We start from the raw sequence: 243,793 nt of genomic DNA on the forward strand, positions 1-243,793 counted from the left end.
ATGGACTGATCCTTTAGAATCTCCTTGCAATCCGAGGGACTCTCAAGAGTCTTCTCCAATACCACAGTTCAAAAGCATCAATTCTTTGGTGCTCAGCTTTCTTTATAGCCCAACTCTCACATCCATACATGATTACTGGAAAAACCATAGCCTTAACTAGACGGACCTTTGTTGGCAAAGTAATGTAATGATTTTAATATGCTCTCTAGGTTGGTCATAACTTTCCTTCCAAGGAGTAGATGCTTTTTAATTTCATGGCTGCAGTCACCATCTGCCGTGATTTTGGAGCCCAAAAAAATAGTTTCCCGCTGTTGCTATTGTTTCCTCATCTGTTTTCCATGAAGTGATGGGACTGGATGCCATGATCCTAGTTTTCTAAATGTCGAGCTTTAAGACAACTTCATGCTCCTCTTTCACTTTCATCAAGAGGCTCTTTAGTTCTTCTTCGCTTTCTGCCATAAGGGTGGTGTGACATGCATATCTGAGGTTATTGATGTTTCTCCTGGCAATTTTGATTCCAACTTGTGTTTAATCCAGCCCAGCATTTCTCATGATGTACTCTGCATATAAGTTAAATAAACAGGGTGGTAAAATACAGCCCTGACGTACTCCTTTTCCTATTTGGAGCCAGTCTGTTGTTCCATGTCCAATTATAACTGTTGTTTCCTGACCTGCATACAGATTTCTCAAGAGGCAGGTCAGGTGGTCTGGTATTCCCATCTCTTTAAGAATTTTCCACAGTTTGTTGTGATCCATACAGTCAAAGACTTTGGCATAGCCAATAAAGCAGAAATAGATGTTTATCTGGAACTCTCTTGCTTTTTCAAGGACCCAACAAATGTTGACAATTTGATCTCTAGTTCTTCCTTTTCTAAAACCAGTTTGAACATCTGGAAGTTCATGGTTCACATATTACTGAAGCCTGACTTGGAGAATTTTGAGCATTACTTTACTAGTATGTGAGATGAGTGCGATTGTGAGGTAGTTTGAGCATTCTTTGGCATTGCCTTTCTTTGGGATTGGAATGAAAACTGACCTTTTCCAGTCCTGTGGCCACTGCTGAGTTTTCCAAATTTGCTGGTATACTGAGTGCAGCACTCTCACAGCATCATCTTTTAGAATTTGAAATAGTTCAATTGAAATTCCATCACTCCACTAGCTTTGTTCATAGTGATGCTTCGTAATGCGCACTTGACTTCACATTCATTCCAGAATGTCTGGCTCTAGGTGAGTGATCACACCATTGTGATTATCTGCATCATGATCTTTTTTGTATAGTTCTTCTGTGTATTCTTGCCACCTCTTCTTAATATCTTCTGCTTCTGTTAGATCCATACCATTTCTGTTATTTAATGTGCCCACCTTTGCATGAAATGTTCCCTTTGTATCTCTAATTTTTCTCAAAGAGATCTCTAGTCTTTCCAATCCAAGTCTATGCCCTGGCCAATAATGCTGAAGAAGCTGATGTTGAATGGTTCTATGAAGACCTACAAGACCTTCTAGAACTAACACACAAAAAAGATGTCCTTTTCATTATAGGGGACTGGAATGCAAAAGTAGGAAGTCAGGAAACACCTGGAGTAACAGGCAACTTTGGCCTTGGAGTACAGAATGAAGCAGGTCAAAGGCTAGTCGGAGTTTTGCCAAGAGAATGCACTGGTCATAGCAAACACCCTCTTCCAAGACAATAGAAGACTCTACACATGGACATCACCAGATGGTCAACACCAAAATCAGATTGATTATATTATTTGCAGCCAATGATGGAAAAAAAGCTCTATACAGTCAGCAAAAACAAGACCGGGAGCTGACTGTGGCTCAGATCATGAACTCCTTATTGCCAAATTCAGACTTAAATTGAAGAAAGTAGGGAAAACCACTAGATCATTCTGGTATGACCTAAATCAAATCCCTTACAATTATACAGTGGAAGTGAGAAATAGATTCAAGGGATTAGATCTAATAGAGTGTCTGATGAACTATGGACATGACAATGTTCATGACAATGTACAGGAGGCAGGGCTCAAGATCATCCCCAAGAAAAAGAAATGCTAAAAGGTAAAATAGTTGTTGAGCAAGGCCTTACAATCAGCTGTGAAAAGAAGAGAAGCAAAAGTCAAAAGCAAAAAGGAATGATATACACATTTGAATTCAGAGTTCCAAGGAATAGCAAGGAGAGATAAGAAAGCCTTCCTCAGTGAGACATCTTGAAAGGGCTTGTTTTTCAGAGCTGGAAATCAGTTTTCAGAATGACCATCTGAAAATAAAATCTAGCTTTGAAGTTTCTCTTAGGGCAAATATTATATTGGGTTGGCCAAAAAGTTCCATAGCATCTTATGGAAAAACCCTAATGAACTTTTTCTCCAACCCAAATAAATACTAGGAAGTTACAATATGGGAGTGGCTGCTTGTTTCCTAGATTTAACCCTCCCAGTAAGTCTTTTGATCTGCCCACTGAGTTGGATAGCCTGGCCATTCCATGAACCAATATACTCATATGGACTAATTTACTAATACCTAAATATGATTATGTATACTAACAGATACATGGAGTATACAAACTCCAATACTTTGGCCACCTGATGTGAAGAACTGACTCATTGGAAAAGACCCAGATGCTGGGAAAGATTGAAGGCAGGAGGAGAAGAGGACAACAGAGGATGAGATGGTTGGATGGCATCATCGACTTGGTGGACATGAGTTTGAGCAAGCTCCAGGAGTTGGTGATAGACAGGGAAGCCTGGCGTGCTGCAGTCCGTGGGGTCACAAAGAGTCAGACATGACTGAGCAACTGAACTGAAATGATACTAAGAGAACCAACAAGTATTGGAAATGTCACTGGGTACCACTGTAGACATAATATATAGATAGCAAGGAATGAAAGAGGAGGAAGAAATGAGATAAAGGGCAAAGATACAGGAATATGCATGCATGCATGTTATGTCACCAGTCGTGTCTGACTCTTTGCAATGCTAAGATACAGGTATAAAAGAGACCAAAAAAAAAAAAAAAAAAAAGAGTAAGATAGCCAAAAAGTACAGAAATGGCATTTAAAGTAAAATAACAGAATGACATTGAGAAGTATAATGTCCTCTGCCATTTCATTCTAGACAGTGTGACTTGTTCTCCTCTACTTAAATTGAGCTGCAATCTTGCATCATAAGATCAGATCATATTAATGATTTACATAGCATATTTAGAAAAATGGTACTTTTGACAGACTTCTTTTTGTTACTATCAACTTCACTGAAAGTCAAGAAATAGACACATGTAAGATTAAAATAATTGTCACACTCAATAATATTTTATAAGTGTGTTTCCTGGTTCAACCTAAGAATATTCTACATTGAGCAACTAAGGGCATCTTTAAGGGCAGTTATAAATAAGATATTTGTAAATCAAGTTATGTGTTTAATCTATCAGTGAAATACTTTCCTTAAAAATACTTCCTTACCACGTGCACCCCAATGTTCATCGCAGCACTGTTTATAATAGCCAGGACATGGAAGCATCCTAGATGCCCATCAGCAGACGAATGGATGAGGAAGCTGTGGTACATATACACCATGGAATATTACTCAGCCATTAAAAAGAATTCATTTGAATCAGTTCTAATGAGATGGATGAAACTGGAGCCCATTATACAGAGTGAAGTAAGCCAGAAAGATAAAGAACATTACAGTATACTAACACATATATATGGACTTTAGAAAGATGGTAATGATAACCCTATATGCAAAACAGAAAAAGAGACTCAGATGTATAGAACAGACTTGTGGACTCTGGGAGAAGGTGAGGGTGGGATGTTTCAAGAGAACAGCATCGAAACATGTATATTATCTAGGGTGAAACAGATCACCAGCCCAGGTTGGGTGCATGAGACAAGTGCTGGGGCCTGGTGCACTGGGAAGACCCAGAGGGATGGGGTGGAGAGGGAGGTGGGAGGGGGGACCGGGATGGGGAATACATGTAAATCCATGGCTAATTCATTTCAATGTATGACAAAAACCACTGCAATGATGTAAAGTAATTAGCCTCCAACTAATAAAAATAAATGGAAAAAAAAAAACTTCCTTACAATAAAAACACCTTTTGTAAAGTGCATAATTAATGCCTGGCTTATAATCTTTTATATTTCCATGTTTGTTTATTAAAATTGCTATGAGTATGGTAAACCTGAGTTTTCGCTGAAAGACTGCTTTTTCATGAATTTCGAAGCTTACTGGTTTTGTGCGGGGCAGGGCTGTGCTGAGCCTTCATTGGTACACGTGGGCCCTCTCTAGCTGCAGAGACTGGGGGATCCTCTCTGATTGCACTGCGAGGGCTTCTCCCTGCGGTGGCCCCTCTTTTTGCAGAGCACAGGCTCTAGGTCCAGAGGCTTCCGTAGTCGCAGCTCGGTGGCTCTCTGTTGTGGCCATGGGTCCTGGAGCATGCAGGCCTCAGTAGTTGAGGTGCACGGGCTCAATCGTTGTGGAGCACTTCCTGGGCCAGGAGTTGAACCTGTGTCTCCAGCACTGGCAGGCAGATTTTTATCCACTGTACCACCAAGGAAGTCCCGCTTATTGACTTTTGAATTAGTTATGCCACAAGTAGGCTCAACTTACATGTTCATTTTTCCCCTGTGTCGATTATGTTTAATCCCCATTCTGTGTCTTTACACCAGTGAACAATGCTCAGGGTAGTGTGAAAACAAAGCCTTAGTTAAACATAAAAATATTCCAGAGAAGTACTTGAAATAGCACTGACAGATGTCCAAAGGAATGTTCTGTTTGTCTCATATTTAAAGAGCAATTGATTGAAAAGAGACAAGTACATTTCTTATCTCTTTTGTGCTATAACTGGTGGCATTTTAATTGCTCAAGGCTTTGTTCATATTCTTTCATGGTTGATATTGCATAGATCGGTTGTGGGCCCTAGAATTTTTGCAACACTGCAAGAAATTCTTGGGTAAAATTGTTCTCCAGTCTGTGGGTGGTCTGCTCAGTGGCCCTATGGTGGGGCTCGTGTGCCACACCTCCTAGGTCTGCTGAAGCCAGAGCCCCTGTCCCCATGGCAGGACACTGCTGGCCCATGCCTCCACAGGAGACACTCAAACACTCCAAGGCAGGTCTGGTTCCGTCTCTTTTGGGGTCCCTGGGTCCTGCTGATTACAAGGTTTTGCTTGAGCCCTCCAAGCCTCTCTGGTGTGTATGGGGTTTGATTCTAAATGCAGTTTTGCCCCTCCTATCATCTTGTTGGGGATTTTTCCTTTGCCCTTGGACATGGGGTATCTTTTTTTGGTGGGATCTAACATTCTCCTGTCGATGGTTGTTCAGCAGATAGTTTCAGTTTTGGAATTCTCACAGGAGAAAATGAGAGCACATCCTTCTACTCCACAATCTTAGGCACTGACTCGAAAAAATCAGTTTTCATTCCAATCCCAAAGAAAGGCAGTGCCAAAGAATGTTCAAGCTACTGCACAATTGTACTCATCTCACATGCTAGTAAAGTAATGCTCAAAATTCTCCAAGCAAGGCTTCAACAGTCCATGAACTGAGAACTTCCAGATGTTCAAGCTGAATTTAGAAAAGGCAGAGGAACCAGAGATCAAATTGCCAACAGCCACTGGATCATACAAAAAGCAACACAGTTCCAGAAAAACATCTACTTCTGCTTCATTGACTATGCTAAAGCCTTTGACTGTGTGCATCACAACAAACTGTGGAAAATTCTTCAAGAGATGGGAACCCCAGACCATTTGACCTGCCTCCAGAGAAATTTGTATGCAGGTCAAGAAACAACAGTTAGAAATGGACATGGAACAATGGACTGGTTCCAAACTGGGAAAGAGTACGTCAAGGCTGTATATTCTCACCCTGCTTATTTAATTTATATGCAGGGTACATCATGCGAAGTGCCAGGCTGGATGAAGCAAAAGCTGTAATCAAGATTGCAGGGAGAAATATCAATAACCTCAGATATGCAGATGACACCACCCTTAGGGCAGAAAGTGAAGAAGAACTAAAGTAAAAGTGAAAGAAGAGAGTGAAAATGCTGGCTTAAAACTCAACATTCAGAAAACAAAGATCATGGCATCCAGTTCTATCACTTCAAGGCAAATAGATGGGGAAACAATGGAAACAGTGACAGACTTTATCTTTCTTGGGCTCCAAAATCACTGCAGATGGTGACTGCAGCCATGAAATTAAAAGATACTTGCTCCGTGGAAGAAAAGTTATGACAAACCTAGATGGCATGTTAAAAAGCAGAGACATTACTTTATCGACAAATGTCTCTATACACAAAGCTATGGCTTTTCCAGTAGTCATGTATGGATGTGAGAGTTGGACCATAAAGAAAGTCAAGCACTGAAGAATTGATGCTTTTGAATTGTGGTGCTGGAGAAGCCTCTTGAGAGTCCCTTGGAAAGCAAGAAGATTAAAGCAGTCCATCCTAAAGAAAATCAGTCCTGAATATTTATTGGAAGGACTGATGCTGAAGCTGAAGCTCCAATAATTTGGCCACCTGATCTGAAGAACTGACTCATTGGAAAAGACCCTGATGCTAGGAAAGACTGAAGGCAGGAGGAGAAAGGGGATGACAGAGGATGAGATGGTTGGATGGCATCACTGACTTGACAGACATGAGTTTGAGCAAGTTCCAGGGGTTGTTGATGGACAGGGAAGCCCATGCTGTAGTCGCAAAGAGTCAGACATGACTGAGCAACTGAAATGAACTGATTGCATAGGTGTTCACTCTACAATTGAAAACAGGAGATAAATATTCCCTTCCTGCATGGAAGATCCATCTATCAGTAGCTTCTTCAGATTATTTCTTATTAAAATCTTGGATGAATAAAATACAAAAGCTTTGAATTGTGTTGTTTATTGAAATGTATATGGTACAAAAGCATCTCAGACTGAGATTTCTGAGACTCTACAGAAGATACACTTTTGATTTTAATGGTTTGTGCCTTTTGGTCAAATACATAAACTGATTGGATGCATGAGAAATTTGTTGGATGAAATTTGGATATGATCATCTGTCTCAAATCCCAAAATTATTTAAAACAACAGAATAAAATATCTAAGGTTTCCAAAGGAATAGGAAACTGTAAGAAAACATACCTGTCTATTTTTCTTCACTCTGAAGGCATCCAACATCTAGTGGCCGCCCACCACTTTCCAGAGCAGTCACGATGCCTGGATCTGCCCTACTGATCAGGGCTTCATCATAGAAATTTAACCAAGTTGTGCCCTGAATAGATCTTAACAGTTTGCTTGTTTGGGAGTATTTAGCAAGGAAACTCAAGTCCTCCCATTCCTCGGGAGCCTTTTTCCATCCAAGAAGTTTCCCTTTTCTGCCTGGGAGTGCAGCTTGAAACAGAAACTGCAAGGGAGTGATGAGTTTGAGAGGGCATTGCAGTCAAATTAATTATCAGTTAGTAGTCATTATCACTTTGTATTTTTGCTTTGTGCTCTATCAGGGCCCTTTTTAGCATTAAAAATATAGGGCTTTGTAAGCATAAGTCATGAAAAAGAGAGGAAATTATTTGGGGCAGAGAATCTGTAAGAAATTCTCATTTAACATCACAAGAACAGTTGCTTCTAGTTTTCCAGCTCTACACAGCACACATCCAGATGAACAGAAGCAAGAGAGTAGGCTATCATTGCTATTGCTGAGAATGTTCATGAGGTTGACTTTCACATCACTATGAAATTTCACAAAGGCTGTACATTGAGACTGTGGGGCCAGCTTCATATTTGTAAGCTTGTGAAGTGGGCATTAACTGCCAGTTTTTTGTAAATGCGCTGGTAACCTGGCTTCTTTAGGCTTGAGATATGTGAGTCCAAGTGAAGTCTCTTATCTTTGGCCAATACAATTCTTTCTTTGCTTCAAAAAATAGTGATGGACAAACTGAAACTAGATATGGTTCCTGACCTTAAAAATGTAACAATTTCATGGGATAGAGAGACAAGTAAATCAAATCAGCCAGATAATCTATCTTGAGCTTGAATCAAATAAGTGGAGAGAAAAATATGCACTGTTGCATGACCAGTGTGGTATTCCATACTCCTGGATCATTGTGAGGATTATATAGTGGGCTCTTGACACCCATGTCTACACCAAGTCTGACTACATAGGCCTCTTCATATTTTCCAAACTGGTTCATAGCCAAGAAGACAAGAATACCATGAATCTATCTTTCTTCTCTGTAACAATAACTCAGACAGTGTATCCAGGTACCGTTTCATATTTATTCATAATTGTTGATGCCAACCCTAGACACATTACTTTTTTGTAATTTATTGACTTTGTATTTTAGTGGTTTCAGGTTCACAACTAAATTGACTGTAAGGCACAGAAACTCACCATATACCCCCTCTCGCCTAACACACATAGCCTCCCCCATTACCAACACCTTCCCCCCCAGGGGCGGCACATGTTGCAATTGAAAATCTACTTTGACATCATTATCAACCAAATTCCATAGTTACATTACAGTTTACTCTTGGTGTTACTTATTCTATGGGCTCGAAAGTGAAAGTGTAAGTCACTCAGTCATGTCTGACTCTTTGCAATCCCATGTACTGTAGCTTGCCAGGCTCCTGTGTCCAGGAAATTCTCCAGGCAAGAATACTAGAGTGGGTTGCCATTCCCTTTCCAAGGGGATCTTCCCAACCCAGGGATTGAACCTAGGACTCCTGGATTGCAGGCAGATTCTTTACTGTCTGAGTTAGCAGGGAAGCCTTCTATGGGCTTAGACATATGTATAATGACATATATCCACCATTACAGTATCATACAGAACAGTGTCACTGCCCAAAAATTCCTCTTTGCTCTGCCTACTCATCCCTCCCTACTCCCACTCCCCTGCAACCACTGATGTTTTTTACTTCATAGTTTGCCTTTTCCAGAATGTCATAAAATTGGAATCATAAAATATGTAGCCTTTTCAGGGTAGCTTCTTTCACTCAGTACCAGGCATTTATTTCTCATGTCTTTTCATGGCTTAATAGTTAATTCTTTTTAGTACTGAATATTATTCTGTTGTTTGGATGTACCATAGTTTATTTATTCAAGCACCTACTGAAAGACATCTTGAATGCTTCCAAATTTTGGCAATTATGAATAAAGCTGCTACAACATTGCAAAAGATATTGCAAAAGAACATTGCATATAATATTTGTGTAAGAAATGCAAAAAGGCAAAATAGTTGTCTGAGGAGGCCTTACAAATAGCTGAGAAAAAAAGAGAAGTGAAAGGCAGAGGAGAAAAGGAAAAGATATATCCATCTGAATGCAGAGTTCCAAGGAAAAACAGGGAGAGATAAGAAAGCCTTCCTCAGTAGTCAATGCAAAGAAATAGAGGAAAACAATAGAAGGGAAAGACTAGAGTCCTCTTCAAAAAAATTAAGAGATACCAAGGGAACATTTCATGCAAAGATGGGCACAATCAAGGACAGAAATGGTATGGACCTAACAGAAGCAGAAGATATTAAGAAGAGGTAGCAAGAATACACAGAAGAAATATATTAAAAAGATCTTAATGACCCATATAACCATGATGGTGTGATTACTCACCTAGAGCCAGACATCCTGAAGTCTGAAGTCAAGTGGGCCTTAGGAAGCATCACTGTGAACAAGGCTAGTGGAGGTGATGGAATTCCAGTTGAGGTATTTCAAATCCTAAAAGATGATGCTGTTAGTACTGTATTCAATATGCCAGCAAATTTGGAAAACTCAGCAGTGGCAACAGGACTGGAAAAGGTAAGTTTTCATTCCAATCCCAAAGAAAGGCAATGCCAAAGAATGTTCAAACTACTGCACAATTTTACTCATCTCACATGCTAGCAAAGTAATGTTTAAAATTCTCCAAGCCAGACTTCAGCAGTACATAAACCATGAACTTCCAGATGTTCAAGCTAGACTTAGAAAAGGCAGAGGAACCTGAGATTAAATTGCCAACATACACTGGATCATAGAAAAGGCAAGAGAGTTCCAGAAAAACATCTATTTCTGCTTTATTGACTACACCATGGCCTTTGACTATATGTGGATCACAACAAACTGTGGAAAATTCTTCAAGAGATGGGAATACCAGACCACCTGACCTGCCTCCTGAGAAATCTGTATGCAGGTCAAGAAGCAACAGTTAGAAATGGACATGGAACAACGGACTGGTTCCAAATCAGGAAAGGAGTATGTCAAGGCTTTATATTGTCACCCTGCTTATATGCAGAGTACATCATGCAAAATGCTGGGCTGGATGAAGCACAAGCTGGAATCAAGACTGCCGGGAGAAATATCAATAACCTCATATACTCAGATGACACTACCCTTATGGCAGAAAGCGAATAAAAACTGAAGAGCCTCTTGATGAAAGTGAAAGAGGAGAGTGAAAAAGTTGGCTTAAAATTCAACATTCAGAAAACAAAGATCATGGCATTGGGTCCCATAACTTCATGGCAAATAGATGGAGAATCAATGGAAACAGTGAGAGATTTTATTTTCTTGGGTTCCAAAATCACTGCAGATGACTACCACCATGAAATTAAAAGACGCTTGCTCCTTAGAAGAAAAACTATGACCAACCTAGACAGCATATTAAAAAGCAGAGACATTACTTTGCCAACAAAGGTTCATCTAGTCAAAGTGATGGTTTTTCCAGTAGTCATGTATCGCTGTTAGAGTTCGACTATAAAGAAAGCTGAGCACCGAGGAACTGATGCTTTTGAACTGTGGTATTGGAGAAGAGTCCCTTGGACTGCAAGGAGATCCAACCAGTCCATTTTAAAGGAAATTAGTCTTGAATATTCTTTGGAAGGACTGATGCTGAAGCTGAAGCTCCAATACTTTGGCCACCTGATGTGAAGAAATGATTCACTGCAAAAGACCCCAGTACTGGGAGAGATTGAAAGCAGGAGGAGAAGGGGACAACAGAGGATGAGATGGTTGGATGGCATCACTGACTCAATGGACATGCGCTTGAGCTCCAGGAATCGGTGATAGACAGGGAGGCCTGGCATGCTGCAGTCCATGGGGTCGCAAAGGGTCAGATACAACTGAGCTACTTAACTGTACTAGGTTTTTATGTGAACCCATGTTTTCACTCCTTGCTGAATATCAGAGAGCAGGATTATTGATCATATGGCAAGAGTATGTTTAGTTTTGTAAGAAACCACCAAACTGTCATCCAACATTGGCTGTACCATTTTCCATTCTACCAGCATTAGAATGGAAAAGAAGCGTCCTTTCACTCCCCTTCCCAGAGAGGAGTTTGGTTTTGTCATTATTCCAGATTTTGTCCCTTCTGATGGGTATGTGGTGGTATCTTGTTATTTTAACTTGCATTTCCCTGATAATCATTTTATATGTTTATTTGCCATCTGTGTATCATATTTGCTGAGATGTCTTTTAAGATCATTCCCTCTTTACTCAGTTGGATTGTTTGTTTTATTATTGTTGACTTTTAAAAGTTCTATGAATATTTTAGATAACAGCTTTTTATCAAACGTGTCTTTTGCAAATATTTTCTCATAGTCTGTGACTTGTCTTACTCTCTTGACATTGTCATTCACAATGAAGTTTTTAATTTTAGTGGAGTCCAGCTTATTTCCTTCATAGTGTGTGCTATTGGTGTTATATCTAAACAGTCATCACCATACCCAAGTTTACCTAGGTTTTCTTCTACATTATCTTCTAGGAGTTTTATAGTTTTGCATTTTACATTTAAGGCTCTGATTCATTTTGAGTTAATTTTTGTGAAGAATGTAAGATCTATCTCTGGGTTCATTTTTTTGCATGCAGAGGTCCAGTTGTCCTATCATCATTTGTTCAAAAATTATATTTTCTCCATTATATTACATTTGCTCATTTGTCTAAGATCAGTTGATTAAATTTATATGGGTTTATTTCTGAGCTCTCTATTCTGTTCTATTGATCTGTTTGTCTATTCTTTCACCAATATCACACTGTTTCGATTACTGTCTCAGTAGTGTCAGTCCTCCAACTTAGCTCCTCTCCTTCAGTATAATGTTGAATATTCTAGGTATTCTGGGTCTTTTGCCTCTCCACACAAACTTTAGAAATTGTTTATATCTGCAGATATAACTTGCTTGGATTTTGATTTGAATCACATTGAATCCATAGATGATGGGAAGAATTAATATCTTCACAAAATCTAGTCTACCTTTCCATGAGAATGGAATATCTCTCCTGTTTATTTAGGTCTTCTTTGATTTTGTTCATCAGAGATTTTGAGTTTTCTCATATAGATCTTGTGCATTATTTGTTAAATTTATACTTGAGTATCTCTGGGGGGCTTATATAAATGGTATTCAGTTTTTAATTTCAAATCCCAGTTGTTCATTGCTAGTATATAAAAAAGCAGTGAACTTCTGTATATGAACTTTATATTCTGTAACTTTACGATAATCTCTTATTAGTTTCAGGAGTTTTTTGGTCACTTTTTTTGAGTTTTCTATAAATAGACAATCATGTACCTACAAAGGAAGACACGTCTTTCTTCACAATCTGTATGTCTTTCCCCCAACCCGTTTTTTTTTTTTTTCTCTTCTTAGCTAGAACTTCTAGTGCCATGTTGAAAAGGAGCAGTGAAAGTGGCAGACCTCTTACTTTTGACCAAGTTTTATTCTCCAGTTCTTCATCTGACATTGAGCCTTAGTTCTTGAAATTTTCTTCAAGAAAGCTGTTTTTGATTCTTCTTTCCAACACGTCCTGTAGGTGTTTTCTGCTCTCATACTTGACCTGAATCCCAGAATTCTAGTCCAGGCCAAAAGTGCTAATCTGCTTCTCACCCCAGAGAGCAGCTCCGGGAATTTGAAACGGTCTGTCACATAATCATATGGCCCAAACCATTGAGTATTGGCATGAAAGAAAGTGAAAGTCGCTCAGTTGTGTCCGACTCTTTGTGACTCCATGGACTGTAGCCTGTCAGGCTCCTCTGTCCTTGAAAATCTCCAGGGGAGATTCCCTTCTCCAGGGGATCTTCCCAATCCAAGGATCGAACCCAGGTCTCCCACACTGCAGGCAGATTCTTTATCATCTAAGCCACAGGGAAGCCCAGTTTTGGCATGGTGAATAAGTAAATAAAAACAACAATAGTAATATTAGTAACTGAACTTATGATCTCAGAGATATTTCTGTGATGTTGTTAAAACTGGGAAAAACACAAAGCCTAAAAAACATTTTATAGTGTCCTATTTGGAGAAGGAAATGGCAACCCACTCCAGTATTCTTGCCTGGAAAACCCCATGGATGGAAAAGCCTGGTGGACTACAGTCCATGGAGCCACAAAGAGTCGGACACGATTGAGTGACTTCACTTCACTCCCATATTATAGTATGGGCTTTCCTAGTAGCTCAGATGGTAAAGAATCTGCCCGCAATGTGGGGGGACTTGGGTCTGATCCCTGGACCTGGAATATCCTGTGGAGAAGGGAATGACAACCCACTCCCGTATTCTTGCCTGGAGAATTCCATGGACAAAGAAGCCTGGCAGGCTATAGTCCGTGGGGTCACAAAGAGTCGGACATGACTGAGTGAATAACACGCATATTATAGTATATCCCTGAAAATTTCCTATTTTGGACCCTACTTGGCCCCTTTGTAATATAATGTTTTTTGATCAGCAGACCATTCTCTAAATTAATTAAGACTGGTAAGTCATAAACTGAAACATTTAAACAGACTTACATGACTTGAAAATTTTTAGAACAGTTAGAATTTATGTATAAAAGCTGTGCATGGAATGTAAGAGGGTGATGACTTTCAGTAACGTGATTTAAATGGAATATGAGCTACTTGTACATGGAAGCCCAGCCCCAAATACCTGTCTATTTGCCAAAAGAGCCCGACTATCCTGCAATGGGGCTTCTCTGGTGGCTCAGGGAAGGGGACACAATGTAGGGAATGCAAGTTCTATCTCTGGGTCAGGAAGATCCCCAGTAAAAGGAAATGGCAACCCACTCCAGTATTCTTGCCTGGAAAATTCCATGGACAGAGGAGCCTGGCAGGCTACAGTTCATGGGGTCACAGAGTCGGACACAACTGAGCATGCATATACAAGTATGTTGTGGCTACTTAGAGCCACGAGAGAAACATATCACATCTACTGGCAGTGTCATTTTACCTCATAAGCGGAATTTAAACTCTTACTTCACTGTGACTTAGACAGAACTACATGATATGTATCTCCCCTCCACTCTTTCTTTCCCCTCTGACCTCATCGCCTCCTACTCAACCCATCACTCACATTGTTCCTGTCACACCTTCTTCCTTGAGCAACTCAAACTCTTGCCTCTGGGCCTTTGCACTTGCTCTTTACTCTCTCTGGAATGCTCTTTGTGCAGATGTCTGGATAGATGGCTATCTCACTTCCTTCAGGTATCAACTCACTTGTCCTCACTGAGGACTTTCTTAGCCACTCTATTAAAAATTATACATCACTGTATGGCAAAAAAAAAAAAACCCACAATATTGTAAAGTAATTAGCCTCCAATTAAAATTAATAAATTCATTAAAAAATTATACATCTCCATCTTATATTTTTGAATTCTCTGTGTTTGATTTACTGTTTCTCCATAGCACTTACTACAATTTAAAATACAGTACACTTTATTGTTTACTTTTGTTATTTCTATATTCCACTAAAATATAAGCTCCATGAAAGCAGAGGGTTTTTTAAGTTATAGAAAGATATACAACAGTAGAAAAAATATTAGAGTGAATCTCTATTATCACTCAGCTCTAACAATTTTTAATATTTAGCCAATCTTGGCCCTTCAATTTTCCTACCATATTATATTTCTTTTAAGTAGTTGAAAACAATTCTTAGACATAAGAGTTCATGTTATTCACCTGTGAATTCTTTAGTGTGTCTCTAACTGATAAGGCCTTGTTTTTGAAATTTTAAAAAATCATCATATCGTTATCAAATTAATGCTAATTCTTTTGTATTATTAATTCTGTTTGCATTCAAATTGCTCTGATTAATTTATCAATGTATGTTCACATTTGAGTTATTTCTGTTGGAATCTGAACACAATCCATACATTACACTTCATTTTTTTCCTGCTAAATATTTCCTTTCCACCATGGTATTCACTTGTTGGAAAAACTTTGTCCCCTTAGCATGTCCCAGATTCTGAATTTGGTCTATTAGTTTCTTGAGGTATCTTCCCCTTAATATTTTCTATAAGCTCACTGTTATATACAGAGATTCAAATTCTTTTTTATGGCTAAGACTTCTGAAATGTTTCCTGTTATACTATATCACAGGGCATAAAATGACTGGTTGGCAAACTTTAGTGAGGCTTAGATAAAATCAGAAGGTTAAAGTAGTATTATCTTGATTCCTCCATTATGAGATTCCCTGTCAAAATTTTACTTGATGGTGTAGTACTTGGTGACAATGGTTGCCTATAATTAGTTATTTTATTCTGATACTTTCTGTGCATTTATTATCTGGAATACAGCTTTAAATGACCTTTCTCTTGAGCCTCCCTTGTTAAGTGATATAAATTTTTGAAATATTATCTAGGAGTCACACAAACATAGTATTAATAGTTAGGGGTTTTTAACTTCTTTTTACTAAATTATGGCAGCTAAGATATCCTTTTTCTACGAATCCTCCCTGGAAAACTTTAAAAATCACTTTTTCTTTACTATGATCCATCTACTTGTGATCATATAAAATCAGTTAATCAATTATTAAAAATTACTGAGAGCCTATTATGTGTCAGACACTGTCTTAAGTGCTGAGAATAAATTGTTGTCATGGACCATCTGTAGGTAGTAGGACTAATACATTTTAAAATGGATATGCACTCTTGTGGCCAGCATCTAAAATGGCTCCCAATGATCTCCACCTCCTGTAATTAATACCCATTTTAATCCCCTCCCATATTATACCAGAGTTGGTCTCTATGACCAATAGAATATGGTAGAAGTAGTGATATATCACTTCTGATTAGGTTATAAAGGACAACTTCCATCGTGTTTGCTGTTTTTCTCTCTTGGATCTCTTGATCTGAAGGATGCCAGAAGTCACATTTTTGACAAACAGGCCTTTACACATGGAATTAGCTCTGTAACCACAAGGCTTGGATCTTAAAACACATGTGAAAATATGAGACCAGGTCCTGGCCTGCATAATGTAGAAAATTAAAATTATACCTGTGCATAAAACTGACACTTGATGTGCCCTTATCCTGGTTTGGAATTTGAATTCAAATTTGCTACAAAGTCCATGAAAACCAACCCCACAAAAAATAAAAAGTAAATAATTAGGCAAATAAATAGGTAATATTGTCCTATATTATGTCTGATAAATATCACACAAAAATGCATGCCTGCGTGCTCAGGTGCTCAGTTGTGTCCAACTTTTTGAGACATGGACTGTAGCCCACCAGGCTCCTCTGTCCATGGAATTCTCCAGTCAAGAATATTGGAAGGGGTTGCCATTTCCTACTCCAGGGATCTCCCTGACCCAGGGAACAAACCCACGTCTCCTGTGTCTCTGGCATTGGCAGGCGGATTCTTTACCACTATGCCACCTGGGAAGCCCATCACACGTAAATATCAATGCATAAATTTTAAGTAAATTTTAGCAGCTAAAATATGGCTTCTCTGGTGGTTCAGATGGTAAAGCATCTGCCTGTAAGTGGGGAGACCTGGATTCGATCCCTGGATTGGGAAGATCCCCTGGGAAAGGGAATGGCTACCCAATCAAGTATTCTTGTCTGGAAAATCCCATGGATGCAGTTAAAATCCAACAGCACATTTAAAAAATAATGTATCAGCACGGAGAGAGATTCTAAAAATTCAAAGATGGTTAAATATTGGAAAATCAATAAATAAAATCAATTACATTGTAAGAGTTAAAGAGAAGTATCATGTGATCATCTCCATTGATGTAAAAGAAAACTTTTGAAAAATTCAACACCAATTCTTGTTAAAATCATTCAGATGGATATTTCCACAAAATGTTAATGCATATAATACATTCATATATATACATATGTCAGCATATATGTACAGATAATACATATATAATATTTATGTATAACATGTAATATATTTATGCCCATATATAAGTGTATACACACATATATTTTTACATATATGCATGTATGTGTGTATGTATACATGCACATGTAAATATATGTGCATATATACACAGGTATCCATTTATATATTTAGTATCATAGTGAAAGTAAAACCTTGGACTTATTTGCACTTAACTCAGGAAAAGAGCAAGAATGCTCATTGTCAGTACTGCCATTTTTACCATTTTTACCACTATATTTTTTTCTATTTTTACCATTATATTTGAAGTATTAGTCAATGTGACCAAAAGAAAAAAGGTGTATAAAAGACAATTTAAACATTTAGGAGAAAGCAAAACTATCCCTCTCTGTGGTTGACATATTGCACACCTGAAGACCCTGATAGACTTTACTTTACACTATAAATAATAAGAGAATCAATAAGGTAGAGGGTATCAGATTAATACACAGATATCAGTAGTCTGCATATCTAGAAACAGTAACCTGGCAGAAGATAAAGTAGAAGAGAAGACTCAGTTTACAACAGCAGCAAAGGGACTTCGCTGGTGGTTGAGTGGCTAAGACTCCACTTTCCCAGTGCAGGGGGCCTGAGTTCCGTCTCTGGTCAGGGAACTAGATCCCACATGCTGCAACTAAGACCCAGCGCAGCCAAATAAATAATTAAATATGTTTTAAAGAAAGAAAAACTAGCAACAAAAATATTAAACAACTAGGAATAAATAGTTATTCCTAATGTAAACTGAGGCATAACTTTTTAAAATGCATAATTTATGTGCAAAAATTTAAGTAATCCTAAAATAAATCCAATAGCTGATTTGAATTAATGAAATGTTTTTAAATGGAAAAATACATCACAAAGATATTACATCTTCCTAAGTTATAATTCACAAATTCAACAAATCTCAATAAAATTCCAAAAGGATTTGTTTAAAGAAATGACCGACTGATACTAAAGTTCACACAGAAAAATTAAAAAGAATGGGCAGGAAAACTTTTATAAACAAGGGTTGTGAGGAGCAAAGAACCAAACCGTGTATTAAATTATATTATGAAGCCTTGATCATTAATACAGTGTAGTAATGGCACATGAATAAGATACTCGAGTAGAACAGAATGGAAAGGTGAAAATTAGATTCACATGCATGGAAGAATCCAGTGGCATCTTCATTTCAGTCACTCAATTGAGTCCAACTCTTTGTGACCCCATGGACTGAAGCATGCCAGGCATCCCTGTCCATCATCTACTCCAGGAGCTTGCTCAAACTCATGTCCATTGAGTCAGTGATGTCATCCAACCATCTCATCCTCTGTCAGCCCCTTCTCCTCTGGCCTTCAATCTTTCCCAGCATCAGGGTCTTTTCAAATGAGTCAGTTCTTCAAATCAGGTGGCCAAAGTATTGGAGCTTCAGCTTCAGCATCAGTCCTTCCAATGAACATTCAGGACTGATTTCCTTTAGGATGGACTGGTTGTATCTCCTTGCAGTCCAAGGGACTCTCAAGAGTCTTCTCCAACACCACAGTTCAAAAGCATCAATTCTTTGGCACTCAGCTTTGTTTATGGTCCAATTCTCACATCCATACATGACTACTGGAAAAACTAAAGCTTTGACTAGATGGACCTTAGTCAGCAAAGTAATGTCTCTGCTTTTTAATACGCGTCTAGGGCTTCCCTGGTGGCTCAGATGGTAAAGTGTCTGCCTGCAATGCAGGAGACCCAGGTTCAATCCCTGGGTTGGGAAGATCTCCTGGAGAAGGAAATGGCAACCCACTCCAGTACTCTTGCTTGGAAAATTCCATGGACAGAGGAACCTAGTAGGCTACAGTCCATGGGGTCGCAAAGAGTTGGACATGACTGAGCAACTTCAATTTCTCACTTTTTCAGGTTGGTCATAGCTTTTCTTCCAAGGAGCAAGTGTCTTTTAATTTCATGACTGCAGTCACCATCTGCAGTGATTTTGGAGCCCCAAAAAATTAAGTCTTTCACTGTTTCCATAGTTTTCCCATCTATTTGCCATGAAGTGATGGGACCAGATGCCATGATCTTACTTTTCTGAATGTTGACTTTTAAGCCAATTTTTTCCTCTCCTCCTTCACTTTCATCAAGAGGCTCTTTAGTTCTTTGCTTTCTGCCATAAGAGTGGTTTCATCTGCATGTCTGAGGTTATTGATATTTCTCCAGGCAATCTTGAGTCCAGCTTGTGCTTCATCCAACCCAACAGTTCACATGATGTACTCTGCATGTCAGTTAAATAAGCAGGATGACAATATACAGATTGATATATTCCTTTCCCAAGTTGGAACCAGTCCATTGTTCCATGTCTGGTTCCAACTGTTGCTTCTTGACCTGCACATTTCTTGACCTCCAGATTTCTCAGGAGCAGGTAAGGTAGGCTGGTATTCCCATCTCTTGAAGAATTATCCACAGTTCGTTGTGATGCACATGATCAAAGTCTTTGGCATAGTCAATGAAGCAGAAGTAGATGTTATCCTGGAACTCTCTTGCTTTTTCTATGACCCAACGGATGTTGGTAATTTGATCTCTGGTTTCTCTGCCTTTTCTAAATCCAACTTGAAAATCTGGAAGTTCTCTGTTCATGGACTGTTGAAGCCTTGCTTGGAGAATTTTGAGCATTACTTTGCTAGCATGTGAGATGAGTACAATTGTGCAGTAGTTTGAACATTCTTTGGCATTGCTCTTCTTTGAGACTGGAATGAAAACTGACCCTTTCCAGTCCTGTGGCCGCTGCTGAGTTTTTCAAATATGCTGGTGTATTGAGTGCAACACTTTAATAGCATCATCTTTTAGAATTTGAAATAGCTCAACTGGAATTCTATCACCTCCAGTAGCTTTGTTCTTAGTAATGTTTCCTAAGGCCCACTTGATTCCCACACTCCAGGATGTCTAGCTCTAGGTAAGTGACCACACCATCATGGTTATCTGAGTCATGAAGATCTTTTTTGCATAGTTCTGTGTATTCTTGCCACCTCTTCTTAATATCTTCTGCTTCTGTTAGGTCCTTGCCATTTCTGTCCTTGATTGTGCCCATTTTTGCATGGAATGTTTCCTTGATCTCTCCAATTTTATTGAAGAGATCTCAGTCTTTCCCAATCTGTTATTTTCCTCTATTTCTTCACATTGTTTACTTAAGAAGGCTTATCTCTCCTTGCTCTTCTCTGGAACTATACATTCAGTTGGATACATCTTTCTCTCTCCTGTGCTTTTCAGAGTAAATCAAAAGCCACAATAGAAAATCAGCAAACGGGGAAAAGATAAGAACAGTGTACAGCAAAAGAAAGTTTTCCCTTAAACGTGAAAAACGTCCCTATGTCAAAAGACAAGACAAAATTTATTTTCAAACTCAATAAGATATCTACAGAGATAATAATTTGTATTCATCCTCAAATTAATGAGAAAAGAATGAACAACTCAATAGAACAAAGAGGCAAAATACTTGAACTGCAAATTCATAGTAAATATGAATTAGCAATGAGAATATGAAAAATTTCACTTCAATGCTAATCAGAAAAATGCCAGCTAAAAAGCAATGACAGCATTTTACACTCATCAACTTGTCAAAAATTAAAAGCAGTTGCTAAAAGTTGAAAACAACCTAACATCTATCAAAAGAAGACAGATCAAAAAATAGTGCTATATTCAAACAAAGGAATACTCTAAAACAATGAAAATACTATTGAGTGAAAAATATAAATTTTTGCAACAGTATATGAAATTTTAAAACATGTCAAAAAACACTAAATAATTTTTAGACATGTATTTGTGTATTAAACATATTAAAGTACAAACGGGAAAGAAAACACAAATTCAGAACTCAGGAGAAAAAGAGACAGGAGGGATAATGGATTGGTAAATATAATTAACAATCCAACTGTATTTATGATTTTCTATTTCTTAAGTTAGGTGATAGGTACTTAGATTTTCATTTTCTCTTTACAGTTTTTATATATCTAAAATATTTCAGGAAAAAAGGAGATAAAAGGAAAAGAGAAAAAAAGCTTTTTGAAATCAGGGCAAAACTCAATTTCAACCTCATCTCTGCAACTCACTGGTTGTGGGAACTTGATGGGCTATTTGACTTCCCTGAGCTTCTGCTTCCTCAACTATAAAGTTTTGATAATAATATGTATATTTCCTGAAACGGTATTTCAGTAGCTAGCAAAGTAACAAGTATGTGGTATGCACTAAATGTATTTGATATTTTTCTGAATTATTTCATTAAGGACAATATTGATTGGTAAGCACGTGTATGTACATTCCAAATGTCTGTGAGCATATCTGTGAGTTTACATGACATATACTTCTCAGTTTTTTGGAACACATCTCTTGTTGGGTTCTTACTATTTTACCATCTTTTGTTACATATCATCTTTTTATTTTGCACTTCCTGTTATAATGTTAAACATAGGAGGGACAATTTCTAGACAATCGATAGAACAGCTGCCAGGGGAAAAAACAGAAATGAAATGACTAAATGATTGAAGGTTGACACTTAAAAGAATTGTTTTGCAGTTAACAATAGCTGTGTATCTCAGAAATAAAATATCTGATAAATACACGATAACAAAGACCAAAATTGCTATCTGATATTGCAAATTCATAGCTAGAGCACCAAAAATTATTGAAAAACAATGACAAAATTTCAGTATTGACCTTAACTTTCTAAATGGGTTAGAGTCAACATGAATAGAAGCAGAGAAAATTATAATAAGTCCCCTTACAAGGTCTAAATTTTATGCCATTTAAGGCATAAATTAACACTGTGAAAGATACTTTAGATATCATGTTAAGTTCTCAAAACAAGCTTTGGAAATTGAGCAAGCAAATGGTAATGTGCTCTTTTAACTCTAATAATCGGTCTCTGTTCTTTCTTTTTTTCTCCTGTGATCTTGGTCTAGCCACAAACACCACACTGAGTCACACATGCACACCAGTCTTTGTCTTTCATCCTCTCCATGGCGGAGTCCTTTTGTGTTCTCTCTGTGTGGTGAGAGAGTTTATGAAATTCGAAAGCCTGTTGAGCTTTTCTGTTGAGGTCACGTTTGCTCAATGTGACACATCGGGTACTTTTTGTCTCTGAGCTTCAGTTTTCCTATCGTAAGACAGGCGTTGAAGTGAGTTAACATCTAACATAGACCTCTAAGAAAAAATTCTGAAGCATCCCCAAATGCAAGGTATTATTATTTATTTTGAGAAATACTATGACCTGAGTAGTAAAAAGGATCAGTTTCTAGGTGGTCTTCCTCCCAGAAAGCAAAATAAAACCTTGGTCTATTTGGTTTTCTGTTTCTGTACCTCCCAGCTACACTAAAAGTAGATTTGTATGAAAATCATTGTATTGCCTTCCTTAGCTGATATGTACTTTCCAGTCCATGTGGATGACATAAACGTTCACTTACTCATTTAACAAGTATGAATTGAGTACCTTCTGTGCCTTGCACAAGTCAGGCACTGTGTTTGGTAGTTTGGAAACATCAGTGGAAAAAAAAATTCTTGCTCTATTGGATCTCAGCATTAATCTGGGGTGGAGGATGTAACAGATAATAAGTAATAAATATTGAAAATGACTAGCAATAAATCTTGAAACTGACTGTATGTTGGAGGGTGACAGTGCTATGGGAAAATGGAACAGAGCAGATAAAGGGCTTCGGAGAGCTGTTGGGAAGGGGCTTGTCAGCCAATGGACAGAGGGGGCTAGATGCATCATCCATACTGCTCCATGAGAAAGTGACTTTTGAGGGGACTTATCCAGGAGAATATCTGAAGAATAAAGCTCCATGAAAGGGAATACAGTGTGTTTGCCATAGCCCTGAGTTTAGCACCCACCTTGAAACTGATGCATGGTGGGTTGAATCCACAGATGCCAAAGGTGAATACTGAGGGCGGACTGTATTCATTGTTATATTGCCATTTTATGTAAGGAACTTGAGCAGCCAGGGATTTTTGCTATCCACTCCTGGAACAATACCCCACAGACACTGAGGGACAAACGTACCCAGTGCCAAAGCCCCAAGGGGGAGCTTTCTTGGCATGTTTGAAACCAGTAACTAGACACTTGTGTCTGGAGAGGAGTTCAGGCAGAGTAGCAGGAAAGTAAATTAGAAAGTAGCATCTTCCCTCAAACCACCTTCCCCAGACTTTCAAAGATAAATTTCTTTATTGTGTACATCATTAAAGCAAGAAACCTTCCATTTTTGTTGTGATGCCTAGAATTATCTCAATGAATGTGTGACTGTTTCTTATGTGTTACTCTTTACTGGTTCATAGGGTTCTCAAGTCTCTTGTTGGCTTAAAACTCAACATTCAGAAAATTAAGATCATGGCATCCAGTCCCATTACTTCATGGCAGATAGATGGGGAAGCAGTGGAAACAGTAACTTTATTTTGGGGTGCTCCAAAATCACTGCAGATGGTGACTGCAGCCATGAAATTCAGACACTTGCTCCTTGGAAGAAAAGCTATGGTCAACCTAGATAGCATATTAAGAAGCAGAGACATTAATGTGCCAACAAAGGTCCATCTAGTCAAAGCTAGGGAGAAGGAAATGGCAATCTATTCCAGTACTCTTGCCTGGAAAATTCCATGGATGGAGGAGCCTGGTAGGCTGCAGTCCATAGGGTCACGAAGAGTTGGACATGACTGAGTGACTTCACTTTCATTCTTACTTTCATGCACTGGAGAAGGAAATGGCAACCCACTCTAGTGTTCTTGCCTGGAGAATCCTGGGGACGGAGGAGCCTGATGGGCTCCTGTCTATGGGGTCACCCAGAGTCAGACACAACTGAAGTGACTTAGCAGCAGTCAAAGCTGTGGTTTTGCCACTAGTCATACATGGATGTAAGAGTTGGACATAATGAAAGCTGGGTGCGGAAGAATTGATGCTTTAGAACTGTGGTGTTGGAGAAAATTCTTGAGAGTCCCTTGGACAGCAAGGAGGTCTAATCAGTCAATCCTGAAAGAAATCAGTCCTGAATATTCATTGGAAGGACTGATGCTGAAGCTGAAACTTCAATACTTTGGCCTCCTAATGCGAAGAACTGACTCATTGGGAAAGACCCTGATGCTGGGAAAGATTGAAGGCAGGAGGATGAGATGGTTAGATGGCACCACGGACTCAATGGACATGAGTTTGAGCAAGCTCCAGGAGTTGGTGATGGACAAGGAAGCTTGGCATGCTGCAGTCTATGGGGTCACAAAGAGTGGGACACGACGAATGACTGAACAAACTGACTCCTTACTGATGGAAAAACACATGTGCTGTCCTGCCATTTCCTATTCTCCTTCAGCTCTTTCCCCTTTTATGACTATAATCAGCTTTGAAAAGCATGAACCCGTCTCTCTCACACCCTACATTGGCGTTAATAGCTGCAGTCATTTATAGTTTGTTCCCCAGGTTTTATCCCTACTCTCAGTCAACTTCTCTCTAAATGATTATCCAGAGGGGAAACCTTCTCTTTCCCTTCATGCCTTTCTTCCAGCTACCCAAAAAAAACAACTGTTAACCAGGGAGAAAACTTAATGGGTTTCTTCATTTTCACAAGAAGAATATGACAAACCAAGTCACAGATCACATAAATTTTAAAAAATCAAATTTACATTTATTAGGTAAGCCTGTTCTGTATTTTTTGCACTAGGAAAGGTTTAGATCTTCTGAGAAATTTTAATAAAACATATACTGTTTCAACTAAGGTTATCATTAAGAATTCAGACTCTTTGATCTTTTGGGCAGCATTTTTTGAAGATTTTAATTATTTTTTAACACCTCTATAATGCATCACTATGCCGTTGTATGGCGCATTTGGGTAAAAATGTTTTTATTCATTTTATCCAAATCTTGTCATCATATACATCTGGCATTAAATTGTTTTGTTTAGGATTCTACTTTTAAGTAGCTGAGTGTCGAAATAACAAAATAATAAAACAACTTAAGAAGAATAGACAAAGAGAAAATAAGTCTTCTCTAGTGTGGCATATTTTTATGGATGCAGTCCAATATGTAACAGAGAAACATGTCCCTGGGGAATTGAGTATAAAGGGTACTGAGAGAGCTTGCATTCCTTGCTAAGTGCTGTGCTTAGTCACTCAGTCGTGTCCAACTCTTTGCCACCCCATGGACTATGTAGCCCGTCAGGTTCCTCTATCCATGGGGATTCTCTAAGCAAGAATACTGAAGTGGGTTGTCAAGCCCTCCTCTAGGGGATCTTCCCAAACCAAGGATCGAACCCAAGTCTCCCACATTGCAGGCTGATTCTTTACTGTCTGAGCCGCCAGGGAAGCCCTCTATGCCAAGTAGGGGTTATTAATTGGTACAGTTCAAAGAACTCTAAAACCTTGTAGTTGTCTAGTCTTACCTAGCCTGCTACCACCAGTTTGCTTAATTCTGTTTTATGGACAGAAAAAACACATGTCCCCTGTATAGACACATTTCATCTCCTGGAAATGCTATATTTCCTAATGGGAATGGATAGAATCATCACTACTTTCCAACCATCTCAGCAATAGACAGACATTGTTTCTGATGTCCTAACCTCCCAGAGATGGAGTTGATGGTTTCTATTTGTTCAGAAAACCAAGGTTTACATTGCATGTGGGTCATCCTTCAGGCTCTTTTGAGGAAAGCAAAATGGATCTGGCAAAAGTACACATGCTACAAAGTTCTCTTCTGCCAGTTTTCAAGATCAACATGATTCTTTTTTGAACAAAGTGGTCACATTAACCAGTCAATCAATGATAAAGGATAGAGGAAAACAAACAGTGCGTATCTTGCAAGTGATGTGGGAATAAATAATGAAAAAGCATTAGCAGATTTGACTGTATAATGAATTTTCTTTATGAAACTAAATACATTTCCATATATCAAAATATCATAAATACATAAAGTATATCTCTGGAAAGAAATACAGAAATGGGTTTCAGTGGTTGTCTTCACTGAAGGAATCACTAAGAGATTAATTTTAAAGACAACAGTCTGCTTGATGGGAGCACAGTGAAATGGGCACTCTCATAAACTGCTATCTAAATCAAGCATGCTGTCAAAAAAGCAATTTGCAATATCAATCAAGGACCTTAAAATTTCTGTCCCACTAATTCCATTTTAAAGAATTTGTCCTAAGGAAATGAGCTAAAATTTACAGGAGTGTGTTTTTACACAAATCATGTTACTGGAAAATTTCTTATCAAAGTGAAAATGTAAGAAAATTTAAAGGCTACCTATAGGGTACCCACTCCAGTATTCTTGCCTGGAAAATCGCATGGATGGAGGAGCCTGGTGGGCTACAGTCCAAGGGGTTGCAAAGAGTTGGACACGACTGAGTGACCTCACTTTCACTTTCACAGGGTAGGTTTAGGTAATCCTTTTCCTATTTCCTGATTATTTTGTACAGACATTTATTTTAGCAGCTGTCATACTGGATTCTTTTTATTTACACCAGTATCTCCTTGAGAAACTGAATGCTTGGAATGGAACAAAGAATTTTCATCTCTTAGGTCCCAGAGCCTACTGTAATAATTAGGTCCAACACCAGGGCTTCACTGGTAGCTCAGATGGTAAATAATCCACCTTACAATGCAGGAGACCTGGATTCGATCCCTGGGTCAGGATCCCCTGGAGAAGGGAATGGCAATCCACTCCAGTATTCTTGCCTGGAGAATTCAATGGACAGAGGAGCCTGGCAGGTACAGTGCATGGGATCACAAAGAGTCAGACAGAGTTGAGTGGCTCTCTCTCTCTCTCTCTCTCTCACACACACACACACACACACACACACACACACACAAGTTCTCAGTTAACACTTGCAAGATTAACGATTGTGTCAACCACGCAATTCATAATGATCGCTAAAGTCATTGTTTCTCCCCACCTCCCACTGCCTACACCCCATAAACATAATGAGTATAATTCAATCCATTTGCCAGTTCAGCTAAATTAAACTGTTTAAAACAAACCAAATTTAGGGATGGCCGTTTGTACATACAGGTAGAGCTATTGGCACAGCCATAAACAAACTGAAATTTATCTGAGTGTATAACCATGGTTTGTATTGATGTAAAAGATAATCAGCAAGACAAGATAAAATATTTCAAGTCAGATATAAAATTTGATATGAATATAAATGCTTGGAAAGCCAATAGATTCTATGTCAGAGAAATCCTAGGAGATATGTGAGACTGACCCAATGTGAAATAAAAGTTACACAGTTTAAAAAATCAATGTCATATATGCATACATATATACCAATCTTCAGATTATTTTCTGTACCTTAAAAATAATTGTAACTAGCTGTTTTAAGGGCTTCCCTGGTGGCTCAGATGGTAAAGAATCCGCCTGCAATGCAGGAGACTTGGGTTCAACCCCTGGGTCAGGAAGATCCCCTGGAGAAGAGAATGGCTACCTACTCCAGTGTTCTAGCCTGGAGAATCTCGTGAACAGAGGAGCCTGGTGAGCAACAGTCTATGGGGTTGCAAAGAGTCTGACATGACTGAGTGACAACGCACACACAAGCTGTCTTAAAAGGCAGTCTATTGAAGTTTAGCCTCCAGGCTCAGCTCAATTATATCCCAGGGCAATGAGAAAAATTGCAGGAGAGTGCATGGAATGCTTTTGGAAAGCTATTTTAGACTGTCATTTGAAAGTTGCCTGCACACGGAAGTGTAACAGCTGCCCTTCGCTTCAATCCAATTCTAGTCTTTGTATTTTACTCTAAGATGTGCCCGTCTTCAGTAAATTATATGAGGAGGGAACAATGCAATCATTATTTATCCAAATTGTAATGCATTCCTATCTTACTCCAGGAGTAAAATTCAGTCGGTCAATAATTGGAAGGGTTCATTTGTGGAGGATTAAGTGCCCACACATGCAACTTTTATTAAGGTTTTAAGTGGGAGGATGTAGAAAATGATTTCAGTATTAAAGAATTGGAATGCTAGTGGGTTTTTTTTTCCCAAAGGTGTGAACAATTAAATCCACTTACTCCTTGAGAATCAAATCTTATAAGTGGATCATATTTTTAAAATACATGAAAAAAAAAAAAAACTGATGGGCAAGAAAGAGAAATTTTACCTAAACAACTCAAGCAATTCTTCTAGGAGGGAGAATTTAGGAAAGGAAGGAAGGGAAATGGTAGGAGGGAGAGTGGGAGGGTAGGGGGTAAAAAAAAGAGCTTGTGTAGCACCTAACCCACAATCTTATGGATGTTGACTACCTCCCGGCCAGGTGGACCACAGAAGAGCTCTTAACCACCCTGAAGGCAGAGAGTATGGCACACCAGAAATATGCATGTTAAAATCAAAAGAATTCTGAAAACCCCAGAATTCTGAAACTCAGTTTTACTATCACCAGCTGAAACAATCTGTTCAAAATAATTTGTCTCCACTTCCACATATGAAAATGAGCTTTGTTCATCCCACAATATCTTATAGGGTAAAATAATACATTTTCTGCATAACAAACCTTTTTCTAAGTTCCACTCATTAAATAGCACATGTCCTTCTTCTCAGAGCTATGGGGTTGGGGTGCATACCAATCCAAAGTTTATTTTCTGAACTCTTCAGAGATTGGTGTTGGTATTTTTTAGATGAATGAAATGCTTGTAGCTCCAGGAGCCCCGCATATGAAGCTGAGTCTTAACTTAGAACTCATATGAGTCTAAGACTCAATGTAGAGAGAGTACAACTAAGTTTTATATCATAAGAAGGTTGTTTGAATATATAATTGAGCCTTGAACATCAGAGGGGTTAAACTCAGAGTCAGAGAAAAAACCAAACAGCAAAATGGATGGAACCTTTCCCCCTGGTCAATCCTTCATGGGTTCATTCATTCAACAAACAGTTTATCGATTATTACATATGGAGCAAACTCTCTGCTAAGTGCTAGAGTTATGATGGTGAGCAAAAGTAGATGTGGTCTTTCATGTAGCTTAAAATCCAGGAACAGAAAGTAAACAAAAAATTCCTAGACTTTGGGAAAAGGGAGGGTTGTAGTCAAGATGGGTGTTCTTTAGGAAGGGATGCTCAAGCTGGGTTAGGATGAGTCAACTGGAGTTAACCAGGTAAGGGTTGGGGGGAGTCTCAGGGGAGCATTAAGGACAGAGGGGAAATTATTTGCAATAACCCTGCTGTCAGAGGGAACCTAGCCCATCTGGGAGTAAAAGAAAATCTAAATGGCTAGGATAGGAGTGAAAGGGCAAATAACTGAAGGGGAGAGGGGAGGTTGACAAATGTCAGATGATTTTTATTTGAAATGCAATGAGAAATCATTGGAGGGTTTCAATGGAGTGATGTGGAGAGAAGAGTAATATGATCAGATTTGCCTTGTGAAAACTCCCCTCTTCCTAAGGTGTGAATGGGAGGGGAGGGCAAAGCTAGATACATCAGGAAACTATTGCTGTAAGTAACTGGTGCAAATCTAAGTCCATTGTAAACATTTTTAGTTGCTCTTCCCTCTCTGAGAAGCTAGGAAAAATACTTTATTTCCCAGAGAAAACTCACCTTCTATGGTGAAGATGGAGGGAAGTGGATTAATTGAATATTTAGAAGACAAAGTTGACAAGACATAGTAATGAATCAGATATGGGTACAAGGCACTAGCAGTAGTCCAGGGTTTGGACAACTGGACAGAGGAGATGCCACTCATTCAGAGAATATTAGAAACTTACAATGAACTGGGTAATATTTACTGAGCATTTACTACGCAAGCCATTTTCTAACTATACACATTTCAGAAAACTTGCTCTTTATAACCACTCTATTATAGGTATTATTAGACTCCCCTGGTGGTTCAGACAGTAAAGAATCTGCCTCCAATGTGGGAGACCTGGGTTCCATCCCTGGGTTGGGAAGATCCCCTGGAGGAGGGCATGGCAACCCACTCCAGTATTCTTGCCTGGAGAATCCTCATGGACAGAGGAGCCTGGTGGGCTACAGTCAATGGGGTTGCAAAGAGTCAGACGTGACTGAGCAACTGAGCACACACATGGGTATTATTATTGTTCTCTCCATCTTAAAGATGAGCAATTGAAGCAAAGAGAAATTAAGTGACATGTCCATGTACACATAGAAGCAAGTAGTGGATCTAGGTACTGAATCCAGAGCCAGGATTTTAATCCCTTTACTATGCTGCCCCAGTGTTCACAAACATCTCCAGCTGCCCTGATCCCAGAGGTGTTGCCCTTGGGTTGCTCATGCAAAAGGACCTTGTAATCCTTTCCACCTCATGGCTTTCCTTATCTGAGGTTCTCAGTGACAGCTTCCTAAGAGCTAAGTCGCTATCAATTCCACAAGTCAAAAACTATTTCTCTCGGTGTGTTGATACCTCCTTTCTGGGCCTCAAGTTATCACTGTGAATTGGGGTTGAAGGAGGCAGAGAAAAATATTCCAATTTTCATTCATCATGGTCAGATATAGGTTATGGACAAAATAGATTGTCTTAGTCTGCTCAGACTGCCATAACAAAGTACTGTAGACTGACTTAACCAACAGAAATGTGTTTATTCACAGTTCTTCGGGCTGGAAGTTCAAGGTCAGAGTGCCAGTATGGTCAGGTCCTGGTGCAGTCTCCCTTCATGACTTGCAGATGATGGACCTTCTTGCTGCATCCTCATATAGCCTTTCCTCAGTGTGTGTGCTTGAAGAGAGGGAAAGAAAAATCTCTCTCTTCCTCTTCTTATAAGGCCACTGATCCTGTTAAATTCAGATCCCAGCCTTATGAATTAGTTTAACCTTGGTTACCTCCAAAAAGCCCTATATCTGAATGCAGTCATATTGGAGTGAAGGACTTCAATACCTGATTTTGGCAGAGGGGAAAACAATCTAATCCATAGCATGGACCCAGGGATCTTCTTTAAGAAAAATAATGCAGAATTAGTGCAGACCTCTCAAAGGCCCCTGACACTGTGCTTTCAAAAGTTTCACAGTAATTCTGCCTCTGATTAAGAAGCCCATTAGACTTCCATTCAGATCTAACTTGGTGGAGATGGGGAAAGTATGCAGGCAACTCATTGAAAAGAAGACTTGGGAAGATGGGGGAGGCAAATCTTAGTTGAATGAGCATGACTGAATGAAGTAGGAGGCCACCCTGGCAGGAAGTGTTGGCAATGGCTACTTCTAGATGCTTCAGAAACCCCGAGTCCTCAACTGCAGTGATGATCACTAATGTCCGTTTCAACAATGGAGGCTAAGAGGATTTGCTCAATAGCCCAGATGCAGTTTCTTCTAGGGACTCCAGAAGTAAGCAAAACAGGTTATGAAGTGAGTTGGAAGGCCAGATATAGCAGGTGGGAGTATCTGCCGGAGAAGGCGCTGAAACTCTGATTCTGCACTCTTCATTCCCAGTGGTGAAACCTGCTGCTGCTGCTAAGTCGCTTCAGTCATGTCCGACTCTGTGCGACCCCATAGACGGCAGCCCACCAGGCTCCTCTTCTGTCCCTGGGATTCTCCAGGCAAGAACACTGGAGTGGGTTGCCATTTCCTTCTCCGATGTACACATGCATTCATGCTAAGTTGCTTCAGTCGTGTCCGACTCTGTACGACCCCATAGACGGCAGCCCACCAGGCTCCTCTGTCCACAGGATTCTCTAGTCAAGAACACTGGAGTGGGTTGCCATTTCCTTCTCCAGGTGAATCCTGATGGCATACACATACATGACCTCATGACCTCACCCAAGTTAGCACAACTCTAATTTTAAGTCAGATTTAGACTAAAATATTCTCCCACCAATGTTAAACTCTAAGAGTCAGTCAGAACATTCATGTATTCTTATTTTCAATAGCGTAACCCTAAGCATATCCACTCTATGACAATGACCGGGGGAAGCTGTCCTTTCAGTGCTAAAACCTGAACAGTCCAGACAAACTGGGACACCTTGTCACCCTAACTCTAACTCTGACTCTAAGAAGGTAGGAGATTCCTGGTCGATGGGACCAGAGAAAATATTGTCACCATGTCCCCAGCATAGGGTGCCTAGACCCAGCAGGTAAATTCTCTGTTCTGATTCAACTTGGAGGCAGATCCTTCTTTTTCCTTAAACTCTTGAGAGATAAAGAAAGTCTGTTATTTAATCAGAGCCATTGTGTTATATGCAAAAACAAGTGGCTGGCCCATGGCTATAATTTGTTGATTTGATTTTTTGAGAAATTGCATAAATATTATTTATCTTGATTACTATGTTTGGGGGCTTCCCTTGTAACTCAACTGGTAAAGAATCTGCCTGCAATGTGGGAGACCTGAGTTCAATCCCTGGGTTGGGAAGATCTCCTGGAGAAGGAGCTGTGGCCTAGAGAATTCCATGGGGTCACAAAGAGTCAGACACATATTGAGCAAATTTCACTTTCACTTCTTTCACAGTGTTTGGAGTACCCCTTAAATTTTATTTCTGGGGCAAAGGTTCATTTGTTTCACTTTACTGTGTCTCTGCCAACAAGCCACAGGCTTAGAAATCAGGTTCTAAATGTTCCTAGTGGCAAGTAATTGGCCCCCAATAGTCCAGTCCTCAGACTTTCCCATCTAGGGAAAACCCTCCATCAGTGGGATCAGTCAGTGATCAAACTCTCAGACTAACCTGAGATCCCACAGCCTACCAGGTGGACTCTGTGATACTCAGTCATGCAGAGGGTTAACAAAGTTAGGCTTAGGTTCTGAGGTCTTTTTCCATACTTGTGTTAAAATTAAATGTTGGTGATTTGATTCTTAGAAAATAAATAAACAATTCAGTTCAGTTGCTCAGTCATGTCCAACTCTTTGTGACCCCATGGACTGCAGCATGCCAGGCTTCCCTGTCCATCACCAACTCCCAGAGCTTGATCCAACTCATGTCCATCGAGTCAGTGATGCCATTTAACCATCTCATCCTCTGTCATCCCCTTCTCCTCCTGCCTTCAATCTTTCCCAGCATCAGGGTCTTTTCAAATGAGTCAGTTCTTCACATCAGGTGGCCAAAGTATTGGAGTTTCAGCTTCAACGTCAGTCCTCCCACTGAATAATCAGGACTGATTTCCCTTAGGATAGACTGGTTTGATCTCCTTGCAGTCCAAGGAACTCTCAAGAGTCTTCTCCAACACCACAGTTCAAAAGCATCAATACTTTGGCACTCACCTTCTTTATGGTCCAGTTTTCACATCCATACATGACTATTGGAAAAACAATAGCTTTGACTAGACAGACCTTTGTTGGCAAAGTAATGTCTCTGCTTTTTAATATGCCATCTAGGTTGGTCATAACTTTTCTTCCAAGGAGCAAGTGTCTTTTAATTTCATGGCTACAATCACCATCTGTGATTTTCTTTGCACTGATCATTGAAAAAGTCTTAATCTTACCTCTTCTTGCTATTCCTTGGAATTCTGCATTCTGATGGGTATATCTTTCCTTCTCTCCTTTGCCTTTATCTTCTCTTCTTTTCTCAGTTAAACATAAGGCCTCCTCAGACAACCATTTTGCCTTTTTGCATTTTTTTTTCTTTGGGTATGATCTTGATCAATGTTTCCTGCACAGTCATGAACCTCCATCCATAGTTCTTCAGGCACCCTGTTTATCATATCTAATCCCTTGAATCTATTTGTCACTTCTACTACATAATCATAAGGGATTTGATTTAGGTCATACCTGAACGGTCTAGTGGTTTTTCCTACTTTTTTCAATTTAAGTCTGAATTTGGCATTAAGGAGTTCATGATCTGACCCTCAGTTAGCTCCCAGTCTGGTTTTGCTGACTATATAAAGCTCTCCATCTTTGGCTGCAAAGGAGATAATCAGTCTGATTTCAGTATTGACCCTCTGGTGATGTCCATGTGTACAGTATTTTCTTGTGTTGTTGGAAGAGCGTGTTTGATACAACCAGTGCATTCTCTTGGCAAAGCTCTGTTAGCCTTTTCCCTGCTTCATTTTGTGCCCCAAGGCCAAATATGCCTGTTACTCCAGGGGCCTCTTGACTTCCTACTTAAATTAAGTTTGTTTCTTAATGAAATTCTTTTATCTTTCCAACAACTAATGGAATATACCCCAAGGCCTGGTGCCATTTTAGAAAATTACTATTTTATATGAGAACTATTATGCTTATTTTAATTGATGGGACTTGCATTAAGTTGTCAGAAAATAGATATTTTAAAGTAACTAGTGACAAGGATGCTTGCAACTTTTTTCCAAAAATTTATAATGTATCAACTTTCAAATAGGTTTGTGTGTGTGTGTGAGAGAGAGAGACATTCATAAGAGACTTGATTTTATCTTCTGACCTTGACTTAATCACAGAGGCTGGAAGAAATCATTGAGATATTCTAATTCTACACTTCATTTTACAGACCACAAACATTTTAATAACATTCCGGAGGCCAAAAATCTGGGTTGAGGCAGATCTCCAGAGCTAGGGTTCAGGTTTCCTGGTTTCCAAACCAGGGCTTGTCCCCGCCAACTGTACTCCATAATTTTTGCAATGGTGTCCTTGCATCTTCATGTCCACAAATATATTTATCTGATAAGAAGAATGAGCTGCTCACATCATAGTCCTCTTCAGGAAAAGTGGGTCTGCATGATAGCTTCCAAGTGGAAAGCTCAAAGACCTGAATTCTAATAAACAACACAAGATAATAAACTTCTGTTGAAATTTCAGACTAGAAGAGGAACTCCTGTCTCTTTTTCTTGACCTCAAGAAGCAGAAAAATAAAAAAGCAGAAAAAAAGAAAAAATTCTAAATTTCTTAAGTTTCAGGAAAAATGCTCTATTAGTGAGTCAGACTTTCAGAATAATGTTAGCAGAGGAAGTGACTGTCAATGCGTGGGCGAGATTTTTTTTTTTTTTTTTTAGAAGTCACATGAAAAAAAATAGCTCTGTGTGTACAGTTCTGGAAATTATTCCTCCTCTCTTCAAGACTTCCTCAAACGATCAGGCTGCCATGGATGAATTTAGGTTTATTTTTCTTTCCTACCTTCTGCTTCATGCACCCCAAGAATCAGTCCGAGAATACTATCGCTTTCTTCCAATAATCCATGGGTCTCAGCACTTCTGTGACTTTGCTATTGGTCTTCTGTCTGCCTGAAATATTCCCCTCCTTCTCCACTTCACAGAATCTTAGGCATCCTTCAACACCTGATTTAATACCACCTCTTCCTTAAATCCTGCTGATCTGCAAATTCATAATGACTCAGTACTCCCATAAATCTTTTGTTGTACCTCTTTGAGAAATTAATCCACTCTACCTTGTTCTGTAGAGACCATGAGTGTCTTCCCTGCTAGACTCAAATCTACTTGAAGTCTGGGAAAATATCTCATTTTCATACATGCGAGGGACATGCTGCATCCGGGATTTCAGAGTCAAACGAACAGGCCTTTGGCTTTAAGAAACTATCTAATGCCTAGCATGCAAACTTAGATGGTATTTCATGTATCAGAAAGTATATTTTGACAAAAGGATTAGGACGCGAATAGTTTATTTGGGAAGTGAGGAGGAAGAGTATGAGATACTAAAGGAAAGAAAGCTAAGAGAGAAGCATTGCTAGTGAGCAGATTTCTACAGAAACAAAGAGCGGGGATTACCAGGGACTGAGGGGCAGGGCAAGTAGGGAAATGTTAGTCAAAGGTTATAAACTGTCAGTTATAAGATGAATAAGTTCCGTGGGTCTAATGTACACATTCTGACTACTGTTAACACTGCATTGTACACTTGACATTTGCTTGGAGAGTAACCTTAAGTATTCCAGGCATTCTCATGATTGAAAAAAAGAACAGTAACTATGTGAGGTGATGGATGTGTTAACTAACTTGTCTGTAGTAAACACTTCACCATGTATATGGATATCAGATTATCTTGTTGCACTTTAAATATGTACAGTTTTATATGTCAACGATACCTCACTAAAGCTGGGAAAAAAAGAATGAACTGGTTTCCACTGTGGGCAACCAGTGTCCCGTCTTGCTGAGGACCCTCTGAGAAGCCGGTAGACCATGCCTGAGATGAGGGCCTGAGGTATAAAGCCCACAGTTCTGCCTGCCCTGTTTCAGGGTTGCTCCTAGGGTGTTAACTGCAAGTCACCACGGGCCAGCCTAGCATTCCTCCCTGTAGACAGAGAAGGCCCTGAGGCAGAGACGTAAGTACTTGAAGCAGGGAGCTTTTGAAGGGCCTGCTCATCCACCAGAGCTGAGATGGCCTCGGGGTGGGCCAGAGGATAGAGGCAGAGCATCACTACCTCAGGGCCGTGAATGCTTACTGTGGAGTTCACTTAAACTGTTGAGTGGAAACGAATCTAGTTGCCACACTTAACGATATGTAAATGCTGAGAAAGTATTGACTTCATTCTTTTCCTAGGAAGTGAAGGGTGGGTTTTGGGTTGTTTTTTTTTTTTTCCAGTTTAATTTTTACTAAACCAAAGTATGTACTGGTTGATTTTCTATGAATTACTGAGTTATAAAAAAAAAAATCTGCTCTCATGAATAAATTAGATTGTTCCCATCCGATATAGGCTACTCACCAAAAGTAGGTTTGGAAACTGCTTCTTATCAGAAATAGACTCTTTATTTTCCTGAAGACTTTATCTTTCTCATGTTTAAGAGAAAGATGGTAGTTATAGAAAAACCACAAGAAAATAAAATAATTTGATTCCAGCAAATACTTGTACAGAAAAATAATATGGAATCACTCTGACGGTAGGTCCCAAACGTTTCCCATAATAGGATTATCTACTAAGTAGTGCCTCACTTATGTTAGATTAGTGATAAGTTTATTACATTATTAAAGGCTGCACTTATTAACTATCATTTTAAAAAGTCTTCTCAAGCATTATCAGCAGCCTAAAGAAAATATTGCTGCTTATGATAGCTCAGACGGTAAAGAGTCTGCCTGCAATGCAAGAGATCTAGGTTTGATCCCTGGGTCAGGAAGATCCTCTGGGGAAGGGAATGGCTACCCACTCCAGTATTCTTGTTGAAGAATTCCATGGACAGAGGAGTCTGGCAGGCTACAGCCCATGGGTTGCAAAGAGTTGAAAACAACTGAGCGACTAACGCTTTCACTTTCATAGTGCAGGCGTGGAATTTTTAGCGCTATTTATTTGTTTCTGCTTTCTAATTATTCCAAACTATGGTAAGAAATTGTAGTCGATCTGATATTAATACCTGAACATGTTGAAGCTTCATCTTGGCCTAATACATGACTGGTTTTTTAAAAAACACAGATTTCTCAAAAATGTTTTGTATCCATGGCTTTTTGAAGGATATGTTTGTGCCACCTTCTTCATACTAAAATCTTGAGGTTTTCTTAGATAATAGTATAGTACTACACTTTGCATATTCATTTACTAACCAAACACTTTAATAGGTCCAATGATTGTACCAGTTTTGTCAGTTACGATGCCCTTCAAGAGGTCCTAGGTAGAGTCTGCTCTTCTACTAGTTGCAGAAATGAAAGAATAAATTTCTGAATGTTATCCAGAGCATGTTGAGACAATTTTTCCAGGAGGAAGTACAGGAGCTACATATTCAGGATATATGCAGAGAAATACAGTCCATTCGATCCCATGCACGCCGTGGAGTATACAGGGAGCACACTCTGTCAGAAGGATGCCTCTGCTGAATGTACTGCTCAGAAGTGAGCTACAAATTCACAAAGCTTTCCTCATTATTTCTCACGAGGCCGGCTCTATTCTTCCTGAAGCTCCCATGTTCCCTTAAAGTGCACAAAAAACTCAGGAGATAAAGAAAGTTGTGCATATGAAAAAAGACGTAGTCCTAGCCTCTTCTAGTCATCCTCAAAGGAGATGACAAAACTATTTGGAAAATAGTCTGTCACCAAAGTATGTAGTCTGCTTAAAAAATGCATTATAGGCAGTTCTCAAGGGATATCCCATTACATTCTCTGAAGAACCAAGAACTTGCAACTCCAGAAAAATCCCTGTAACTGTAAGAAAAAAATATTAAAGAATATATAAAAGAAATGAACTTGGATCCTTGTGCAATGTATCTTTTGTGATACTACTGAAAGTAAAACCAAATAAGAAGGTGGAGCGCACAGAGGCCACAACTGGTTTATTGAACGAGACTCTTTAAGTGGTAATAAAATTCAGCTTCTACAGTCGACTGTAGAGCTTTTCTATTCTTTCCGGAAAGAATCTTTATAAAACTTGACCTTGTTGGAGCTCTATGAATCTATTACCACCTCTCCTATTGGTCTTAATATTAGAAAATGTATTTCTCTGAGAAAATATGTTTGCTCCATGTTGAGATAGCAAAGTCACAACTTTTAGACAGTTATCTGTGATTAAATTGAGAACAGGCTACATTAATTTTGGGAGAGAAATTTTTCACTCAGGATAGCAATGAGTCATCAGATGACATTGCTTCACAGTTTAAGAAACTGATTTCCTGTCCTGAAAGAGTTAATTACTACAGTTTACCAAGAAATCCAAATTCTAAGAAAGTGGTTTATAGATTAGAACAGTACTACCATTTTCTAATGTAAATTCTGAGATACAGTCTCAAGGCCTACGGAAGTCAGTACCTCTTGGTCTGGGTGGTGTGAGGAAACACAGCCCCCAGTTTCATACGTATATTTGTACACAAACACACGCACATTGCCAAAATGGAAAAAAAAGAATTTTCTTTCCTCCTCGAGAGCAGTAGCTAATTGTTTCTTTAGTACCATGAGAGGCAGCGAGAGAGGCAAAGAGAACTTCTAATATAGTCTTTCCCCTCTTTCCATAATGTCTTACTATTACTCTGAGTTTAAGGAAGCTATGCAGCTCTCTTGCTTCTACAGCTGATAATCCAAGCAATGCCACATTTAAGACACAATTTCCTGGACCTGTTATCAAGAATATCAAAAGTAGCAATTTGATTCAGTTCTAAAATGTATAACATTTAGAGTTGCAGAGGGAAAAACAGAAACTGATTAGTGCTGTCATTTGCGTCAATGCAACAAGATAAATGAAAAACATCCTGAATGTCTTCACTGGTTCTACCTAAACTTTCAAAGGTTCTAGAATGCTTTTGCTAATACAGAAAAACTGAGATGAAAAGAGTTTAATTTGTCCCCTAAAGTTGTGATGAAAGAATGGTCAGAAGTATTTTCATTCATAAGGGAAAAATGTGACTAAAAATAGAATGCATCAACAATTAAATCCTGCTCTAAGTTACTTTTAGTAGTTTAAAACATATATATACATTCTTACTGGTTTTTAAAATTAGCATTGAAGATGTTAAAGTATTAATTACCCATTTCATCCTTAAAAATAAACTTATGAATCTACATTCTACATCCCAGAGGCTAATGATTTAAATCATTTGGCTAATCTAATGTGTTTTGTGTTCCAGAATATTCTGCTTCAGTTTTACTTGTAATGTTGTTTGATTTACTGTACACTCCCAGAATACATCAAAACTTATGTGTATTATAAACAGGTATATTAGAAACAGAACACGCACACATGTAAAAGACAACATTTCATCTAGCCAAGAAATATTCTTTGAGCATTTGCAATATTCCAGGCACAGTGATAGATCTCTTCAAATAAATGTTTATTTAGAGAATATCTTTGTGTCATCAAGTAATTAACTAAATATTTAAGTATTTAGAATGTATGTGTATAGAGAATACTTCCTACACGACACACACATACACACATAAAGAGAGAGAGAATGCCAAACTAAAATTCTTTAAATTACTTTATTACTTATATGTTATTATTTTCCTGGAGAAAACCTATACTGTTATAATTTATTTCGGAGAGATAAAGGATTACTTAAGAAATGCTTAAGTTTCTACTACAAAGGTACTTTTTTACTCAATGATACTTTAAGTGGCAATATCAAATTTGCATATTGGTGAGGTTTTAAGATGCAAACACAAAATGTAAAAGATCTGCTTATTAATATCATAAGCCTAAGCTCAACAAATATTCAACAAATTTTATTCAAACTTCATTCTGTCCCAGGAATTGCTTTAAGTCCTGGAAATGCAGCAGTTAACAAAATGAAGATACTATCTTCATGGAGTTGAGCACTATTATGCAATGCAATGAAATCAACATTACAGTTTTTCTGATTATCTTTATCATATGCTCTCAGAAGTTTGATTACCCATCTTGCAATCAGACCATGTTTCATTCTCCATGGACTGTTAATAAATATTAATCAAGGAGTCTAATAAGTCCTAGAAAGAAGAAGCCTTCCATTGTGGTTTTGATGAACTATATACATGGTAACCCAGATTGATATATGTGAGCCAGATGCATTATTTAAGTTGTTAGTTGGTGCTTATAGAAATGAAATTACATTCTAAATCTTTGAAAGAATCAGGCACCAGTGTAAGAATATGAGTATTGAAAGCATTCCTATGTGCCTGATTTATTTTACAAATAGATTTGTAATCTTTATAAAGCCACTACTAATTGTTCCACTTGCAAAACATTTAATTAAAAGGAAAGTTTATGGCTCCAACACTATGCCAGTATGGCTGGCAAAAATGTCCAGCCATAGGGCTAGGAACTGGGAACTGGCTTTGGTTTGAGCAATGATAATTATGTTACCAACATCTAGAAATAATACAGACCAGACTTGTATCTTACTCTTACTTAAAATGAGTCATTATAATTAATAGCATTTTTAAAATACCCACGTTACCATGCATTGTATGTTTCATGAGATGTGCTGTGCTTAATTGCTCGGTTGTGTCCGACTCTTGGCGACCCCGTGGACTGTAGCCCACCAGGCTCCTCTGTCCATGGGGATTCTCCAGGCCAGAATACTAGAGTGGGTTGCCATGCCCTCCAGGTACATTTCATATATATCATCTATTTTCTCCACCATAATCGTCTCTACCAGGTGGGCATTATTCTCCCATTTTACTGATGAGGGAACCAAAACTAAGGGAGGTGAAGTAACCTGTCCAAAACCATAAAGGAAAGGCAACATTCGGAATGTGCGTTTTTGTCCCCAAAAGTACCAGATTCTTGGGTGCCTATTTAACCTACTACACCCACTAAATCAGCCCTGGGTGTCAAAGTAGAAAGTCTGTAGTAGAGCATATAATTCAGTCAGCTAGAGCAACATAAATGATTTGGGAAAAAAATTTTTTAATGTGTTAGGGTCAGGGATATTTCAGATAGAGTTTGGATATTTCCTTGGCTTTCTACTTGAACTCTTCTTCACATTAATCCATAAAAGGAGTGAGCCTGAAAACACAGACAATTAAGCCCATAGTTATTGTTATTTTATTATGAATATCCTTGGAGAAAACCTCTTGAATTCTCTGCGTTAGTTAAACAGTTCCAGAAAATCCTATGCTGTGACCAATGGTCTAAATTAAATACACACATACATATTTACCATAAGCCAGACTTGTAATATCTTAAACTATGACCGAGGGCAGCTGAGTAATTGGGTGTAATAACAGCCTCCATATTTCACTCCTCTCTCCCTACAGTATCATATTTGCTCTCCTAGTTCACCTTACTCTTGAGGAAGTTGAGGTTTAGCATGACAGATACGTAAAAGGGAAAGAGGTTACTTTTCCCACTGCCAGGCTCGTTTTGGAGTGTTTTTGTTGCGGTTCCGGGGCCAGTCATGTCCAGCTGTTTGCGACCCCATGGACTGCCGCTTGCCAGGATTCCTCGTCCCTCACCATGTCCTGGAGTTTGCCCAAGTTCATACTCATCGGTGATGCTGGCCAGTCATCTCATCCTCTGACACCCTCTTCTCCTTCTGCCCTCAATCTTTCCCAGCATCAGAGACTTTTTCAGAGTTGTCTGTTCTCATTAGATGACCAAAATACAGGAGCTTCTGCATCAGTCCTTCCAGTGACTATTCAGGGTTGACCTCCCTTAAGATTGACTGGATTCAAGTCAATGTATGGCAAAACCAATACAATATTGTAAAGTAAAATTAATTAATTAATTTAAAAAAAGATTGATGGGTTTGATCTCCTTGCTGTCCAAGGGACTTTCAGGAGTCTTCTCCAGCACCACAGTTCAAAGGCATCAATTCTTTGGCATTCTGCTTTCTTTACAGCCCAACTCTCACAACCATTAAGTGACCAATGGGAAGACCATAGCCTTGTCTATACAGACCTTTGTTGTCAGAGTAATGTCTCTACTTTTCAACACACTGTCTAGGTTTGTCATCGCTTTCCTGCCAAGGAGCAATCATCTTCTGATTTCAAGGGCTGCAGTCACTGTCCATAGTGATTTCATAGCCCAAGAAGAGGAAATCTGTCACTACTTCCACCTTTCCCCCTTCTATTTGCCATGAAGTAATGGGGCCAGATGCCATGATCTTAGTTTTTTCTTTTTTTAATATTTTGTCTTAACCCAGCTCTTTCACTTTCCTCCTTCACCCTCATCAAGAGGCTCTTGAGTTCCTCTTCCCTTTATGCCATTAGATGGTATCATCTGCATATCTGAGGTTGTTGATGTTTCTCCTGCCTATCTTGATTCCAGCTCGTAACTCATTCAGCAGAGCATTTCTCATGACGTGCTCAGCATGTATGTTAAACAAACTCAGTATCAGCAGACAGCCCTGCCGTTCTCCTTTCTCCATCTTGAACCAATCAGTTGTTCTATACAGAGTTCTAACTTTTGCTTCTTGACCACAAACAGGTTTCTCAGGAGACAGGTTAGATGGTCTAGTATCCCCATCTCTCTAAGAGCTTTCCACAGTTTGTCATGATCCACACAAAGGCTTTAGCATAGTTGATGAAACAGAGGTAGATATTTTTCTGAAATTCCCTTGCTTTCTTTATAATCCAGCAAATGTTGGCAATTTGATCTCTAGTTCCTCTTCCTTTCCTAAACCCAGCTTGGACGTCTGGAAGTTCTTGGTTCACATAATGCTGAAGCCTAGCATGCAAGATTTTAAGCATGACCTTACTAGCATGAGAGATGAGTGCAAATTTGGTTAGCACATTCTTTGCTACTACCCTTCTTGGGAACTGGGATGAGGATTGACCTTTTCCAGTCCTGTAGCCACTTCTAGTCTTCCTGATTTGCTGACATGTTGAATGCAAAACCTTGATGGCATCATCCTTTAGGGATTTGAATTATTCTGCTGAAATTTCATCACATCCAGTATTTTATTATCAGCAGTGCTTCTTAAGGCCCACTTGACTTCGCACTCCAGAATGTCTCTGGGTGACTAACCACACCATCATAGTAATCCGGTTCATTAAGATCTTTTGTATACAGTTTTTCCATGTATTCTTTCCATCTCTTGTTGGTCTCTTCAGTATCTACTAGGTCTCTACCATTTTTATCCCTGATTGTGGAGGTGATCCTAACACAAATAGTGTGTTTTGGTGGCATACACTTCCAATGTTTTTCTTCATTATGAATAAAAAATTATCCAATGGACAAATAGTGGAATATGTGGGCTTCCCCTGTGACTCAGCAGTAAAAGAATCCACCTGCAATGCATGGAGAGAAAGGAGATGAGTGTTCAATCCCTGCATTGGGAAGATTCCCTGGAGGAGGAAATGACAACCCAGTCCAGTATTTCTTGCCTGGAAAATGCCATGGACAGAGGAGACTGGTGGGCTACAGTTCATGGGATTGTAAAGAGTCAGACATGACTGAGCAATTGAACACATATACTTCCAATGTTTTTCTTAACTAAGAAGAAAAAATAGTGGAATATGTAGTAGTTCTCATTAAAGTCTCATGTTCTAGATTCTGGAGAAACATCTGGAATTTAGAATTGACAACTAGACATTTAAGGTAAAGAAAATTTTGGTGGTAGACTTTCTCACGGTGAACATTCAAGACAGTAATTTTGAAAGCCATCTGCTTTATTTTGAAAGCAGCCTTTGATGGAGCTGTTTCCAAATGGGTGAGATTCATTTAAATAATTTCCTCCACCCAAAGAACTTGACTTTGACAGACATGGACTAAACAAATCTAACCTGTTTTTCAATATCTGGATCTACTAGGAAACTAGCCAACAAAGAAGAAATAACTACTGTCTAGTGTAAGAGAAACAAAATCACATAGAGCAGAGCCAAGGGAAAATGTAGTTAAGGAAGACCACACTGATCTGTCAAAAGTAGGTTGAAATTTTAGGAGTCAGAACTAAAACCAACCTTTGACTTAGGATGTGGAAGAGAAGAGGTTAGTGAAACATGTACGTGGAAAGAGAAAAAATGCCTTTCTTTAAGTTGGTTAGTGAGTCCTTCAGAGGTGTGGCCTGGCTGAATGCCAAAAGCAACAGGAAAACTAAAGTATTTTGCCAACCCATACCTAAAGGCTGATACTTGTATGATGGGACTGTGTTGGGATTAGCCTAGGAGCAGAGAGGGATCCTCTTAAAAAAAAAGATAAAAGTATGTTTGAGGCAGAGATAGTGCCAGAACTGGAAATTTAAGACTAAAATTAAGGCAAAAAGAAGCATGATACTTCTAATTTTCACTTTCTAATAAATATTCACATATGGACCTTGACAACATCATGACATGGTATCTTTCAATAAATTTGTAGAGAACCTAAGCCTCTGGAAAACATGAAGTTATTTTCATATAAACTCTAAACTCATGGGAATATAGTCATTGAAAAACAAAGATTCTCTGATTTCATTCAGGGGAGATAAAAAGGCATTGTCTATCAGACATTGAGAACAGACTTATGGACACAGTAGATGAATGAGACAGTAGCATTGAAACGTACATGTTACCATATGTCAAACAGATAGCTAGTGGGAAGTTGCTATATAACTCAGGGAGCTCAACCTGGTGCTTTGTGACAATCTAGAAGGGTGGGATGGGGTGGGGGATAGAAGGGGGGTCCAAGAGCGAGGGAACATATGTATACTTACAGCTGATTCATGCTGTTGTATGGCTGAAACCAACACAACATTGTAAAGCAATTATCCTCCAATTTTTAAAAAAGGCATTGTAAGAGAAGATAGGGAATATGTTCCACTATTCAGAATCTCAATTCTTCCTTCTATTTAGGACCCAAGATCTTTTTAATTCTAGTATTTGTTTCCTCCTTGCCTTGCAATAAAATGAGTTTGGATTTGCTGTATATAAATGACATAGGTAGTTGCCTAAATGAAGGGTTTTTTTTTTTTTTTGAAGTTTTTTTTAAGTAGCATTAGGGGATCCTCTCAAAATTTCTTCCATGGGCCTGACATTCTGCCATTATCATCATCTCTTGGCCCATTGGGTCATCATTCCTAAGGGTACACAGTTTAAGCGCACTAATATTTCAGAGGGCCATGACTCATTAGACTGTTATGTAGTATAACTTTTCCATGATGATTTGTACACCAGATTTCATCCCACAGTAGCAACTACCTGAGAGGAAATCCAATCGAGGGTAAGCTCCTGAAAAACGTTGATTAGAAAGAAAAAGAAGACAGAAGTGGACTTCTAAGACTTGATCACTGAAGAGACTTACTCCACAACCAAAGCTGAAAACACATATGCACAACATCTGATAGGCCTGAAAATATATTTCCAGCCCACAAAATTGATCCTAACCTCACCTTTAGCTTTACTGATATACTTTTATTTCAGATTTTATTGTTAAAAAAAAAGAGATGATCTAGCTCAAACTGTTCTAATAGAGGACATGAAAACTGAGCCCCAAACCTGTGTTAAGTCATTTGCCCAAGTTTACTAACAGGTTAGTGACAGGATCCTAGTGACACTAGTCCAGCTTTCTTCTTGTTACTCTACGCCATTGTTTGCTAATTTACAGCCATTTCTATTTCCTCTTTACTTTTTGCCTCTTTTTACCATCAACTGCTGCTGCTAAGTCGCTTCAGTCGTGTCAGACTCTGTGCGACCACATAGACGGCAGCCCACCAGGCTCCCTGTCCCTGGGATTCTCCAGGCAAGAACACTGGAGTGGGTCACCATTTCCTTCTCCAGTGCATGAAAGTGAAAAGGGAAAGTGAGTCGCTCAGTCACGTCCGACTCTTCGAGACCCCATGGACTGCAGCCTACCAGGCTCCTCCGTCCATGGGATTAAGTACTGTTATATTTTTTTTCTGAAATTTATTCACTGTTTTTCACTTAATGCATTTATGAAAGAAGAAACTTTTTATCACTACCACAAATAGGAAACCAGAACCATAAAGAGAAAGTAATGGTAAATATTAATACAATAGGATAAAAATAGCAAAATGTAGTAACATAGTTTAGTTACTATCCTACCTGATGAAAACTCTGTCAGAACAGGTCTACCTTGTTAAAATGGAGGATTCAAGAAATTTAAACACAGATTAATACCAAAATACAATTTCCTCCTTTATATAAATTACAAGGATTAAAAGACACTTACAAAGAAAATAACATAGTCCTCACGTCACTGTGGATGGTGACTGAAATGAAAAGATGAAAATGAAAGGTGAAATGAAAAGATGTTTGCTCCTTGGAAGAAAAGCTATGATACACCTAAATAGTGTATTAAAAACCAGAGACATCATTTTGCTGACAAAAGTCCTTATAGTTAAAACTATGTTTTTTCCAGTAGTATGTACAGATATGAGAGTGAGACCATAAAAAACGTTGAATTCCAAAGAATTGATGCTTTTGAACTATAGTGTTGGAGAAGACTCTTGAGAATTCCTTGGACAGCAGAAGATCCAATCAGTCAATCCTAAAGGAAATCAACCCTGAATATTCATTTGAATGATTGGTACTGAAGCTGAAGCTCCAATACTTTGGTCATTTGATGCAAAGAGCCGACTCATTAGAAAAGACCCTGATGCTGGGAAAGATCAGAGGGCAGGAGGAGAACAGGACGACAGAAGATGAGATGGTTGGATGGCATCACCAATACAATGAACATGAGTTTGAGCAAACTCAGGAGATGGTGAAGGACAAGGAAGCTTGGCGTGCTGCAGTTCATGGGGTGGCAAAGAGTTGGACACAACTTAGTGACTGAACAACAAGTGATTCAGCGCTAGTTAATGCCATATCTATGAATTTTATGTCATATCTGGTGCCTCTCAATTGGATATTACCCGTGGTAAATGTCCCATCCCTCTGAAAAGACACTGCTTAATGATACTCTGGATTCATAAATGAGTTATCAGCTCACTTATAACTGAGTTTAAATAGAATAATACTTAAATTTCATGGGGTAATGCTGATTGAATTCCAGGTCCAAAAGACATTAATTATCTGATTTGAATTATTTGGTGCTGACTTAAAAGTTTCTTAATTGCTACCGGAGAGGGCTTCAGGAATTCCACTAATCTGATTTTTTTGGATAATCAATATCTTAGGGATTGATCTGTGACCTTCAAAGCCCAGGTGGCACCAGTGGTAAAGAACCCTCCTGCCAATACTGGAGACGTAAGAGATGGGGGTCTGATCCCTGGTTTGGGAAGATCCCCCGGAGAAGGGCATGGCAACCCATTCCAGTATTCTTTCCTGAAGAATCCCATGGAAAGAGTAGCCTGGCAAGTTACAGTCCATGGGGTTGAAAAGAGTTGGACAAGACTGAAGCAACTTGGCACAGCACACAAGCACCCAGCTTGAAGGGCTGGGAGAGAGCTGTCCTAGATGCCTCATCCTGCTGGGGTCATGGGCTGGTACAGAAACACATCCACATCCCAAACTCTCAGTAATTGGACTCTACAGCTGGGAACAGCACAGCTGCTAGATGACAACACAGTAAAAGTAAACATATGTCTCAACAACTGAAATACCTGAATACCCAAAAAAGACTCCTATGCAAGTAATTACTAAGTATAAAGACATTTTTAATATAAAGGACATAAATATAAAGGTCATTCCCAGTGACTTGCAGGATACTGAATTACTTGAAATTATGGACTAAAAGCCCTAATACTAACTCTTGACTGATAACTAATTTCTGGAAATCAGCTCTGGTTCAGCACGCAACAGAGCCAGTCCTAAAAGGCATCACCTCTCAATTCCTGGGCCTAATACTGGCCAACCTTTCCCCACCCAGAATCTGCCTTCTAATCCTTGTGGGTTAGTGAGTATTCACTCAGTTATAAATAAAGTGAAAGCTTGTCCCTCCTCTAAATAACAATCATAATTATTATTAACACAATGAAAAATCATACAGTAGCTTGAGTGTACTATTAAAAGTATCTACCTTGGAATCAGAAACCCACGTTCAAACAGTTAGTTAGCTCTACCATCTAATAGTTAGTACAGCTGGGGAGAAATCACTCAGTGTAGCATATTTCTGCATTAAGAAAAAATGGATAATTAAACTACTCATCGATTGTTACAAGAATTAAATTGAGTTAACATTTTAGGCTAGTTGGATTTGACTAAATATTAATTACTTGATGTGTTTATTCATTAAAACTTCATAGTTCTCTAAAGTTCTTTATTTTCCTATAATACTGTGAATAGCTTTTGCAAGCTGTAGCTCTAAAATAGTACTTTATAAAAATTAAGCAAAAAAGTAGATTTAAATATTTTGTATCTTAAAGAATAAGGGATCTAAAATGTTGAAACTCACTCTTCAAAAATATTATGCTTATTGGCAATCATCTCTTACTAAATCTCATGACTACTTTTCCAAACAGAATTTTTTAGAGTAATCTTTCCTGAGTTTTCAAAGAATATGGCTTATGACCAATAGACCAATAAACAAACTATGCAAAAGTATATGGTTAAATTAGGATAAACTCTGGAACAAAATCACTGAGTTTATCCTTGTTTTAATATTAATAAATAACTCTCAGCAAACTTGATCTTTTCAATAATACATATTAAGGGATTAGAAACTATTCTTAGCATAGTTTCAAATTTGAGAAGGTGGAGAAGAATACTTCAGGATGTCCTGAGAATGCTGAACATGTATAGGGGAGGGGAGGTGTAAATAAATATGTGGAAATAAGTTGGACTGATCAAAGAATAAAGAACATCTAGCCAAGTATATAGTTTTACAACTGAGTAATGACTTTTCATATCTTACTTTACATTCTAGTTGTCTTTCTTGATGTTTGGCATTTAGGCTATAAAATATTTCTTAAAATGAATTGTAAAACTATATTTTTACCCTATAACACCTCAGAATAAAACTCGTGCAAAAAAAAATCAAGAAATATATCAATACCTTTTTCCTGTGTAAACAGCTCTTTCTAGATAACTATGCATAATGTTGCAGTCTAATTTTAATTTTCCCTTTGCATCAAGAGATTGCATCAATCTCTCTGCTATTTAAACCACCTCTACAGTGTTTTTTTGAGTTCAAAGTTGTACAAATAGTTGTTAGGTTTATATATCCAAAGGTTGGTGTGCTTCGATAAAGTGTGTTGTGGTGACTGTTTTTATTAAAAATCAGCTTTGGATGGCTGTTAAAAGGCCAGTCTCCTGGGCTCCACCACCCTAATCCTACTGTGGTAAGCAGAATAATGGCTCCCTAAAGATGCTTGCATTCTAATCCCCAGAACTAGTGACCATGTTATTCTATATGACAAGGGAGAATTAAAGCTATAGATAGAATTAAGGTTGTTTGTTAACCGATCTTAAAATAGAGAGAGATCCGAGATTATCCAAAGTAGGTCCAATGTAATCACAAAGGACACTTAAAAAGTAGAATAGGAGGCAGAAAAGGGAAATCACCCTGAGAAAAAAGCAACTATGGAAGAAACGTACAGAGCAATGCAATATTGCTAACTTTGAAGATTGGAAGACACAGTCATGAGCCAAAGAACGTGGGCAGCCTCTAGAAGCTGTAAAGGGCAAGGAAACAGATTTTCCCCCTAGAGCCTCCTGATAACCTTATGTTAACCTAGTGAGACCTGTGTTGGACTTCTAACCTATAAAACTGTAAGATAAATCTGTGTTGTTTAAACAACTAAGTTTGTGGGAATTTATTATAATAATTTATTATATAATTATATGATAAATATATATTATATAATTTATTATAATAGCAGCAAGAAAATAATGTATCTACCAGATCAATGTACCTGGATATAAAGTCCAGGAATTTGCCTTTTTATCATTCTTCCAGGTGATTCCTTTATACTCTAACATTTAAAAACCTAATACTCATTTGGGGTTCTAATATTAGTCGAGTTCCTTTTTAAAACTTACATATTTTTAAAGAAATCTTAATTCCCTGCTTTAATTTATAGGCAGAAAAGAAGGAAAAGAGTAATCAGAGTTTGGTTTTAAAGATTTAGAAACTTAGAGAAGTTAAGAAATAACAAGGTAATCTACTTGTTCAGTGATGTATACTGAACACTTTTTGCCAGGGTTATTAAACTTTTCTTAAAGGATTAAACATAATGTATTTTCTATTCAAGTGCAATAGAATTTAAAGAAGAGAACGATTAATGTTAGTTGGAAATGATGTGAAGGATTAAAGGGATTTTCAATGACATGTGGGATTGAACATACATGAAGTGTTAAAGATGAGAGTATTTAGAAAAGATACAAAGATACAATGTTGAGAACTGGAGTGGTATATTTTGACACTCCATGAAACTAACTTGATTAATGTGTGGCAGGGGTGCTAGTGAAGCTGGGAGGAGACAGTACCCGTAGTAGGGAAATCTGGGAAATAAATTCAGATGGCTAATGGTAATAGAAAGCTTTGTCAGCCAAAAACTTTTGCCCAAACTTCGAACAAGTTATTGTTGAATGGAATGCTGTTGGGTGTTTCTTAGCATGGTTATCTGATAAAATAGTCTTTAAGGGATCTACTAGTGCTGTGTGCAATAAATAAGGGAAAGAGCCAAGGCAACCACTCAGTCAAGAGGCTTTCAAGTAATTTATGCTTACAGTGTCTAAGGCTGGATTCCAAAAAATGGTAGATACTAGACTAGAGTTGGAGACATTAATATGAACTCATGCTTAGCTTAATATAAATACAGATGGTTACATATAGAAGTATTTATAGGTACGTGTAAATACACAGACTAGTATACATACATATATTTCCTTTCTGTGTCAGTTGAGAAGGCTTAAAAGCAACAATATCCCAACAACAATGGGCACACTCAGTGCCCAAATTGTGGCTTCTAATTCCATTCTCCAATAAAAGGAACTTGGACTCCTTGCAGAAATGGTTGATACAATGGCTACGGTAGGATGATAGAAAGAATAACGTGTCCCCCCATCAAAGATGTTCACATCCTAACTCTAAGAACCTGCAAATATTATTTTAAATGGTGAAAAGGCATTAAGGTAGCAGATAGGACTAAGGTTGCAGATCAGCAGACATCAATATGGGGAGATTATCGTGGATTTTCCAGGTAGGCCAAATGTAATCACAGGGTTTTCAAATTGGAAGAGGGAGGCAGAAGAGAAGAGCCAAAGAGATGGCTGCAGGAGAAAGATCAAGCTGACGTTGCTGGCTTTCGAGATGAAGGAATGGGGCTGTGAGTCAAGAATGCCACTGGACTCTAGAAGATGGGAAAGGAACAAAAAAGAAAGAAAGAAATATTCTCCTCTAGAGCCTCCTATACATCGATGTATACAGCCTCGCCTATACATCGATGTTAGTCCAATGAGATCTGTCTTTGAATTCTGACCTCCATAATTATAAGATAATAAATTTTGTGTTATTTTAAACCACTAAGTTTGTGGCAAGTTTTTGCAATAGCAATATAAAACTGATACCAGCAAAAGGACACAAGATGACCCTAGAGGATCTTACAGTGTCAGAAAGTAAGGAAGTGCTATAAACTATAATGGAAAAGAATTTTTAAAAAGAATATAGATATATACATATATTTGTATATGTACTACCAAATCATTTTGCTCTACACTTGAAGCCAACACTGTATTTTAAATCAACTGTACTTCAGTAAAAAAAAAAAACTTTTTTAAGGTAAGGAAGTAGTTAAAGCAAACACACACATCAGGAAAGTATGTCAGAGGGACATAGGAGCTAAGTGGAAGATTTCCCAATGGCTAAAGCTGGAACAATTTGAATAAGAAAGTAAATAACACAGTATTGCATTATAACTCGAAGTTTAAATATCCATGAGTCCATGTTGATATAAATTAAGTCAATAAATGGGAAGACTATATAAATTTCCATGCAGAATTCCACATAATTCTGTAGATACTCCATTTTCAAGTGGAGCATGACTACCTGCTCTTTCAGTGTGGGCCGCACATGGTGACTTTCTTCCAAAGAATATAGTATGGAAAGGCAGAAAAGAGAGTAACTTTATGGTGGAGAAATCTGACTAACACAACATCAACCAGATGAACGAAGTTAATGCTGACAGTGCTAAGTCATGTTGAGAGCATCTACTTTTGATGTGATGTGATGAGAATAGCACCTTACCTCAGTAGTCTTTCTCTCCAAAACTTATCTCAGTCTCCTAATGAGAAAAACTTAAGACTTACTCCATCTGAGGGGAAATATACAAAATACCTGACCAATATTTTTCAAAACTGCCAGGGTCATCCACAACAAGGAAATTCTGAGAAACTATCACAGCCAAAAGGAGCCTAAGGAGACATGACTAAATGCAATGTGGTATCCTGAATGGGACTCTGAAACAGAAAAGACATTAGGTAAAAACTAGGGGAGTCTGAATAAAGTATGGACTTTAGTTGATACTAATACATCAATATTGTTTCATGAGTTGTGCCAAATGCACCATACTAATATGCTAATAACAGGAAAAATTTGTTATAGAGTATAATGGAATTCTTTGTACTATCTTTAATCATTTCTGTAATTCTAATGCTATTCTAAGAAAAAAAAGTTATTTTTTAATGGCAGAGAGACTTTAGAGGAAGAAATGTTTTATGCAAGATTTTAGAGGAAGTAACAACTGGTTTGGTGATTAATTGAATACAGTAGATCAAAAATAATGAGTCACAGATAAGGCTTGAATGGTCAGGAGAATATAATGCCAGTGACAAAGAGTAAAAATGAGAGAGGAAGCTTGCTGGTGGTTGAGCAAATGATAAATTTGGGCACAACAAATTTGAGACAAAAATAGGAAACTCAAAAGTATAAATACAATCAGTAGCTGGAAATTAATAATTTGATGTTGAGGAAAAGCTCACGAATGGAAATGTGAATTTGTATTTAGTCAGTAAGAAAATATACATAGAAAAAACTGCTTTTAAGACCTTGTATAAAGAAGGTGAAGGAAATATATCCTAACACACAAAACACTGGAGAGTCGAAGCTTTTGTCTACATAAAGAAGACAACAGAAAACAGTGCCCACATAAAGACGACAACAGGAAACAGTGCCCATGTTGAATAAGACAGCAAAAATAAGCAATGTAAGAGTTTAATATAGATGCCCCAGCAAGCATACTTCATTAGTATAAATGCGATCTCTGAGGAAACAGATGGTATTATAAATGGATGTTTGTGTTCCTCCAAAATGCATGTCCTCAAGTCCTATTCCCCAAGGTTGATGTCTTTGGAGGTGGCAGCATTAACAAATAATTAAAATGAAAAGAAATCAAAAAGGTGGGCCCCTGATCCAATAGAACTAGTGTCTTTGTAAGAAGAGACATCAGAGACCCTTTCTCCACCCCCATGGACAAACCAAGGAAAAGCCATGTGAAGACATAGTGAGAAGACAGTCATCTGCAAACAAGGAATAAGGCCCTCATCAGAAACTAAAACAACTGAAACCTTGATCTGGGACTTCTAGCCTCCAGAACTGTAAGAAAATAAAATTCTGTTGTTTAAGCCTGTGATACTTTGTTACAGCAACCGGAACAAACTAATACAGAGGGTCGTAAGAGGGCAAATGAGGAAATGTGAATAAGAGAGTGATAAGAAGAAAACCAAGCGCATGTACACCAAGGAAGCCAAAGAAAAAGAAGACTGCATATGTTCATAAACATTTATTGAGGATTTATCTTCTACCAGACATTGTATTAGACAGAATACATAATAAACAAGTCTCAACTCCTACCTACATAGAAATTATATTCTGCGACGAATCACAAACAAGAAATAATATAGACAAATAAATCAGCCAGATCGAGACCATAACAAATACTCCAAAGGGAGATGCAATAAAGAATAACTACATATTGTGCAGATATGCCTTGAACAGTCAAGAACTCTGGGGAGTTGGCATTTAAGCTGAGACGTAAAGAATGAAAATGAGCTAGATGTGCAAAATGCTGAAGTAAGAGCTTTGTAGGCAAAGAAAACAGGAAGTGCAAAGGCTGGGGTGTCAAAACACATTTGGGGAATTTGACAAACAGAAGAGAGGCCAATGCTATTGATACATTGTAATCAAGAGAGAACATGATGGAGGAATCTTTGTAAAATTAGATGAAAGCCACATACACAGTCTTGTAGGCCAACCTCAGAAGTATGGATCTATTTCTAAGATGCTGAGAAGCCATTGAATGGATCTAAGAAAAAAGTGACATGGCCTCACTCATGTTGTTAAATGATAACTTTGGTTGGAATGTAAAGAAAATATTTGTGAATAAGAACAAAAAGGGAAGCAAAGAGACCAGCTGAGACCTATTTCAAATTGTACAAAAAAGAAATTATGGTGGCTAAATTTAGGATGGTGCTATATCAAGGGAGGGAAGTGGCAAAATCAAATATTTTGAGGTTGTAGAAACAAAAGAACTAGATGACAACTGGATGTGAGGAACTGCAGACAGGAATTAAAGCTGATATCTAAGCTTTATGCAAGAATGCCAAATACTGAGAGGAAGAAGAGTAAATAAAGACTAAATTTGTGAAGAAAATCAGAAGCCCAGTTGGGCAAGAAATTTAATTTTGAAATCCATCAGCATATTTTGGTCTGCCCTCTCTGTCCATGGATTCTGCATCCATGGATTCAACAAACCGTGGATCGATCAAAAATTTTCAGAAAAAATATTCCAGAAAGTTCCAAATAGCAAAACTCGAATTTGCTGCTCTGGCAACTATTTGCATAGCATTTATATCATATCAGCGTTATAAGTAACCTAGAGATGATATAGAGTATGCAGGAGGATGCATATTATATGCAAATACTATGCCATTTTATATAAGGGTCCCAAACATCTGAAGATTTTAGTATTTGTGAGGACTTCTGGAACCAATCCCCCATGGATACCAAGGGACAATTGTAAAAACACTTAAACTTATGAAAGTGAATGAGATCACTTCAGAAGAAAGTTCTGAAAGAATTTAAAAGAAGACTAGCTCTGAGCCATGTTAAAGAGAAGGAGTAAGTGTGAGGCAAGAGAAAAAATCAAGAGGGTGATATCAGACAGCCAAGAGAAGAGAAGATTCCAAGGAGGGTGTGTCCGGCTGTGTCACACAGTTTAGGCATCCAGTGAGATGACAGAGGAGCTAGGTTTGGCAATACAGAGACTGTGGGAAACCTTGACAAAAGGAGTTTCAGTGCAGAGGTGGAAGTGGAAGCTAGATTAGAATGGGGTGAAGAATTAATTAGAGGTAATAAAGAGATGATAATAAGCAATGATAACATGTTCCACATGTTTAACAGAAAGATACAGAGAAATTGAGCAATATCTGCAAAAGACCATGAGATCAACAGAAGGATTTTTTATTTTTAATTTTAACATGGACATGTTAGTGTGTTAACTGGCGTGATCAGGAGAGAGTGAGAGGTTGAGGAGACAGATGCAGAGCCCAGTTCACAAGAAAGCAAGAGGGGCATTAATTCTAGAGAAAAGTGGAGGGATTGCACTTGACTGGGGCAGGGATATTTCTTTCCCAGTAACCACAGGGCCCAGGTTCTGTTTGGCTAGATTAAGAGTGGGAACATGAGGGAGTTTGCCATTGATGCGTCTTATTTTCTTGGTTAAGCTCAGGGAATGGGTGTTAAAGGTAAAGAGAAGGTTTAAAACAGTCATCTGAAAAAGTGAAAAGCAAATTTACTAGGAAAATATACAGGAGTAATAGGCAGTACTGAATAAGCATTCAAAATTTTAGTCATGAATTTCAAGTATTATCAGTCAATCTTGCTTTTTCTGCCAATGTTCAACTGTAGTCGCTAAGTTGTGTCCACTCTTGTGACTCCATGGACTCTAGCATTCCAAGTTCCTTTCTCAACAGGGTTTTCCAGGCAAGAAAACTGGAGTGGGTTGCCATTTCCTCCTCCAGGGGATCTTCCCAACCCAGGGATCGAACCTGTGTATCCTGCATTATCAGGTGGATTCTTTATCCCTGAGCCACCCCAAGAGAGCCCCAAAGTTCAACTACTAAAGTCTGTAGATTGGATGACAGTGGGTTAAAGAATTGCAGTGATGGTAGAACAGAATGAATGAAATAAAACAGAGGTGATGATCGTAAAGTAGGATACCTTAAAGATTTACGTGGTGGTTTATTTACTGATGATGACAAATCCCAGTACTCATGTGAGCAGGTGGCAAATCTGGAGTTGAGGAAGAGAGTCGGGAGAGGTCAAAGAACAGGCTGACGTCTGGGCTATTTCATGCACACGGTTCTTGCGATCACTAGGAACAATGGCAGGAATTAAGATATACAGGAAGGCAGTGAGTCAGTAGTTGAAGTCTTAGATGAATGAGGAGAAATGATTATAAAGGTAGCTAGGAATTATCACCAAGAAGTTATAGGTAGTAAAACTAGATAGGCACCCAAAGAATACCTGTCCAGCTAAGTCTATAAGGCTATTGTCCTGAAGACAATGCAGCATGGCTCTATAAAGAAAACTATATATATATATCTATATATATGTATCTATATATATATATATAAAATACTATTGCATTACTAATAATGCTTTCTAAAATGAGTGACTTCTTATAAATCACATACTTCTATCAATAAAGATTTTGATTATATACTATAATATTTATGTATTTGTAACTTACATATATGCTACTGTAAAGATATTTATCATGAAAAAAATTTTAAAGGATGAAATTTATATGAATAAACTATATTTAAGAGCTTCCCTCCTGGCTCAGTTGGTTAAGAATCAACCTGCAATGCAGGAGATCCCGGTTTAATTCCTGGGTCGGGAAGATCTGCTGGAGAAGGGATAGGCTACCCACTCCAGTATTCTTGGGCTTCCCTTGTGGCTCAGCTGGTAAAGAATCTGCCTGCAGTGTGGGAGATCTGGGTTTGATCCCTGGGTTGGGGAGATCCCCTGGAGAAAGGAAAGGCTACCCACTGCAGTATTCTGGCCTGGAGAATTCCATGGACAGTATAGTCCATAAAGAGTCAGACAAGACTGAGCAACTTTCACTTTCAAACTATACTTAAACCTATTTCATTATTACCATTACATAACCTTTTTGCTCTCACTAGAAAACTACTATTAATCATTTTATAATTGAAAATATTTTTTACATCCTATTTTATGCTTTGTAACTGAGGCATCTGAAGGTCTGGTACTGTTTAGTTTGTATCATTCCATGTTTTTAGTGACTTTCCTAACTGACAGAGAAACTTCACAAAAATACTTACATCCAAATGAAAGAAGTATATTGTTGGTTCTGTTTACCAAATTCTGCTACTCATTTTTAATCCCATGTATGAAATATATAAATATTTTTAATAATTTTACATGGCAAATTTCTATTTATTTCTTTAATTGAAATATAGTTGATTTATAATGTTGTTTTAATTTCTGCTATATAGCAAAGTGATTTTGTTTTACACACACACACATATGTATATATACATTCTTTTTTTTCATATTCTTTTCCATTATGGATTATCATAGGATACTGAATTTAGCTCTCTGTGTTGTATATTAGGATGCTGTTGTTTCTCCATTCCATATATTTAATAATTTACACCAGCTAACTCCAACCTCCCACTCCAGCCCTTCCCCAATCCCCCTCTGCCTTAGCAACAACAAGTCTGTTCTCTGAGTCCATGAGAGTCTGCTTCTCTTTCATAGATAGGTTCAGTTGTGTCATATTTTAGATTCCACATATAAGTGATATCACATGGTATGTGTCTTTCTATTTCTGAGTTACTTCACTTAGTATTATAATCTCTAGCTGGATCAAGATTGCTGCAAGTGGCATTATTTCATTTTTTTTTATGTCTCTTTGTGGCTGAGTAGTATTCTATTTTTTGATTGCACTGTTTGGTTTTTTGTTAATTAGTTGTATGAATTGTTCGTGTATTTTTGAAATTAGGCCCTTGTTGGTTGCATCATTTGTAAATATTTTCTGCCAGTCCATAGGTTGCCTTCTCATTTTGTTTATGGTTTCCATTGTTGAATAAAAGCTTGTAAGTTTCATTAGGTCCCATTTGTTTTCGCTTTTATTTTCAATTGCCTTGGGAGATTAACCTAAGAAAACATTGGTACAATTTATGTCAGAGAATGTTTTGCCTGTGATCTCTTCTAGGAGTTTTATGATGTCATGTCTTATGTTTAAGCTTTTAAGCCATTTCATTCTAAGCCATTTATTTTTGTCTATGGTGAGAGGATGTGTTCTAACTTCATCAGTTTACATGTGGCTATCCAACTTTTCCAACACCACTTGCTACAGAGATTGTCTTTTTCCTATTACATATTTTTACCTTCTTTGTTGAAGATTCATTGACCACAGTTGTGTGGGTTTATTTCTGGCTGTCTATTCTGTTCCACTGATCCATATGTCTGTTTTTGTGCCAGTACCACACTGTTTTGATTCCTGCAGCTTTGTGGTCTGGGAGGATTATGCTTCCTGCTTTTTCTTCAAGATTGCTTTGGCAATTCTGGGTCTTTTAAGGTTCCATATAAAAATTTAAGATTTTTCATTCTGATTTTATTAAAAATGTCATAGATAATTTGAAAAGGATCTCATTAAACCTGTAGATTGCTTTGGGTAGTATGGCCATTTAAACAATATTAAGTCTGCCCATTCAAGAGCATAAGATATCTTTCCATTTCTTTGAATCATCTTCAGTTTCCTTTATTAATGTTTTATTGTTCTCAGTGTATAAGTCTTTCACCTCCTTAATCAGGTTTATTCCTTTATAGATGCTATACTTAATTGTGTTCAGTCAGGATGTCCCATAAACATGGAAAATTTTGTAAAGATTTATATTCAAAATCCTTTCTCCATAACATTCGTTTCTCTCAAAAATAAGCTATTCTCTCACTAACTGCTAAAATACAATTTTTATCTTTAAGAAATAAATTTAATGTAAGCATTTTTAAAACACTGCTGGGTAAAATACATAACTTGAAGCAATTGTCTTCTGTGATGAAAAACGGCATGCTCATTTTGGCCTCGTTAGTCTTTGGGGTCTTTGTTCACTTACTCCAGCAGCCATTGCAACAACAGTCTCTCTGACTTCAACCAACTTCACACACATGCAAACTCACAGTGCCTATCCTCCAGCCCTGGGGCTCTCTTTTGATGCTACAACATAAAATGCCGTAAGACTGCTTGGTAGTTGTACAAAAGCCAGAAGTGTGGGGGAAATTAAAGCCCAATGGGCTGAATCTTTGTATTAGTTAGGGTACTCCAGAGACACAGAATCAATAGGACATACGCATATATAAAATGAGATTTATTATAAGATATTGACTTATGTGATGATGGGACTAGCCAGTCCCATAATCTGGCATCTGAAAGCTGAGAACCAAGGAAAGTCAATGATGCACGTTGAAAGCCTTGGAGCTGGTATAGATTCCAGTCTGAGTCTGAAGTTTTGAAAACCAAGAGTGCCAAGAGCAGTAGAAGATTCAGGTCCCATCTCAAGCACTCGTTCAAAGCAGAGAGTAAATTCAACTTTTGTCTGCCTCTTGTCCTTTTTAAACCCTCCGCAAATCCAATGGTGTCCCCTTTCCGGACACTGCCCAGATACTAATGGTGACAAACTAAATAACACAGCTTCGTTTTGGCTCTTTCTCATTCCCTGCCACACTCCCCTTTTCCGTCACATGAGACTATAACACATAAACCTTCCCTTCAGGCTTTGAACATAAGCTAATATAAATACTTTTCCCTGAGGTAAGTTACGAACCTTTTATTATATAAGATATATTCATGGTAACACCTCCTCTATAATAGTTCAGATAATATAGGAGGTATAACCACCTGATCTATTCAGCCAAAAACACATAAACTGCATTATGTGGTAATATGATTTTACACAAATGTTCCCTCCATGGTATAGTGAAGTCATTAGTCATTTATGCCCCACAAAGAATTATAGCCAAATAGGTAGGGAAAATAATATTCAGAAATTATAAAAAATTACTTTTAATTACTTCCTCAAATGATACAAGGCAATGCTGTTTAGAGCAGAGGATTATTTTCTTGAACAGTATTTGTTAATCTCTTGCTCAGCATCTAAATATAAATAATTATTCATTTTAAGATAAATTGCTCTATCATAGGTTTTATGTATCATCTACCACTAAATTCATATTTTAAGTGTAGCTATTTATTCTGAGCCTCAATTGAAAATATTTGGCATTATACTCATAATTATCAACAACTGATGTAATTATATTTCCTCTGATATTAGTCATCTCCTGCCCAACTCATTTATACTTTAGCATTTAAACTGATATTTTCTTTCTATAAAAAGTAATGCATTTATTCTGCATTTTTAAGAATATGTATGTAGTTCATAATAAGCTTTGCAGACATTTGGGGAAAGTTTACCTCATAAAACAGGCAAAATTCTAACAGCTGCATACTGGCCAAAGGTTAAGTAAATACTGTTTAAAGTTATAATTTAAATACTAATTGTGATTAAGTATATTAAAAGTTTTATGTCTAACTTAAATAATTGTATATCAGATGACATTTTCATCATAACCTCCAATTTGCAGGAATATTATGGATATCTTTTTTAAAATGTTCATTTGTTCACTCTTATCTTTCTAATCTAAGATGACTGCCCTATAGCCAGTCATAGTATCATCTTTTTAAGTAATACACTATTTATTATAGCATTTATAAAGCAAGTAAACTTTTCAGATTACACCTTCTGGGAAGATGGCTCATAATTAGATAATTCTCTCAATGTGGATTTGCCAGAAAGCATGGCCTGAAAACATGGACTGTTTTAAGTTTTAATTTTTTCACCATTGCAAACAATTCTCAATGAACATTTTTGTTCATATATCTTTGTACACATTATTATTTAAGAGTACAGCTTTCCTCAGTTTTCTCATTTGTAAAATATACATTTTTTTGCAGCTTATGTTCCATTATCAGTTATTACAAGATACTGAATATAATTCCCTCTGATATACAATAAATCCTTGTTACTTATCTATTTATGCTTAGTAGTTTGTATCTGCTTATTCCATATTTTTAATTTGTCAGTCCACACTTCCCTCTCCCCTTTGATAACCATAAGCTTGTCTCTGAGTTTTTCTGTTTTGTATATATATTTATTTATATTATTTTTTAGACTCTGCATATAAGTGATATCATATAGTATTTGTCTTTCTCTGTTGGACTGATTTCACTTGCATAATATTCTCTAGGTCCATCCATGTTGCTGCAATAGCAATATTTCATCCTTTATGATGGTTGAGTAATATTTAAATATACCTATGTATATATATATATATGGGCTTCCCTGATTGCTCAGCTGATAAAGACTCTGCCTGCAATGTAGGAGACCCCGGTTAGGTTTCTGGGTAGGGAAGATCCCCTGGAGAATGGATAGGCTACCCACTCCAGTATTCTTGGGCTTCTCTGGCAACTCAGTCAGTAAAGAATCCGCCTACAATGTAGGAGACCTGGGTTCAATCCCTGGGTTGGGAAGATCCCCTGGAGGAGGGCATAGAAGTCCACTCCAGTATTCTTGCCTAGAGAATCCGCATGGACAGAGGTGCCTGATGGGCTGCAGTCCACGGGGTTGTGGAGAGTCGGACGTGACTGAGTGACTAAGAACAGTGCCGCACGGCAAAGCATTATATCTATGTTCCACATCTTCTTAAGCCAATTGTTTGTTGATGGGCACTTGGCTGATTTCTTACTAAACTGATACATTGTCAGGATAAAAAGTTTAAACAATAAGGAGAACTGAAATAAAAACATCACCCCAATTCTCACTGTTGACAAATTTTCACTGAATGTTTCCTTCATGCATTCAACTAGATGCAGAAGATATAGAAGTGAACAAATCCAATAAAATTTCCTGCCCTCATTGTGCTCATATGCTAGAGGGTCATAAATCATATTTGACATTGGAATAAAAAATAATCCCAGGCATCTCTTTACATAACTCTATACAAAGGAGAGAATAGTTTGATGGAAAGAAGTAATATGTTATAATGGGATGACACACCCTGTTTCAAATGAAAATATTAAAGGTACTTTTACTGGAATTTGCCAAAGGTGAAAAGTCCTAAAATAATTGAAACAATTAACATCACATAATTCTTTCTTGATCTCCAAAAATATTAGGGTTTTTTTAATCACTCCACCTTGAGAAGATATTAAAATCATTGAGTTTGAAGTCATCGTGTGTTTTTTAAAATTCCTTGTTTTAATTTATCCATTGTTGATTGACTTCCTAATAATAAATAGAGGGATCCAGCATGCTTAAAATCTTCCCTTTGTCTCCCTTTTATTAGCTCCCAATTTATCAGCTCCCAATTCCTATTGGTATTTACTTATCAATTTGAATAAAACCTACCCTCTGTCCTCTAATATCCATATTGCTTAGTATTAGTTCTAGATTTAAATGCATTCAATATTCACCAGAGTCCTTTTATCACAATTTCCTCATTTCTGAATTTTATTGTGATTTTTGTGTCTGGTTTGGCTGGATTTATTTGAATCACAACTCTTCTCTGTGTCTCCAACCTGCCAGGCTACCTTGTAGAATTTGGAGCCAAACATCCAGAACTGTGTGAGCCAACTTGTTTAAAAGTTCTCTCTCTCTCTTTATGCATATATCCTGTTGATTTTATTTCTGTGGCAAGCCGTGACCAATACAGTAGTAGAAATTCTTTCATTATTTTATTCTAATAAACTTTTCATGGTTATTTTCATATTCCAAATCAAATTAAAAGTTACCTTGTGAATTTCCATAACATTATTAGAATTTTTAATTTTATTACATTAAGCTTGTATATTAATCTTAAAATGATTGATATTGTCTTAAAATGATTGGTATTGTCCAAAAATGATTTTTTTCCCTTGAGAAATACGGCAAATCTTACCAGTGACTCAGAGTTCTATTTATGTTCTTAAAAAGCAGAAACTAATACAACATTGTAAAGAAACTGTAGCACAATTTTTTTAAAAAAAAGGAGAAAAGTTTTATAAATTTCTTCATAAGGAATTGTACACATTCTCTTTTTTATTTACAAATCATAAATATTTCAAACATATAGTCAAATTTTCAAACATATATTCAAACAATAGTCAATATTTCAAACATACAGTTAAATATAGTCAAATTAACATAGTAACCATATATTCAGAATTCAGATGAAAACAATATAAACATACTCCCATGCTTGTTTAAAATTTTTATTTAAATAAATAAAATATTTGAATACAGTTGATACTCCTTTGGTAGTTGTCCCCGAATTCCATTTCCTTTGAACATTATTAAAGTACCTAGTAGTCTGAAGTTGATTTTCTTTTTTGCCCTTATTTTTATGCATCTAGATAATTATGGGAACCTGGACAATATAAAGAGCCCACCTGCCAATGCAGGAGACATAAAAGATGTGGGTTCAATCCCTGGGTCAGGAAGATCCCCTGGAGAAGGGAATGGCAACCCCCTCCAGTATTCTTGCCTGGAGAATCCCATGGACAGAGGAATCTGGCAAGCTATAGTGCTTATTAGGGTCGCAGTCAGAGACAACTAAAGTGACTTAGCAGGCATACACAGAAACAATATAAAAATTAGGGTTTTTTTTTAATGTATAAAATGATTTGATATATTGTCCTTGTGTAACTTGTTCTTTTGATTAAAAAAATACATTTTGGAAAAATATCTGTATGGATACTTATAGGTCTAGTTCGCTTATTTAACTTGATCTGTATCATTCTACTGTAGAAATATTCAAAAATGTATTATTTGTTCATTAAGGGACAATTAAATTGTTTCCACTATTTTATGGTCAGTGTTGTATTGTGGATGTTGTTCACATGTGCAAGATTTCCTATAGGATATAAAAGAGATACCCAATTTCCAGTCTTGAGGATAAGAACATGTTCATCTTTACTATATATTGACAAATTGCTCACCAATATAGTTTGCTAAATAGGGTTGTTATCCAACCAAACTTAGGTCAACTTCCCCATGCAGTAAAGTCAATCTACTGACACCAGGTTGTGGTGAAGGAAAGTGTAGCATTTATTGCAAGACGCCAAGCAAGGAGTCCAGGCAGCTAGTGCTTAAAGGGCTCAAACGCTCCTGTGGCTTTAGGAAAAGTTTCTAAAGACAAGGTGAGGGAGAGGGGTTATGGAGTGCAAGATCCACTCACAGCCATTCTGATTTGTTGGTGGTGAGGTAATCTGGGGTCAACATCATCAACCTTCCGGTTCCAACCAGTCTTGGGTCTGCATGCTTGTGGGCAGCATACAGTTAAATTCTTCCACCTGGTGGGGGTTTCAGTATCTGCCAAACAGCTCAAAGCACATGGCTCAGAGTATTATCAAAAGCCCTGAGCGGGAACTAAAGATCCCTAACTTTAATTGCTCAGCCATCATTATTTTGTCTTGCTTGACTATTTTCCTTTCTTTCTGCATTTTCTCATTTCTCTGATTAAAATTATTCTTTGGAACTTGGAGAAGGCCAAGGAGGCTAAAGTTTTCCTGCAATCAAAAATGGATTGAGGATATGAGGAGGATTGTCCTGTCCTGGGAAAGCCCCATGGGTTCCTACTCAGTTATAAAATGGCATTTGGCTGCAAGTGTTCTAACTGTAACAACTGATATGTTTGCAATTCTCTTTGTCTTTTATTCGTGTGTGGTGACAGGATAGTTGCTACAGCTCCAGCCATCAGTTTTGAGTACAAATAAGGAAGTAGAGTGGCTAGGTCAGAGACAGCAAAAGTCTTCACAGAAATAGTCCCCAAATATGTATCCTTTGTCTCATTGGCCAGAAAAGTTTCATAAGGAGCTGCTGTCTGCAAGGATGGCTGAGAGAAAGCAGACGAGTCATGACTGGGTCAGACTAGTCATGCATCATCATTTGGGCTTCATCTTTTTTTGTACTGAACAATATTGTACACTTATTCTTTAGGAAGGTAGAGAGGCAGCTAATCATCAATGTCTGCTACAGTGGTTTTTCAAGTTCATGCTCTTATTGGCAGACTTTCTGGTTTTGTTTAATCTTGGGGTATGTGTGTGTCTTTTACATGCTTTAAAGCTTTTTTTTTTTTTTTTTTAGCATACTTTAAGGCTTTTTTTTTCTAGTTAATTCAAGTTCTGTATATCTGTTCTGTATTTTATATAAACTCAATTGTTCACACTGGCATGCATTTTTCTAACACTGAAATAGTTGAGCATTGTTTTATATGTTTATTAGCCCTCTGAGTCTCTTCTGTGATCTGTGTTTATGTCTGTTTTGCTATTCTTCATCTGAGAAGCTCTTTATGTAGTCTAAATATGAAATATTTTATAAGTTGTATATTGTAAATATAATTTCTCACTAGTCTTTTAATTTTATTTTGATGTCTTTGTTGAATCATTGATTATTAATTTAATGTTGTCAAATTATCAATGTTTTCCTTTGTGTGTCTGGGTTATGAAATTCTTTCTTATGCTAAAGTCATAAATTCTCCTATATTGTCCTTTTGTTTAGAGTTTTGCTCTTTACTTTTAAATTTAATTCATTTACATTACATTCTCAGAAACAGTGTAAGGCAGAGATTTTTATTTCTTCCAATGTGAATAATAGTTGTCCCAGAATTTTTTATTGAGATGGCTTTTTCTTTTTCAAGCTCTGAATTATAATTCCATGCCTTTCGTATGCCAAGTTTTTACATATGTGTGTCTATTCCTATCTCTGCATTCTGTTTTATTGGTCTATCAATTTATTCATGAAACAACAACACAGCTTTATTAATATAATTTTAGGATATCAATATTCAGTAGGAAAATATCAGTGACACATTTATGCATTGTATGGGAAATGTTAAGGTGTCATATCAACCTCATTAGCAGCTAGCACACAGATATTCTATTGACTTTGGTACCGTGTTCTTGTAGTCAGAAACTCTGCTTAATGTAACATTAATTCTAGTTGTTTAGTTGCAGATATTATTGGATTTCTGTTCAAATAACCTTCAAATAATAAATATTTGATTTTTCCTAATTCATACAACTGTTATTGCTTTCTTATTTCATTGGTTGGAAACTCCAGAGCAATGATGATTAATGGTGGAGCTAATAAGTATTATTTGCTTGTTGCTAATACTAATGGGAATGTTATAATGCCCAAACATTATTCTGGGATAAATCATCATCAACCTTGATGTACTTTAAAAAATACTCATTTGATTTAATTTGTCAGCACTTTAAGACATTTGTATGTGCATTCATAAGAAAGGTTAACCTATCATTTTTCTTTCTCTTATTTGCTTTTCTGGGTTAGGTATTTAAAATACATTAATCCCATAAAGGCAGCTTTAGAATTTCCCCCACTATTTTTTTTTTTTTTTTAGTTTTCTTAACAAAAGAGGAAGTTTTCTGTCCTTTGAAGCCTGTCTATAAAATTGTTTGGGCTTGATGCCTTTATTTGTGATAGATTATTCCTGCTGTCTCACTTTCTCTGCTGGTTGTCCACTCAGATAAAAGTGTACTCTTTTTGAGTTAATTTAGGTAGTTTAAATTTTTATAGAAATTTTCTCATCTGAGTTAGTTTTAAAATTTATTTCATAAAATTTAACATAATTTTCTTAAGGTTTGGGGCATTTTAATTCCTACTATATCTGTAATTATTTTATTTTATCATTAATATTACTTATTAATATCTTCTCTTCACATTATTGATAAACCTTTCTGAGGATTCTTTATTTTTATTAATCTTTTGAGGATCCATCTTTTGGTTTATTGATCAATGCACTTAATCATGGACCTAATCATCTTTCTCCTTGTGGTATACAATCTTCATGATGTGGTCTCCATTGTCACCCCAAAATGGGAACAGAAAATGGAAGAGTGAAAGTGAAAGTCGCTCAGTTGTGTCTGACTCTTTACAACCCCATGGACTATACAGTTCATGGGATATAGTCCATGGAGCTCTCCAGGCCAGAATACTGGAGTGGGAAGCCTTTCTCTTCTCCAGGGGGTCTTCCCAACCCAGGGATCAAACCCAGGTCTTTTTACCAGCTTCCCCAAGGGAAGACAGGATACATAAATGATTTTTGTGTATTAGGGCTAGAAGTGTCATAGATCACTCTGTCTACATCACCCCAACCCAGTGTAAGAGATCTGAGAAATGTATTTGAACTGCTATCCTGGAAGAAAAAGGGAACAGGATCTTCTGTGACCATTTTACTCTATTTCTACATGAAGAATATGCTCATTTCTCCCCAGGGAAGACAAACTGAAGTCCCTTGAACTCAGTGCATTCAAAGTCCAAGATATCCAAGAAATGTGCAGTCTTCTCCAACATGTGACTATTTGACTTCTCCTATAAAGGGATCTGGTGAGTGAAACATCAGTTTGGGACTTCCCTGGTGGTGCAGTGGATAGGAAAGTAGAAAGAAAAAAAGAAAGAAAGTGAAGTCGCTCAGTCATGTCCAACTCTTTGCAACCCCACAAACTGTAGTCTACCAGGCTCCTCAGTCCATGGAATTTTCCAGGCAAGAGTACTGGAGTGGGTTGCCATTTCCTTCTCCAGGGGATCTCCCCACCCAGGGATCGAACCCTGGTCTCCTGCACTGCAGGCAGATGCTCTACTGTCCAAGAATCCACCTGCCAATTCAGGGGACATGGATTCGATCCCTGGTCTGGGAAGTTTTCACATGCCACGGAGCAAATAAACCTGTGTGCCACAACTACTGAAATCCATGCAGTCTTGGGCCATGCAGCACAACTACTGAGCCTGAGTGCTGCGACTACTGAGGCCCTAATACCTAGAGCCTGTGCATCTCAACAAGGGAAGCCACCACAGGTAGAAGCCCGCACACGACAACAAACAGGGGCCCCCACTTGCCATAACTAGAGAAGCCCATGCATGGCAACCAAAATAAATACATAAATAAATAAAGTGCTCTTTTAAAAAAGGAAGACAAGCTTATCTTCACCATCACTCCCAAACACACATTTTAAAAAAAAATCACAAATAAGATCATTATGATAAATATTTGATCGGTAAGGGGAAAATGGAGGAGATGTAGCAGGACCTAATGCATACCTGTCTTCAACAACAGATCTCAAAAATCACTGCAGAATGGGAAAGTCTGAAAGATCACACATCAAAAGAGTTAATATACCAGCCCTAGAAAAATGAAAAAAAATGTATATATACCAGACCTAGAACTAGCAAATGTCACTTGGATATATTCCATTGGCTAAAAATCAGCTACATTGTTCCAATAAAATTATAAAAAAGCCTATGGAAGGAGTTTATCTATGCACCAAAAAAAAAGAGGGGAAAATGAATCTTTCTGAACTCTAGCAGTCTCTCACCTCAATGAATTGATCCTTTTATCATTAAGTAATTAACTTCATTAACCCTAATAGTGATACTTCTATAAAGCAGTTTTTTTTTTCTAATATCAGTATTACTCTGCCAGATTTATTTTGGCTGGTTGCTTTGTGTAAGCCTTTTCACTCCATTATTATCACCTCATTATTTTCAATTTGCTGAAATTATTATATTTTAACTGTATTTCTTGAAAAAAGTAAAGCTTAAGCTTAGATTTAATGAAATCTAATCTGAGAATCTCTATATTTTTCAAGTGAACTTAATCCATTTTCATTTTTACAAGCTTGATACTAGGAACAAATATCTTTAAAGAATAAAACTATCTTTCAAAATTTATTACTAAATACAGTTTTCAGAAAAAAAAAGAGTTCATCACTTGAAAATCCTCCTTAAAAGAAATGCTGAAGTATGTGGGATGCAAGAAGCAATGCCAATGTTAAAAAAAAAAAAATGGTAAACATGTTGATAAATTTTATTAAACACTGTAAAAAGTGACTAATTTTAGAATACTTAAAAACCCTTAAAATTTAAAATACAGTGTAACTAAATATAGGAGTGAGATATCAACCTTAAAATATCTCAAACTAGTTGAATTTGGAGGAAACTAAAGACAAATAGTGGTGGAAACTGTGGGCTACAGGAATAGATTTGGCAACTACTAATAAAGATGGAAGGAAATTGGGAGTATTTTTGGATGAAGCATTTTCTCTAGCAGGACAGGAATCTAAGTAATTCTAGGTAATATAACAAGGTAGCTTAACAGCTCTGAAGAAGAATTCAAAGTGTACAATGGCTCAAGCACAATAAAACTCTATTTTTCTCACAATAAACAGACCAAGACAGCTTCAGGTGCCTGGGTGGAGATGAAAGAGATTCTGCCCCATGCAGTCAATCAAGGACCCTGGCAGAAGGTTTTGCTGTATCTTCCTCAAATAAATTCCAGGGTCATGCTGAGCATCAACATCTAGCCAGTGCAAAAGAAACGAGCATATTGGGCCTTTCTTATTGCAGCATAGCAGGAGGCACATGGTGCTGACGTGTCTTGAAGTTAACGTCATCAGTATGAGATGTATCAGCATCATGTGCCTCCTGCTATGATGCAAAGAAAATGGAACATCACTTCTGTGACAAACTTGCCAAAAATGCCGAACCTGAATGTAATCCCAAGGAGGCATCAGATAAACCCAAACTGGGTCACAATATTCAAAATATGTGACCTTTACTCTTCAAAAATGCCAAGGTCATTAAAGACAAGGAAATACTGAGGACTCTGAGATTGGAGGAAACCAAGGAGACATGACAGCTAAATGCAATGGGTGATCAATTAATGACATTTGAATAATATCTATAGATTAGTCAACAGTTTGCTCAATATTAATTTCCTGCTCTATAGTTGCTGGTAATCAGATGTTAACATTTGAACTAGCTAAGTGAAGTAAATACAGAAATTCTTTGTAATATTTAATAACATTTATGTGTGTATGTGTGCTTACTCACTCAGTTGTATCCGACTCTTTGAGACCCCATGGACTGTGACCCACCAGGCGCCTCTGTCCCTGGGATTCTCCAGGCAAGAATACTGGAGTGGGTTGTCATTTCCTCCTCCAGGGATCTTCCCAACCCAGGGATCAAACCCATGTCTCCTGAGTCTCCTGCATTGCAGATGGATTCTTTACAACTGAGCCACTGGGAAGTCCAATAACTTTTATAATCCTGAAATATTTGTATTTTTAAAAACTGCTAATGAATAAGCAAATTAATTCTCATCATGCTTCCACATAGAGGGACAGTTGTTGTCTGACATAAAAAGGATTGTAAAGACCACTCATGTGCCCCTACTCTTCATTTTTCATCCTATATCTAACCACAGATATTCAGATGACACCACCCTAATGGCAGAAAGCAAAGAAGAGCTAAAGAGCCTCTTGATGAGAGTGAAAGAGGAGAGTGAAAAAGCTGGCTAAAACTCCACATTCAAAAAACTAAAATCATGGCATCTGGTCCCATCACTTCATGGCAAATAGATGGGGAAACAATGAAAACAGTGACAGGCTTTATTTTCTTGGGCTCCAAAATCACTGGGGATGATGACTGCAGCCATGAAATTAAAAGATGCTTGCTCCTTGGAAGAACAGCTGTCACAAACCTAGACAGGATATTAAAAAGCAGAGACATCATTTTGCCAGATGGTCAAAGCTATGTCTTTTCCAGTAGTCATGTACGGATGTGAGAGTTGGACCATAATGAACGCTGAGCACTGAAGAATTCATGCTTTCAAATTGTGGTGTTGGAGAAGACTCTTAAGAGTTTCCTTGGACAGCAAGGAGATCAAACCAATCAATCCTAAAGGAAATCAACCCTGAATATTTATTGGAAGGACTGATGCTGAAGCTGAAGCTCCAGTACTTTGGCCACCTGACACAAAGAACCAACACATTGGAAAAAACCCTGAGGCTGGGAAAGATTGAGGGCAGGAGGAAAAGCAGGCAATAGAGGATGAGATGGTTGCATAGGATCATTTACTCAATGGACATGATTTTGAGCACACTCCGGGAGATAGTGAAGGACAGGGAAGTCTGGCGTGCTATAGTCCGTGAGGTCGCAAAGAGTTGTAAACAACTAGCAACTGAACAGTAACAACAAATATCTAAATTATCATTAGATTAGCTACATCTGTGTAATCTTTTTAATAACCCATTTTGGTGTGTAGCTAACAAATAAGTTTCCCTGAGAATATAAAGATTCAATCCCTCACAATAGTAATCCTGCAATAGTCCTGCAATAGTAGGCATTCAGATCACAACTTTAACAGCTTTTCAAGTTTCCACACTCTCTCATTTATGCCTCCAGTATTCCTCTCAGGCTCATTAGTGTCTGGAGAGACAGGGAAGGCCAGTCTGTCTCCAAGCATTAGCGATGGCAGAGCAGCAATATGGAAGCTGAGTGATACCTGGGCTCTCAAATGTGTCAGATTCTAAGGTGGTATTGTCTCCAGCAATCTTGACTAATCCTAATCCAGGATTACATTCAGTTTACAGAATTTTTCTCCAAACAGACCAGGGTCCTTTGAATTAAAGGAAATGGAACAGTTGAGATTACAGCCAGTGCTGTTGAGCCCAAGATGATATGGGAACACATCATTTTCTGTATAAATGACACAGGCTTAGAGCGAAGGCTGTAGTGAAGACTCTCAGCTGAAAAGGATGGGCTACAGGAAAAGAGCTGGCAACTGTTCTCATTTAAAAAAAGAAAATTATAAGTGTATTCTCTGATGGGGCACTTTGTTTAGGTTGCCTAATTAGTTAGGGTATTCTAAACTGACTAAGAGCTGTAATAAGTTGACCCCAAATGCATAATGACTCAAACATAATAGATGTGTATTCATGTTTTTAAATTTTGTTATTGTATAATTTGTTATTGTATAATCACTTTACAGTGTTGTGTTAGTACAACAAAGTGAATCAGCTACATGTATATATATGTATCCCTTCCCTCCTGAGCTTCCCTCCCGCCCCAACCCCATCCAATCCATATAGATCACATCAGAGCACTGAGCTGAATTCCCAGGGCTATAGAGCAACTTCCTACCAATTATCTGTTTTACACATGGTAGTGTATATATGTCAATCCTCATCTCCCAATTTATCCCACCCTCCCCTTCCCCTGCCATGTCCACATGTTCATTCTCTATATCTGTCCTAAAAATAGGTTCATCTGTTTTTTTCTAAATTCCATATATATGCATTAATATTCTATATTGACTTTTCTCTTTCTGGCTTGCTTCACTCTGTACGACAAACTCTACATCCATCCACATCACTATAAATGACCAAACTTCATTCCTTTTTGTGGCTCAGTGATATTCCACTGTATGTATATATCACACCTTCTTATCCATTCATCTGTTGATGAACATTTAGGTTGCATTCATGTCCTGGCTATAGTAAGTAGTGCTACAGTGAACATTGGGGTGAATGGATCTTTTTGAATTATGGTTTTCTCAGGGTATATGTCAGGGCTTCCTTGATGGCTCAGCAGTAAAGAATCTGCCTGCAATGCAGAAGCCACAGGAGATATGGGTTCAATCCCTGGGTCAGGAAGATCCCCTGGAGGAGGACAGGGCAACCCACTCCAATATTCTTGCCTGGAGAATTCTATGGACAGAAGAACTTGGCAGGCTTCGGTCCATAGGGCCACAAAGAAATCAGACACACATGAAGCAACTTAGCATCCATGCACGCAGGGTATGTGCCCGGTAGTACTATTGCCAGGTCATACAGTAGCTCTCCTTCTTAGCTTTTTATGAAAGCTCCATAAAGAAAGAAAGTGTTAATAGCTCAGTTGTGTCCAGCTCTTTGAGACCCCATGGAGTGTAGCCTGCCAGGTTCCTCTTTCCATGGAATTCTCTAGGCAAGAATATTGGAGTGGGTTGCCATTTTCTCCTCCAGGGGATCTTCCCAACCCAGAAATCCAACCTGGGTCTCTCGTATTGCAGGCAGATTCTTTATCGTCTGAGCCATCAGAAAGCCTCCATACTGTTCTCCAATTTACATTCCAGCCAACAGTGCAAGAGGGTTCCCATTTCTCCATGTACTCTCTGGCATTTATTGTTTGCAGATTTTTTGATGATGGCCATTCTGACCAGTGTAAGGTGATACCCATTGTAGTTGTGATATGCTTTCCTTTAATAATTAGTCATGTTGAGCATCTTATGTGTTTGTTGGCCATCTGTAGGTCTTCTTTGGAGAAAGGTGAATTTAGATCTTCTGCCCATTTTTTGACTGGGCTGTTTGGTTTTTTTTTTTTTAAATATATTGAGCTGCATAAGCTGCTTGTATGTTTTGGATATTTTATTTCTCTCATACACAGACAGACCAAGGAAGCTGAAAATTTTTAGGTGGCATTGAGATTTATTTGCCCCACCATTTAGTGGTTCAAACTATAGACTTTGCCAACTTCCACATATGCCTTCCAAGGTCATCCTTTAGAAGTGAAAGGGAAAGGAGCATGTCAGAACACATGGACCTAGTCTAAAAATGACACACCACACTTTCTTTTAGAGTCCATTGTCTAGAATTCAGTGATATGGACATACCTAAAAGCAAGGAATGCTGGGTAATATTTAGTGGTTTGTTCAGTAATAAAAGAAAATGTTGTAATGAACAGAGGTTAACCTGTGTCAAAGACTTCTACATATGCATGCTTTGTAAACAATTAACTTTTTAGCATTTTTATCTAGGCTCAAGGAGAATTTAAATATATATATATATATGTACATATCAGAGTCTTTGTTCTCTAGAAAACTAAAGAGATTATAGATGTTGGGATATTGGAAGCATTCTACTTTACTCCTACTCTTCCTAAGGTGTGTGTGTGTGTGTGTGTGTGTGTGTGTGTGTGTTAGTTGCTCAGTCATGTCTGACTCCTTGCAACCCCGTGGACTGTAGACAGCCAAGCTCCTCTGTCCATGGGATTTCCCAGGCAACAATACTGGAGTGTGTTGCCATTTCCTTCTCCATCCCTAAAGTATAAGCTTTACTTTATGACAGATGGAGAGGAGGTCAGACTTAAAGTATGAAATGTGTGTTTCTTAAATGTCATTCTCTCTTGTGAGAAGAATAGACCACCAGAGGGTATTGGTGCTTGCATCAGATTGCAAACCTCCAAAAGTTAGTTCCTCTTCACTATCTTTTTTAAATCCATCCTTCCTATCCTTCTGTAATTAATAAACATTTGTGTAAACTATTTTAAGAATCATGAAATCAATCATGATATCATCCCTTGTGAGATCTGTAAGATTCCCTTTGTTTTGTGGCTGCTCCTTTTGATTTCTTTCAGTTGATAATTAGAGAGTCAAACCAAAGTAACTGATGCAAGGAATTTCCGTGAAACGATTCAAAGCCTTCACAACTTTAAAAAAACAAGATGTGGAATATTTCCATCACAACATGAATCTCTTGTGTTGCCATATTATAGAGATGCACACATCTTTCTCCATTAGCCCTGACTCCTAGAAAGCACTAATCTGTTTTCTGTTTCTATAATTTTGTCATTTCAGGAATATTATGTAAGTGAAATGATACAATATATAACCTTTTAAGTTGGTGTTTCCATAATTTAGCATAATTGTCTGGAGATTTACCCAGACTGTAGCATGTATTGAAATTTTTTAAAAAAGTTATTTCTGAACAATATTGCACGGTATGAATATACTACAATTTACTTAATCATTCACCCATTGAAGGACATCTAGGTCATTTCTGGCTTTGGGCTATTATGAATAAAGCTGCTCTAAACATTCCAAAAAAAAAAAAAAAAAGCCTTCACAACTTTTAGAGAGAAAATCAATACAATTTTTTTTTAATAATGTTAACCCCAAAGCATATCTTTGTAAACTAAATATAGCATGTTATCCTAAGAATACAAGCAAAATGTGGGCTGTCTATACATTAAGATGTTAACTGGAAACAAATTCATTTCTGCAACTATAGCTACTCTCTCTCTTTTGACTGTTCCAGTTTTTAGATCCAAAAGTATATGGGATTCAGAATTAGAAGACAGTTCTAGTTCCTATTCTGCCACTCAGTAACTTGAATTTTGGCAACCTGCTTTCTCTCTGTAATTTATTCATCTGTAAAATGGGGATAACAAGAACTGCTGTGCCTCACCAGGATGTTATAAGGTAGAAATGAAATACAATATATGACAACTTTTATATCACTATACAGATTACATTTTTACATGATCACTAATGGTCTTAAGATCAGAGTGACAAGAATCTGACCTAGGGTGTTTTCTTACTTCTGACATTACCTCATGCTCTTGGCCATGGTTGTTGACCTTCAGGGCATTGTGCCAGAGATACCTTTTTGTGTTTTTATTCCGTTCCTGGTTTCCTGCTAGGATATGTTTTTTTACTTTTGTTTTTTATGCAAAATTTCATTCTTCAGCAAATGTATTTCAGTTGATTATGGTTTTTATTTTTACACCACCAGAGCTCTGTCATTTATAAATCCATTTTATTAAATTTAAAAATAAAGTCATTTCAAAATGATTAAATAAATTTAAAAGACCAATAGAAATACTCCAAAGATTTTCAGGAAAAAAAGGAAATTCATTGCTATATCTTAATTACAAAAAAATTTTGACAAAAGTGGTTAATATGAAAAGAAAGCATTATAATGAAGGAAACAACTAAATTTCATATGATCAATGATAACATATAAAAATATGTATATATATCTAAGTATTTATTATAAAATGGAAAAGTATTTTAAAAAACATTAAGTTTTCCATGCACACAAATGTTCCTTTATTTTCAGATCACTACTGCAAAGTTACTGGTTTACTCAGACTTTCCCTAGGAAACAGTCACCATCTGCCTGATTAGTCTGTTTCCTTGGTATCCTGCCCATTCTCGCTATTTAAGTTTCTGCTCTATTTCGAGAAGTGCACTCATTAGGATGGTCACATCTGTTATCATTTGAAAAGAAGTACACATATTCAAAAAACAAAATAGAACCTTGATATTTTATTAACTATAAACAGGAAAAGTCTCTTTTCAACTATCTTACCCTTAAATGCTATCAAAGGATAGTTTGATCTTTAAGGTACCTCTCTCATATTCCATGAACCTGAAATAAAAAGGAGTGCTCAGATAGTGAAATGACAACTCACACATTTTCATTATGTGCATACTGAGAAGCACATTAAAAATACCATCTATTAAAATTAGTTGACTGAATACTAGCATAGAATAGCAAGTAAAACAGGAATACTTTCCTGTTCGTAAGACTATTTATATCCGGCTATCTCCTAAAACTGAAATAGCAACATACTAGAATCTTACATATATATGTATGTTTACACACATGAGACAAAATATTCATTATTACAAACTTCATACTCATCACCCTATGATCAATGGGAGGTCTCCGACCACTGTTAGGGTTCCTGCCTAAATGAACAATCATTCAAGAGGTAACAAAAACAGCAACATTATTTTACCCACACCAATAGCTGTTAAAGCACCGTTGTTTAGTTGCTAAGTTGTGTAGGACTCTTTTGTAACTCCATGGATGGTAGCCCACCAGGCTCCTTTGTCCAGGGGACTTCCCAGGCAAGAATACTAGGATAGGCTGCCATTTCCTTCTCCAGGGGATCTTCCCAACCCAGGGATCGAACCCATATCTCCTGCGTCACAGGTGGCTTCTTTACCACTGAGCCACCAAGGAAGCCCAATTCAACCTATATTTCCCCTAAACTTTCTAGAGCGTATGCTCCACATCTTCACACAGTATGGTATTTTCATATTTCTTCCCTCTAATGTGTCCCAAGTAAGGAGCCACATGTAAATAGCTGACTCTGAGGATTCTATGATGTCCTTCCAAGATTCCCAGTCCCTAACATACACATATCTTCTTCCACTTATTCAGTCAAAAACTATGTGTTGGTGTGAAGGGATTTTACAGATGTAAGTGATGTCTAAAATCCACTGACTTTAAGACAGGGAAAGCACTCTGGTGGGCCTGAACTGATCATACCAGTCTTTAATAACAGAGTTTTTCTCTGCTGATCACAGAAGAGGAAGTCAGAAAGATACATTTTGACTGGCCTACAGCAAAAGGTTGTGAATAGGGCCATGCAGCAGGGGATAAAGGGCAGCTTCTAGCAGCTAAGAGCAGCCCACGGCTGAATGCCTGCAAAGTAGGGTCCTCAGTCCTGCAACCACAAGACATTGAATTTTTCCAACAACCTGAACGGGCTTGGATGAAAACCTGAACCCCAGATGAGAAGTGCAGACGTGAGCAACTTGATTTCAGCCTGATGAGACCCTAAGCTGAGAATCCTGTAATGTTGTGCCTAGACTTCTGACCTAGAGAACTTACAAGTTCCCTTTGATGTGGCTACTCTCATGACCTGTTTTTTTTCTTTAATCATGAAAAAACGATCTTTCAGCCTTGGCAGATGTACTTTGAACAAGTTTATAGGTCATAGTTAGGGAAAAAAGTCAAAGAACATGTTAGGAAAGTGACAACATGGTACAATGAATTAATAATACATCAAGGCAGAAACAAAGTTGTTTAAAAAGCATTGATGGGGGTATATTTCCCCTGATCTTCACCACTGAGTACCAGAAGATTTTCTTTTCTTTTTTAATTTTTTTTTAAACTGTGCTAGGTCTTTGTTGCTGTGTGCAGGCTTGCTCCAGTTGCAACAAGTGAGGGCTGCTCTTCATTGTGGTGGGCTGCCACTGTTTGCAGATAATGCGATTGTGTAGAGTATCCAAAGATGACATACCAAAATTAATTTAAGATGAACTGTAGAGCTAAATGTGAAAGCTAAATTATTAAGCTTAAAGAAGAAAACATAGACTATCTTCATGTCTTTGGAGTAGGCAAAGATTTCTTAAATGAGACAAAAAGTTGATAAGCCGAAAGAAAAAAATGATGCATTGGCCTCCTTTAAAGCTTAAAATTTTTATCTATCAAAAGATACTGAAAGTAAAAAGGCTAGCTAGAGTATGGAAAAACATATTTGCTGTTTATATGATTAACAAATATTTCATATCTAGAATACATAAATAATTTACAAATGAAGAAAATGACTGATAGTTCAATAGATAATTGAACAAAAGACTTAATAAGGCACTTCACCAAAAGTATTTCCAAATAGGCAATAAAATACGAAAAGCTAAACAACTTAAATATTTGTCTGGCTAATGCAGACTAAAACCATGAAGTGAAACACTATATTACCAGTATTGTTAAAATTAAAAAGAGACAATATCAAGTGCTGGAGAAGATGTGGAACAACTGGATCACATATATGCTGTTGAGAGTGTAAACTGGAACAACTGCTTTAGAAATGTTTGGCAGCATCTACTAAAGCTGAATATATGCAGACCGTATGTTCTAGGAATTCCATCCCTTGTTATAAACCCAACACAAATGTAAATGTATGTTCAATGTGGGTAAAATGCTTTTAAGAAGACTGATTGTAACAGCCAGAAGTTGGAAACAAGCCAAATGTTCATCTATAGTGGAATAAATAATTGTATGTTCATGCCATGGAACACTAATGGCAATAAAAATAAATGAACTGCAACTGCAACAACATAAATGAATATCACAAACAAAATGCTGAGTAAAAGAATCCAGACATTAAAGAGAATATACTGTATGAGTCTATTGATACAAGGTTCAAACAGGCAAAATGAATCTGTGGTATTGGATTCAAGTTAATGGTTACCACTGGGTAAGGAGTGTAGGAACTGGAAACAGGTTTCTGAGATTCTGTCATTGTTCTATTTATTGACCTTGTCACTGACTACGCAGGAGTGCTCATCCTGGGAAGTCAATTTAGTAGTAGTTATTTGTATGAGTGCGTGCATGCTAAGTCATTTTAGTCATGTCCGACTCTTTGTGACTCCATAGACTGTAGCTCACCAGGCTCCTCAGTCCATGGGATTCTCCAGGCAAGTATATTGGAATGGGTTGCCATGCCCTTCTCCAAGGGATCTTCCCAACCCAGGGATCGAACCTACATCTCTTGTGACTCCTGAATTGCAGATGAAATCTTTACCACTGAGCTACCAGGGAAGCCCCAGTTATTTGTATACCTCCATGTATATAAGTCAGTAATATCTTATTAAAAATCAAAACCAAAACATTTTACATCTCACCACCAAAAAAAACCTTAACAGAATAGCACTTCACTTACCTGTCTCTATGTACCTAAAAACATAGAATAACTGAAAACTTACACTTCAAAGTTTGTTAAGCTGGGAAATATAAGTCAAAACCACAATATCATTAGAATGGCTATCATGAAAAAGAACCCAAAGAACAAATGTTGGTGAAGATGTGGAAAAAAGGGAACCTTCATACACTATTGGTGGGAGGAATATAAATTGATGCAGCCACTGTGGAAAATATTATGGAGGTCTCTCAAAAAACTAAAAATAGAATTACGGTGTAAACCAACAATTCCATTCCTAAGTATTTATCCCCTAAAATCAAACCAGAAATCTCCCACTAATTTTAAAAGATATATGCACTCCAATGTTCATAGCAGCATTATTTACAACTGCCAAGATACGGAAGCAATCTAAGTGTCCATCAACAGACAAGTGGATAAAGAAGATGTGGTACATATATACAATGGAATACTACACAGCCATTAAAAAGAATGAACTTTTGCTATTTGTGACACCATGGATGGACTTAGAAGGCATTATGCTATGTGAAACAACCCAGACAAAGACTAATACTGTATGATATTACTTATACATGGAATCTAAAATTAGTAAATATAAAAATCCACCTGCCAATGGAGGAGCTGCAGGAGATGAAGATTCGATCCCTGAGTCAGGAAGATCCCCTAGAGGAGGAAGTGGCAACCCATTCCAGTATTCTTGCCAGGATAATCCTATGGACAGAGGAGCCTGGAGGGCTACCATCCATGGGGTCACAAAGAGTTAGACACAACTGAGCAACTGAGCATGTAGGAGTGAATATAATAAAAAGGAAACAAACTCACCAACATAGATAATAAACTAGTAGTTGTCAATGAGCAGCTGAAAGTGGAGAGGAAAAATATAGTGGTAGGGTATTAGGAGGTATTATACAAACTATTAGGTATAAAGTAAGATACAAGGGCTTATTGTATAACACAGGAAATATAGCCAATATTTTATAATAACTATAATGGGGTGTAACCTTTAAAAATTGTGTAACACTATATTGTATACCTATAGCTTATATAGTATTGTAGATCAACTATATACCTCAATAAAAATAATAAAAATAAAACATACATGGTAAAGAACTATTAGAAAATTTTTAAAAAGATTGTTAAGCCTATTGCTAAAACTTTAGATAAAACTATACAAGTACTACATATACATTTGAATAAAAAAACCTGCTAGTAATATATAGATATTATACACAGACGCACACAGTTTCATCCTTTTGTAGTACCAAAGGTAATTATTTATAATTAATCAGCATCTGGACATTAATTTATACTTTAAACATGTGACTAAGAATACTATCAAATTATGCGATTAACAAGGATTGAGGAGGAGGTTTGGTTTGTCAGTGATAACTGATCTTCTAACTGGATGTTCTAAAACATTAAAATGATAGTAGTCCAGAAGCAATTCGACTATTAATTTATGCCACAGGCCATTCAAGTCTAAGGTTTGAATAATTAAGAACAAAGAAGTACATAAACCAGGGTCATCCGTGTCTAAAAATTTCAAAAAACAGGGTGTGACACTAATATTTAATGTGTAAGATAAAGCAGCAAATGAATTATAATAAAGTTATAGGTGCCAGGTTAGTTTTCTATTGTTGCATAAGGAATTGTCACAAATTTTGCAGCTTAAAAAAGGCACAGACTGACTTGTCATGGTTTCCACTGGTCAGGAGTCCAGGTAGGAGTTAACTGAGTCCTCAACTCAGGCTCTCACCATGCTGAAATCACAGGGCCAGCTGGAGCTCTGATCACATCTGAAGCTCTGGAGTCCTCTTCCAAGCTCACTGCTATTGGCAGAACTCATTTTCTCGCCATTGCAGGACCAAGTTCCCTGCTTTTTTGCTGGCTGTCAGTTGGGATCTGTTCTCAGCTTCTGGTGTCTCTCCACCATTCTCTGCCTCTTGGCTGTCTCCTTGATATGGCAATTCTTCAAGGTCAAAAGTAGAATTTGTCCCTTCAGTCAGTTTCGGTGGAGTCGTATATAATGTAACCTAATCGAGGGAGTGACTATCTGGCCATATTCATAGGTCCTGTCAGTACTCAAATGAGGTCGTAGACCAAGGAGTGTGGTTACTAAGGGTCATTTTAGAATCCTGCTTACACAGGTGCATGCTAATCATATATGAATTTCCAACATAAGAAACACATTTAATGAATTTAAAAAACCACTCTGTTACAAGGTGAAGATTAGAAAGGAATGTGAGAAATATATTTAAAGAAGGAGGAAGAGGAGGTGAAGTTGTGATGGTTTGCTAACAAAGGTCCATCTAGTCAAAGCTATGGTTTTTCCAGTAGTCATGTATGGATATGAGAGTTGAACTATAAAGAAAGCTAAGCGCTGAAGAATTGATGCTTTTGAACTGTGGTGTTGGAGAAGACTCTTGAGAGTCCCTTGGACTGCAAGGAGATCCAACCAGTCCATCCTAAAGAAAATCAGTCCTGAATATTCATTGGAAGGACTGATGCTGAAGCTGAAACTCCAATACTTTGGCCACCTGATGTGAAGAGCTGACTCACTTGAAAAGACCCTGGTTTAGGGAAAGATTGAAGTCAGGAGAAGGGGATGACAGAGGATGAGATGGTTGGATGGCATCACTGACTCAATGGACATGAATTTGAGTAAACTCTAGGAGTTGGTGATGGACAGGGGAGCCTGGCATGCTGCAGTCCATGGGGTCTCAAAGAGACAGACATAACTGAGTAACTGAACTGAACTGAATGTTAAAAATACATAGGCAAAACAATGTAAAATAGTAGAAATTTAACATTATAATCCTAAAGTACAATTTACAATTTTAAAGTGGAAAGAAACCATTTGGGTTACCAATATTTATACTTTTATCCTAAAATAGCTCATCTTAAGAGAAATAACTCATGCAAGGATGTTATTGAATTTTTCTAATCTCCTACAAAAACAGGGTTGCTCTAGAGATCATTTGCAAAAAGATAGGAAGAATTTTTTGTAGCTAACACATCTGTGAAACATAAACTGCCATTGAATTTGTTTAATAACTACAAGCATTTTATATATATCCACAAGCATTTACATATATCCTAGAGCTTAAATTATATTCAGCATTTCTAAAATAAAAGGCAGCATTTTCTTCCCTGAAATTCCTGTTCTTTCCAGATTGGTCCATTTCCATTCATGGCATCAACATACCCCTAGTCACTAATAATAGAAACTCCAAGTCATCTTACATGCCCTTCCCTAACTTATTCACATAACAAATAGTGTCACTAAGTTATATTATTCCCCTTATTCATTAAATAAACATTTAGCAAGGACTGGCTGTCTTTAGGCACCATGCCAAGCACCAAAACTGTCACAATGAGTAAATCATAACTTCTGCTTCTAGGAAGGACCACGGGGCCCAGTATAGTGGCTTTTCAATGTTTGCTTTAACTTCCATTGTCACTGCACTTGGTTTATGTCGAAAGCCTCCTAAATACTTGTCTCGCCTCTAAATTCTCCTTATGCTTGCTTTGTCCTGCATACTGCTGCCAGACGAATAATTCACCCATTCAGCGGCACTTCTTTTGGACATTTGTCTATGTGCTAAGACTACAGCAGTAAACAAGACGGCCAAAGTATCTGCCTTCAGGGAGCTGCGTCGCTAGACACTAGCTCAAGTAGGAAGATAGGTATTGTCAAATAGTGTATCGTACAGTATCAAGGAGCCACAATTATTCTATAGAGCCTCCTTCACTGTGTCACTCCCTCTCAATCCTCATCTGTATTTAATGCTTAAAAAAAATCAGTCCTTAGCTTTTTGGGCCTTCCTCAATGTGCTTTTTCCTCCTTTTCACTGCTCTCTCTTTTTTTTTTTTTTTTTTTTTTTACAAATCATCCCTTTAGTGAGGCTAGCCTTCTCGGTTCTTCATTTTACAGCTTGCATGCCCTTGCTTATCTTTCTTCTCTCTCTTCTGGCTTCCTTCTTCCTTCTACCTGACTCTGTCTAAGCATTCTCTCATTCACTGACTGATTCAGCCCAAGATGTTTTCCCTCTTCTGACCTACCCCTAGTATTAAAGCTCATATTTGCTGGTATTCCCGTTAGCTGCTTTTTTGCAAGTGTATATGTGTCTCCCTTTTCTACCAGGTCCCCCTGCTCCTTGAGGGTAAAACTGCTTCTTTTGTGTTTCAGTATCTTCAATACTAATTTTAATGAAACTAGAAATGAACTATTCTCTCTTTCAGAGTTAATCTCCTATTCAGTACATAATCCCTTTAGACAGCAGTCATTTTCAGATAATTAATATATAATTTTTCCTTAGAAACAATGGAAGGGTACTTCATGTAAAAAAAATTAATTGTAAAAATTAATTTTGTATTGTAATCACTAATACAAAAGTAAGAAAGTTGTGGGGGAAAAGTCCTGGTAACTTCCTGTAGAAAGTCTATAAAAGTAACAAGACTTCTGTATCCAATCTATTTTCATACTCTGCAGAGTGCATTCTTTCCAAAATTTTGTCATCTCCAGAGCACCATCACTTTGACATCCTAGTCACTCATTCCATAAAATCTATATTGAGCACTGACTATGCTCTAGGCAGTGTGCTGAGCCTTTTATAAATATTGTCTTCAAATCTTACCCCTGTCCTAAGATAGCCACTATTCCCCAGTTCACATAAAGACAGCCTTCCATTTCCAGTACTACGGCAATCTATATCTGAAAAATCCTCCAAAAGAACACACCAAAAAATGCTTGATAAATTATAAGAAATCTCCTTTTGAACACATAACTGAGCTTACAAGAAAGTAGAGGAAATTGACCTAGAGGTCAAATGTGAAGAGGAAATTAAAAACTAGAGCTTAAAGTGTGAACTGATGGTGGGTTGTCTGAGGGAGGGCACAGGAGGGGTCCTCACTTGCTATAAGCATAGATTTGGAGGGGGCACAACTTGGGTCAGGTAGGGTGGAGGGGTTAGAACTGAAACCCTCTGCAAAAAGATAGGCTCACTGCCACTCAGGGAAAGGGTAATGTAGAAAGAATAAACCCAGTGTACTAGGCGACAGAAAGGCATGTCATCACCCTGCATTCTGGATGAGAAAACAGTCTTCTCAGAACTTACCTCAGAGCAGCTATCAGATTTGAGATTAGATGTTTCACTCTCTGCAGGGCCTGGAAACTTTTGAGCCAAGAAATTCCCAGCCTCAGTGCCCACTCCCTGCCTCTTATTTGTCTAAGGCCTGTTGTCTTCTCCCTGTGTGTCCATTAATATCAAAGCTAATAGTACACATAGGGAGTTCGCAGAAGCAAACACCAAATCAGTGGATAAAATGATTTCTCTATCCTTGGCAATATTTTTTTTTATTTGGAATTGAGTTTATTTGGGTATTTATATAGCCACTCCAACTTTCTTTCCTTTGGTTAGTGTTGGCATTGTACATTTTTTCTATCCTTTTCCCTTAAAACTATCTTGTTATTTAAAGTGGGCTTCTTGGAGATAGTGAATAGCTGCATACCTGTGTGTTCTCAGTCACTTCAGCTGTGTCTGATTCTTTGAGACCCTAGGGTTAGGTCTTGCTTTTTATTCAATCTATCAGTCTCTGACTTTTCATTAGGATGTTTAGAGTTGAGGAGACCCTCTGCAGGTCTCTAGAACTCTTTCTCTATACAGTTCTCCCCTTCTTGATACTATGCAGTGTAAACTCCAGCCTCCTTGGCCTGTCCACATTTCTGGTTCCACCTCTTTACCTCAAAAAAAAAAAAAAAAAAAAGTTGCCAGTCTCCTCTTGCATGCCCTTTTCCTGGAGCTCACCTCACTCATTTCCCATCTCTCAGGATTCATTGTCTTTGTTGCTTAATGTTTCTTGTCTTTTAAAACTGTTGCTTCATTATTTTGTCCAAAATTTTAGTTATTTCAGGCAAGAGGATAAATATAGTCCCTGTTACTTCATTTTACCTACAGGCGAAAATACAAACTATTCTAGAAGGACACACAATACAGGATTACCACAAATAAAGCTCCCACTGCAATGCATTCACAATCGAAAATTATAAAACACATAAGGAAATAACCCATCGTGAGTTATCGATAACCCATCAACACACACAAGAGGTATCAGGCTTAGATCCAAGAACTTTAGAAAGTAGAATTATTAGATATCGACTATATTTCAAGTAACTAAGGATTTTTTTAAAAAGCTGGAAAAAGTGACAGTCTCAAATAGTATACTGCAGAAGGAAATAGCAACCCACTCCACTGTTCTTGCCTGGAAAATCCCATGGAGAGAGGAGCCTGGCAGGCTACAGCTGATGGGGGTCACAAAGAGTTGGACACAACGGAGCAATGGAGCACACAAATAGTATGAAGCAACTTTGAAAGATATCAAATAGAACTTCTAGAACTAAAAATATGCTTATTGAAGTTACATGTATATAGAAGTTTGTTAAGTTTGACTTGCCTAAGATCACTGTACTTGTATGTGGTGGATTTGTAAAAACAATACCAGTAATCTTTTTGTTATACTGTATTCTGAATTTAGTGGGAAAATGAATAAGCAAAGAGGGCTTTCTCTTTATAATGTCTCCTCCAGTCTTTGGACTTTACATTAACTAATGTTTGAGTCATTGATAATGAAATTAATTTAGCATCTTTGTAATTGTGACCTTAAAAAGAAGCACTAACACACGTGCTTTAGGATAAAGCGGGCTTAGCTCATCTTATTGAACTGAAACTTGAATAAAACTGGGCCTACTCTATTTCAGCTTCAGACCCATGTCAATACATCCAAAATAAGTATAGATATAACTCTAAAATCAAACTATGCATATTCCAATCACCCTTCAAAATTTCATTAAAACCTTTTTTTACATGTCTCGCTTTCCCTCAAAATCCTTTCTCTGCCTAATAAAATGAACCAAACAAGAACAAACACAACTCTCCTCCCTGCCTCCATGTTGCTTTTTTCCTTATTCCTTCTTTATGATGCCATGTCTCTATTATATTAAATCTTATTCTGTTCTTCTCATTTACATCTTTGTGACATACTTGAAAACAACTTTTGTTTTTTATTTTTCTTGGTCCTTCCACCACACTGTGTACCTTTTCTTTTTTTTCTGAAATAGAGATGAAAATAAACATTATTTAACTTCTGGCTTGAATCACCCACAAGAGGGATCTGGCTTTGTAACTAACCATACCACACTCACTAGCCCTTTCCTCCTGTTCTTTTAACTAACATTTTTGCAGAAGTGAATCCTCATAAAAAATGAAGCTATATGATTAGAAAAAGTTGAGTGAGAATTCAGTACAAATGTAGCTTTAATGTATCTCAAGCTGTTTGTCTTAGTTCATTTCAAATCAAAGGATATTTGAATCAGAATTGAAATAGATATTAGTGGATATATATATATATATGTATGTATGTATGTATGTATGTATGTATATGTTAATTAGTTTATGTGTTTTAGTCCTCACTAATTTAAATGCCATGGTGTTTTTATTTTATATTCTAAATTTGCCTTAACAGTTTGAATAATAATGAAGAGAAAGACCCTTTGTTAACAAAAGAAATAATAAATAGCTACAAAACTATGACATAATGTCCCAAAAGTCGGGGTGTGCTATTGACTCACAACAACTAGTGAACCACACTAATGGAGTGTTGTAATGCAACTTCAGTCTAATGAAAAGACATTGTGTTTTTAAGAATGTTTGGTAGATGTCTTCAGATCCATTTGTACTATCCTCCTTTCAGGCTTTTCCTTCATCTAGGCTCCTCAAGGGTTATTTCCCAATGCTTGGGACATGGTAACTTTTTATTACTCGTTGTTGCTTTCTGAGGTGAGCTCTTTTCACCTCTTGCTGGAAACTCTTCTCCCACTGTTCTAAGGATCTTTATACAAAGTGAGGTATAAATCACTAATCAAAGTTTAAAATTTTACACTTTTCATTATGGAACTTTTCGGGTATACATTAAAGTAGAATGAATAGGATGATAAACCTCCAAGTACCATCATCAACTAGCTTCAACAAGTATTGAAGTCTTTTTATATTTTCTAAAATCTATTAAAAGGATTCACATTAATTTAAAGGTGATCCTTCTGTAGTCTATGTGCCTAACCTAGATTATAATTTAAAGGAGCTTCTCCTGTAGCCTGTGTGCCTAACCTAGATTATAACTGTGAGTGTATTCTGTCTGTAAAGGGAATCACAATCCACTCAGAGGAAATGAAATGCACGAAGCTTGTCTCTTTTACAGAAAACAAGAAGTGATTCCTTCTTTTGTTCAAAAATAGTGTTTTACTACCAAAGACCTCTGTTTAATTTTCAAAAAGTGTGGTGCCAGAAACCTTTTTTTTGACATACACAAATTTTTAGCAAAATTTTGTATGAGTCCTGATGTTTCCCATATATTTATGGAAGTTTCTTTTTTCCTCCTTGGCATTTTCACTCCAATGTGGGTGTTTGTATGAGGTAGAAGAAGGAAATGGCATTTCAAGAAGGTTGATCTTGATCTCCCATTATCCAAACTTTTAAATATGATAGAAGCCTTCCCTGAAGCCCTAAAATAATTAAAATATGAGAATCTTAATGGTACTTCCTCCTTTTTTAAAAATTTTATTGGAGTATAGTTGATTTACAAATTATTTCCTACTTTTAATAATACCTCATTCTGAAAGTTGAAGATTTTTTAAAAGCAGGGTGAATGTGTAATGGGAGGAAAAGCAAAGACAATAATATGTGTATGAAAGGAGGAAGTTACATTTAGAGAGAGAGAGAGGAAGAAGGTGGATGGCCACTTCACTCCTTATTCCAAAACAAACTCCAGATGAATTAAAGATTTAAACAACATAAAAAACGAAACCATTAAAGTACCAGAAGATAACTTGGAAGAGTTTCTAAAAATAGTATTATAAGGGAGAAAGGTTTTTTAACAATGACAAAAATCCAAAAGCCATAAAAGAACCCAACTGGATCACAAGGCCCTATTTAGTTACCAGGTGGATGGGAATTAATTTTCTGCCAAATGGGAACAGAGTTGTTAAAGACTAGCTTGGAGCAGTTAGTATTCATTGCTTAAGCAGGATATAATGCTCTTCTGAAGAAGTCATGATTCAGTTAGCAGGAAAGGAGGTGTAAGTTTATGGATAAACAACTAACAAGATTTGCCATAAGCACTGTGTCTGTTCTCTGCAGAATCCTTCAGCTTTGTCATAACATTGCCTGATTTTATCTTCTCCTAATATTTTAATAACTCGATGACTAAGCAGTAAAGAACCTGCCTGCAATGTAGGAGATGCTGGAGATGCGGGTTCAATCTCTAGATTGGGAAGATCCCCTGGAGGAGGAAAGGGCAACACACTCCAGTATTCTTGCCTGAAAAATCCCATGGACAGAAGGAGCCTAGTGGGCTATATAGTCCATAGGGTTGCAAAGAGTTGGACACGACTGAGCACAATATTTTAATTAAAATAAAAGTAAAAAATAAAATAAAATAAAATAAAAGTAAAAAAATATGCCATTTCAAAAATTAATAAAATATATAAGATAAAATATTTGCTAAGACAGAATATGAGACTGACATAAAAGTTTATTTTAGATAATGCTATTGTTATAACATGGAACAATATAATAAATTAAAGACTATAAAACAGCAAATTGTTTTAAATGAAAATAAATCACAGATTTTTATTCCTTTAATAAATTACAGAACTTTTCTTCACATCAGATGAACAATATAATCTGAAACATTTATAGTTGCAAAATATAGAAAGGGAAAAATATAACCATATCTTCTAATAATTACAAAGTTATATAAACATATATCACCTAAAAACAAGATTACATAAGCAGCATATTACCTATGACTTCAATCAGAAAGCTCAGGAAATAAGATCATCAATACATAATACATTTAAAAAACTTAAGGCCAAAATCATCTCTTTGTTTGGTTAATGTAAATATTAAGTTGGATTACTTAACTTGAGAAAAGCAAAATTTTAAAAATGTATTTATTTTTAATTGGAGGATAATTGCTTTACAATATTGTGTTGGTTTCTGCCATATATCAGCATGAATCAGCCACAGGTATGCATATGTCCCCTCCCTCTTGAAACTCTCCCCCACCTCCCACCCCATCCCACCCCTCGAGGGTGTCACAGAGCCCGGCTTTGAGCTGTGTCATACAGCAAATTCCCACTGGCTCTCCAGCTTCACACACAGTAATGTACATGTTTCAGTGCTATTCTCTGTTTGTCCCACCCTCTCCTTCCCCGCCTGTGTCCACAAGTCTGCTCTTTACGTCTGCATCTCCATTATGCCCTGCAGGTGGGTTCCTCAGTAACATCGAGGATTGCACAATTTTAAACAAATCAGGCTATATACATATGTCATAAATTTTTAACTACTAAGAAAATAATAGGGCACTATATTTTTCAACCTACTGTTTTGATTTTTCAGCAAAAAATTCTTGACCAGCTTTTCTAGTTGATTCAAGCATCTCAAAAAGTATTGAAATTTAATGGATATCCTTTTTATTAGCTAAGACTTAAAAAGTATTTGTACCGAATAACAAAAAAAAGGATACAAATTCAGAAACCCACATAACCTTTAGAATGTTTATCATTAATAAACAAAGCAAATGGACAGTTGGCAAATTTGAAAATATAAAATTAGTTCTACAAAAATTCGATTATACTCTACATGTTTTTATAACCTACTTTATTCATTCCCTGTTATATCATGAATATACTTCCTTGTCAATAAATTTTACTTCTAATACCTCAGTCTAAAAGAAAAAAGAATTTCCATTCCAAACAAAAACATAATTATCTATGCTATTATTATTATGATTGCTCAAATTCTGTAAATAACTTAGTGCATTTTGACCTAACTATGGCTATGTTGACAGTTATGTAGATAATTCAGATTTTAAAACCTTTCATTCTTCAGTAATCTTCATAATCTTATGATATTTTTGTTATTCCATAAGGTAAAAAAGCTTATTTATAATTCAGATTTTAAGCTATATAAACTTGTAGCATTCTCAATCCATTAACATAATCCTAAATCACCATATTTTTCACTATATTTTGATTCTATTTGTTATAGGCCCATCACTTTTATCAGTCAACTTTGCTTCAGGAAGAAATGATCCTAGAAATCATTTAACTTATTCCTGGCTCACATTATATATCGACCAACAAGTTTGCCTACACTTTTACTCTGTGCATATTTACATTTTCTGGGAACTTGACTGGAAACAGTCTCTATGTAGAATATTCTATCCTTATTAACAATGAGAAAGACCAAAACTGTTGGTGGAAACATTTAATGGCATGTGTGGCTTCTGTTTACATTACACATCACTGGCCAAACCAAATCACATTACCAAACCTGACAAAGTGTTAGGAGAGTATACTCTATGGGACAAGAGGCACTCCAAGTCCCATGGCAATGGATAGGGGCACATAACCATCTTACAGATAAGCAGGGAGCAACTCAGGAGGAATACGATCTATCAGTCCTATTCTTTTGGGCTTAATATATTGGTATCATTTACAAAAGCCTTTGTCATCTTTGCTTTTTACTTCCAGCCAGTTCCAAACTTCCTCCAATTCTTTCCCTGGAGTACTGCTTGATTTGAAGATCAACCTAAGAAGAATCTACAATCTAAGACAAGTTAGAGAATACTAATGGCAACATGGTTGCTGTGAATGGACTCCAACAAATAGTTTCACAAAAATTACATCTTAATCTACTGAAAGAATTTACAGATGTGATTATAGACTCCCTGATAAATTGGATGAGTTGTTATAATAATTATAACAGAAACCAGAAGATAGATGTTGAATACATGTTCTGATTAGAAGAGTACTGTAGTATAGGGTGACTTTGGCAAGTAGTTTATACTTGAGGACTTTGGCTTTCCCATTTACTAAATGGGACTAGTAATACCATTTCTATAAGGCCACCGACAGGATTAAATGAGGTTAGATATAACACAGAGTAGAATTTTAAAATATTAGCTCTTTCTTCTATTAAAAACAGTTTTCAGAAATATATAATAAATGTATCAGTGCCTAACAAAACTTTAGGAAACATTATCAACAAACTTCCTAGAGTTTAGAATGAAAACAATGACTAGTTATGTTCACCAAGAAGAAATTTTCAACAAGACATATCATTCTCTCCTTTGTTTTATTTTGTTTTTTAGGCATCTGGTCCCATCACTTCATGGGAAATAGGAGGGGAAACAGTGGAAACAGTGGCTGACTTTATTTTTTTGGGCTCCATAAATCACTGCAGATGGTGATTGCAGCCATGAAATTAAAAGATGCTTACTCCTTGGAAGGAAAGTTATGACCAACCTAGATAGCATATTGAAAAGCAGAGACATTACTTTGCCAACAAAGGTCCATCTAGTCAAGGCTATGGTTTTTCTAGTGGTCATGTATGGATGTGAGAGTTGGACTGTGAAGAAAGCTGAGCACCAAAGAATTGATGCTTTTGAACTGTGGTGTTGGAGGAAACTCTTTAGAGTCCTTGGACTGCAAGGAGATCCAACCAGTCCATCCTAAAGGAGATCAGTCCTGGGTGTTCATTGGAAGGACTGATGCTGAAGCTGAAACTCCAATACATAGGCCTCATGCGAAGAGTTGACTCATTGGAATAGACCCTGATGCTGGGAGGGATTGGGGGCAGGAGAAGGGGACGATAGAGGATGAGATGGCTGGATGGCATCACCGACTTGATGGACATGAGTTTGAGTAAACTCCGGGAGTTGGTGATGGATAGGGAGGCCTGGCGTGTTGCATTCATGGGGTCACAAAGAGTCGGACACGACTGAGTGACTGAACTGAACTGAATATGACAGGTGGAAAAATGCTGTAAAGATTCTTTTTGAAATTAGCAAGATTTATTCAAAATCACTTATAATACACATAGAAATAAGATAAAGTTGGGTTAAGAGGATTTATTGCACTAAAATCATGGCATCCTGTCCCATCACTTCCTGGTAAATAGATGGTGAAACAGTGGAAACAGTGGCAGACTTTATTTTTTGGGGCTCCAAAATCACTGCAGATGGTGACTGCAGACATGAAATTAAAAGATGCTTACTCCTCGGAAGGAAAGTTATGACCAACCTGGACAGCATATTAAAAAGAACAGACTTTACCTTATCAACAAAGGTCCAGCTAGTCAAGGCTATGGTTTCTCCAGTAGTCATCTATGACTGTGAGAGCTGGACTATAAAGAAACCTGAGCACTGAAGAATTGATGCTTTTGAACTGTGGTGTTGGAGGAAACTCTTGAGAGTCCCTTGGACTGCAAGGAAATCTAACCAGTCCATCCTAAAGGAAATCAGTCCTGAATGTTTATTGGAAGGACTGATGTTGAAGTTGAAACTCCAAAACTTTGGCCACCTAATGCGAAGAACTGACTGATTTGAAAAGACTCTGATGCTGGGTAAGATTGAAAATGGGAGAAGAAGGGGATGACAGAGGATGAGATGGTTGAATGATATTACCATTTCAATGGACATGAGTTTAAGTGGACTCCAGGAGTTGGTGATGGACAGGGAGGCCTGGTGTGCTGCAGTCCATGGTGTCGCAAAGAGTCAGACATGACTGAGTGACTGAACTGAACTGAACAAACACACCTAAATAATATTTGCAAATGGATTCATGTTCACACTGAGAGGTTTCTGTTTTGTAGTTCATTATATTATTGATTTGACCTTGAGTGGTAGTATACATAGTTTGCTTTTTGCATTTGGACTCTGTATCTGCCAGGGTTCTCCAGAGGAACAGAACTGATAGGAAATAGATAAATACATGATAGATAGATAGACCTATCTATCTATAATCTATCTATGGATATCTCTCTTGCTAAGGAGATCTCTCTACATACTTGTATCTGTCTCCATCTCTATCTATATGTCATATATATACGTGTGTGTGTGTTATGCATGTATCTCAGAGAGAGAGAGAGAGATTTAAGAATTTAGTTTTAGGAATTTGCTTACATAATTGTGGAGGAGGCAAGCTAAAAATCTGCAGGGCAGGTCAGCAACCTGGAAACTTGATAGGAGCTGACACTATAGACTTAAAGCAGATCTTCTTCTCCAGGAAATCTGTTTTTGCTCTTCAGGCCTTAAACTGATGAAGCCTAATCACATTATTAAGGTTGATCTCCTTTATATAGTCAACTGCTGACCTCATCTTCAAACTGCCTTCATAGTAACACCTAGACAGTATTTAATAACTAAATAATATAGCCTAGCCAAGGCTTAGGCTTGACACACAAAATTAGCCATCATGGATATGAAAAGAAGAGGAATAGTCAACATATTTTATTATATAATGTGGATTTAAAAAAAAATCTTGAAAGCCTAAAATATTAAACTAAAAGAATGCACCAGATTAAATGCTATGAATTACATAAACACAGCATTGGGGAGACTTCATGTGGTTGAATGTTCATAGGGAAATTGTTTCAATAGTAACGGTTCTAAACTCAGTATTTTTCAACAGCAGGTGTGAATTGCCAAGAATTCTATTCATTCCTTTCATTCTTCCTTCCTCCTTTCTTCTTTTTTCTATTCTTCTTTCCTTCCACAGAGATTTGTTAGGAACTTACTACATGGCAGGCACTAACCTAGGCAAGCAGAACACAGCAGTTAATACAGGCAGAAATCCTGCACTCACGAAGCATATAATCTATCTGTGGAAGCAGACAATAAGTAAATAAATAAAAACATGCCATCACTTCAGGCACTGAAAAGCACTAAGATGGAAAATCAAATAGTGTAAGCGGAGGCTTTTTGTGGTTAAAGTGGTCAGTGCAGGACCTTATGAGGATATGACATTTGAGCAAAGTTCAGTGAAGGGAGGAAGTAAGCCAGAGAAAGTTCTGTTGAAGAGTAATTCATGCAGAGGGTGAAGTAAATTTAAGGACTCTGAAACAGTAGGACTGCTGGTGTATTCAGCAAGACATTCCTTGTGACAGGACTGTAGTGGAGGGGTAGAGGTGTGTGGTGGGCCTTAGTTTTATGAGTGAGGAAAAGGTGATGCCACAGAGGACCTTACAGATCATGGAAGAAGTTCTCATTCTATTATGTGTGATGGGAGGATCTTAAAAAGGAATGTGAAGTGATTCGATTTACATTTTTAAAAGGTCATTCTGGCTAATGTGTGTCAAATAGGCAAGAGGAGTAAAAGTAGAAACAGGAAGATTGTTAGAAGATTCTATTGTAAAAGTCTAGGTAAGAGATGATGGTGGCTTAGACTGGGGTGGTAGCAATTAAGACTGAAATGTAGTTAAATACAGGATATATTGTGAAGGTGGAACTGACAGGATGAAGGAATGAATTAAATGTGGGATGTGGGAAAAAGAGAGGAATCAGTGATATTATTTAAGCTTTTGGCCAGTAAGGGAGCAGTGATGCTGCTTGCTACAGTAATATCCTGACAGAGGAGCTTTTATGTGTAGGAAATTCAAGAGTTTTATTTTGAACTTGAGATATTTGAATGCAGTTGCTGTCAAGGGACAGTTGAGCTAAGAGGAGATGCTGGGGTTAGAGATATTAATTTGGGAGCTATGTGCATATACTGTATTTGGTATTTAAAGTCATGGATCTGGATCAAATTATTTAGAAAGAGTAGTGGACAGTAAAAAAACTAAGGGTACTCCCAACATTTAGAACTTATAAAAAGTGTCTTGGAGGACTTACTTGTAACCTCAAAGATTAAAAGGACTCTATTTGCAATACAAATTTATAAGCACGAACCAGGACTAATGTGCACAAGTCACCAGGAGCACATTTCTGTTCAATAAAGGGAACCACTTTTTAACACTTATAGTTAATGCCATGTCTTATGAACATGGAATAACTGCAAATGTTCATATTTTCACCAAGTCACAGACTTTCCAGAAAGGCCTTTTGTATTGTGTAGTACTTAACACAAATTCTAATGTCTTTTCAAGATTTAAGACTCAATGTCCATCCTTCAATTTTTTTTCATGATGGTCTTCCTTATTCAACAATCTTCAGAAGCTGCCTGTTTGCCACCTCAAGAGAAAATCCTAATGCCTCTGATTAGCTTTTAAAAACTTCTTCTTAACTTTGCCCTAACTTGTAAGTTCATCTTCCTTTGTGAATCCTCTGCTCTAGTAAGGCTGTTTCTTCCTTCTGTACCACAGAAAAATGTTCTTACCTTCTCACCTCTTCTTACCTCCTGGCCTGGGAGATCTAGTCCTTCTTCTTTCACAGTTAAAGGAGTTAGAAACTCAAGGAAAAGCTTTGCCCTTTTTCTTTAGGATGCAACCTATCTGACTCTTCTGAACTGTGATTGTGGCAATATAACTCATGTTCAGTTCAGTTGCTAAGTCATGTCCAACTATTTGCGACCCCATGGACTGCAGCACGCCAGGCCTCCCGCCCTGTCCATCACCAACTCCCGGAATTTACTCAAACTCATGTCCATTGAGTCAGTGATGCCATCTAACCATCTCATCTGTCATCCCCTTCTCCTCCTGCCTTCAATCTTTCCCAGGATCAGGGTCTTTTCAAATGAGTCAGTTCTTCAACAGGTGGCCGAAGTATTGGAGTTTCAGCTTCAACATTAGTCCTTCCAATGAATATTCAGGATTGATCTCCTTTAGGATTCACTGGTTGGATCCCCTTGCAGTCCAAGGGACTGTCAAGAATCTTCTCCAACTCCACAGCTCAAAAGCATCAATTCTTCGGCACTCAGCTTTCTTTAAATTCCAACTCTCACATCCATACATGACTACTGGAAAAGCCATAGCCTTGACTAGATGGACCTTTGTTGGCAAAGTAATGTCTTTGCTTTTCAATATGCTATCTAGGTTGGTCATAACTTTTCTTCCAAGGAGTAAGCATCTTTTAATTTCATGGCTGCAATCACCATATGCAGTGATTTTGGAGTCCCCCCCAAAATAACTCAAGTTAACAATCATATATTGAATTTTACATTGTAATTATGTTACCATTTCATAAGTGCCTATCTGATCCTCTCAACCAGAATTTTATTCATTGTAACAGATACAGTTCATTGAGCTCCTGCTTTGTTCCATTATCTCAAATCCCCATAAAAACCTCCTGAAGATAGGTGTAGAGGCGGTCATCGCCTCACCCATTCTCCCGTGTCACTTACTTCTAGTGCATGGCCACAGAGCCTCCCTGGAGACTCTCTTCAGAAGTTTTGCTTTCTCTCCCCTGTGAACATGGGACATCTAAGAAGTGCAGTGAGTTAAAGAATCTAGGAGCAGCCTTCACCAAAGGTGGAAGGGAGTTGCAGACATAAGTACCCTCAGCTCCTCACTCCTCCTGGAAGATAACCCTGAGGTGAGTTTAACATAGTTTCTCACAGTTCCCCCATGGGATCGAGCCCCTACCCCTTGCCCACAGTGATTACCTATTTGATGACACACCCTTTATTTACTTCCTTCCCTTCCCTGTCTCACTTCCCTCTGTAATGCAGCTTCTTAGGAACACCTCCCCAATAACTTATAATTCTAGTCTTGGAGTCTGATTCTGGGGGAAGCTAACTTAGCAACAGGTATTGCTATCCACACAAGTAACAGATGACAAAACTGAGATTCAGAGAGGTTAAGTAACTTGATCAAAGTTCTAGAGCTAACAGAGGCAGAAGAAGGATTTAAATACAGTCTTTCTGTCTCAGCAACTCAGGTTTGGAGCTGATTTACTGTCTGTATTATCATACTGTAATGCTCTGTGAACACTCGACAAAGAATCTAGTCAAGTGACTGTAAAAACCATAAAGATTTCAAATCAGTTTACCTTTTCTTTCCCTAATATCGTTTATCACAGTGTTAAATGCTGCATTTATTTATGTGGCTAGATGATTAAATGTTTACCTCTCTCTCAATAGTATGATCTATGAGAGCAAGGACGGTTACCTATTTTGGTTTACTGCTGTTTCCCTGACACTTAATAAATATTTTAAGTGGAAGAAAAGATGTAATAGAAGCTACAAGTAAGCAGGAATCATGAGGTAGAGAGTTGGGGAGAGAGGGGTGGTTGAGGGTTTTTGGTACTGGGGGCAGTCAAGATGAGTGACAGTGTTGAGTAGAGAAGTAGAATGAAGTCGTGACAGGGTTCTTGAGTCATGGGAATGGTGTTGCCACTGAAGGAGATAATAACATGGTCCCCATTCTTCAGACATAACCACAAGCATGCCTGTTAGTTTTCAAGAGCTGCTTGTGGATTCTGAACAATAAAAAATATTAGTTCCCTATGAAACTAGACATTTTACTGGGGAACAGTTTTCTTATTTTCCCTTATTCTCCAGGAATCCGTATAATAAACCTCATTACTTAAAGCAAGTCAGCCACACCTTTGGAACTCAAACGCTTACAAATTTGTTAACTGAAGACAGTAATGTTGTCATACTTTTTCAGAGTTGTGAAAGAGTACATGTGAAGTCACTTTGACAATTTAACATTTTTCTACAAATACAAGGCATGAATTGTGGACCCCTTTTAATAAAGCAAAACATATTATAGCATTACTTCTTCACAAATGCCACTGTAATACTCACAATAGCTCTGCATGAATTTTTCCCATTTGGCTGTCAATAAGGAGCCGGTGGTCTACAGTACACGGGATCACAGAGTCAGACACAACTGAGCGGCTAACACCTTCACTTGCTGTTGTTGTTCGGCGGCTCAGCCGTGTCTGACTCTGCAACCCCATGGACTGCAGCTCCCCAGGCTTCCCTGTCCTTCACTATCTCCTGGAGTTTGCTCAAACTTATAGCCATTGAATTGGTAATGCAACTCAACTGTTTTGTCCTCTGTTGTCCCCTTCTCTTCCTGCCCTCAATCTTCCCCAGCATCAGGGTCTTTTCCAATGAGAGGGCTTCCACATCAGGTGGCCAAAATAATGGAACTTCAGCTTCAGCATCAGTCTTTCCAATGATTATTCACGGTTGATTTCCTTTAGCATTGACAAGTTTGATCTCCTTGTGTCCAAGGAACTCTCAAGAATCTTCTCCAGCACCACAGTTTGAAGGCATCAATTCTTCAGTGCTCAGTCTTCTTTATGGTCCAACACTCACATTCATACACAACTACTGGAAAAACCATAGCTTTGACTACATGGACCTTTGTCAACAAAGTGATGTCTCTGCTTTTTAATAAGCTGTCTAGGTTTGTCATAGCTTTTCTTCCAAGGAGCAAATGTCTTTGAATTTCATGGCTGCAGTCACCATTTGCAGTGATTTTGGAGCCCGAGAAAATAAAGTCTGTCACTGTGTTCATTTTTTCCCCATCTATTTGCCATGAAGTGATGGGACCAGATGGAATGATCTTCTGTTTTTGAATGTTGAGTTTTAAGCCAGCTTTTCACTCTCCTGTTACACCCTCATGAAGAGACTTCAGTTCCTCCTCACTTTCCGCCATTAGGGTGGTATCATCAGCATATCTGAGGTTAGTGTTATTTCTCCTGGCAATCTTGATTCCAGCTTGTGCTTCATCCAACCCAGCATAATACATGATGTACTCTTCATAAAAGTTAAATAAGCAGGGTGACAATATACAGCCTTGACGTACTCCTTTCTCAATTTGGAACCCATCTGTTGTTCTATGTCTGGTTTTAACTGTTGGTTTTTGACCTGCATACAGGTTTCTCAGGAGGCAGGTGAGGTGGTCTGGTATTCCCATCTCTTGAAGAATTTCCACAGTTTGTTGTGATCCACACAGTCAAAGGATTTAGTGTAGTCAATGAAGCAGAAGTAGACTTTTTTGGTATTTTCTTGCTATTTCTATGATCCAGTGGATGTTGGCTATTTGATTTCTGCTTCCTTTGCCTTTTCTAAATCTAGCTTGTACATCTGGAATTTCTTGGTTCATGTACTATTGAAGCCAAGTTGAAGGATTTTGCTAGCATGTGAAATGAGTGTAATTGTGCAGTGGTTTGAGCATTCTTTGGCAGTGCCCTTCTTTGGGATTTGAATGAAAAACTCTTGTTTGTCAGTCCTGTGGCCACTGCTGAGTTTTCCAAATTTGCTGGCATATTGAGTGCAGCACTTTCACAGCATCATCTTTTAGGACTTGAAATAGCTCAGCTGGAATTCCATCACCTCCACTAGCTTTGTTTGTCATGTGCTTCCTAAGGCCCACTTCACTTCACACTCCAGAATGTCTGGCTCTAGGTGAGTGATCACACCATGGTGGCTATCCAGGTCATTAAGACTTTTTTTGTATAGTTCTTCTATGTATTGTTGCCATTGTCTTAGTATCTTCTGCTTCTGTTAGGTCCACACCATTTCTGTCCTTTAATTGTGCCCATCTCTGCATTAAATGTTCCCTTGGATCTCTAATTTCCTTTTAGAGATCTCTAGTCTTTCCCATTCTCTTGTTTTCCTCTAGTTCTTTGCATTTTTCACTCAGGAAGGCTTTCTTATCTCTCCTTGCTATTCTTTGGAACTCTGCATTCAGATGGGTATCTCTTTCCTTTTCTTCTTTGCCTTTCATTTCTCTTCTTTTCTCAGCTGTTACTAAGGTCTCCTCAGACAGCTTTTTGCCTTCTTGCATTTCTTTTCTTTGGCAATGGTTTTGATCACCACCTCCTGTATAGTGTTACAAACCTCTGTCCGTAGTTCTTCTGGCACTCTGTCAGATCTAATTCCTTGACTGTTTGTAACTTCCACAGTATAATAACAAGGGATTTGATTTGGCTTGCACTCTCACTTACACTAACTTATTTGATGTCCAGCGTAATCACTTCTGCTTCTATTCTGGCATTTAGCTGAAAATACATGTTAAAGAAATGACAGAAAATATACTTGGAATCAAGCAATTAATAGTTCTAAGAAAAAAAATCACTCCCTCTGGCCAGAAATGCACCACTGATAATACACATGACTGGGAAACGATGAGTTCTCATCCCAGTCACACCATGATTAACACTGATTAAGCTTCTTAGCCATTTGTGCTAAATAGCCTTAGTTAGGTCATAGGATAGGATAAATTAAATATAACGTGGTTCAAGTGTAACAAATAGCATCTCTATATTTAACAGAAATACATTCTTCCTCACAGGGGTTCTCAAACCCTGCTGTAGTAGAACTGCCTGTCAAGCCCCTACCCTCTTGGCATCCACCTGTTCCACGCAAGCAGTGGCCTGGCGCTGCTAATGCCAGTTACCCTCTGCCTGAGGGCCTTCTCTGGCCAGGGGAGATTCTCAGGCTGTACACTGGGCAGTTTGGAGGTGTTTGCGAGGAGATGTTTTCAGAAGCTGCCCTCAGCCAAGGATAAGCAGGAGCTGAATAAAAACCACAGTGTCTGGGTCCCTCAGGTGTGCCTACTCCTGGGGGCTCTGTGCGATCGCCCAGATCTCTGTGGTAGATCTGAGCCCCAGTTGCTTTTAGCAGGAACCAACTCATTAACACATTCTGTATTAATTTCCTTCCCTTCCCTGCTCTCCTATTGCAATTTCCCAGGATGTCCTCCCAAATAAACACTTTAACACTCAAGTCCTCATTTCAGTGTCTGCTTCTGGGGAAACCCAAATTAGGATACCTGGTCTATAAACCAATGCCAATGTTTGAAAATCCACAGAAAAATGGAAAAGGACATAATATATACCCTGCACATTTCACGAAGCTAAATTTATGTGATTCAAAAGATTTTTTTCCCTGATATTGATTCTTGTTTTTTCCCTCTCTCCCTGTCCCCTACTCCCCGATCTCCCTTTTTACTATTTCTGACCTGAAATGTCTTTTCTTCTTATGAAATAGAGTTGTAGAAAATTGTCGTTAATAGTAACAAAATATTCCCAACTACACAAAATTCATAATTCAGTAGTTTTTGTTGATGCTTAAGTATTCTGTAAAATCTAGAAAACTAGAAATTACTTCTATATATACTATGTGTCATATTTCATTACTATTTTCACAATTAGATAAATAGAGAGAAAGTTAAAATATTATGTTTGTTAAGATAACAAGTGAAATTGAGTTCTTCAAAAACATGTATTAAGAAATATAGTTAGAAATATCTTAGAAAGATAGTTTTAGTTAGGTTAAGTTTCATCACCCACAACTTCTTCTGATGTACTTAAAACTCTCACCTTATTTTATCTATAATTATCTCAAGGTGCTATTTAACCCTTTCATTGTATAGTTATTTTAAAGTGTATTAAAGGGGCTTATGTATTTGATGTACTAACTAAATTTAGAGAGGGCTGGGTTACTGGGAGCTTCTCCAGTAGACCCAAGAAAGCAATCAGAATTAAGAGACTCTGCAAAATTCCTAAGGTGAAGAGGCCAAAGGTTAGTTGGATTCCATGACTCTGTTTCAGGTGGTATTTAAACTGTTTCAGGTGTTTCAGGTAGTAGTTAAATTGTTGCCACAGAGGCAAAGAATAGAGTTAATTATGAGGAAATGTGAACTGGAGTCTCACACCACCCTGAGTCCCCCATTGCCCTTGCCCTAAAACCATTCCACTTCTTCGCTTTTACTTCTAATGGCACATTATCATGTAAAGGAACCCAGATGCAGAAAGGAAACGTAGAGGAATCTAGTGGATAAAGAAAAACAAATTAGAAATGATGAAGGGGAAAAATTTCTGATATAGAATAATGGAAAAATTAACAAAATAAAGACCAAAAGATAAAAAACAAACAATATAAAATGAACACATTTTTCTACTCTTTCAAGAGAAGGGATATTTATCCTCAATCCAATTGATCTAAGCACCTTTAACCATGAAAAGTGAAAGTGAAAGTCACTCAGTTCTGTCTGCCTCTTTGCGACCCCATGAATGCCTCTTTGCGACCCCATGAACTATACAGTCCATGGAATTCTCCCGGTCAGAATACTAGAGTGGTTAGCGTATCCCTTCTTCAGGGGAATCTTCCCGACCCAGGAATTGAACTGGGGTCTCCTGCATTGCAGGTGGATTCTTTACCAGCTGAGCTACCAGGGAAGTTCCACTTTTAACCATATATAAGTTTAAATGTCGTAAGAGAGCTCTAATACTTTTCTTTAAAGTTTTAGAGCCTCGGTTTGTACTATTCTTTAATTTCTCCATAGTGTTTATAATTTCCTTCAAGCTTATTTAGCTATTATACCACATACTGTAATCTCTGAAGAGCTATTTACTTTTTCATCAAAATAATTTCCATTAACCTATATCTCCTCAATGTTATTTGCTCAAAACATCTCCTAGTAAGGAAATTTATGCTCTTGAAAATTTTAAGATGAGGTCAACAAATGCACTAAGGATATTAGAGGTTAGGAGTAAAATTTTGAGGTCAATGAAACCTTTTGACATTATTTACAGAAACTTGAAAGCCTATTTGTTTAGCTGAATGTGTACTAGGGCATGAAACACAACTATGATCTTTATCGCTTCTTGCTCAGTATTCCCCTCAGAAACATTCTCTAAAATTGTATTACTGAGTCAGTTATCTTTTCACATATTCAAGTATCAAATCTGTAACATATTTTAGAGTGTATTATATTCATATTTGAGTTGCCAGTAAAATCAGAATGAGTCAAATTCATTTTTTAGAAAATTAAGTGTTCAGATTTTTTTTACCCATAAGTCTTTGCCCAGCATTTTTGATTATTTGTTGTTGTTGCTTGGTTGCTAAGTCATGTATGACTCTGGGAACCCATAACTGCAGCATGCCAGGCTTTTCTATCCTTCACCATCTCCCGGAGCTTGCTCAAACTCATGTCCATTGAGTCAGTGATGCCATCCAGCCATCTCATCCTGAGTCACCCCCTTCTCCTCTTGCCCTCAAATCTTTCTGAATATCAGGGTCTTTTCCAATGAGTCAGCTCTTCGTATTAAATGGCCAAAGTATTGGAGCTTCAGTTTCAGCATCAGTCCTTCCAATGAATATTCAGGGTTGATTTTCTTTAGGATTGACTGGTTGGATCTCCTTGCAGTCCAAGGGACTCTCAAGTCTTATCCAGCCACAGTTCAAAAGCATCAATTCTTCAGTGCTCAGCCTTCTTTATGGTCCAACTCGCACATCCATACATGACTACTGAAAAGCCATAGTTTTGACTATACAGACTTTTGTCAGCAAGGTGATATCTGTGCTGCTTAATATTCTGTTTAGGTTTGTTATAGCTTTTCTTCCAAGGAGCAAGAGTCTCTGAATTTCATGGCTGCATCACCATTTCCAGTGATTTTGGAACCCAAAAAATCTGTTACTGTTCCATTTTTCCCCCATCTATTTGACATCTATTATTTATTCTTCATTAAATGCTGTTTAATTCTATATCCAGAGTAACTTTTCTCAAATCACAGATATCAAAGATTGTTTTACTAAGAGTAAAAGCTATTTGGAATTTTCCTCTTTTTGTATATTGTTCTGTTTCTCAGTGCCTCCCTGTTTAATATTATCTGTGAATTTAATTAGCAGACTGTTTACTTCCCTTTGTTAACTAATGTTACATAACACCACACCTAACATCAGTCCCTGCAGAAACCCTTAATGCCTCTCTCCAAATAAATATATCATTTTTAAAAAAATGTTCTTCAGTTTTTGACTTATGAAATTTCAAGTAGTACATTATCCATGTCAGGAAATTCAGGGACTTGGAAGAAAAGGAAAGAGAAACACAGAGGTAGAAATTGAGGGAGAAATTAGCAGAAAAAAATTAAACTGTAAAGACTATAAATGAAAGACGGAGAGGTCAAGGTGAGTAGAAAAAGAAAAAGGCAATCGAAAAAAATAAAGAGAGTAAAACATTTAGCCTTTTTTGGAAAAAATAAGTCACTGAAGACAGAAGACTGATTTAAGGGAGTACACAACGAATAATAAAGATCAAGGCCTAGATCCTTCCAATAAACAGAATGTGTAAAAAATTTGAAAATATCTCATCAGAAATGTGTGGTAATCTCTTTAGATGGAAAAGACAACAGTACTCTAAGACTGAATATAATGTTAAGACACTGGTATTAGGTTGCTATATACACAGAGTAGATCTCTCCCACTGGTTGAGCAACTGATGTCTAAAGATGTGAGCTGATCTAATCTAGTATTTTTTAAAAGAATGGAGACCTGTTCAAAGCAATTGACAAAGATGCCTAGCATTAGGTTAGGCAGTAGGTTAGACTACAAGTTGTGTCTGCAGTGTAGGAACTAGAAAATAGTATACATCGGTATGTGACTGGTGTTGGACTGCATTAAATATTGACCTTTAGATGCTAAAGAATTTCCAGAAAAGGGAATGGAAATGCAAATTAGTGAGCCTGACCTGGAATCTCAGGCAGAATACCTATGCTGTGTGTTAACCCAGAGCTAGTAGAGCCAGTCTAATGTCGTATGTTCAAAGGCTGATGATGGTGTTGCATATCTTTTTCTTGTTTAGCATACTATATTGCTTCTTAAACGTAAATGTGAAAATTTGGGGAATTCATTAAAACAAGAGTACTGCATTTTTCTGATTCAAGATGGTCTGCGGTGGGGATCTAAGAATTTGCATGTCTAACAGGTTCCTGGGATATTGCTGGTCTGAGATTATTATTGTGATTAGTAGTCCTCCACTCTCCCTACTAAGTTAAGAGGCAAGAAGAATGAAGGAGTCCTTAGGACATTCTTGTGGATTTGGCAACCAGGCTTACAGAAATAGACATTTCTAAAGGAAAACATCTTGTGTGCACCTTGCCACCTCCTTTAGTTTTCTTTCCCTTTTTCCCTTGGCCTCTGTTACACAGCCCCTTCCCATCCTCAATGTGCTTCTTGTGGGTTTGACTATTACCCTTAGCAGAGAAAATATTAATCTCAAAGATTAACGGTATTTAACGTGAGATTCCTCCTAGGAGAATGCAAAATAAAAGCAAAATATATGAATCCAAAAGGTCTAATCAGATACTGGAATTTCAAAAAAAAAAAAAAAATGGAAATGATTCCTCCACCTACCTTTATACATTTGTTGTTGAGTAGCTCAGCTGTGTCCCACCCTTTTGCGACCCCATGGATGTAACCGGCCAGGTTCTTCTATCCATGAGATGTTCATGTGCTCTTCCCTCCTCCCAAGCAAGAACACTGGAATAGGCTGCCATTTTCTTCTCCGGATTTTCCCCAACCAGTGATCGAACTTCCGTCTCTATCTTTGCAAGCGGATTCTTTACAGCTGACCTACCAGGGGAGCACACTTTTATACATATTCCACTATAAAAGACAAAACCCACTGTCTTTGGATATATAAAGGGTGAACTTTATTATCTTTGAGCATACATAATTGTAACTGACGCTTTGGCTCCTTCTTGACATTTGCCGGTTGAAACTGCTCTGTACATTCACACGTGTACCGTGGAGTGTGCCCTGCCGTGTTTTGTGAGAAAAAAGTGCATTTGATTAGCGTTGTCTGGGGCACATTTCCTCTCCACACCTTATTATACCCAACAGACCTGCAATGGCAAAGGTAGTGTATATGGGCGTGGAAAAAGGGAAAATAAAGAAAAAAAGAATACAGGGAGAGTCGGAGAGGACAACAAAATGCGTACAGTGACAGAAATCCGACTCACAACCGATTCTACTAAAATTCTTAGCCCTCCCCATATGTCTCCCTTGTTATCCATTTCGTTCTCTTCTTAGAACCTATTTTTAAAATTTTCATTTTATTTTTTCAGCTTGAAATAGTCATATAGTCATTTATATAATGAAAAGAGAACGTAACACTAACAGGGCCCTCTCGGACTTCCAGGCAGGTACCCCTCCCACCGCCACCCCCGCGGGCCTCGGCCGTCGGGTTTCTGCGACGCCGACTACGGCGTCCGCTCTACTGGTCGGGAAGCGAAGAACTGGCTTCGCCCCATCTTCCTTTCTCTTTCCCTCCCTCGTCCTCCCTCTTCAAGAACCCATCCTCGTCGCTCAGATTTTTTTACCGCGCTGAGCGGCCGCGTGCTGGGAACCCACTCCTCCCCTCCGCCGCCTAACGCGCCTCTCAGACAAAGCCCAGTCAGGCTTGCGCGCGCCACCTGCCACACCGACCGGCGAGGCGGCCGCGCCGCCACGCGCTCCCCGACCGGCTCGGGACGGCGAGCGCGGCCGCGCCGCCTCGTGCTCCCCTCGGCTCGGGACGGCGAACGCAGCCGCACACCGCGCATCCCCGCCGCTTCCTTCCCTCCAGTCTTCCTTTCTCTAGTCCAGGCCCAGCGCGCCCCTCCCCACCCCAACTCGCCGCCTCCGCGCGGGGAGTGCGCCTGCGCAGAAGCTGCCCTCTCGCCCCTCCTTCCCCGCCCTTCCTTCCCTCCGCCCCTCCTCCCGTGCCCCGCCTTCCTTTCTCTCGTCGATGTCACTTAGCGCTCCAGGTTGCGAGCCTTTCGGTTGATTTCCCCGCTACCCCGCCCCCTTCCTCTTTTTCTCCCCACCCCTCCCGCCTCAGCCCGGTGGAGGATGAGGCGGCTGCAGTGGCCCCAGCCCCTGCAGCGGCAGCGGTGGTGGTTGCGGTGGGGGTGGCCGGAATTGGGGTGGTGAAGAAGCGGTGGCGGCGGCGGCGGCGGCTGAGGGAGCAGCAGCCGCCTCAAGCCGCTTCCCCCCCCACCTCGCTTCCCTTCCTCTTTAGTGCAGCCAGGAAGTTTTTCGCTTCTGTGCATGTGTGTGTGTGTGAGTGTGTGCGCGCGCGCGAGTGTGGGTGTGGAAGGTGAAGGTTTGGGCGGCGTTTGTGCAGGCGTTGGGGTTTTTTTGCCCACTTCTCTTCCCGTAACCCGGGGAGCTCCCGAGCCTGGGCTGTGGCCCGGAGAGGGGGCGCGGCGGCGGCGGGCTTTCTCCTTTTGTTGTTGTTTCCTCCGCCCGGGGAGCTGAAGAGGGGACGCGCCTGGGTGGGGCGGCTCGGAGCCCGGGCCTGGTGGCCCCTGGGGGCTCCCGGGCGGGCTGGGTAGGGCCGCATAGAGCGGGCTTCAACATGATGGCGGCCGAGGCCGGCAGTGAGGAGGGCGGCCCGGTCACCGCCGGGGCAGCGGGAGGCGGCGCGGCCGCGGCCTCGGGTGCCTACCCGGCGGCGTGTCGGGTGAAGATCCCCGCGGCCCTTCCCGTGACCGCCGCCGCCCCCTTTCCTGGGCTGGCGGAGGCCGGCGTGGCCGCGACTTTGGGTGGCGGAGCCGCTGTGGGGTCAGGCTTCCTGGGTCCTGGGTCTGTGGCGGGGGCTCCGGGGGGACCCGGACTGTCAGCCGGAGGCGCTGCCGCCGGCGTGGCTGGTGTCGCCGCCGCCGCCGGACCGGGCGGGGAGATGGCTGTCGCCAAGGGGACCACTTCGTTGCCCGCTGATACCTTCGGGGCCGGCGGCGGATTCCCCCCTCTGCCGCCGCCGCCTCCTCAATTACCCCCTTTGGGCGCTGGCCTGGGAACAGTGGACGAAGGTGACTCTCTGGATGGACCAGAATACGAGGAGGAAGAGGTGGCCATCCCGCTGACCGCTCCTCCGACTAACCAGTAAGTCAAGACCGGCGTTTTGGGGGAAACTGACTCCTTGGAAAGAAATAGGAAAAACAAGTCTCGTTCTTTTCAGTTGTGACTCGTAGTGCTTTCAGCTGTGACTCGTTCAGAAAAACTTTTGAAGCTCAAGGTTCCGTGCGTACGGATTTAATTTGATCACTCATCTTCCCTACAGGCACACTCCCTGGCGTCTTGGTATATTTATTGCTCCTCTGGGAAGATGTAAAGTTTTCAAGATGGGAAGCATGGGAAAATGTGTATTCAGGGAGAACCGGATATGGTTCTGTCCCTTGCAGATTGAGGTGGTGTCCTGGGATTCAGCTGAGCTTGCAGCTACTGAGGCAGTTGTGGTCTGTATTAACCTGGTTGCGTTCCCTGTTGAAGCTAGACGATTAGTGAGAAGCTTTGAATATTTGAATGAGTATCGTGCTAGTATTGTTTGAAACATGCCTTGGTCAGATCGCTTTGTTTTTGTTGCCCTGCATTTCCCAGCTTTTGGCTGTTGAAAGCATTGCGATGCAGAAAAGTCTTTGGATTGCTTTTGAAAACGTGGGTCAGCGAGAAAGGAAAGTTCTGTTACTTACTGGTGTGGTTAAGGGCTTGTACTCCAACAATATTTAACGTGTGCAGTAGAATTCCCATTTACTAATACACTAGTATAATTCTTCTGTAAGTTGAAACTTTGTAAGTACAGTATTGAAGCGAACTAAAATTAATATTGTGCTTCCCTTCAACACCTTTTGTTGGTGGCAAATACAGTATTCTATTTGAAAATTAATCTTGACAATCTTCTGCAGAATATACAGGACAAATGTATATGTAGTACCTTCCCCCTTGTTCTCTTCATAAGTGAATCTAGGTTTGGATCTTGAGAGGAACATGTTGATGGGCAGTAGGCAAAACTTGTTTTATAGATCCCTTATATCTGTCGTAATTGTCCTTTAGAATTTTGATAACCTTGGTGAAGTATCAGAGGAAGAAAGATTTGATTCCTGTGTTGACAATCACTCTAGACAGTTGAAGGTGTTTTTTGTGTCTGTGTGTGTTTTTTTCTTTTCTTTTTTTGGATAAGCTTCTTTAGAAGATTTAGAAAGGACTTAACAAATTAGGACATTTTTGACTTAAGGCTACATACATCTTTTGATGGAAAAGTAAAGTTAATTTTATTTATGTCAGCCATGGATATGTTTTATTCCTTTTATATTTTATGTTTTATTCCTTTTATATTGTTCACCATGAGTTCAATTTTTGTCTAATTTCAGCTTATCATTTCTTATCTACATATTGCAGACTTTTCTGAAGGTGTTCTGAAAGTATTAAAAATTCAAAATTTACAGCACTGTTTACACATCTTCAAGCCTTTTTTCAAAACTACTTAAGTATTAAGGGCCCTGTGGTTATGATAAAGTCCAGCTTTTCATAATGAAAGAATATAGTCTTATGCTAGTTCTTAACTAAATTGAATTAGGCATGTTTAGTGTGTTGCAGTTCTAAGGTTTTTTAAAAATAGAATTTATTTGGTAGAGCAGTTTTAGGTTCACCACAGAAATGAGCAGAAAACAGTGTTCCAATTAAATTTTTAATAAATATAAATGAGAACCTAAGAAAAATTATATTTGTGAGCAGTCCATTGTGAGATTTTCATCATTTGTGTTTGGGAATAAAAATATTTGTGTGACTGTGTATATGAGAATTGTTCATGTTCTAAAAAGTATCCTCCATTTCAGTATATTTTTTAAAAGTTGCCACCAAGAAGTACAAATTTCCCTCTTTTCTTTATCTTAGATATCAACCTAGACTCACTGGAGACAATACAGTGTAGTGGTTAAGTGTGCAAATTCTGAAGTTAGACAAGTTGGGTTGGAATCCTGACTCTGCTACTTACTAGCTGTGTGATCTTGCAAAGGTCAGTTTCCCCATCTGTAAAATGGGGTAATAGTGGTATCTCCCTCATATGATACTTCTTAAGATTAATGAGAAATCCCTGAATGTATTCAGCATAGTGACTGATACGTAGTAAGTGTTTAGTAAATTAGCTCAAATAATACATAATTTTATCATCATTAAATTGCTTACCAATTCTATAGGAGCTCCCATACTAATAGTTATTTGAGAGAATGTTTTGAATTCCAAGGGCCTGTCTACCATGATTAATTACATCAAATTTTTAATTTTAACTTTATAAAGACTTTCAGCAGGTGAAGCACATTTAGAGATGGAATTCAAGTGTTTTCTAATTTCCTAATTTTGAATAAAGGGAAAAGCCTTAGAGACTTGGTTAAATAATGTCAAATCTTTCATAAAAGTATTGAAGAAATTTTTTTGGCTAAATTAATATATGATTACCAGTGACTGGTCACTTTAGTTATTGATTACATGATATTAAGGAGGTTCGAGTTCACAGTGGTTCGTTAGATAGACTAGGGTTCCCTAGTCACAGAGTTTCAATCATGTGTCCAGGTTGTTCAGTGATGTTGGTCACAAAAGAATCAAGTGACAATATGTAGATACACCAATGCAAATATAATAAAACTGTTAGTATTTTGTATCTTGTTTCTCTGTGTGCATGGTGAATCATTAGTCTCCAGTTTATTACTGAGCATTTTCATTGGTTTGGTTAAGGCCAGAAGTTTAAGTTTGTATAAATGTAACTATTACATTTATTTGAATACTCTTTTTTTTTGCAAAATTTAGGAAAAAATTTTTAAAAGAAAAATATTCTCTGCATATATTTTTTATGTAGAAAATGTCCTGTATCTAAAACAGCTAATAATTTTTTTTTTCGCAAGAGAGAAAAGTTAAAGGAGTTTTTCACTGATACTTCGTTTATTATAATAGAGCTTCTTTTCGTGGTCCTCCTCTTACTTTCTTCCTCAGAGGTGAGAGGTGACAGTAAGGTAGTATAGTTCCTTTAGTCCACCTTCTATTATGTATAGAGATTTTAAACTATGAGCCTGCAGTAGCAGGGGCCTCTTGGGCTGAATCCAGTTGACAGATACATATTACTTGCTCTTAGTGTATTTGGAGCATTGAGTGATTAGCTGCCACTTTTAAAAATAGGAAAACTTCATGTTTAAGAAGTCTTGATTTCTAGCATCACTTGAGAAATCACAGAACTTGGCTTCACCTGGTTGCTGTTAGTGCTTGAGAATAGTTTTCTCTAGCTGAGTAGTGATTGCCCCACTTAAGTTCTGAGCTCCACAGTTAACTGTGGTCTCCACCAGGCCTGCTTCACCTGTGATATTATTTGTGTGGCGTCTGGCTAACTAGATCTCACCCTGGATCTAAGATGCAAGTTTTCTCAAGCCTGAAGGTTGAAGAAAAAAGAAATAAGGAATACCTTTCATTTTCCTTAAAAATCATCGTACTGTTTCTACAAAAATATAAATCATTCTTAAGTCAAATAATTGTTAAATGTTAGTACTAAGACATGTAGAGTTCATTAACTTTGTCACTGATTGCATTGTAACTCTGGGTGGGTCATTATTTCTTAATAAAAGCAGGAGTGAGAATTTCAGAGATTAGGTATGGACAAAGTGACCGTAGAACCTGAACATAACCAGATATTTTTACTATATTATATGAGTAGGAGAGCAATGTAGTAGGGGCTTAACTTAAGAGATACAGCAATGAGTAAGATATTCCTTTTCTTCATGAGTCTCTCTTCCAAAAGAGTTTTCGATCTAGTAGAAAGTTAAGTGGGCTTCCCTCATAGCTCAGTTGGTAAAGAATCTGCCTGCAATGCAGGGGACCCCTGTTGGGTTCCTGGGTTGGGAATCGCCACTGGAGAAGGGAAAGGCTACCCGCTCCAGTGTTCTGGCCTGGAGAATTCCGTGGACTGTATGTGCCATAGGGTCGCAAAGAGTCGGACACTATTGAACAACTTTCACTTTCAGAAAACTAAGTACCTTTAAGTAGCTGAAGATAAATATCATGAGTAAAGTTTGAGCACATGGTCATGGGGGTTAAAATAATAAGATTTATATAATTAGGATCAGTAAGGTTTTAGAGGAAAAATAGCAGGTATGTTTTCAGTGCTGCTTAATTTATCCTGAACAGGAGGTAATTGATTCCTATGATTCCTTTGCCTAATGATTCTGTCAGGTAAAAATTACAAATTAATGAGTATAGTTTTTTGACCTTTAGTAAAGGTCCTCAGTTCAGTTGCTTAGTCATGTCTGCCTCTTTGCGACCGACCCCATGGACTGCAGCACGTGAGGCTTCCCCATCCATCATCAACTCTCGAAGCTTGCTCAAACTCATGTTCATCAAGTCGGTGATGCCATCCAGCCATCTCATCCTCTGTCATCCCCTTCTCCTCCTACCTTCAATCTTTCCCAGCATCAGGGTCTTTTTCAGTGGGTCAATTCTTCAAATCAGGTGGCCAGAGTGTTGGAGTTTCAGCTTCAGCATCAGTCCTTCCAAAGGAAAGGACTGATTTCCTTTAGGATGGACTGGTTGCATCTCCTTGCAGTCCAAGGGACTCTCAAGAGTCTTCTTCAACTCCATGGTTCAAAAGCATCAATTCTTTGGCAATCAGCTTTCTTTATAGTCCAACTCTCACATGCATGCCTGACTACTGGAAAAATCATAGCTTTGACTAGATGGACCTTTCTTGGTAAAGTAATGTCTCTGCTTTTTAATATGCTGTCTAGGTTGGTCATAGCTTTTGTTCCAAGAAATCTTAGTTATGTACCTGTGGTGTGGAGTAGATTGAAGGGGGTGCCTATAGTAACTGAGAATACACAGCACTGCTAAAGGCTTGAATCAGTCTGGATCATAGATTAGTCTCTCGGGAAACCAGGCAAATATTATTGACAGAGACAAAACAACAACAAAAATCCAACAGGGCTAAATTAGGAAGAAGGGGAAAATGAAGAGGTCTTTCAGTTGCTTTGTTCCCTGTTTACTAGCTGTTACAGAAACGAAAAATTGCCTTTAAGAGCAGCTCAGATACTCCAAAGAATACCTTAGTGGGGGCAAGTTGATGGAACTTAGAGTGTTATTGACCACTATTACTGTTGACATTTCTTGGTTGCCTACTACCTAATAGGAACTGCCCTAATTGATTTACTGGTGTTGTAGTTGTGTATTGCTTTGCTCCAGAACTTGGTTGCTAAAACATTTATTTGCTCTTAACTCTAAAATTTGGGCAAGACTTGATGGGGACTGCTCCATGTGTCACCTGTTGACTATAATGTCCAAGGTAGCTTTTTAACTTGTAGATCTGGTACTTCAGCTGGACATATGTGTGTGTGTCCGTGTCCCAAAACCCCACTCCCTGCCAAGTCTCTTCATTCCATTAGCTTGAACTTCTTCATAGCATGGCAGATGGTTTCCATAGGGAGTGTTCCAAGAGGACAAGATGTACCATGCCAATGCTGTGTTCTTCATGTTTGTTTATGTTCCAGTGGCCAGTGCTAATCATGTGACTCAATCACATTTAGTGTGGGAGTGGGTTATACAAGGGTACCAGTAACATCAACAGCCTATGATGTTAAATTCGTCCCTTCTTATCCATGGCTTGATTTTCCACCATCTCAGTTACTCTTGGTTGGTTTCTTGTGGGCATCAGAGTAACTGCCTACTGCATGTGTTATTCATCTATAAGTAAATATTAGATAATAGAGTGCTAGTAATTAGGGGAGGCATAGGAGAAAGCGCAAGTAGTTTTAAGTTTTTTTCCTTAAAAACCATGTAGGGTCTACATGGTAAATTGTCTTTCATCAAATGGTCCAATTATCCCAACAATATATTTTGCTTCTGACCACCATGATCTTAATTTTAAACCACAAATGTTGAATATGGATGTTGGTTATGGCTCATTGCTTGAATATGCAAATATATGTATGGTAGGTGTGTTTTTTGAAATCACCTGGAGTATATTTCTCTTCTGGGCTAAATAAAAAATAGTTATCAGGTAAAATTTACAAATAACTTTTCACTGTGTCTAACCACATCAGTGGGATTCAGATAAGGCTTTTAGGTATTTCAGTGATTACATGATTTTGTGAGTGAAACAGGGAACATTATGGGGGACAGAAAGAAATATAAAAGAATGTACAATTTAGCTGGACAATAAGGCATTAATGATATAGAAACAGGATGATAAAATTAACCTATTGACACATTGTACAAATATATTTTTCAAATTAGAGGATAGTTTTGGAAGAATTAAAGGGTGACTTTGAAATTTTATACTAATTCTCTTTTACTTAAGTTTTATAGAAAATTTGTTTAGCTTTTGTAGCATCAGTATATGATGTTATGGGGCTTGCCTGGTGGCTCAGTGGTAAAGAATCTGCTTGCCAATGCAGGAGACGTGGATTTGATCCCTGGGTCACAAAGATTCCCTGGAGAAGGAAATGACAACCCTCCCCAGTATTCTTGCCTGAGAAATCCCATGAACAGATAGAGGAGCCTGGTGGGCCACAGTCCATGGAGTTGAAAAGAGTCAGACATGTCTTAGTGATTAAACAACAACAACCTATGATGCTAAACTAGTCTCTCCTTATCCATGGCTTCATTTTCCACCATCTCAGTTACTCTTGGTTGATCATAGTCCCAAAATACCAAATGAAAATGTCCAAATATAGGCAAGTCATAGTTTAAGAAGTGTACACTTTTCATTGTACAAGAGACAGGGAGCAAGACCATCACCCCAAAAAAGAAATGCAAAAAAGCAAAATGGCTGTTCGAGGAGGCCTTACAAATAGCTCTGAAAAGAAGAGAAGCAAAAAGCAAAGGAGGAAAGGAAAGATATTCCCATTTGAAAGCAGAGTTCCAAAGAATAGCAAGGAGAGATAAGAAAGCCTTCCTCAGTGATCAGTGTAAAGAAATAGAGGAGAACAATAGAATAGGAAAGACTAGAGATCTCTTCAAGAAAATTAGAGATACCAAGGGAGCATTTCATGCAAAGATGGGCACAATTAAAGGACAGAAATGATATGGACCTAACAGAAGCAGAGGATATTAAGAAGAGGTGGCAAGAATACACAGAACTGTACAAAAAAGATCTTCATGATCCAGATAATCACGATGGTGTGATCACTCACCTAGAGCCAGACATCCTGGAATGTGAAGTCAAGTGGGCCTTAGGAAGCATCACTACTAACAAAGCTAGTGGAGGTGATGGAATTCAGTTGAGCTATTTCAAATCCTAAAAGATGATGCTGTGAAAGTGCTGCACTCGATGTGCCAGCAAATTAGGAAAACTCAGCAGTGGCCACAGGCCTGGAAAAGGTCAGTTTTCATTCCAGTCCCGAAGAAAGGCAATCCCAAAGAATGCTCAAACTACCACACAGTCGCACTCATCTCACATGCTAGTAAAGTAATGCTCAAAATTCTCCAAGCCAGGCTTTAGCAATACGTGAACCAAGAACTTCCATATATGCAGGCTGGTTTTACAAAAGGCAGAGGGACCAGAGTTCAAATTGCCAACATCCGCTGGCTCATCGAAAAAGCAACCAGAAAAACATCTATTTCTTTTTTATTGACTATGCCAAAGCCTTTGACTGTGTGGATCACAATAAACTGTAGAAAATTCTGAAAGAGATGGGAGTACCAGACCACCTGACCTGCCTCTTGAGAAACCTGTATGCAGGTCTGGAATCATCAGTTAGAACTGGACATTGAACAACAGACTGGTTCCAAATAGGAAAAAGAGTATGTCAAGGCTGTATATTGTCACCCTGCTTATTTAATTTATATGCAGAGTACATCATGAGAAATGCTGGGCTGGAAGAAGCACAAGCTGGAATCAAGATTCCTGGGAGAAATATCAATAACCTCAGATATGCAGATGACACCACCCTTATGGCAGAAAGTGAAGAGGAACTAAAAAGTGAAAGAGGAGAGTGAAAAAGTTGGCTTTTAAGCTCAACATTCAGAAAACTAAGATCATGGCATCCAGTCCCATCACTTCACGGCAAATAGATGGGGAAGCAGTGGAAACAGTGGCAGACTTTGAAAATCACTGCAGATGGTGACTGCAGACATGAAATTGAAAGATGCTTACTCCTAGAGAGGAAAGTATGACCAACCTAGACAGCATATTAAAAAGTGGAGACATTCCTTTGCCAACAAAGGTCTGTTTAGTGGAAGCTATGGTTTTTCCAGTAATCCTGTATGGATGTGACAGTTGGACTGTGAAGAAAGCTGAGTGCCGAAGAACTGATGCTTTTGAACTGTGGTGTTGGAGAAGAGTCTTGATAGTCCCTTGGACTGCAGGGACATCCAACCAGTCCATCCTAAAGGAAATCAGTCCTGAATATTCACTGAAAGGGCTGATGCTGAAGCTGAAACTCCAAAACTTTGGCCACCTGGTAAGAACTGACTCATTGGAAAAGACCCTGATGCTGGGAAAGATTGAAGGCAGGAGGAGGAGGGGACGACAGAGGATGAGATGGATGGATGGCATCAGTGACTCGATGGACTTGAGTTTGAGTGAACTGTGGGAGTTGGTGATGGACAGGGAGGCCTGGAGTGTTGCAGCCCATGGGGGTCACAAAGAGGCGGACATGACTGAGCAACTGAACTGACACTTTTTCAGAGCAGTGTGATGAAATCTTTCTCCATCCTGCCCAGATGTGAATCATACCTTTGTAATCATATCCAGTGTATCCTGCCTTCACTTGGTAGTTGTCTCTTGGTCTTCAGATCAAAACTCTTGCAGGATCACAGTTTTGTGTCAAGTAAGTCCTATTTTAATAATGCCCCCAAAGTGCAAGAGTAGTGATTTTGGCAATAGGGATGTGTCAAAAGAAGCTGAAAGTTTTCTTCTTAATAGGAAACAAAAGAAATCATATGCTGTGATTATGAAGATCTGTGGTAGGAGTGAATCTTCTGTCTGTGAAATTGTATAGGAAAAAGAAATTCATGATAGTTTTGCTGTTGAACCTTAAACTGCAAAAGTTACTACCAGTATGTTATAGGGCTTAGTTGAAATGCAAAAGGCGTTACCTTGTACAATAAGACATTGTGAGAGAGACTATATTCACATGACTTTATTACAGTATATCATATAGTTGTTCTGTTTTATTATTAATTATTGTTAAATTTAACATGGGTATCTGTATATGGGAAAAACAGAGTGTGTATGGGATTCCATACTAATTCAAGGTTTCAGGCATGCCTGAGAATCTTGGAATGTATCCCCTGAGGATAAGAGAACTACTGTGTAATCAGGAGAACGATATGCACAGATAAATAGCATTTTAGTGATAGAGGAAACTGTCACTGCCCAGTGTAGAAGCAGACTCCCGGCGGAGTGACTGGAGGTCACACAGCTAGGTAGTGGTTGGGAATCCATTTCCCATGACTTTTCAAATACGTTTATATTTGAGTAATAAAATGTTTAAAAATTTTCTGTGTGTCGGGAAGGAAGTGGAAAGGCAGAGGCCCATTATTGAGTAATCATTTACTATATTCTAGGTAGTTTACATAGGCTGTCTCATTTAATTTTCATAATTATATAGAGGGAATAGATATTATCCACATTTTTAGTGTTGAGAAAACTAATAGAACTGGATTTCCAATGCAGTTGTTACGCTTGTTCCTTTGTCTTACCCATTCTAGTACATATAAAATACACAGAAGTGTACCCACACGAAACTTAATATAATCTAGAACTGACTAATTGCTGGGTATAATGGACTGAATTATATCTCTCCAAAATTCATAGATTGAAGCCCGAACCCCCGTGTGACTGTAGAGTTAGGACATTTAAAGTGATAATTGAGGTTAAATGAGATCGTAAGGTGGGTCCATAACTCACTAGGACTGGTGTTCTTAGAAGAGGAGGAGACAAGGAGTGCACATGCGCAGAAAAAAGGCCATTTGAATTCACAGTGAGAAAGTGGCCGTCTCTTAGTCAAGGAGAGATACCTCACGAGAAACCAGCTCTACCTGTTGTGTGTGTTAGTAGCCTTTGGCTTGTGTCTGACTCTTTGCGAGTCCATGGACTGTAGCCTGTCCATGGGGTTTCCCGGGCAAGAACGCTGGAGTGGGTTGCGTTTCCTTCCCCAGGGGATCCTCCTGACCCAGGGACCAAAGGCATGCCTCTTGTGTCTCCTGCACTGCAGGCGGATTCTTTCCCCACTGAGCCATCAGGGGCTGTTGAAGTCTTAGTCTTGGATTCGGCCTCCAGAACTGCGAAAAAGTAAAACAGCTGTGTTGTTTAAGCCACCGAGTATATGGAGTTTTGTTATGGCATTGTGAACTGACCAATACACTGGGTAATCCTGCATCTTTAAAAATGACTTTGATTAATTTTGCAGCAGGTTAAATGCACATTTACTGCTTGAGAAATGGCCTTCATTCTTTTATTGCATTTTTTTTCACTGTAGGAAGGAAAAACTAGCTGCTTCTTTGTGAGTTAGTAACTTATATTTCCTCTTTTGGCTATAGTTGCGTTGAAAGATGGGAAACGTTTAAATGCATGTCTGATTATTGTAGTGCAAAAAGATCCTAGGTTTGGCCATGGGTGGTGGCTGTAGCGTATCTGTGAGTGAAACATTATTCCAGTAGATTTTCTGTATTCACTGTGTGAACATTGTAACATTGTTATTTGTCACATTCCTTTCTATTTTATCTGTCTCTAGCTAAGGGAAAGACCTAGAGATCTCTCAATTCTTTATAAAGTCTTCTTCGTAGGTAATAACTGTTCACAGTTATTAGTAGAACCAGAACCATATTTCTCTTTCATCCATGTCTATCTACCTAAATATTGATTAATCTCTCAGATTTTTCAAAGTAAACTTGAGGCAATTGTAGTGTCATATTTAGTTGTAAGAAATAATGCAGAGATGTTTCCTTCACCCATTTTTCCTCAGTGGCGGCATCTGGTGGTATCACAACTAGGAGTCAGTTTCAATTGATGGAGTTCACTTATCTTACTCAGATTTCACCAGTTCTACGTACAGTGTGTGTGTGTGTGGTATGCATTTAAATCTACAGAGTTTCATTACATGTATTCAGTTCAGTCGCGTCCGACTCTTTGCGACCCCCTGAACCGCAGCACGCCAGGCCTCCCTGTCCATCACCAACTCCCGGAGTCTACCCAAACTCGTGTCCATTGAGTTGGTGATGCCTTCCAACTGTCTCATCCTCTGTCATCCCCTTCTCCTCCTGCCCTCAATCTTTCCCAGCATCAGGGTCTTTCCAAATGAGTCAGCTCTTTGCATCAGGTGGCCAAAGTACTGGACTTTCAGCTTCAGCATCAGTCCTTCCAGTGAACACCCAGGACTAATCTCCTTAAGGATGGACTGGTTGGATCTCCTTGCAGTCCAAGGACTTGAGAGTCCTTGAGAGTCCAAGACTCTTCTCCAACACCACAGTTCAAAACCATCAATTCTTCGGGACTCAGCTTTCTTTATAGTTCAACTCTCACATCCATACATAACTACTGGAAAAACCATAGCCTTCACTAGACAGACCTTTGTTGACAAAGTAATGTCTCTGCTTTTTAATATGCTGTCTAGGTTGGTCATAACTTTCCTTTCTAGGAGTAAGCATCTTTTAACTTCATAGCTGCAGTCACCATCTGCAGTGATTTTGGAGCCCCCAGAAATAAAGTCTGCCACCATTTCCACTGCTTCCCCATCTATTTGCTGTGAAGTGATTGGGACTGGATGCCATGATCTTAGTTTTCTGAATGTTGAGCTTAAAAGCCAACTTTTTCACTCTCCTCTTTCACTTTCATCAAGACGCTCTTTAGTTCCTCTTCACTTTCTGCCATAAGGGTGGTGTCATCTGCATATCTGAGGTTATTGATATTTCTCCCAGGAATCCTGATTCCAGCTTGTGCTTCTTCCAGCCCAGCGTTTCTCATGATGTACTCTGCATATAAGTTAAATAAGCAGGATGACAATATACTTAACATACTCCTTTTCCTATTTAGAACCAGTCTATTGTTCCATGTCCAGGTCTAGCTGTTGCTTCCTGACCTGCATACAGGTTTCTCAAGAGGCAGGTCAGGTGGTCTGGTACTCCCATCTCCTTCAGAATTTTCCACAGTTTATTGTAATCCACACAGTTGAAGGCTTTGGCGTAGTCAATAAAGCAGAAATAGATGTTTTCCTGGAACTCATCACCAAAGTAAAGATTCAGAACAGTTTCATTACCACCAGGACCCATCGTGTTTTCCTTTTACAAACCCACCCCTTTTAATTTCTAACTCCCAGCAACTATTAATCTGTTCTTCATTTTGTCATTTCCAAAAGATTATATAAATGGAATTGTGTAGTATGTAATTTTTTGGAATAGTATTTATCACTGAACACAATTTCCTCAAAATTTATCCAAGTTGTTGCCTGTATCAATTCTTAGTTCCTTTTTGTCACTGAGTAGTATTCTGTGACATGAATGTGCTACAGTTTCTTAATCATTAACTCATCACAGAACATTTGGGTATTTCTGCTTTTGACTGTTACGAGAAAAAAAGCTGCTATGAGTGTTTGTTTTTGTGTGAACATAATTTTTCATTTTTTTTAGACTAATGTCCAAGAGTGCAACTACTGAATTGTGTGGTGATTGCGTATTGACTGTTATAAGAAACTGCATCTGTATTCAAGAGTAGCTGTGTTATTCTAATTCTCAACAGCGATACATGAGTGGTGTTGATTCCCTGTATCCTCTCTACTCACAGTTTTTAATTTAAGGTGTTCACATAGATGCCTAGTGATATCTCATTGTGGTTTTGATATGCATTTTCCCTAGTGATTGATGCTGAAAATCTTTTTATGTGCTAATTTGTCATCTGTTATCTTCCTGGGTGGAATGTCTGTTAATCTTTTGCCCCTTTTCCAATAGGATTGTTTGTTATGGAGTTTTCAGAATTTTTTATGTATTCTGAATATTAGTCCTTCATCTGATATGTGGTTTGGGAATGTTTTCTCTTATTCTGTAGTTTGTCTTTTTTTGACAAGTTCTTTCACAGAGCAAAAGTTTTTAATTTTAATGAAAATTTATTAATGTTCTTCTTTAAGGTTGCACTTTTAGAAGCAAGTCTAAGAACTCCTAGCCTGGGCTTCATAGATTTGATTGTTTCCAAGAGTTTTATAGTTTTATGTTTTATAGTTAAGTCCATGATCCATTCTGATTTCCTTTTTTAATGAAAGATATGGTTTAAACTGATGTTCATATTTTTGCTTCAGTTCAGTTCAGTCACTCAGTCGTGTCCTACTTTTTGTGACCCCATGGATTGCAGCACACCAGGCTTCCCTGGCCATCACCAACTCTCGGAGCTTGCTCAACTCGTGTTCGTTGAGTTGCTGATGCCATCCAACCATCTAATCCTCTGTTGTCCCCTTCTCCTCCTGCCTTCAGTCTTTCCCAGCATCAGGGTCTTTTCCAGTGAGTCAGTTCTTTGCATCAGGTGGCCAAAGTATTGGATCTTCGGCTTCAGCATCAGTCCTTCCAATGAATATTCTGGACTGATTTCCTTTAGGATGGACTGGTTGGATCTCCTTGCAGTCCAAGGGACTCTCAAGAGTCTTCTCCAATAACGTGGATCAAAAGCATCAGTTTTTTGGCACTCAGCTTTCTTTATGGTCCGTATCTCACACCCATACATGACTACTGGAAAAACCATAGCCTTGACTAGATGGACCTTTGTGGGCAAATTTATGTTTCTGCTTCTTAATATGCTGTTTCATTTTGTCATAGCTTTTCTTTCAAGGAGCAAGCGTATATATATTTTTTAATTTGTTTATTTTAATTTGAGGCTAATTACTTTACAGTATTGTAGTAGATTTTACTATACATTGACATAAATCAGCCATGGGTGTACATGTGTCCCACATCTGTCCCCATCCCATTGCTCAGGGTTGTCCCAGTACACTGGCTTTGAGTGCCTTGTTTCATGCATTGAACTTGGACTGGTGATCTATTTCCCATATGGTAATATACATGTTTCAATGCTGTTCTCTCAAATCATCCCACCCTCACCTTCTCCCACAGAGTCCAAAAAGTCTGTTCTTTACATCTGTGTCTCTTTTGCTATCTCACATATAAGGTCATTGTTACCTTCTTTCTAAATTCCATATGTATATATGTTAATGTACTGTATTGGTGTTTTTGTTTCTGACTTACTTCACTCTGTATAATAGGCTCCAGTTTCATCCATCTCACTAGAATTGATTCAAATGCATTCTCTTTGATAGCTGAGTAATATTCCATTATGTATATGTACAGCTTTCTTATCCATTCATCTGCTGATGGACATCTAGGTTGCTTCCATGTCCTAGCTATTGTAAACAGTGCTGTGATGAACATTGGGGTGCACATGTATCTTTCAGTTCTGGTTTCCTCAATGTGTATGCCCAGCAGTGGGATTGCTGGGTCATATGGCAGTTCTATTTCCAGTTTTTTAAGGAATCTCCACACTGTTCTCTGTAGTGGCTGTACTAGTTTGCATTCCCACCAGCACTGTAGGAGGGCTCCCTTTTCTCCACACCCTCTCCAGCATTTATTGTTTGTAGACTTTTTGATAGCAGCCATTCTGACTGGCATGAGATGGTACCTCATTATGGTTTTGTTTTACATTTCTTTGATAATGAGTGATGTTGAGCATCTTTTCATGTGTTTGTTAGCCATCTGTGTGTCTTCTCTGGAGAAATGTCTGTTTAGTTTTTTGGCCCATTTTTTTGATTGGGTCGTTTATTTTTCTAGTATTGAGCTGCATGAGCTGCTTGTATATTTTTGAGATTAATTCTTTGTCTGTTGCTTCATTTGCTATTATTGTCTCCCATTCTGAAGGCTGTCTTTTCACCTTGCTTATAGTTTCCTTTGTTGTGCAAAAGCTTTTAAGTTGAATTAGGTCCCAACTGTTGATTTTTGCTTTTTAATTCCATTACTCTAGGAGGTGGGTCATAGAGGATCCTGCTGTGATTTAGTGTTCAGATCAGAGAGTGTTCTGCCTATGTTTTCCTCTAGGAGTTTTATAGTTTCTGGTCTTACATTTATATCTTTAATCCATTTTGAGTTTCTTTTTGTATATGGTGTTAAGAAAGTGTTCTGGTTTCATTCTTTTACAGATGGTTGACCAGTTTTCCCAGCACCACTTGTTAAAGAGATTGGCTTTTCTCCATTGTATATTCTTGCCTCCTTTGTCAAAGATTAGGTGTCCATAGGTGTGTGGATTTATCTATGGGCTTTCTGTTTTGTTCCATTGATCTATATTTCTGTCTTTGTGCCAGTACCATACTGTTTTGATGACTGTAGCTTTGTAATATAGTCTGAAGTCAGGCAGATTGATTCCTCCAGTTCCATTCTTCTTTCTGAAGATTAGGAGCAAGCATCTTTTAATTTCATGGCTATAGTCACCATCTGCAGTGATTTTGGAGCCCAAGAAAATAAAATATGTCACTGTTTCCTTTGTTTCCCCATCTATTTGCCGTGAAGTCATGGGATTGGATGCCATGATCTTAGTTTTTTGAATATTGAGTTTTAAGCCAGACTTTTCACTCTTTCATTTTCATCAAGAGGTTCTTTAGATCCTCTTTGCCTTCTGCCCTTAGGGTGGTGTCATCTGCATATTTGAAGTTATTGGTATTTCCCCCGGCAATCTTGATTTCAGCTTGTGCTTCATTCAGTCTGGCATTTTGCATGATGTACTTTGCATATAAGTTAAATAAACAAGGTGACAATATACAATCTTGACGTTCTCTTTTCCCAGTTTGGAACCAGTCCGTTGTTCCATGCCCTGTTCTAACTGTTGCTTCTTGACCTGCATACAGATTTCACAGGAGGCAGATAAGGTGGTCCGATATTCCCATCTCTTGAAGAATTTATCCATAGTTTGTTGTGATCCACACAGTCAAAGGATTTGGCCTAGTCAATAAAGCAGAAGTAGGTGTTTTTCTGGAACTCTCCTGCTTTTATTGATGACCCAACGGATGTTGGCAATTTGATCTCTGGTTCCTCTGCCTTTTCTAAATCCAGCTGGAACATCTGGAAGTTCTCAGTTCACATACTGTTGAAGCCTTTCTTGGAGAATTTTGAGCACTACTTTGCTAGTGTGTGAGATGTACAATTGTGCAGTAGTTTGAGCATTCTTTGGCATTGCCTTTATTTGGGATTGGAATGAAAACTGACATTTTCCAGTTTTCATTTTTACTTAGAAATATCCAATTACTCTAGCACTGTTTGTTGAAAAGGCAAATATCTTTCTTCCATTGAATTGGAATTCCGTTCAATTGCTTTTGAACTTTCAAAGATAAAATTGGGCATATATGTGTGGGTTTACTTGTGGGTTCTTTATTGTGTTCTATTGATCTGTATGTCTCCATTTGCTAATATCATACTCCTGATATCTAACTATGTAGTAGCCTTAATGGACATGGGTTTGGGTGAACTCTGGGAGTTGGTGATGGACAGGGATGTCTGGCGTGCTGCGGTTAATGGGGTAGCAAAGAGTTGGATGCGACTGAGCACCTGAACTGAACTGAGTAGCCTTAATTTTGGGTAAAGTGATTCCTCTCATTTTTCAGTTTGGTTTTAGCTGTTCTAAGACTTGTGGCTTTACATATAAATTTTAGAATAGGCTTGTTCATGTCTAGAAAAACTTTGTTGAAATTTTCATAGAAATTGCATTAAACCTTTAGATCAGTTTTGGAAGAGTTGACATCTTTACTGTATTGACATGGCATGTCTCCATTTATTTAGTTTTTTTTCTTTAATCAGCATTTTGTAATTAATAATATATCAATCCTGTATTAATAGGCTTCTCAGGTGGAACCTAGTGGTAAGGAACCTGTCTGTTAATGCAGGAGATGTAAGAGATATGGATTTGATCCCTGGTTCAGGAAGATCCTTTGGAGGAGGGCATGACAGCCCACTCCATGACTCTTGCCTGCAGAGTCCCATGGACAGAGAACCATGGCAGGCTACAGTCCATAGATTTGTACATAGTAGACCATGACTAAAGCATGCAATCCTATATTATATCTGTTTAATTTGTACTTAATTCTTTGGTTTTCTTTGAAGCAATTTTGTTAATATTACTGTGTTAAGTTCCCACATGTTTATTGTTAGTATATAAAAATGTGGATTGATTTATGTATGTTGGTCTTGCACCTTTGACCTTGCTGAACTTACCTTTTAGTTCTTTTTTTTTTTTTTTCAATTCTTTTTTTTTTTAATTAGTTGGAGGCTAATCACTTCACAACATTGCAGTGGCCTTCGTCATACATTGACATGAATCAGCCATGGATATACATGTGTTCCCCATCCCAATCCCCTCTTCCACCTCCCTCTCCACCCGATCCCTCTGGGTCTTCCCAGTGCACCAGGTCCGAGCACTTGTCTCATGCTTAGTTCTAAGAGACTTTTGACAGATTCCATAGGATTTTGTACATAGACAATCATGTCAACTGCAAATAGGGAGTTTTTTCTTTCTGATTTTTATGTTATTTCTTGTTGTCATATACAATGACTAGAAATTCTTTAGAATGAGAGTGGTGAGAGCAGACATCCTTGCTTTGTCCTTTGTCTTAGGTGGAAAGCATTTAAGTGTTTTTTTACCATCAAATATGATGTTAAGTGTAGTAGGCTTTTTTCAGAAGAGTGGATAGATATTATCAAGTTGAGGTAGATTGCCTCTGTTCCTAGTTTACTGTGAGTTTTTAACCATGAGTGGGTGTTGGATATTTTCAGATTCTTTTTTCTGAGTCAATTTATGTGACCAATGATATTTTTTCTTTAGCATGTTGATGTGGTGGATTATACTGATTTTTTTTTTTTAATGTTGAACCAGCCTTGTGTGCCTGGAATAAATCTCATTACGGTATGGTGTATACTAAGCATTGCTGGACTCACGTTGTTGGTATGTTGAGAATTTTTGTCTTAATGAGAGAAATTCTTCTCTAGTTTTCTTGTGATATCTTTGTCTTGCTTCATTATTTGAGTAATACTGGCCACATAGCATAGGGTAAGGATGTGTTCCCTCTTCTTTTTGGAAGAGTTTTTGACATATTGGTATTAATATTTGGTAGAATTCTTCAGTGAAAACATTTCAGCCTGGGATTTATTATTTCTTTTGCAGATTTAAAATTATGAATTCATTTTTAAATGGTTATATAAGTTATGTTTATTTTATTTTGGCAATATGTGCTTTGGTTTTTTTTTTTTTTTTTTTAGTTTCTTGAGGAATTTAAGATTACTGATTTGAGACTTTTCCTGTTGCTCAAAGTAAGCATTTAATGCTATTGCTTTCCCTCTTAACACCTGTTTGGCCTTGCATATTCTCTATCTTTTGACATGTCTTCTGAGGCATTGCCATATCATCCCTGATAGCTCAGTTGGTAAAGAATCCACCTACAATGCAGGAGACCCCAGTTTGATTCCTGGGTTGGGGAGATACCCTGGAGAAGGGAATGGCTACCCACTCCAGTATTCTGGCCTGGAGAATTCCATGGACTATATAGTTCATGAGGTCACAAAGAGTTGGACATGACTGAGCAACTTTCACTTTCAGTAGCAGCTAGGCCGTTTTTTTGTGTTTTTTTTTTTCCATTTATTTTTTAGTTGGAGGCTAATTACTTTACAATATTGTAGTGGTTTTTGCCATACATTGACATGAATCAGCCATGGATTTACATGTATTCCCCATCCCAATCCCCCCTCCCGCCTCCCTCTGTACCTGATCCCTCTGGGTCTTCCCAGTGCACCAGCCCCGAGCACTTGTCTCGTGCATCCAACCTGGGCTGGTGATCTGTTTCACCCTTGATAATGTACATGTTTTGATGCTGTTCTCTCAAAACATCCCACCCTCGCCTTCTCCCACAGAGTCCAAAAGTCTGTTCTGTACATCTGTGTCTCTTTTTCTGTTTTGCATATAGGGTTATCGTTACCATCTTTCTAAATTCTATATATATGCGTCCGTATACTGTATTGGTCTTTATCTTTCTGGCTTACTTCACTCTGTATAATGGGCTCCAGTTTCATCCATCTCATTAGAACTGATTCAAATGCATTCTCTTTGATAGCTGAGTAATATTCCATGGTAGGCTGTTTTTAATGGTAGCCATGCCTGAGGGTTCTATTTGAGCCATATTCTCACCATCACTTGTATTTTCTGTTTTTGATTTTTCTTTTTGGATAATAGCTATTCTGATTGGTGTGAAATGGTTTCTCGTTGTGTTTTGATTTGCATTTTTCTACTGAATAGTAATATTGAGCTGCTTTTCATGTACTTACTGTCCATTTGTATATTTTCTTTGGAGAAATATCCAAGTCCTTTGCCCATTTTTTAATCAGGTTTTTTTGGTTGAGGTTTGGGAACTCTTTATATATTCTGATTATCAGTCCCTTTTCAGATAACGGGTTTGCAGATATTTTCTTTTGTTCTGAGAGTTTGCTTTTTTACTTTGTTGATAATATCTTTTAATAAACAGAGGTTTTAACTTTGGTGAATTCCAGTTTTTTATGAACTCCAGTTTTTTATGCCTGTACAGTTTTTATCTCATCCATTTATTATGATTTAAAACCTCTTGAGAAGAATGGTAGTCTGTTGAGTCTATTTACCCATAGTTTTGCTTTTCCCATTGTCCTTTCTTCTTTCTTCATGTGCCAAGAGTCCTGTTTTATCAATTGAAGAACTGTTTTAGCCACTCTTGAAGGATGTGTCTGCAAATGACAGATTCTTTTAGTTTTTCCTTTGCCTGCTATGTTTTGTTTTCCCTTAATGTTTTCCCTTTTGTTTTCCCTTAATTCCTGAAAGATAATTTTGTCGGATACAAAATACATGGTTGAGAGTTCTTTTTTCAGTGCTTGAAAATTTTTTTGTTACTTTCTTTGACCGATGTGGTTTCAGATGAGAAAGCTGCCATTTGAGTTTGTGTGCCCTGCATCCTATCTGTGTAGCTGCTTTCAAGATTTTTGTTTCCTTGTTTTCAGGTACGTGTGTCAGGTTGTAATTCCTGTGGGTTTACCTGTCTGTGGTTTGCTCAGTTTAATATGTGGATTTACACCTTTCTCCAGATTTCGAAGTTTTCAGCCATTTGTTGAATATTCTTCACTCTACTCTTTCTCTTCTCTTCATGGGACACTAATGATACGGATCTAGGTCTTTTCATTATTGTCCCATCCGTCTGTGACACCTTGTTGTTTTCAATGATTTTTCCTTTTTTTTCTTGTCATTCAGATTGGGTAAATTCTGTTGAGCTGGCCTCAAATCCACCAATTCTGTCCCCTGTAATTCCCACTGTTGAGTCCATCTAAACAGTTTTTAGTTTTCTTATTGTAGTTTTCAATTCTGTAATTGCCATTTGGTTCATTTTTAAAAATAATTTCTATTTCTTGGCTTGAGTTTTGTCTGTTTTAAGAGAATTTGTAATTGATGGAGAATTTTTATGACAGCTGCTTTACAATCTTTGTTGGATACTAACATCTCTTTCATATCAGTATTGGCATCTGTTGATTGTTTTTCATTCAAGTAGTGATTTTTGTTATTGTTCTTACTGTGATGGGTGATTTTTATTGTATTTTGGACACTGTGTTTGCCATGTAGTTTCTTAAAATCACTTTGTCCCCTTTGTTGTTGTTGTTGTTGTTAGTCATTCAGTTGTGTCCGACTTGGCAACCCATGGACAAGTCTGCCAGATTCCTCCTGTCCGTGGGATTTCCCAGGCAAGAGTACTGGAGTGGGTGCCATTTCCTTCTCCAGGGAATCTTCCCAACCCAGGGATTGAACATGGGTTTCCCACATTGCAGACAGGTTCTTTACCATCTGATCCACCAGGAAAGCCCTTGTCCCCTTAGTATGATTAATATATATTTACTGTAGAAAATGGGGACTATTGGAAAATACAAAGAAAAATGTCACTTTTTATTGCCAAAGGTAATTCCTATTAAATTTTTATATAAATATGTAACATATATGAAAGGAAATATGTACAGGTATAGCTTGGAGATATTATACTGTGAGTTCCATTCCAGACCACCACATCAAAGTGAATACAGCAATAAAGCAAATCACGTGAATTTTAAGAATTCTATTACTTTCAATATATTCATGTTAAAATTATGGTTGCAGTGTACTGTCATGTCTATTAAGTGTACAGTAGCATTATGTCTAAAAAAAGTACATACTTTTTAAATTAAAGATATTTTTGGTTAAATATTTTGTTGCTAAAAAATTTTATTGCTAAAAAGAAATTAAATGTTAACTGAACCTTCAGTAACATCAAAGATCAGTAATCAAGTTTCACCATAACAAATAAAATAATAATGAAAAAGTTTGAGATATTGTGAGAATTACCAAAATGTGACGCAGAGATATAAATTGAGCAAATGCTGTCGGAAAGATGGTGCTGATAGACTTGCTCCGTGGAGGGTTACCACAAACCTTCAGTACACAAAAGTATGATTATTTGCAAAGGACAGCAAAGTAGCGAACAGTACGATGAGAGATTCCTGTGCATATTTTCATCCTCCCAAATATAACTGTAGCTAACACTGTCACATATAAGGAGATTGAGGTAAGGAGTTTTAGGTAACTTTCTCAGGCCACAGAACTACCAAATGGCTCAGATGCAAGCTTTTAATCCCCAAGTCTATACTTTTAACCACTGTAGTACCATCTGTCTTGTTCTGTTTTTTGCTTTTTCTTACCACTTCAGAAAAATTGTTTCAACTGGAAAATGAACTTATTTTGGGAGGGATAATCAATAGACTAACAGCCCTCTAAAAGACATGGTGAATGGTGTTTAAGTAGTTCAGTATATATGTGTGTAGATATTTGAATATGTCTAGGTGCATACATGTGTATATTTATGTATTTTGGAAAATTATCTTAGAGAAAGGTGTTTTGATACCTCTGTTTTAGGCACTCACTTGGGGATATTTAAATAAATACCTCTTTATATTTAAATAGGAAGCAATAATAGGCTTTTTTTTTCTTTTTATAAGTTTTTATCTTTGAAAAGAAGGTGGTTGGTTTTTGTTTTTGTTTTTAAAGTAAATCATTGTTAGTTTCCTTACTCATTTATTGAGGAGCAAATTGTGTAGAAATTATTCCACACATTATCTCATATAAGCGACCATAAGGTCACCATCGCATATATGTAGTGATCTTGGTTGTTTACCCTAACAATGAACTTTAGGGTAACTGCCTAAGCATGGATTTAGGGGAAATTCCTAATTACTCTGTTAAATAGTGATTGTATGAGAGTTTAGGAATAATTCACTGCCTTGTAGTTTCTACCTCAGGAAACTAATCCAGGTATCTACAGTGCAGTTGTTACTGTATGTATTTTTATTTACTTTTTCACAGCAATGGTAAGGTGATGGTAAGAGAAATTAAATTGAAATCTTCAGTAGTTCTTTGGAATCCTATAGAATTCTCTACATTTGTCATTGCCTACAGTTAAAGACTCATTAAAAATGTGGTTTATGTTTGCTTTTTTAGTCATTATATAAATTAACTATTCATGGAATTCAGGAATAAAGAACACAGAGGACTGTATCCTCTAGTTAGTACTAGAATACATGAATATTTTTCTCAGAATATTTTCATCATGAATCCATTTTTTGAAGTAATTATAAAAGTGAATAGTATTTACAATATTTAATCATTTAATTTTGCTACTGTTTTTTAGGGACCTGTTCTATGTAATTTGATAATATAACATTTAACATTGTAGAGTCAGAAATCATACAAAGTCTTAGAATCCTGAGGAGAAATAGTACATTTTATTAAATTAGTGTTAACTCTCATGGAAATGGTATTATGTGCTTAGGGCGCAGGGTCTGTGAGTACAGTGGAAGAAAAATTGGAATATAAAAGCTAGCAGACGTGTGTTGTAAATGCAATGGTAAGGAGCCTGAGCTCCTTGTAGATGTGTGGAATTATAGAATGCTGTCTTTTCCTACTTTTTTTAAAACTTAAAAAAAAAAAAAGATTTCAGTTAGTTTGCCTTTTTCTCCTTTATCCACTCCCGTGTAATCATCTCCAATGATGGTTCTTTTCTATTTCCTAAATTGCTTTAGAATCTGACATCCTTTTTTTTTTTAATCTCATGTGGCTTCAAACCCTCATTTTTTTTCTTTCGTTCTGTTGAAGTAATCATTAATTTTTCCCTGTTCCCTGTCTGTTTCTTTGCCAACTAATAACTCCTTTAATGGCTTTCAGAATTTTCTAATTTCATTTAAGTAAAAATTAAGAAATTTATTGTACATTGTGACAGAACTTGTGTGTGTATAAATGCAACAACAACAAAAAAAAAACCCCAAAAATTGCTGCTTCTGATACATTTTGCTTTCTTTTTAACTCTGTTCTGTTCCACTTAAAAAAAAAAAAAGACAACAAAACTGGTGGAGAGTAGCTAAATTGAATTTGAGGCTCCCAGTAGTTAGAAAAACTGCTTTATGTTACTGCCTGCGTGATTTTGTAAATACAGATTTTACTGTACACTCTCTTTGAGACCGTTTCGTAAGTCTCTGTTGTCTAAGGGAATAGTGGCTTTCAAATCTAATTTTGACCATGACTCACCAAAAGAAATAGATTTTACATTTGTGACCCAGCACACACGTGTAAACAAACATATATAACATGAACAAAAGTTTAACGAAGCAGAGTACATCACAGGTAGTAAGGGTAAGCACTATTTACTGTTCTGTTCTATTTCACTTTATTTAAAAACAACAATAACAACAAAAAACTGATTGAGACCTACTGATTTCTTGACCCAGTGGCTGAGATGGGAAAATTAAAGCTTTAGTATGGCATACTATGGCGTTTTACACTCTTGTCCAGTATTTACTTTTTATTAATACTATACTGTTCCTTCAGTTTGCTGTGCTAATTTCTGTCTCTCCATTTACTATTTATTCAGTGTGGAGTGCCCTCTCTTCCTTGATTGTGTGACGAACTTCATTCATTTTTCTGAACATAGCTGAGATGTTACTGAAGGTCATGCAAAATGACAGAAATTTTCTTTTCAAGGAATGACAGTGATCTCATCACACAAACTTGGCAAGAAGTGTTTTCTTAGAATAGTAAAACAGCATATCACTTTGAACATATAATGAATTAAAGGTGCTTTCTGTTTAGGAAGACATGACAGTTACCAGTTGGTAATGACATGTTTAAAGAGGAAGTTGTAGCAGGTGACATAGTCATAATGGACTCATAGGAAATGGAGATTTATTAAGAGTGATTGTGTCAGTGATCATCTAAGTTCAAGGGAATCGGAGCCCAGGGATGAAACCTCTTTGTTTCTGGTGTACTTACTTTTCTATCTTTTTATATACATCCATATATTGTATATTAGTTTTACTAACCTCTGAGTTACTTGCAGAGATCATGTCACTTTCCTCCTAAATACTCATATATCCTAAGAATAAAGGCAATAGCTCACATCATACTCAGATATCCTCAATTATTCCTATGTCCTTTATATCTGTTTGTTTAATTCTTTTTAATTGTTGTATCTTTAGTTTCCTTTAATCTAGAACTGTTCTCCCAAATTTTCTTCCGTGATACTGACCTTTTTTAAGAGTCTCGGACAGCTCCTTTGCAGAACATATCTCAATTTATATTTGTCTGATTGTTTCCTCATAATTATATTCAGGTTAAACATTCTTGGCAGGAATACTCCATTGGTCATGAGTTATTGGTACATCATGTCCAGGACATATGATGTCAGTTGTCTTATTGATGATGTATATAAGTTCAAACTTGGTTTAGGTAGGTTCACCATATTTTGCTATTAAAGGTAATTAATAAATAATGCATACCCATGGGTTTTAATCATCATTGATGACTTTTACCTGAATCAGTTATTACTCTGTTGTACTGGTACTGTAAAATGGTGATTAGTATGTTTTTCTATTTATCATTGCTTTGAAACTTACTGGCATTCTTTGGTACACAATCTTGTGATTATAATTTGGCTTCCCATTAAACAGGCTCACTGGGGGGAGTAAGCTGGAAAGAGATGTATGAAGGCATTTATTTTTTGTTAATAGAAAAATTGTTTTGGTTTCTTAGTCATTTGTGAGCTTTGTGAGGATGGATCAACAACCTGGAATCCAGGCCACTCTTGAAACTTGACTAGTTTGAATTTGAGTAGTCACCTTGGCTATTGCTACTCTGTGAAGTCTCTTGGTAGCCAGCAAGTTAATTCTGTCTAGCACCTTACCCCTTTGTTTCATTGTTTTAACAGTGATCTTTTCAAGATAATAAGGGCTAGGAGGATGCATTTCAGAAAAGATGTTGAGTTTAATGTTGAAGATGATAGTTAATTAACAGGAATGCTATTTGAATAAAATGGTAAATGCTTGTAGATAAGCTTAAGGGGGGGTATTGTTTTTTTTCTGACTCGCTTTTTTTTAAGGTAATAATTTTTTCAGCAGTTTAAAGTTCAAGGAAAAATTGAACAAAAAATATAGAGAGTTATTATATATCCCCTGTCCCGACACATGTACAGCATCCCCTGCTATCAACATCCTACACTGCAGTGGCACATTTTGTTGCAACTGATGACCCTTCTTTAACACATCCTTATCAAAGTTCATGGTTTATATTACAATTCACCCTTGGTGTTGTACCTTTTATGGGTTTTGACAAATGTAAATGACATGTGTCCACCACTGTAGCAGCACGGGAATAGTTCCACTGCTTATTCTGTTCTTCCCTCCACCTCCACCCGCGCCACTTGCAACCCTTGGCAGCTTTTTTTCTCTCTTTTTTTAAACTGTCTCCATGGTTTTACCTTAAACCTTTTCCAGAATGTTACATAGTTGGAATCTTATAGTACATAGCCTTTCCAGTTTGGTTTCTTATACTTAATAATATGTATTTTAAGGTTCCTATGTGTATCTTCATTGCTTGATAGCTCATCTCTTTCTAGTGCTGAATATTTTTGTATTGTCTGGCTACTCCTCAGTTTATTTATCCCTTCACCTACTGAAGGACATCTGGTTTGCTTCTATATTTTGGCACTTAACCAATACAGCTTCTGGGTTTCGCTGGTGGCTCAGCAGTAAAGAATCCGCCTGTTGATGCAGGAGATGCAGGTTCAGTCCCTGGTTCTGGAAGATCTCTTGGAGAAGGAAATGGCAACTCACTCCAGTATTCATGCCTGGAAAATTCCATGGGCAGAAGAGCCTGGCGGGCTACAGCACATAGGGTTGCAAAGAGTCAGACATGACTTAGTGATGAAGCATGCATGAGCATGTAAGCTAACTTAAGGCTTAACAAAGCTGCTATAAACAGTTTTTATATGGATAGGTTTTCAGTTCATTTGGAAAAATACCAAGGAGCATAATTGTTCAGTTTTATGGTAAAGAGTATGTTTAGTTTTGGGGCTTCCCAGTGGCGCTAGTTGTAAAGAACCTGCCTGCCAATGCAGGAGACGTAGAGATGCTGGTTTGATTCCTGGGTCTGGAAGGTCCCCTGGAGGAGGGCATGGCAACCCACTCCAGTATTCTTTCTTGGAGAATCCTATGGACAGAGGAGCCTGGTGGCTAAAAACTATAGCTTAGTTTTTAGGAAACCCTTAAAGTGCTGCCTAAAGTTGATGTACCATTTTACATTCCCACCATCAATGAATGAAAGTTCCTATTGCTCACCATTCAGGCAAGCATTTGTGTTGTCAGTGTTCCAGATTTTGACCATTCTAATAGTTGTCAGTCCTTTGCTAAATGTCTTTTGCAAATATTTTTTCCAAGTCTGTGACTTGCCTTCTCATTCTCCTGACATTGTCTTTTTTTTTTTTTTTTTTCATTTATTTTTGTTAGTTGGAGGCTAATTACTTTACAATATTGTAGTGGTTTTTGCCATTCATTGACATGAATCAGCCATGAATTTACGTGTTCCCCATCCCGATCCCCCCTCCCACCCTCCTCTCCATCCCATCCCTCTGGGTCTTCCCAGTGCACCAGCCCTGAGCACTTGTCTCATGCATCCAACCTGGGCTGGTGATCTGTTTCACCCTTGATAGCATACTTGTTTCAGTGCTGTTCTCTGAATATCCCACCCTCGCCTTCTCCCACAGAGTCTAAAAGTCTGTTCTGTACATCTGTGTCTCTTTTTCTGTTTTGCATATAGGGTTAACGTTACCATCTTTCTAAATTCCATATATATGTGTTAGTATACTGTAATGGTCTTTATCTTTCTGGCTTACTTCACTCTGTATAATGGGCTCCAGTTTCATCCATCTCATTAGAACTGATTCAAATGAATTCTTTTTAATGGCTGAGTAATATTCCATAGTGTATATGCATAGGTCAGAAATTTTGATTTATAATGAAGTCTAGCTTACCTATTATTTCTTTTAATGCCTTTGGTGTTGTATCTTGAAAGTCATGTCAGTATCCACTATCGTTTAGGTTTTTACCTATGTTATCTTCCAGGAGTTTTATAGTTTTATGCTTTATATTTAGTTTTGTGATCTTTTTTTGAGTTGATTTTTGTGCAGTATATAAAGTCTGCCTAGATTGTTTTTGTTGAAAAGACTATCTTTCCTCCATTGTATTGCCTTTGTTCCTTTTCCAGTATCAGTTTGACTATATTTAATCTGGATCTGGTCATGGGTATTCTTTTTGTTTTGCATTGATCTGTTTGTCTCTTATTTCACCAGTACACTCTTGTCTTGATTACTGTGGCTTTGTAGTAGATCTTGAGGTAAAATAATGTCAGTCCTCTGACTTTGTTTTTCTTTTTCAATATTGAGCTGGCAGTTCTGGGTCATTTTTGCCTTTTCTATAAACTTTGTATGAGTTTGTTGATGTCCGTAAAATAACTTGCTGGGGTTTTGAATGGGATCCCCTAGAATGTAGGTCAAATTAGGAAGAAATAACATTTTAACAATATTGAGTCTACCTATCTCTGTACATGGAATATCTCCCCATTTATTTAGTTCCTCGTTGATTTTGTTCATGTTTTGTAGTTTTTCTCATGTAGAACTTGCATATGTTAGGTTTATACCTGAGCATTTAATTTTTTGTAGCGCTAGTATAAATTGTAATATGTTGTAAGTTTAAAATTCCACTTGTTATATATAGCTTGTATATAGGAAAGTTGTTGGCCTCTATATATTAACGTATCCTGGTGTCTTGCTAAAATCTCTTATTAGTTCTAGTGGAGTTTTTGTTGATTCATTTGGATTTTCTTCATGGATAGTTAAGTCATATGTGAACAATGAAGTTTTATTTCTTCCCAATTGTGTGAGTTGTAATGTAGTTCCCTCTCTTGTCTAAGCATTAACTCTTCCAGTACAACATTGACAAGGAGTGATGTGAAAAAACTTCCTTGACTTATTTTCGATCTTAGTGAAAATGGTGAAAAATCTGTTTTTTCACCATTTTAAGTGTGATGTCGCTTGTAGGTTTTTTGTAAAGTTCTTTAAAGTTGTGAGATCTTTATCAAGTTAAGGAAGTTCCTTTGTGTTTCTAGATTTTTGAGTGGTTTTCTCATCATTAATGGGTGCTGGATTTTGTCAAATATTTTTTCTGCATCTGTATACTCATAATTTTTTTCTTTAGTGTGATGATGTGGTGGACTACATTGATTAATTTTCAATTGTTGAACCAGCCTTGCATACTTGGAATAAGTCTCACATTATCATGGTGTATAATTATTTTAATATATTGTTGGATTTGATTTACTAACATTTTGTTAAAGAGTTTTATATCTGTGTTCATGAGATATTGGTCTACAGTTTCTTCTTGAAGTGTCTTTGTCTGGTTTTGGATTTAGGATAATGCTGACCTCACAGAAACATGAAGTATTCTCTCTACTTCTAGTAGGGAATTTTAGTCTCTCTTCTGTCTTCTGGAAGAGATTGTAGAGAATTGGTATAATTTCTTCTTTAAATGTTTGATGTTTTGTAGAATTAACCAGTGAATTCATCTAGGCCTGGTGCTTTGTTATTGAAGGTTTATTAATTATTGATTGAGTTTCTTTAGTAACTATAGGCCTATTTATATCATATGTTTGATCTTGTGTGAGTTTTGGCAAATTGTGTTTTTCACAATTGATTCATTTGATCTGAGTTATCAAATTGAGTGTAGAACTTTTCATAGTGTTCATTTATTATTCTTTTAATGTCCAAAGAATCAGTCATGAGGTTCTGTCCTTAATTTGTGATATTATTAATTTGTATCTTCTTTCCTTTTTTCTTAGCCAGGTTAGAGGTTTATATTAGCTTTATTGGTCTTTTCAGAGAACCAGCTTTTGGATTCATTGGTTTTTCTCTATTGATTTTCTATTTTCAATTTCAAAAAACTGAGTTTTGCTCTAATTGATGTTTATTTTCTTCTTACTTTCGGTTTATTTGCATTTTTTCTAGTTTCCTAACATGGAAGCTTAGACTACTGATTTCATATCTTTTCTAATTTAGGCAGTTAATGCTGTAAGTTTCCTTCTAAGAACTGCTTTTACTACATCCTGCAAATTTAATGTCTTATTTTCTTTTAGTTAAAAATATTTTTAAATTTCTTATTTGATGCGTTTGTTATTCAGAAGTATGTTGTTTAATCTCCAAGCATTTTGGAATTTTTGAGCTGTTTCTGTTAATTCCTTTTTTATCCCATTGTTGTATAATCTCTAATTTTAAGCTTGTTAAGATGCTTTTACGGCCCAGGCTAGAGTTGGACTATAAAGAAAGCTGAGTGTCGAAGAATGGATGCTTTTGAACTGTGGTGTTAGAGAAGACTCTTGAGAGTCCCTTGGAGTGCAAGGAGATCCAACCAGTCCATTCTAAAGGAGATCAGTCCTGGGTGTTCATTGGAAGGACTGATGTTGAAGCTGAAATTACAATACTTTGGCCACCTGATGTGAAGCGCTGACTCATTTGAAAAGACCCTGATGCTGGGAAAGATTGAAGGCTAGAGGAGAAGGGGACAACAGAGGATGAGATGGTTGAATGGCATCACCAACTCAATGGACATGAGTTTGGGTAAACTCCGGGAGTTGGTGATGGACAGGGAAGCCTGGCATGCTGCAGTCCATGGGGTTGCAGAGAGTCGACACAACTGAGTGACTGAACTGAACTAATGGTCTGTCTTGGTGAATGTTCCATGTGGGCTTTAGGAAGAATCTGTTAACTGCTGTTCAATGAAATAGTCTATAGGTGTCAGTTACATTGATGGTTTTGAGTGCAACTGTGACCTTGATGATTTTCTGCTTGCTGGGTCTGTCCTTTTCTGAGAGAGCATCATTGAAGTCTCCAAATATAACTGAATTCCTGTGTTTCACATTGCTGTTCCATTAGTTTTTTTCCCCCTCAGTATTTTGATGCTCTTTGTTACACATGTAAACACTAAAGATTACTACGTCTTCTTGGAATGTTGATCCCTGTGTCATTATGTAATGTCCCTCTATCCTCAATAATTTTCCTTGCTCTCACATTTGCTGTGTCTGAAATTGATGTAATCCAGTTTTTTTTAATAATTGTTAACAAAATATGTCTTTCTCTTAAACACATTTTTTACCTACTTTTTTTTGGTAATAAGAAAGTTTAAGCTCTCCATCTCTTTGTGTGTGTGTGTTAAGTCAGCCACTCAGTTGTGCCCGACTCTTTGTGACCCCATGGACTGTATGTTGCTCACTATGCTCCTCTGTCTGTGGAATTCTCCAGGCAAGAATACTGGAGTGGGTTGCCATTTCCTTCTCCAGGGAATCTTCCTGACCCAGGAATGGAACCTGGGTCTCCTGCATTGCAGGCAGGCTCTGGGAAGCCTCTCAATCTCTTTATGCGCCTTTATATTTAAAGTTGCTTTCTTGTAGGCAACAGTTGAGACTTGTTCTTTGATTTACTTTGACAGTCCGTCTTTTAACTGGCATATTTACTGTTGACATTTAAAGTAATTATTGATATTGTATGTCTGAGTCCCTTCGCTGTTCACCTGAAACTACCATAACATTGTTAATCAGTTATGTGAAGTTGCTCAGTCGTGTCTGACTCTTTGCGACCCCTGGGAATGTAGCCTACCAGGCTCCTCTGTCCATGGGATTTTCCAGGCAAGAGTACTGGAGTGGCTTGCCATTTCCTCCTCTAGGGGATCTTCCTGACCCAGGAATTAAACCTGGGTCTTCCACATTGCAAGCAGACTCTTTACCGTCTGAGCCACCAGGGAAACCCCAGTACAAAATGTTTTTGGTGTTAAAAAAAAAATTAAAAAGATAAAGTAATTATTGATATAATTGGATTTATCTGCCATACTTGTTCCTGTTTTCTTTGTTGCCTTGTTCTTATTTCTGTTTATGTCCAACACATTTTTTTCCTACCTTTTGTGGTTTTAATTGAGCATTTATATGATTGTTTTCACTTTTTTCTTAGCATATCTGTTATACTTCTCATTTTACTCTTTTTAGTTTTTGCCCTAGAGGTTGCAGTACACATTTATGCCTATTTCAAGTCCACTTTCAAATAAGACTTTCTTGCTTCACAGGTAGTGCAAGTACTTTCCCATAACAAAACATTAATAATTCTTCCCCCCATAAAATATTAATATTTCCTCCCCTGTTGCTTGTTTCATTGCTGTCATTCATTTGTGATCTGTACATAAGCATACCTAATCAAATATATTGTTGCTGTTATTTGGAATGGACTTTGGTAGATTAATTAAGAATAAGAAAATACAACTTTCAGTTATGCCCTCACTGACACTCCTCCTTTCTTTATGTAGATCTAAACTTTGGACCTATATAATTTTTCATTTCTCTGAAGAGTTTTTAACATTTCTTGCAAAACAGATTAATTGTGAACAAATTTCCTCAATTTTTGTCTGAGAAAGTATTTCTCCTGCACTTTTGAAGGATATTTTCACAGGGTACAGAATTCTAGGTTGGTTGTTTCTCTCTGCACTTTAGATATTTTACTCCATATTCTTCTTGCTTGCATTGTTTCTGAGAAGTTGGACTGACTTTTGGTCTTTGCTACTCTCTAGGTTTGTCTTTGACTTTTGTGAAATTTGACTATGCTATCGATCAGTTCAGTCACTCAGTCATGTGCAACTCTTTGTGACCCCATGAATCGCAGCACGCCAGGCCTCCCTGTCCATCACCAACTCCCGGAGTTTACTCAAACCCGTGTCCATCGAGTCAGTGATGCTATCCAACCATCTTATCCTCTGTCGTCCCCTTCTCCTCCTGCCCCCAATCCCTCCCAGCATCTGGGTCTTTTCCAATGAGTCAACTCTTTGCATGAGGTGGCCAAAGTACTGGAGTTTCAGCTTCAGCATCAGTCCTTCCAGTGAACACCCAGGACTGATCTCCTTTAGGATGGACTGGTTGGATCTCCTTGCCAGTCCAAGGGACTCTCAAGAATCTTCTCCAACACCATAGTTCAAAACCATCAATTTTTCAACTCTCAGCTTTCTTCACAGTCCAACTCTCACATCCATACATGACCACTGGAAGAACCATAGCCTTGATCAGATGGGCCTTTGTTGGCAAAGTAATGTCTCTGGTTTTTAATATGCTGTCTAGGTTGGTCATAACTTTCCTTCCGAGGAGTAAGCGTCTTTTAATTTCATGGCTGCAAACACCATCTGCAGTGATTTTGGAGCCCCAAAAATTAGTCTGACACTGTTTCCACTGTCTTCCCATCTAGTTCCCATGAAGTGATGGGACCAGATGCCATGATATTAGTTTTCTGAATGTTAAGCTTTAAGCCAACTTTTTCACTCTCCTCTTTCACTTTCATCAAGAAGCTTTTTAGTTCATCTTCACTTTTTGGGATAAGGGTGGTGTCATCTGCATATCTGAGGTTATTGAATTCTCCCGGCAATCTTGATTCCAGCTTGTGCTTCCTCCAGCCCAGCGTTTCTCATGATGTACTCTGCATATAAGTTAAATAAGCAGGGTGACAATATACAGCGTTGGCGTACTCCTTTTCCTGTTTGGAACCAGTCTGTTGTTCCATGTCCGGTTCTAATTGTTGCTTCCTGACCTGCATATAGGTTCCTCAAGAGGCAGGTCAGGTGGTCTGGTATTCCCATCTCTTTTAGAATTTTCCACAGTTTTTTTGTGATCCACACAGTTGAAGGCTTTGACGTAGTCAATAAAAGCAGAAATAGATGTTTTTCTGGAACTCTCTTGCTTTTTCGATGATCCAGCGGATGTTGGCAGTTTGATCTCTGGTTCCTCTGCCTTTTCTAAAACCAGCTTGAACATCTGGAAGTTCACGGTTCATGTATTGCTGAAGCCTGTCTTGGAGAATTTTGAGCATTACTCTACTAGTGTATGAGGTGAGTGCAATTGTGCAGTAGTTTGAGCATTCTTTGGGATTGGAATGAAAACTGACCTTTTCCAGTCCTGTGGCCACTGCTGAATTTTTCCAAATTTGCTGACATATTGAGTTTAGCACTTTCACAGCATCATGCGCAGGTGTAATTCTTTTGGCATTTATATTGCTTGGTGTTCTGAGTTGCCTGGATCTGTGATTTGATGTCTGACATTAATTTGGGGGAAATTCTCAGTCCTTATCCAAGCTTGGAGAAGTTTGAATGTTACTTTTCATTTTTCTTTTGTTTCTTCTTATAATATTTCCATTTCATGTATGTTATGTTTTTTGTAGTTGTCTCACAGCTAAATCTAAAAATTTGAGCTCTCAAAAGTCTTTTTTTTTAAACTGAAAATGTAAATTTATAAATATATTCAGGAATTGGGCTGTTGTAGGTGGCAAATTTTATAGTGATGAACTTCGTTATTTTATGATTTTATTTTACTTTGTACTTGTGTTTACTTAGACAAAGTGACTGGCTTATAAACAATAGAATGTACTTTATTGCCCACAAGATGTGATGTATATCCTTCAGAAAAGCTGAAAGGAATAATAAAAATGCTAAATTCACAACTAAATTTCTTGAATATTCTTTTTTTTTCTTTTTTCTTTTCCTCCTCCTTCTCTTTGCTTTTCAGTTTTGGAAGTTTCTGTTGTCATATCTTCAAGCTGAGAGTTTCTTTCCTCAGTTGTTTCCACTCTACTAATGAGTCTATTGAAGATCTGTTAGTGTTATTGATCTCTAACATTTCTTATTGTTTCTTTTGTATAATTTACATTTTTTGCTTATGTTATTCTATTTTTGCATATTGTTTACTTTTTCCATTGAAACTCTTAGTTTTTAAAAAATATTTATTTTTGGCTGGCTTGCATCTTAGTTGTGGCATGTGGCATATTTGCTAAAGCACGGCCTTCTCTGCCGTTGTAGCACATGGGCTCAGTAGTTGTGGCTCATGGCCTTAGTTGCATATGGCATGTGTGATCTTAATTTCCTGATCAAGGATCGAACCTGAGTCCTTCGGATGGAAGGCAGATTCTTACCCACTAGACTACCAAGGAAGTCCCCAATTAAGAGTTTTTTGAAAAAGATTTCTGATCTGATAATCCTAGCATTCCTGCCATATCTGACTCTGGTTTGGGGACTTGCTCTTCTATCTCTTCAAACTGGCTTTTTTGCTTTTTATCATGCTTTGTAATTTTTTTGTTGAAAAGTGGATATGATGTGCTGGGAAAAGGTACCTGTGGTACATAAACCTTTAATAATGTAGTGCTAAGGCCTGGGAGGTGGGGGAGGAAGTGTTCTGTAGTGCTGAGATTAAGTCTTAGTCTTCTGGTGGATCTTGTGACTTTGGATTGTGAACTTCAATGCCTCAGTTGTTTTTGTTTTACCCTATAGGTTGAACAGGATGTTATAGAGCACTGGACTTGGATATTTCCCTTCCTTCAGGTGCACTGGGACTCCTGATAAAACCCTAGTGTGTTAAGCTCTGGTAAATTAATTTCTCTTGAGGATGGACCTTGTTAAGAAAAACAGAATGCTCTGGTGTATTTCAGAATGGTTTCTTTCCCTTCAACTTTCAAAAGCTTGAGGTGGTTTTTCTCAGATACTTGCTGTGAGGACCCGGTAGAGCTTCTGAAAGTCTTGGGCCTGCCTTACAATGGAGTTAAAACTCTCTGAGTTGTCCACAGTGAGCCTCCAGTAATTTGTCAGTCATAGTTCAGGTTTCCCTACTCTAGTGCTGGTTCTCTGGGAAGATTTCTGCTCAGGTAAGATATGATTCCCTTCATCTGCTTGTCTGTCTCAATATTGAGGGCAGTGGTTTTGCCTTATGGCTTCAGTTCTCTGATGGATCTAAGATTGTTGATTTTTTAGTTTGTTCAGCTTTTACTTGTTCCTAGGACAGAGTAGCAACTTCTAAGTTCCTCATATGCCTGATTGAAAACTGCAAGTGGCTTAAAGAGGTTTTAAGTTAAAAGATTTAATGAGATCAGAGTTTGGTTTATGGGAATTTGGAGAATGGTAGTCTGAGGTGATAGCAAAGTAAGTGGAACAAATGTTTCAAAGTAAAAGTTCTTCTGAGAATATTTTTATTCCTAATTGTAAATATTTACATGTCTTTTGAAATCTTAGGTTGAATTTTTGTTTTTATTCAGATGTAATCCAAAGCAAGTTGTGCTTTATTTTCAGTCTATTTTAATACATTAACTCAAACCTAGAGAATTAAGGTAGAGACTTAGCATTGAAAGAAAGTAGCTTGAAAAAATGGGGGTAATTATTAACCAGTCAACAGGAATCTACTGTTTAAGTGTCCCATAGTATTTTGTAAATTGCACACTGCATTGTTCAGTTATAGCAGTTGATAGTCTGTGACTTTATTTTTAACGGTTAAATAATTTGGGTCTGTGTGTTCTTGGAATTACAGAATGCACATAATGCAAGATTCCTTAGTCTTTAATATACTAAGCAAACCTTTTAACTCTGCTTTTCCTAAACTTAAGGACATGCTTAATGAATGTTCTTTGTAGAGCATGCTTTGAGAAACAAACATAGCAATATCAAGGAGCTAGGTTTCTGTCCACCTGGTGCTTATATGGGAGGTACAGTAGTGTGGAGGAGGAACCCGTAGTTTAGTCTTCGGGAAACTTGAGTTTCTGTTTGCTTTTAGTGAATCCCTGTATTGGAAAATGGGTTTAATTTCCTCATGCTTTAATTTTCCTTTTGTGAAAAGGAAAATTTCCTTTTCTCCTTTTCAATTTAATTCACAGTGATGTTGGTGTTTTATAATTATTTAAAAAAACTTTAGCAAAACATTTATACATAAGGTTTGTATGTGGTTCTTACAGAAGGTAAACATTTGATATCTCTCTTTTGGGAGCTGGTGACACTGATGTGAATTGTCGTAGAAACCAGAAACCTGTTTAATTACTGAAATAGTAAATGAATTAAGTATGTAAGTGAATGGCTTGTTAATGTTAAGTCAAAGCAGCAGGTTTTCATGTAACTTTTTCCTTTTATATATACTACAATATGTGGCCAGGATAAGGTAACAGTGAAGCAAGAGTAAATATATATTTTGGTGTTACTCATTAAGATTTCCAGGGATAAGAGGAAGTTTCCTTAACAGGAAAGTTTATCCTAATTTTTAATGATACAAATATAATATAAACAAGATAGAGAATACTTGGGGTAAAATCATGCAGTTATTTTTGAAATAACATCTACACTTTTACTTGCTTTTTTCCTAAGAAAGTTAAAACTGAGTTTTAGAATAATGCCTACAGTAATTTGGGGGTGGAAGAGCTTTCTAAATGATGAGTGTAAAAGTATTCACATTTTTATTATTGAAAAAACTTAAAAGTGATAGATATGATTGAAGTTTACATAATTAATAGATAAAGTGAAAAATGGTAACAAAATCTTGAGAGGTATAAAAGTACACATGCCAAAGGGGCAGAAACATGTATTCCCATCAAATCTCTGACCTTAGTCATAAGCTGTTAGTCACAGGAAGACCAGAGGTGATACAGGGCTAGAGCCTGTGACATCCATTGACTCAGCTGCTAGGGCTGAGTATTGAGCAGAACCTAATGTAAATTTGCAAAACTTAGCCACACTCTTGACATGTGCAAACATTTGGTGGTATGTTAAGGGAGTTTAAGTTCAAGATAATATAATAGATGAGGGGGGCAGACAGCAGTATGCTGGACAGTTGTACAGTATAGTAGTATGAGGTATATAATGTAGATTTAATTTGCATAATATTGTTTGTGTATAAATGTGTGTTTAATCATGTGCCCCTTTAATATTAAAATTAAAGTTTTAGTGTGAAGAGTTTTTCTGTATTTCAGATTACTTTTTAAAATTTTTTTTTAAATTAAAAAAAAAATTTTTTTAAGTATGCTTTTTATTGAAGTATAATGCACATATAGTATAGCATTGTAAGTTTTCATCTCAATGAATTTTAGCAGTGTTATTAGTAGGTATTATATATACATGATATGTATTAATGCATATTATTTTTTGCTATTAATGATTTGCTAATAATATCTGTTACCAGCATTCTAGAAGTCCTTTTGTGTCCCAGTCTAGTACCCATATCACTTGTCCAAAGTGAAAGTTGCTCAGTCTTGTCTGACTTTTTGTGACCCTAAGGACTATACTGTCTGTTGAATTCTCCAGGACAGAACACTGGAGTGGGTAGCTGTTCCCTTCTCCAAGAGATCTTCCCAACCCAGGAATCTAAGCCAGGTCTCCCACACTGCAGGCGGATTCTTTACCATCTGAGCCACCAGGGAAGCCCAAGAATACTACAGGGGGTAGCCTGTCCCTTCTTCAGCGGATTTTCTGAACCCAGGAATCGAGCCAGGGTCTCCTGCATTGCAGGCGATTCTTTACCAGCTGAGCTACCAGGGAAGCCCACTTGTCCACAAGATAAATGCAATACTGACTTCTTACACTGTAGATTATTTTTGGGTTTTGAAATTTTCTATAAATTGAGTTTTCTATAAGTTGAGTCATATAATATGCATTCTTTTTGTTACTTCATTAACTTTGTTGTGTTTGTGAAATACATCCATGTTGTTGCTTGTACAGTGTTTCACTCTTTCTTTGCTTGTATTTGTTAACACTGACTAACCTGTGTACTATCTTTTCTGCTACAGACAAACATGACAGGGTGTATCCAGTTTTGTCTTTTACAAATGGTACTGCTGTGAATTTTTATTGTATTTTTTTGTCAGTATATTTATGCAGTTAGGATTAGATTTGCTAGTCATAGGATGTTCATTTGATAATAGTTTTGCAAAGTGCTTATCCCAACTTGTGTTCTCAGTAACAAAGTATTTTGGTGGGTGTTTGATGAAATAACTCTTGTAGTTTTAATTGGAATTTTCCAGATGTAATGAATAATAATGGTGTGTATCTTTTCATATTGATTGACTTGTTTGGATAACCTCCATAAATTGGCTGTTAAGTCCTTTACCATTTTTTCTCTTGGCTTTACTTTCTCTTTCCTAATTTTGAGTTGTTCTTTTTCCTGGCTGAGTCTTTTGTTGGATATACATCTTATAGATCTCAATTTTGTATCTTGCTTCATCCTCCTCCCTGTTCCTCCTCCTTCTTCCTCCTTTCCTGACATGCCATTCCCCTTCCTCCTTTTTAAAATATTGATGTCCATTGATCCAGCAACATTAACTGAACACCATATTCTTCATGTTTATTATTGTCATAAATTAATGGCAGTCTGTCTGTGAGCCTGTTACTCACATCTCAGTTCTATTCCTTTGGTTTACTTGTCTGTTTTTGCAGTAAGTCTTGATAAATGAGTGTAGCAGAACCTATGATTCCCTTTTCATGACTGAAAATGACAATTTATGACTTCTTTTGATTAGTTTTGCTAGAATTAACAGTTCAGTTAATCTTTCCTGAAACCAACTTTTGATTTGTTTACTCAAGTTTTGTTATACCTTAGTTCTTGATTTCATTAATTCTGTTCATTTTTCTTTTTTGCCTTTTTGAAATTTGACTTTTTGTTCTTTCACTAATTTCTCAAGGTAAATACGTAAATAATTATCATCATTCTCCTTTTTTGATATAAGCATTTAAGCATTTAGGGCTACAGACTTAATTCTTAAGTATAGCTCTGGCTGTATGTCATAGCTTTTTATATGTCTTATCTTCATTATCATTCATTTAAATACGTTGCTTTCCATTGTGATTTCTCCTTTGATTAATAGTTAAGAGATATGTTGCTCAATTCCCAAATAGTAGTGCTGTGTCTGTTTTTTTTTGGTCTAGTGATTTCTTAATATCAGTCCTGAGAACATTGTTCTGAATGGTTCAGTCCTTTGAAATGGGTCTTCCTTTTTTATTCAGCATATAGCAGTTTTGATACATGTTTCATGTTCACTTGAAAATAATGTTTATTCTTTTATTATTGTGTTGATTCTCTGTAGGTCATTATATTTATGAATCTTGGTCATATCTTTTTATGTTTAATGTTTTGTTTTCTTTTGTTTGCTTCTTTTATCAACTATTAAGAGAAGCGTGTTAAAGTTTCCCAGCCTACTGTGGTTTATATTTTGATGTTATGTTTTTGGGTATGTGCCCCATCAGTCTTAAATTCCTGGTGAATTGGTCCTTTAATTATTATGAAATGCCCCTTATTATCGGTATTAATACTTAAAATCTAGCTTGTCTGACGTAATTTTTGTTTGATTGGTGCTAGCATGGTATAACTTTTTTCATTCTTTTCAATCAACTTTTCTATGTTCTTTCATTTAAGATATATCTCTTGTGTTTTATTTTTTATCCTTTCTGACAATCTTGATCTTTTAGTGGTTGCCCTAGAGATTACAATACTTATCATTGACTTATTGCAATCTACACAAAATACTTTTATCACTTCCTTAACAATGCTAAGAACTTTGAACACTTTAACTTTACTTGTACAGCTGCTGTTTTTTACATTATTGTCCTTAATTTCCATTTATGCTTCAGTACTCATTAAATAGTATTGCTTTATATGGTTAGAATTTATTTAGATTTATCTATATATTTACTTATTTACTGGGTTTACTTTGTACTGCATTTCTGTGTTTTTCTATGGGAGCCTTTTTTTGTTTTCCTATAGAACTCTTTGAGTATTTCTTTTTCTAAATATCAACTATTTATCTAAGAACCTGTTCATTTTGGTTTTTGAAGGATATTGTTTTTAGGCACAAAATTCTAGGTTTACAGTTACTTTCCTTCAGAAATGTAAAGATATCCCATTCTCTCTGGTTTCCAGTATTCCTGTTGCAAAGTCAGCAAGGATTTTTATTATTTCTTTGAAGGTACTGCCTTTTTGTTTTGTTAGCTTTTAAAATGTAGCCTTGTCTTTGGTTTTTAGCCTCTCTTCTGTAATGTATAATACCTAGGTGAGGCAGGCAGTCTGTCTTTCCTTTTTTCTCTCTCTCTTTCTTCCTGTCTCTTTCACTTTCTCTTTTTCTCTCCCTCCTTCCCTTCCTCTGTCTCTCGTCTTGGGGTTAATACCTTTCATTAGATTTGGGAAATTCCTGTCCATTTTCTTTTCAGATTTTGCCTTTGCTCCATTCTCTTCCTCCTCTTCCTCAGCTGCCACCTTTGTTGTTCAGTCGCTCTGTCATGTCTCACTCTTTGCAACCCCATGGATTGCAACGTGCCAGGCTTCCATGCCCTTCACCATCTCCTGGAGCTTGCTCAAACTCATGTCCATTGAATTGGTGATGCCATCCAACCATCCCATCCTTTTGGCTTCCCCTTCTCTTCCTGGCTTCTATCTTTCCCAGCATCAGGGTCTTTTCCAGTGAGTCAGCTCTTTGCATCAGGTGGCCAGAGTATTGAAGATTCAGCTTCGGCATCAGTCCTTCCACTGAATACTCAGGATTGATTTCCTTTAGGATGGACTAGTTTGATCTCCTTGCAGTCCAAGGGACTCTGAAGAGTCTTCTCCAATACCACATTTGAAAAAATTATCTCATTATTTTATATGCTCTTTTCTCTATATTCTATCCTTTTTTCCTCTTTAATGCTTTAGTAAAGATGCTTTCTATGGCAGTTGCCCATTTATTAGGTTTTTAAAAATATACCTAGTCTGCTGTTACTCTTATATATTTAGTTCTTAATTCTGTAAATTCAGTTACTTTTTAATCATCCCAATTTTATGACTAAATTCCAACTTTATCTTTTCATATATTTTCTTAGATTATTAGTCTTTATTAATTTCAAACTTATTCACCTGTGCATCTGAGATTGACAGTTTATAACATTTTTCTTTTGATCAGTGTTTTTAGAATTTCTCCAAGTTATTAGTCTCTCCAAGGACCAACTTTTTTTTTCCTGCAGTTTTATAGTACATCTTTGTTTTATTTTGCAGTATGTATAAAAAATTACTCTTTAGTTACCCCCCCCCAAAAAAAAATCCCTTCTACCATTGATTTTCAGTTCTCTAGTTAAACTTTCTAAGATCAACTGTATCTGTTTTTTTGGGTATTTATTTAACAGATAAACTTTTTAGAACCTGTCTTACACCAGGCACTGTTCTATATGCTTAAGATAAATGAATGAATAGATGAAGATACTTTGTTTTTTGGAGGTTATATTTTCCTGGGGGAAGACATAAATGTAAATTATATAAAATACTAGAGGAGATAAGTGCCATGATTTAAAAAAAAAGACTAAGTTGGACAGGATTAAGGGGTATTGATAGTGCCAGAAGGGAGTGTGCAAATTTCAATTAAGGTGGTCAGAATAGGACTCATTGAGGAGATTTTGTACTTGTGTATATTTGGATTATTTTTTTTAAATAGTTGAATGGTTTTCTGTTGGATGTACATAATTTATCAGATCTCTAGTTACTAAATAAGTTTTATCTAGCCTTTTGGTATTGTAAACAGCTATAATAATGGTCCTTGAGTGTGTCATATGAGCACACATGTGCATTTAAAATTTTGCTTTTTATCTTAACATATGCATTTTTTGTGCTGTCAAATCTCAGTCTTTGTATTTTTTTTTCTTTTTGGGTTTCAAGCCTGGATTATCATGTATTAAGATTTATATGTAAACCTAAGTTTGATTTTAAAATAACTATTTAATTTCTCTGGCACTGTTTTGTATTTTATTTGGGAATCATTGCTTGATTACTTTCTAAACAGCTAATTGATTGTTGCAGGACTGTTAATGAATACTTTTTGTAGTATGTCTTTCATTGTATTTTCAGTTTTTATATGTCATAGGGTCCTTTTCTAGAATTGATGTGCATGAAGTGCTTGAAAGATGTGCTGTTGGTGGTGTGATTTGAAAAGAAGTCTTTAGGGGGAAGAAGAGAAAGGGCGTATATGTAATGTTTTGACTGGAGGAAAGGCTTGGATTACTCACGGTAGCAAATCATATCAACGAGCCTATTGATTTTGAAGGTTAGTTAATGATTGGCTGATTTGAAGTTCATTTGCTTGTGCATAATTTAGAGTCACCCGTACAACAACCTAAACAATTGCTGAAACTATTTCAAAGGTACAGAGTGTAGCACACATCAAGTAGAAATTACTGCTGCTGCTGCTGCTAAGTCGAGTCCGTCGTGGCCAACTCTGCGCGGCCCCATGGACCACGGCCCCCAGGCTCCTCTGTCCCTGGGATCCTCCAGGCAAGAATACTGGAATGGGTTGCCATTTCCTTCTCCCAAGTAGAAACTAGGGAATTTTAAATGATTTCAAGCCTGTGAGGCAACTGATGCAAAATTAGTAATCTAAAGAGAAGAGAATGGAATGTGGCGACAGGAAAAGCCACAACAGTGAGAAGCCCATGCACCACAACTAAAGTGTAGCCCCTGCTCGCCACAACTGAAGAAATGCCTTACAGCAACAGAGACTCAGCACATCCAAAAATAAATAAATACAATTATGAAAAAAATAAAAACTCTGTATGGAGAGAGTAGCATGGAAGCATATACACTGCCATATGTAAAAACAGATAACCAGTGAGAATTTGCTACATAATTCAGTCAAATCAAGCCATGGCTCTGTGACAAGCTAGAGGAGTGGGATGGGGTAGGAGGTAGGAGGGAAGCTCAAGAGGGAGCAAAAGTGAAAGCATTAGCTGCTCAGTCATGTCCAACGCTTTGTGACCCCATGGACTATAGCCTGTCAGACTCCCCTGTCCATGGAATCTTCAGGCAAGAATGCGGGAATGAATAGCCATTCCCTTCTCCAGGGGATCTTCCTGACCCAGAGATTGAACCCAGGTCTCCCACATTTCAGGCAGATTCTTTACCATCTGAGCCACCAAGGAGGCCCTCAAGAGGGAGAGGACATGTGTATAATTATGACTGATTCATGTTGACATATGGCAGAAACCAACACAATATTGTAAACCAATTATCCTTCAACTAAAAACAATTTTTAAAAAGACCAAATGTAAAAAAAACAAACAAACTGTGACTTAAAAAAATAAACTCTGCATCATCACAAAAAAAATAAGTAGAAGAAAGATTTCAAAGCTCGAAAGTTAAAAAAAAAACCTGATGTCAATAAAATTTATGTTTGAATTAATAAAATATTTGGAAATAGGATGCTTTGTAACAGAGTTGATCTTCTATACAAACAATGACAACCCCAACATCATAACTAATAGAGGCTGGGTGAGCTTAGCGTAAAGATATAGAGAGGGAAGAATTAAATTTTTGGTTATAATATTGACAGTGGCCTTGTCTTCCATATAAATGATGACAGACAGGCTTAGCTCAAATGGTTTAGGTTAGAATAGCTTCCCTAGAATAGACTCTTGTAGTCTGCTTTGATTAGGATATTGACTTCAAATCTTGTGGTTCTTTGAGACCCTTTGGAGTTCTGTAAAGGTTTTCATAATACTAAACCATTATTTGCCATTCTTACTTTGTTGACATTTGCACTGATGGTGCAAAGCAGTATTTCTGTAACTTCAATATAAATAAACGTAGTGTCACCAAAATACTAGATTTCACCACTGCCATTGGAAGGGAAGTTATGACCAACCTAGACAGCATATTAAAAAGCAGAGACATTACTTTGCCAACAAAGGTCTGTCTAGTCAAGGATATGGTTTTTCCAGTAGTCATGTATGGATGTGAGAATTGGACTATAAAGAAAGCTGAACGCTGAAGAATTGATGCTTTTGAACTGTGATGTTGGAGAAGACTCTTGAGCGTCCCTTGTACTGCAAGGAGATCCAACCAGTCCATCCTAAAGGAAATCAGTCCTGAATATTCATGGGAAGGACTGATGTTGAAGCTGAAACTCCAATCCTTTGGCCACCTAATGCGGAGAGCTTACTCACTGGAAAAGACCCTAATGCTGGGAAAGATTGAGGGCAGGAGGAGAAGGGGACAACAGAGGATGAGATGGTTGGATGGCATCACCGATTCAATGGACATGGGTTTGGGTGGACTCCGGGAGTTGGTGATGGACAGGGAGGCCTGGCGTGCTGAGGTTCATGGGGTCGCAAAGAGTTGGACACGACTCTGTGACTGAACTGAACTGATATAGTTGTAAAGAAAGAGAAAAAAAAAAAAAACAGTTTCAATTAAGCATGTCTTTGGAGCAGTGAAAATTATTTGTTTTATTAATTTGCAGTCCTTGAGTGCATGTCTTTTAGTCTTATTTTTTGCAGCCCTGATGTTTCTCTGCTGTGTGTGGGCTTTCTCTAGTTGTGGTGAGCAGGGGCAGCTGGCAAGTTGTGGTGCATGGACTTCTCATTGCGGTAGAGCTTCTGTTGCTTCAGTAGTTGGGGTGCTGGGGGGCTTCAGTACTTGGGGCATGGTGGGTTTCAGTAGTTGGGCACACGGGGCTTCAGTAGAGTGGTGCAGGGACTTAGGTGCTCCGCAGCAACTAAGGTCTTGTGGGATCTTTCCAGACCAGGGATGGAACCTGTGTCCCCTGCATCGGCAGGATTCTTAACCACTGGACCACCAAGGATGTTTAAGCATATGTCTTTTCAGTATTTAGTGTGATAAAATGGAAAGCTCATAATGCTGCATCCCTAAGTACTCTGTCTTGAAAAGCAGCTGTGTGGTTATTTGAGCTGGAACTGAGCTGGCCGCTTCTTTTATGGCACACTGTCTTACTGTAAACAGTGACTGACAGACAAACTGTGGTAAGTCAGACTTGAGTATTTGATAGAAATTTTTTTGGGGAAAAGAACAAATTGAGTCTCTTACTTTAAGGAAAGCAACTGAGAGTGTTTGGTGCTTTCAAGCAGAATTTGAGCATTCAAGTAAACATTAGAATTTTGGAAACCTTGTTGTCTGCACTATAAGTTTGAGAGCTTTCTAAATACTTAAATGCCTTTTCTGATGACTGTTTTTTTTCTGGGCAGAGATTTCTTGTGTCACTATTAAACTGTTTAGCATTTTTTCAAAATATAATAACTATTTGGATGAAATATTACATACTGTAAGCTTCATATACCTTTATATGCTATACTCATTTACAGACTGTGTATAGTTTAAGAGATATTTTTGCAGCTTGTTTCCAAAGAGAAAAATCATTTGTGAAGAATTCATCTCATGCTCCAAGATAAAGTGGCATGCTTATATTTAAATTCCTAATATATTTAAAATAATACATCTAAGGTTAATAATTCAAACTCTTTTCTGGGCTAAGAAAAAATGTCAGTTGATAGGCATCTCCAAAAATTTCAGGTCAATGTTTAAATAAACCATTTATTTGAAATGCTAGCCAACCCATAAACTACAATATATTCTTCACATATGCAATTATAATAGCTAGAATTAGCAACGAACATGACATCTTACCAAAACAAAACAAAAATTAAAACCTTTATGTTGAACTCTAGAACATAATTGTGGTCAGCAAGAAGACATGTATAATATGCACATGAGGTGCTTTGTATTTCTTGAAGAAAACTTGCCAAACCCTGGGTCAGGTCAGTATTTTGAAAGCAGTGCCATTTTCCTTCATAGTTAGACTTGCTATCTGAAGAGACATGTGACACCCATGTTATGTTGGCGGTGGTTGTTGAAGGTTCCAAAAACCACCCTCAGTTTCAGTGATTTTCTCGGGGGACCAGCAGAACTTGGCAAAGCTGTTGTACTCACTGTAACAGCTTCGTACAGCAAAAGGACACAGGTTACAGTCAGCGAAGAAAGAAAGCGCATGGGTCAGAATCCAGGAGAGACTTACTTGCAAGCTTATGGTTGTCCTTGCACAGTGGAGTCAGATAGACAGTTCTTAATTCTCCTGGTAACAGTTTGGGACAATATGTATGAAGTATTGCTGATCAGGAAAGCTCACCTGAGCCTTGGTGCTTAAAATTTTTATTGAGGTTTAGTCATGTAGGCCTTATGCCCCCTTATGGCTGACCTTTTACTCCATCAGTTTGACTTCAGAGGTGAACGAAGTCCTCCACTGCAAATAATATTAGTGTAAATGATCTGGCATGGTCCAAGGTTCTGAATAAACAAAGATTTTCATGTGCTTTGAGGTTATCTCCCAGGAGCGAGGCAAAGGGGAGATAGGCAGTTTAAACAACCCCAGCCAACTGTGTAGTTGTCATACAAAGAATGTGATATTTTGATATTAAAAAATAAAACATGTTAACATTTGGAAGATCTTCATAATTCAGTGAACCAATATTGCCAAGTGGCTAGTTCATGATGCTACAAAATGTACATGAATAAATGGTATACCGGTGGATTTTAATAGCAGTGTATGGAACATTTCTGGATGTGGTTAGATTCTACATTTTAACTTTTAAGTCGTTACATTGAATAGCCATTTTCATAACCTGTGAACCAAAACGATAAACAACTGATTGAATTCAGAAACAGATATGAGAATCCAGCTCTCTTAAGTTAGCTATTAAAGAGTATATGCAAATGTAAAATAATGCTACTCTTTTCACTAAATATTCTTTTGGAAATTGTCCTAAATAAGGAATATGTTTTTTATATTTACAATAGTAACTATTATGTGTTCATTTCAAATATTTACTATTGATTTAAAATTTTCTCAGTTTCAATTTCTCTTAATATTTATAGAAACAACTTACATAAACACATTTCTTTGGGGTCAGGTAGTTTTTTAAATATGTCAGAGGACCTAGAGACCAAAAAACTGGTCTAGAGGTAATAGAAGGGCGAGATGAATAGCTAAATTAAGGGAAGAGTAGGCTTGTAACTGGGATCTCAGATAACTGCAGTAGGGATTTAAATGTTCTCATGAATCTTCAGTTCCATCCTGTCACCTTCATTCTTTCTTATTACAGACTGGCTCTAACAAGTAGTGGAAGCCTAGCAAGCATAATGAACAAAGATTCTTTCTTGCATCTGGTAGCTTTTACCTTCAGAAGAAGACTGATTCTCACTTTGGTGTGACAAACCCTGCTTGTACCCTGTACCATGGCATATTGACTGGGCTACATTCTTCAAAGAAAATGAAAGCTTCCTTGGGAGCGAGCTGTGTTGTTGGAAGTGGGGGAGAAACAGTAGCCAGAGGGTGGGGTGACTATTGAGTGATTTTCCTGAATGGGATGGGTGCCGACTATCAGCATCTCTGAGTGTTGGCAATTTGTATAGATTGCCAGTATTGTGGGAATTCAGAGCCGGAGAGGTTGGGGTATTCAGATGAGGAAAACTAGTATCTTTGCTCAGTTTTTCTACTTGGAAAATGGATGTGACTACAAGGCATCATATACTAGATGATTTTTAGATTAAACCATCACTTGGGGCAGAATGGTCTTTAGAAGATGCCGTTGAGGAGGTGGAATTTGGGCTCTGCCAGGAGGCATGGTGTTCCCTGGAGGGAAGAATGATAAAAGATCTCTAGAATGGAGGTGGGAGGACAGTACAGGTTGAGGAAATAGCTTGAATGGGAGAATGCAAGGCATTCACCATGTGAATTCCAGTCAGGGATTATGACTTGAAAATTTCAGTGTAGGCAGGAAGTTTTTGACAAATTTGTTTTTCTTAGCCTCCCACCTGTCAGTGCCTACTATTGTGCCAAGTACTAGAGTAGAGAACTGTGAAGATTACTTAAATGTCCCAGTATCCTCAAGTACTTTTCAAATCTGATGGAGGAAATAGATATGAAAATGACTAGCTATATTGTTGTTCAGTAGCTAAGTTGTGTCCAACTCTCTGCGACCCCATGGACTACAGCATGCCAGGCTTCCCTGTCCTTCCCTATCTCCAGTATTTTGCTCAAGCTCATGTTCATTGAGTTGGGGATGCCATCCAACCAACCATCTCATCCTCTGTTGCCCCCTTCTCCTCTTGCCCTCAGTGTTTGCCAGCATCAGCATCTTTTCCAATGAGTTGGCTCTTCTCATCAGGTAGCCAAAGTATTGGCTTCAGCATCAGTCCTTCTGTTGAATATTCAGTGTTGATTTCCTTTAGGACTGATTAATTTGATCTCCTTACTGTCCAAGGGACTCCCAAGAGTTTTCTCTAGCACCACAATTTGAAAGCATCAATTCTTCAGTGTTCGGCCTTCTTTATGGTCCACTCTCACATCTGTACATGACTACCTGAAAAACCACAGCTTTGACTATACAGACCTTTGTTGGCAAAGTGATGTCTCTGATTTTTAATACACAGTCTCTGACTCTGAAATCCGATGAACTTTAGCCCACCAGGCTCCTCTGTCCATGGGGATTCTCCAGGCAAGAATACTGGAGTGGGTTACCATGCCCTCCTCAGGATCTTCCCAACCCAGGGATTGAACCCAGGTCTCCCACACTGAAAGTGAATTCTTTGTCATTTGAGCCACCAGGGAAACCCAAGAATCCTGGAGTGGGTACCCTATCCCTTCTCCAGGGGAACTTCCTGACCCAGGAATCAAACCAGGATCCTTCTGCGTTGTAGGTGGATTCTTTACCAGCTGAACTACCAGGGAAGCCTGACTATACAGACCGTTGTTGGCGAAGTGATGTCTCTGATTTTTAATTCACCGTTGAGGTTTGTCATAGCCTTTCTTCCAAAGAGCAAACGTCTTTTTAATTTCATGACTGCAGTCACCATCCACAGTGATTTTGAAGTCCAAGAAAAGAAAGTCTGTCACTGTTTCCATTGTTTCCCTAATTGCCATGAAATGATGGGACCAGATGAGTTTTTGTAATATTGAGTTTTAAGCCAGCTTTTTCACTCTTCTCTTTGACTCTCATCAAGAGACTCTTTAGTGCCTCTTCACTTTCTGCCATTAGGGTGGTATCATCTTCATATCTGAGGTTGTTGATATTTCTCTTGACAATCTTGATTCCAGCTTGTGCTTCATGTAGCCCAGCATTTTGCATGATGTACTCTGCATAGAAGTTAAATAAGCTGGATGACAATATACAGCCTTGATGTACTCCTTTTCCAATTTGGAATCAGTCCATTTTTCCATGTGTTTCTAACTGATGCTTCTTGACCTGCATACAGATTGATCAAGAGGCAGGTAAGGTGGTCTGGTATTCCCATCTCTTGAGGAATTTTCTACAGTTTGTTGTGATCCACACAGTCAAAGGCTTTAGCATAGTCAGTGAAGCAGAAGTACGTGTTTTCCTAGAATTCCTTTGCTATCTCTGTGATCTAACGAATGTTGGCAATTTGATCTCTGGTTCCTCTGCCTTTTCCAAATCCAGTTTGTACATCTGGAAGTTCTTGGTTCATGTACTGTTGAAGCCTAGATTGAAGAATTTTTAGCATTAACCTTGCTAGCATGTGAAATGAGTACAAACATATGGTAGTTTAAACTTTCTTTGCCATTTCCCTTCTTTGAGATTGGAGTGAAAACTGACCTTTTCTAGTCCTGTAGTCATTGCTGAATTTTCCAAATTTGCTGACATATTGAGTAAAGCACTTTAGTAGAAGCATCTTTTAAGATTTTTAAATAGTTTAGCTGGAATTCTATCACCTCCACTAGCTTTGTCTGTGGTCCTAAGGCCCACTTGACTTCACACTCTGGGATGTCTGGCTCTAGATGAGTGACCACACCATTGTGTGTAACTATATTATAATAAGACAAAATATCAAAAAATTAGTATAAGAAATAAGCTGGAGCATGATAGAAGAAGATTAATTATGGCCAGAGGTTCAAGGAGATGGTACTTGTGATAGGCATATGATGAATGGCGCGAATTTCCGAAGGCAAGCCAGTTAAGGACATTTCAAGTGAAAGGAAGAGCATGATCAAAGGGACAAAGGCTTAAAAGTATGCATTTGATGTGTTTAGGAAGTGACAAATGGTCTTGGGAAGAGTGAAAAAGAATTCAGTTCTTTACTGAAAGAACTGAATTCTTTACTGAATGTCATGTCAGTAGTTTGGATTTTATTCTGTAAGCAATGGGACAATTTCAGTTTTTGAGATGCAGTTCAGGCATAGCTGTTTGGGGGAAATGTTACTACAGATAAAGCAAATAGGAGAGCAGGAATTACTACAGGACATGATAAGGAAGGATATTGACAGTGGGAAAGGAAAAGATTAGATAAATAAAAGGAATTTGGAGTTGTCCAGGGTTTTTTGACCAGTTGGATATGAGATAAAGAGAGGACTAAGAGGTACGGATGAGAAGTTTCCACTAGGTTGAACAATGTGTGATTTTTTTTTTAACCTTGAAAATCCAGCAATTTATAGTTTTAGTTAATAATTTGGGAGAGTGGATTGATGTGTAACATAAGTCAAGATGAGAAGCAGGGGAGAAGGAAGAGAAAGGATGTGGGAAATACTCTGGTGAGGTCATATTTTGATGTGTGACTTTGACTTATCAGTTGAGATATCCAGGTTGAAAGGTCCAGCAGTTGGAAATGCAGGTTGTCAATTATGGTTGGCTGTAGAGTTAGGAATGATTGATGTTGAAAAGTACTGTATTATAACACCAGGTGAACCTGATGGTTATGCGCCCTAGATCATATACACTCTTCATATTTTGGAGATGCTAAAGAAAATCCTTTTGAATATTATACCTATTGTTGAGTGCATTATATTGGGAATTAGGCAGAATGAAATTATTTAAAATATAGTTTTATATTAATACTAAAATCAATGTATTGTTAAAAAAGGGACATTTTAATTTTCATAGTCACTGTGTTTCTAAATAAGTACAGAATTATTTTGCAGCTGTTATTAATCTAAGGGGCAAAAGCTTTCTTTTTAATAAATGTTGTGTTTTTAAAGAAGTAGCTGTCTTCTGGGGTTTTCAGAGAATGTCTCAGTCTGAAATTATTACAGAGTACAGTTTGTCTCCTGTTTGAATGCTGATTTGAGAGAGGGTGAAACAACTGTTGGTGTTATTATGTTTTGTGTACTTATTTGTGTACTGTTATTTGTGTACTGTTGTGTTATTATGTTTTATGCACTTAAACAAGAAGGAGCAGTTTCAGAACAATCTTTTTTCCATTGTTTTTATCTAATAGTAATCAAGCAAATTAAATACTTCCTAGCAATTACGGTTATTTGTCTTGCTTAAGAATCAACATTGATATGAAACTGAATATACTTCAGGTAAAAATAAAATTGAATATACCAGGTAAAAATAAATTTAATTAAAAAAATGAATGTATAGGCTGATCCTTTGATTTCTATTAGTGGAAGTTTAAAAATTTAATCAAATTTTTCTGTGACTTCTTAGGTAATTTGTTACATAATCTATTTATAATTTTATTAAATTTTAGAAAACATGCAAGACAGATGTTCAAATCTATCAAAGTAGGAAATAGAGGAAATAGAAAACTTAGAGAATAGTTTGCGTGTTGCAACTCCAGTGATGTTGGAGATGCACTTTGCAAGCTGGCAGAAGTGTCATGGCTAGAGAAGCAGGAAGGAATCAGTTTTGCGTCTGAACGCATGGAAAGATGCTGTTGCCATTAACAGTGTAGAGGAGTAAGGCAGAAGGGGTGTGTAGACGTATGTGTTTGCTCAAGGATAGCTGCTGCTACTTTCGATTCGGCCTATAGTCAGTCACCTTAGGGCTTCCCAGGTGATGCTACGGTAAAGAATCCATCTGCTGGGGCAGGAGACACAAGAGACACGAGTTTGATCCTTGGGTCAGGGAGATCCCCCTGGAGTAGGAAATGGCAACCCACTCTAGTATTCTTGCCTGGAAAACCCCATGGACAGAGGAGCCTGGCGGGCTGTAGTCCAGGGGGTTGCAAAGAGTCAAACACGATTGAGCACATGCATGCGCGCACACACGCACAGTCACCTTACGCTGAAACTTCTTAGAAGGTACTTGGTAACTTAGAAGCTTAGGAGGAAAGTCAGCCTTAGAGAGAAGAATTTCGGAATCATCCTCACAGAAGTTATACTTTGAGCTGAAGAGATACAGATATTTCCATGGGTGAGAATAGAGAAATAGCAATTTCTGAGGAAATGAAAACCAAAAAACCCATAGAAAATAAAAATGTAGGATGAGCTTTGGCTAAGTTGCATTATCTTTTCATCTCCTTTAAAAAATGTTAAACAGGAAACATATTTTGAAAAAGCATAGGGAGGAAAACTGTCTAAAACAGTGCCTGAACATGGTAGTTGCTTAAATGTTTGTTGAATGAATAAAGGTAATTTGTTGGGGATATAAGGGATGTATGTGCTATGCTTAGTCACTCAGCCGTGTCCAACTCTTTGTAACCCTGTAGACTGTAGCCCGCCAGGCTCCTCTGTCCAGTGGGGATTCCCCAGGCAGGAATACTGAAGTGGGTTGCCATGCCCTCCTCCAGGGGATCTTCCCAACCCAGGGATCGAACCCAGGTCTCCCGCACTGCAGGCGGGAGCCACGCAGGGAAGCCCAAGAATCCTGGAGTGGGTAGCCTATCCCTTCTCCAGGGGATCCAGCCAGGGTCTCCTGCATCGCAGGGGGATTCTTTACCTGCTGAGCCACCAGGGAAGCCCTCTAGGGGACGTATAGGCAAGAGTGATGGCCTTGCAGTGGAGAACTTTGAGTGACGTATTCTGATATCCCCAGCCCAGGAGATTATTGCCGAGAGCAAATGAGTGTATAGATCTGAGAATATTTTGAACTTTTACAGTGTTTTTTGAGATCCTCTTTGAGGTACCGAGAAAGTTCAACAAGTGAGGTCTTAAAGTCTAGTCTAATTCAGAAGAAGGTTATATTCTTTCCATATTATTTGATAAGAGTTAGACTTGCAAAGTATATTTTGAAAGTTTAAAATATTTTCATGTTCCCATATCTGTATATAAGCTTTTTTTGGCCTTTGCTTGCCTTTATATTTTCCCTCTGCCTGTGACATCTTTCTCCCATTCTCAGTCCTTTGCTTTCTCTGAATTAGTTGCTCCTTACCTTGTAGGTTTCCATTTAGCCATCAGTTTTTTCAGAAGGTGCGCACTGAAATGCTAAGACTGAAGTTTTCCATTTGCCCCCACGTTCCAGTACTTGCCGTGCCAGATTACCATTGCCTGATTGGTCTGTATTCTCCTCGAGACCAGAACCCATAAACGTACGTGTAGTGGTGTTCTCTGATGTTAACTCGTTTTCTACCATGTAGCACAATGCTTGATGCATAGTTTGTTGGACATGGACATGGACGTAGTTTGATGGACCATGCCCGACTAAAGTTTGCTTTTAAACTTCAGACTCGATATTTTAAAGATATATCTTAAAATGCAGGTTAAGAAATGTTGTAATTGCAATAGGTAGCCACTGAATCACCATACCCTCCAAAGTTTTAGATAGAACATTGTGAAAAAAATTTTTTTAAGTGTTTTTAAGAAGAAAAACTGCCCTTCAAGGTAGTTTGCAGCTGTGTTACAGTAATGCATTCATTGGACCAGATAGTCAGGAGTCTCATTTTGTTGCCCCTTTTTCATGTTCTTAGTTACTGGCATGAATTATAATTGTTCTAAAAAAACTAAAAAAAAAAAAAAATTCTTCTAAGAAAAACTAAACTGTAAAAAATGGTAGTTTTTTGATAAATGAAATTTCACAGATACAATAGCTGGAAGATGTGAGGTGGGAACTGTTAGACTCCTGCTAGTAAGTATTATGGTTTTCCTTTTTTTGTTACTTTTTAAAAAATTTCTTTAACATGTTTGATAAGTGTACAGCATTTTTGGAGATAGTGTGGCTCTCTCTACCTTTCATTATCTTTTTTTTGGGGTGATAGGAGTTAGGTTAGTGAGAATGAGACTATCTTGGTTGAGTGCACTTCACTGAAAATTTTTGATTGCATAAGCATCATGTTATTTGGTCCTACCTTTAGTAGGATCAGTCTGTCAGTAAACTGAATTTGTGAATATATAATAGTACTGTTTTCTTAAAAATACTCCTCCAGAACGTAAATCTCCAGGTCCAAAACCCTGTAAATATGTCACCTGTGGCAAAAGGAAATAGAATTTCTACTCTTTTCATGAGCTAGTTTCATCTGAGATATACAACTAGATGCATAGAGACACACACACACGTATACTGCTTACTTGCCTCAGCATACAAGTATACTCAAGAGGTTCAACATACACATGAATATTAATTTTACTGTAGTTGGTCTAAGGGTTCTACACCTCTTAGACTTAGTCTAGTGATTGTTCAGGTGAATTACTAGTGACCAGATTTTAGTCTGTCTGCATAGTGATATGGGGGAAAAAAAGACTGAATAAAATCGTTTACTGTAAGGTATCTTTACTTTCCTCTTTAAAAAGTCCACTTTTTTTTTTTTTGTTAACCACCAGCTTACACTGTACAACTGTAAGAAGTGTGTTTGTTAAGAGGAAATGGAAGTTGCAGGAAGTTTATAGTAGTTTTAGCATGTGTTTTTAGTATGTCTTACCAGTCTGAAATAACCAATTTAATTTCAGAGAGGACAGCATGTGTGAGAAAATCTGATTAACCCATCTTTGAGAATTACAGAAAAACTTTAGTTCATGATATGATCAGGCACAGAGTTCCAGGTGATTCAGGTGATAAGAAATTTTTTGGCAGTTAGATTTCAGCATATTTGTCTCTCTGAGAACTTTGGTGTCTGTCAGCGACATAACTAGGAGGAATAGCATAGCGGAAAGTAAAAGTGATCTGTTAGGAACTTCAATTTAGTTTCCTTTTTAGACAAAGGATGTTTGTTGATAGTACTATTTTAATTGTTTTCTACTGTAGTAGACAGTTTCCATTTAGTATTGTCAGGTTAGTTTTAAATACGTAGTTTGAGTTAAGTGTCTGTCTATATTCACACCAGGTTGCTTTCTTACTGTACAAGTTTCTTTATTATTCTACCTGATTAGCCTCTCCAAAGTCCCTTAAACATACTGCACCAGTGTAAAACATGCGTTTATAAAAACATTTATGTGATTCTAGATTTAGAAATAAGATGATCCTATAGCTTGCCCAACTTGTCTTGTCTTGTTAACTTATTTAATATGTTTCATATCAGGTGTTTTAGCTTAGATACAGTGATTGTGTAGTGTCTGCTATGTCTGCTTGTAAGTTTCTTAACAAAAAATTGCAAAACTAGCTGAGAAGAATATATTTACTTCTTAAATTTTCTGCTGTTTCTTTTTCAGATCTTCCTTAAAAGAGAGACAGAACATGAGAGAGGGATAACTTACTTTTAAATAGGAGGACATTAGATATTTTACTATTAAAGTATTAGGCAAATTTAAGTCACATCATCTCAAATGCATATTGTCCTTGCTATCCCTCCAAAAAATATATCTACTTTGGGGTGGAATTAGGCTATTTGAGGGCTTCTAGAAGTCTAGAATTGCCAGGAGAAATGGCAGTATTCCAGTGTCAATTAATATGTGTGATCTGTAAAGTTCAAAGAGATGTTTTGGGAAAAGAAATTTCCTCTTAAAATCAGTATTTTAGCAGAAACGAAGATTGGTATTTCCTGTCCTCTTCCCAAAATTAGATGGAAAGTAAACAAGACTGGAAAATAGGAAGATAACTGAGACTTAGGTGATCTACAAATTAAGCATTCAGTTACGCCGTAGTATAAAATTTAAGATTTTCATTGATGACGTTGATTTAGTCTTGTAGTCTGTGTATATTGTTTATAATCTGTATGTATCAAATTTTGTATGTATTTATTTATAATACTGTGCAACCTTCTGTGAAGCTACTGGTTATTCTGTGCCTATACAGCCTGTGATAGTGCTTTTTCAATTTTACATATTTTTGAAGAAGTTTAGGACAAATATTTAATATATTTTGAGGCTGAGATGAAAATTATTTCCCCCCTTTTTACAAGTGATGGTAATGAGGTACAAAGTGTGGAGACTTAACTATGATTATGGAGGTTTCTGGTAAAGTCCTAGTCTCACCAGTCCATTTAATAATCTCTTTTGAAGACATTTAGGAGGTGTCATTGCAACCATCTTATCTGTGCAGATGCAGTTAAAATATTCTTGTTAGTATGATTCATCTTGCTAATTTGAAGTGAACATAGATCAAGAAATTCTAAGTTTTCTGAGTAAGACCATTCAGTTTTTTTCCTTGAACAGAGACTTGTATCAGTGGAATGTTTGAACACTTTTGAGAATCACATTCAACTATATATATGCTCATATACCTATAATTTTGTTATAGTCGTAATCAAGAATTGACATGTTTTACCTAATGTGTTCAAAACTTAAGGTCTTTTTGCATAAAGGGACTTACTAATAATCAGGAAACAAAAGTTGTTTATTTAGTTTTAAGTCTTTGTCTTGAACTGAATACCTGTTCAAATGCCAGAATCTTACAGAAAGTACATAGATGTAAAAACTGAAAATCACCTCCATGTATCATCTTACAGTGAGCTCACAAAATGAGATTTAAAAAAATCTTTTAATTTTGACGTTTCCCTTAAAACACAACAGAAATTTAACAAATATCAAGTACACAAAAATACTTTGTTTAAAACTGTCCTTAATTTTGTGTTTGTTGAATGTGTAAATCTGCTCTCTGTGTTAACTCCACTACTTTAGGTAATAAGGAATGTACCTGTTTGATATTCCAAAGTTGAACCGTATATTTTCACAGCTAGATACACTGTGAGACTGGAATTTCAAAATTTTGTTCTGATCATCTGTAATTTAGCATTTCAAAGAGCTTTAAATGATCATTGATCCAAGCTTTTCCTATTAGACTTTAAAAAACACAGATCTTAATAGTTAAATTTACTTGTCAGTAGCCTCAAAGAATGGTTGGAGTAAAGACTAGGATTTTAGAGGAATGCAGTGTTTGTTGTTGTTCTTCTTCCTCTAATACTAATGGTTTACAATTGTACTTTTCCTGTTGAGTTACAGTGAAGCTCCATGACTGTTTTTTCTTTAATTTATTTATCTTATACATAGATTTTCAAATAAATAGGTTGGGTTTTAGAAGAAAATTAAAAATAATTCCTGTGAGAAGTTTTTAGTGTTTTTTTTTTAATAAACTAAGAAGTATAGTAAACTTTCACTACATCAAGCTTACAGAAACAATCATAGTACTATAGTAGTTTTGACTGTCAATTTATGGCTACATAATGTGTATGTCAATGTATTGTTAATGTAAATGTTTATTGTTTTCCTCTCAATGTTTCAAGTTAGACTATAAGTACCAAGGATAAATTTGGATGACTAATATAGTGAAAGTGTAAAAACACTTTAGAACAGTTACTTTGTAGATTTGTTACTATGGCCATATGAAAATTCCAGTTTGTTTATATCAATCCATGTGGCTTTTATAGGCATAGATTGGTAGTGTGGATGATGCTAGGGTTATAGCCATTCATTTAAGCAGATCATCTAGTAGTATGGTAGGTAGAAGATAGTTAAATTGAGAGCAGGAAAATAAGAGACAAAGGTATTATTTATCTTCTGTCTGTTTGTTAAGTTTGAAGAGGTCAAATGTGTGGTTATGGAGTGGATCATCTTATGACAAAGGGAATAACCAGCTTCATACTGAAATGGAAAATGAGAATAGTAGCCTTTAGACAGTATCGTTTCCATTTGTCCATCTTACTCTTATTTTTCTAATTAGGCATTTGATTGTAAGAAGTGTTTGTAAGATAGACGGTCCTGGGGGTTCGAGAGATGGGCAGAAATAGAAGAGGTGAATATGTGAGGTGTTTGGTTAAGCCTGAGCTTATAGAACAGATTAAAAAATGAGTAAATGAGTTCATTATTTTTGAGAGACTAGGAAATTAAAAATAGTTAAGATTGGAATGAATGTTTCAGAGTAAAATGTGAATGTTTGTTACATGTAGGTATGCAAAGTCTTTCTTATGTTTTTCAACTACCAATAGTAATTTTATGGTTTCTGTTTTTATTCTAATGTTTTAACTTTCTTTCTTAGGTGGTATCATGGAAAACTTGATAGAACTATGGCAGAAGAACGCCTCAGGCAGGCAGGGAAGTCTGGCAGTTACCTTATAAGAGAGAGTGATCGGAGGCCAGGGTCCTTTGTACTTTCCTTTCTCAGCCAGACGAACGTTGTCAACCATTTTAGGTAAGTCTTTATTCCTGTTATGAGGCTACGTCCTATAGCTGTTTGGCTGTAGTATTCATAAATATACCTTCTTTAGTGACATTTAAATAATGGATAAAGAAATGTGTTTTCAATTAAATGATTTAATAAGTGTTTTAGAATAGATACTATTAATGCATTACATTTTTGTTTAAAAACAGTATTATTGGACTTTTTTGGTGCTGATCATAGTTACTGCTTTTAAAGTACAAAGAATTACAAGGAAACTTTGGTAAAGCAGAAATAAAGGAAATGTATACTTTCAGATCACTGAGTAATAGAAAATGCAGAAACTGTGTTTTAAAAGTGCCCTTTACTTCATTTTACCTTTTCTGTTCTGAAACTCTTTCCAGACATTCATTCATTTAAACAGGTATCTGGATTTTCAAGTACAGCTGAAAAAGTCTGTATCAATATATTTACATATAGTATTGTCTTTGATTTCATTTTTATGGGAGATGTTGAAAAAGATCACCTAGTGCCTGTAAAGTTAAATGATAAAGTGTTTGTATACCCTTAATTTTTAGATTTTAAAATAGACTTTAAAAGTACTATCATCACACATGGGATGTGAAATTATTATACTCAGAATATTTCAAGAGCTCTGTAAGCTACTTTTCTAGCCTAAGAAAATTATTAAAATTGCTCTTTTGTCTTAAATGTGAAAAGTAAGGAGAGGTGTCTGAGGATGAATTTATAAATATTTTAATGAATTAAGTAATTGAGGTTTATAAGTCACATATGTATTTCATTTCAAATGTATGCATATATCTTTTCAAAAAGAAATAGTCTCAAGTAATTTGCATATGGTGAAGGTATTAATAAGTGGTATTTTAATACAGGTATGTAGGTAAAGGAAAAGTATGAGAATTACAGATTTCTAATTTCTATGGAACTTGGTCTTAAATTGACTATAAAGGTTTTTCTTATATTGTATTTTTTTTCCTGTACAAACAGGATTATTGCTATGTGTGGAGATTACTACATTGGGGGAAGACGTTTTTCTTCTTTGTCAGACTTAATAGGTTATTACAGTCATGTTTCCTGTTTGCTTAAAGGAGAAAAACTGCTTTATCCAGTTGCACCACCAGAGGCAAGTGAAATGTCTTTCAAAACTTTATTATTTCACTTTACTAATAGGATTAGCTCTTGTTCAGTGTCTCGTGATGTTTATTATAATATAATTCAAGATTTAATTCTGGTTGTAGTGTCAGAGCAAAATTGGCAACTTCTTTTAAAAACGAGTGATTTTACTTTGTATTTACTAGATTTTTTATCATACTGTATGATGATACCCTAACAAATATTTCTTAGTAAGTGAGGAGTAATTACTGATATCATAGTACTAATGCTGAAGTTGTTCTGAGATTCTGAAATGTCTTATGCATCATTGGAGAAAGCTTACTTTATATGTTCTGGAGTTTATTTAAAATTAAGTGATAACTCATAATACCTGATTAAAAACATATTGGTTATACTGTTAAAAGAATTTTTGTAAAAACAAAAATACAACAAGATGAGCATTTCTAGGATTTGGTTTTTAGAGCCCCAGCAAAAAATAGTTTGATCCTAGGATTCTATAATGTGGATTTTTATTGACTTTTTATGTGGGCATATCCAATTTGACTTTGACATAGAAAAGTTTTCTTCTGTAAATCAATTTTTTTATGGTTTCTAGCCAGTAGAAGATAGAAGGCGTGTCCGAGCCATTCTCCCTTACACAAAAGTACCAGACACTGATGAAATAAGGTATTTTATAATATATTTTCATTTATAGGCATTTGAAACAGACTTTGAAAATTTGTAGCTCTTGGACTAGGAAAGTTTTGGAAATTGAGGAAATAGCATCCAGCAAAGCATGTCTTTAATATTAAAGTCCATTGTTCCTGTCTCCCTGTGTTGGCTTATCTGTTCAGACTGTGGATTTGGATCAGAGAAGCCACAGTGAAGATGACAGGAGAAATAGCTTTTATTAGACTATCTTACAAAGTAAGGAGAGTTCTATTATATTCGGTACTCTGTTTTAATTTTTATTACATGACATTTATGCCTCATCTGTAAATGTTACTCAAGTGATGATTTAATTTTTATTTTACATTATGAGTGAATAATTTTAATTGTTATTAATGGTATAAAACTATAGAACATAGTAAATTTTGGTTTTTTATTATATAATTTACAGTTTGTTTTTATTATATCTGTAGAATTTGATTTATTATATGAATGGATAATTATCAAATTCACTACATAATTTGATAATCAATTATTAAATTATCTGTATCTTTCTGTAAGCTTCCAGCTTTCTGATTTGTTTCTTACTTGTAAAATGTTAATGCTACTTTGGATAATTACTGGCCCTGAGTTAAAGCTTCTCATGGAAATGAACAGCAGCATTTAAAATGTAGTGATAACTTTTGGAAGGTACTAAAAGCCAAAGACAGTAAAACTGTTGGTATCTTAGCACGAATCAAGACAGTGTAACAAATATATAGTGTTTTTCACTACCCCACCCTTGCGGTTAAACAAAATCACTGGTTTCACTTATGACTGTTCTTGGTGAAATACGAAAGCATATTTATTTTCTAAATCTCACCCATGGCTACATATCTTTTTAATGTCTTTGTGATGAGATGGGACATATTATTCAGAGAACACCTCTGCTGTATACCAGAGTTCAGTGTTTTGAGGAAAAGAGGTACATTGAAAGCTGAACTGGCTCCCTTTTTTGTGCACACCATTTTCACTTGAGAGAATAACTGACAGGCAAATTATAGTTATTCAGACTTGAGTATCTGACCTTTTTTTAAGAGGAATAACTGACAGTATTTGTCGCCAATGACAATTTGAGCTTTCAGGGAAAAATGAGAATTTTGGATACCCTATATTTGCCATCAGGAGTTTGACAGCTTCTTAGATACTTCATGACTTTTCTGACAAGATTGGTGGTGATATTGAAGAATGTAATGTTTTGATACTGTATAACATATTTATATCTGGATGGATCTGCATAGCTCAGTGAAACAGTATTTTCTAAGTGATCAACGCATGGTGTTACCAAATTATGGCTGGGCAAAAGATATACTCAAAGGATGTTATTGGAGTGGAACGGACAGGAAGTTCATAGATGCGTAGTTTAAGATTCCACATTATAACCAACCTCCAAGAAAGTAGTACTGTCAAGTTTTAGGTTTAATGTCGTAGAATATAGTTATCTGAAAGGCTATTAATATACTCTTCCCTTTCACAGCTACGTATTTGTGTAAAGCCAGATTTTCCTCATATACTATAAGCAAAAAAAACTGTATAGCAAAGACTGAATACAGAAACAGGAGAATCCAGTAGTTTTCAGTTAAGCCAGACATGTGGAAGAATGCAAACAATAATAATCTTACTGAACTTGTAAAAATTATAATTACTTTTTGTATTATCATGATAATGGGGTATGTTACTATTTTAAAGGAGTTAATAAATATTTTTAAATATTTACATTTTGAACTCTGATATGGTAAACCCCAATAGATAGATAATTCATGTAAATGAATGAATGAGAAAACCTGTCAGGGTATCAATTTTTAAAAGTGTAAATGGGTCCTGAGAGACCTTCCAAAAGTTGAATACTTCTGACCTAGGAAGGTAAAAATTGAAACACAAATTAGAATGATATTAATATGTATGCAGTTGTGAGTCGTCGTAAATTTGCATATACCTGAGAGGGCTTCCTTGGTGGCTCAGACAGTAAAGAGTTTGCCTGCCTTGCGGAGTTCTGGGTTTGATTCTTTCATTGGCAAGAATCTCATGGAGAAGGAAATGGCAACCCACTCCAATATTCTTGCCTGAAAAATCCCATGAACAGAGGAGCCTGGTGGGCTCCATAGGGTTGCAAAGAGTCGGACATGACTGAGCAACTAACACACACTAATAACTGAGAAGTTTTTTTTTTTTTAAGGAAAAACATCTGAAGATTAATAAAATTTAATAGAGCACTTTAACCTGTTTTGAAGAAAAATGCAAAATAATACATAATGAATCTTAGGATTATGTTTTGTTATCTTACTAGGTGCTAGTAAGCTTTTTATTTTCTTTTTCTTTTTTTTACATCATAAAAACTTGGTAGTATAACAGCAATAAAAGAAGTAAACAACTTAAAAAACTCTTATGACTGCATTTGACCAAAAATGAAACATGACATTTCTCATTTCTCTTTGACTTCTTATCCATAGGCACTCCCTTTTTACTTACTCATGATTATTTTCTTAATGTATCTATTTGGTTCTGGAAAAGAACAATTTATTTGGCTAAGTGGTTATGTCTGCCACCTTTCAGGTAGTAAAATATTGGTCACTGTTAAGACCTTTAGAATCAAGGTAGAATGCAGTATTCTGTGCTATTCAAAAAGAGTGTATTTCAAGCGTGATGAACAGTTTTTATTCTTGAACTACTCCAAGTAACAATGAAGCTTCAGATAGTCTAGAGAAAAACAAAGTTTCCAAAGACACGAGAAGAGATTTACTTACTACAACTTTGGTTTATTTATTAAGTTTGAATATTTGGTTTGAATATTAAGACTGAAAGGAAAATTGATTAAATAAATACATATATATGACAGATAATGATACAGATACAGGGTTAGTGGTAGCATCCAGTCAATCTTAAAATCTTAATCACTCAAAAGCATTTGTTCAAACCTAAAAGGAAAAGTTCAAGGAATTCTTAATGGGTTTTATATTGATGAAATACATTAACAATTTTTTAGTTCTGTGATTGGGTAAAGATTGAAAACATCTAGACAGCAATGAAAATAAACTGTATTGTCTGTGTGTGTGTATATATATCGCTTCACTTGGATATTGATGACAGAAAAAACATGCATGCATTTTCATACCCCTTGGTTCCACTTTTGGAAAAAGAGTGCTGTACTTGTTGTACCATGGATAGCTGAGTGAATTAAATAAACCCTATTGTTTTTTTTTTAAAATGAGAGAAATGTTAGTTTCATAAGCATCTGTGTGGTAAGGCTAATTATGCTTATTTAAAATAAACTTTTTATAAAGTAACTTGTGTATGTGGAATGAGTTTATGTTTATAATTTTAGTTTAAATTACTTTTGAAAGAGTAATAACATTGAAACTTAAATTTTAAAGTTCAGTTTTCTTGTAGTTACAACCCCAAAGCTGTAATATATGTATAATTACTGTCCACATAAATTCCAGTTTGAGTCTAGTAATAATCCAGTAATATAGGTAGTACAGTTACCATTATTAAACCCATTTTACACATGATGAAATTAAGATTCAGATTTATAAGTATCTTCAAAGTTTTACATATAAATGATGACAGAAACAGAACAAAATACTAGGGTATTTGACTTTAACCCCTTGCATTTTTATAGTATTATCTCTGTGATGTGGTATATGATCACATAAATGTCCATGTTTCAAGGTTTCATTTAATTTTGATAACTTCATAATTACTATTTTCAGTTTCTTAAAAGGAGATATGTTCATTGTTCATAACGAATTAGAAGATGGATGGATGTGGGTTACAAATCTAAGAACAGATGAACAAGGTCTTATTGTTGAAGACTTAGTAGAAGAGGTGGTAAGTTTTATTTTTTTCTTCTCCTTCTTAAAACTTTAAATACTTCTTAAATTTGAAACTTGCCCATAATCAGGGAAATCAGCTATAAATATATTTTTTATGAAAAACCTTAATTCATAAGTGCAAGTAATTTTTCATTAAAATGCATTTGCTGTTGGTAAATGCTATTTATTTGTAAAGAGCACATCCGAGTTAACCACATCATTCTGTAGCTGCCAATTTTTGGAAAGTTTTCATGAGTTTTTAAGAATTAAAAGTGTATTAACGTTTGTGCTTGTTTGTATCCCTTTTTAAAAGTCTTCTTGGTCTTCCTCATAAATGATGTTATGTCAGACTGACCGTGGAATCTCAAGTGGTTGCACATGTTTGCTTTCAGATTCTTTAGCTCCCAAATATATGTATAATTTTCTAGTAACCTTGGAGAAATTTAGTTACATTACACATATATTATCACATGGTTTTATATTTTGAATATTTGGCTTGTTTTCAGTGTCATCACAAAGTACATTATCAGCAGTCTTAGACACAGTATAAATAATTCTACATATGCATTTTTAGATACAGATCAGCATTCAAGCAGCATTTACACTTCAAATACAGTATTCAGTATCACCGAAACATATTAAACGTTGTATTATAGTTTAGGAATTCACCATTTGGATTTGTCCAGCAGGATGGAATGGTTTTCTGTTATTCTTTTCACAACCTTCAGAGTGACTACTTTTAAATTATGCCTTGAACCTGGTAATATGCTGAAACCTGTGCTCTGATTATTGTTCCAGGAGGACGGCAGTGGAGAATATTTTTCTTTGCTATTAATTCTCTTGTCTGCCTATTCTGGCAGCCATATCTTGATATGTAAAAGTAAAACATACTGAGGAAAAGTGGGAAGAGTTGAGGAAATGGTATGATATGTTCCATACCCATAGTCACATCGTTACTTAGGTAGAAGAATTGGGATTAGAACTAAGGCCTAGATTAGAATTCTGTCTTCTACAGCAGAAGAGGTATTTATTCTCTATGGGCAAGGCATGTTCAAACTGAAGAATCTTACTATCTAGGTTAGTTTTACTAAAAAGTTGCTTCATAGTATGTTGAATTTTCTTCCTGTTGTAACACACCTACCCTCATTATGCTGATTATTTAAAGGAATTGAAGTATAGTTAAACTTTTCTTTCAAGCTCTTGGGACTCTGGGTCAAATTTAACAAGACAAATTTTAATAAGGGTAAGTGAAAATTACCTGATGAATACAGAAAAAAAAAATCCTGTTTGAGATAAGGAGACATGACCTAACATAAAAGGAAAGAAAGAAAGAACAAGTTAACAGTCCAATATGAGTTAACGATGTGATGTGGCTGTTAAAAATGAATATGGTCAAAAAAAATGAATATGGTCATACTTTGAATTAGTAGTGGCATAATCCCAAATTAAAATTACAGTTTTTCTCCAATATTTAGAATGATTTTTCATAATGGTCTTTATTGGAACATAGTTAATCCTTGAAGGTTAAAGAGCCATTTGGTGATTATCTAGATTTCAGACAGGTGGTTTGGTGGTTAGCTTTGAGAGATTTTCCACTATGACATTCTAATTTTAATTACCATTCTCCAAACACATTTGTTCTGTTATGTCTTAATTCTAGAGTATAAGCTCTCTGAGGGTTTTTGTCTATGACTCAGTGATGTGTCACCTTTGCCCAGAATAATGCCTTGAAGTAGAGGCAGTCAGTCAGTGTTTGCTGAATGAATGGCTGTCTCTATGCCGGTTGTCTTCCGTCTTCCTTGACACTCCTACCCTGCTGGATTGATGTCTGAAATCTGATTGTCTCTCAGTTCAGCTCAGATGTTGCCTTTTCTTTTAGAGAGATTTATGCTTTCTGAGGCTAAATTGTTTCCTCCTGTGTTTCCATAGCACCTTCTTAACTTTGTATCCCATTACATTGTAAAATAAATTTATTCTGTAAAAATCTCATATAATTAACTCTGGGTAAGAAAATAATGCATTTTGTTTTTATGTCTTTTTTTTTTTTTTTTTTTTTTAGTGTTTTGTAGTATAGAAGGCATCTAGCAAGTGTTTGATTTTACTTTGGTTAGATATTTGAGTGAGGACCAAATTGAGAGAAGTATTAATAAATCTACATATACTTAGTCCATTTTTCTATTCTTACCTTTATTATTCAATGGAAACTTGATGCCACAGTATACTGGCTGGGTATTAGGACTACAATTCAACAGATACTCAGTGAGAATTATATGCCCAGCTTTGTGCTAGTGGTTTGGTGGTAGTTGGTATTAACAAAGAATGACTGAGATCTTAAGATGCTTATAGCCACGATAATGAAATTAATATCACCCAGTTATTATAGCAATATCTAATAGAGTAAGGTAAAGTTCAAGAGATTATAAAAGAAAGATGTCTTTTCTATTCAGAGTAAAAGTTCATATATGTTTTAGGGACGCAGTTTATAGAGTAGGCACTGCGTTTGAGAGATCCCGCATACACAGTTTAGGTTTTAACAAATACCTAGGGAAGTAGTGAGTGGAAAGGGCATTCTAAGTAAAAAAGAACAGGCTACAGTGGTGGGAGAATGTAGATTAGCAAAAAGGCAGTTTATGTGCCTCTGTACACCATGGTTACGGTATATAGATACCAAAAGAGAAATGAGATAGAAAACGTAGCCTTGAGTTATATGATAAAGGATTCTGGTTGTAAAGTGAGGAATTGTAGGCAGTAGAGAAGTATTAAAGGTCTTGTTTTTAAAATTTGTTAGTTTTGTTTGATGTTTCTTAATGCAGGGCAGAGTTGAAGTTGAAACTGATGAATCCATATTGGAGTGGGGTGGGGCACAGAGGTAGTTATACTAGTTGGGCTACTGTTAATAGTTTAAGAAAAGGGAGGAAAAGTGCCTGGATTAGAATAATCACAGAGAGAGAGAAGGACTAAGGGGAAGAGTTTTGAAAAGACTTTTCATAAACAGAAACACCTTTTCCTGTATATACATAAATAGATATGAAGGTCAGGGTGTAGATATATTTGAAGGTACAATTTTATTAATTTTATAAAAAATATATTAATAGTTAACATAAAATACTGTCTTAATGTCTTCCCCTTTAGGGCCGGGAAGAAGATCCACATGAAGGCAAAATGTAAGTTTGTATTAATTATTAAAAGGAAAAAATATGCGGTGCAATTACTAATTGGAAAACTTTGATCTAAAAATGTTTTAGAAGAAAAGTGATACTTTTTGAGCTGTTTTAAAAATTTATTTTTATTTGACTCAAGAATTGATTTCTATTTTCTTAAGGACCTAGTGATAATGAAGATGGCTTATACCTACATACAGTTCTTAGATTACCAAACTAACGACTTTTTGATTAACAGTAAACAGTACATTAGTAACATTATGAATATCATAATTCCTCACACTTTGTTTTCTTGTTGATTACTTCTTAGTATTTCTTTTTGTTGCCGTATCTTTTATGTACTTTATAGTTCAGTTTTTGTTTTGTTTTTTAAAAGTCAGAGAACTTTCCCCTGAATTACAGTTCTTTACCATATTAATAAGATTCTGCAAGGACTTTGTTTTTATAATTTTTTTAAGGCAGATTTTAAGTATCTTATAAGGGCTAATTCAAAGGCCAGGTATTACTACACTTACTCCTTGCCACATTCTTCCCTTATTAGTTGTTCTTACAGGGCATCATTCCACATGGGGTTTCAGCTGTGCTCTAATTTATTAGTGTCCTTGAAGATCTTTTTAAGTGTCCTTCTCATCCCATTTAATATTTATTTGTATATATGTTTTCTTTAAAGACCTTACCTCTTAATCCCAATTCTGTTTTACTCATGTTATTTTAACTGACAGTTAATCTTCTAATGTGTTTTCAGTGGAATACTTTTTCTTACCTTCCTGTCGGCAGTTGTGGGTAGCATTGAAGATTTCTTTCTCAAGTGTTTGTTTATTCTGTTCTAACCATTAAAACATGAAAACATTAAGCCAAATAATGTGCTTTCAGTTATCTAATTTAGCGTCCACTCTTCTTTAAGTGAAGCATGAGATATTTTCTGAGTTCATTTTCCTTATTGTTCTATGTAGCTGCTGGTAGGCTCCATCAGTGAGACTGTACTTTGTTTATTGTACTAGTTTGAGGTCTTCTCACTACTTATGTGAGGAGTTACAAATTCTAATTATTGTTAGAGGATGCATACAGATAATGAAAGCAGATGAACTGAGTCAGGTGTATGTATTCCCATTTTTCTCAAATTACTATAATCTTAATCTCTTATTTTCCCTCTTTGATAGCAATTAAGGTACATGGAACTATTTCCATATTGTAATTTCTATTACAGTATTTCCCTACTCTAATTTTTTATACACTGCAAATGTGATAAATGGAAATAAACATTCGTTCTTTGTATTAGGGAAGACTAGGAAGTCAATGGCTTCCCAGGTGGCTCAGTGGGTAAAGAATCTGCCTGCAGTTCAGGAGACATGAGTTTAATCCTTGGGTTGGGAAGATCCCCTGGAGGAGGAAATGGCAACCCACTCCAGTATTCTTGCCTGGAGAATCCCATGGACAGAGGAGCCCAGTGGGCTATAGTCCATGGGGTCTCAAAGAGTCAGACACGACTGAAACGACTGAGCACACACCCAGAAGAAGTCAAAACTAGCAGATGTTTGCCTGCGGTGAGGTGCGTGCACTCACTAATGTGTCAGAGTTTAGGAACCTAGTGTTAACAAAAGCCTCCTGATTTCCAAGAGAAGCGAGAAAGGTAGGTTTTTGTCTCTATTAAAATCATACCATGGATTCTTTTTAAAAAGGGGAAAAAAAGAGATCAAATACCAGTACATATCTAAGGCCGTATCCAGTTTTCTAAGTGTAAACTGTGACTCCCACTTGCATTGGGAAATCTTTTTTTTTTAATAATTTAATATCATTGTGATTTTTCCATTTTCTGAACTTCTTAATTTTCTACTCATTTGGTATTTAGCATAAGATAAATTTGCATTGTTGGTTTATTTTATGTATTTGTCAGCTCCCTGTAACTTAAGGTGTTGACTGGCAGTAGAACATCCTCATTAATTTCCTGGAGTGCTCTTTGAGACTAAACAGTTGGTATAACTAGCTGTATTCCTTTGATGTAATGATCACCTCCCAGTTGGTTTTGCTTGACACTTTAGTTTCCTCAAATCCTTTCTTCCAACAGCTAAAACACTTAAAACATGTATCTGACTGTTTTACTTTTTCCACTAAAAATTCTTGTCTGATTTTCTACCTTAGCAGAGTCTGAAAAGTTCTCCTGATACAGCCCTTGTTTCCTTACAAGTTTTATCTCTTGTCATTTTTAGTTTTATATCCTCCTCTCCAGCTTGTAGATCTTTGAATGTATATCATTGTTTTTTCTCCTTTGCTCAAGCTACTTCCTAGGCCAGATTCCCCTCTGGTGTATTGGTTAATGTCTATTCTTCAGTTCAGTTCAGTCGCTCAGTCATGTCCGACTCTTTGCGACCCCATGAACGTCAGCACGCCAGGCCTCCCTGTCCATCACCAACTCCCGGAGTCCACCCAAACCCATATCCATTGAGTCAGTGATGCCATCCAACCATCTCATCCTCTGTAGTCCCCTTCTCCTCCTGCCCCCAATCCCTCCCAGCATCAGCGTCTTTTCAAATGAGTCAGCTCTTCGCATCAGGTGGCCAAAGTATTGGTTTCAGCTTCAACATCAGTACTTCCAGTGAACACTCAGGACTGATCTCCTCTAGGATGGACTGGTTGGATCTCCTTGCAGTCCAAGGGACTCTCGAGAGTCTTCTCCAACACCAGAGTTCAAAAGCATGAATTTTTCGGCACTCAGTCCAACTCTCAAATCCATACATGACCACTGGAAAGACCATAGCCTTGATTAGACAGATCTTTGTTGACAAAGTAATGTCTCTGCTTTTTAATATTTTTCATTCCAATCCCAAAGAAATGCAATGCCAAAGAATACTCAAACTACTGCAGAATTGCACTCATCTCACACACTAAGTAAAGTGATGCTTAAAACTCTCCAAGCCAGGCTTCAGCAATACGTGAACCGTGAACTTCCAGATGTTCAAGCTGGTTTTAGAAAAGGCAGAGGAACCAGAGATCAAATTGCCAACATCCTCTGGATCATCGAAAAAGCAAGACAATTTTAGAAAAATGTCTCTTTCTGCTTTATTGACCATGCCAAAGCCTTTGACTGTGTGGATCACAATAATCTGTGGAAAATTCTGAAAGAGATGGGAATACCAGACCACCTGACCTGCCTCTTGAGAAATCTGTATGCAGGTCAGGAAGCAACAGTTAGAACTGGACATGGAACAGACTGGTTCCAATAGGAAAAGGAGTACGCCAAGGCTGTGTACTGTCACCCTGCTTATTTAACTTATATGCAGAGTACATCATGAGAAACGCTGGGCTGGAGGAAGCACAAGCTGGAACCAAGATTGCTGGGTTACAGATATGCAGATGACACCACCCTTATGGCAGAAAGTGAAGAAGAACTAAAGAGCCTCTTGATGAAAGTGCAAGAGGAGAGTGAAAAAGTTGGCTTTTAAGCTCAACATTCAGAAAACTAGGGTCATGGCATCTGATCCCATCACCTCATGGCAACTAGATGGGGAAACAGTGGAAACAGTGTCAGAACTTTATTTTTCTGGGCTCTAAAATCACTGCAGATGGTGGTTGCAGCCATGAAATTAAAAGACGCTTACTCCTTGGAAGGAAAGTTATGACCAACCTAGACAGCATATTAAAAAGCAGAGACATTACTTTGTCAACAAAGGTCTGTCTAGTCAAGCCTATGGTTTTTCCAGTGGTCATGTATGTATGCCTGTTCTTACTCAGAGACTTAACTCATTTATCACTCTTGCCAGCAAGTCTTCTGTTATCTTCTCCCTTGTACACCCTATAGAATTGGTGCTCTGTTATTCCAAAAATTCCCTCAGCATGTACCTATCACAGTGCTTTATTATATTTTCTACATTCTGTTTATAGTTATACAATATTTATGTTCCTTTTTCTCACTAAAATGAGTTCTTCCCTAAGGTCACAGACCCATTTTTCTGTTATTGGTACAAACCATGTGCTTGAAATAGACTCATTTTACATATAGGTAGTAAATCCCTGAGTGAGGAAACTCTGATCTAATCCTTTCAGAAAGCGGTATTACCGATTTGTTGTATAAACGCCATTTGTTGCCCACCACCCCATCCCACCTCCGCCTTTATATTCCCCTTTTCTCTTTTATTCTAGCTGTAGGAGTAGGATAGGCCTTCGAGGTCATCTAATCAGCTGTCCCCTAGAGTACGGAAATCTTGCTCTGGCATTGGAATAAATGGTCATTTCGGCCATACTTGAATGCAATATGAAACTTTACTGCCTTTTAGGGCAACCTGGACTTCTCCAGATATTGTATACTTGTTTTACAATATTCATATTTAGCATTGGAAGCTTCAGGGAATCTGAATTAGCGAGTTAATTGTTAGAATAAAATTAAAAAGAGAATTGAAATGTTTAACATTTTATTCATGTGAAAAGATAAAAATCCAGTTTTTTTTAATACTCTGACCAATAATAATGTTGATAATATAAAACAGTGGTGAACAGCCTCTACACTTATAACATTGGATTTTAGGGCATTTATATGTCTTAATTTTATGGTATTTTACTTCCAACTTGTTCTTTTCAGTCATGGTTAAAAATAATTGTAGACCCTGAGAATATATTGTCAGCTTGGTATTAACATACATGTGTTAATTGGCAAGACAGATAATAGTCCTTCAGGTACATGAGAGATTTTATGTAATTTAATTACTAGTAATTAATTTTTTAAACCCAGATATATCATTTTATTTTGAGGTAACTTATTTAAATACTTGAGTTATTATATGCAGTAGATTTTGGCTATAATGCCTTTTATAACATTTTCTAAAGTCTTAAGTATCAGAATATAAAATACTCTAGCAATCTGATATGATAAGCCATTAGTTCAAACAGATATCTACTCTTTCTCATCACTCAATCTTATTTTCTGGCTTTCCGTAAAGTGGCAGTCCAGCCCGTTGACTGAAAAGGGAGAGCTTTCAGGGAAATTCACTCTGGGAGGATGTGAGGAAACGAATGGACTAATCTTCTGGCAGTTTTGCTGGGCTCTACCTGTACCACACCCCACTCCTAATGAAAGGAAGAAAAAGAATACGAGCATGATAATAATCTGTCGTAATCAGAATTAAAATAAATGCTGGTTTTTGTATTGGTAATTAATATGGAAATTGTACTTCATACTAGACGGCCCATAATTTTTATGTATTTTGTTGAACTTATAGATGTTTACAAAGTATAGTAATGTCAAAGGAATGAGGTCATCTGATCAATTGCATTACATTTATTTCATTATGTCAGCTTGAATTAAACTTAACTGTATGGTGTTAGTTATTTAGTCTTGATTTAGTTAACAGCAAAAAAGACTTTTTGATTTACGTATTTTATTCTCTTTTTAAGATGGTTCCATGGGAAAATTTCCAAACAAGAAGCTTATAATTTACTAATGACAGGTATTTGTATATTCACTTCACTTTTCTAGTGTTATTTAAAAAGAATAAAACACTTATCATGTGTTTTGCTTTTAGCATTCATTTCATTTTTGTGCATACTGTAATTTCTTGCCCAGCACAGAGAAATTGGTATTTTTGGTGTTTTTTAGGTGAGAACATACATGCAGTATAAAATTCAGTGCACGGTGTGTTTTCTTTCTGGACCAGGCCCTACAGTCTTCCCTAGAAGCCGTGCCAGATGAGTTTTTCCCTGTATTTCTAGAAGTTTTCTGTCTGTGTGTGCCTGACTTCCTTACCGTGACATACACCTTTATACGTACCTCCTTACACATTCTCACAGGAATATGCAACACACTTTTTTCATTTTAATACATATTTGGGGAGATTATTCCATATTTGCATATTTAAAATTTCATTCTTTTTAATGACCATAAACTTTCCATTGTGTAAATACCATAATTTATTATCAGTCTCCTATAGAGCAATGTTATGTTTTCATTTTCTTGTTGTTTAAGTGCAGCAAATATTCTTGAATTTATCTTTATACACTTGTAGAGTTATACATTCGGGCCTTATTGAAAATATTGTGGTTTTAATATTTCATAAAACTGTTGTTACAGAGATAGGCAAAATAAAAATTGAATGTATTGTGGGTTTATTACTTAAAAGAAAAAGTATTCCATCATTCATCCTAACTAAAACTTAAGACGAAATTTAATTACCAAATATGTCTTCAGTAAGCCATACTTTGGAGGGACTTCGGACAAGTTTAAGTAATAATCTGTAATTTATAAGTCTTAATTCTTTAAAAAAAAAAAGACCAGAGTTTAGTAGTTTCTGTATACAGTGAATAAACCACTGATTATTTAAAACTGTTATCTGAGTTACTATTCAAGCCATGAATCATTACATTTAATTTAATTAATATTTTGTTCTTCTGAGACATTTGAGGCAGTTTTATTAAGTATTCAATTATATTGTGAGGACATAGGTTAGAAATAACATGATAATGCCATATGGTAGTAACAGATGAAATGCTAAACCAAAGTCACATCCTGTCTGCTTTCAAAGTGGCACCAAAATAATTTTATTTTAATGAATTTACTGAATTTTGAATATAGTTTATATTTTTGAATTTACACCAAATACCTGAGGCACTCACGGTTGTTTTAGACATGTAAATTAAAAAAGAACTAAACTTAATTTTCTTAAATTAGTTTTTATTTTCTTTGGGTCATGCACTCTTTTAAGATTCTGGTGATTTCCTGCCCTGAAAAGTACACATAAGCACTTGCATGCACAATTTTGTAATAGTTCCTATTTTTTGTATTGAGCATAAAACTACTTGGTAGTAAATGACTTAGCTTGATGATTGGAACTATTAGTAACTTACAGAAAAACATCTGATATTTTGAGTTTTCATTGTACTTTCCCAAAAGCAATCAAGTTCTGATCTTTCCTATGTCATTAGGACTTAAACAGAGAAAAGGTAGAAAGGATCTTAGTGGTAACAGTCATTGCTAATTGTAGATGTCAAAAAGGCTTCTCTAAAATTAATATGAAATATCTGATATATGATAATTTGCTGCTTATGATTTTTTCAGATCATGCCTTTTAAATGAAATATAGTGCATGTGTATTAATTTTGATTAGGTACACAAATATTTCAGTTTTCATCTATATAAGTTTTTGCCTACTATTTTATTACAATTATGACTTTTTAATGTTTAATCAGAAGTATTAAGTACAGAGCATGCTAAAGTAAAATTCACTATAACTTTTTTTTGACTTTTCTTCTTATGGGATTTGCAAACAGTGCAGCAGTTTTAGCCAGTACCTCCTACCTGTGGTTACAGTATTCTTTCCAAGTTATGACAGATATATATATTATTAACCAGAAGTCATTGCTGCAAACTTCTGCCCTGTATTTTTATTTAATAAAGACAAGTAACATCATGGATGATTGTGACTCATAAACCAGAAAATACAAAAAATGATTGCCTTAAGATTTTTTATTATAAAACAAGTAGCTGGTGAAAATTTGTATATGCTTTTGAATGTAATTTATAATTATACTACTTAACTCTTTTTCTTTTTTAATTTGATAATTAGGGAATAAAACTAACAGATTAATTTTTACAGTTGGTCAAGTCTGCAGTTTTCTCGTGAGGCCGTCAGATAATACTCCTGGGGACTATTCACTTTATTTTCGGACCAGTGAAAATATTCAGCGGTTTAAAATATGTCCAACACCAAACAATCAGTTTATGATGGGAGGCCGATATTATAACAGGTAAGTTGGGAGAAATTTATAGTTATCTTTTACTTTTGGTGAAAAGAGTTGAAATATCATAAAAAATAGTTTATTAGAATCAAAATTATATAAAAATTTCTGACTGTAATATTTGAAATTATAAGACATTTAATGTAATTTAGTCATCATGTCCAAGGACTTTTTAGACATTGTCAAACATGTATATAAAGTAATAATTTATTTCTACCAAAATAATGTGTATAATTTTTTTATTATTAATGCACAGGTTATTTGCAGCAAATTTGTTAGTAAGTTCATACATTATCTGTAGGACAACAGAACATCTAACCTAAGAAAAGAAAATATATTAGTCTTTAATCAGTGAGACATTTTGATAGGAAAAAAAGTTAAAGAATGACCTAAGACTTACTAATAATGTTATCCAACAATATTAGTTTGTTCCCAAGCTGGTATTTATTTGTGATTGTTGGTTCGTACTTTTCACCTTTAAAATTCTTTGCTTGTCTTATTACCCTCACCCTATCATATTAAATGCTGTCTCTGGTATTTAGTTCATATTCATTTGTACTTTTTTTTATTAATCTTTTCAGGTCTTCTGTTTTACTTTTTAGCATTATACTTTATTTATATTTAATTTGAAATAATTTTGTGGTATAGCAAAGATATTTTATCATCAGGGATAAATATATATGTGTGTATCTATGTATATATATAGATACACACATACGTGTCTCCAAAGATAAAAGATAATATATGTTTCAACTATTCTTTCAGTAGGAAGAACTATAAAAAAAGGGATGAATATATATCCAGTTATATATATATATATACACTGATGTGTGTATAAAAGTTATTGGATCAGTAGGAAAAACATGAAAAAATAAAGTGATAAATTAACAAGATGTTTTGAGAAATGTTGCCTAACTGTCACTAAAATATCCTTTCCCCTAGTATATTAAAGGAAAGTTTAAAATTCTAGGTTTTACATATGTAGGACAGTAAAATGGCAAACTGATTATAGAGAAACATTTTTACACTTAAAAAAACTCATGTTAAAGTTTGTGTTAAAATACATTATATAATGTCATTTATTTTCAGTTTTTTATTGGTAATATTCTTGAAATATTAATATTTTAGAACATTTTTATCAAAATCATCAATAAGCCTTTCCTGCTGTAGCTATAATCCTACATATGAGATTAGCTCCTGCTCTTCCTTCGTTCCCCCTTCCCTCTCTACTCCTTTCTTCCTCCCTCCCTCCCTCCCTTTATTGTTTCTGCTTCCACCTGCTATTTGTCTTATGACTCCATCTTATTATTATAAAAGCAGAATATGTAAATGATAACTTGATAAATTATTTGGATGATAAAAATTCCTAAGTTTAACCTGAACTCACTACTTGCTAAATAAATGTGATTTGTCTGTCATTTCTTGCTCAATCTCTCAGATATTTTTATTTAAAAAAAAAAACAAAAAAAGTGGACTTTTAATCCTTTTCTCACATATAGTGATGCTTGGAGTATGTGTGTGGAAAATTGAAATCTCTGAGTCAAGTATTTCTGACCTGTAAATCAATATTAGGAACATTCTTGATTTTCTAAAGTAATGTGACTGTAATGATCATATATTCTATTAATATATTCTGGCTATTTACTTTGGAAAAAAACTTGCAAACAGATAATCCTTGCTAACAAGGTTTGTGTGTATTTTTAAGACTTGCAATTTTTATGAGACAAATTATGTCAGTGTTAGTAATTTTTATTTTAACAGCATTGGGGACATCATAGATCACTATCGAAAAGAACAAATTGTTGAAGGGTATTATCTTAAGGAACCTGTACCCATGCAGGTCAGTGTTGTTTTTCTTTTTGCAGTAATCAGCTTTTTAATTTAAAATGCTGTTTTTGGTGATATGGTTATGCACACATCCATGCATTTGAAATTGGATAAAATTTAAAACTGCTGGTTATTCAGATTCTTTCAGAAAGTGAATCTTTGTAAGAGAATCTCTCAGTTTTTATGTTGATTCTAGATAATTAGGAAGTCCTTGGTGGCTTTTTGAGAGTAGAAGGCATTGTGGGGACAGAAGCCAAGTGGCACTGGGTCAAGGAGTGAGTTTGTTGGAGGCAAAGGTGGAGACAGCAAGGGTAAATCACAGCCAGGTTTATCTAGGTGAGCTTGGGAAGTAAAGAAAATAAAAAATAGTAGCTAGAAGATGATGTAGAGAAAAAAGGGGTTTAAACTTAGAGCTTCTTTATTTGCCCGTAGTTTCATGGTGAGAGAGTTTTGAGCATGTGTGTACTTGAGGAAATAGCGTGGGTGGGTGAGGGATGGGGTAGTGGCAGTACCCCATGTACAAGGTCCTAGAGAAGGCAAGAGTGACTGAAATCCAGAACATAAGAAGGACTGGCCTTGAACGAGAGCTCCTGCTGAATGCTAGTTGCTTAATGCCTAGGTGATTGATTAGCTTCTGTATCTTGCCCATACTTCCTAAAGTGTGGTGGTTAAAGGGTTGAAGCAAGGTAAGTAAAAGGTACTTCAAAAAGTGATTAAGAATTTTCCTATGTGGAAAATGGGGGTAGTGTATTTCCCAGGATGTAAAAAAGGATTGTTGAGGGGTTTTGGGTCCCCACTAAACTTCCACAGTGATTTGTAGTGTCTTGAGTGTCTCATTATTTCCTCCTAACAAATTAGTTTCTGATGGTTATAGCTGACTATTAATTGCTGATTAAGAGAGAAACATTATTCTGATGCTTAACATAAATTTAAGAACCATCTTGCTACATTTTAATATAATCTTGCTTCATTTCTTTATGCTTTCCTGATAGATGGAAAGTTCATGAGGGCAGTTGTGTGTTGTGTTTCCAGTGCTTTGTTGAGATCTCCATGTCAGTTTCTTCCTCTTTGCCTTTCTGAATCCTGCAAGTTTACATCTCAAGTTTTACTTCCTTGTTGACATCTTCCTAATATCTGTAGTTAGCAATTATGTACCACTTTTGTTGGGGCTTCTCTGGTGGCTCAGATGATAAAGAATCTGCCTGCAATGTAGGAGACCCGGGTTTGATCCCTGGGTTGGAAAGATCCCTGGAGGGGAGGGCATGGCAACCCACTCCAGTATCCTTGCCTGGAGAATCCCCTGGACAGAGGCTGCAGTCCACGGGGTCGCAGAGAGTCAGATACGACTGAGTGACTAACACACACACACACACACACACACACACACACACACACACACAGAGTCAGATATGACTGAGTGACTAACACACACACACACACACACACACACACACACACACACAGTCAGATATGACTGAGTGACTAACACACACACACTCACACAGCTTTTAAGTTGGCAATTCTGGCAGACTTTGCCTATTGTTTTTCTGCGTAGTATGGTATGTGCTTTCTAGATACCACTGCTTAGGATCTTTTTATTGGATCAAAGGTGCCTTTACCTACAAATGATGGATCCTGCCACTCCTGTTGCTGTATTCTGCATTCTAATTCAGATTGGCTGTTTGAGTAATAAATTTTATTTGCTCACAAGTCATGCACACATTTTTCCTGTCCTAAGTTTGTCTTATTAGAATTTTCTAACTAAATTTTTTATAGTTAGAAAAATAAGTAGCATTTAACACTTAATAAGCTCTTATACTAAAATTATAAGATAGTTTTAAAACTTACTTCAAATATACATTGTGCCTTATTCTTGTGTTACTGTTTCACAACTGAACAAACCTCCAAGTATTATCATTTACAAAAGTGCCTATAATGCTTTCAGTACTTCAGAAATAACTGATGCTGATTACTGAACAATTTGATTACTTCATAGAAACCGTTAAATGCTATTTGAAGTCAATTATTTTGGGCCTAGAGTAAAAGTAGTTTATAGAAAAATTTGAGAATCATAACACTTACCTGTCCTTCCCAGAAGGATTCTAACTGTTAGAGAACCCAAAGGCTAGTAATGTCTTTTTATTATTGTAAAAGTGATTAGCTAACAGAATCAGCTCATTTCCCCTAAGGTGACCCTGCGTACCCCTACTCAGGGTAAGATGGTGAAAAAGAAAGCACAGTGATCTTTTGCTTGGTGGACTAGAGGAAACAAGGAGCCTTTTGGACACTATTTTAGACACCTTGTCTTACATGTATTATTTAACTTTTTAAACAGTTTGATGAGGTTGATTCTGTAATTTTACAGATAGGAAAACTGGGACCAGAGAAGGTAAGTAAATTACTTAAGGCATCAAGTCATCCTTGACTCTTCTTTTTGTCTCTTACACTCTCTATCCAAACTGTCAGGATCATCATGCCATCTCTGCCTTCAAAATAGATATAGAATTTAACCATCACCAGAAATATTTTGGGCCTGGAGTAAAAGTATGTTCCAATAGAAGTTTGAGAAATGCAACACTTACCTTTCTTTCCCAGCAGGGTTCTAATTATTAGAGAATGTCATCTCTGTTTCTAGCCACTTCTGCCCCCAACCCCCCCTTTAAAACTGTACCACAGTCAGAGGGATCCATTTAAAATGTGTCAGAGCATTTCACGGCTCTGTTTAATACTAAGAGGTGGTCTACATTTCATCCAGATTAAAAGCCAGAGTCCCTGCCCTGGTGCAGTGTCCCGTGGTCCTCTGAACTCTTCTGCCATCTTTCTCGCTCACTCATCTCCACTCACACTGGCTTCTCTATTCAAAACAAAAATATGTCAGGATCTTTGCTGCATTAGGATTTTTGCTTTGTATATTATTTATTGCTGCTGCTTGCCCTACCCTGTAGAGCACTTACCACCTATTAACATACAATTCAGTTTGCTTACTCATTATGTTTATTATCTCTTTCCATCATTGGAGTGTAAGTTCCTTGAGGGTAAGGATCTTTGATTTATTGACTGATATATCTCAAGAACTACAACACTGGCACTCAAAGAACTCTTATTGAATTCATTTATCAAATGAGCTTTCTTAGCCTTTACCTGAGAAAGGCAGGGTTCACAACGGAAGCAGGGCCTGCACACCTAACCTCTGTGCAAAGCTTGCTTCAGTGGTGTTAGACTCTCACCGGTCGACAGCCTGCTTGCCTTCGGGAGGAATGTGAGACTCCTTCTCCAGAACTTTGCAGAAAGAGGGGCTGAGAAGCCTTCCCTCCTGTCAGTTAGTAACCTAGCAAAACTTGGCACGTGATGTTCTGTCCCTGCCTGTAGTGTCTCCCAGTGTAGGTGGTGTAGATCAGATGACCCGCCTTTATGTCAAATTGGAAAGACTTATATAATCCTGAAATCAGGTATTTAAATCCAAATGTCAGTGTTGTAATGTCTTAAATGAGTGCGTGAAAGTCGCTCAGTAGTGTCCGACTCTTTGTGACCCCAAGGACTGTAGCCTGCCAGGCTTCTCTCTGCATGGAATTCTCCAGGCAAGAATACTGGAGTGGGTTGCCATTTCCTTCTTCAGGGGATCTTCCCCACCCAGGGATCGAACCTGGGTCTCCTGCAGTGCAGGCAGCCTTGACTGACAGCCACCATGTAGACTACAAGTATGCCCCATTCTGTTCTGAAGAGCAAATATTATCACTACTGTGATAAAGACTGATAAGTACAAATCTATAAACTAGGGACGTAGTTACCACTATCATCTGGGTGCAGTGTATCTTTTAAAATTTTTTATTTTCTTGGTCATTTTCTGAATAATTTATAGGAGTAAGAATGAAGGTTTAGTACAAAAAAAAACTTTATTAGAAATTTAATAAGAATTTAAATGTAGTAAACCCTAATTTTTGTTCTGTATTGCCTTGGTTATAAAGGCTTGTTCCTGAAACAGAAGGCAGCTAACTGTTATCCACTGTCACGTACGGACCTGAATCATATCCATCTTGTAAACCCTAATTTCAGATACAGCTTTTATAATAGTTTTTGTTTATAAAATTCCTCTGGTTCTTTTCACATTTTTACTGTCAAAATGCAGTACTTATTCTAGATTTTAAATATATTTCAGCTGTGTTCTAGTTTGATTCTTTCTTGTTCTTGCAACATTAGCTGTAATACTTTGGAACACTTTGTTTCATAATTTTGTTGGATAGTACAGTCTTTAAGTGTAATATATTTTTATGTGTAGGTTTATAAGCATCAATTAGAATGATCAATATGGTGAATTTTTAAATTTCTACATTATATGTTTCCTTCCAGTAACCTTTAAATACAAAATACCTTTGTCCATTTATAAGCCATATTGAGTAAATCTTGATGCAAATCATAAAAGTTTTAAGAGTCCTCATTTCCTGTTAGGAAACAGGTTTATCTAGATTTCTTGTCACAAATTATTGCATGATGTCCTTCCTATTGAATCACTAACTAAATGAGTGCAGTAAATGAGTTTCCTTTGTTTCCCTAGAAATACAACATTTACTCAGCACATTCTTGAGTTTGAGAAAATTCATCAAGGATATTACCATATCAAGAATTACAGTCTGAGACTTAGCTTATCAAAATCAATTTTATCATCACAGTAGATCACAGAGTATTGATGTTGCTTTGCATTCATCATCTGATTCCTTTTATAATTATGAAACATCTTTTTCAGCTTTTTCTTTCTGCTAATATGAGCAGAAAATTAAGAATTCTGAATTTTTATCTGCACTCAGTGAAAACTAATAAACAGATAACAAAGATGGCCTTTTATATTTTTTGGAAGATGCTGCAATAGTTGGCAACACAGTAAAAAGTGCCAGAGGTGATGCAATAGAGCTGATATATTTCACTGTTGCATCAGCCTCTAGGCCAAAGGTTGGCAGGCTTTTCTGTACAGGACCAGATAATAAATAATTAGATTTTGTGGGCCATTCAGTCTCTGTCTCAGTTACTTAAACTCTGCCTTTGCAGTGAAGCAGCAACACGCAGTATGTAAAAGAATGACCATGGCCGTGTGCCAGGAAAACTACGTCCAGATACAGGCAGTGGGCTAGATTTGGTCCGTGTGCCGTGGTTTGCCATTCTCTTCAGCATACTTGAGTATAATTGTTGAGTCATGATGAAATGGTTCCTGGGATGATAAAATAGCAGAGTGTTTCAAGATGTAGGAAAAAATAGGATTCATGAAAATTCTATAACATATCTTAGATATAAAATGTTCGGCTGGATCCATGAATCTCTAAGAAAAAGTCATAAAATGTTAATTCTTGCAAGTAATAAGAGCTGCTCAAACAAGAAACTAAAAACTAAAATCAGGTCCATTGGACTAGATGGCAATATTGAAGATTGACTTCTTTGGGGAAGATCATTATAAAGGCACTTTTATCTTTATGTTCTTCCTGACATCCTAATTCTTTTATTATAGGGGGTTGTGGGGACTTAGCAGTTAAGATACATGCCTTCCTGTAGTTCAGTGTCATAAAATCATGCAATAAACCCCACAGGATTTTGGTGGAGTTGTGGGTACAACACTGAAAAGCGTCATCAGTGACACACAGAGATAAGAAACTGTGTGCTAAATGGGTAAGAAATATTTAAGTTGGGGCAAATGTAATCACGGGTTTGGACCATGAATTTTAAATCATCATAGCTAGGCTCAAATACATCTTTATTAATCAAAGTAGGAACCATTACAATCAACACATTTTTGCTACTGAGAAATAAATTTGTTTATTCCTGTAGCATTAAAACCATACTTCGGGATTCAACAAACTCTTGGAAAGCATTTTCTGCATCCTACTGGTTGTGGAAGTGTTTTCCCTGCAACAAGTTGTCGGAGATGCCTGAAGAAGTGGTAGTCATTTGGCGAGAGGTCAGGTGAATATAGTGGATGAGGCAAAACTTCATAGCCCAATTTGTTCAACTGTTGAAGTGTTGGTTGTGAAATGTGCAGTTGGGCATTCTCGTGGAGAACAATTGGGCCCGTTCTGTTGACCAAAACCAGCTGAAGGCATTGCAGTTTTTGGTGCAGCTCATCAAATTGCTGAGCATACTTCTCAGATGTAATGGTTTTGCCAGGATACAGAAAGCTGTAATGGGTCAGACGAGCAGCAGACAACCAAACACTGACCATGACCTCTTTTTGATGCTAGTTTGACTTGGGAAGTGTTTTGGAGCTTCTTCTCATTCCAGCCACTGAGCTGATTGTATAAAATCCACTTTTCGTTGCACAACACAGTCTGATAGAGAAATGGTTCATTGTCGTGTAGAAGAAGACAAGATGACACTTCAAAATGATTTTTTGTGAGTTTTGGTCAGTTTATGAGGCACCCACTTAATGGAGATTTTTCATCTTTCCCAATTTGCTTCAAATGCTGAATACCGTAGAATGGTTGACACGAGTTCTTAAGCAACTTCTCTTGTATTCAGCTTTGATGATTGCTCTCAATTGGTCGTTGTCGATTTACGATGGCTGGCCACTATGCTCTTCATCTTCAGGGCCTACTTTGCAAAACCTCTTGAACCACCACTGCACTATATATGTTCATGTTCCTGGGCCAGATGTGTTGTTTATTTATGTTGCGAGTTGTCTCTGCTGCTTTACGATGCATTTGAACTCAAATAAAAAAAAAATCGCTCGAATTTGCTTTTTGTCTTAACATCATTTCCATAGTCTAAAAACTAAACAGCAAGTAATAAGTCACTAGCAAAAAAGCATAGAGTGAGAAATATGCATTAAAATGATGTATAACATAACCACATTTATTTAAGAATGTATTCCAAAATCAGATGGCCAAGTTCAACAACGCAAAAACAGCAGTTACTTTCGCATCAAGTAGTACAATAAATAAGGCACTTTACCTTGAAAAAGGCCTGAAGTTTTCTTGTGGAAGAGGCCATCAGAAGGGTTGTAAACAGTGGGAAGTGGTACAGGGAGGACTCTCTGAAATCAGACACATTAGGACGCTAGATGTGACTGTATGGATATGGCTTATAACACTCAGTGAATCTAGGGAGGCCGTTAGGCTTTTGGGATGTATTTTGCATATTCCTAGGCATCTCATTTCAGCTGAGTGCAGCTTTCTGCACTCACTTAGAGTTTCTCGAGGATGTAATTGTGCATAAGCAAACATGAATTTGCTTTATGCTCAAATTGGTCCAAACCTATCAGTTAATGCTGGGACAAATGCATGTTTTCAAAACGGTGTTGCTATAAAGCACACAAAAAACTGTATTTTAAAAAATGGTTCTTGAGAAATGGGAAGGGCACCTTTTTGAAAATTTCTTTGGAAAGCAGAATCTCTTAATATATATGTTACATTATTTTAGATTTTGGTATTAATTTTTTTTCTTAATGTCTAGACAGGCACAATCTGGTTTTTAAGTTGGTAGTTTAGTAGATTTTACTTCATTTCCATCAAGAATTCATGAAATAATTTTAATATTTTGAAAATTCAGGATCAAGAACAAGTACTCAATGATGCAGTGGATGGCAAGGAAATTTACAATACAATTCGTCGTAAAACAAAGGATGCCTTTTATAAAAATATTGTTAAAAAAGGTTATCTTCTAAAAAAAGGTAATTGTAAACTTTTAAGACTAAAGATTCAGCTTCAGTATTTTGCTGTTAAACATTGTAAAGTATTGGGCATGAATCTTGTCATTGAGCTATGAATTTAACAAGTTGACATCTGATTCTTGGTCTCTTGGTCACCTGTCTATCCATACTTTTTTTAAGCGAAAATTCTTACTGACATTTATCCCATTGATGGTATTGAGGTCCCTATTATATATATTTGCCTCAGTTTGGCATTAAGAAATGTGGGGGATGAGGGGTACGTGACTAGCAGAAGAGATTTTTTTTCCCTTATGACCAGAAAAGAAATAATGCTAAGCGAGAATTTTAATGATTTATTGTAGTGAAATTTCTAAATACACTGTTAAGGTACCCTTGTCACTTACCTTGTGATTCATTAAAACAAGGAATATAACAAAATATTTTTCTACAGATATGATTATAGACATTTTCTCATTTTGTAAGGATTGGTATTATTGAAGCTTTGGGAATAAAAATTGAAATATGAAATATATTTAACTTTTTTTAAGCAATGATCATTTTTATGATTTTACTGTCAGTGATTTTGTAGTTCATTATTTGGCTAAGGGAAAATAATTTGTTTTTTCTTTAACAGGAAAGGGAAAAAGGTGGAAAAATTTATATTTTATCTTAGAGGGCAGTGATGCCCAACTTATTTATTTTGAAAGTGAAAAACGAGCTACAAAACCAAAAGGATTAATAGATCTCAGCGTGTGTTCTGTCTATGTTGTTCATGATAGTCTCTTTGGCAGGTAAGAAATTGGTTTCCTATATCTTTTTGGAATTGTTTTAATAATAAAATAGTATGTTCAGATCATTTCAAAGCATAGCAAACCAATTTTGAGATCCTGAAAATCATCTGAAAATGCCATATTTACTTTCTAGGATAATTTTTGTTTTTCTCTTTTAGACTAACTTATGCATAAAATTCTACTTCCACTATATCACATAGAAATCTATGGATCTCTTGTATTAAGACTTACTCTGTATGCAGTGCATTTACCGTCAGTCTTTTGAATGACTTTGATTCTTGTCACCTTTCTCCTATTTTATCATTTTTGGTTAACTCAATGCATATGATAGTACTAGATCACTCAGTTGTACTATTAACTTGATTCCTAAGAAAGCTGACGTTGAGAGACAACTGTAGTATAAAAAGAATTATTTCAATAGAAAAGAGGAGAGAGTGTTTCAGATTTGAAATTAAAACTGTTTTTCCTACATTAATGTCACAGTTTTTAAGAAAATAAATAGAAGTAAATCCTGAACATCACAAGGCAAATTCAGCACTTAATTCCATCTAGATTTTTGTAACAAGAGCCTTTGTTTATCTTTCACCATCAGTATTATTAATAAACCTATTTGACCACTTATAAGATGGACTGATGGACTATCTGTTATGAATCCATTCTAGAGTGTTTTGGGGTATACTTAGCAAGCAGTTTTATTACGTATTGCTATGGGGGCTTCCCAGGTGGCGCCAGTGGTAAAGAATCTGCCTCTCAATGCAGGAGACACAAGAGATGCTGGTTCGCCTCCTAGGTCAGGAAGATCCCCTGGAGAAGGAAATGGCAATCTACTCCAGTATTCTTGCCTGAAAATCCCATGGACAGGGGAGCCTGGTGGGTGAACAATCCATGGGGATGGCAACAGTCGGACATGACTGGGCGGCTGAGTAAGGCACACAGGCGTGTTTGAAGATAATTACTGCAAATTTTTAACAGTCTATTTTCTGCTGCAGGATGGCATCTCTACTAGGCAGCTTCAGTTTTTCCTATTTAAGTTGGGAAAGCTTCAAGAGAAATACCTGTAGGACATACAGGCTTGTCATTTTGTCCAAATTGTATTTGGAGATCACATTAGTATTATTTGAAATTTAACAGTGCATCTTTTAAGTGCTCAAATAGGTTTGGGAGATGCTGAATTGAACAAATAATTTTCCATACAGTGGGACATTTTGAAGTTGTAGCCCATGTTTGTATTGTGAATCATCAAGAGTGGATCAACATGAAATACTATGAATCATCATGAAATACTGTGTGAATCATCATAAAATACTATGAAGTATTTCATGAATTCATTTGACCTTGATACTCTTGCTTTCCCCCAGCCCCAAACACTTCTTAATATCTCTTGAAAACAGTTATCCAAAAAAAAAAAAAGGCCTGGGTAAGATAGGATTTAAGATTTTTTCCCCTCACTTAACAGTATGGGAAACTTGGCCTTCAGATGTAGTAGGATCAGACCTCTGGCTTCCTCTCAGTCTTGCTGCTCTGCCTTACTTTGTATGTACTGGGTTTTTCTCACAGAGCCACTTCCTTCATGAGAGCAAAGGTGGCAAGCAGTACCAGAGAAAGGAGAGGTGAACATTTCCTCCAGCAGCTACTGAAAATCCTGAGAAAATAAGTGTTTGTTGTGTTATCAAATAGATTAAGTCGCTGAAGATTTCTTGCTTTGTATAAGCAGAGCCCAATATACTGACTTACCTTGAGCGTTTGGGTGGAGTCTAATGTGAAGGTTCATGGCAACCCACAGCAGAGAGATGACCGCTCTGCACGCCCCGCCTGTGGTGTAGGAATGCTGGTCAGCACTGCCATTCCGCTGTTTTCTCTGGTGCTTTAGTTGTGTGGCTGTGTAGTTTTTCCAGTTTTTTTCCAGTATTATTGAGATGTCTCTAATACTCTGTTTCTTTATATTAAACGTCTGACTCTTAATACTGCTTTACTTTAAATATTAACTGTTTCAGAAGCATAAGTTGAAAGACATTTCAGTCATACAGAGTTACTGCTGTACTGAATATTTACATGGGAGTTTTGCACCTTTACCTTTTCTTAGGCTGAATCTTTTCTTGTGGCAGTATTTATTGCTTTATCTATTTAAGAGGGATGTTTCTGATGGATATTACATTTTAGGCTTGGTGATTATTTTCTTTCAGCCTTGTAAAGAGTCTCTGCTTTCCAACATTTTGTCATTCTAATTGTTTCTCTTAGAGATTATGGATATTTTTTTTTCCTTCAATGTGTATACTTATTTCATCTTTCTCTGGAAGCTTTGAGATCTTTCCTTATCTTAGATTTTCAAAAGTTAAATCAATATGTGCCTACTGTAAAAAATATTTTTAAAAATTTATCATATTTGTAGAGCTTCTTTATTCTTAAGACCTGATGTCTCTTGTCAGTTTTGAAAAATTCTTTGTTAGTATCTTTTTAAACAGTCCTACTACCACATTCACTTTAATCTTTTGGAATTCATATTACATGTTATATACCTTTTACTATGTCCCATGTGTCTGTGAAACCGTTTCCTCTATGCTTTTCGTAATTTTTTTCCTTTCTGTGCCTCAGGTTGGATATTTTCTTTGATTTGTCTTTCAATTCACTATTCTTCTGTAGTAAAATGCACTTGTTGAGGTCTTAATTTTATTACATTTGCTGCTTTATAATTTCCACTTGAGTTGTCTTTTATATTTCTAGTTATGTAACAAAATTCTCTTTTCTATTATCTTTTTCAAAGCCTTTTAATTACTATTAAAATATTTAAAAGTTGTATCTGTCCTCAACATCTGTGTGATTTGTAGGTCCTTCTCATTTGTTTTTCTTTCAGCTTTTCAGTCATTCGATCCTGATTCCTCTAATGTCAACGTATGTTTGACTGAAGTGGACATAGTATGTGACGAACTGTAGAAGCTATACATAATGTTATTGCCTCCAGAGAGGACTGTTCTTCTGCCGGATGAGTTAGAGTAGGGGTAGTTCATAGCGATCTGCCTAGGGATCAACTGGAAGGACTGGTGAAGGCTGTTTTCTCTCTGACTCGCTCTCAATTCTGAAGGCGTAGCCCTTCCGGGGTCTCAACAGAAAGCCTCCTCATTTAAAGGCCCGGAACTCGTTTGTCTCTCCCAATTCTGTGAAACTCTGAATGTGCTCGCTTAGCTTTTTAGCCTCTTAGATGCTTTCTGCTTATCACCTCAGCTTCCTGCCCTAAACAGTTTAGGAACTGGCAATCACCTTGAAAAGAACAGTTGTGGAGAATGTCATTCTCACTTCATTATATCTTGTTCCCTCAAGTCTTAGCCACCTCTTTGTTCTCCAGTGACTTCATACAGTTGTGTTTTGTTTGGTTTATATTTTATCCATCCAGGAGGGTTAATCTGGTGCAAACCACTTTCAGAATCAGAAGTTTTCAATTGACATATTCCACTGTTTTATGGTATTCTTAAAGCATTGAAGACATGGTTTTTTATCTCTAATCCATATGTTAAGCTTGTACTCTGGGTATTTTGCTATGACCTTCTAACACCAAGGTCTAAGATATATCTTTGGTTAAAGCAAGAAATACAAATAACACTTATTGAATTTCAAAGGTTTGAAGGCCCTTTTAAATTTTCAAATCTAATTGGAAAAACAACACATCTTCAAAAAATATGTAAACTACCAATATTGTATTTACTTGTCAAGTGAATTATATGTAGTACAGTACATACTTATAGGAAGATAAGAACTAATATTTATTGTACACTACTATTAGGTCATTTGAGCCACAAAATAAGCTTGTTGATGTTTCCATTTAACATGAAAAATGGCCAGTTGTTAAAAAATTTTTTAAATAAAGTTATAAAGCAGAAAATTAAAATCACCCATAATCTACTGAGAGATAGCCACAGTACGTAGAAATGTATATTCTGTATCATCCTTAAGCTGCAAGTTTAGTAACATTTTGTTTGTTTTAGGCTTTAGATGAGCTCCATGCACTTCTAGCACTTCTGCTTCAATTTTGTTTTAGGTTTTCAATTTTCTTGTAACTTTTCTATTTTAAAATAATTTACATAGTACTTTGAAACGTTTTTAAACTTCGATAGATTTCAGTATTACAGATAGAAAGCTTTCTAAAATATATGCAGCTGACATATTCTTTTTAGTAATCTAGTACAATGGATTATCTCTCTAAATGAATTGTTAATTTTGTATAAATTACATAATTATATTTTTTTTCTAAAGTTGATATAAGTGCTGTAATCAGTACATTTTGTTGAACTTCCTACTAACTTTTTATTTTTATTTTAAAGGCCAAACTGTTTCCAGATAGTGGTTCAGCACTTTAGTGAAGAACATTACATCTTCTACTTTGCAGGAGAAACTCCAGAACAGGCAGAGGTAAGTTAAATGTTTTTTCAACTACTATAAACCTTTATTCAGTCCATATTTTCTTAACTAGAATAGAAAACTATTGCACTTAAGGTAATAAAAAAGGTGCCTGGACTCTAATCATCTTTTATTTTTAGCAATAAGAACTTTCATGTATAAAAAAATTTTTGAAAGAAATGCAAAAAAAAAAACCACAGTGAAGGGTTATTGGGAAAATTCCATTTTAAATTGACCTTAAAATACTCTTATGATGTTTGACTCAATTGAGAATGCTCATTTAAAATCTTCTCTGAAGAAAGGTTGTAGGTATTCTCAGTATACTCAAAAAGGTAAGTCAGTTGGTTTTGCTAATAAACGTTGGCTGTTCTTCACTGGTTGAACTCTGTATCTGAAAATAGAAATTCAGTCATCACAAGGAAAAATTTGAGGAATTTTTCTATTTTTCTTCTAAGTCTAGATATAATGTTTTCTTTCAGTATTAGCCATTGATACAGGTGCAGTGCTTTTATTAAAACTTTCATTAAATTTTAAGTAATGTGAAGAAATGTTTTTAAAGATCTTTTAAAAATACATTGATTTCTCTGAACCACAATATTTCTGGGGTGTTCAGTGGTATTTTGTAGATATATGACTGTATTTTCTTCTGCTAATACACTATGGAAGGAACCTGAAAGTAGTTTAGAGGTGAAAGAACGTGACTTTCACTGAAAAAAGAAGATAATTTGCCAATTCTGGATATGAGACAGATGCTCTTAAAACTCTGGATCCTGGCTTGGGCTCCTGATTCATAAATTATGAAGATATGTTTGACTGTAGAATAAACTTGATGAATGAGCCATTGTGTTTTATGGCTCATAATTGCATATCATTTTTCATGTCACGGAAAAAATAGCACAATTGAATACTCATTATTAGCTTGTAATACACATAAAACCTTCTTTCATGGGTGAAAAAAGTGAAAGTATTAGTCTGACTCTTTGTGACCCCATGGACTGTAGCCCCCCAGGCCCCTCTGTCCATGGGGTTCTCCAGGACAATACTGGGGTGAGTATTCATTACCTTCTCCAGGGGATCTTCCCAATGCAGGGATTAAACCCAGGTCTCCTGCATTGCAGGCAGATTCTTTACTGTTTGAACATGGGTATTTATCCCTAATCTGCAAAAATAGTGCTCATAATATTTTGGTAACTTTGACTTTTTTTTTAATCATTAGAAATTGAGTTAGGAAAGAAATTTAAGCTTGAGTATCCTGTCTTTCAGTTATTTTATCATGTTCTCTCTTTCTGGAGATGTGTTACACACCTTGATGACATTCCATTATGTTTTGGGTGTCTCACATAATGTATAAATAGAACACCTTATTATTTATCTATACTCTTTCCATATTTCATGTTTTCATGTACCCCTTAAAGTCCAAAAATGCCACGGTATTCCAAATTTTTGTTACTTTGGTGACCTGTAGGATCTCTGGTTATTATCTTCTCTTTATGAAAGCTATGGTAATTGATTTAGTCTTAAATTTGCCCATTAAAAGACATACTCTAAACATTGACAGAATTCAGATTCACTGAAGTAGCCAACACATTGAAGACATAACTGAGTGAAGCAATAGTACAGAGCTTACTAGAAACATGTATGCCAAATATTTATAACCTAAAATTATTCTCTTTTCTCCAGCATAGTAGGGTATTAAACATTTGAGAATATATCTGTAACTTAGTTTTAATATTAGGCTGCAGTATTTTATATCTAACATTAATATTTGAAAGGCTTATAAATCACCCAGATCCCCTTATACATTTCATGGTCTAAGGTAAAGATTAGAAAACTAGTCATCAAATCAGTCATCACATTATCAGTTGGTTTTGCAGTCAGCATTCCTTTCACAAAATGTATCAAGTTAAATTCTGCCGTAGGGTGCCTCAAGTTTAACTGCTTAGCTACATGTATATTTATTTTTTGGCTACTAAACAATCCCTCATTGACACTTAGGATTATTAGAGATTCTGCAATAATACAGTCAGTATTTTGCAGAATTATTATAACTGTTTTGGTCACTCTTTTACTTTGTTGGAGCACAGATATATTTAAAGTGTGGGATACTCTTGAGTGTAGAGAAGGAAAGAACTATTGAATTTTGAGGAAGAACCCAAATTGATGACTGGAAACTGCATAAACTACTATATAGTATATTTCTTTGAAATGCTGTTATTCTTTTTCGTAGGATTGGATGAAAGGTCTGCAGGCATTTTGCAACTTAAGGAAAAGTAGTCCAGGGACATCTAATAAACGCCTGCGTCAGGTGAAATTTTATTTTCTTTGATTTGTGATTGTCACAGATTAGTGATTGTGTTTAGCTTAATCACTTTGCTCTTTATTTCTCTGAACTATTTGGGCAACATTTCAAATACTCCAGATTTCTTAAGAGGTTAATCTTTTTCAGGCATTTTAAAGCCATGCTCCCACTTGGCTTCAGCAGCAGGAGAAATAGTAATTTCTTTATGAAGAATATTCTTATATCCTTGCTGGGTTGCTGTTTAGTTGCTAAGTTGTGTCTGACTCTTATGACCCCATGGACTGTAGCCCACCAGGCTTTCTGTCCATGAGATTTCCCAGGCAAGAATACTGGAGTGGTTGCCATTTTCTTCTCCAGGAGGTCTTCCTGACCCAGGGATTGAACCCGCATCTCCTTCATTGCAGGCAGATTCTTCACTGCCTTGTATAGGGTACTTAGTCCCAAATGCCATCTGTTGAATACATACCATACCAAAGATGTTTTTCTTCTACTTAAAGTTCCAATGCCAAGTCAATGACAACAGAAACTATTCTGTTTGGCACTATTACTCTTTTCATTAAAAAAATTATTTTGGCCTGTGTCAAAAAAGAACTAAAAGTGCTCATTGAAAAAATCATCTGACTGAAAGTACTAATCCTGGTAACTTTAGTGTTTTTTACAGTAATTGCCTTTGAAACCTATTTAACTTGCAGGTAGTATCCTATGTTTTTTGAAACCTGAACATGTCCTACATGTTCATTTATGGAGAGTAAAGCTAGGCTTTCTCTTTTTTCTTCTAGGTATGTAAAGAACTGTATAGCCTCCATTTCTTTGCTTTACTCTTCTAGTTATCCCCAGATAATTGAAAAAAAGTAAATTTAACATTCTTGGAGTTTTGAGAAAAGCATAGTACTTTATTGACTAAAGTAGCTCTTGTTTTATTTAATACTTATGGGAATTTCCAGTAAGCTAGGTCAGTTTAACCAATAAGTGAATGAATGGTTATTTTCAGATGATTCTGTTATGTTCCCTGTAGCCAGAAGTCTGATAATCTCCCCAGGGACATTTATGTCCCAGCTTTTCCACTTGTGCTTTTATACATATCATTTCTAATCTTTACAACAACTTGCAGTGTAGACTTTATCCTAATATTACATCTGAGGAAGCAGAGGCTCATAGAAATTAACTTGTGCAAGGCTATACAAATAGTAGGTGGCAAGAGGGAGAGAGGACCTGATATTAGAAATTTGGAATCAGAATCTAAATTTTGGCATCAAAACTGAAAAATGGCTTCTTTGAATCTGTATCCTTTTGTGTAAAATGAGAAGGTAGAATCAGTATTTTTAAAATATTTTCTAGCTGTGGAACTCTATATAGAAATAAAATCTTCCAGAGGAGCATTATATAGTATGTTAGATTTTGCTTTGGGTGGTAACAGTTATTTACTTAAATTAATAAAGAATCCTCTTCTCAAATTTCCTCTGAATCATCGTTTTATAGTGAAAAAGGTGTATTTCATTATTTTTGTAGGACTATAATTGGAATAATAACTTATAAAATACAATTATATTTATTTTTTAAGTGAGAATTTGCTGAATGCCTGAATGTTGTATTCTGTGTCACTTAAAAAGGAAAACATAACTGAAAGTCATGTTTCCTGAAAAAAAGGGGGATAAGTCACTACTTTGGGTTTTTATAATTGCCTTTGAAACCTAATGCATACTTTTTGAAATCTGGGGTAATACTTTTTGTGTTTTCTTTAGGTCAGCAGTCTTGTTTTACATATTGAAGAAGCCCATAAACTCCCAGTAAAACATTTTACTAATCCATATTGTAACATCTACCTGAATAGCGTCCAGGTAGCAAAAACTCACGCAAGGGAAGGGCAAAACCCTGTGTGGTCAGAAGAGTTTGTCTTTGAGTAAGTCTTATTTTCTCTTACATGAGATGGTTTTCTTCTCCCATAATGCATTTTCTTTCCCCTTTTTTTTTTTTTTTTCCTTTTAACTCTGTATCTAAACCAGTCACAAGGTGCCAGTCTCAGGCATTTTAATAGTACCTATATTTGTTTTCTGTCTTATCTGTTCACTTTTGTTAGTAAAGTGCTGTGTCTGTGGTTTTTCACCTAGTTATTCATAGTGACAAATCCAAAAGCATTTACTAACGTACACATACAAAATATTTATGAGGGTTTCCACAATTTACTTGGGGAAGTTAAGGATGGTAGGCAAAGTGTAATTTGTTTGTCTGTATTCTTGTGTACCAAATGATAAACCTGTTTTGAATTTAGTTTTAAATCTACCACTTTGAATTGGGTTAGTAGCAAAAATAAATAGGGAGCTTATTCGATACTAGAGACAAAGGAATTAGATAGTTTGATGCCAGGACATTTTCTTAATTCTTTTTCTCCCCGTGTGCTTCTTCAGTGATCTTCCTCCTGACATCAACAGATTTGAAATAACTCTTAGTAATAAAACGAAGAAAAGCAAAGATCCTGATATCTGTAAGTTAATTCAGAAATTTCTTTCTAAAGTAAAAAAGTGTGTTTTATATACTTTGGAAATTCTTAATGAAGTAGAGTCTAAAATGGAAATTATAAAGGTATGTAAGTAGTATAACTTGAGATTGCTTTTTGTACATATGAAAGTATTAATTGTTGGGAAAGAATGTGTCAAAAAAAGATAAAGACCAAAATGGCTAAATTGTATATGCTGTAATCTTAAGCCCTCAAGATTAAAGTAGTGTCTGTTCACCCTCCTCACCCAGTGAATAACAAGAAAAAGAAAACAGTGACAGTGGTCATCTCTCTGTGATGCTTCCTTACCCCTTCTTCCTACTTTTGAGGTTTCTCTTACTCTCCTGTCCTTTGCATGTACATTAAAAAAAAGCACTCTATTAAATTTTTTTCTTTAAAACACTGTTCACTTCTAGTAGCCAGTCCTTCTTCTCTGCAGCACACTTTTCCCAGCCTGTTTCTGAAACAGGTGGCAGTGGGATTTAGCAATTCACGCCAGAGTGAATTAGGTTAATCCTTAAATATCTTTTTAAAAATCAGGCTTGGGAAGAAAAAAAAAGTGATATATGTTAACAGAATCAAAGCCTGAATTTTTTGCTATACTCTGTAATTTCTATACTGTTCTAAATGGTTAACATTTTTTAGTGGTTCCCATTAAGAAAATCTAACCCCCTAGTAATGATACAGAACCCTTTCCTGACCTACTCCTCATTCTTAATCTTCTGTATATCCTTCTTTCCAGCTGCGCCAGCCTTCTTATAGCTCTTAAATTATCCATGGATTTAAAAACCATCCATCATACTTTGTGTTCAGACTGTGTGCACACTGCCTTTTTCTCTCTACCTTTCTATTTAGATACACCTCCAGATCCTGTTACAAGTCAGCTTAACGTGGATGTTTAAAACTTCACAGGCTGAGTTACGAATTATTTCCCAGGACTTCACTAGCATTAACAACTTTATAGCACTTACCACAGGCACCATCATTGGCTTCTTGCCTCGTTGGCGACACAGGGACCTCATGCATGTCAGAGACCATGTCTTAATCATGTCTGTACTCCACATCCTTGCCTGTCAGAGAGCCTGGCACATAGTAGGCATTCAGTAAATGAATGAAGTAAGCATTAAGTGTCAAATTTGTGATATTACTTAAAAGTCCTTTAATGAAAAGCATTTAACACTATAGAGAAGACATAACATTAGGAAAATCTGTGGGACTAATTAGTGTCATCTTTTGAGACAATAATCATTTGATGTTTTTCTGTCGAAGTGTTTATGCGCTGCCAGTTGAGCCGGTTACAGAAGGGGCACGCCACAGACGAGTGGTTTCTGCTCAGCTCCCACATACCCTTGAAAGGCATTGAACCAGGGTCCCTGCGTGTCCGAGCACGGTATTCTATGGAAAAGATCATGCCAGAAGAAGAGTACAGCGAATTTAAAGAGGTATTTAAGTTATTTACCAGACTATTTTTAAAATCATTAATAGAAATAGTTAACTTTTAATGAAAGGTCCGTTGAGTTAAATGTAGTAATTTCATAGTTTAGTGGCACAGTGACAGAAGATTGAAAAGCCCTGCGGCAGTATGACACTCGTATTAATTCTATGAATATAAAGGCTACAATCTCATTCTGTTTTTAATACATGTATTCAATAGGACATATTCCTAAATTGAGAATGTATCGAGCCCATCTCTCTCATGTCTCCTGCATTGGCAGGTGGGTTCATTACCACTGGTGCCACCTGGGAAGCCCATAGAAGAACATATTTTCTGTTCATCTGAGAATGACCAATGTTGTATACTTTCAACAACCTTTCTCGATGTCTTTTATAGCTTATACTGCAAAAGGAGCTTCACGTAGTCTACGCTTTATCACATGTATGCGGACAGGACCGAACACTACTGGCTAGCATTCTACTGAAGATTTTTCTTCATGAAAAGCTTGAATCATTATTGTTATGTACACTAAATGACAGAGAAATAAGCATGGAAGGTATAGTATGGATGTGTTGGTGTGATACTTTTAAAAACTGGGTTAATGATTCAGTTCAGTCGCTCAGTCGTGTCCAGTTCCTTGCAACACCATGGACTGCAGCACACCAGGCCTCCCTGTCCATCACCAACTCCGGAGTTTACTCAGACTCATGTCCATTGAGTCGGTGATGCCATCCAGTCATCTCATCCTCTGTCATCCCCTTCTCCTCCTGTCTTCCATCTTTCCCAGCATCAGGGTCTTTTCCAATGAGTCAGTTCTTCACAAAAGTGGCCAAACTATTGGAGTTTCAGCTTCAGCATCAGTCCTTTCCATGAATATTCAGGACTGATCTCCTTCAGGATGGACTGGTTGGATCTCCTTGCAGTCCAAGGAATTCTGAAGAGTCTTCTCCAACACCACAGTTCAAAAGCATCAAAGCATCAATTCTTCGGCGCTTAGCTTTCTTTTATAATCAAGAATATATATGGACTTTATCTTAAAACATTAAATAATTAAATCATCTTACAAAGGAAGTTACTCGCTTTTTCCTTCATTAAAAAATTAGTTGGGAGTGTCAGTTCTGATTCTTATGCTGGCTAATTTAGGAAGCAGAGGGTTACTTATATTTAATACAGGTTTCTGTCATGGCAAATTAGTATTAGAAGCAATAAGAGTGACTTCCATGTCCAAATCATTGATTCATAGTGCGTCTAATTATTAAGAATAGTTTGGTATGCTTACTATGATCTCTTTTTTTTTGCTTATAAATTCACTGCACAAAAGTTGGATGTCAGCTGTATTTTATTTCTAGCATCTATATAGATAGGTAGTTTCTAGGCAACTGGACACATTGTACTTTGTAACCACCTGTAAATAGGTCAGAATAACTCATTTCCAACCAGCACTTTGACTCACACAATACTTGCTTCTATGTTCCCCAGGTATTAATAAACTGTAGAATCTAGAACTATTTCCTCCTCCTCCTAGAAAATACAAAAATGTAAGGTGGCAGTACATATTTTATCCTGAGATTACTTTCTTTCAGTATTTGTGTTTTCTGGAATTCTATTAAAAGTTATTAATGGCTGTGTTAGACTACTGTCAGTCTATGCTGGGATTGTGTTACATGCTTGTTTGGAGTCAACTCATATTTTCCAGTGTGGGCCCAGTGGAAAGCAAGTGGATTCTGGTCCTAGTTTTGTCACTATCTGGCTCTTTAGTCCTAGTGACAAGCCATATAACTGTCGGAAGCCTCTGTGTGTTTATATGAACATGGCAGTGTGAATCCCTTCTGTTTATGATCTTATGAAGTAATAGAAGTCTTTTGAAGAGTTAAGTTTATAGAAATACAGGACATCATTATATTCAGTAATGCTGCATGCAGATAAATATGCTTAAATGGCTATAATTGGTTAAGGAAAACAATTAATTTCCAATTTGATTCACAATAGTACAATCCTTTACAAATAATTTTTTAATATTAAATATCTATGTAGATGAAGCCACTACCCTATTTCGAGCCACAACACTTGCGAGCACCTTGATGGAGCAGTATATGAAAGCCACTGCTACACAATTTGTTCATCACGCTTTGAAAGACTCTATCTTAAAGATAATGGAAAGCAAGCAGTCTTGTGAGGTGAGTAATGTTGTATTTCATGAAAGAGCATATTTTAATAGGTAATACTTTATAGCTAACTTTAAGGAAACTGTATTAGCTGTCTAAAACTGTTCCATCAGAGCAGTTATACCTTTTGTAATACAATTAGAAAAATGCTATGCAAAACAGACTTCAAGAAGATATACTTTATTTGGGGATTAAAAACTTCAAATTGTGCCAGAAATACATGAAAGTACTTTTGTTATAAAGTATATACTACTTTCAAAAGTGTCCATAACATAAACTGAAGTTTTTGTTAAGAGATTTCTGTTGTGTAAGTTCTAAATAATATCTAGGTTTGTCCTTAGGGTTTTTTTTTTTTTTTTGGGTGGCAGGGAGCAGGGTAGTAGGAGCATCAGAGGTATCCCCTTACAAGCAAATAAAAACATCCTTTTAGGATTAATTATTAAAGGCTTCAGGCTCCCCTGGTGGCTCAGATGGTAAAGAATCTGCCTGCAGTGCAGGAGACCTGGGTTTGATCCCAGGGTCGGTAACGTAAACTCATAACAAACCATTAAGAAAGAGAGTAGAATCTTATTTATGTGACTATTTTATCATTTTATTTTGAAGGTAGAGCAACTACAGAAGGATAATATTTTTTAGATCTGATACAGAATAAAGGAATTGCTTTGATAATGTACACTGGGATCAGTCGAGATGTTCATTCTGCATTAAATTGTCAATTTTTACTTATTAACTCAAAGAGAACAAATTGATAATATAGTATTGCAGACCTGGGGTTAACACCATAGTTAGCATAAGTATAAAGGATACAGAAATGCAGCAAGTCTGCAGAAAGTCTCTGGATGTTGAATCCAGGCTAAGGTATTTAGATTCCCATAGATACATCTACTCCATTGATTCTAGACAAGAATTCTTACATATCAAAAGTTACTGGAAAGTTCATGATGCTGCCACTGAGGCATCTGGTATTTTATCAGTCATTTAAAAAGTCTTATTCATAAAAACTTTTCTATTTTAATTAATTTTTTCCTCACATAAATTTAGAATTAAGATAGGTTTTATAATTATATACGGTGATCTTTCTTCCCAATTAAATACTCCAATATATCTATGAATATGTGGCCACTTAAATGGGGTTTTTGTGTTGTAGTTGGGAGTATTATGTTTAAAATAAAGTCTAATACAGTTTTGTGTGCCTGTAAAGTCTATGGTAAAATGTGCTAAATGAATAAAAGAAAATTTTATTGATTAGTATTAACCCCAAGGCAGCTGAAAATTGTTGAATAATCATTGCTTGCTCTTCAGTTGAGTAGTTGGGAATTAACAGTAATAAACCCATTAAGAGTTCCATAGAGATAAACTACTTGAAATTCCCATTTAGCCCCACCACCAACACCAAAAGACTAATACAGATTGAATGGAAAAATAGAGAACTTTGCAAACAACTGTTTGATTACCTTGATTCATTTGCATTTATTATTGCCAAGATGCGTTTATATTGATTTATTCCTTCTCTCAGTTAAGTCCATCAAAGTTAGAAAAAAATGAAGATGTGAACACTAATTTAGCACACCTATTGAACATACTTTCAGAGCTTGTGGAGAAAATATTCATGGCTTCAGAAATACTTCCACCGTAAGTGGTGAAATTTTAATTTGATAAGATTGTATATTGCCTTTTTAAAATCTGTATTTCTAAAAACGTGTAAGCTTTTTCACTATCCTGATGTTATACTTTGAAGAAAGTAGAGTTTTTAATCTTTACACGATGAATTGTGTTTAAGGAAAAAGTGACTTGAAGAAACCAAAGTGAAATATTTGCATTAAAATAAATCATGTTTTTATACAGCCAGTATGTCTGGTTTATCTAGTAACTTGAGGAATGAATAGAAGCTTACAGTCTCAGGTTTGAGATCATGAAACATATGTACCTCTCCCATCTATAGTTTAATATCTTCCTCAGTATGTACACAGGATAATTACTCGGTATCTGCTTAGTGGCTTCCAGTGTTAGTGAATTGACTTATTCAGGCAGAAGTTAACTTACATTAAAATCTGCCTCCATTGTAGTATCTTTTCATTCTTTTCATTAATATAGAAGTAGTTTGAAAATGGTAGGATTTCCTCCATAGTAGATATAAAGAGTTGGCTAAATGAATTGACAAAAATCTAAGTTTCCCTTATCCTTTGCTAAATATCATTACTTGTAGCAGAGTATGTTTTTTTGGGAAAAAGGCTAGTTGCATTTAAAAATGTCATGAACTTTAGACTGCAATGAGATCAGTATTTTCACTTGCTTTCTGTATTAAGATGATTGTGTTATTTTGGCAGGACACTGAGGTATATTTATGGGTGTTTACAGAAATCTGTTCAGCACAAGTGGCCTACAAATACCACCATGAGAACAAGAGTTGTTAGGTAAGGCTTATTAATTGATTTGTTAAATCATTTTAATAGCCTGCATCAATAGTCAAGTGGATAAGTGTGGAAATGTGAAGACTAACAGTATATAGTATACAATTAAAGACCTTTTTCTTTGAATTTTATGTCAGGCTCTGTTGAATATTTTCTAAATTCAGATAGCTCCTAAACTTTAACTTACTGTTGTTTTTTTTTTTTAAGTTACTATGAAATACTTAGCTAGCTACCATTTTGCATTTTCTAAAAACCTGAACAGTCACTGATAGTCAACTATTTGGGAAGGTCTTTTTTTGTTTGTTTTTAAACCATATAGAATGAGGTTAAAAGTTATATAACCAACAAAAATATGTAGCTAATGTCATATAGTACCCTTCATATACACACATATACATTCATGCATATATGTGTATTGTTGTTGTTTAGTCACTGAATCATGTCCAACTTTTTGCAAACCCACGGACTGTAGCCTGCCAGGCTGCTCTCCATAGGATTCTCCAGGCAAGAATACTGGAGTGGGTTGCCATTTCCTTCTCCAGGGGATCTTCCTGGCCCAAGATCTAACTGAGTCTCCTGCATTGGGAGGCAGAGTCTACTGCAGCGCCACCGGGGAAGCCCATTATGTGTGTATACATACATAGAAAAGGAAACAGAAGAGGAGGGAGGGGGCAGACTACAATGAGTTGATGTGTCTCTAGGAAAAGCAATAATTGAACCACACGGATATTGATGAATTGGTTTGTAACTCTCTGTGTCTTGGTGCTCGTCTCCTGCCAGAGTCTGTAGTTCTGAAGCTGTCTCAGTGTGTTAGTTGTGCAGTAATTAGAAGGAATTGCTCTGTCAAGTCATAGCATTTTGTAGCTTATGTAGGATGACTTTGGTATTATTGTAACTTCTGCAATGAGGAAGGAGATCTGTAGATGCTGAATTTGCTTAAGGTCATATAGATAGATAGTGGCCGAGGCAGAACCAAAGGCAAAATGTCTTAAGACCCAGTCTAAAATCCTTAACATCTGAAAGGTTTTATTAAGCACACCACAACCTATTCAAGACTGTAGGAAAATTATTGCAAAAGCATCAGAGAATTCAGCAGTCTAATGATAATAAAATTTATCATATAGGATCTATGCTGCCCATCATGTTACAGACCATTAAAAAAAAACCAACACACAACTGGGCAACTGCTGAAGACACCAGTATCACAGAGTTAGTTTTGAAAATGTGCATTAATCCTGTCCCCAAACTATATTTGTAGAGATATCTCATTTTACAGATAAAATCTCTTGATTACTAATGATATGACAAATATCTAAGAATTGTCAATTTTACATTTTTTGGCTTTAGTAGAGATTGAGAGGAATAGAAAAGAATTACAAGCATATGTTTCAGCACAGTTGTGTGTGATACAAATGAAAACTGGTCTGTAAGTTTCATATAAGTATGTTTGTTAAGCAAACAGCTGGAAGTTCTGCTATGTGGTTTGATATGACAGGGTATTTTAAGGGGCATGGCCTAGGTGGTGACTTCTGCCCCTAGTTAAGTTTTTAAATATACATGTAGATACCTAGTACGCCTCTTATATTTAAAGTTACCTTTAAGAACTCACAGAAAGTAGATCTGCACACTGAACTTCTTGTATGACTTAGTGTGGTCAGGTTATATTTCAGTTTCAAAGGGAAAGACAGCAAAATCTTCAAGTAAAACTTAGGCAGATTTCCTCATAAATTAAAAGACATCTGAAGATTTAATATGCTGTCTGAGAATCAACATATTCCAAGATTTCCCAAAATTAGCAAACAACATTGTTGGGAGGTGAATGCTGAGAAGTTGGGTTATTCACTATAATAGAGAAAAGAGACTGTGTCAATTATTTTAATTTATAAAAAGAATTTTATCAACTTGGAAATAATGCTTGTCTTTCCAAGGGCAGGTGAGAGGTCAGTTATGAGTGTGGATCCCTCTTTAAGAGTAAGTTAGAGAAATATTATCTAAATGAGGACTATACCAGTAACCGAAGGGGGCGGACTAGCAATATACACTTGATTAGCAAGTAAAATCATATGACAACTGTTGTTAAATGTGCATTTATAGTAAGTTTTGTTTTGCTATTAATATTTTGTAATCTGAGAATTTTTTTTAACTTTAGAAAGCCTGGTCTTTTCCCCCATTGCCTTAAAGGCTTTTCAACATTATGTTTGTCATTTATTAAGAAGTCACTTTTCGCCTAGTACAATGGATACTTAAATTTTTTCATAATAATAAGTGAACAAAGTCAGTATAACGGACTTGGTTTATAGTAGTCTGTTCTAAGAAAGAGTAGAGAGAAGTGAGAGAACGTCAATTTTAAGACCTTTACAGAACTATGTATCTATTAAAAAGGTTTACTTGTATTCCTACAATATTTTAGAAATTCCTAGTGTTCCTAAGGACACTCCTTCCTCAAAGTAAGTATAAAATGCACTGTTGGCCTGAGATAAACAGTGAATTTTAGATATAACTTAAATCTTCCCAAAGTAAACCTAAAATTCTAAATGAGGTAAGTACGTATGTTTAAGAAGCAGAATATATACATATGTTCTTAAAATAGTTTTATTATTTTCATAAAGTTGTATATTTGGTCAACCCTACATTAGTTCAAAGTTCATAGCTCTACAGCTACTAAAATTTTTATTATTTTAATGTAACACATTAGTTTTCTAAAATAACAAAATTTCCCTCCCATTCAGTGGTTTTGTTTTTCTTCGACTTATCTGTCCTGCCATCCTGAATCCACGGATGTTTAATATCATCTCAGGTAATAAATTTTGAAATTAAAAAAAAGTTTCATACTCTTTAGTGAGGTTATTCATTTTTTCTTTTAAATCTGATTTTTTAATTATTTTCTTCTAAGACTTGGTATAAACAAGCACCTGACTTGTTTTTGCTGTTTTACCTTTTCTTTCCATCTTGCTTTTTTCCCACTACTATCTGAAGCCTGAAATGGCGTAAGCAGACACATCCCATTTTCCAGCCTGTCCCCACCTGTGTCTCAAAGTCTTAGGACTTCTTCCAGTCTGCAGTACTGGCTTTTTCAGGCTGGGAAGAAGAGCTCTCTGTGTGCTTTTAGCTCAGGATAGAATCTTGTCACCACCAGGGCAAGCTGGGTTTTAAAACTGTAGCTGCAACTGTAGTAGTGCTCTGCGAGTACTTACGAAGGAGTCCCTTGAGATTTCCCAGTAGAGCTTTCTTGTCATGAAATACATGATGATAATTGAAATTTTAAACTCCAACAAACCAGATTCGGTTTTGCATATTACTAATATGCCCATTATGGACTGACTTTCTGATGTTGTAGTAGACTTTTCAAATAAAGGAAAAGAATGATATTTGTGACTATAAATGTAATCATAAGCAATTATTAGCAGAAGGAATCTGAAGCATTTGTCTTAATAATTTGAAGCTTAAAACTGTATTAAACATTTTTGTTAAATTTTACCTTTATAGCCATCATATCTCTGTAAATACTTTGTTGCTGCTAAAATGGTTAAATCTTTGGGTCTATTAAGGGTTTAGAATTCTTTTGGAGAGATGTGTTTATCTGAATGTTGGACTCTGAACCCCTAGGCAATATTATTTATTGTTTAGCAGCTTAAGATAAAAAGAATACAATTTAAAATCAGGCAGCCTGTAGGCTTTTACTATAAAATAATCACATTTCAGAGCTTAAAATTAATAGACAAATATTTTTCATTTACAGCCTACTGTCAATATAGGGCAGTATTTCCTGATTAACCTTTAAAGAAACTTATAAAAATTAATAAATTATATGTTTTTGTTCTCAAAATAAAGCAGAGATTCCAGACTTTGTTATTGAGCTTTAAAGTGAATTACTTGACTGAGTGGAGGCTGGGAGCAGGAAACTGTTGATGTTGCAAATTGACAACCTGGGTGGTTGAAATTCACAATCTGTGAACTGTCCCCAAGGTCCTGTGGAGTGACCGGCTTCGCAGTGATAGAGGTTTGAGGTACTTTGTGATACTATCAGCCAGTTGGGAACTGCTGAGCCTTGTAGTGGCCTTTTCACAAACTACAAGTGCTGATAAGTGTGTTTGGTTTCCCTTCTTTAAATCAAGCTCTTTTGATTCATACAGGTCATACACTTGCCAAAAAACACTGCATTCTGAATGGAAGAATGTTAGTATTTTTAACTGTAAAGAAATATTAAAGTGCTAAATTTATAATGGTTTACCTAGAAGTACCTTTGGAGTTGGTGTCATTAGCTGTGCCCAATTCTCTTATAGATTCCCCATCTCCTATTGCTGCAAGAACACTGACATTAGTGGCTAAGTCTGTGCAGAACTTAGCAAATCTTGTGGAATTTGGAGCTAAGGTAAAAACATTTTGATACATTAAAATGTCATTTTTGAGTGAAACCTCAACACAGTAAAACCATAAAATATATGTAAATTTTAAACAGTGGATATTTCATAAGGATAATTTATGATTTTGTTGGTATGTTCACATATTTAATGTTTTTAGATTTTAATAACAGAATTTTTAAAACCACTGTTTTAGCTAGTATAGAAAACTTTTTTCAGTATAATTTCCAGAATAACCAGTCTTCCATTTTTAAATATAAAAATCAATTAACATATTTTAAAATGTACCCCAGTTGATTTGTTATGTATTACATGCTAAACATTCTCTGTAATATTAAAATTTAGATGAGTTTTTAAAGCACCCATATGTGATCCTACTAAGGACAACTGACTGTTAGTATATTACCTGCTTTTGTCATTATTAAACTTCTTGTTGTATCTGAAAATACATAATTATTTTTTTTAATCCTTATTTAATGCCATCATGTAAATGTTAAGTAGTCTTCTACTGGATACTTAGATGACTTCCAGTTTGTCACTGTACCTTATATCCTTAGAGATAAACACACACACACACACAATTCCTTTCAAACTTGTCCAGTTATTTCTTTAAATGAACTTTGGAGCAGAATTACTAAGTAAGAAGACTTTTTGCTCCTCTCAGCCTTGCCAAAACTCAGCTATTATTACATGTTTATTTTTGACAATCTGATAGGCATACTACTTTGTGTTTCCTTAGTTCATCACTTTTATTAGACTATATGATTTTTCATGTCTAGGTCCTTATCTCACCTTACTGAATTTAAAAGAGCTTGTGTTAATACTGAACTTGTAACACAGCATGTTTTAGAATAGGTTTAAGACTGTAGAAAGAAGCAGTTTGTAGTCTGACTTAGCTTTTTAATGTACCTGAATTCCAAGGCAGGTTATGAGTACTAATTTTTTACTGTAGTCCTTATCATACTGTATTTTAATTCATTATATTCTCTGCTAGATTCTAATCACCTCTGGGTACTTGCCAAGTAGTTTCTCAGTCAGTAATTATTTCTGAATGACCTCCATATAAACAGTTTGTTTCTGCTAGGCTGTGTATGCGAATTTTGTTTTCATCCAGAATTTGCTCATTAAAAATATACCTCTATTCCTTAGAATAGCTGCTTGCTTATATTAGAAGGAAAAGTCATTTTATGATTAAATTCTTACAAATATGTTCTGGTACTGATAATATGATTTATAAGAATCTTTACTATATGTATGGTTTTTGTTACAGATCAGATGCTTTTCATCCATATAGTTAGACTTGTATTTTTCTATTTTTAGGAGCCTTACATGGAAGGTGTCAATCCATTCATCAAAAGTAATAAACATCGCATGATCATGTTTTTAGATGAACTAGGGGTATGTATATAATTTTTTAAGTATTTTGACACCTAAAAGCTTTTCTATCCAGAACTGAAAAAAAAATTCAAAAGCTGCATATTTTTGTCTACCTTCCTAAACAAATTATTTCATTTGATTATAATTATAATCATTTATGATAAGTAGTTTTTACCAAGAATACAGTATTGTGGCTTTTGGATTTCTTGTGTCATTTTTCAGTTTCTGTCTTGTCTTTCATTATCTTCTTAGCTGCCCACCTCACCACTCTGCCAGTCTGTTGCTGCTTTAGCTGCTTTAACAAAGTAGTGGAACTTGAAACAAAGTAAAATCAGTATTCAGTATAACAGGTTGGTAGTACTGTATTGACACTAAGTTACTTTATGAAACTTATCTGAAGATAATTAACACTGATTTCTATATATTAGTTATGTGTTTGTGGCATAGTCCACAGATAATTATAGACCTGAACGGCTCTCATTAACACTTGTAATGTAGCCTTTGTATGTGCTGATGAGTTTGGACAAACTATACCAGTTTAATCATTAAAGTCAGTCTGAAAGAGTGTAGGAATTTTAAGTTTGGGTTGCCTTTAATCCATATTAAAGAGTTAATGCTTGCATAATTTGCCCTCCATTTTTTTTTCTTAAAAAAAAAAAAAAACCTCCATAGTTTTAAAAGAAATTAGAAAAACCATTTGCTTACAATAGCAGTAATACTGCACGATGTTTTGTCCTGTGATTGAAGAAAATGCAACCTGATTTTTGTGTGAATGTTGAGGTCATAAAATCTATCAAGTTGAATTGTAAGAGATAATTATGTATTAAATTTTATTTATTGTACCAGTTAAGATCTTTTCAGAAGAGATACTAGTCGTTATTTCTAAACACAGTTTTATGATTCCCTTAAAGAATGTACCTGAACTTCCGGACACTACAGAGCATTCTAGAACTGACCTTTCCCGTGATTTAGCAGCACTGCATGAGATTTGTGTGGCCCATTCAGATGAACTGCGGACGCTCAGTAATGAGCGTGGTGCACAACAGGTAGGTTTTTGCCAGCCTTTGTTAACAGTGCTATTTCTCTACATGTAAGCACAATATCAGCATAAGATTCTTTGAGAGCTGATAAATAGCTGGATTAGTCTTACTTTATTAATTATATTAAAATTTTAAGACTCTGAATCAAAATCCACAAAGATCTCAGCAAACAAGAATGATGAGCCCAGATTAAGATTACATATTTTTGATGCCACAAAATGTCAAACCTTGCTTCTAAGTTAATATGAACTCTACTTGAAAAAACGGTGGTGTTTATACCCTTTGTAGCGTGTATGGAAGTGGTAAGTGAGCTAACGCTCAGTCAGTAGTGATGTAGTGTTTTTCTGTCTGCTTCTCTCTCACACACACACACCTCGTGCATGGCCAGGTAACTTTGCAAACTGTCAAACACATGAGAATTATGCATGTGTTTTAAGATTGATAAAAACATTTCAAGATCCAGAGATTCTGGAACATGGCCTTAAAAACTAAACACTGTCACCAGTGGCCGACATTTGGCAGGGACCTTATAGGAGAGATTAACATATTGAATTCAGTGATTCTGAGTTCTCCTCAATCTGAGATTCTACAATTCTTGTTTCTTCCCAGTTTAGATAATAGCATGATTCACTTAGGTTCCAATCACTTTAGAAACTTAGGCAGAATATGTGCCATAGACCTACTTACATGCCCTTGGCATGTAAATTGCCTTCCTGCTACACTGGAGCTGGGTTTATTATATGGCTTGCCTTAAATATTTTTTTAAAAAAAAAAAAAATTATTTTTTTGGAGAATTTGGCTCAATTAAGACTTTCTAAGAAAGATAAAGGAGCTGAATGATTTAATTTTAGGCCCAATGTTGTCTTTTCATGATTACAGCATTCATTAGCCTGTAGCCGGATTGCCCTCATGTGCTCTTACAGGGCTTGATGTGTGTCATTTATAATGATAAATCTGTCTTCTGGTAAGATGTTCTATCCTAGAGATTATTGAGGCCTAAGTAGATATGAGAATGCCCAACAGAAATGTGTTTAGTGAGTAAAAAATTGTATCTTAACCAAAATAACATGACCAGAAATATTCAATCAAGGACTAATACATACTTAAAATTGTATGCTTTTTTTGAGTAGAATGGTAATATTATTTTATGAATCCCTTTGAGTTCATATGGTATTTCTCAAGTCCAGGTTTCCCATCCCTGGGATTTGACAGAGCTTTTATTCATTTACTAATTATTTTGTTTTTCCTTGTCTAGCATGTACTGAAAAAGCTTCTGGCTATAACAGAACTGCTTCAGCAAAAACAAAACCAGTACACAAAAACTAACGACGTCAGGTAGCAGCCTTCGCCGCAGTGTTCTGCATGGATTCAGCATGCCCAAAATGGTAAATCACATCAGTATAATGTCTCCTTTGCTCTTGCCAAAAAAATAGCACACCTTTCCACATTCCAGTGATGTGTGAGCTATGCAAACAGAACTCGAGATTCTGCTGGTAGCTGCTCCAGCAGCTTTGTAAGCTATCTTTACCAACCTCTGAGCCTTGGTGTACAGATCACCTTTCACACAATGTTATGACTGTATCTTGAACTTTGAAAATATATTTTCAATACATTCAATTGCCAAAGTTTTGCTGTTTCTTGAGAAAAGAACTATGAAAAAGCATTCTCTGTTGACAATTGAGTATAACTGGATTGCAGACTGTTCTTACTGTTACTTCTTCCTGAATTAGGAATATGACCGTCTGACTGTTCAATGACTTTATTTGTATTTACAGTTTCCAGAATTTGCCATTACAATAGGAACAATCCTTGCTGTATACTTTTTTAAAATAACTGTACTATCTCTGCTGGAACTGTTGAAAGAAAATATATAGAGTGAATCTATTGCTCATCAGCTTTATTTTTTAAACGTACCACTTATTTTGTTGGAATTGTCAAAGACTGTATTTAGATCTCATGCTTTTGTTTAATGTTTACAACAGTAAATAGTTTGAATTCAATAAATATTATTGGTCATTGTGTACTGATCAATGCATGTTACCCATTCAACCATTTATAAATGACCAATTTCTTTTGTATGTTAAAAAGAAAAAAACCTAGAATACTTCCGTTGAATATATTCATTAATTCCAAGTTGATTTTTTAAATTATGCGAACAATTTCATCAGCCACTGAACAACTATCAAACATCTTTGACCTTCTGACTACTTGTTGTATCTGCTGGATATTTAGTTTGACTGTATAGTTTTATTTGCTTCTGTATGTGTATTTTTGTGAATTATTCACAGGGTTAAGTTAAAATAAAACCAAGGGATATCTTAAAATTGATTACTTCTGTCTAAATACAGCTAAACATTTAATTTCATTATTTTCTTCCTCCTTTAGGGGCAGCTCAAAATTTAGTACCAGAGCAAGGCTCAGGGAAAAGATGAAATTTCAGCTTTGTTTTTTTTTTTTTCCTGGCTAAGGGTCTCTTGAAGGGTTTTATTAATTCATTATGTATTTGTTAACAATTCTCTCCCTCCCATAATTGTCCAGGGGAGACAAGGCATACATAGAAGGTGGTTCTAAACAAGAACGTATTGAGAAAAGCCATTTCCCACAATAAGTAAAAATTTTCTGAAGGCCTACATTCTAACAGCGACAATATTTCTTCCTGTATTTTAAGCATTAATATTAAATGCTGTTACTTGTATGGAGGTAACTAGCCCTAAAGTAGCTGCAATTTTACAAGTTGAACAGTGATACCAAAATACTCAGCATAGCCTGTGTTCCTTTCTTTTCAGCTAGGCAATGGTATGCCATTTGGCCTCCTGTGGTGTTCTAGGATACTAGAAGGGATACAGACTAGTGACATCTCTGAAAACATTTTGGAAATAAAAAGGTCCAGATTAGAGTGCTTGGCAATTTGGTTCTCTCCTTCTACTCACACCTCAGTTTTAACCACACTAACCTATCTGCCCTTTCCTGATCTCAACTACTACTCCTGCCTTTTATTTATTAAAAAAACCCAAACAAACCCACAAACGTAGATACCCTGCTTTTCATATTTTAATGACATACTTCTCTCTTAAAACTGGAATAAAAGATTTGTTATTACCTTTGTAGGACTTATGTCACTTAGCTGATCAATGATGAAATAAAACCTCTGAACTTTTTTCTTAAGGGGCTTGGTAGGAAAATCTTCAGAGATAAATGCGGACCTTGCCCTGATGCCAAGCTTTAGTGACCTGAGAGAGAAACACGCTACGTAACTGTGGCCCCTGTGCCTCCTGGCTAGAGCCTGGAGCACTGCTACTTCATCTGGACTGTCCCGGAGGGTCGGCAGTCTCGGCTTCTCCCCCTTCACACGGTCACACTCAGTGACTTTTATTCCTCTCATTTCTCAGTGAGAAGGAAACTAAAACCAAAAAGCTCAAGCCTGAAATACAAAGAATTATTAAAGAGTATGCATAGAGTCAATTTTACTTTCAGCATTTGAAATGTAATGAAATGGCACCTATACATTATGGAAAGGTGTGTCCTGGGATGCACTGACAGTGAGGAGATGTGTGTATCTGGAAAATTTAGATTCAGGACAATTGAGTTTCTAAGAATTTCTTTAACCCCATTTTCTAGCCAAAAAAACTGACCGACTATCGTAATTTGGTTCCAATTCTAGAAACTAAGATTGCAGTTAACTAATTAAATGCTATAACAACCAACATTCCTTAGCACCTATAAAAATACTAAGTTTGGCTTTTTTTGTGATATCTTTTTAATAAACAGATGTTAGATTATGACACTTTATATAAATCAACATTGGCAAATTATAGCTTTAATTAGATATCAGTCATGATGGGGTAAGATTACCCAAACCTGGTGTTACTCTGGCTCCTTTGAAGATGTTTTATTTCACATAAAGCTACCCTGAAAGGAAAAAATTTTAAATAACATAAATAGAAAAGTTTAATATATTTTGATGCTTTCACAAATAAAGTTAAATGCCAGACATGCTTCATCCGTCTGATGATTAGTTAGCATTGACAAATCAATTTCAAATGGCTAGAGAGAATCTACCAGGTCATCGTCAGTCCATTCTTCCTAAGAAGGAAAGAAAATGTCATAAGGATAACAGTATACTGAAGCATAACCAGTATTGTTTACCTTCTTGCCTCTCTTTAGGAAAATGTTCTTTTGCTATGTTGATTTATAAGGTAAATAAATCAGGAAAATTTGTGGCAGTTTAACCTTATAATAATATGGTGTGGTCTTACCAGGTTAGCCTAGTGACAGGAACAAACATTACAGTTGTGACGTTCTGGGTCTGATTATTCATTTTTATCTGACTTGACATGTACAATTCTCTTAAAACAAGGGTAGGAAAAGACTCCTTGAAGATCAAGAAGTATATCCACTACCTTCTATAACCTTAGGAAGGACTCTTCATCAAGTAACTGTTGTACTACTTCAGAACAGGCCAAGACAGAAGTGAGAAAAATTCCTCCGATGACGGCCAAGGTTAATAAAGGATACAAAAGAAAGCTTTCCAGTACCTGTCTCTATAATGCTTGTACTCTAGAACAATAAAACCTTAACATTATGGTTGTACCAGACTATACAACAGTAATTTACATTTTCCCTTTGGAGACCATACCTCCTCATGTTTGGATTTCTTTGAAACATAATCATCATCTTCATAACCTTTTCTCTTCTTCCTGCAATTAAGCAGTCATCAGTAAGCAATCTGATATGGGCAACAGAATAAGTTAGCAAGGCTATGAGAGATATTTACTGAAGACCAAAGCCTGGATAAATGGAAAGAGGTGAAAAATTCGGATAGGAAAACTCTCTTTCAAATTACTCTTTGAATTCAATGCAATTCTAGTTACAGTCCAAAAACAGTACTTTTCATGGAGCTTATCAAGCCAAACTCTGACCTGGGAAACATTAGCAAAAGAATCTGAAAAGGAACAAGGCAAGGGGGACCTTGTCCTTCAAAGTGTGGCACAGCTGTCCCTTGATACCTGAGGGGAACTGGCTCCAGGAACCCCAGAATACCAAAATCCTCACATTGTCAAGTCCCTTATATAAAGTGGCAATGGTCCAGCGGTGCTCTGCATCCAGAGGGCTGATTGTATCAGCAAAGAAGCACAGAGATCAGTGATCAGACAGGCAAGAAACAAAGTATATACAGGGATTTAATCTGTAATAACTGAGTATTTAAAATAAGAGAAAATCAAGAGATTTTTAAATGGCTGGTATAATGGGTTACTTATTTGAACAAAAATTTTAATATTATGAGATTTCTACCTCAGACCAGGCACAAATAATTGTAAATGGTTTTTACAGCTGAACAAAAGGCAAAATAATAATTTAGGGTAAGAAAAGATGTTTAGATGTTAAGCGTGTAAAGCAAAAGACATGTTGCCTACATCACAAAGTAAAAGGAACAACTGAAGAAAATAGTTTCAAAAACTGTAAGAAAATGACACCAGGAAATTGAGTAGGGCTTATAATTATGCAATACAGAAGCCATGCAAATGATTCCTGAACATAGAAATATCAATGCCTCAAAGTAAAAGGGGAAATGAAAACTAAAAGATGATACTATTTTTTTTTGCCCAGACTGGAAACAGTTAAAGACTGACAGTATTAAATGTTGTACAATTTATATGAAAACAGTGGGAAATTATTTCTTGTGCACAGACATAGAGAAAAGCTTGGCAGAGGTAAATGCCTCTCAGGTCACAACTGGGACTGGGGTTTGCTCAAGGAGAACTTTGATTTACCTGCATTAACTGGCTTTAATAGTGATAATATAGTACTTGTACACTGAAAAGAATCTTAAAGTCCAAGGAAAAATATTTGTCCCAAAGCAATGCTTGTAAGTGTGGGTCCATGGACCGATGTTGCTGGTCCACGAACAATCTCCAGTGTGCAATAAGTACAGAAACTAAGTGTGTGTCTAGAAACTTTATAGAAAAATTTATGACTGTTAAATCTAATAAAATTTAAGCTTATTTTATGTGTTTTTTTCTTTTTTTAGTAATTGGTAACATTTTACAAAGCATAAACATGTGTAATGGGCTAGAAATAAAACCAACAGTCCCTTCCAGATAGTTTCAGAAGCACCACTTAAGTACTCATGCAAGATTTGACATGTGCATGATCTCACACGGTGCAAAGCAGATGGTCACCTGGAATAAGATGTAAATTCTAGCAATTAAGAATTTCCTATTACAGTCCATTACGTAGCTGCAAGAGTTAAGAATAACAGTTCAATGGTTGACAAAATTTCCTTTAAAAAGGCCAGACTGTAAGTATTTTAGGCATGTAGGCCATGCAGTTTCCATCACAACTACCCAACTCTTCTGTTACTGTGTGACAGTAGCCATAGACAATAATGCGAACTAGTGGGTGTACCTATGGCCCAAGAAAACTTTATCTATAAACAGGTACTGGCCCAGATTTGGCATATGGGCTATTGTTTGGCCACCCCTGCTAGAAGCCCATGTCAAAATCAATGTGAAAAGATTATCAATCAGTGCTGCAATGCTTTTCTCTAGTCACCATTTTTCTTAACTTCTCTGTAACCATTCCTTCCTTCTAGTCACCACAGAAAGCCAGGAGTGAAACTCACCAATTTTAAATTCTGTGCTAAGCCATGTTTTGCAGTTACAGCTACAAATATAATATTATGAGTCTCATATTTTACACACTGTAACTTTAGTTAAAGAATCTGAGTCATGTGTACCTGATCCGAAGGCCTTAATGCTGTGCTGGCTTACATATTATCCGATAGTGTAGAGATTATAATTATACAGATCAAAAACATTTCAAATGCACCTTGACTGTTCAGATGCCAGAGCTAATTCCCAGTAAACTTTACAGACTGCAGTCCACAGAACAGAAGTTCCACCATTCCTATTACGCTACCCAGATCTTCAACTGTTCAAACACCTAAAAGGTTTAAGTAGATATTTCAAATTGCAAAGCATAAAGAGCCCAAATACAGTGATTTTCACATTCAGCCTACAAGTCAAAAAAGCAACATTATGGTGTTCCTTGTGGCTGCAAAAAGACACTGAACACATTAGCCTACTGATTCTGTCTTCAGCATAAAATGACCACAGAGAAAATAGCCAAGTTTCTCTACCCTAGTGAATACATGTTCAGTCTAGAATAGTGCACTTATTCTTCAGAGGAGATAGCAGACCACAAAGGACCCAAAGCTTAAAAGGGCAAGAAGAGGTCCAGGAATTCCCTAGAAAGTCTCTGCCCCATGGATCCCACAAACAGTAACAGAAAGGGACAGGGCCTGCAAGCGGAAGGACACATTAGTCAGAGCGGAAGCAGAATATACTACTGAAACCCAAACTCATAATTTATTATGTTGTGTTTAATCCTATTAGAAATCTCCACTCAAAAAAAGAAAATCAGATTTGGGGGTAAGTCAGTTTTCCCCACATGAACAAAACTCACCAGTTAAATAACTTAAAGACTAGCTGGACACAGTAACAACTCTTCTTGAATGGCAGGCTCGCATCTACTCACGTGACTACATTAAGTGCGAGCTCGGCAGAGTGACACCTCTCCAGCTTCTGTTTCAGAGCAGCAACTTCTTCAGGTCTGGGTGGTTCGTATTTTTTTACCAAGTTCCTCATGCCTATGTGGAGATTAATAAAAGGATTTAAACCAGGTAATAAAAATCCCTGTTCCCCTGAAGGGAGTTGAAAATCTTCCCATCTAGTTTTGGGAACCAAAAACACTCCTGAAATGTGATTATTATCAGTATGGATATTGTTCCACATTAAAATCCCATGGCCACCATACTTCTAGTTCAAGTTACTGTAGCCATCTGCTGCTTAGCCCATATCATGTATGGCAAAAAGATAAACTTGTTCCACTAGTCAGTATTTTTTTTCCAATCTTAACCATGGTTACTTTTTGCTCAAGTTTTACAGGCTTTTAAAAAAAGCCCTACATGATTTAGGTTATGACATATTCATAACCATATTCATAACATTCTATCCTACAGATGGAAGACTGAGAGTATACTTATTTACAAAGAAAGCCGTTATTACATGATAGGTAATTAAGGTAGGATGCTTAGCAAAAACATGTCAGCCATCCTCTGCTTTAACAAAACGCAAAACTTATACAATGAAGTATCACCAAGAAAACAAAAATGTCCTCATTGAGCTAAAAAATTCAGTGACTTTAAAACTGCAGAAACATCCTCTACCTAGTCTATATTTAATTCAACTACAATAAACCAAAGACCATTAACCACAAGATTTATTAGGGGAATGAGAGATCCAGGGCTTGTTGTTAAGTCAGCCATGTACTCCAAATGACTGACTTATTTCATAATGCAAATAAAGCAGTGTTTTCAACTAAATTAATACTTGTGACAACACCCTTAGGACAGTATCTTTGTGTGAAAACTTATAAGATACCTTAATATCATTAAAGCTCCGAGTGTTAACAAGAGCTATTCTTATTATCGTAAAACGAGTGGAGTAAAATAAAGCTACTGAGAGAATTACTGTCACAAACACACACAGCACAGTGTTACCTTTAAGATCTCTCCTACCTACTAAATTCCCTGATCCTAGTGTCTGGCCAGATCACAGTTAGCTTTGGAAGTGAACCCTCTAGTGGTAAAACTGAAAACCTACAGTTTTATGATTCTTAAATCACAAATTCAGTTTTCTCAGATAGTCTGAAGGATCCTGACTTTCGAAACATAAAAGATGTAACTATTCCGTCATCCAAGATCAAGATCTGCAATCTCATATTTCAGTATTTAAATTACAGACTTTATTAACAAGGACAACTGGCACAAATGGTTTAGAAACACGCTGATTTTTAACCCTAAAGAACAGCCCAGCAGCCCTGAGCACGCAGTGTGACACGGGCAGGGATGAAAATGGCGGAGGACTGGCTACCCTAGCCAGTGAGTTCAGGGGAGGCTCTAATTCCACTCAGCCTACCCTACAGCTAAGGGAACTAAATTCAGGATCTTCTGATAACCTATAATGGAAAAGAACACACACACACACACCTATAATGGAAAAGAACCAAGCACATACACACACACACAACTGAATCACTCTGGCATACACCTGAAACTAACCCAACCATATTTTTAAACAGTGAAAAGAAAAAAAAAAAACCCTCAAGACAGTGTTCCTCAGCATTGATCCTATCGACAGCAGTTTGGGCTAGATGATTCTTTGTCATGAGGTGCTGTGTTAGTTTCCTAAGGCTGCTATTAAAAATTACCACAAACTTAGTAAAACCACTGGATGGATTCCCTGACAGTTCTGAAGCTCAAGAGTCTGAAATTAGTTTCACTGGGTCAGAACAAACACCAGCAGGGCTGCGCTCTCTCCGGGGCTCCTGTTCCTGCCTCCACCAGCTGGCAGCATTCCTCAGCTGACGGCTACATGACTGCGCTGTTCAGGGCTGGCCTCTTCAATTCTGTCTATTCTGTCTTTACACTGCCTTCTCTGTCACACCTCGTCTGCCTTCCTCTAACAGGGAGACTTGTGATCACATTTAGGCTCCATCTGGATAATCCAAGATAACGTCCTTGATCACATCTGCAAGCACATTTTTTGTTTTGCTGTATAAAGCAACAACAACCAGTTGCCAGAGATTCTGACACGGCTGTCTTCAGGGAGCCATTCCTCAGCCTACCAAGGGGCTGTGCTGTGAATCATAAAATAAAGCAGCACCCGTGCCTCCACATCCTACGAGACGGTAGCAGCCACAAACACCCCCACCCCAAAGCTGTAACAACAAAGAATGTTCATAGATGGGGAAAAAAGAAAACACACCCTGTTAAGAATCATGGCTTTTGTAATATCAGGTAAGGACGTGACCAGCAAATGACACACAGTAACTAATTAAAGCTAATTTATCTACAAAATAGAAATTTCAAATTTAATTAGCCTTTAGTTCCCTCAGACCTTTTTTAGTGCTCATATCATTTGTGTACACTTTAAAAGGACCTTGTTTTGAATCTCAACCCTTTGTGAATCTCATTAATATTTTTCACTTTCCTAAAAAATTATGTGTAAAAACTACTATGAGGTAGTAGTTTTCTATTTGTTCTTCACCTTCATGATACAATAAGTAAATCTAAACAATAACTTGTAATCTCTAAAATACCAGTAAGTTATTTATTTACAAAGTAGCTCTGTGATAGAACATTTTATAAAGCGTTCTGTTTTACTTACTTTTCATTATATCTAGTAATTGTGACAGGGAAGTTCTGTTCTCCTTGAGCATAAGAGTTTCTGATAAATAACTGGAAAAAAGAGGGGAAAAAAATGTGTTATATCTATTGCACACATCTTGAGAAAATATGACATCATAAATTATTTTTCTTCATGTTCTTTTCTTCACCAAGGTGAATTTTTTAATAAATTTACTTGAAAACTGTTAAATAACAATACTTGGAACTTTACTAAAACTATAATCTCTCTTACAGTCTTAAGAGTCTACTACAACTTGTACTAGGTTAAAAATGCTTACTATTCAAGTTAACTTATTTAACTTCCATAATATGTTCAGAGAGAAAATGATATGAAAATAGTAGTAGCAATACTCAATAGTACTTGTGATGTTAAGTGTTTAATATTTAAACCCTATCAGTCGAACTTCACTTTACCAGTGAGGAATCTGAGCCACAGGGACAGGCAAGTCATGATAAGGTCGGGGAGAAGCAGAACTGGAGCGTGGCTCTGGTGAGGACTCTCTCCCCTCTTGTTGTCAAGTCCATGTGAACTATAATGGCTCCTCTTGAGACAAACAGGTATTCCTGATAACCAGTAAGAATGTCACCCCCTGCCTTACAAATCTATTACATCTTTTCTGCATCAAGTCCAAATCAAAGGTGTTAATACTGGGTTGGCCAAAAGGTTTGTTTGGGACATCTTATGAAAAACCCGAATGAACCTTTTGGCCAACCCCATAGTATTCCTTAAATGGACTTACAGCCCAGTTAACTGTTTTCCTGGAACCAGTGACAGTATTTCTATATTTATAGTTTTAGCCACTCTGAGGTTTTATATACTTGAACCTGATCTATATTTAATAACAGCCCAAGTGAACAAATTCTCAATCTTTGAGAATAATCTTTCAAACATGAATGTAATAAAAACTGTTAATTTTTCTCTTAGGTGAAATAAAGTTACAAAATTTAGGACAATTTTTAAAGAAATTTTGTTGCTATATGTCTTTTAAGCTATCAAAATTATTTATATTACAAAATTTTGATAACTACTTTTGCTATTATATTGTCTTCATCCAGTGTGGGAACCCATTTTAAGTATGGAAATCAGTAACTCCCTTAACAGCTAATACATTTCTAGTTTTCAGTAATTCAAAATAACAATTAGTTTTTGCCTTTTCCTTTCACAATTCTGCCATCTTTTTTTGTTTCTCTTCATTACCTAAAAAGTCAAACTAGGAGATGTGAAGTAAAGCTTTAAATTCAATGAAAAAGAAGAAACCCAAACCAACAACAGAATATTCCATAAGTAATTCTCTGAAAACATCATTCAGAATATAACAACGCACAAAGGCTTCCCCCTTGTGAAATCAGTAACCAACATAAAAGAAATTTCCATGTTCCCAAAAGCTGGAAAGGAAGTCAGAAGTTAAAAATGATTTGAAAGCATTTTCTCAAAGGAAAAAATGCCCAAATGTCTATAGTCCCTGGGAATGCAACAAAAGTGTATTTAATTTGTAGTGAGCCCAAGGTACTATGGGCTCCCCTGGTGGCTCAGATGGTAGAGAATCTGCCTGCAATGCAGGAGACTGGGGTTCAATCCCTGGATTGGGAAGATCCCCTGGAGAAGGGAATGGCTACCCACTCTAGTATTCTTGCCTGGAGAATTCCATGGACAGAGGAGCGTGGTGGGCTACAGTCCAAGGGATTCCAAAGAGTTGGACAAGACTGAGCAACTAACACTTTCAATGTTCAAGGTACTATAATTTCACTTCCACCTGCCTATCTGAAATTATAACTAAATTTCTAAGATGAAATAAACTCAAATTTAGACTTTAGGATCCTCCATCCTTCTCTATTGATGTAAGAAAAATCTTACTACTGAAAAATAAGCATATAAACTGCATAAGATACAATGCTTAAACAGATTAAACAACTGGTTATCTGAATTGTGGAAATGACTTTCTTCCCTTACCCTACGGAAGCTCCACACTGCAAAATCCATAGTATCAATTTGTATGGCCATCCTTCCTAACTAGAGCAAGGATAGCTTGTTCAGTGCTAAATTTCTACAGTATAGTAGACTGCATGATATATAGAAGGCAATGTGGGGGGAGGAAAGACTTCCACAAAGGTTTGCTTAGTAAATAAATGAAGGTATAAGATTGCTTTGGGATTAAATGCATATATTAATATACAATCGATGACTTCTGTTTATAGAGAAGAGGCATACCATAAATTAAACAAAATATAAACCCACAATCCCTTATCTTGGATTTATTTTGAAAATCAGAATTATTCATGTCTTAGAAAACTAACATGGTGTATATACCATGAAATATTTTACATTTCATGGTATATATACACTGCCCCAGTGTCTCTGGGGCTGTATCCTGTAATCAGTTATATTAATAGCTATGCAAGGAAACTTATAAATATTCCCATTCAGTTGAATAAAGACTAAATCACATCTGGTCATGTTTCCTGCCACCATATCAATGGATTTTGAAATCACAGACAAGGGATTATAAACATGTAGAAAAGTTTAAATTTAGAAAGTTTTATCATCTTCCTCAGCTATTTTAGGAATGAATCAAGCAGAAGTTCAAAGGTATAAAGAAATTAAACGAGAAAGTTTAAAGTCTAACTTACTACTTGCCTGGGCTTGAGTTAATTATAAGTGAATACAATAAGTATCTAATTAACTTCTGCACAAGAAATCACTGTAAGAATCATGTGAGTTTAATTCATGTAAAGTGCTCATCACAGCACACAGCTCTCAGTGTGCTTACGTATCCACTAATTCAGTCTACAGCTCACTGAAACTCATTTGGACGTTCTCTAAAGCATCACTCCCTCAACAAGGCTTTACTGAATTTCATGTGCCATACATGGAGATTAATGATAAAACAAGGCAGATGTATTTGTTGCACTCACACTGCTTACCAGTTCACAAAACTTCTAAATTTGCCATATATTGATAGCTGTTATCAATCTTTTGATAAAAACAGTCGATTTAATTCTACTTTGATCATAAATGGATTTTAACTCAAAAATCTTACTCCATTTTTAGATATTTCCTTAAAAGGTGATTCCAAGTATTCCCTCAGTTGTCCTCACCAATGCTCAAACCTAGGGACATGGAAGACTGCAGTCACAAAGTGAGCCTTACGTACAAACTTGGGACTCCAGCAAGGAAGAAACTGAGGGACTGAGTCTGATCTAAGTTAGAACACAAAACAATACCTTTCCATAGTAATTCCTGCTCTGGATGCACTCGATAAAATGGCAGTCAGAGCAATCTGGGAAGGTGTGTATAAAAGGTGAGCATCCGTCAATGCAACTCTATTAAGAAAGTCATCAGCTGTTTTCCTTAAAATCTCTGGATTCTCCAACAGGGGATAGCGAGTCTAGAAAGAGAGTTTGCAAATGTTATCACTGCTGAGGGTTTAATGGAGTAAGAACAAGACAAAAATATTTATATAAACCAGAAAGTGCTTAACACGGAACACTTTTATATGTGTAGCTCCTGTAAGACACATTTAGAAACCAAAGCACCACTTCATTTTGATTTGAAATTCTTTCTACCAGGAGTTTACTTTTTGTAAGTAAATGGAAATGAATCTTGGTTTGATTATAGAATTATTTTTAGTATATGCCTAAGATATATGAACCATCCCTTATAAATGCTCCGTCAGTCACGTCCAGCTCTCTGCCACTCCAGGAACTGCAGCCTGCCAGGCTACTCTGTCCGTGGAATTTCCCAGGCAAGAACACTAGAATGGGTTGCCATTTCCTCCTTGAGGGGATCTCCCCGACCCAGGGATCGAACCTGCGTCTCCTGCCTCTCCTGCACTGGCAGGCAGATTCTTTACCACTGAGCCACCTGATGATCCCCTATTTTCTAACCATTTCTACCTAATGAACCCTAATCTTAAACCCTCAGATATATTTCAGATAGCCACATTCAAGTCCCAAAGCAGTCAGAAATCTTATACTCTGAAACAGGACAGCCAGAGTCAGTTGTGCAGTCAGACCTAGGTTTTGTCATTATCCCCGAATGCCTGCCCTGATATTGCAAACCCAACATTCTACTCCTACCACAGCGCTCCCTTTCCCAGGACCCAGTGTTTCACAGTTGCTCTCTGACTTCCTCCTCAGAGCCTCTGGTTCCTTCTCCCTCTACTTGCTCCTGCTCACCAGTGTCCACTGGTTCTAACACTCCTCTTGAATTTCCTGCCCTAGTACGCTGCCAACATATTTCCAGCAAAACGTCAGTAGCAGTCAAACTCAACCAACCTTCTTTTCAACTGTACCCAGATTTCTGGGTGCTGCTAAACAAAACAATACAACCAAGAGGTCCAGAAATATTCATATAAATTCAAGTTCACTGACCTCAAAACGGCTCTCAACACTGCCTAGCTATGATGATGATATTCCATTGAAAATGTGTTCTCCCCGTTTTTGGTGATTAAACACTTTCCACCTGACTCAATGTCTTTGATAATTCTCAGAAACTTCACTGCTCTCAGAAAATGAACTTTGCTGATAACAAAGACAGTATTTCCTGCTACAGTCAGATCTCCAGGCATAACATTATCCTTCCCTATGTTTTCCTCTTTTCCTCCATTAAGAGAGACAGCCAATTCTTCTACCTTGCTTCAAAATCCCGTGTCAGGCCCTTTTACCACACTTCAAAGGAAAACTCAAGCTACACATATTCAGTTAAGTTTTACTAGCTCTCTGCATCAGTTTCTTACACAAAACACAACAAAAAACTGTTCCTTTCTTCTAGCAGTTCCCCCATCTTCTCAATCATCCCACCTTCTTTTTCCACTTCAAAGACAAGCAATTTAATCCAAGATATGGATATATTTTCTCACCTTCGATTTATTCCCCAACCAGCTCCAATCTGTGTTCTTCTTCTACACTCCACAAAGACTAATTTTACCAAGATCACAAATCACCTTTGGCACTAACTCCAGCAAATGTCAACTTTTACTCTGCCTGAATTCTGAGCAGGTTTGGAGAGCTGTCCCTGATCATATTATAAAAGCATTCTACTTCTCCAAAAGTCCCACCTCTCTGGATATTCTTCAGTCTTCTTATTTTTCTCTAGCTACCCTTTAAATAGTCTTTACGACCAATCCACTTGAAATCTTCCTGGGGCAATCATGCCCAAATCTCTACCTCCTGCCTACCCATCTTCTGACCTCCAGACACATCTAACAACAATCTACCTGTATCAATCACAATCTACCTGTATCAGACACAATCTACCTGTATCATAACTGTACCACCATCTATCTATATGCTCAGGCCAGAAAACTGGGGATTCTCCCACTGTCTTCACTCTCTATATGCAATCATTCTTCAAGCTCTACCAACTCTGCCTGTCTCCCAAGCCCAAGAAGCTCTCTCTGTACCCAGTGTCACCACGTAAGTCAAACCAACCATCTTCTGTCTGAACTACTGTTACTGGGAGCCCTCCATCCATTCAAATACATTCTCCTCATTATGCCTGACATATAATACAGATGTGCAATAAACACCTGGTGCAGACTGATACATGAGTTTGCCAACATGTTTTTTAAAGCTGCAAACCTAATCATGCTACTCTTCAGGCTTGAACCCTTCACTGGCTTCCTGTCACTCTATTCAAAATCTGTAATGTTACTTCCACAGTCTAGACTGCCTTCCACTCAGGCAGACACCCCCATCTCTCTCAGTTCTGTTTAGGTTCTTTAGGACACCATGGTTTTTAGAAGCTGGGCCAAAGAAGTCTCTGAGCAGGATGCTCTTCCACCACCCAGTCCCTACTCTTCTTCAAATGTCACCTTGTTGCACTTTCTCAGAACTATCTCCTTTTCCTCTCATCTGCCATCTCCTTCTAAAGCACCCTGTGTTTCCCCTTCTGTTAACACTTAGCACACTGAATATATGATACTGTCTTTCTCATGAGACTATAAGGCCTATCAAGTTGAGGCTGTTCCTGTCTAGTTCTTGACTAACCCTTAAGCACCATGTCTGGCATACAGAAAGCACCCAAATTGTGCCACTCAAGATAAATGAACCAGTTTCTGACTTCTATTTACTTAACTCACACCATTCAAGCCCCTCTTCAGGACCAAAACAAAACAACTTTAGTTGCTTTTGTTAGTGTTCTGACAGAACATTTTATTTACTGTTACTTTTGATGCTTACATATTGATTTTAGTTCACAAGGTCCTAAAATAGAAGTCACTTGGCAATCTTCTAGTTTAAGATTAAGTCTTTTGTATCTAAGACAGCATTCTTGAGTTAGAAGAGTTAAGTCTTTAAAAGTGTTACTATAAAGACACAGTGGTTTTCATTATGGTCCCTGGGCTAGTATTTGCAAATCTACTAAACAGAAGCTCTGGGACCAGTCTGACAATTTCAGTTAATAAGCCCTCCAGGTGAATCTGAAGCACTAAAGCGCACTGAAGTTTGAGAACTACTGCCCTAGGAGTCCAGGCCAAACTCATATTTTAGTTAAGCCCATTAGGATCATTATAAATTACAGCAAAATTTTGATTCTTTTAACAAGAGCAAAGGAGTTCACTCTACCACTTTACTTTACATCAACAAGATTACCTTTAAATCAATGAGAAAGCCCTCAAAGGGTCTATAAGGATTGTGGACAATAAGGTGGAAATTAAGTTGCTGTATAAGAAGCAGTTCATATTCCAGAATCTGTTCGAGTGCTTTCTCTTGTCCAAGAGGGCTCTCCCGCAGATTTCCAACAAACTGGGGACTAGATACATTGAATTCATCTACTTTGCAAGCCAAAAATGCACAAGTGAGCCTGGAGGAAAAAATAAGGGGAGGAATACGTATAAAATAACAAAATATTTCTTAAAGTATGTTCTTAAACTGCCTAGTATTCACAAATGACTATACTAAACATCTTTGGAAATTGGTTAAAAAAAAAGTTTTCTGTTTACAATCTTTTTATTCATAAGGTGACTGAAGTTCTAGGTTGAACTGTATAATAGTGACACAGCATTCAATCATTAACTTAATGGCAATTTAGCCTAAATATGTGGGAAAACAAAATAATAGGAATAAGAGAACTCAGCAGCATGAAAAACAAATGGAAAGGGAAAAAAAAAAGCACATACATAAGTACATATGGGCCTGGGAAGAAAGTTACGTCAGAGAAACATTATGACAAGCCATCAGTGGAAGTCTCTAATGGCGTTTAAGTAGAGGGTTATTACCTCAAGAACAAACCTATCAAACTCTCATGGCTGCTACGTAAATTTTAACAGTGAGAAAGATTACCACAAAAACCAATATGGGACGTACCAAGGGCCTGACCAAGACTGGTAGAAATGGGGACAAAAAAGAAGAAATATACAGGAACAGTATGATTGACAGCAGGTTCTTTGCTACGTCTCATACTAATTTCATCTTTATTTTTAATGATAAGCATAGTGCTTAGCAGAGACCAGAAACAACAGATCTGTGTTCAAGTGAAAAGAATATGGAACTATAGGACTTGTAAATTTGTAGAGAAAGAGGAGCTACCGTAAATGATTCTCAGAGCAACTGAGTGAAGAAAGGTTCCACTAACAGAAAGATATTAGGGTAGCTAATTTGAGAGAAACAGAATGTGAATTTGGACAAATGCCAATACAGATGTCATCAGAATTAGAGGGAACAATCTTAAGTTCAGAACAGAATACAAGCATAAATTACCCTTTATTAGGAAGTCATTTTCACACACATACATGGTCGCGTAGTAAAAAAGTATTCTTAAGTGAAAATCAATAAATTATACTTACATTATTATCCGAGGGTGATATTCCATTACTGAGTTGTTTAGATAAAAGCGCTTGAAATACATACAAGCTGTACCCTAAGATTAAAAATACACATGTTATCAGAACCTGTTCACACATACAAGTTGTTCTGTGTTAAAAGAAAAAACACTTATTTATGCAAATATTCCTTTAAAAAAGTCACTGGTAAAAAATACCAAAACTTATTTTTTCTTAACTCAAAATAAATTGTGATAAATTACTACAGAAAAGCCACAGCCAAAAGACCTTCTGTTGTCCTTCCCCATCTACTTTGGCTCAGCATTCTTGTGGTCACTGACTTCAATTAAAAACTGTATGGTGGTTTTATACAACAACAGGCTCCCCACTCCAGTATTCATGGGCTTCCCTGGAGGCTCAGATGGTGAAGAATCCGCCTGCAATGCAGGAAACCTGGGTTTGATCCCTGGGTCTGATCCCTGGGTCGGGAAGATCCCCTGGAGGAAGGCATGGCCACCCCCTCCAGTACTCTTGCCTGGAGAAGCCCCGTGGACAGAGGAGCCTGGCAGGCTACAGTCCACAGAGTCACAAAGAGCTGGAAATGACTGAGCGACTAAGTATACACATATACTTGTATAACTTATACAAATGATCAAAGCTTAACCAGTCAATCTTATAAAATATTGATAGAATAACATTGTTAGAGCAATGAGTCTTCTTTTTAAATCCACTCTAGATCTGTGATCTAACCATGATCGCTGCTGCCAAACCAAACAATAGAAGCGGCACCTACCATTTACTGACTGCATCCCATGTGCCACACTTTGTGCCAAATACAAAACTATCACCTAATTTTAATTCTTATAACAATGTGGTGAAGTGTTGCTATCTCTACAGAGAAAGAAATTGATATCAATGAGGTTAACTGACTTGCTCAAGGTCACACATCTAACAAGGAACAGGGATGTTTTCAACCAAGGTCTACCTGTACTTTTAACCACTATTTCATTTGGCTAGAACCAATGAAATAAACATCTATTTTAGGATGGAAAAAATATATTTAAGTACTTCTGAAGCTTGATCATTTTATATGAGACAAACATCAAAACTATCAGTTACAAAAAATAAGTTATATAAAGGCAAATTCCACAAAGAAGTTTATTCAAGGATTCAGTTTTTTCACCTGAAAAGATCACTTAAACCTACTGCCTCATGTTATAGTTTTCTTATCAGAAAAGACTAGGATCAAATCTGGAGATGGAAAGGAAGCACATCTAAAATTTTACATGTATCTGATCTCAAGATAAAGTCTGATTAAAAAAAGAAAATACTATGAATACTTTTGGACTATATTTTCAATATACTTCATTTATCAACTTTAAAAATGGAGATTATTTACTAGGAGCTTATTCTTTTGTGAGTCATAGATTATTCACTCAGTTTAACTTTAAAATGTATGATCTACTTTCACTTAAGACTTTCATACTTGATATTCACAACAAATTTGTGAGATAATATGGAGAAAATCATTTATATGCATCCCTTTTTTAATCTTGCAGCTTCTAAATTTCAGTTTATTTTCTATCAACAAGAACACACATATCTAGATGGGAAAACAAAATAATACCCCAATAGAATAAGTGAAGTGAAGACACACAATCTACCTGTAAGAATTCAGACTAAGGATGGTAGAGATAGATGATCTAAGAACTCAGAAAAAGAAAAGGCACAGATTAAGAAGATAAAAGAAATGTTTAACAAAGAGTGAGGAAATATAAAGGACCAACAGAGATAACCAATACCTTAACTCAAATAAAAAATACATTAGAACTCTACCCAACAAGGCTCTCATTCAGAATTTAACAGAGAAATCAAAAGCTTTATAGATAACCAAAAGCTAAGAGAATTTAGCACCACCAAACCAGTTTTATAACAGATGCCAAAGGAACTTCTTTAGGTGGAAAAGAAACTGCCACAACTAGAAACAAGAAAACTACAAATGGGAAAGCTTTTATATACCAGCAAAGGCATATATACAGTAAAGGCAGGAAATCATCCACACACACAGTAGCAACTGTGAGGAGAGTACAAATGCAGGATACTGAAAATGCATTCAAAACTAAGAGACCTGAAACTTTAAACAATCTTGTGTACATTTACATACACACACACACACACACACAGAGGCTTCTAGGGTGGCTCAGTGGTGAAGAACCCACCTGCAGGATACTAAAAATGCATTCAAAACTAAGAGACCTGAAACTTTAAACAATCTTGTGTACATTCACACACACACACACACACACACACACACACACAGAGGCTTCCAAGGTGGCTCAGTGGTGAAGAACCCACCTGCCAATGCAGGAGACACTGGTTCAATCTCTGGATCAGGAAGATTCCTTAGGGAAGGGAACGGAAACTCACTCCAGTATTCTTGCCAGGGGAAATCTCACGGGTAAAAGAGCCTGGCAGGCCATAGTCCAAGGGGTCACAAGAGTCGGACAGGACTTAGAGACAAAAGCAACTATATATACATATATATAAATCAAATCCTCACGGTAACTGCAAACCAAAATCTACTATATACACACACACACAAGAAAAAGGAATCCAAACAAATAACAATGAACAAAACAGCAATAAGAACATACACATTGATAATTACCTTAAACATAAATGGATTAAATGCCCCAACCAAAAGACATAGAACGATTGAAATAAGACCCATGTATGTACTGTCTACAAGAGACCCACTTCAGATCTAGGGACACATACAAACTGAAAATGAGGGAATGAAAAAAGAGTCCATGAAAATGGCAATCAAGAAAGCTAGAGTACTGAGACTCATATCGGACAAAACAGACTAAAATAAAGACTGTTGCAACAGATTCAAAAAGGACACTACATGATGATCAATCCACAAAGATCCAACAACTGTAAATACATTTATTTGCATCCTGCATAGGAGCTCCTCAATACATAAGGCAAATGCTAACGACCAAAAAAGGAGAAAAGGACAGTAACACAGTAATAGTGGGGAACTTAAACACCCTAGACAGAATATTAAAAAGCAGAGACATTACTTTGTCAACAAAGGTCCATCTAGTCAAGGCTATGGTTTTTCCAGGAGTCATGTATGGATGTGAGAGTTGGAATGTAAAGAAAGCTGAGCACCGAAGAATTTATGTTTTTGAACTGTGGTGCTGGAGAAGACTCTTGAAAGTCCCTTGGACTGCAAGGAGATCCACCTAGTCCATCCTAAAGGAGATCAGTCCTGGGTGTTCATTGAACACTGATTGAAGGACTGACGTTGAAGCTGAAACTCCAATACTTTGGCCACCTGATGCGAAGAGCTGACTCATTTGAAAAGACCCTGATGCTGGCAAAGACTGAGGGTAGGAGAAGAAGGGGACGACAGAGAATAAGATGGTTGGATGGCATCACCGACTCAGTGGACGTGAGTTTGGATGAACTCCGGGAGTTGGTGATGGACAGGGAGGCCTGGCGTGCTGTGGTTCATGGGGTCGCAAAGAGTCGGACACGACTGAGCAACTGAACTGAACTAAACACCCTACTTACATCAACAGACAGATCATTCAGACAAAACCAATAAGGAAACTCAGGCTTTAAATGACACATTAAGCCAGATGGGTTTAATTTAAATTTATTGACTATTTCATCTGAAAGCAGAATAAACATTCAAGTGCACAGGGTACACTCGGACAGATCATGTAGGCCATAAATCAAGCCTTGACAAATTTTAAAAAACTGAAATCACACTAAGCATCTTTTCCAACCACAATGCTATGACATTAAAAATCAACCACAAGAAAAAACTGTAAAAAACACAAACACTTGGAGGCTAAAAATACACTACTAAACAACAAATGGACCGCTGAGGAAATCAAAGAGGAAATCTAATTCCTAGGAACAAATGAAAACCAAAGCAGGGCAATCCAAAATCTTTAGGATGCAGTAAAAGCAGTTCTACAAGGGAGGTTTACAGAAATACAGTTTTACCTCAGGAAATAAGAAAAATCTCAAACAACCTAAGCTTACTCTTAAAGCAACTAGAGAAAGAAGAACAAATAAAACCCAAAGTTAGCAAAAAGAAGGAAATCACAAAGATCAGGGCAGAAATAAATGAAATTAGACATGAAGAAAATAATAAAAAAAATACCAATGAAACTAAAAGCTAGTTCTTGGAAAAGATAAGCAAAATTGACAAACCTTTAGCCAAACCCACCATCAAGAAAAATAGGAGAGGGCTCAAATAAATAATGAAAAAGGAGAAGTTACAATGGATGCCACGGAAATACCAAGGATCACAAGAGACTTGTACAGGCAACTATATGCCAATAAAATGAAAAACCTAGAAGAAATGGACAAATTCTTTGAAATGCAAATCTCCCAAAGCTGAGCCAGGTAGAAATGGAAAATATGGACAGAATTCTAAGCACTGAAATAGAAACTATTTCAGTTAAAAAATAAAAACTATTTCAGTTATAAAAGTCCAGGACTAGATGACTTCATGGGTAAATGCAATCAAACATTTAAAGCAGGGGTCCCCAACCTCTGGGATCCAATGCCTGATGATCTGAGGTGGAACTCCAGGTCCACTGAAAAACTGTCTTCCACAAAAACAATCCCTGGTGCCAAAAAGGTGGGAGACTACTGATAAAGAGAATAGTTTAGAGACTACTTAACACCCATCCTTCTGAAACCCTTCCAAAAACTGCAGAGGGAGAAACATTCCCAAACTCATTCTATGAAGCCACCATCACCCAGATGCCAAAACCAGACTGATAACACAAAATAAAATTACAGACTAGGAAAAAAAAAAAAAATTACAGACTAGGATCACTCATGAACATAGATGCAAAAATCCTCCACAAAATACTAGCAAACTAAATTGAACAAAACATTAAAAGGGTCATCCACAAGGGCTTCCTTGGTGGCTCCGTGGTAGAGAATCTACCTAGTAATGCAGGAGACACAGGCTCAATCCCTGGTCCGAGAAGACCCATGTGCTCTAGAGTCCAGGATCCACAACTACTGAGCTCAGGCGTCACAACTACTGAAGCCCACAAGCCCTAAGGCCGGTGCTCTGCAACATGGGGTGCCGCCGCAATGGTAACAACGAGAGAAAAGCCCGTGCAGCAATGAAGACTGAGCAGAGCCAGATGATCATACACCAGGATCAAGTGGCATTCTTCTTAGGCTACAAGTATGTTTCAATATCTACAAATTAATTAGAGTGAGGTACCACATTAACATGGGCTTCCCTGGTGGCTCAGAGGTTAAAGTGTCTGCCTGCAATGTGGGAGACCTGGGTTTGATCCCTAGGTTGGGAAGATCCCCTGGAGAAGGAAATGGCAAAGTGAAGAATAAAATCTATATGATCATCTCAATAGACACAGAAAAAACCTGACAAAATCCAACATCAATTTATGATTAATACTTTCCAGAAAGTGCATAAAGAGAACCTACCTCAACATAGTCAAGGCCATATATAACAAACCCACAGCAACATCATGCTCAGTAGTGAAAAGCTGAAAGCATTTCCTCTGTCATCAGAAACAAGACAAGGATGTCCACTCTCAACATTCTTACTCAGTATAGTTTTGTAAGTCCTAGCCACAGCAATCAGAGAGGAAAAAGAAGCAAAAGGAATCCAAATTAGGAAGAAAAAAAAAAACTGTCACTGTTGGCAGATGACATTATACTAAACATTGAAAATCCTAAAGATGTTACCATAAAACTACCAGAGCTCATCAGTGAATTCTGTACAGTTGCAGGATATAAAATTAATACACAGAAATCTCTTGCATTTCTATATACAAATAAAGATCAGAAACAAATATTAAGGAAACAATTCCATTTTTGACCACATCACAAAGAATAAAATACCTATGAATAAACCCACCTGAGGAGGCAGAAGACCTGTACTCTAAAAACTGTAATACTCTGATGAAAGAAATCAAAGATGACAAAAACAGATGGAAAGATATAACATATTCCTGATTGAAAGAATCAACACTGTCAAAATAACTATATTACCCAAGGTAATCTACAGAGTCAATGCAATCTCTATCAAATTACCAATGCCAGTTTTTGTAAATCTAAAACTAAAAAAATCTTAAAATCTGTATGGAAATACAAAAGACCCCGAACAGCCACACCAATCTTGAGAAAGAAAAACAGAGCTGGAGGAATAAGGCTCCCTGACTTATGACTATACTATTAAGATACAATAATTAATATAGTATGGTACTGGTAAACTATTAGAATCTGCCTGCAATGCAGGAGACCTCGGTTTGATTCCTGGGTCGGAAAGATCCGCTGGAGAAGGGATAGGCTTTCCACGCCAGTATTCTTGGGCTTTCCTCCTGGCTCAGCTGGTAAAGAATCCACTTTCCCTCCTGGCTCAGCTGATAAAGAATTCCACAACGTGGGAGACCTGGGTTCAATCCCTGGGTTGGGAAGATCCCCTGGAGAAGGGAAGGCTACCCACTCTAGTATTCTGGCCTGGAGAATTCCAAGGACTGTAAAGTACATGGGGTCACAAAGAGTTGGACGCAACCGAGCAACTTTTCACTGGCAAACCAGCAGACTCACAGATCAATGGAACAGGATAGAAAGCAGAGAAATAAACCCATGCACTTATGGTTAATCTCAACAAAGAAGGCAAGAATATATAATGAAAAAAAGACAGTCTTCAATAAGTGCTGCTGGGAACACTGAACAGCTACATATACAAGAATGAAATTAGAACACTCACTAACACCACACACAGAAATAAACTCAAAATGGATTCAAGACCTAACTGTGAGACCAGACATTATAAAACTCTTAGAGGAAAACAAAGGCAGAATACTCTTTGACATAAATCACTATAATATCTTTTTGGATCCACCCCCGAGGGTAATGAAAATAAACAAATGAGATCTAATTAAACTTAAAAGGTTTTTGCACAGAAAAGTAAATTATAAACAAAACAAAAAGACAACCCTCAAAATGGGAGAACTGCAAATGAAGCAACCAACAAGGGATTAATCGCTAAAATTTACAAAGAGCTCATGTAGCTCAATTAAAAAAAAAAAAATCAAAAAATGTGCAGAAGATATAATATAAACATTTCTCCTAAGAACACATACAGATTGCCAAAAAGCACATGAAAAGAGATGCTCTGCACGGCTAATTACTAGAAAAGTGAAAATCAAAACTATAATGAGGTATTACTTCACACACATCAGAATGGCCATCATCAAAAATTTTACAAACAATCCATGCTAGAGAGGGTGTGGAGAAGAGGGAACCCTCCTACAGTGCAGCTGAGAATGTAAATGGTACAGACCCGATGGAGAACAGTAAGGATGCCCTTACAAACTAACACTAGTGCTATCGTATGATCAACAATCCCACGCCTGGGCATATATCTGGAGAAAACCATACTTCAAAGATACATACACCCCAATGTTCATTGCAGCACTATTTACAACAGTTAAGACATGACAGCAATCTAAATGTCCATCAACAGAGGAATTTAAAAAGAACATGTGGTACACACATACAATGAAATATTACTCAGCCATAGCCACGTGGCTCAGTAGTAAAGAACCGGCCTGACAATGCAGGAGACACAAGAGACATAAGTGATATCAGAGAGATGGGTTCAATTCCTGGGTCAGAAAGATCCCCTGGAGAAGAAAATGGCAACCCACTCCAGTATTCTTGCTTGGAAAATCCCATGGACAGAAGAGCCTGATGGGCTATAGTCCATAGGGTCACAAAAGAGTTGCACATGACTTAGCAACTAAACACAAAAACAAATATTCCTTTGTAGCAACATGAATGGACCTACAGATTAACATACTAAGTGAAGTCAGAGAAAGACAAAATATCATATCACTTCTATGTGGAATCTAAAAAATTATACAAATGAACTTATTTACAAAACAGAAACAGACTCATAGGCTTAGAAAACAAACTTTTGATTAACAAAGGGGAAAGGTGGGGGATGAGGGATAAATTAAGTTAGGATTAAAGTATACACACTACTGTATATAGATAAACAACAAGGACCTACTGTATAACAAAGGGAACTCTAGTTAATACTCTGTGATAACCTATATGGGAAAAGAATGTGAAAAAGAATAGATATATGTATAACTAAATCACTTTGCTGAAACACAACACTGTAATCAAATATACTCCAATTAAAAAAGAGGGAGGACAGAAACAATTACAGAGACAGCATATACAAATCCAAATAGCCAAAAAGTTTTAACTATCTGTTTCTCCTCAACAATACCCTATCACATACAAACACACAGAAGCACACAGGCACACACACAAACATCTGAAACAAAGACGTGAGAACCCAGAGGGAAAGTCAGTTTTTTCTTTCCCTATAAAATGAGAATGTCATGACATATCCAGCAGACCTCAAAATTCTATTGCTATTAAATGATTTTTGAAACACTGTGTAAGATACAACGTAGGAATTCATAATTGAATGCACTTATTGAAAAATGTGACAAAACAAATATTGATGCATAAATTATATATAACTAAGGCACATTTTTGAGTAAAGTGGATAGAGAATTGAGTTAAATATTTGTAAGAGGTCATAAGTTAGCTTATAAGATTAATCTTTATAAGATCTTGTAAGTTAGTTACAGGACTCTATACTTTATTACTATTATAACTTACCACAACAGATCTTGGCATTGCTGGCTTAAACACCGAACAGAATTCCAATAATCTTTTCTCATAATATTTGCAGAGCGTTATTTCTTCATGAGGCTCAAGAAAGACTGGGTCATTTGGAAGAACCTTTAGATCAAAAGTTAGAACAAAAGTTTAATAAACTAGATAATATTTCTCTGTGCAGATTTAATTAAGTTTTTATCTCTAACCAAAGGGAAATGTACCTCATTTTCTCTTTATAGAATTGCTAATATTATACAAAAATAAGTTTTAAAAAATATTCAATAAACTTAAACTGTACCATAATTGCATAACTTTTCAGAATGTCAGCTGCATATTTGCTTCAGTAAGGAATAAGCAATCGTGAGGAGTGTGTGCATGTGTTCATAAGTTTGATGTCACTTTTACAGATCAAAAGGAAGAAACTGTCAATGGTTGGAAAACTTTCAATAGCCCTTTCTCAGTCAGTTATTGAGTCACAGAGGTTGAAGTAAAAATCAAGAATCTCAAGGATAATTCTGACCCTTAACATATTACCTCTTCTGTATCTCTACAAAATTTCTACAAAATTCACTGTAGGGTTAATAAGTACTATAATTTTACAACAAAAATATCTATTTGGTGCCGCTATTGGTTTAATTACAACTGCCTAAAAAGGTATGTTGAGTCCTAACCTCAGTACCTCAGAATGTGAGAAAATAGGGTCTTTGCAGATACAATTAGTGAAGATGAGGTCCTACTGAAGTACAGGAGGCTTCTAATCCAATACGTCTGGTAGCTTTGTAAGAAGAACATATAGAGAGACAGAGACACAGGGAGAACGCTCCGTAAAGGAGCCAGAGGCTGGAGTTGGCTGCCACAAGCGGAAAAACACCTGGGGTTACCAGAAGCTGAAGAGGAAAGGGTCGAGAAGTTGTAGAGAGCACCACGCCACCAACACTTTGGTCTCACACTTCTAGCCTCCAGAGCTCAAACAATAAATCTCTGCTGTGTTAAGTCACCTAGTATGGTATTGTGGCCGTCCTAGGAAACGAACACAGGTGGGGCTAATTTTGTAGAGATAGCATGGCATTCCGATTCACAGAAGGACCGCTGAAACCAGATACCACGGGCTCAAATCCTGGCTCTGCCGCTTACCAGCAATAGAGCCTGAGAAGTTATTCAACCTCTCTGTACTTCAGTGTCCTCAGATGTAATGCAAGGGTAACAACAGTATCTACCTCACGGGGCAGTTTTGAGGATTATATGAGCTAACAGTGGCCAAACATTGAAAATTTAGCACAGTAAGTACTAGTCTGTACAGCACAAAAATAAAGTGATACGAAGTAAACGAGAGTTACAGGTAAAAGTAAAGCTGGAAGGGTGTGGCTAACACATTGTAGTCTAAACCTTCTGCGGGCAATCGGTTTGTGCTAACGGTGTCTCATCCCCCTTCCTCTGCCCTGCCTCATCCAATCAATCAATTCCTTCCCAGAAAGCTCTTTCTAGAACAGAATCTGACAAGATTAATTTCCCATTTAGAATCTTTCTAAGGTTTCCCATCTCTCCATCACAGAGTTCAAACTACTTACTTCCGCTTACAAGTTCCCTGCCTGGGTTCTCCAGCCTTTCAAACGCTCTGCTTCCGCCACACACGATCAAGAGCGTTCCAGAGACTAGCTCTGCGATTTCTGAACTCCTTCTTTGCACCTGTGGCTCTGTCCGCCGGGAAAGTCCTTTCCCATCTTCTCCACACTAGCCACTAGGAGAAACCTCCCCCCGGTACATTAGCATCCCACAAAGTGGCTTCTTCGCCTTGTTACTGACTATACAGTCCGCCACTCGACTTAAGGGGATGGACGGCCTTGTCCGTCTCCTTACCACTGTACCTGGCAAGGTGCTCCCTGTTGATTAGATGGATAAACGCACTCTGCGCCGAGGAGGCGGGAGGGAGGTGTGGGTTAAGTCCTGGGGGAGTGGGAGATAGGCAAGAGTTTACAGAGCCCGAGGCCGAAGGGCGGCAGCCCGAGCCCTCACCTTCCCGTTCGCCACCGCTTTGCATTTGAATTTGCGGTTGGCGTCGGCCCGCAACCGCGCCAGCTGCTCCTCGCTGGCGAAAGTCCAGTGCCTCTTCTGGCTACTGTTGTGGTACATCGGGAAGTCGGAGGCGAGGCCAAGGGAGTCTGTGGAGAGAAGACCGCGAACTATACAAAACCTGACATAAAGCACCTAAGCCACCCCAGGATCCCGCGGAAGCCAAGTCAGGACGACCCGGCGCGGGTGCGATGACGTCAACGTCACGTGGTAGTTCCGTTCTCCAGTCGCGTTTCCGGAGCGTATTAGGAGGAGAACGGCTCCTGGCGTCTCCGGGTGGCGCTTGCGACTAAAATGGGCGTGGCCCACAGACTCCGCTCCACCTTTCTGAGAGTCCGGGCCCTAGCTCCGCCCCCTCTCGACAAGATTTAAAGGAGAAGCGACCGGGAGGGCTGTTCAAATGCGAAGTATCAATAAACTTAGGGCTTGTGGAGGCTAGCCTGAACGATTTAACGTGGGACAATCAGAAGTG

The 243,793-nt window shown here is 37.0% G+C and overlaps 2 protein-coding genes and 1 non-coding gene across 6 annotated transcripts; 2 read left to right on the top strand and 1 right to left on the bottom strand.

The window, feature by feature from the left end:
* Positions 1–18,737: 18,737 nt before the first annotated feature.
* On the top strand, positions 18,738–18,809 carry TRNAC-GCA (transfer RNA cysteine (anticodon GCA)). The gene has a single exon. It is a non-coding gene; the product is annotated as a tRNA-Cys (tRNA).
* An 87,707-nt stretch (positions 18,810–106,516) lies between these two features.
* RASA1 (RAS p21 protein activator 1) lies at positions 106,517–216,848 on the top strand. Of its 2 annotated transcripts, none has more exons than XM_070465781.1 (25): positions 106,517–107,682; positions 165,673–165,825; positions 166,801–166,940; positions 167,526–167,592; positions 171,324–171,441; positions 174,558–174,589; positions 179,972–180,024; positions 182,167–182,317; positions 184,070–184,148; positions 191,663–191,783; positions 192,397–192,553; positions 196,867–196,954; positions 199,170–199,247; positions 200,984–201,141; positions 201,647–201,723; positions 203,005–203,177; positions 203,567–203,726; positions 205,205–205,347; positions 206,852–206,967; positions 207,663–207,749; positions 210,476–210,543; positions 212,030–212,118; positions 213,428–213,505; positions 213,737–213,834; positions 214,396–214,483. In XM_070465781.1, exons 1-24 carry the CDS (start codon positions 107,156–107,158, stop codon positions 213,791–213,793), a joined length of 2,970 nt encoding a protein of 989 aa, XP_070321882.1. In that variant the 5' UTR covers positions 106,517–107,155; the 3' UTR covers positions 213,794–213,834; positions 214,396–214,483. The 2 variants fall into 2 exon arrangements, with proteins under 2 accessions (XP_070321882.1, XP_070321881.1); XM_070465780.1 differs by lacking the exon at positions 213,737–213,834 and adding an exon at positions 215,780–216,848 and having other exon boundaries at positions 106,519–107,682; positions 214,396–214,530.
* Positions 216,849–218,309: 1,461 nt separating this feature from the next.
* Positions 218,310–243,527, bottom strand: CCNH (cyclin H). 3 transcript variants are annotated; one of them, XM_020901372.2, is made up of 9 exons: positions 243,265–243,526; positions 241,252–241,374; positions 232,558–232,631; positions 231,365–231,575; positions 227,996–228,159; positions 224,754–224,824; positions 222,061–222,172; positions 219,161–219,221; positions 218,310–218,433 (listed from the first exon to the last, which is right to left on the bottom strand). In XM_020901372.2, the coding sequence occupies exons 1-9, from the start codon at positions 243,379–243,381 to the stop codon at positions 218,419–218,421; spliced, it is 948 nt and encodes a 315-aa protein (XP_020757031.1). In that variant the 5' UTR covers positions 243,382–243,526; the 3' UTR covers positions 218,310–218,418. The 3 variants fall into 3 exon arrangements, with proteins under 3 accessions (XP_020757031.1, XP_020757029.1, XP_020757028.1); XM_020901370.2 differs by having other exon boundaries at positions 218,310–218,607; XM_020901369.2 differs by lacking the exon at positions 218,310–218,433 and having other exon boundaries at positions 218,683–219,221; positions 243,265–243,527.
* Between the last annotated feature and the right edge of the window lie 266 nt (positions 243,528–243,793).

The sequence above is a fragment of the Odocoileus virginianus genome, chromosome 3, assembly GCF_023699985.2.
Source record: "Odocoileus virginianus isolate 20LAN1187 ecotype Illinois chromosome 3, Ovbor_1.2, whole genome shotgun sequence".
In the NCBI taxonomy this organism is placed as follows: Eukaryota; Metazoa; Chordata; class Mammalia; order Artiodactyla; family Cervidae; genus Odocoileus; species Odocoileus virginianus.

Coding starts and splice junctions, on each gene's coding strand:
- RASA1 (XM_070465780.1), top strand. CDS start 107,156: ATGATGGCGGCCGAGGCCGGCAGTGAGGAGGGCGGCCCGGTCACCGCC. Junction 203,727..205,204: donor CAGAGAAATAAGCATGGAAG/GTATAGTATGGA, acceptor ATATCTATGTAG/ATGAAGCCACTACCCTATTT. Junction 212,119..213,427: donor TTGTGGAATTTGGAGCTAAG/GTAAAAACATTT, acceptor TTCTATTTTTAG/GAGCCTTACATGGAAGGTGT.
- CCNH (XM_020901369.2), bottom strand. CDS start 243,381: ATGTACCACAACAGTAGCCAGAAGAGGCACTGGACTTTCGCCAGCGAG. Junction 241,375..243,264: donor AAGCGGTGGCGAACGGGAAG/GTGAGGGCTCGG, acceptor TTTGATCTAAAG/GTTCTTCCAAATGACCCAGT. Junction 231,576..232,557: donor TATCACCCTCGGATAATAAT/GTAAGTATAATT, acceptor TTTTTCCTCCAG/GCTCACTTGTGCATTTTTGG.